The sequence below is a fragment of the Muscardinus avellanarius genome (assembly GCF_963383645.1).
Source record: "Muscardinus avellanarius genome assembly, chromosome: 2".
NCBI classification, from domain to species: domain Eukaryota; kingdom Metazoa; phylum Chordata; class Mammalia; order Rodentia; family Gliridae; genus Muscardinus; species Muscardinus avellanarius.
In genome coordinates this window covers 61,686,772-61,919,610 of record NC_137787.1, presented here as the reverse complement: position 1 = coordinate 61,919,610, position 232,839 = coordinate 61,686,772, and the positions used below count along the sequence as shown (strand labels likewise).

At 40.7% G+C, this 232,839-nt stretch overlaps 4 protein-coding genes across 5 annotated transcripts; 2 read left to right on the top strand and 2 right to left on the bottom strand.

Moving 5' to 3' along the window:
• Positions 1-59,861: 59,861 nt before the first annotated feature.
• SP9 (Sp9 transcription factor) lies at positions 59,862-62,326 on the top strand (the record flags this gene model as incomplete). The annotated part of the gene is made up of 2 exons (XM_080720073.1): positions 59,862-59,882; positions 60,893-62,326. The coding sequence occupies 2 exons, from the start codon at positions 59,862-59,864 to the stop codon at positions 62,324-62,326; spliced, it is 1,455 nt and encodes a 484-aa protein (XP_080576199.1).
• Positions 62,327-69,280: 6,954 nt separating this feature from the next.
• CIRSR (corepressor of RBPJ and splicing regulator) lies at positions 69,281-118,177 on the bottom strand (the record flags this gene model as incomplete). Its single annotated transcript, XM_080689377.1, is given in 11 exon segments — positions 69,281-69,423; positions 74,262-74,339; positions 74,342-74,928; positions 77,728-77,813; positions 79,699-79,805; positions 108,678-108,795; positions 110,516-110,564; positions 111,132-111,192; positions 113,395-113,468; positions 116,061-116,155; positions 118,106-118,177. Coding segments are annotated over 11 exon segments (1,470 nt in total).
• A 2,367-nt stretch (positions 118,178-120,544) lies between these two features.
• SCRN3 (secernin 3) lies at positions 120,545-147,411 on the top strand (the record flags this gene model as incomplete). The annotated part of the gene is made up of 7 exons (XM_080689376.1): positions 120,545-120,703; positions 122,386-122,567; positions 123,338-123,537; positions 124,743-124,955; positions 142,528-142,690; positions 144,052-144,226; positions 147,244-147,411. The coding sequence occupies 7 exons, from the start codon at positions 120,545-120,547 to the stop codon at positions 147,409-147,411; spliced, it is 1,260 nt and encodes a 419-aa protein (XP_080545502.1).
• Positions 147,412-156,228: 8,817 nt separating this feature from the next.
• Positions 156,229-197,936, bottom strand: GPR155 (G protein-coupled receptor 155; the record flags this gene model as incomplete). 2 transcript variants are annotated; one of them, XM_080690013.1, is made up of 15 exons in its annotated part: positions 156,229-156,529; positions 159,975-160,112; positions 162,927-162,991; positions 164,286-164,381; positions 166,402-166,538; positions 171,524-171,628; positions 177,196-177,406; positions 178,986-179,076; positions 179,168-179,252; positions 183,054-183,171; positions 183,782-183,865; positions 185,716-185,871; positions 186,727-186,892; positions 189,139-189,538; positions 197,471-197,936. In XM_080690013.1, 15 exons carry the CDS (start codon positions 197,934-197,936, stop codon positions 156,229-156,231), a joined length of 2,619 nt encoding a protein of 872 aa, XP_080546139.1. The 2 variants fall into 2 exon arrangements, with proteins under 2 accessions (XP_080546139.1, XP_080546140.1); XM_080690014.1 differs by lacking the exon at positions 156,229-156,529 and adding an exon at positions 156,537-156,582.
• Positions 197,937-232,839: the final 34,903 nt, after the last annotated feature.

The window sequence follows — 232,839 nt, the reverse complement described above, 5'->3', positions numbered from 1 at the left end:
GAGGAGATCATTAGGAAATGAAATCATAGTTTACATTCTCCGAATTTAAACAGAAGAACATGAATCTAGGACACAGATGGAGGGGCTGGTTTTATATAGGAGGGCAAGGCCGGCCCTCCCACTAACGTTGGAGGCTTCCAACACTAAAAGTTCAGCGTAGGTTTTAGGTGTGTTACAAGACATCGAGAGTTCCCTTCTAACGGTGTCTACTTTCTTTGAGAATGAGAGGTGGTAAGAGGAGAACAGGGAAGTTTAGTGGGGAGCCCAGTGGAGAAATAATCATTTTATGGACTATCCCCTATTAATGAAAAATACTCTTTTGGAGCCAGGTATGGGGGCACATACCCATAATCCCAATACATGGGAGGCTGAGACATGTTTGAGGCCAGACTCAGCTATTTAGTAAAACACTCAGCAACCTAACTGGACCCTGTCTCAAAATAGCTAAAAAGGGCTGGGGGTGTAGCTCAAAGGTAGAATGTTCTGGATTCAATCTCTAGTACACACACATGCATACACAGACACACAGACACACAGACAAAAACATACACATCTATAAAATCTTTTGAAGACAAATATCTATATCTCTATATATGTATAGAATACATCTATACAGAATATATATATGTGTGTGTGTGTACATATATATATGTACATATATATGTATATATATATATATATATATATAGTGTGTGTGTGTGTGTGTGTGTGTGTGTGTGTGTGTGGTACTAGGATGGAACCCAGGGGTTTTCTATTTCTGGGCTACACTCCCAGACTTATTTTATATTTTATTTGGAAACAGGGTCTCACTAAGTTGTTGAGAGCCTCACTGAGTAGCTGAGGCTGGCTTCGAACCTGCGCCAGTACTGGGATTACAAGTGTGCACCACCATGCCTGGTCTCTCTCTCTCTCTCTCTCTCTCTCTCTCTCTCTCTCTATATATATATATATATATATATATATATATATATATTTATACAAAAGTATTCTGTTTTCTTCTCCCCACCATTCCCTCACCCCATACTTTTGCCTAGATGTTGGCCAGAGCTGCAGTCCTGCAGTCCTCTGAAGGCTGACTGGGGACAGAGTGTGTCCCATTCATACAGTTTTTGACAGAAGCCTCAGCCACTTGTTGGCTGCTCCTAGGAAGCTACAGTTCCTGGCAGGCGGGCCTCTCCACAGCACTGCTTGGGTGAAATGGCAGCTACTTTCCCAGAGTGAGTGATTCAAGAGAGAATACAGGAAAAGCCTTGGGGCCTTTTACAACCCGGTCTCCAAAGCCACACGATCATTTCATCATGTTTGTCATTGAATCCAGCCAACTACCCAGGAGAGGGGTGTTCAGCGCCAACTTTCTTTTTCTTTCCTTTTCTATTCTGTGTGTGTGTGTGTGTGTGTGTGTGTTACTGGGGATGTAACTGGGGCATTCTACCTCCAAGCTACACTCCCAGCCCTATTTTATTTTATTTTTATTTATTTATGTTTTTGGTGCTATTGGGGTTCCTGGAAGCCCTTCTGCCTCCGGGCTACACTCCCAGACCTATTTTATATTTTTATTTGGAAACAGGGTCTCTTAAGCCGGCACAGCTGGCTTCGAACCTGAGCGATCCTCCTGTCTCCACCTCCCAAGCGCGGGGATTACAAGCGTGCGCCACCACGCCTGGCTTATTCTTTATTTTGAAACAGGGTCTCACTAAGTTGTGAAGGGCCTCACTAGTTGAGGCTGGCTGTGAACCTGTGACCCTCCTGTCTCAGTCTCCCAAGTACTGGGATTACAAGGCTTTTTTTTTTTTTTTTAATTGTGTGTGGTACTGGGATTGAACCAAGGGGCATTCTAACTCTGATCTACACTTCCAGCCCTTATTTATTTTTATTTATTTATTTATTTTTATTTATTTATTATTATTATTATTATTTTTTTTTGGTAGTACTGGGGTTCCTGGAAGCCCTTCTACCTCCGGGCTACACTCCTAGACCTATTTTATATTTTTGAAACAGGGTCTCTTACACCAGCGCGGCTGGCCTCGAACCTGCGCGATCCTCCTGTCTCCGCCTCCCAAGCGCGGGGATTACAAGCGTGCGCCACCACGCCCGGCTTTATTTTTATTTTGAAACAAGGTCTTGCTAGGTTGTTGAGAGTCTCTCGCTAAGTTTCTAAGGCTGACCTTGAACTTGTGATCCTCCTGTATCAGCCTCTTAAGTACTGGGATTACAGGTGTGCACCACCCTGCTCAGCCAATGCCACCTCATTCCAAAGAATCTGTGAACATATTTTAAAATCACCATAGTGCTAATATTTCTTTATGGTAATGCAAAGAGCAAAACTTTGCAAAAAAAAGGGCTTCTCAGTTAAAGTTCTCTAGGAATGTCCTTAACTTTCCACCCATCTTTTGGGGAGCAACTGGCAACGAAACTGGCTGTAGAGGGACCTGCCTTGCTAATTGTGCATTGGAAGTGGTCCTCACTCTGCTCTTCCCTGCCCTCAAAACAGACTTCAGCTCAGCCTGAGGTTAAAATAGCTCAATACCCTGCAATCATAAATGTCGAGCTATAGGAAGAGAGAAAATTTTGAAGCGGGTGTTATTTTCTCCCTCTGTGGCACACACAGCAATGGAAATGCCAAGTGCAATCATCACCACAACACATTGCTGCAGACTCTTGACTTGTCCAACTGGAGATCAGCGCCAGGTCATAGAAATGTAGACTCTAACGTTCCTCTGACATAGCTCACGGTAGTAACACATTTAAACTATTTGCCTTGAAATCTGAGTTATAAGGATGCATGAGAGATGGATCTGCTGAATTCTAGGAGTCTGTCAAAGTTACAAAGCTTCCAAGGCCATCTACAACTGGGAAGTAGTTTAAGCAGAGGAAACACTGGGTTGATTCCAGGGCAGCCTCTGCTGACAATCTGAAGGGAAATGAGTGCAATATAAGAAGGAATAAAATTCTGATCTTTCCTCGAATGCCTATTGTCTGTTTTATCAAAGGCATCCGATATTGGCATGGGGTGGGCTATTGAGTCTCAAAAAAATCTATTCTTCACTTTCTACTACCTCGTCTGCAGACTGTTGACATTTTCTTTTATTTCCGACACTGATGTTTTTCCTTTACAGTGGAGATTTTAGCACTGATGTTGTAATTGCTTATCACACAGCTGGCCCTGTTATGATGTTCTCACGAATGTCCCTTCATTTCCCTGATGGTCCTGTGATCCAATCTACAATCCATTTAAAAACAAAACATTTCACGTGCCATTTTCTGCCGTGGCTCTTTTGGAGTTCCATTTCAGCTTCATTAATATTGATGCTGTCTGTCTCCTTGCTTATTTCAGAAGATTCCTTGAAATTAGTCTTCAGAATTCGCTGTGATTTGTTGCTGTTTTGTGCATCAGCCCCAGTACAGCTTGTCTCTCGTTAATTTTGTTTTTCTTTATTTTTACGCGTCTGCTCTGCCCGCTCTCCCACTTGTTCTACTGGTGTGTCAGGTCCTTTATGAAATCCCGGTTTGGCCACTGCCTTTCGCTGTGATTTTCCATCATTAGGGACCTCTTGAATAAAAATGTAGCCCTTGTTTCTGACAGAGTCCATGCTCCTTTTCTTTTCTTCCTGTGTGATTTTCCATCATTATGGTTCTTAAATTTTTTGAATAATGATATATACTATGAACAAATGGACAGAGCAGTAATGACTTCATCAGTGTTTTCTAAAGTGTGTCTGCAGCTTTGAGAGCACACAGTGCCGCAGTAAAATCTACTCTGTATGTAAAAGAATTTTTTAAATAGGTTTTGTGGTCGGTGGGTGACAGCACCAGGGCGCATTAATAATCCACGTTCTTTCTTACAGCGCTGGCTTGTTAGGATGCCAGTTTATTGGCCCCCAGATCAGAGAGTACTAGCCTCGGCTCTAAACATCTTCAAGAAATATACGTACAAAGCTACTGCTCCTTTTTTGGGGGGGGGGTGAACCCAGTGGCATTCTACCTCCAAGCTATACCCCAGCCTCTTTTTTATTTTTATTTATTTTTTATTTATTTATTTTTCTGTGGTACTGGGGTTCCTGGAAGCCCTTCCACCTCCAGGCTACACTCCCAGACCTATTTTTATTTTTGGAAACAGGGTCTCTTAAGCCAGCACGGCTGGCTTCGAACCTGCGCGATCCTCCTGTCTCCGTCTCCCAAGCGCAGGGATTACAAGCATGCGCCACCACGCCTGGCTTATTTTTTATTTTGAAATGGGGTTTTGCTAGGTTGCTGAAGGCCTTGATAAATTGTTGAGGCTAGCCTCCAACCTGTGATCCTCCTGTCTTAGCCTCCCAGGTGATGGGATTACAAGAGTGTGCCACCATGCCCCAGCATTAGATTCTTTTCTTTCTATAGCATTTTCAAAGGTTGTTAATATATCCTTCATCAAGAATGCTAAGTTGGAGCCGGGCGTGGTGGCGCACGTTTGTAATCCCAGGATTCGGGAGGCTGAGACCGGAGGATCGTGGTTCGCGGACAGCCTCAGCTACTTAGTGAGGCCCTTTGCAACTCAGTGAGACCCGGTTTCAAAATAAAGAATAAAAATAGGGCTGGGGGTGTAGCTCGGAGGTAGAATGCCCCTGGGTTCCATCCCCAGACCCACACACACCAAAAAAAAGAATGCTAAGTTGGAAATTGCATTAAATTTTTTTTGGTACTGGGGCTTGAGCCCAGGAACATACTAACTGTGGGCTATGCCCCCAACCCTTTTTATTTCTTACTTTGACACTGGGTCTTGCTAAGTTGCTGACGCTGGCCTTGAACCTATGATTCTCCTGTCTCAGCCTCTCGATATTAGGATGATAAGGCACGCACCACCATGCCTCACTGGAAATTGCATTAATTTTTTAAAATGAGGCAGATGAAGCCAACCTTTTCTAATTTGAGATATTTTATCTGTAGAAATGAGTATTTTCATTGACTACTTCTGAATAAATAACTCCACACTTCTAGTTACAAACAGAGGAAGAAACATTATGGGTGATAAAAGAATAGTTTTCAAATCTATTTCAAATCTAACAACTACAATTGTCCAAAACTAAGTCAATAAATGCCATGAAATAAGAGTGTAAAGCTGAAAATATCTGTTGCCCAATCATTGCTACAAAAATAAGAAGAGAGCAATGCTAAAATAAGACATACAAAATATACCATTCGCTACTGGTTAAAAACTGCGGCTGCTTCATGTTCAGAATACAAATTACCAACTAAAGAATCCAGTCACCTCAAGCTGTTTGCTTTTTGAGAATGCACCATGTAAACTACCAGAACCTATGGGCAGTTGGTATTTCTGAGAATTTCACAAATAATAGTTACCTTTTGAGGAAAACCAGTGCACTTGGATATGAGCCTAGAAATCAGAAAATTTGGAATTAGCGTATTGTTACTACAGTCATGGGTTGCTTAATGACAGATGAGGATATACTCTAAGAAATGCATTTTTGGGCAATTGTGTCATTGCGTGAATAGGATAGAGTGTACGTACACAACCCAATTAATAAAATCTACTTCACACTTGTGCTAAATTTTATCTATATATGTATATATATTTAAATAACCCTCTGCTCCTAGGGCCATGCTGAACAAAACTGCATATGGTTGAATCAAGTACAAAAATGATGCAATCAAGAGATGTGGCAAACATTCGGGGCATGAGCTGCTGCCAGCCTAACAGGACACGCTGCCCCTTGGTGAGCGCCTTTGTTGTTTTTGAGGTACTGAGGACTGAACTACATTCTCAACCTTTTAAAAATATTATTTTGAGACAAAGTCTCGATAAGATGCCCAGGCTGGCCTCAAACGTATGATCCTTCTGCCTTAGCCTCTCAAGTAGCTGAAATTACAGGCATGTGCTATTGTGCCTAGCCTACAGTAAACATTTTTATAAGTAGGAGCGTACTCCTTAAGTCCCAATACTAAGGAGACAGAAGGATCTTGGATTCAAGACCAGCCTCAGCAACTTAGCGAGTCCCTGTTTTAAAAGAATTATTTTAAGCTTTTTAAATGGTCAGGGGCATAGCTCAGAGGTAGAATGCCCTGAGTTCAACCCCCAATACCAAATAATAATAATAAGGAGGAAAAGGAGGAGGAGGAGAGAAGAACAACAACAAGAAGAATAAAAAGAACAAGAAGAACAAAAAGAACAAGAACAAGAAGAAAGTATACTCTAAAATAACTATAAAAAGTAGAGCAAAAGCTAGGAATGGTGCCACATATTTTTAATCCCAGTACTTGGGAGGCTAAGACAGGAGGATAAGGTTTGTGGCCAGCCTTAGCTACTTATTGAGGCCCTCCACAATTTAGTGAGACCCCGTTTCAAAAAAAAAAAAAAAAAGAAGAAGAAGAAGAAGAAAAGAGGGTTGGGGTATAGTTCAGATGCTCCTGGGTTTCATTCCCAGTACCATAAAAAATTACATCAGTTCCTTTATCAAGGAAAATTATATCAGTTCCTTTATATTTTTTATATTTTTATTTTTAATATATTTTTTATTTATTTTTATTTTTTATATTTTTAAACAGAGGCAAAAATGATTATAAAATTAATAGATATACATAGGCAAAAGAATGAATTTGGGCCCATATCTCACACAATTTACAAAAATCAGTTCAAGGTAAATCAAAGACCTAAATATAGGAGCTAAACTTCAAAAATCTTAGAAGGAAATAAGAAGGGTACATCTTCATGACTTTTGATTTGGCAATGATTTCTTAGTTATGACACATAAAGCTCAAGCAACCAAAGAAAGAATGATAAATTAGGCTTTATTAAAATTAAAAACTAGTTGGGCGTAGTCACCTATGTTTGTAATCCTAGTACTTGGGAGGCTGAGATGGGAGGATCACAGTTCTCAGATGGTCTCAGCTACACAGTAAAGCAAGCCCTTTGCAACTCAGTGAAACCCTGTTTCAAAATAAAGAATTAAAAAATAGGGCTGGGGGTATATCTCAGAGGTAGAATACCCCTGGATTCCATCCTTAGTATTGCAAAAAAATAAGAAGAGAGAGATAGACAGAGAGGTGAAGAGAGAGAGAGAAAGAGAAAGAGAGAGAGAGAAAAAGAGAGAGAGAGAGAGAGAGAGAGAGAGAGAGAGAGAGAGAGAAGAGAGGGAAAGAAAGAAAGAAATAATAAAAAGTAGAGCTGGGGGTGTAGCTCAGAGGTAGAATGCCTCAGAGTTTAATCCCTAGTTCTGCAAAAAATAAAATAAAAAAACAATTGTTCTATAAAGGACACTACCAAAATAGTCAAAATACAACTCACAGGAGAAAATATTTGCAAATCATATATCATATAAGAGCTTAGTATCAAAAATATATAAAAAACTTAAGGCTCAATAATAAAAACAGATCAATTTGAAAATAGGCAAATGATTTGAACAGTCATTTATCCAAAGAAAAAGTAAGAAATACATAAATGGCCAATAAGTATATAAATGATGGTCGACATTATTAGTCATTAGGAACATACAAATCAAAACCATGACATCACCTCACAACTATAAGGATGACTTGAATAAAAAAAAACAATAGACAATAACAAATGTTGATAAGGATGTAGAGAAACTGGAACTCTTACACATTGCTGGTGGAGATGTAAAATAGTGAAAACACTTTGGAAAACAGTCTAGAGTATTTCTCAAATAGAGTTATCATATAATCCAGCAATTCCACTCCTAGGTATATACCTAAGAGAAATTAAATCATATTTTCACACAAAAACTTGTGCGACATAGCTGGATGCAGTGCTACATGTAATCTCAGCTAATTGGAAACCGAGGCAAGAGAATTGCAGTTCAATGTCAGCCCCAGCAATGTAGTGAAACCCTGTCTCAAAATAAAGAATAAAAAATATTTTTTTAAAAAGGGCTGGGATTATAGCTCAGTAGCAGAGTATCCTGAGTTCGATCCCCAGCACAGAAAAAGCAAAACAAGAAGACACCCAAAACTTTGCTATAGCAGCATTATTCACAATAGCTGAATAAGGAAACAACCCATATGTCCATCAACTAATAAATGGATAAACAAATGTGATATATCCATAAAATGGAATATTATTCAGCCATAAAAGAAGTACTAAACTATTCATGAATTTCGAAAATATTATGTTACGTGAAAGAAGCCATACCTCAAAGGTCACATAACCATTTACATGAAATATCCAGGATGGTTACATGTATAGAAATAGGGAGTAGATATTTGGTTAACTAATCTGAATAAACAGGGAAATGGGAGGTACTGCTAATGCGTACAGAGCTTCTTCTGGGGGTGATGAAGATGTTCTGGAATTATATAGTGGCAATGATTGCAATGGTTTGTTACTAAAAAGTAGTGAATCAAAACAACTTTAGGAGGTCGTGTTTTATGATGTTTTCTCTTAATTTTCTTTTAAGATTATTTATGAGTTTTCTTTTCTTTTCTTTTTGTGGTCCTGGGGATGGAACCCAGACACATTCTACCTCTGGGCTACACTCTCAGCCCTATTTCATTTTTTATTTGGAAATTTCTGAGAGCCTCACTAAGTTGCTGAGGCTGGCCATGAACCTGCAGTCCTCCTATTTCAGCTTCTCAAGTACTGGGATTGAGTTTTCTTTTCCTTTCTTTCTTGCTTTCTTGTGGTACTGGAGATGAAACCCAGGGGCCTTCTACCTCTGGGCTATACCCCCAGACCTAATTTTTATTTTTCATTTGGAAACAGGGTCTCACTAAGTTGTTAAGAGCTTCGAACCTGTGATCTTCCTGTCTCGGCCTCCCAAGTACTGGGATTAGAAGCATGTGCCACCATACCTGGCTCTTGAGTTTTCTTTTGAAGAAGAATAAAAAGGTGGTGGAAGAAGAGGAGGCAGTGGTGGTGGCTGCCTGGAAAGTGTCTTTTTCAAGCAGAATATTTTGAGGATTGAAATATCAGTGTTAATATATTTTTAACTGAAGTGTTGAATAGAAATTATGGTTTAAATATGGAGAGGAATAACAGAATTGGGCTGAGAATAAATAAATATTTGTATGTTACATTTACATTGTCCCTGTGAACATAACATTCTGGGGAAAAAATTCTAGACATCTGGATGTTGATCATTATATTTTGACATTTCCTATAAATTGATACGTTGACCTTAATCTCTTTCTCAACAGGACCTATTGTTTGGTTCATCTTTGAGCCTACCTTTCAAAGACTACATAAGCAATAAATATTTGTGGAGTTACAAGTGCAAACAGAGTCCTTGGGCTATCTACCTAACAGTGAGCCATCACTCAAAGCAAAAAATCTTGGAAAAATAAATTACCTTTTTTTTGTGTGTGTGGCAAGTCTGGGGATGGAACCCAGGGGCATTTGACCTCTGAGCTACACCCCTTGCCCTATTTTTTTTATATTATTCTTTATTTTGAAACAGGGTCTCACTAAGTTGCAGAGGGCCTCATAAGTAGCTGAGGCTGTCTGTGAACCGCAATCCTCCGGTCTCAGCCTCCCAAATACTGAGATTACAAGCATGTGACACCATTTCTGGCAGAAATTACCATTTTTGATCCTATACAAACAAACAAACAAAAAAAATCACTTGATTCTGATCAGACACAAACAAAGATATTTATTTGAAGTAATCATATTCATTACTCAATTTTTCAGAATTCTGGGATCTAAATTATGTCATAAGGCCTGGCATGGTTGCACAGCCCTGTAATCCCAGTATTTGGGAGGCAGAGACAAAAAAATCACAGTCTCGAGGCCAGCTTCAACAACTTAGTGAGACCCTCAACAATTTAAGGAAACCCTGTTTCAAAGTAAAAAATGGAAAGGTCTGGGGATGTAGCTTAGAGGTAGAATGTTCCTGGGTTCAATCTCTAGTACCAAATATAAATAAATAAAGTCATACATCAGACAAAAATAGTCAGAAAGTGGCAAATGCTCCAAGTTTACAGTCCTCCTTTGAAGTCTCCAGCATGCCCTCGCTTTTTCAATGTTCCATTCCTTTTTTTCCTGTTCCCAATAGACCAGGCCATCAAATTAGCAGAATAATAATTTCTGGTGAGCAGCTGAGTTCTAGGGCTACCATATGGGCTTGCAGCTATTGGCACCAGGTAACGGATTCCTGATGGACATATATATCCAATGATCTTTGCAGTTGATCTCTGCTGCGCATCATAACACACTCCACTGCCAAACCTGAAAGCTTGAGAGTAGGTTCCATATTATACGGTTAGCTGTACCACCTTTTTTGTTCTCATTATATCTTATGGGCCACCTTCCTGCCAACACAGATTTGTTGCTGGGGGGATGGAGGGAGCAATGCACCAGGGGATTCTGAATGCTATAGTGATTTACATGATACTGATCCTTTTATCTACCCCAAAATAGACTGCAGAAGGCTAGCAGCAGACAAATTGCCATCTTATGTGGCACTTCAAAGAGGACAGGATAGTTGGGCACAACTTCCAGATATTCGGCCAAATGAATTTGTAGTATTCACTCATCATCAGATGGATCTTCTGGAATCACATGCCTCCTGGATACAATCTTTGTGACAGAAGAAATAGAGAATGTGCAGGGAGCAATATATATTCATTATTCTATAAAAGGAAAGGCCTGCTGGGATAGGAAGGGCTGTGGAACAGCTGTTTGCTCCCCAGTTTTACACATAAAAGAATGTTATATATAAAACACCTGTAGAGCATGGATTATCTAATATGTTTACCATAGGTCTACTGCCCAGTATATTGCTTATGCTATCATGAGCCCAAGAAAACTTTTATAACAAATGAAAGTCTACCATTTATAGACCTGGAATCTGACCACTACTGAACACATTTGCTAGTCCTGGAAACCCTGCCATATTTTCTTTGATGTTGCCCATGGGAGAATGAATTAATTTTCTCCAACCAATAAAGTGAAGCCAGATTGAAAACAGTTTCAGGTTGGTATATCCTATTCTTTGAAAATTCCAGGGTACAAGAAAGGATTTTTAAGCTACTTGAGAAAACGGGTAGTTTTATATGGACTAAGCAAGACTATTCTTTTCCTGCAAGGAACTTGACCTAGGAATTAAAGTATCTAATGAAAAAGGACAGAAAGATAACCCAGCCTTCCCCTTCTGCTGCATGAGTGGGGATAAAATAAAATAAAACAGAACAAAAGTAAACTGTCTGAATGTTTGGAGCAGAAGGTTCATTTCACCGTCTGAACCTGAGGAGAAGAAAACTCATGACCTGTACACAGGTAACTGTGGCCTTATAAAATTCTTGGAGTTTGGCCTTTTTGGAAGAAGTACGAGAGAACTTCCTTTTTCTTTCTAGAGCTAAATTCCTTATCTAAAAAACTAGAGTTTGGCCCCTGATTGGCTTCAGCCAACACAGCCCTTCTTCCATGCCTTATTCCTTTCCAATCTGGGTTAAATATCTGGTGAAGCTGCTCAGACTGCTATTCTGAGCACAATCTGGGCAGGTCTCAACACCGGAACTGACAGAAGTCTCTGGCCCTTCCAGGAACCATTCGCTGGTTCTCATCACAGGATATCGGCCCACAGCCCTGGCCAGGGCCACCAGCTTCCTTGTCTCTCAAGTTCCACCTTTTCCTAACCCCTACAAAAGGAAGGGAAAGAATTATCTGACTGCAAAATTCCTTGGAGTTTTACTGTGTGTGCGTGCGTACGTGCGTGCGTGTGCGTGCGTGTGCATGCGTGCGCGTTGCCGTAGATTGAACCCAGGTGACATTCTACCTCTGAGCTACAACCGCAGCCATATTATTTTATTTAGAAACAGTCTTGCAAGTCTCACTGAATTACTGAGTCTGGCTTCAAACCCGTGATCTTCCTGTCTTCGCCTTCTAAATGCTGGGAATATAGGTGTGCCCCACCACGCCCAGCATACAGTGAAATCTTTTTTTTTTTTTTTTTTATTTTTTGGTGGTACTGGGGCTCCTGGAAGCCCTTCTACCTCCGGGCTACACTCCCAGACCTATTCTTACATTTTTATTTGGAAACAGGGTCTCCTAAGCCAGCGCCCGCGGCTGGCTTCGAACCTGCGCGATCCTCCTGTCTCTGCCTCCCAAGCGCGGGGATTACAAGCGTGCCCTACCACGCCCAGCATACAGTGAAATCTTTCATCTAATTTGAGCCGATTTTTTAGTAAAATCTAAGCTATAGGTTAGGTTATAGATTTTTTTGGATAAACTAAGCTAAAGGTCCGAATTCATTCTTTTAAACATGGATATACAGTTTTTCTAACACTGTTGATGGGCCCTCTCTCTTTCTCTTGCTTTTTTTTTTTTTTAATCATAATTTTTTTGGTAGTTGAGATTGAACTCAGTGACATTCTACCTCTGAGATATGCCCTTAGCCCCTTTTATTTTTTTCTTTGAAGCAGGATCTTTCTAAGTTGCTGAGGCTGGCCTCAAACTTGTGATCCTCCTGTCTCAGTCTCCCAAGTACTGAAATTATAGGCATGCACCACCATGCCTGGTGATTTTTTCTCCCTCTTTCTATAAGAAAATGTCATTGGTATTTTGATAGAGTTTACTGAATTTGTATATTGCTTTGGATAGCATAAACATTGTAAAGCTATCAATTCTTCCAATCTATGAATGCAAGTTTTTTTTTTTCCTATTTATTTGTGTTCTCTAAATTCCTTCCTCACCTTTATTTACTGTTGGTGGGATTGCAAATTAGTGCAGCAACTGTGGAGATTCCTCCGAAAACTGGGAAGGGATTCACCATATGACCCAACTGTATCACTCCTGGGTATCTGGCCAAAGAGAATGAAATCAGAACATTATAGTGATACACGCACAGCCACTTTTATAGTGGCACAATTCACAAGAGCCAAGTTATGGAACCAACCTAGATGTCCATCAACAGAGAAATAAATGAATTACAAAATTATGGGATATATACACAATGGAACTCTACTCAGCAACAAAGAAGAACAAAATTATGAGCTGGGCACGGTTGTGCATACCTGTGATCCCAGTACTTGGGAGGCTGAGACATGATGACCACAAGTTCCAGGGCAGCCTCAGAAAGTAGCAAGAACTAAATTATGTCATTTGCAAGGAAATGGATGGACCTGGACGACATTATGTTAAGTGAGATTAGCCAGTTACAGAAAGTGAAGGTTCATATATTTTTCTCATAGGTGGAACCTAGATAACAGAAGATAAACGCCAGTGGAGTGACAGACGGGGATTAGGAAAGTGTACTGCATGTTTAGTGTGTAGGGGGAATTAATGAAAGAAAAACTTCCACTGATATTATGTGCATATGTGAAATTACCAATACCAGCCAGGTGTGGTGGTGCTCATTTGTAATCCCAGTACTTGGAAGGCTGAGACAGGAGGATCACTGGTTCACCATCAGCCTCAGCAACTTAGTGAGACCCTATTTCAAAATAAAAGAATAAGCTGGGCGTGATGGTGCACGCTTGTAATCCCAGTGCTTGGGAGGCTGAGACAGGAGGATCACACAGATTCTAAGCCAGCCTCAGCAACTTAGTGAGTCCCTGTTTCCAAATAAAATATAAAATAGGTCTGGCAGTATAGCCCGGAGGTAGGAAAGCCCCTGGGTCCCACCCTCAGTACCACAAAAATAAATAAATAAATAAATAAAATAAATAAAAAGAATAAAATAGGGCTGAGGGTGTAGCTCTGAGGTAGAATGCCCCTGGGTTCCAGCCCCAGTACCTCCCACACACTCAAAATTACTAATGCCATTTTATCAAGAATGGATAGAGAAAAAGGAGGAAGCCAGGGGAAAGCTCCCCAAGTGTTGTATATATGTATGTCCCTCTCACTCTGAACTTTATTATGTGAGACTACAATGCACCAGTAAAAGTATATAAAAATAAAAAATAAATTCCTTTCTCAATGTTTTATAATTTTCAGTGTACAATTTTTTCATGTCCTTGGTTAATTATTCCTAAGTATTTTATTCTTTTGATGTTATTTTAAGTGAGAATGGCACATGGCTTGAGGCCAGCCTCAGCAACTTAGGGAGACCCTGTTTTAAAATAAAACATAAACACCGGGCATGGTGGCGCAGGCTTGTAATCCCTGCACTTGGGAGGCGGAGACAGAAGGATCGTGCAGGTTCGAAGCCAGCCGTGCTGGTTTAAGAGACCCTGTTTCCAAAACTAAAAAAAAAATAGGTCTGGGAGTGTAGCCCAGATATAGAAGGGCTTCCAGGAACCCCAGTACCACCAAAATAAATAAATAAATAAATTAATTAATTAAAACATAAAATAAGCCAGGCATGGTGGTGCACACTTGTAATCCCAGCATTTGGAAGGCTAAGACAGGAGGATTCCAGTTTGAGGACAGCCTCAGCTACTTAGTGAGGTCCTTTGCAACTCAGTGAGCCCCTGTTTCAAAATAAAGAATAAAAAATAGGGCTGGGAGCCAGGTGTGGTAGTGCACACTTATAATCCCAGCATTCAGGAGGCTGAGACCAGAGGATCGCGGTTCACGGACAGCCTCAGCTATTTAGTGAGGCCCTCCAGAACTTAGTGAGACCCTGTTTCAAAATAAAGAATAAAAAATAGGGCAGGGGGTGTAGCTTGGAGGTTGAATGCCCCTGGGTTCCATCTCTAGACCCACAAAAAAAAGGGGGGGCTGGGAGTGTAGCTCAGAGGTAGAATGCCCCTGAGTTCCATTACTAGTACTGCAATAAAATAAAATAAAATAAAATAAAACATAAAATAGTGCTGGCATTGTAGCTGTAAAGTGGAATGTCCCTAGGTTCAACCCCCAACCTAAAATCAAAACAAAATAACATAAAATCCTTCATGATTCACCAGCAAAAAAGAGTTACAAAAATGCCAAAAGGAACTGAGAAAGAAAGTCAAGGGTCAAAAGTAAAGCCCCAAGCTGGGCATGGTGGCGCATGCATGTAATCCCAGCATTCAGGAAGATGAAACAGGAGGATCGCAGTTCGTGGACAGCCTCAGCTACTTAGTGAGGCCCACTGCAACTTAGTGAGACCCATTTTCAAAATAAAAAAATTTTAAAAATGGGCAGGGGGTGTAGCTCAGAGGTCAAATGCCCCTGGGTTCCATCCCCAGACCTGCAAAAAAAAAAATAGTAAAGCCCCAGCCGGGCATGATGGCACACATCTGTAATCCCAGAATCTGGGTGGCTAAGACAGAAAGATCACAGGTTCAAGGCCAAGCCTCAGAAACTTAGTGAGGCCCTCAGCAATTTAGTAAGACTGTATTTCAAAATAAAAAATAAAAAGGGCCAGGGGTGTAGCTTAGAGGTAGAATGACTCAGGCTTTAATCCATAATACCAAAACAAAAACAAATAGTTCCCTGCTAGATGTAATAGCACATCTGTAATTTCAGTGTTTGGGAGGCTGAGGCAGGAGACTGGTAAGTTCAAGGCCAGCCCCAGTAATTTGGCAAAACCGTGTTTCAAAATAAAAAGGGCTGGGATGCAGGATTTCTATAAGGAAATTGACATTCTGATTCAAATAATGTGGCACCTCAGTGGAATATTGAATAAAAATCAATGCCAAGCCGGGCGTGGTGGTACACACTTGTAATCCCCGTGCTTGGGAGGCGGAGACAGGAGGATCACGCAGGCTTAAGAGACCCTGTTTCCAAATTAAAAAGTATAAAAATAGGTACTGGGAGTGTAGCCCGGAGGTGGAAGGGTTTCCGGGAACCCCAGTACCACCAAAAATAAAAATAAAAAAATCAATGCCAGCCCTTCTCAAGGAAAGATTGTGAGTAGAAGATAAAGTACAAAAGACAAGCCAGGTGTGGTGGCACATACCTGTAATCCCAGTATTTGGGAGGCTAAGGTAGGAGGATTTGAGGCCAGATGCAGCAACTTTGTGAGGCTCTTAGCAACTTAACAAGATCCTGTTTCAAAATAAAAATAAAATAGGGCTGGGGGTATAGCTCCAAGGTGGAATGCTTCTGGGTTCAATCCCCAGTACCATACGATGCATACACATGCATATAAACACAGACAAAGGGCTGCAGATATAGCTCAGAGGTGGAATGCCCCTAGGTTCAATGTATATATGTGTGTGTGTATATATATATCAGAGTTATAAATAGTAATCAGGACTATGAAGTGTGATAGGTGTCAAATATTTTAAAAAGAATGTACAAGGCTGAGACAGAAGGATCATACATTCTAGGACAACCTCAGCAACTTAGCTAGACTCTCAGCAACCTATCAAAGACTGTTTCAAAAACAAAAAATAAAAGGTCTGGGTATAGCTCAGAGGTAGAATGCCTCTGGGTTCAATCCTTAGTATCGAAAAAAAAACAATCCAAACCATAACAACCTCCATATCTCAATGCTCTATCAAAACAAACATACAAACGTTTGTACTCATGGTACATTTCACTTGAGGCTTGGCCCAGTGTGTATTTATTTTATTTTATCTATTTATTTATTTATTTTTGGTGGTACTGGGGATGGAACCCTTCTACCTCTGGGCTACATTCCCAGATCTATTTTTTAATATTTTATTTGGTAACAGGGTCTCTTAAGCCAGCACGGCTGGCTTCGAACCAGCGGATCCTCCTGTCTCTGCCTCCCAAGAACAGGGATTACAAGCATGTGCCACCATGCCCGGCTACCATGTGTATTTATTTTGAGATTTTGATTAAGGGTTAATACTTAGCCCGGCGTGGTGACGCACGCTTGTAATCCCAGCATTCGGGAGGCTGAGACCAGAGGATCGTGGTTCGCGGACAGCCTCAGCTACTTAGTGAGGCCCTCTGCAACTCAGTGAGATCCGGTTTCAAAATAAAGAATAAAAAATAGGGCAGGGGGTGTAGCTCGGAGGTCAAGTGTCCCTGGGTTCCATCCCCAGACCCGCAAAAAAAAAAAAAAAAAAAGGATTAATACTTATTAAGAACATTCAGAGCCAGGCATGGTGGCACTCGCTTGTAATCCCAGTACTTGAGAGGCTGAGACAGGAAGATCAAAGGTTCAAAGCCAGCCTCAGCTACTTAGGTAGGCCCTCGACAACTTAGTGAAACCCTGTTTCAAAATAAAGAATAAAAAATAGGTCTGGAAGTCAGTCCTGGTGGCACATGCTTGTAATCCCAGCATTTGGGAGGCTGAGACAGGAGGATTATGGTTTGTGTCTAGCCTCAGCTACTTAGTGAGGTCCTTTGCAACTCAGTGAGACCCTGTTTCAAAATTATGAATAAAAAAAAAATAGGGCAGGGGGTGTAGCTCGGAAGTCGAATGCCCCTGGGTTCTATCTCGAGACTCTCAAAAAAAAAAAAAAAAGAATGGCTCCTGAATGTCTGTTTAAATGGGCGGGGGATGGGGGGTGGGGTGGGGGGGGTGCACACTTGTAATCCCAGTACTTGGGAGCCTGAGAAAAAAGGATCAAGGATAGCCTCAGTAAGTAGTTAGACTTTCATCAACTTAGTGAGACCCTGTGTCAAAATAAACACAAAAGCCGGGCATGGTGGTGCATGCTTGTAATCCCAGTACTTGAGAGGCTGAAACAGGAGGATCACAGGTTCGGGGCCAGCCTCAGCTACTTAGTGAGGCTTCTGAAACCTAGTGAGATTCTGTTTCAAAATAAAGAATAAAAAATAGAGCTTGGGGGTGTAGCACGGAGGTAGAATGTCCTTGGGGTCAATCCCCAGTACTGCAAAACAAAAACAAAAACAAAAAAACATAAGTATAAAGTAGGGCTGGGGGGTAGCTTGGAGGTAGACTGCCCCTAGGCTCAATCCCAGTAAAACACACACACACACACACACACACACACACACACACACACACGATACACATTTCTATTCTCACATTTCATTGGCTAAAGCAAATCATATGGATAAAACAAATGTTAGCAGAGCAGAGAAGTATGCACCTCTTATAGAAAAGGATTGCAATCACACGGAAATGTGTGGGATGCATAGTTCTCTTACAGGAAGTGCGGGGAATAATTGAGAACAGAAGTGCAATCTTCCACAGTTATTAAATGGGCTGCATCTAAAAAAGAAATAATGCAGCAGAAGGTTCTGTTCTGACCATTCAAATAATACCCACACATTCGTATTTTATTAATGCATTTTGAATTTAAGACCCAGGCACCTGAGAGTGAAATACAAACCATTGCTACTCTGCTCTTGTATTTTTGGGGATGGAAAGGTGGGGGCAAAAATCTCCTTCACGGGATCAATATCTAACTTGTTCTACCAAAGACAGTGACCATTCTGTATCGCAGCAGTGTCCTAGGGCATTTCCTCCCACATGTACCTCACATATTTTTATGTTTTTGTGTGGTACTGGGGATTGAACTCAGGGGCATTCTACTTCCTAGCTTCACCCCTAGCCCTATTTTATTTTTTTCAACTTTGGAAATAGGGTCTTGCTAGGTACAAAAAAAAAAGTAAAAATATTCGTTGGAACCTAACACAAAAGTATTAGAAGCTAGACAGCTTTCCATGGATTTGTATAGGTAACCAAGCTACAAACCATAATTAGCTCCTTTCTCCTAAAAGCTTCAGAAATGTTTACAATTTCTAGACTTGAGATTTTGTGTGTATGTGGGAGGGGGTCTGGAGATTGAGCCCAGGGACATTCTATATCTGAACTACACTCCCAGCCCTATTTTCTTTTTTAATTTTGAAAGGGGGTCTCACTAGGTCACTGAGGGTCTCACTAAGTTGCTGAGGCTGGCCTTGAACCTTTGACCCTCCTCTTTCAGCCTCCTGGGACTGCAGAGGTGTGCCACCACACCCAGTAGGTTTGCTATCTTTAAGGTCAATTATTGTAGCATTTGGTGGGTTTTGTTTTTTTCTTCAGTATTGGGCATCAAACTCACTGTACGTGCTAGGCAAGCACTCTACCACTGAGCAAGACCCCCAGGCCTTCATAGCCCCCCCACCCCCAGTACTGGGGATCGAAACCAAAGGCATAGTACCTCCAAGCCCTATTTTTATGTTTTATTTTGAAACAGGGTCTCACTGAGTTGCGGAAGGCCTTACTTACTAAGTAGCTGAGGCTGGCTGTGAACCTGTGATCCTCCTGTCTTAGCCTCCCAAGCACTGGGATTACAAGCGTGCATCATCACAGTTGGCTCATAGCCTCAATTTTTGAAGAAAAATTATTTCGAAATCTGCTATCTGCAGCGTCAAAATGATCAGTCAGATCAATTAAAATGTTAAGCAATTCAGTCATTTGATGCCACGTTTTCACAAAGTGAGTCCCATAGGCTGATAAATGAGGCTTTGAGTGGCTTTGCTCTTAGGCTTAGAAATATGTGTTTCCCTAAGATTATAAAGACACTCGCCATCTTTATTCTTTGTGTATTCTCATATTGGAGAACAAATTGAAGGATTTTGAGAAGCTCACCCAGCCCTGCCGCAGACAGTGGCACCGCCCGTTAGCTGCTCACGGGGCAGCAGCACACTGAGCCTGCAGCCTGCGTGAGGATGTTGCCTTTCATTAACCAGGAGTTTGGTAACCAGCAAGAAGCAGCCACTCCCTCCGCCTGTCCAGTGCGTAATATGTCAGGATCTGCCTGTGGGCAAACTAATTGGTGATGAGAATAGCCCGAGGAAAAAGTCATCTTTTTTTTTGAGATCTGCAGAACTGAACAGCATCTGGTGACTAGGCAGTTGGGATCTGACGTGCATCATCTTGCCCACCCGCTTTGAGTAGGCACCTATGAGTCTAGGAACACCCATCAGCCACCTATTATAAATTACCACTCCTAAGTCAGCTTCTTGGCAAAATAGACTTTGGACAAGAGTCCTTCATCTTCTTGTTGAACCAGCTTTTCAAATAAAGTTACCTTCCTTGCCTCAGCACCTTGTGTGTCTAGCTAATTGGCCTGTCTTGTGAGCAGACAGACCTGGGTCCACTAACAAGCCAGATTCAGCTTTGCCATCTGAGTATTCTTTTTTTATTTGGTTGGTAATGGAGGTTGAAACCAGGGGCAGTCTACCGATGAGCTACACCCCCATCCCTCTTTAATTCTTTATGTTAAAACAGGATCTCTAAGTTCCAGTGGGCCTAAGTTGCTGTGAGGCTGTCCTCAAACCTGTGATCTTCCTATCTCAACCTCCCAACTACTGGGGATTACATGCCCAGCTTTCCAGCTTGTGTGTGTGTGTGTGTGTGTGTGTGTGTGTGTGTGTGTGTGTGTGTGGCACTGGCATTTGACCCTGGGAGCATTCTACCTCCAAGCTACACCTATTTCATCTTTATTTTTAAACCGGGTCTCCATAGGTTGATGAGAGTCTCACTACTTGCTAAGACTATCCTCGAACCTGCGATCCTTCTGTTTCAGCCTCCCAAGTACTGGGATTACAAGAATGTGCCACCAAACCCAGCATCATCTGAGTATTCCTTTTTTTTTTTTTTCGGGTGGTTACTGGGGGTGGAACCCAGAGGCTTTCTATCTCCGGGTTATACTCCCAGACCTTTTTTTTATATATTTTATTTGGAAACAGGGTCTCACTAAGTAGCTGAGGCTGGCTTCGAACCCGTGCGGTCCTCCTGTCTCAGCCTCCCAAGCGCGGGGATTACAAGTGTGCGCCACCATGCCCGGCTTACCATCTGAGTATTCTAATAGCCATTTCCTACTAGCTTGAGGAAGACTGGCTTGCTGGTTTACTCCACCTTAAAAGAGAAAGTCTGTGAATGATCTTTTCCCAATCTCTGTCTGCCATAGACCAGGCCGACCTGAAGAGCTTGTTGTATTTATGGCTTGCAAGTTCAGTAGAGGAGACAAAGAGAGAATCATTGACATAGATCATTATTGAGAAAGTACATATCAAACACCGGAGCACATTGGTCAGAACTGGGAATTAATAACAGGAACATTCTGTCTCCAAGCTATGCCCCCAGCTCTATTTTTTTATTCTTAATTTTGAAAGAGGGTTTCAAAATAGGGTTTCACTAAGTCGCAGAGGGCCTCACTAAGTAGCTGAGGCTGGTAGAGAACCTGCAGTCCTCTTGTCTCAGCCTCCCAAGTACTGTGATCCTTTTTCTCTTTGTTAAGAAAGAAAATATTGCCAGGCACGGTGGTGAATGCCTGTGATCCCTGAACTTGGGAGGCTGAGATAGGAGGCTTAGCCTTAGCAACTTAGTAAGGCTCTCAACAACCTATCAAAACCCTGTTTCAAAAAAAATAAAAATAAAAAGGTAGTGTAGCTCAGAAACAGAATACCTGCTGGGTATGGTGGTGCATGCTTGTAATCCCAGCATTTGGGAGGCTGAGACAAGAGGATCAGCTACTTAGTGAGGCCCTTTGAAACTCAGTGAGACCCTGTTTCAAAATAATGAATAAAAAATAGGGCTGGGGTGTTGCTTGGGGGTAAATGCCCCTGGATTCCACCCCCCCAAAAAAGAAAAAGAAATAGAATGCCCCTGGGTTCAATCCTCAGTATGTAAGAATGTGTGTGTGTGTGTGTGTGTGTGTGTGTGTGTGTGTGTGTGAGAGAGAGAGAGAGAGAGAGAGAGAGAGAGAGAGAGAGAGAGAGAGAGAGAGAAGGAGAAGGGAAGAAGGAATTGAGCTGGATGCAGTGACACATGCCTGTAATCCCTGTAATATGGGAGGCTGAGAGAGAAGGATCATAAGTGAGAGGTCAGCAGGAACAATTTAATGAGGTACTCAGCAACTCAGTCACACACACGCGCGCACACACACACACACACACACACACACACACACACCCAAAGGCAAAAACAAACACAAGATAAATAAATAAAAGGATTGGGAGTATAGCTCAGAGGTAGAATACTCCTGGGTTTGCTCTCAACACACACACACACACACACACACACACACACACACCACTTTCTTTTTTTTTTAACAAACTCATTTTATTTTAACCAATGTAACAGGTAGGTAGAGAATATTTAAACTCCTTCCAAATTATTCCTGAAAAGTGATTGAATTCAGGATGTTAAGAAATTGTTATGAAAACAGGGTCTCACTAAGTTGCTAAGGGCCTCATTAAGTAGCTGAGGCTGTCTGTGAACCTTGACCCTCAGCCCCCCTAATGCTGGGATTACAAGTGTGCACCGCCATGCCCGGCTTTTAAGTACTTATTTTTTCTTCTTTCTTTTTTGGTTCTGGGCTCGAACCCAGTGTATGTGTATGTGTGTGTTGGCGGGGGCGGTCCTACCACTGAGCTGCATCTCCAGCTCTTTTAATTTTGAAACAGTGTGTTGCTAAGTTACTGGGAGCTGGCTTTCAACCTATGATTCTCCTGCCTCAGCCTCCCAAGTACTGGACTTACGGTATGTGCCACCACACCAGCTCTTTTTAAGTACTTTAAAGATGCTCCACTGGTGTTTTGCTTATATTGTTTCTCACAAAAAAATGTTCTGTTATTGTCTGTTTCTCTATACATTATATATCTGACTACTTCTAGTATTTTGGGAGGGACTTGGGATTCAGCTCAATGGTAGAGCAGTTTTCTAGCAGGTGTGAGTTCCTGGTTCAATTCCCAGGACTGTAAAATTAAAAAAAAAAAAATTCAGCCAGGCGTGGCGGTGCACACTTGTAATCCCTGCGCTTAGGAGGCTGAGACAGGAGGATCGCACAGGTTGGAAGCCAGCCTCAGCTACTTAGTGAGGCTGTCTGCAACTTAGTGAGACCCTGTTTCCAAATAAAATATAAAATAGGTCTTGGAATATAGCCTGGAGGTATCCCTGGGTTCCACTCCCAGTACCACACACAAGCAATTTAATTATGATGCTGATTAGGCATAGTTTTCTTCATGTTTCTTGTGCTTGGAGTTTATTGAACTTCTTGTATCTGTTGTCTTAAAGTTTTTATCAAATTTGGAAATATCATTTCCTTTATTTCTTCAAAATAACTTTTTTCTGTCATCACCATCCCTTTTGTATGGTGCACATATTAAAAGGAGGGAGGCCCCATTAAAGGCCAAAAGGGACTTAACTCCCAAAGCACCCCTGGGTGCAGCTCTCCATGATGTGCAGTGAGCACGCACAGCACACACAGGTGTGGCTCACACCCAGACAAGCAGGGGTAACGCCCGGGCACCAGGCACAGGGGCAACGCCAGGCATGATGCCTGCTGACAGCTGACCAGAGGCTTGACAACCTCGCGGAGGCCCTGACAACATGAAGATAACAGTTGTCAGCACCTGAGACGGAAAACCCATAGTTTTGTCTGCCAAGGAGCTTTGCCACCTTGCCATTCTGACCACTGATAAAGAGGCTACATGATGACGGGGCCAGCGATGTGAGAGTCGTCAGCAAGTCCTCTCCTTTGGTTCTGGCTGAGCACTGGTTAAGGTCAGGCCCGAAGACCCCAACCAGACCCACAACTGACCAGACCTGAGACTGACCCAGCCAGCTGAGCTCCATGGTGAATGGAGGGTCCAACATGCTTTCCAGGTGGTACTAATCGAGCGCTCTCTCTCTCTCTCTCTCTCTCTCTCTCTCTCTCTCCCCCCCCCCGTCTCTCTCTCTCTTAAGATATCATAAGTTATATGAAGTTTATGTGAATGTTAATGAGTAAAGGTGGCACATGCTTGGAATCCCAGTATTTGGGAAGCTAAGACAGGAGGATCTCAGGTTTGTAGCCAACATCAGCAACTTAGCAAGACCCTTCTCAACTTAGTAAGACCCTGTTTCAAAATAAAGAATAAGCTTGGCATGGTAGTGCACACTTGTAATCCCAAAACTTGGGAGGCTAAGACAAGAGAATTGCAGGTCTACAGCCAGCCTCAGCTAAACAATGAGGCCCTCCACAACTTAGTGAGACTCTGTTTCAAAAATAAAGAATAGGCCGGGCGTGGTGGTGCACGCTTGTAATCCCAGCATTCAGGAGGCGGAGACCAGAGGATCATGGTTTGCAGACAGCCTCAACTACTTAGTGAGGCTCTCTGCAACTCAGTGAGACCCAGTTTCAAAATAAAGAATAAAAAATAGGGCAGGGGGTGTAGCTTGAAAGTCAAATTCCCCTGGGTTCCATCCCCAGACCTGCAAAAAAAAAAAAAAAAAAAAGTAGAGCTGGAAGGTAGAATGCCCCTGGTTTCCACCCCCAGTACCCAAACAAAACAAAACCAATAAAATAGGGCTGGAAGTATAGCTCAGGGATAGATTGCCCTTGGATTCAATCCCCAGCACCACAAAACAAAACAAAACCCCATCTTGGTCACAGTTGTAATAGATGTTCTTGAAATGATGGAGATGTCTTGGTTGTCTTCGACAATCTAAGTCTGCTCAGAACGCCTTTCCCTCAGGGCTCCAGGTACATGTATTTTAGGCCACTTGAAGTTGTCCCTCAGTTCACCGAGGATCTGTTTCTCCCCCACCTACCCAGACTTATTTTTGTCTGGGTTTCATTTAGCACGGTTTATGTTGCCATGTTTTCCAGGTCACTCCTGGTTTTTCTGCAGTGTCTAAGTGGCCATTAAATTGAATCAGTGTGTTCTCATCTCAGTCACTGTCATTTTCATCTCTAGAAGTGCAGTTTTTATGGCTGTTATTGTACTGGGGATTGAACCTAGGGTGTTCTATCTCCAAGTGACACCAAAGCCATTTTTATTTTTTATTTTTGAAACAAGGTCTCACTAAGTTGCAGAGAGCCTCACTAAGTAGTTGGGGGTGTCCACAAACCCATGATCCTCCCATCTCAGGCTCCCAAGTACTGAGATTACAAGCATATGCCACCACACCTGGCTCCTTTATACACTTTTATTGGTGAATTGTAATTGTACATTAGTAAAGTTCAAAATAATACAAACAGAGCCAGGTATAGTGGTGCACACTTGTAATCCAAGCATTTGGGAGGCTGAGATGGGAGGATCACGGTTTGCAGCCAGCCTCAGCTACTTAGTGAGGAGGCCCTTGGCAACTCAATTAGACCCTATTTCAAAATAAGGAATAAAAAATAAGGCTAGGGGTGCAGCTTGGAGGTTGAATGTCCCTGGCTTCCATCTCCAGTACTAAAAAAAAAAAAAAAAAAAAAAAAAAAAGATGCAAACATTGCAAACATACATGCACACAGGACTTGATGTGTTTCCCCTGGACCCCACACTGATAGCCCCCTTTCCTGGTACATATTTATTAGCTACCAGACATGGTGAATTTTACTTTTTTTGGTGCTGGGTATTTTATATATTCATTCAATATAAACATTCTTGAGCTTTGTTCTAGGATACAACTAAGTTAACTGGGGAAAATCTGATCTTTTCAGGTCTTGCTTTTAAGCTTTGTTAGGTGGGACAAAAAAAATTTTTTTTTCATCTAGGGTTAATTTTGTTCTATTACTGAAACAGGGTTTTTTTAGAAGAAACATGGCGTTTCCTTACCGGATTCTTGTCTGTGGCGACCGAAGAATGACACCCGCAGATGGCAGAAAGGGGAGTAAGAAGTATATTGGAAACAGTAGGGAATAGGGAAAAGTGGCCAAACACCCCTAAGGGCTGTTGAGACTCTGATGCCCAGCAACTGCCTTCAGGACAAAACTTGAGGGTATCCCAAACCAAATGCCTTCAGTTGCAAGCTGCTTTCTCCCAAAGTCCACGCGATCTGCCAGAAAAGAATAGGGTAAGTGGCAGAACACCCCTAAGGGCTGTCGGGACTCTGACGTCCAGCAGCTGCCTTCAGGACAATACTTGAGGGTAGTCCAAGCCAAATGCCTTCAGTTGCAAGCTGCTTTCTCTCAAAGTCTATGCGATCTGCCAGAAAAGAAGTGCAGGTCACCCCTAGGGGCCCTGGTTGGCCTTGATGTCCAGCAGAGGCCTTCAGGTCACTACCGGAGTGTAGCCTGGGCCAAGTGCCTTCAATTGCACCCCACCTTCTCTCAAAGCTAACACGACCTGAGAGAGAGAGAGAGAGAGAAATAGAGAGAGAGAGAGAGAGAGAGAGAGAGAGAGAGAGAGAGAGAGAGAGAGAAAGAGAGAGAGAAGCTCCCATCCTGGTGACTGGTCTAGGGGTTTATATATCTCTGCATGTCTTCTGTTACCTGGAGTCTGGGAGGCAGTTCTTAAAATTTGCATAGGGTATTTGCATGTCCTTTGAGGGGTCTCCTTTCAGTAGAGGTGTCAGACTTGCTCCAGTGATGTCTCCTGGGTTTGTTGATTAGTAAACAGATGGTTTTGTGAAGCTTTGGTCATTCTTATCTCTGAACCTTGGAAGAGCTGGTCTCTTTTAGGAGCCTTGGAAGTTAATTAGTATTTGTTGCCCCTCAGGAAATTAAGCTTTTCTACCGAGGCCTCTTCCCTACCTGCCTACTCCTTTTCTACCTCCTCATTACTGAACCAAGACTTTTTGAGTACTTTACCCAATACCCTATGAATGATGAGATTTTCCAGTGTAGCTGATAGAAATTGGCCCTGTGTGATTGCCTTAGAAGCATTTTCCCCCATGATCTAGTGTAGATTTTCCATATCATGTGCTGGTAAATACTCAGCTGAATACCTGCGTGGACATTTTTGGGATAGTCTCAGCAGCATCTCTCTGTCTCTGTCTGTCTGTCTGTCTGTCTGTCTCTCTCTTTCTCCCTCTAGTTTTCTCTAGTAATTTCTTATGCAAACTAGTAGCTTTGGATTTCTAGTCCAATCTCCTCAACTCCTTAGGTTCTTCTTACAGTCTGGATAATCTCCCCAGGAAGTGACTTGTTTCCCGTCGCTCAAGGATCACTGTCCTTCATTGCCTTATGTTTAAATTTTTGAAAATTGCCTGTTCTTATATTTTGTCTGATTTTTTTCTAGACAGAAGGGCAATCTGGTCTCTATTACTCTATCTTGACTGGAAACAAGTATGTACCACATTAAGTTTTTGATTTTTCTGGAATTTATATGGGTGTTAAACTTTCTCAGTTGCTGAGTTTCTGAGAATAACTGTGTTTTGTCCTCACTCTTCATTGAGAACTTTGAATGGAAACACAATTCTATTACTCTAAACATTTTTCCCTTTGTTTTCAAGCATCCAATGTTGTGGATAGGAAGACTGTTGTTTGATTCTTGTTTTGTTGTAAATAACTTTATTTTCTGTCTTCAGAATCTTAGAATCATCTCTCATTTATAGTATTCTGAAATTTACAGTGGTGTGTGTGTGTGTGTGTGTGTGTGTGTGTGTGTGTGTGATAATGGGATGGAACCTTCGAGCTACACCCTCCGCCCTATTTTTTGTTCTTTTTTTTTTTTAAATAGGGTCTCACTGAGTGGCAAAGAGCCTCAATAAGTAGCCAATACTGTCTGCGAACCGTGATCCTCCTCTCTCAGCCTCCCAAATGGTGGGATTATAAGCATGCACCACCACGCCTGGCTTACAGTGATGTATTTAGGTAAGGATTTTTTCAAAAAGATAATATTTGTGAGTGGACGCTTGTAATCCCAGCATTTGGGAGGCTGAGACAGGAGGATTGTTGTTTGCAGACAGCCTCAGCTACTTAGTGAGGTCCTTTGCAACTCAGTGAGACCCTATTTCAAAATAAAGAATAAAAAATAAGGCTGGGGTTATAGCTCAGAGGCAGAATGCCCCTGGGTTTCATCCCCAGTACCGGATGTTCTTAATGGGTTGTATAAGTAATCTTTTGGAATTATCTTTGACATAGGGATCTGTGGTGTTCATCATCTTTGGACAATGTTACACAGAACTATGTAAAGTGTAAAAAACTGATAATGCGAATGAGTCTTGTCCATTGAGATGACAATAAATTATGTCTGGAGAAGATGTATTTGACTACCATTATGGGGAAAAGATTATTCCAAATATTATGTCCTATTACTGTAGATATTTATCAGTTTTCGTCTATTGGCAAATTCGTTTCAGCATTATTGATTGCTGCTATTTGTGTTCTTTGGATTCTTTTTTGAACTGGTTTTAATGAATTGCTTTTTCCCTCATTAAATAAGAAGCACCTTAAGCCAGGCGTGATGGTGCATGCTTGCAATCCCAGCACTTGGGAGGCCAAGACAGGCGGATTGCACAGGTTCAAAGTCAGCCTCAGCTACTGAGTGAGGATCTCAGCAACTTAGCGAGACCCTGATTCCAAATAAAGTATAAATAGGTCTCGGAATGTATCCCTGAGGTAGAAAAGCCCCTGGGTTCCAACCCCTGTGCCACAAAAATAAATAAATAAATAAATAGCACCTTTATTTATTTATTTATTTTTAGTGGTACTAGGGATTGAACTGAGGGGCATTCTACCTCTGAACTACAACCCCATCCCTTTTTATTTTTTATTTTAAAACAGAGTCTTGTGTGCTGGGCATCATGACGCACACCTGTAATCCCAGTACTTGGGAAGCTGAGACAGGAGGATTGCAAGTTCATAGGCAGCCTCATCAAGTAGTGAGACGCTCATCAACCTAGTGAGAGCCTGTTTCAAAATGAATAAATAAGCCAGGTGTGGTGGTGCACACTTGTAATTTAGTACTTGGAAGGCTGAGACAGGAGGATTGCAGGTTCATGGCCAGCCTCAGCAATTTGTGAGGCTCTCTACAACTTAGTGAGACCCTGTTTCAAAATAAAGAATGAAATAGGCCAGGGGGTGTATAGCTCAGAGGTAGAATGCCCCAAGGGTCCATCCACAGTACCATAAACAAAGAAACAGGGTCTCCCACGGTTACTGAGAGTCTTGCTATTTTGCTGAGGCTGCCCTCAAATCTGAATCCTTCTATCTCAGCCTCCCAAGTACTAGAGTTACAGGCATGAGCCATCATGGCTAAATAAAATCTCTGGCATGTATTTTTTTATATTGGTATGAGAGTTATGATTTTGCCCTGTTTTTAAAGTTATCTTTTAATGTACATTATTGCTATAATGTACATTATAGGATTTGGAGAATACTTCAAACTGACCTTTGAAACAGAGTACATTTTCGCCAAATTCTAATTTGGTATCACATCCTCTGTGACAAATCTGGTAAGTCACTCCTTTTTGTAAAAAAATTTTGTTAGCATATAGCCACACTCATTAACTTATATATTATTTCCCTTGTAGTACTGGAAATTAAACCCAGGGCCTCAAACCTGTTAATCAAGTGCTCTACCAATGAGCTAAATGCCAGCCCTCTTTATTTTATTTTGAGAGAGGGTCTCACTAAATTGCCTAGACTGGCCTCAAACCTGCAATTCTCCTGCCTCAGCCTCCCCAGCAGCCTAATATATTTTTCCAGTTTTTCTGTACCTTCAAATGGATATCCAATGTAATTTTCAGTGATTAAAGAAACTTCTGCACTTGGGGAGACTGAGCAACACAAAGAGCAATGTCTCACGTTGACTTCAAAGAGTAGTTTGGGTTTGAATCCACACTTTCTCAGTTATAGTTGAGAGACTTTTATAAGGCTGTTTAACCTTTTAAGCTTCATTTACCTCATCCGTAAATAGAGATAATGATTTCTCATATGGTGGTTGTGAGGATTAAATGAACTGCTATACGTAAAGAGCTTAATACTCAGAACATAGAAATCTGTTGTTAATGGACACGGGCAAACTTTGGAAAGCGCAGAAAAATAATGACTGTACCTGGTTTTATAACATCAAAATAGAGTTTGATATGTGTTGCCAGCCTGCTTGATTTCAAGCTTGTCTCCACTATTTCAGTAAATTTCTCTTCTCCCATCTCAAGAGGTAAAGGCTATAGTTTCCGTTGGTTTTAGACACTCTAAAAAGAAATCTCACGAACGTATCCCTAGCCAAAGTCTCATCATAATTATGGTAGACAGATTGCAAAAATGGCCCAAATTTATCTCCTCCCAGTATCCAGGCCTTTTGTGATGTGATTCTGCAGCTTTTCTTATCTAGAAATGGAGTCTATTTTTCCTACCGTTGAATCTCTACCGGCCTTACTACCTGCTTAGCCAGCAGAATGTAACACAAGTAAATATACCAGTTTTGACCTGAGCTCTTAAGAATCCCTGCATGCCTTCTTGTGCCCTTTTGGAACTCTTCCTCCACTGTGATAGAGTCTGAGGATTGCCTGTTGGAGGATGAGAATGCAGATGTGAATTATCTTGGCCATGGCTGTGCTCCTCCAGCTGGCTCCCAGCTGACCTGCCAGATGATCCCAGACACCAGTGAGCCCAGTTGAGATCAACCAAGCCTAGCTCAGATGCTCAGAACTGCCTAACCAACCCTCAGACTTGGGACAAAAATAAATACTTTATGTGACAAAATAAAAAGTGAAAAATGTCTAATAATTTCTATCATTGAATCTTGGCTACTGAATGATTTTTTTTGGGGGGGGGCTGTTTGTCTGTTTTTGCTGTATTAAAGACCTGAACCCAGGGCCTTAGTACATGTTAGGCAAGCATTCTACTGCTGAACTACATCACCAGCCCTGATGATTATTATCTGGGGCTATTTGCTTGGGAAGTGCTAAGCATACATTTCCCTCCTGTCAAAGTAAAGTGTTCATTTGAAAACGTGACACTGTTGCATCCAGACATGGCTGATAGGATCTATCCAGAGACAAACTCAAGTAGGAAATTTCCTGTGAAATATTCAGAAAGAACTCACAGTTCTTGGCCAGAAAGATTATGTAACAATATTAGGAGAATTTTAAAGAAAATATTGTATAAGTAGTTGTTCCATAGACAGGACCAATTCTTATAATTGGGACCATTAGAACCAAAATGTTTGAATGACAGAAGGATTTGACTCCCCACAATTAGTCTCCTTTTTGGAAACAGTTAATAGAACAAAATCTCAGTTCTGCTGGAGAATGCACTGTTCCTTAGGACTGTAACAAGAAGTGAAGTGATGGCACATTTTCCCCAAGGTAGCTAAAAATATCCTCTTTGGGTCTCCAGTGTTTCTCCTGTGATTCTGAGGATGGCCGTGCCTGTATCTCTCCCATGCGCTGATGCTCTGCCATCCTGTCATTTTAAAATTTTAAAATTCATTTACTTGCTATGAGTTTCACTTTCCTCACATTAACATGAGTTTATTGGATGATTTCCCAGGTCTCTCTCTTTTTTTTTTTTTTTTTTTGGTGGTGGTGGTACTGGGGTTCCTGGAAGCCCTTCTACCTCCAGGCTACACTCCCAGACCTATTTTTACATTTTTATTTGGAAACAGGGTCTCTTAAGCCAGCGCGTCTGGCTTCGAACCTGCACGATCCTCCTGTCTCTGCCTCCCAAGCGCGGGGATTACAAGCGTGCGCCACCACGCCCGGCTCCCAGGTCTCTTCTATCTTTGAGTTCATGTCAATTTCAGATACAAATTTTTCTTAAATTTTGCTCAAACTCATGAAACATTTATTTCATATCTATTATGTGCTGGGCATTTCACTAGAAATACAGTGATGAATAATGAGACATGACCTCTGTCCTCACATTAATAATAACAAAATGGCAGCAAGCTCATCGACAGCATGCGATGTCATGCTGCATTAGGGGTTCCAAAACACTCACAGTCGGTTTTTATTTTGACCTTCACTGTAGTGCTATTAACGGATTAGGACAAGTATTATCATCTGCATTTTACATATGAAGTAATGCAGAAACAGAAACATTAAGTAAATTGGTCAAGGTTGCGTGGACTTGGGAGACTAAGATTGGAGGCTCTCAGGTTTAAGGCCAGCCTCAGAAATTTAGCAAGATTCTCAGTAACTTAGTGAGCTTTTTACAAAATAAAAATTAAAAAGAGATGGGGGTATTACTCAGAGGTAGAACCCCATGGGTTTAATCTATAGATGGCAGAATTTTTATTGCTGTTTCTATTTCTTTGCTTGCTATTGGTTGGTTTAGGCATTCTATGTCCTCTTTGTTCAATTTAGGTAGGTTATATGTACTTAGAAATCTGTCAATTTCTTCTATGTTTTACAGTCTATTGGAGTATAAATTTTCTTTTTTTTTTTTTTTTTTTTTTTTTTTGGTAGTGGTGGTGGTACTGGGGGTGGAACCCAGAGGCTTTCTACCTCTGGGCTATACTGCCAGACCTTTTTTATATTTTATTTGGAAACAGGGTCTCACTAAGTTGCTGAGAGCCTCATTAAATAGCTGAGGCTGGCTTTGAACCCGTGTGATCCTCCTGTCTCAGCCTTTCAAGCGTGGGGATTACAAGTGTGTGCCACCATGCCCGGCTGTAGTATAAATTTTCAAAATAGTTTCTGATGATACTTTGAATTTCCCAATGTCTGTGCTGATTTTTCCAGCTGAATTCTACAAGATTTTCAAATTAAGAACAAAATCCAATACTCCACAACTTGTTCTAAAAATCGAAAGAGATGGAATTCTTCCAGACCTCTTCTGTGAGGTCAATATCATATTAATACTAACACCAAATAAAGAGACCTCAAGAGAAGAAAATTATAGACCAATATCTTTGATGAACATAGATGCAAAAATTTTAAACCAAGTACTAGCTATATGTATTCAAAACCATATCAAGAGAATTTTATACCACGGCCAAGTTTGTTTCTCCCAGGAAAGCAAGGCTGGTTCAACATATGTAAATCAATACATGTTATTCACCACTTAAATAGAACTGAGAACAAAAATCACATAATCATATCAATAGAGGCTGAAAAAGCATTTGACAAAATCCAACATCCATTCATATTAAAAACTGCAGAAAACTGGAATAGAAGGAATGTATCTCAACATCATTAAGGCAATATATAATAAACCCAAAGTCAACCTCATACTGAATGGGGAAAAACTACAAGAATTCCATTTATTTATTTATTTATTTATTTATTTATTTATTTATTTTTGTGATACTGGTGGTGGAACCCAGGGGTTTTCTACCTCTGGGCTACACCACCAGACCTATTTTATATTTTATTTGGAAACAGGGTCTTGCTAAGTTGCTGAGAGCCTCACTCAGTAGCTGAGGCTGGCTTCGAACCTGTGTGATCCTCCTGTCTTGGCCTCCCAAGCGCTGGGATTACAAGCATGCAGCACCACTCCTGGCAAGAATTCCCTTTAAAGTCAGGAACAAGACAAGAATGCCCACTATCACCATTCCTTTTCAATGTAGTTCTCGAGACTCTTGCCAGAGCAACAAGACAAGAGAAGGATATCAAGGGAATTCAAATAGGAAAAAAAGAATTTAAATTTTCTTTGTTTGTAGACGATATAATCCTATATCTCGAAGACCCAAAAAAACTCAACCAAAAGACTACTGGGGCTGATTAGCCAATTCAGCAAAGTAGCAGGATGCAAAATCAACCTAAAGAAATCAGTAGCTTTTCTATGTGCCAACAATGAATCCACGAAAAAAGAAATACAGAAAACATTTATGATAACCTCAAAACCAATAAAATAGCTAGGAATAAACCTAACCAAAGACATTAACATCACTGCAGTGTCACTTTTATACTTCATAGCATCAATAATACTCATTATATTATCTCATTTAGAAATAATTATTGATGTTCACTTAGGTAGAATGAAGCTTAAAAATAATTTTCTATTCAGTCACATACTAACTAGTCAAACATAGTATAATTTGTCTCATGAAAACAGTCTATTAGTTTCTAAGTTGTCTCTCCTTTCCTAAAGAGCTTATTTTGTGTTAAAGAATACTATCTCCTCTTTTTTTCATTAGTATTATTTCCATTTATGCTGTGGTAACAGAATACCTGAGACCAGATAATTAACAAAGAAAAGAAATTTCTCTATCACAGTTTTGGAGGATAAGACACCTAAGATCGAGGCGCCAGCAAGTTTGGTGTGTAGTAAAGATCTAGTATCTTCAAGAATGAAAGCTTAGCAGGGTGTGGTGGTCCATGCCTGTAACCCCAGTAGCTGGGAGACTGAGACAGGAGGATCACAGATTCAAGGACAGCCTCAACAATTTAGCAAGGCCCTCAGCAACTTAGGGAGATCCTGTTTCAAAAAAAAAAAAAAAGACTTAGGGGTGTATCTGGGAGGTAGAATGCCCCTAGGTTCAATCCCCAATACTACATAAAAAAAGAATGAAGACTTGAGGCTGGGTTTGGTGATGCATGCCTGTAGTCTTAGCTGCTCAAGAAGCTTAGGCAGAAGGATAAAAATTTCTAGGCCAGCCTGGGCAAGTTAGCAAGACCCTGTCTCAAATTAAGAGGGGTTGGGGATCTACTTCAGTGGTAGAGCACTTCCTTAGTATGAGTGAGCCCCTGGGTTTGATACCCAGCACAGAAAAGAAAAGAAACAAAAGAAAAATGAAGTCTTAAATTCCATCAGAGGGAAGGAATGTGTTTCTTCATCTGGTAGAAAAGCAGAAGAGAGCTAGCTCTTGCAAGGTGTGTGTGTATGTGTGTGTGTGTGTGTGTGTGTGTGTGTGTAGTGTGCGTGTGTGTGTGTAGTACGCGTGTTATTAGGGATTGAACTCAGAGGTATTTTTCTATCACTAAGCTACACCCGCAGGCCTATTTTATTTTTTATTTTGAAGCAAGATCTCACTAAGTTGCAGAGGGCCTCAGTAAGTTGCTGAGGCTAGCCACGAACCCAGGATCCTCCTGTCTCAGCTTCCTACGTATTGGGATTACAAGTATGTGCCACCATGCCGGGCTCTCTCTGCAAGGTCTACAAACTCTTTTTGTAGCAGTTTAATCCACTTATGAAGGCAGAATGTTCATAATCTAACACGTCCCATTAAGCCTCACCTTTCAACACTGTTGTATTGGGGACTATGCTTTCAACACGTAAATTGTGAATTTGGAGGGAAACAAAACCCATTCAAATCATAGTACTGTGTGTGTGTATATGTGTGCTACTGGAGATTGAACCCAGGGACATTCTACCTCTGAGCTACACTCCCAACCTTCTTTTATTTTTATTTTGAAACAGGGTCTCACTAAGTTAATGAGAGTCTATTTGTTGAGGCTGTCCTCAGACCTGTAATCATCCTGCCCCCCCCCCAATACTGGGATTTACAAATATGCACCACCATGCCTGGCTAAATCATAGCACTTTTTTTGTGACTGTGGTACTAGGGATTGAACCAAGGTGGGGTGGAGGGATGTATTCCTTTGACCCATACCCCAGTCCTTTTTATTTTTTATTCTGAGACAGAGTTTTGCTAAGTTAGCATGCTGGCCTTGAGTCTGCAATCCTCCTGTCTCAGCCTCCCAAGCAGCTGGAATTACAGGCATGTGGGCAGCTCTTAACTGCTTTCCTGATTGATAAACTACACAAATATACCAACAGTTTGGTTTTTAAATCCCAAGTACTAGGATTACAGGCACACATCAGCAGGCCAGAACAAACCATAGTACTCTGTTATATATTTTTTAGGTAGAAACATGGCCATGAGGAATAAAACCGTTGTGAGGCTTTCTGTAGCTAGGTGAGTAAATTTTAGTACATAAGATGTTAACAGGAGTGTTGAATTGAGCTCCTGGTAATGTTCTTATGGGAAAAGAACATGTTTTCTTTGCTGAGTAGAAGGTAGAAACAGTAGCATCTTGACCTGTGAGGCTGTGCAGTGGGTAAAGTAGGTCAGGTATCAAAAAGAAACACTCAGCTGGGCGTGGTGACATACACCTGTAATCCCAGTATTTGGGAGGCTGAGATAGGAGGATTGCAGGTTTGAGGACAGCCTCAGCAAGTAGTGAGACTCTTGCCAACCTAGTAAGACCCTGTTTCCAAATAAGAAATAAAATCAGGCTGGGGGTGTAGCTTGGAGGTAGAATTCCTTCGGTTCAATCCCCAGGAACACGAGAAAAAAAAAAAAAAAAAAAGAAACACATAGATCCTGTATGGTCATGAGTTCACCAGAGTAGTTTAGAAGTAAATTTCTATTTTCTGAATATCAGGCCAATCTTACTTATCTTGGTTTCTGGTTGTTTTAATATTTGTAACTAAACAAATCCTAACTTACACATATTTCTCTATAGTTATTTCTCCATCTCTTTATTATGATAGACAAGACAGAAAAACGGTTTAATTCTGAGCTAATGACTCTTCATCTAACATAACTATTAACTAAGGTTTATTCTGAGCTTTAAATTTTTATTTTTTGATACTGGGGATCCAGGGACTTTATATTCTTACTTTTATACCCCCATTCCTTTTATTTTTTATTTATTTATTTTTAGTTTGGTTTGATTTGGTACAGGGGATTGAACCCAGAAGCATTCTACCTCTGAGCTCCATTCTCTCTCTCTCTCTCTCTCTCTCTCTCTCTCTCTCTCTCCCTCCCTCCCTACCCCCCTACCCCCCCCCCTCTCTCTCATATACTGGAGATTGAACCCAGGGGCATTCTACCTCCAAGCTACACTCCTGGCCCTACTTTTTATTCTTTTTTTTTTTAGGTACTGGGGGTGGAACCCAGGGGCATGGCATTCTACCTCTGAGCTACACTCCTGGCCCTACTTTTTTTTTTTTTTTTTTTTGAAACCAGGTCTCACTGAGTTGCAAAGGGCCTGAGTAGCTGAGGCTGTCCGCAAACCAAGATCCTTCTGTCTCAGCCTCCCGAATGCTGGGATTAGAAGCATGCGCCACGATGCCTGGCTTTTTTATTTTTTATTTTGAAAGAGAATCCTACTAAGTTACCAAGGGCCTCACCAAGTATCTCAGGCTAGCCATGAACCTGTGATCCTCCTGTCTCAGCCTCCCAGGTACTGGGATTACAAGCATGTGCCACCATACCCGACTTCTATTTTTTTTATTTTGAAACAGGGTCTCACTAAATTGCTAAGGGCCTCTCTAAGCTACTGAGACCGGCCACCAACCTGCAATCCTCCTGCCTCAGCCTCCCAAGCAGCTGCAATTACAGGCATGTGGGCAGCTCTTATCTGCTTTCCTCATTGATAAGCTACACAAATATACCAACAGTTTGGTTTTTAAAAGAATTATTTTGTTCCTAAAGTTTGTAAAAAGGATTTGGAGAAGACCAAGAGAGACCTAAACTTTGGAATGGGTAACAAAAACTGACTACCAACACAAGCCCAAGCTCGTGGCCTGCCTCCGATCTCTGCAAACACATCCCTAATTTCAGAGCAGGTCTTGGTGAGCTACAGTGACCTGTCATAATTAATGTAGTCACTATCAGAAGATCACAGTATATGCACAGAAGCTCAATATTATCAACAGTCCTATATTTAAAAGGTTTATGATGTAATTTTATAGCTGGTAAATCAACCCCTGGTGACACAATGAAATAAGACCAGGATAGTAAAGCATTGAAACATGGCTTTTTAATTGTTATCCAAATATTAGAACATTTCCTCAGTTTCTTTTTATATTGAAAAAAGAAAAAAAGGAGGGGGGCAAGGGTGGAGTTAGGAGAGGAAGAAAAGAGAAAAGGAAAGGAAAAAGACCTGCAGGAAAAAAGAAACCTTAATAGGTTTCTTTCAAAGATGTAGGCTGACTTGCACTATTTCAAAGTCTTCGCTTATGCCATTGAATGGAATCTAATAAAAAAAAGAATGCACAATTGAAATATTGAAAATTTTTCTATTATCAATAATTCTTTATAAACCAGGTGTGGTGACACATGCTTGTAATCCCACTACTTGAGAGGCTGAGAGAAGAGAATTTCAAGTCCAAGGACAGTCTCCGGAAGTAGTGGGACTCATCAACCTAGTGAGACCCTGTTTCAAAATAAAAATAAAAATAGGGCTGGGGGTGTAGCTCAGAGGAAGAATGCCTCTGGGTTCAATCTCCAGCACTAACCAACCAACCAACCAACAACAAACAAACAAATAAATATCTATAGAACCAATATATAAAAAAATAAATTTTGGAGAAGATACTGGGAGTTGAACCCAGGGGCATTCTACCTCTGAGCTACACCCCCAAACCTATTTTATTTTTTAATTTGAAAACAGAGTCTCACTAAATTGAAGAGGGTTTCGTTATTTTACTGAGGTGGCCACAAACCTGCAATCCTCTCTCAGCCTCCCAAATATTAGGATTACAAGTGTGTACCACCACACGAGTTTCAAATTTTATTTTAAAGAGATATGAGTAGTTGAATTACTAGATCATCATTCTTCAGTTGCAGTTGTTTGAACCAATGAGAAACGCTCGTAAAATTTTGCATTTCCTGCATGGTGGCGCACGCTTGTAATCCCCGAGTTTGGGAGGCGGAGACAGGAGGAACGCACTGGTTCGAAGCCACCCGCGCTGGTTTAAGAGACCCTGTTTCCAAATAAAAAGTATAAAATAGGTCTGGGAGTGTAGCCCAGAGGTAGAAGGGCTTCCAGGAAACCCAGTACCACCAAAAAAAAAAAAAAATTGCATTTCCTGCTGTTAATCTGCTCCAGAGACATTCAGAAAATTGTAATGAGCTTACTTAGTTGTACATATGAGAGCATCATGTGAGTTCAAACACTACAAACTAAGCCAGGCTTGGTGGCATATGCTTGTAATCCCAGTACTTGAAAGGCTGAGACAGGAGGATCGCAGGTTCAAGGACAGCCTCAGCAAATAGAGAGACTTTCATTAACTTAGTGAGACCCTGTTTCAAAATAAAAATAAAATAGAGTTGGGGATGTAGTTCGGAAGTAGAACACCCCTGGGTTCAATCCCTAGTGCCACAAAAACAAAATTAGCAAACAAACAAAAAAACACCACAAATCTTACACTTTAAAAGAAGTTAGTGGAAAATAATTACTAACAAAGAAGGTATAGGAAATATGTAATATCCTACTGAGAGCCTCACTAAGTTGCTGAGGTTGGCCTCAAACCTGCAATCTTACTGTCTCAGTCTCCCAAGTATTGCGATTCAAATGTGTGCCACCATGCCCGGTTTACTTTCTATTTTAGTCTTTGAGAAAGGACTAATTTTCAACTACGGGAGACAGTAAAATATAACTTTCAGATGTCATTCGTCATACTCAGAGAACTCCTTGTATAGGTATATACATATGATATTGCAGACTGTGTTTTCTTTCTTTTTTCTTCTCTCTCGTGTGTGTGTGTGTGGGGGGTGCAAGGGGTACTGGGGATTGAACCCAAGGACATTCTATCTCTAAACTACAGCCTTTTTTATTTTTATTTTTTTGTACTGGGGATGGAACCAAGGGACAATGTATCTCTGAGCAACACCCACAGCCCTATTTTTTATTCTTTATTTTGAAATAGGGTCTCACTGAGTTGCAAAGTGCAACTCAGTTAAGCTCACTAAGTAGTTGTCCACAAACCTGTCTCAGCCTCCCAAATGCCGGGATTATAAGTGTGCGCCACCAAACCCAGCTCAGCTCTATATTTTATTTTGGAACAGGGTCTCACTAAATTCCTGAGGCTGGCCTCGAACTTGCAATACACCTGTCTCAGCCTCTCAAGTAACTAAGATTACAAGCATATGCCACTAAGCCTAATTGCAGACTACATTTTATATTGTTTTTGTGTTACTAGGGATAGAACCCAGAGGCGTTCTACCTCTGAGATAAACCCCTTACCTTATTTTATTTTTTATTATGAAACAGGTCTCACTAAGTTGCCGAGGCTGGCCTTAAACCTACAATCGTCCTGTGTAAACCTCCAAAGAACTGGGATTACAGGTGTCTACCACCATGCTCTGATTTTGTAGACTGCATCTTCCTTCCTTCCTTCCTTCCTTCCTTCCTTCCTTCCTTCCTTCCTTCCTTCCTTCTTTCCCTCCCTCCCTTCTTTCTTTCTTTCTTTCTTTCTTTCTTTCTTTCTTTCTTTCTTTCTTTCTTTCTTTCTCTTTCTTGTGGTGTTGGGGATGGAACCCAGGGGCATTCTACCTCCAATCTACACCCCCAGCCTTGTGTTTTATTCTTTATGTTTTGAAATAGGGTCTCACTGAGTTGCAAAGGGCCTCACTAAGTAGCTGAGGTTGTCTGTGAACCATGATCCTCCTGTCTCAGCCTCCCAAATGCTGGGATTAAAAGCATGTACCACCAGGCCTGGCATGTCTTTTTCTTAACTAATTGAATAATTAAAGAAAGATGAGAAAGGAAATTCTATAGAGGAGCAAACAAGACAACCTAAATGAGGGGATGGGAGGGGGTAAGACACACAATGTACTTGAATATATTGAAGTCAACCACTAAGCCAAGCATGGGAAGGCGGGATGGGGAGGGAATGGGGTGGGAACTGAGTAGGGGGTAAATGGGTGATGTGTACGTATATGTCCACACAAGTTTTTTTTTTTTACCCCAATATGATGTATGAATATAATGCACCAATAAAAAATCTAAAAAGGAAAAAAAAAGAAATTACAAAAAATAATAAATCTACTTCCCAGGCATGGACCCTGTTTCAAAATAAAGTATTAAAAATAGGGCTGGGGGTGTAGCTCAGAGGTAGGACGCCCCTGGGTTTTATCCTCAGTACTGGAAAAAAAAAAAAAAGATTAAAGTGCTTCAGTACCAGTAACAATGACATTCACTTGAAAAATCAGTGAAGTATGCAGTAAATTTAGCTTTTGTCCCTTTTTTCTCCTTTAACATGCTTTTTAAGTTCTGAAGCTTTATTTTGAAACAATTTTAATGTAAAATACTTTGATTTATCCTTCATCAGATTCACCAGATTTTAATATTTTCTTAGTGTGTTTTATTATTCTTTCACAAGATTCAGATTTAGAATGAAGAGTATAGGTTTGGTTTGACATCAACTAATTTGGGAAATCCAAATAGACACCAACTAAGTGGGAAACCAAATAGAAATGCTCAGCAGACATTGGAAACCAAGGGCTTAGAGCTCAAGAAAGAGGCTACCATAAAGATACAAATTTGAATAAAAAACAAAATGGGACTCACTTGGCAGAGTACACTGCTTTTGGAGAAAAGAATTCTGGAAGACAGAAGGGCTTTGTTCTAGCCAGTAAAAAGTCATGTGTCAAATAAGTGGCAACTTCTCCAGGTCTTGATCTTCCTTAATAGTCAAAATGAGAGTCATATGCTATTTTTATTTTAATTGTTTACTGCTGGGTAGCTATCTCCATTATCCTCAGAATTACTCAGGCTTGCTGGAGTTGGTGCTTAAGTCTTCGCTCTCTTGAAGTAATGCTCCCTGTTGTTACTTGAATTCACACTGAAGAGTCGAAGGTTCAGTATCATGGACATGATGTGTTAATATCTTTATTGCTTGAAAGAATATACTTATTTAAACTTTCGAGAGCCGGGCATGGTGGCGCACGCTTGTAATCCCCGCGCTTGGGAGGCTGAGACAGGAGGATCACACGGGTTCGAAGCCAACCTCAGCTACTTAGTGAGGCTCTCAGCAACTTAGTGAGACCCTGTTTCCAAATAAAATATTAAAAAGGTCTGGGAATATAGCCCGGAGGTAGAAAGCCCCTGGGTTCCACCCCCAGTACCACCAAAATAAATAAATAAATAAATAAATAAACTTTCGATAAGTGTGTTACAGGTTATTGTGTTTATCTGGATTTCTCCCCTGGTGCTGCAGATAGAACCCAAGGCATTGTCCATGGTAGGCAAGTTCTCTACCACTGAGCTATACCCCCAGACCTATTATTCTTGTTTCATATTTCTACTTTGAAAGTGCATGAAATTTATTATGAGTCTATCCAGGGATGTTTATAGAAACTGAAAATGTTGCCATTAAAAATGGCTTGTAGGTAGCATCTATGTTTTATTTACTATTGCTGAGTAACAAATCATCCTAAAATTTACTAGCATAAAACAACCATGGGTCTGGAATTCAGGTAGGGCTCTATGGGATGACTTGTCATTGCACTAGGACAGCTTAAGCCTCGGTGGGGAAGATGCATGGGTACAGACTCAAGGATTTAGGGTTAGAATTGCTGGAGGCATCTTCACTCTTATATCTAGTAGAAGAGGCTAGCTGTCAGCTGGCCCACCTATCATGTGGTCTCTGAGTGGGCGAGTTTGGCCATCCTCACAGCATACTTCTGAATTCCTGCAGTGAGTGTTCCAAGGTAGCAACTGGGAACACTTAGCATTTCTGTGATCTAGCCTCAGAATTTACATAGCATGGTTCTCCGGTACTCTCTTGGTTAAGGCAGTCACAAATTTTTGTGCTGGCCTAAGAGGAAAAGAACATAAACTCCACCTCTCCATGGGAGGAGTCTTCAGGACACTGTAAAAAAAACAAAGACTCAAAACACTTGAGATACAGAGATACTGTTTCAGACACTTTCCGAAATATGCAGTCTGGAAATATGCAGTCTGGCCAGGGATAGTGGTGCACGGTTGTAATCTCAGCATTTGGGAAGCTGAGACAGGAGGATTGCTGTTTGTGTGGCCAATCTCGGCTACTTAGTGAGGCCCTTTGCAATTCAGTAAGACCCTGTTTCAAAAACTAAAGAGTAAAACACAGGGCTAGAGGAGGTAGCTTAGAGGTAGAATGCCCCTGGGTTCCATCCCCAGTACTGCAAAAAAAAAAAAAAAAAAAAGGAAAGAAAGAAAGAAAAGAAAAGAAAAAGAAAGAAAGAAAGAAAAAAGAAAAGAAAAAAGAAATATTCAGTCTGCAAAACCAAAGCATGGTGGTAGACAAGCGTGCACCACCAAACCCAGCTTTAGACTAATCTTTCATTCTAGACTTCCACAGCTCGTCCGTGACTGTCTGTTGTTACCTCTGAGAGACATCCCAGCCCTATTTTTATTCTTTATTTTGAAACAGGGTCCACGCCTGGCTAGTATATTTCTTTAATTATTCAGTTAGTTAAGAAAAAGTCCATGCCTGGTGGTACATGCTTTTCATCCCAGCATTTGGGAGGCTGAGACAGGAGGGTCATGGTTCGCAGACAGCCTCAGCTACTTAGTGAGGCCCTTTGCAGCTCATTTAAAATAAAGAATAAAAAACAGAGCTGGGGGTGTAGCTCGGAGGTAGAATGCCCCTGGGTTCCATCTCTAGTACTACAAAATAAGTAAATAAATAAATAAATAATAAAATGAAAAAATACAATTCCAAGAACTGTTGAGCTGGGAGTGGTGGCGCACACTTGTAATCCCTGCGCTTGGGTGGCGGAGACAGGAGGATTGCGCAGGTTCGAAGCCAGCTGCACTTGTTTAAAAGACCCTGTTTCCAAATAAAAAAGTGTAAATATAGGTTGGGAGTGTAGCCCAGAAGTAGAAGGGTTTCTAGGAACCCCCAGTACCATAAAAAAAATTTTTTTTGTTGAGCCATTATATTGCAAAGGATGACTTGCTCTTTTACAAATGAGTGTGTGTACATGTGTGTGTGTGTGTGTGTGTGTGTGTGTGTGTGTGTGTGTGTTACTAGGGATTGAACCCAGGGCCATTTTATCTATGTCCAGACTACACTCTCAGACCTATTTTACTTTTTATTTGGAAACAGAGTCTCACTAAGTTGCTGAGTCTCAGTACTTGTCCTCGAATCTACAATCCTCCTGTCTCAGCCTTCCACGTACTGGGATTACAAGCATGTGCCATGACACCCAGCTATAACTCCAGGTTTTGAAACTAACTTTCCTTATATTCACAAACGAATGATTTAGATTTTTTTTTTTTGTGTGTGTGTGTGTGTGTGTGTGGTTATGGGGATGGAACCCAGGGTCATTCGACCTCTGAGCTATACCCCCTGCCCTATATTTTATTCTTTATTATTTTATTTTTGAAACAGGGTCTCACTGAATTGCAAAGGGCCTCATTAAGTAGCTGAGGCTGGCTGCAAACCAGATCCTCCTGTCTCAGCCTCCCAAATGCTGGGATTACAAATGTATGCCACCACGCCTGGCTGATTTAGATATTTTTAATTCTATAATTCTTCTCCTTCTCCCTCCTCCTTTTTCTTCTTTTCCTTCCCCTCCTCCTTCTTCATTTTTTTATTTTTTATTTTTTAAGAAGAAGGACCTAGCCAGGCATGATGGTGCATGCCTGTAGTCCCAGTACTTGGAAGGCTGACAGGAGGATCACAGGTTCATAGCTAGACTCATCAACTTAGTGAGAATCTCAGCAACTTAGTGAGATCCTGTTTCAAAATAATAATTTAAAAGAGGGCTGGGAATGTAGTTTGGAGGTAGAATGCCTTTGGGTTCAATCCCCAGCATCACAACACACACACACACACACACACACACACACACACACACACACACAGGAACCTAAAGCTATCTTCAAAGTGCCATGATTGGGACAGATTGTTTTAAAAATTTTTCGGGTCTGGGGCTGGAAGCCAGGGGCATTGGACCTCCAAGCTACACCCCTTGCCCTATTTTTTATTCTTTATTTTGAAACAGGGTCTCACTAAGTTGCAGAGGGCCTCACTAAGTAGCCGAAGCTGGCGGTGAACCACGACCCACCGGTCTCCACCTCCTGAATGCTGAGATTACAAGCGTGCGCCACCATGCCCGTCTGGGACAAGGATTTTGCTGAGATGCAGTGAATATTTTTACCACAGCTGAGTGTAGTTCCAAGAAGTCTTAATGTACACCTTTTTTCCCTGTTGATTTTTCTATACTTTGCCTTCTCAAAAGGCCCAAAAATGACTTATCAAATCTACAAAACTCTGAAAGACGGATCCCACCCTTTTGTTCTGTTTTCACACTAACTAGTGCCTTTGCGCTCTTTGGCAAAGGTACACCTATCAGGCATTTCCAGAAAGATCCCACAGTAGACTATTGGCTCTTCTGATCACTTTTTTCCTCTTGCTAAGTCCCAGGGGACGGATCTAATGCCATTTAACCATCCCTCCTCTTTTTTTCTTTTTGTCCCCTTTCTTTTAATAAATGAAATGTTCAGATTGTTTTAGTTTTTCTTCTCACCTAGAAACTTTGCGGGCAGGTTGAGGCCCTTGTATGGTATCAAGTGATCAACGCTGAATCCCATCCTTACTGATATTTGCTCCATGGAGGTGAAAAAATAAATGTTTTATAAAGCTCAAATTGGCCTTATCAAACAAAACATCTGCTAGATCAGTGAATGACTCGTGACAGCAGGAGACAGCAGTGCTGGCCTCTCCAGTAGAAGTCACCGCAGTTAATGGAAGCTATTATGGGAAAATTCTGGCAAGAAGTTTTCTTTTTCTTTTTTTTTTTTTTTTTCTCCTCCTCCTTCCAGACAGCTAAATTTTTTTTTAAAGAAAAAATGTATTCAGTTGCTAGGGTAACTGTGGTCTCAAAAACTACCGTAACAAAAGCCAGATATCACATATCAAACTACCAAATTGTTAATTTGACTGGTATTTTAAAATAACTGCTTGAAAGAGATGTTTTCTCCTTATCTAGCTATAGAGAACAGAAGAAAGTAGAGAACAGGCAGAAAATTAAGGAGAAAAAAAAAAGAAACTGGTAGATTTATTTAAGAAATGTTTTTGCCTTACCTAATATTTGTTGAAGAGAAAAATTGCTCCATGTTACAGATACACTTGCATTCAGGAATTATTTAGTCAGATTCAAAACATAAGGAGGATACTGGGTTATCCTGTTTTCAATTTCTTCCTCAGATGTCAAACCCTGCCTGAGTTTGATGTTGTTTGTTTGTTTCATGGTAGTGGGGATTGAACCAAGGGGTGTTCTACCTCTAAGCTATACCCTTAGCCCTATTTTATCTTTTATTTTGAATCAAGGTCTCACTAAGTTGCTGAGGGCCTTGCCAAGTTACTAACGCTGACTTCAAACCTGCAATCCTCCTGTCTAACCTCCCAAGTATGGGGGTTATAGGCCTGTGGTACCATGCCCAGCTCTTGCCTTAGTTTAAGTGAATGGTTTGTATGTGAACTTGTAGGTACTTGATAAGAGAACTGGTTACTTAGGGGAGTCATGAATGTTCTGAAATATTTTACAAGTGATTGTGTTTTCCTGTGTCTTGCTTCTCATCACTTGACTTAAAAGAAACGTAATAAAGTTGTTAAGTACTTAAACTGCAGAGTAGGTCTTAGCTAGGACTGAATCCCTTACTAAATTATTTTAACCCCTGTGAGCCTCAGCTTTTTTATTTTATTTTACTTTTATTTTAATGGCACTGGTTGTTGAACACAGAGGCATTCTACCTCTGTGCTGTAATACCAGCCCCCTCTTTTTTTGTAAGTACTAGGGATAGAGCCCAGGGGCATTGTACCCCTGAGATACACCCCCCAGTTCTAATTTTAGCCTATTTATTTATTTGTTTATTTATTTATTTTTGTGGTACTGAGGATTGAACCCAGGGGCATTCTGCCTCCAAGCTATACCCTAGCCTTATTTTTTATTCTTTATTTTGAAGTAGGTTCTTACTAAGTTGTGGAGGGCCTCACTAAGTAACTGAGGTTGGCCTCGAACCTGGGATCCTCCTGTCTACCACTCCTGGCTCAGTTTCTTCATTTTAAAAAAAGGGTATCAGAACTGGATACAATGGCACACACCTGTAATCCCAGCTACTCTGGAGTCTCAGGCAGGAGGATCACAAGTTCAAGGCCAGCCTGGGAAACTTAGAGATCCTACTTTAAAACAAAATAAATAAAAAGGGCAAGCTGGATGTGGTGGTACATGCCTGTAATTCCAGTACTTGGAAGGCTGAGATAGGAGGACTGCAGGTTTCTTGCCAATCTCAGGAATTTAACAAGCCCGCCACAATTTAGTGAGACCTGTGTCAAAATAAAAAATAGAAATAGGTTGGAGATGTAGCTTGAAGGTAGAATGCCCCTGGATTCAATCTCCAGAACCACAAAATAAATGAATGAATGAATAAATAAGTAATAAATAAATAAATAAATAAATAAATAAGGGCTGGAGATATAGTTCGGTGGTAGAGCGCTTCTGGGTTCAATAACCAGTACAATAAATAAATAAATAAATAAATAAATAAATAAATAAATAAATAACTTAAGAAAGGTATTGATTATGACTTACTTCAAAAAGTAAATTGTGGCTGGGCATGGTGGCGCATGCTTGTAATCCCCGCAATCCCACAGGTTTGAAACCAGCCTCTCTGGCTTAAGAGACCCTGTTTCAGCCGGGCGTGGTGGCACACGCTTGTAATCCCAGCATTCGGGAGGCTGAGACAGGAGGATCGCAGTTTGTGGACAGCCTCAGCTACTTAGTGAGGCCCTCTGCAACTCAGTGAGACCCGGTTTCAAAATAAAAGAAGAAAAAATAGGGCAGGGGGTGTAGCTTGAAGGTTGAATGCCCCTGGGTTCCATACCCAGACTCACCAAAAAAAAATAAATAAATAAAATATATATATATATATATATATATATATATATATATATATATATATATATATCTGGGAGTATAGCCCGGAGGTAGAAGGGTTTCCAGGAACCCCAGTACCACCAAAAAAAACCCAAAAAAACAAAAAAAAAACAAAAAAAAAACAAAAAAAAAAAGTAAATTGTGAGCTTGGCGTGGTGGCACACACTTGTATTCACAGCCAGCCTCAGCTACTTAGTGAGGCCCTCTGCAACTTAGTAAGACCTTGTTTCAAAATAAAGAATAAAAAATAGGGTTGGAGGTGTAGCTTGGAGGTAGAATGCCCCCAGGTTCCATCCCTAGTACTACCAAAAAAAAAAAAAAAAAAAAAAAGTAAATTGTAAATGGGGCAATGGTGGTACATGTTTGTAATCCCAGTACTTGGGAGGCTGAGACAGGAGGATCACAGGTTCATGGCCAACGTCAGCTACTTAGTGAGACCCTGTTTCAAAATAAAGAATAAAACATAGGGCTGGGAGTGTAGCTCGGAGATAGAATTCCTGGGGGGTTGAACTGGGGATTGTACTGGGGATTGAACAAAAAAAGTAAATTGTAAGGGAAGAAAAAGAGGAACATACTCAACATAAAAAAGAAAAAAAGGAAGAAAAGAAAAGGACCTATAGATTACAAAAAAAAAAGGACAATCACCTTAAATATTATTTGTGGATATTTAGATCTAATTAAAAACAATAACAATTTTAAAATCATTTATCAGCTACCTGGAGAGAGTTGAACATAGGTGGACTATTTGATAACATTAAAGAATTACTTCATACATATTTAGGGATAGGTGGGGCATGGTGGTACACACTTGTAATCCCAGTGTTTCTGAGGCGTTGACAGGAAGGATTGCAGACTCAATTGCATCCTCAACAAATAGTGAGACTCTTATCAGCCTTGCTAGACCCTGTTTCAAAATAAAAATATAAAATAGGGCTGGGGGTATAGTTCAGAGGTAGAATTCCCCTGGTTTCAATCCTCAGTGCCCTCCCTACAAATGTGTTTTGTGCAGTTTTTTAGTTGTCTTTTGATACTTTGATACATATTGGAATATGTACAAATAAGATGATATGATGCCTTAGGCCTACTTCAAAATGAAGCAAGAAAAAAATGGATAGAATAGAGATAAAAACAAGTTTGGCCATCAGGTGACAACTGTTGATTCTGATCGGTGGACATAAAAGGGTCTCTTGAAGAATTCTCTCAGCCAGGAGGTTAGTGCACACCTACCTGTCATTCCAATACTTCAGAGGCTGAGATGGGAGGATCTGAGTTTTGAGGCCGGCCTCAGCAACTTAGCCAGACCCTGTTTCAAAATTAAAAAGAGGGAGAACTGGGGATGTAGAATCCCCTTAGTTTCAATATGTAGCATCTCTCTCCCCAGCCACACACACATACATGAATATTATCTCTAATTTTATTTATTTATTTTAAATTTATTTTATTGGTGCATTGTAATCATACATCACATTGGAATACAAGACTTGAGAGGATATACAAGCACACATCATCCAATTAGCCCTCATCCAGTCCCCATCCCATTCCCTCCCCCTCCCTCGATTCATGCTTGTTTGGTGATTTACTTTGATACATTTGTTTATGTACCTCCTGCTTTTAAAAGAGGCTCCATCCTCCCCTATTCCATACTCTCTGATTGCTCACCTTAGTTGCTTCACTATAGGGCCCCTTCTATAGCTCGACCTCTTCCTGTTGCCCCTTTACTCCTAGTTATTGCTGATTAGGGGAAGAATCTGGTTTTAATTTTCTGAGATATTTCTCTGTGCATGCCACGTTGCAAATACCGATCCCACTCTTGACCGCCCCAGTTGTGGCCTGGCTACCCGGTGGACTGATTCAGACCTCCCTGGCTCAAACAGCGGCCTTGCCTCGTGGGAGCCCCGGTTCTGGCCTCACTGGCCCCGACACTGGCCTAACCCCTCAGCTGGCTCCGATCCCGGCCTCTCGGAGGCACCAGCACCAGCCTTCCTCACAGCAGGCTCTGATGTTAACCGATTTATCTCTAATTTTAAATGTATATGTTTGACATTTTCTTTTGTTTGTTTTTGTGGTACTGGGGGTTGAACTCAGGGACATTCTACCTCTGAGCTACACCCCTATCCCTATTTTTTTATTCTTTATTTTGAAACAGTGTCTCACTGAGTTGCAGAGGGCCTTACCAAATTGCTGAGGCTGGCTGGGAACCTTGATCCTCCTGTTTCAGCTTTCCAAGTACTGGGATTACAAGCATGTGCCATTACAGCTCAGCTTATATTTGACATTTTCTATAATAAAAATTTTAAGTTTATTATGTGAATTAAATGAAATTCTGTGTGTAAAGCGCTTGGCAGAGTGATGGAAATATAATAGTGCTCATAAACATTGGCTTTTATCCAGGTATGGTGGTGCGTGCCTATAATCTTTGGGAGGCTGAAACAGGAGGATTGCGAGTTGGAGGCCAGTCCCAGCAATTTATTAAGGCCCTCAACACCTTCGTGAGACTTTATTTCAAAATAAAAAATAAAATAGAGCTGAGAGTGTAGCTCAAAAGTAGAATGCCCCTGTATTCAATCCCTGGTACCACAAATAATGATGATGATGATATTAGCTTTTACTGTTAAAGATAAGATCCTCTTCCCCAAACAGAAAGAACTTTGGAAACCAGATAATGAGATGTGCTGCTGACTGACATGAGCCAGGCGAGGTGGTGCTTGTAATCCCCGCGCTTGGGAGCCTTAGACAGGAGGATCATGAAGGTTCGAAGCCAGCCTCAGCTACTTAGTGAGGCTCTCAGCAACTTAGTGAGACCCTGTTTCTAAATAAAATATAAAAATAGGTCTAGGAGTATGGCCCAGAGGTAGAAAGGCCCTGGATTCCATCCTTAGCATCACAAAAAAAAAAAAAAGAAAGAAAGAAAAGAAATTAAAAGAGAAAAAAAGAAAAGGGAAAAAGAAAAAAATTTTGCTGACTGTGACAGTTAAACATACTCCTTCCAAAACAGGTAGCTGCTGGCTATTACTGCATCCATCCTCAGCAGACCTGACTTCTGTACTAGGCCCTCTGCTTCCCCACACATGCTACAACTCTGTTTTAGAGTGGCTGTCGGCTCTGCTCTTGTTTCACAGTGTTTTAGATAGGAATGGTATTTCAGTGGAAAAATGGAAGGCAAAACCCTTTTCAGCTTTATTAATAAATATTCAGGCCGGGCGTGGTGGCGCACACTTGTAATCCCCGCTCTTGGGAGGCGGAGACAGGAGGATCGTGCAGGTTCGAAGCCAGCCCTGCTGGCGTAAGAGACCCTGTTTCAAAAATATAAAATAGGTCTGGGAGTGTAGCCTGGAGGTAGAAGGGCTTCCAGGAACCCCAGTACCACCAAAAAAAATAAATAAATAAAAAATAAATAAATAAATAAATATTCAGCACTTTGCTAGGAATTTCTCAATGTAGTTTTACTTAACCCTCAGAACAGTCCTTCAGTCAAAATCACCACCTTCATTCCAGAGAGAAGTAAACAGAGAAGTTTTGAGACCTGTGCCAGATCTCAGCATTAGGTGTGTGGGGATGGTCATAACTCACACTAGGCTCCTGAGGTCTCCAAAGGCCTTATGCCCCTCCAGGAGCTGCTCTTAGTCCTCTTGCCTTTCTTTTCCTTGGCCTAGCTGAGAAAACAACCACAACTCAAAAAAGATTGATATTCCTAACCAAGAGTCCCAAACTCTGTTCATCTGTCCTGTGACAGCGGGTGTAGCAGGGTGGTAAAAGATCTGCTTAAGCCGGGTGTGGTGGTGCACGCTTGTAATCCCAGCATCTGGGAGGCTGAGACCGGAGGATCACGGTTCAGGGACAGCCTCAACCTCTAAGTTAGGCCTTTCACAACTGAGTGAGACCCTGTTTCGAAAATAGAAAGAATAAAAAAATAAGGCTGGGGGTGTCGCTCAGAGATAGAATGCCCCTGGGTTCCATCCCAGGTATCGATAATAAAAATTTAAAAAATAATAATAATATCTGCTTATCAGATAAGGAAAGTCACAGGCTTGGCAGTAGCTGGGGCCAGAAGAGGGAAGACTCAGAAAGGCATTACAGAAAGAAAAAGGCTTTGGGGATTGCACTGACATTTGTGTTTAATTTCCCCCCTGCTCCAAAGCTGTTCAACGTTTAAAGGAAGAAGAAAGCAGGGACAGATATCTTATAGGCGAACTGTTCAATTCGCAAGATATTAAAAACAGCCAGCTGCCATCCAAGATCATCAGCCCTAAACTCAAGTTCCCGCTGACACCCCAAACTTGCAAACGATGAGTTGACTTTAGATTCGTGCGTCTATAAAACGGACAATCCCAGGCCAGGCCGGTGTCTGGCTACAACCGGAGTTATTGCTTGTTTATTTCGAAAGCTCCGGGGAACCGCGAGAAAGGCACCAAAAGAAGCAAACTCCCAGCCTGAGAAGTGTTGATGGCTCAAACTTGAGGGTCAGCCTCTGGGGGTCCACCCCGCGGCGTCGGGAGCCTGGAAGAGGCCCAGCTAACCCTTTCCCTGCCGAGGCCCTCACTCCAAGACCAATTCCCCATCCAGACTGCTGGAAGGAGCAGACACCATCCCCAGCCGAGGCAAACCGCCCACCCCTGCTGCCAACCCCCTTAGAGCTGGGCTAGGGTCCTCTTAATTAGGAAACAATAGCTATTTAAGAAGAAACGCAAATAACGCGCTCTGCGCACGCGAGCGTGGCAATCTCGGGAGTGCCCGCAGCATCCCAGGGAAAAGAACTCGGCACCTCGGAGCCGCGGTGGAGGCGAGGGGGCCCGCGAGCAGGGGCCGGGGCGTCGCGAGTGGGGGGCGACCCGCCTCCCCGAGCCCGCCCCAGCCTCCCCACCAGGGCTCGGCCGAGTGGACAGCCCCCTCCTCACTGCGGCGTAGCAGGGGGGAGGGGTCCAGGAGCCGAGGGGAAGGGGCGAGGAGCCCTGGGTTCTGTCTCTCCTCAATTTGGCCTCAGGCCCCCCGGACGCTCCGCAGAGCGCACGGGCTAGGCACCCGGTCCTGCAGCGACCGAGGCTTTCTCCCGTCCTGAAGAACCCCGTCCTGGACCCCCCGGGGGTGGAGATTCCTCCCGTTCCCTCCTCCTGCTACCTCGGGTCGGAGAAAAGACGTGGAATTAGGTTGGAGTGAATATTCCGCGTGCTCTGTAATTACGCACACACTGAAATCGTCACCGTTGACTTAAGTTACTTGGCGCTGGGAGGGCTGGGGCCCTGCGTAGTGATTAAACGTAGCCTTTATTTGCCTAAACAATAAATGTAGAGATTGGCAACGTTCACTAGATCACAGTAACGGGGTTGACGATCGAGGGGCAATGCGTCCCAGATGTGAAGGAGCCTGTGGAAGGCGTGGAGCCCGTCGTCTGCGGGCGGCGCAGTCCTCGCCGGGGGCGCTGCGGGGCTGCAGCCCGAGGGCCGGGCGCCGCGGAGCGCGGGCAGGGCCGGCCGAGGCCCGCAGCGTCCAGGCCACCCGCCCGGGGGGCGCGCCCCCTCGGCGCCCCCGGGGAGGCAGCGGTAGTTCTGAGCCCGCCTCCCCGCGGCGAAGTCACCTGCGTCGAGGCCGCCTCCCTCGCTGATGCCTGGCTGGGAAGGAGAGTGGACGGCGCCGGCATGGGCCTGGGTGAGTGTCGCTGGGTCCGCAGGGTACCTCGGCTGTGGCCGCGGTGGAGGCGGCAGGGGGGCTCCCTCCCTAAAGCTTGGGAAGCCTCCTGCTACCCCCAGGTGTACCGGCCCCTCAGGACTCCCGGGAGAGTCCGCAGGGAAGGTGTCCACTTGCACCCCGGGAGGGGGCCGCCGTTGGGGGGGGGCCGGCCGGGCCTGGGCTCGGCAGTGGCCGGCACCTTGGCCCAGCGCAGGCCTTTCCCCAGGAATCCCAAGGGATTCCCCTCGAGGGTCATCTTGTAAGCTTCTTTCTCGGCCTCTGGCTGAGCTTAGGGCCCTGAGAAGAGCTCCTACTAGGAGAGGATGGAAGGGAACTCAGAGAACTCCGCAGAGTGGAATCTATGGCGTTAGGCGCGGCCGAGAGCAGTTGGGTGTGTGAGACAGAAATCCTGATCCATCTAGAAGGGTTTCCAAATGAGCGCCCATGGAGGGCCGGCTGCGAGAGACACACGCAGGAGGTTCTCTGTCCGCCCCCCCCCTTCTCTCCGTGCCCCATCGTCAACCCGGAATGCATCCCAGTCCACATTTAGACACAAACAAAAGAATTTGTCCCAAACACCATGAACAAGCCAGAACGAAGCCTTTTCCCGCCAAACTAAGATGGGGAAGTGAACAGCGCCTGCCCAGGCTACCGGGCGCGAAAGCCCAGGAGCGGAGCCGGCTGGAGGAGGGTGGCCGGAGGAGACGGAGAGGAAGGTTGGGAATGGGAAGAGGAAGAAGGAAGAGGGACCAGCAGGGCGGAGCTGGACGCGAGGGGGTCGGGTGTAATCACCCCCTCTCTGCTCAGGGTCTTTTCTCTCCCTGGCTCCCTCCCCCATTTCAGAGCTGAAAAAGGCCCCGGGGAGAAGGTTAGACAAAGGGAATCCTCTTTTGGGACGGGTGAAGTGCGTCTGCCCTCTCCTTTGCAGGCTCTGGAAAAACTGGCAGGAATTTCCTTGTCGTGAGAAGATCCGCGGGTGCAGCGGAGAAGACAACTACAAACAGACTTTGGGGCGGAATGGAGGGGGGCCAGCTTTGGTTGCTTCAGCGCTGTTGTAATTTTGTCCTGGCCAGATAGAGAGCCCTGGCGAGGACTCCGTTCCGCGGAGTCTCCTCCCCCCCACCCCACCCCCCCACGTCGTCTCACTCTCGGAGCCTGGTCGCGGCTCCTCCCCGAGTCTCGCCAGGAACTTCAAGGACTAATGGTTCTGTGTTCTGCAGTAATTAGGCGGCCACGCAGCTCTCCAACACTGCGTTGAACAAATACGTAGGACGCGCTCCCGGTCTCCCGGGACAGACCCGAGGAAGGGAGGCAGCTGGGACCTCTGCTGGCGGAGTCCTCCGCTCCGGGAGCGGCGTCTCTGTGACCCTCGGTGGCTCTGCTGGGCCTTGGCCCTTCCGGGCTTTTCTTTAGAAAGAAGAAAAAGGGGCAAAGAATATGCATCTCGCCACCCACCGCACAAGCCGGGGAACCTGTGTCTTTGCTTGAAAAGTTTTCTAAATAAATCACTCTGCTGGTTCTAAGCTGTGATGAACAGAGCTGGGCCCCGCTCTTCTCCACAACAGTGCCCCGGATATAAAGGATGTGGAGGCATCCTCCCCCACCTCTTTCTTCCCTCCTCATATAAATCAGCCATATAAATCATTCGCATTGTTTAAGGTACATTGATCAATCTAATGGCTTGTAATAGGCTCCTAATTGCCACTCGCAGAAGCCTGCAGGCTCATGTTAGAAGAGGGAAGGTTCTCGATGCATGACAAGTCCACGTTAAACTCCAGACTGGGCCCAGGGAGAGCGTCAGGATGGCCCAGTCACTCCAGTCTCAGTGCCCCAGAGAGGAAGGAATAGCAACCTTACTGGGCTATTTGCTACTTTTTAAATCAAATTTCATTTCCAAATCAATAATCCACTTATGAGCAAACCCTGAGCTGCAATTTATTGGTTATTGTGGACTGGAGATCATTTTGTTAATATCAGACAAGAAACCTTCCTTACTTGCAGCCTCTATTTTTTAAAAATTTACCATAAAAACGTCCTTAGCCACAAACCAGTATGTTTTCTTCACTTGTTTCTCACAGTGATAATAGGAAATAACAGAGGGGATGGAGATGCGTTAAAAGAAGGAAAAGCCAAACTTTCTCTAGGAGAAAGGACTGCTGCAGAAAGTTTACCACCTCACAGTTGTGGTGCCTTCTACAAGCCCTGGATGAAGGAGCAATGAGCTGGAAGTTGGAACCCTCTTCTAAGTGGGGAAACTAGTGCAGTGGCTGACAGAATATGATTAGTGATATGAGTCCAGGATTTATGTGAAAAGTCCTTTAATGTCTCTAAGAATGGTTCCATTAAAGTCGGTTGAGACAACAAATGTGCTTAATGTTGGTAGAGTTGCTCTAAAAAAGGAAAAAGCCAACACTAAAAGCCACATTCTGCTTAGGTCTAGGAGCCATCATGGTGGTTGGTGAGGGAGGGGAGCAGGGAGGTACAGCCCTAAGCTCAATAGGCCTCCATAGATTCCTAGTAACGCAGTAAACAAATCTATGATGCTTGTTGAATAATCTTCCAATAATTGCAGTCATTAAAATCATCACACAGTCTACAGTCACCTTCCTTCCTTTGACACACCAGTCTTTTCTTTAATTGTTATTGCATTTTTGGCTTAGATAAACAGATCAAGGCAAGCTTAAAATATATGGCCCAGATACATCTAGCAGCAGAAAATTATTTGTGTAGCAAATGTTTGGAATGTACTTAACAGACTAGAGATTTTCAGTCTCTCCAGCTGACCTTACAGAGGCAAAAGAGTTGTATCTCCTACCACCTCTAAATAGTGGTGACACCTCTGGGATAAGAAGAAAAAAAGATGAAAGTCCCATTAGCCTATTGATTCTTCCTGGCCCTTTTATTTGCAAGGGTTGGGTTGGAAAGAGGGAGGGCATTATAGCACAAATATTAAATGAAAGCTCGACAGAAATTGTGGGAGAGTTCCTCAATTTTCAATTAATTTGCTTGATCCATCTGATCTCGATGCGGGTGCTTTTTAAGATATAAATATATGCTAACCATAAAAGATCCCCTTCTAATCAAAGGCTGCATTTCATTTTCACTCACACTGACAAACTCCAACTGCGGAAAGGATTCACCCGACTCAACAGGCGCTAAGGGGGCTGTACAGGGCTTCCTCTGCCCTTGTTCATGACGGGAGAAAACGGTGCACGAGGGCAGCTTTTTTTTTTTTTTTTACTCAAGTTATTAATATATCTTCCCAACTTCCACACCGTGCTGACCTGATAATCACTGCTCTAGTGTAGATCATGCAAATGAAAAAAGCATAATTAATTGCACAAATAATTAAAAGACGGAGCTCCGTGGCTTAGCAAATAAAAAATAAATAAATGCATAAAGGCAGGTGGGAAGGCAGGTCAGATAAATGCTTCGGTTCCTCTCCTTCTCACTCCCATTGCCACTCCGAATCGTGGTTCTGGTGACCCATCTTTCCACCGCAGCCAGCCCCCGCCGGGATGAGAACCTCGGTTCCTTCTCTTTCAACGCCTCCCCTCCCGCCCACATCCTCAAGTCTGCCCAACTCCACCTCACTTGACCCCAAGGCTGTACATCCGTCGCCTAAACTCCGCTTTGGTCAGAGCTCCCGGGAGACTGGGCAGCCACCTACAATACCGAGTTCAGAGATAACTGGTCTCCCGGTCGCCACCCTGCTTCTTGCATTTTATCGGTGGCTCAGGAGCTCAAACGCGTCCTTCCGATCAGCGCTAAAGACGGAATTGTTTCCCAGGCTTTGCCTTCTAAACACAGCAACGTGAGCAGTTGCCCAGATCAAAGCTTTCAGGAGAGGCGAGATGGGAGAAACAATATTTGTTCAAAGGAAGTAAACTCTTCCCTTTAATTACCCTATTCTTCTTTATTAGGATTCGCGCTGATTTTTTTTGCAAAAAAAATTATGTTGATTTAACCATAGCGTATTTACGATGTAAATATATTCCAAGATGAAAACGTCACGGATCAATTGTAAAGGACCCGGATACATAATTTTAAAAAATCAGTTTCAGTGTATATGAGGTTCTCACCCCACTTTCTCTGCTCAGTCAGATTTGTTTATGCAGAATCGACATTTAATAGTGCTAATTGCACTCCAGTTAAATTGCCCTGATTGCAGAAAGGGAAGCAATTTTCGTGCTCTCTGTCTGGGTTTGGAAGAAATTGTTTTATATTCACCTCTTTATAAAGAAGTGGAGATAAGGCACCGGGGCCTTTGCACAAATTGCACTTAGGGCTGACTGGCAGCATTCAGGCGCTAGAATAGAGCATTATTTGGCCGTTTTGAATAATGTAAAGCGTTTGCTGAAAGCTATTCTCCTGAAAATTGCTTTAACTTTTAAAAGGGTGATGATTCACTCCAAACCAGGCCTTTGTTACATTGTCATTATTTCCCCAAATGTTTTAACAGTCAGCTCAACACTCTAGCATAACACATTGATCTTTGTTTAAAAACTAGATTTTTTTAGCGGATGAAAAAAAATCTGTCAGAAGAGGGGGGGGGGACTGGACTTCCTCCGAAAAGATTTCCACGGGGCCCCACCTTAAAGTTGAACAGGCCCGGGTGTTGCCTGAGTTCGTTTGGATTATTTCCTTAACTTTTATTGTGATGCGGACGCGCGTGTCTAAAGGAATATCTGAGTGCCCACATGGAGAGTCTGACAGCTGGAACTACCAGGCAAACGGTTGGAGGGGGAGGGGAGAGGAGGAGGAGGAGGAGGAGGAGGAGGAGGAGGAGGAGGAGGAGGAGGAGGAGGAGGGCTGGGTGCTAGGAACCCGAGGTGCCCGGCAGAGCAGTTTTAAATGGTTGGCTTGGAAATGTCACTAGTGCTAAGTGGCTTTGGGGAGTGTCTTATTTATTACTTTGTCAGGTTTCCTTAAGCAGAGGGTGTTTGGGGTGGGGGAGGGGAGGAGAACGGGGGATGGCTGCGCGTTTCTCCTCCCCGGGCCGCTCCGGGTGAGTCGGAAACGCCTCGCTGCCACTTAACAATCCCTCTATTAGTAAATCGACTTGAAGACTACAGGAAGCCGAGGACCAGTCCCCCCTTCCAGGGCAGAAGTCACCTGTTGGGAATGGCTCCCGGGTGCCCCTGCCGGGCTTTCCACACTTTCCTAGGGGTCTTATTTCCCTTCAACCTTCCACTCTGCGTCCCCTAGGGGCTTTTCAGCCACCCCCTCTGGTCCCACCACAGTCTCCCTGGGCGCAGCGCTTCATTATAGCTTCAGGAGCCTTCTGGCTCTCCTTTCTCCTTCTCTGTCATAATTTCCTCAGTGTTTTCTCCACTTTAAAGCGTTAAAAGAAGAGTATTTAAGTAAAAGGGTTCTAACGAAAAGAAAAAAAATAGCGACCCTAATGCCCCCCCCCCTGCGCGCCCACTAAGTGAGCCAGGGTGCACACAAACTCCATCTTAGGGCCGAGAGAAGCCTTACGGTAGACAGTACTTTTGGCCAAGAGATCTTGCAAAAAAGGAGAGAAAATACTGGGAGCAGAGTTCCATGAAATCCTCACTTGCTCCCCCCTCTGCGACAACTTGTCTTTTGCATCCGAGCATTTGGGGTTGCTGGTTTTTTTTTTTTTTTTTTTTTTAGCAGGATGTGGGTTTGGAGGGGAATGTGCTACATTAAAACCAGTACCCAGGTCGGTCAGAGGGCGCTGGTATTTCTAGTTCAAAAGCAGCCTCTGGCTACGCTGGAGAAAAAAGAGAAAGTGGGTCCCAGAAAGAAGGGAAACAGCTCAGCGTTTGCTGAGGGACTCGAGCACGCTCTCTTGTGTAAGGACCAAGGTCTGAACGTGAAGGCGCCCACGTGTGGCCTGGTCCTCCGCACTGGCGGAGGCGGGAGTCGGGGAGACACTCCTGGGCAAGTCCATTCAACCCGGGCGCAGAGGATGCGCCTACCTCCAACACCGCGCCCAGGCCCTGCGGACCAGCCTCTAGGCCCTGGCGGCCTGGAGCGAGGATGGGTTGGTGCTGGCGCGAGAAAACTACACCAGGCTGAAACGCGACATGCAAATCTTCGCCGGGTTAAACAAACAGCCGAGCAAACTGCAGTTTCAGCGGGGGTGGCGGTGGGGGCGGACGCCGCTCGCGCGGGTCTCTGTTTCCAAAGTTGTTGCAATGTGAAAATAAGCAGGTTCGTGCAGCGTGTTGTATGGGCTGATGCTTCCCACCCCCACGCCAGCCCCCAGCAAAACCTGGCAGATAATCAGCACGTCCCACTGTTTAGTCATATTTGACAACTGGGTTAACTCGGTATCTAGGCGCTGGCGAAACCGTACAAAGGGTGCCCTCAATTACCACCAAAAGCTTCTGGCATGAGTGGCACTTGTATTACCCCCCGGGTCAGAGGCCAGAAAGACAATTAGGAAGTCACTGAGACTACTGGAGGGAAATGGTGGATGCAGCAGTCTCCAGGCCCTCCCAACAAGTCTGTGGGTGTAGACCTGTGAGGAAAGGCCTGCTTCGCTCCTTTTCGGAGGAGCTGTCCCTTTGCGCCCCCTCCTCAATGTGACCGAGAGTAAAACTGAATCCAGCGGAAGCGAGGAACGGGGTAGAAGACCAACGACAATGATAACAATCGCCAGCGAGAATGATGGATAGAAGGCGAAGTTGTGCTCCACAGGCAGGAGCCTGGACACACGAAGTGAGTGTTGACATTTCCGTCGTCTCCACTTGAGTCCTCTGCCTCGGCGCCCCCTCCTCTACAGCCTACTTTCCCACAAGTGAGGAGTGGAGGGCTGTCAGCCCTAACTTGCAACATCTTGAGGGGGGCTGGGGGTGGGGGGACTTGCGGCTCGTCTCAGCGGTACTTAAACCTGGCTTGGTGCGTGAGTGTGTGTAAATTTTTAATTGCACTGTAATTTCTTCTGTCCCCAGCCCGAGCCCTCTCCCCCCCCCACCCCCGCCCTCGCCCGCAGACTTGACTGGCACGCGCCGGGAGCCCGGGCTCGGGTCCCTCGGCGCGTCTGATTGGCTGCGTGGCAGCTCCCGTCTGCTCTGCCTGCGCCCTCATTGGGTGAGAGGCGCAGCCAGCGGCACTTCAAAGCGGGTGCTCCTCTCACTTAGGCTGAGTTTAGCTGGCGGGAGCCCGGAGTCCGCTCGGCGCGAGCGCGGGGACGCGGGAGCCGCGCGGGACCCGAGCGGTGTTTCGGAGCAGCCGCCAGGCTCAGTCCCACTCCCGGCCCCGCGGCGCAGCCCAGAGACCTGCTATGGCCACGTCTATACTCGGGGTAAGTCTCAAGCGCCAGCAAGGCTTTTGCTTGTTTGAACTGGAGTAGTTTTTCGTTGTGGTTTCTCCGGGTCTGCGGCTCCCAAGAAACTGTTGCTGCTGGGGACTGCAGCTTCAGCTTCTTTAAGCACTTTCCACATTTCCGGTACTAAGTCTTTCCAAGTTATTGGAACCCAGGAGATGGCTTTGCAAGAGAAAGGATTTCTTAAGCAAGTTCCTTTTTATTTGGTCTTAAGGAAAAGCTCAAGGTTTCTTTTCTTCCGCCCATGATTGATGCCCCATCCCCCCTTGCTTTGGGGATTGTTGCCATTACGCGACAGTGGTGTTTCCAGAAAACAGTCTTAATGGTTTTGCAGTCCATGTACTCATCGTTAATAAACATTTACGTTTCCGCGTCTCCCCAGTTCGCCCGTCACTTTGAAACCCGTAGCTGGGCCGCTTATTTTAGGATTATTGTTTTTGTGGCGTGTGTGTGTGTGCGCGCGCGTGTGTGTGTGCGTGTGTGTGTGTGTAACCAGTGTTTTCTATTAAAAAAGAAATAGTCAAGTCGTAGCCAGCCTTGGGAGGAGTGCTTCAAGTCTCGTCGGTCCCCGGGCCGCGGAGCCGGCCACCTCCGCCCTCACCGGGCGCTTGTTGTCTGCGCTTACCTTCACGCTTCACCCGGAGGGGCGACCTGGGGGCTTCTGCGGGAGGAGCGGGCGACAGCCCGAGTGTGGTTCTCGGCGGGGCTTGCGGCGACCGAGGTGTAGGAGATCGAGGCATCTTTTTGCTTTGTAGCCTCACCGGAGAACAACTTTCCAGCGCTCGGACCTTCGCCCCCGGGATCGCCTCTGCCCGGGGCCGGCGCGCGCATCCTCCGAGGGCGCGTGGGGAGGAGGCGCGAGCCGGGGAGCCGCGGCCCCCCGGGACCGGCCGCGGGGGACCAGGCTGCTCACGGGTGCACTTTGTGTCTCCCCCCACTTCCTCCTGCCCTCCTCCCCCTTGCTCCCTCCCTCATCCCACCCATTCTAGGAAGAGCCGCGCTTCGGAACGACCCCGTTGGCCATGCTGGCGGCGACCTGCAACAAGATCGGCAACACGAGCCCGCTGACGACGCTGCCCGAGTCGAGCGCCTTCGCCAAAGGCGGCTTCCACCCCTGGAAGCGCTCTTCGTCCAGCTGCAACCTCGGCTCCAGCCTCTCGGGCTTCGCGGTGGCCACCGGCGGCCGCGGCTCGGGCGGCCTGGCGGGCGGCTCGAGCGCCGCCAACAGCGCCTTCTGCCTGGCCTCCACGTCGCCCACGTCGTCCGCCTTCAGCAGCGACTACGGCAGCCTCTTCTCCAACTCGGCGGCGGCGGCGGCGGCGGCGGCCGGGGTGTCCCCGCAGGAGGCGGGCGGCCAGTCGGCCTTCATCTCCAAGGTGCACACGACGGCGGCGGACGGCCTGTACCCGCGCGTGGGCATGGCGCACCCGTACGAGTCGTGGTACAAGTCGGGCTTCCACTCCACGCTGGCAGCGGGCGAGGTGACCAACGGCGCCACGTCGTCGTGGTGGGACGTGCACAGCAGCCCGGGCTCGTGGCTGGAGGTGCAGAACCCCGCTGGGGGGCTCCAGAGCTCGCTGCACTCGGGCGCCCCCCAGGCCTCGCTGCACTCGCAGCTGGGCACCTACAACCCCGACTTCAGCTCGCTCACGCACTCGGCCTTCAGCTCCACGGGCCTCGGCTCCTCGGCCGCCGCCGCCTCGCACCTGCTCTCCACCAGCCAGCACCTGCTGGCGCAGGACGGCTTCAAGCCGGTGCTGCCCTCCTATTCGGACTCCAGCGCCGCGGTGGCCGCCGCCGCCGCCAGCGCCATGATCTCGGGCGCCGCGGCCGCCGCGGCCGGGGGGAGCTCGGCGCGCTCCGCCCGCCGCTACTCGGGCCGGGCCACCTGCGACTGCCCCAACTGCCAGGAGGCCGAGCGGCTGGGCCCCGCCGGGGCGAGCCTGCGGCGCAAGGGCCTGCACAGCTGCCACATCCCGGGCTGCGGCAAGGTGTACGGCAAGACGTCGCACCTGAAGGCGCACCTGCGCTGGCACACGGGCGAGCGGCCCTTCGTGTGCAACTGGCTCTTCTGCGGCAAGCGCTTCACGCGCTCGGACGAGCTGCAGCGGCACCTGCGGACTCACACGGGCGAGAAGCGCTTCGCCTGCCCCGTGTGCAACAAGCGCTTCATGCGCAGCGACCACCTCAGCAAGCACATTAAGACGCACAACGGGGGCGGCGGGGGCAAAAAGGGCAGCGACAGTGACACGGACGCCAGCAACCTGGAGACGCCCCGCTCCGAGTCCCCCGACCTCATCCTGCACGACTCCGGCGTCAGCGCCGCCCGGGCGGCGGCGGCGGCGGCGGCGGCTGCAGCGGCGGCGGCGGCGGCGGCCTCTGCGGGAGGCAAGGAGGGCGCGGCCGGCCCCAACGACTCCTAAGGCTGGACGCGCGGCGAGCGAGCGAGCCGGCGAGACACCGAGAGCGAGTGAGAGGTTCGGAGGGCGAGCGAGCGAGCGAGCGAGCGGGGCCAGGGAGGCCGGGAGCCGCGGCGACCCCCGGGAGCCCTGGCTGCGCGCACGGTGGAGCCGAGCCGCCGCGCCGGGAGCTCCCCTCCGCGTCCGCACCCAGACGAGCATCGAGCGCGCCGTCCGGACACAACAGCGAGCCACCCTCCAACACAGACATCTTTTGAAACTGCAAACGCAGACATAACATGCACCGGAGACCCACAACTGCGAATATGCGCACTCGCGCGCGCGCACTCGAGCGCACACACACACGCGCACACACACGCACACGCACACACCACTCGCACAAACTTCTCGAGCAAAGAGCAATACACAGAAACATTCCTTCCTTCCCCTCTGTCCACTTCCCTCCGCTACCTTTCTCTGTCCTTTTCTCAAAAAACTAGCCACCACCCAGCAAAGGACTGTCAGAACATTTGAAAACAAATGGACCTATTAAAACAGACCCTTTGTGTGGATTATATTATATATAAAATGCTCCAAGTCCTGCTTGATATCTACTTACAATGAGACTCTTTTTTTTCCTAAAAAGGAAGCATCAAAAAAGGCTTAAGGTGAGATATTAAACTGGAAGACTAGAGACAGTTTCTCTGTATTTCATAACATCTGTATAAATAGGGTTCAAAAGATTGTGTTCTCTTATTTTCTTGTAAATGTTCATTCGAATAGAGTTTTTTTGGTGAATTCCTGAAATTCAGGGAGTTTTTTTTTATTTTTTTCTGATGCACTTTGTGAAAGTCAGTATATATGTAAAAGATATTTAAAATGTTGAGTTATCATTTCACTCAAACACGTAAGTTAAGGTCATCTAAAAAATTAAATGCGTTTATCTGTATGAAGAAAATCTTGACATATTTTCATTTTGGTATTATTAAAGGACTCTGAACAATACAATTCCCTTTTTTTTTTTTTTAAATCCTGTTTTCCCCTCAACAACCTTTATGTGGGTCAACTTTTTTTTTTGTTGGGAAACAATCCCATGAATGTTAGGTGTAGGTAATGTCAAGTTTATGTGGGCTATAAAGCCATAAGACGTATGCATTTTCGAGAAGTCAAAATTATTTATTTGTATTTCAACAGCATAGATTAAATTGGGTTATAAGAATGTGTAGTTGTATTACTTAATGTGAAAAAGGTGACATTTTAAATCTCTGGATCACCTGAAAAAAAAAAAGCAAAGATCCTTGGCAGCTTTAACCCAAGCGATGTTTAACTTTCCAGAGGGGTCAGAGAAAACTCCGGTGGGTTTGTTTTTAAAAAGTGATTTTAAAACAATCTGTTAAGGGAAAAAGCTTTCTAGAGAGAAGTATTTTAGCTCCCAAGGCCCTCTAGGTTGGGAGGCATCTCAGGGGAATAAATCGCTAGAGTCAATACCCCGGAAAAGACATTTCATGCCTAAATGAAAATCTTGTTAAATGTTATTAATTTTGACTTAGAGCACACAGCAGCCCCCAGTGCCTTGTATTCCCTTATTAGGGATTCATGTCTTATCAAATATCTAATTAATCTCCTAGACATCATTTGTTCTGGCCAACTTTATCTCAGCTGGTCCACGGGGAAAACTCCAAATATTCTCTGTGACAAAGCTCCCTTGAAGATCTTTTTAATTGTCTAAATTAACTGCACCAAATTTGCATGTCAAACAGTAAAGGGCAACCTGAGATAAAATGTAAACGTTTTAAAAGCCCCAAACTAAGCACTTGATTTGATAACTAGGCTTTTTAATGTTATGGAAGACAACTGCTCCTTTCCTTTTCAAAGACGGCTGATCTATGCAAATAGTGAATTGGAAATGCCTGGGTCCCCGCGCCGTCAAATGGCCCTCGCAGGTTATTTGAATATCAGTGGCGCTGCTTCTGAAAAGGTTCAAGGATGCTCTCTGACTGACTTCTTTGTGATTACTCAGTGCGGCGTCTTATTCTAAAGAAAAAAACTCAGGAATAATTAAAGGCTGGGATCAGGCCTGGGAACACATTTGGGACAGGAATCTCATTTAGACAGTCTCTTTCAAAATAAGGCACAGTTAAATTGACCAGAAGGCAATTATTGAAATGAAAATTATTTTCACTCTCTTTGTCTTCTGACCACCAACTTAACAGCCCCGGTTTAAAAGAGGGAGAAGGGAGGGAGAGACGAAAAGAGAATTGGTAAATGAGACAATTTCACAATTCGAAAAAAAAAATGTTAATTTGGAAAATAAAGTACATATTTACGGAATAAAAATATTTCTTAAAGCCTTCCTAATACAATAGGAAATACAAGCGGAGTCAGAGCCAACAGGATTTTTTTTTTCTTTTTTGATTACTGTCCTTGGAAATTTGAATGAAGGTTTTGATTCTTAGAAAAAAAATAAATTGTTATGAACAGTCAACAAAAACTCTGCTCTGAAAAGCCTAGTAGCAAAGTAGCCAGGAAACCGAACGAAGGTCCCCAGCGGGGCGTTTGCAGCGCGAGCTTCTGCGGCTTCTCCCCGCTGCCTCTCCGCCCGCCGCCTGCACCCGGGCCGCCCTCGCTGCTCGGGGGAGTTTTTCTTCACTTCGGCCGCTTTCTTCCCGGCCCGGACCGTTCCTAACCCGGGCTCCCCCGCCCCCACGCGCCTGGGGGCCGGGGTCGGGCGGCCGCGGGCAGCTGGCCGGCTGGCGTGGGTTTGCTGTGGGGCTCCGGGCCCGGGCGCCGCAGGCTCGGAGGTGCGGAGCGCGCTCTGGCTGCAGGCCCGGGGCGCGGAGGTGAGGGTGTGGCGAGGGTCCTGAGGAATGAGGGCGCCCGGGAGTCGGACCCGGGGCCCAGGCAGCTTTGTTTCTGGTTGATAATAAAGGCAGATCAAAGGGCCCGGCCGTGCAGGTCCCGCTGGCCGCACAGCTCCCTCCGCAGGCCAGTGATCAAGGCCTCTGCCCGGCGGGTCAGCCGACGTCCATCACCGCGGCTCCGGGGAACTGCGGGCGGCGACCCAGGCCCGAGCATCCAGCGGGATGACCCGAGCGCGGGACCTGAGCCCGGGAGAGCGGGGCGCCAGTCCCTGGCCGAAGCCAAGCCGGGTTCACAGATCCCGGCCCCGCTCCTCGTACCCCCCCGCCCCCGCCCTGGGCGCCCGGGGGCCGCGGGACCTTGACCCCAGCGGGGGGTGACCAGCTGGGGCCGCTCAAATTGGAGAAGGCGTGCGAGGGAGGCGAGAGCGCGCAGGTGAGGACGCGTCAGGTCCCCAGCTGAGATGGGGCCGGGTCTCCCCAGGGCCACCTCGGGGCCCCGGCGGCCAGGGCCTCTCTGGCTCTGGGGCCCAAAGGAGGCTGCAGCTGCGGCCTGGGACCCGGCGCGGAGGAGGGCTGAGGCCCGGGCGGGCGCTGTGCGGCGGGGGACTGCAGCTCCCTCGCCCGGGTCCCGTCCCAGTCTGGGTGTCGGGAAATGCGATTTCGTTTCAGCGGGTTTCTTGGGGTTTCCTGGCCCGCAGCTTCCTGAGCCACAGATGAACGCAGACCAAGTTTTTCTCTGCGTGTGTTTCCCCATTCCCAATCTGCACCCTCCCCCGAGTTTTCCTTTCCTGACGCAGCTTTCCCTTCTTGGAGTGAATGGGATCCTACCTGAAGAGGAAAGAGGAAAAGAAAGATTTCTCTTTCCTCGAGGAGAGAAAACATTACTTGGACGAGATTAGATTGTGCACCTGAACCGCGTGTCTGGACATTCCGTCAGATCGTTCCAAGTCGTGTAAAATTGAATTTCTTTTTATTCAGATGGAAACTTTATTTATTTTAACTCTAATCTTATTTGCATCTATTATCTGTATTCACCAAGGCTCTCTTCCACTACAAAAATGCAGATGAAGTAAATCTCACATAAATCCCGCCCATTTGGGTAATTGGTATACTAAGTGTTTATTTTAAGTGAGAATAATTTAGCTACAAATTTTCTTAAGGAATAACATTCTTAACACATTAAAAAAACTGAAAACTCTGATTTGCTTTTATGTTTGACAGTAGCTCTTGATTCCCCTAAGAGGAGCGTGGCGAGCGTGGCTCCCTGGCGCCATCTAGAGCTCCGACGCGGGAGGGCCGCGCTGTCTGCCCGGTGCTCGGCTTTCTGCGCGCAGAGACTGACTTGCCGAGAGCTGCAGCAACTAGCGAAGCCGGCGAAGCAAAGCGAGGTCTTGGTGCCTGAGAAGGAGCCTAGAAATTGGGGAGCTCTCCCTAGCAGTGGCTCCCAGGGGAGGGGGTCGTTTTTGGAACGTGGTAACTGAAAAATCCCAGCAAAACAAAATAACGCTCCGCTTGGCTTTGGTCTTAGCACTGTCGCGTTTAACATATTTTTCAAGGCAGCTTGAAACTCTGGGTTTTCCAACTCAGAGATGAGAAAGCTGAGCGCTCGGCGGCGGCGCCGCGGACCCCGGCCGGGGAACCCTGCGGTGGGCGTCCGCTCGGCTCGACGGCCCCACCTGGAGGACTCCGGCCCCGGGGCCCGCGTGGACCATACGGGATGCGCCTGAACCAAGCCGACTAAACCTGGCCGCCCAGCCGTCCACGGGCCGCCCTGCAGGGGAAGGGAAGCCAGGGACCCTCGGCTCCGGCCACCGGGCCCGGGGGTGCCGCAGCTGCCTCCGGCGTCGCCGCGGTCCTCGGGGCGGCCGCCTGCTCCGGAGGGGCCGCGGGGGCACCGGCACGGGCGGGGCCCCGGGGGCGCGAGGATGCCCCAAGCCTTCGCCCCGGGCCTTCTCCAAGGGTGCGAACACCCTGCCCGGCGGCGACCGACCCCTTTTGTTCTCGCCCTTCCTCTTTGAAACCCAAATCTAAAATCAGATAACAGTTGGGGGCGTTGGCCAATTTTCTCCCCTCAGTGCATCGCCCTCCCCCCACCGCCCCTTTCCCTCCCCTTCCCAGTCCACCCCCACCCCCATCCCCAGTCCTCAGGCGTCGTGCAGAGTCGGCCTCCCCTCCCCCCGCGCGTTTATTGTATTTTAATTTTAAAAGCGACACCTTCCAACCCCGCGCCCACGGCGGCGGAGGCGCCGTCACCCGCGCAGCGAGAGCCGGGCCGAGGCGTCGGGGCTCCCGGCGCCCAGAACTCAGGCCCGGAGCACGCCGCGCGCCTGCGGGAGCTCGCCGCCACCTTTGCAGCGGGTGCTCGGCTGGGTTTGTATTTGCTGTTTTAATACAAACCTCGCCGCACTGCCTATTTCAAAGATGTGCTAATTACTACTTGGATAGCAGGGCGCAAAGTCCTTGTCCATTTCCCAGTACAAAGTAGGATGCTAGAAAATTTGAAATTGCCTTTCAGCCTAAAGCTGCCTTACCTGAATGTCATAATTACAGTAATTATGTACATCCAAATTACATGCTAATTAAATTAGAATCAAATCGTTCCAAATCGAAATCAAATGAGGTAGTGAAGAATTAATCAATGACAACATAAACAGAGAGTTTCCTTCAGAGATATTTATTGTAACGATCCAAGGAGGAATTTGATCTGAAAAAGTCACCTGTTTATTTACTTTCAAATTAGTAATCAGTTATTATCCCTTCTCCATAATTTTAACCGTTCAGTGTTATTTACCCCCACCCTTTCCAGACGCTGGAGTTTATAGAAATATGTATGAGGTAAATACAGACATGCCTCCCCATATATTATTGATATAAATATATACGATGTGCTCGCTACTCCAGTTAAGGAAGTTTCATAATGTCCGTGGGGACGCACCTCTCCAGGGCTGGTTCTGGGGACCCGGGAAAGCTGAGCACCTCAGAGTTTCCCCGTCTTCTCAAGACCCTCGCACTCTCTTCCTTTGGAAACTTGTACTAGGTATTTTTGCATTTTTTGCAGCTATCTTACCATTTCGGGGTAGTTCATTCACAAAGTGGCCGGGGCGTCTCCCCCAGCCCATTCTGCTTGCAGACGTTTATGGAGAGGCTAGTCGCGGCTTCGGAAAGCGCCCCGGTCACCTGTGGAGCCCGAGCGACTCGAGCCTGGCTCAGCCCCGACCCCGCGGCGAGCCGGGCGCCGGGCGGCAGGGAGGGCTGGGCGCGGCCTCCCGGAGTGCCCGGGGATTCCTTCGGGCTGAACTTGGACGTGCGGCGGGGGCCAGGGCCGAGGGGCTGGAGGAGCAGCCGAGCCACCCGGGCCTGCCCCGTCCACCTGGCGGGCGGGGGCCCGCAGGCCGCTGGCACAGGGCGCGTCCCCCGGGAAGGGCGTGCGCACCGCATTCCCATCCCCTCCCCTCGAGCATGGCGAGCGCTCAAAAGGTGGCCTGATGCCCGTGCCGAAGGCAAACGCCGGGGTGTGGTCGACCGCCCCTGGGAGGGGAAGGGGCCACCTGGGCCCGGGGCTCGCGCTCACACCACCCCAGCCGCGGGCCCGCTCCCTTTGGGTTCGGGGGAGGCGTTTGGGAGCCCGGCTGGGGTCGGCACGCGAGCCTCCGACCTCTCCTGCCCACGCCCCCCGGCAGCCCTCGAAGCTGAGGGCCCCGGTGTCCCGGCCCCGGGGCAGCGGCGCGGGAGCGGCTCTACATCCCCAGCGGCCGGGCATCTCACCCCGCACCTTCCATTGCCACCGTCACATTCGGGGGGCTCGAGGGGCCTGTCAGGTGTGGCGCGAAGGGAAAGGGGGAAGGTGGGGAGGCTTATCTGCTTCCTTTCCCCTCAGCGGGGGACAGGTTTTAAGAGCTTCGCAGTGACCACCGCGTTCCCAAAACCTCCGAGTTAGAACCTCGGTCCTATTCGCTCCTTACAACTTTTAAAAAGCCCTTCTGCATTTGATCGGAAAATGCTCCCAAGGTCCGCGAGGTCCGCGGGTACTGCATGCTTTTGTCTCTTTTCAAGCGGTGGTAAGCAAAGACTTAACCCCCCCGCCCCCGATTTTTAAATCTTTCAGCTACAGAGGAAGCTAAGCCCAGAGCTTTCCTCGGTCTCCAGCACAGGGTGGAGGGTGTGGCCTCACCGAGCGGCCTCCACCGCGGATGGGCCCATGGTCATTAGCGGAGAAGAGTGAAATGGCCAGGTGGATTTTGAACTCTTGGAGCTTCAGGGCTAAAGCGTACCAGTGGGCAGTGATTAAAACTGGGGAATGCTCGAGCGATCGGATTCACTACTAGCAAGCGATCCATGGGAAGAACAGCAAGAAAGGTCTCTCCAAGCCATGCGGATAAAAGGCTTTCTTCAGACTGCAGCCTATGACTCAAAACAAGTCCATTTCACATTGCAAGGTAAGCACACCTGCCGCTATGCTGCAACCACCTCTGGCTCTTTCCGCATTTATGAAAAGAAATTATGACTCGTTCGCTATGTAGACATTTAGATAAATAAGTCCTAACCTAGCAGCTGATCTTTCCTGGCCATTTGTAAATCGACAGCACCTCCTACAGGAATTAATTTGCTAGTGTTATGTTAAATGTTAGGGGAAAGGATTAGGGGAATGCCCCCCCCCCCCATGTGTCCTGTTCCTCTCCATGTGTCCATGGTGATTCCAGGCCCATGGATAAGTTAGAAGATTTCTAGATGTATCCAGATCTCTTAAAAGAGTTTCTCTATTAAAGATAAGAAGAACGACAAACTTCATTCAATCAGTTTTCTAAAATATGTCACTGTCCGGGATTCCCCACCCTGTACTGGGGATTGAATCCGGGGCAAGCTGCCACTGAGCTACATCCCCAGGCTTTCTTGAGACAGGGTCTCACTAAATTTGAGGTCATTAAGTTTGAGATTAGCCTCAAACTTCTGATTCTACTTCAGCCTCCCTTTGAGTAGGTGGGGTTCAAGGTAGGGCCACTGAGCTCCGTGCTGTTGAGGACTTTGGGTTCTTAAATCACTTATCATTAAACTTGGAGGATTCTTCATTGGCTTTCTGTTGTCGAGAAATGTCTATACATACAACTATACATGCGTTATATTACAAGATTCATCTCTTTGATTTTTACCTTACATTTAAAAAGCAAAAGTAGAATTAGATATCTACTGGTTTTGTTTCTAAAATTACATTCTTTTCCACTCCTGTATCACTTGGGTATACAAAATATATAAGCCTCTTTAAAGCTGTTTGCTATGATTGTGTGTAAAAATGTCTCCCTTCTCTGTGTGTGTATGGTACTGGGGACAGAACCTAGGGGCATTCTACCTTCGAGTTACATCCCCAGTCCTATTTTTTATTCTTTATTTTGAAACAGGGTCTCCCTGAGTTGCAAAGGGCCTAAGTAGCTGAGGCTGGCCGTTAACTGTGATCCTCTTTTTCTCAGCCTCCCAAATGCTGGAATTACAAGCACGCACCACCACGCCTGGCTTCCCTTTTGGTTCTAAGTGTACAAAGTTAGAATTCTACTGCACTGGAGACCTGTAGCACTCTTGGGTGACTAGTAAGGCTGAAAGCAAAATAGCAAACTGACATCTTCTGTAACTACATGGAAGTTTTTCTCAGAATTTGATGGGTAAGATTATTGGGGCTTTTTAAAAATAGCAATTTATAGTTTCTCAATCATAACTGTGAACAATTAAACTGGAGATAACAATTCATATAGCTAGAGTTAAAAGTTGACCATAGTTTTGTGGAAGCCACATAAAAATTGTGAGAAGTGATATGTATTTCTTGAATTCATTCTTAATTACAGGATGCATTTCAACATTTCTCTTCATGAGCACTGTATTGGTTCAGAACCCCTTTTTAAGGCAGTAATATTACATAGGTTTTGACATTACAAAAATTATAAAGTCTAAAAAGGTGTAAGGTAGAAAATAATCACTGCAATACTGATGAACTCAAGGTGTAAATTAGCAGTCTTTATCAATTTCAAATGCATGCTTTTTTTAAAGTGAAGGAGGGAAGAGGAATGGAATTTTTTTTTTTTTTTTCGGTGCTGGGAACGAAATCTAGGGGCATTGTACCTCAGAGCTACACCCCCAGCCCTATTTTTTAGTCTTTTTATTTTTTGAAGCAGGGTCTCACTGAGTTGCAAAAGGCCTTGCTAAGTAGCTGAGGCTGTTCTCAAACTGTGATCCTCCTGTCTTAGCCTCCCAAATGCTGGGATTACAAGCGTGCGCCACCACCCGGCAGGAATGGGATTTTTGAGGTACGCTGTAAATTACTAAAGAATACTGTAAGCTGGGCCTGGTGGCACAAGCTTGTTATCCCAGTGCTTGGGAGGCTGAGACAGGAGGATTACAGGTTCACAGCCAGCCTCAGCTACTTAGTGAGGCCCTCTGTAACATAGTGAGACTCTGTTTCAAAATAAAAAATAAAAAAATAGTGCTGGGGGTGTAGCTTGGAGGTAAATGCAGCTGGGTTTCATCTCCAGTTCTTGGGGGGGGGGACTGTAGAAGGAGTTCAAGTTCCTCACTCCCTCTAATTAATCTAAATAATCAAAGGGTCACTTACACCTCCACTTAGCTTCTTTTTAAGGGGGCATTTGTTTTGTGTGTGCGCACAGATAAGACAAAAACATACATATCAAACTATACGGCATGGCTTTAACTCCTCTTTCAAACATTTTCTTTTCTTTTCCTTTCTTTTTGGTACTAGGGATTGAACCCAGGGGAATTCTACCTCTGAGTTACAACTCCAGTCCTATTTTTTATTTTTAATTTGAAACAGGGTCTTACTAGATTGATGAGAGTCTTACTTGTTGAGGTTATCCTTGAATCTGTGATTCTCCTCTCAGCCTCCCAAATACTGGGATTACAGGCATGTGCCACAAAGCCCAGCTCAAACTTAATTTCTTTTTTTTTTTTTTTTTTGCGGGTCTGGGGATGGAACCCAGGGGCGTTTGACCTCCGGGCTACACCCCCTGCCCTATTTTTTATTCTTTATTTTGAAACCGGGTCTCACTGAGTTGCAGAGGGCCTCACTAAATAGCTGAGGCTGTCCGCGAACCGCGATTCTCCAGGTCTCAGCCTCCCGAATGCTGGGATTACAAGCGTGCGCCACCACGCCCGGCTCAAACTTAATTTCTAATAGAATTTATAAATAATGTATGTCAACTATCAACTCCATCTAATCAATATTTGTATTAAAGAACATGTTTTTTATTATTTATTTATTTATTTATTTTTGTGGTACTGGGGATGAAACCCAGGGGCCTTCTACCTCCGGGCTACACTCCCAGACCTATTTTATATTTTATATTTTATTTGGAAACAGGGTCTCTTAAACCAGCTGAGCTGGCTTCGAACCTGCGTGATCCTCCTGTCTCCGCCTCCCAAGCGCGGGGATTACAAGCATGCGCCACCACGCCCGGCTTAGAACATCTTTTTTAAAAGTAGAATTCTAGTAACAAAAATACTATGTCTATGATATAAAATATGCTTTTTGAAATTGCATTTTGCTTATAATTTGCACTATTTTTCTATACTTTTCCTATACTATATCCTTTGAAATATGGGAACTCTGCAGCTAAATTTGAATATGCTTTATATACTTATGAAATATATCTCAAGTTTTTATTTTTCATTTACCATTCCATAAACACTTAAACATTTGAAGTAAAATCTTACAACACCTGTATGTAGCAGCAGAAAGGCCATCTGTAGTAGGTAGAATGGTTTCCTACAGATAGACATGTTTTAATCCCAGAAACTGTGGATATATTACATGAAAAAGAGAATTAAGGTTGCAGAGAGAAAAAAGGCTACTAATCAGTTGATCTTAAATTGGAAAATTATCCTGGATTCTTCATAGGGGCCCAATGTAATCACAAAGGTCTTTAAAAAGTGAAAGAAAGATGCAGAATATCAAAGCACCTAAATTTGATGTGGGAGGACTGAACCCCCCTTTTTAGCTTTGAAAATAAAGAAGGGAGTTGGGCATGGTGTAGCACACTTATAATCCTAGTACTTGGGAGGCTGAGATGTTTGTGGCCAACCTTAGCTACTTAGGCTCTCCACAACTTAGTGAGACCCTATTTCAAAATAAAGAATAAAAGCCGGGCATGGTGGCACACGCTTGTAATCCCATTGCTTGGGAGGCTGAGACAGGAGGATCGCACAGGTTCGAACAGCAAATTAGTGAGACCCTATTTCCAAACAAAATACAAAATAGGTCTAGGAGTATAGCTCAGAGGTAGAAAGCCTCTGGGTTCCACAGCCAGTACCAGACACACAGGTAGATCAGCTCTGGGTTCAGTACCAAAAAAAAAAAAAAAAAAAAAGGAGGGGCCAGAAGTCAAGGAATGCAGGCAAAATGTAAAAGCTGAATGAGGTTAGCAAGCAGATTTTCCTGCTGACACCTTGATTTTGGCCTCATGAGACCTATGCCAGAATTCATATCTTTAGAACTGTTAAGACAATATAGTTGTGTTGCTTTAAATTTAAGGAACTTGCATGGCAGCATAGAAGACTAACAGATTATCCAAGTGTAAATAGCTTACTCTGTAGAACAAACACCTGAAGAGAGTTTAAAAACCTTAAAGAAATATTGATAAATACTTATTAATTTACAGTCGTGGATTTCAACAATGATTACTCTTTGCTTCAAATTCAAATCTTAAAAGTAATAAAACTGAATTGATGAAAAAATTAAATTACAACCATTCAATGTACTGTCACTCTTTTAATGATGTTTCAGAACAAAGAAAATGTCAGAGTTATGTGGGGTTTTTACCTAATACAGGGCACAAGAAACAGTTACTAACAAAAAAATGTTTCTACAGCCCATTTGCTATTCTCTCCACAAACAGATTTACTTACAAACATTTGCAAAATTATTCTTATGGTACTCATGTAGTTCTGATGTGAAATGACAGTTTAGAGATGGAAAATTAAAATAGAGTTGTTTTTTAATTAGAAAGACATTATACAAAGTTCAGTACTTGCTAAAGGGCTAAATAAGAAAGCAGAGACTTTCACTCCCATGTAACTGTCACACTGGTCCCTGCTCTTCCTACTTCTGCTTCGCCCTCGGTGTCCCGTTAGCACGCGCGTCTCCTGTGTGCTCCTGTGTGCTCTCTCTCCTCTGTATACACTGTGCCATGGCCTCTGCTGCCATCTCTGTGCTCCCGCTCCTGGCTGGGACTCCGCTGTGGCCCTTTCCTCGCCTCCCTTTTTTTATAACTACCAGCGCTCCGGCTCCGGCTCCGGCTCCTCCGGCTCCGCTCCTCCTTGCTGCGGCTTCGGTGGCTCTCCTCACTTCTTTCGGATCCTCTCTTCTCTGAGCTGTGATGATGGCTTCTGGGCTTCTGGTCAGAACTGGCATGGCTCCGCTTGCTATTCCCTCCAGAACTCTCCTGTTTTAAAAACTGTGGCTTTCCCTTGTTACTGTGGGTGTTAGAAAGTTCTTTGTCATCTTTTCTTTTCTTAGACTTGTCCTTTTCAGAATCACTGTTATTTCCCGAACACTTGTTTTTTTTCCTTTTCTTCTTCTCTGTTTTCCTTCCATCGTCATCACTCTCACTGCTGCTTTCTGAAGTCTCAGTAGAGGAAGAAGAAGAGGAGGAGGAGGAAGAGGAAGAGGAGGATTTGTTTTTATGTTTTTTGTGTTTGCGCCTGCTCTTCTGTAACTTTTTCTTTTTTCTATCTTTCTTCTTTTTCTTCTTTTCAAGTCTATCCAATTTCCTATATGTGGGGAAAAATAATAAGAAACTGAAAAATAATTCTTTTATCAATAGCTATAAAACTGTTCATAGATAATATATTTTCTTAGAAGCTACTAAAATGGTATCCAAGGTAAACTTATTTACTAAATGACAAATCACTTTCTTTTAAATTATTCAAGGCATGTATACATTAAGTTAAAAATCAAAAGCATTAAGCCAAATTTCTTATATTTTATCAATAGCAATAATTAATTTAATAAAAAACAACAACATTCTTTTTTTGGGGGGGTACTTGGGATAAAACTCAGGGGCATTCTACCTTTGAGCTATACCCACAGCCCTATTTTTAGTTTTATTTTGAAACAGGGTCTCATTGAGTTGCAAAGGGCCTCACTAAGTAGCTGAGGCTGTCCGCAAACTGTGATCCTCCTGTTTCAGCCTCCCGAATGCTGGGATTACAAGCGTGCGCCACCACGCCTGGCTAACAACATTCTTATTGGGAAAGAATTTGAAATTACTTAGCACTCTAAGTAAATGGCACCCTGATCCGAACAAAGCCTCAGAAAGGTATGTGTAACATTAGTTGGACATACTGCAAATTCAAATATTTAGGAAAAATTTTGTGTATGTACTATTTTGAAGTATGAAAACATAAGCCAGGCATGGTGGAGTATGCTAGTAATTCTAGTACTTGGGAGGCTGAGATAGGAGTAGGAGGATGGCAGGTTTGAGGACAGCCTCAGCAAGTAATGACTCTCATCAATCTAGTGAGACCCTGTTTGAAAACAAAAAATAAAATTGGGTTGGGGTATAACTCGGAGGTAGAATGCTCCTGGGTTCAATCCCCAGTACCATACATATAAAAATATGGAAAGATTAATATTACACTATCAAAATTCAAAAATATTTTCTCTAGAAATTCTGAATAAAAATCCTTTACCAGGTGTGATGGTGCATACTTGTAATCCCACCATTTGGGAGGCTGAGATGGGGATCAGGGTTTGCGGACAGCCTTAGCTACTTAGGCCCTTTGCAACGCAGTGAGACTCTGTTTCAAAATAAATAAAATATAAAGAAAATATAAAATAAAATATAAATAAAATATAAAATAAAGAAAAATATAGGGCTGAGGCTATAGCTCAGAGGTAGAATAACTCTGGGTTTTCTACCTCCAGTACCACAAAAAAAAAAAAAAAAAGAAGAAGAAGAAGAAGAAGAAGAAGAAGAAGAAGAAGAAGAGGAGGAGGAGGAGGAGGAGGAGGAGGAGGAGGAGGAAGAGGAGGAAGAAAAAGGAATACTTAAACAGTTTTTTTTTTCTTCAGTATTGAGGATTGAACTCAGGGACCCAGGGACATATATCTCCAAGCTATACTCTAGCCATTTTTTTTTATTCTTTATTCTGAAACAGGGTCTCACTAAGTTGTGAGGAGCCTCACTAAGTGGCTAAGGCTGGGCCCGAACCTGTAATCCTCCTGTCTCTGCCACCATACCTGGCTTGATTTTTTTTTTTTTTTTTGGTGCTGGGGATTGAACCCAGGGCCAGCCACAAGCTAGGCAAGTGCTCTCCCACTGAACTAATCCCCAGGCTACTTTAAACATTTTGATACCCTTTTTTGGTTAAATAAAGTAAAATAATCACATACTAACAAAGTGTTGAATACCAGTTTTCAACAATTGTTTAGCTTTATAAATAATCAGCAATTATATTAAAACATTCTGAATTTCTAAAGACGACTTCACATTCTAGAAGAACAACTGGTTTTTATGGTCCATTTGAATTATTCTGAAAAAAGCCATCTTCACTGGGATCTATCCAGCCAATCTCCAAATGCCATATACTGCAAACATCATGAGCCCCCTCTATTGGACTCAGAAGACATGTGTGTGTGTGTGTGTGTGTGTGTGTGTGTGTGTGTGTGTGTGTGGTCCTGGGGATTGAGCCCAGGGACATTTTACTTCTGACCTATGTGCCCAGTCCTAGTTTATTTTTTTTGGAAACAGGGTCTCACTAAGTTGTGGAAGGCCTAAGTAGCTGAGGCTGGCCGTGAACTTGCGATCCCCTCCCAAGTACTGGGATTACAAAGCATGCACCACCACGCCCAGCTTCATGATTTATTTTTGTGTGTGTGTGTGTGGCACTGGAGATTGAACCCAGGGGCATTCTACCTCCAAGCTATACCTCCAGTACCCTATTTTATTCCTTACTTTGAAACAGTCTCACTAATTTGTGGAGGGCCTCACAAGTGGCTGAGGCTGGCTGCTAACCTGCCATCCTCCTGTCTCAGCCCCCCAGGTACTGGGATTACAAAAATGCATCATCAAAATTGGCCTTCTTGGATTTTTTTTTAATTTGTATAAATAAAATTGACTTACCTTTTGTCAAACACTTAACATTCCTCGTAAAATTTTACAAAATGTAAAAAAAAAAAAAAAACATGGCCCAAACTATTTTCTAAGAACAAACTATATGCAAATATTCCAAATTATTCTGAAAAGTGTAAATAGTTTTGTGGTATAATCCAAGTACACAATCTTATAGTCCTTTTCCTATTACTGAAAAGAAAGACAAAATTGTACTCCGATAGCAGAAAAACAAGCTGATAAATGCGATGCATGGTTTTAGTACCTTCACATCTTAGCAGGGCTAGGGGCATAGCTTACTGGAATAGAACTTTCCTAGATTGCATAAAGCCTTGGGTTGGATCCCAGCACCACCAAAAGAGAGAGGAGAAAAAAAAGAGCTCTTAGGATCAAAGTTGAATATGATACTAAGGTGAAACATGACAATAAATCTATTAAATATATACATTTAAGTTACCTGAGAAGTTTCTGTTTTTGTTTGGTTGTGAGTGACTTTAAGAACTCAACTTCTGGATCTTCTTCCCCTTCACTTGCAACATACTCCTGTGTCAACAAAAACATAATTCAATTGCTAGCTTTTAAGGCAAGTTAATTATCTGACAAGGAAAGAAAACATAAATTAGAAGTTTTATACTAGGGACATTCTATAGATGAGTATGGTATTTTGAATTAGGAACTGGGAGGGAATTAAGCATTTTTTTTTGTAGCCTATTCGTTAGGGTATATCATAAGAGGTTAATACAACTGCCTTGCCAACATTAGGAAAAGTTTATCAGTAAGAAAGAGATGGAAGCCGGGCGTGGTGGCGCACGCCTGTAATCCTCACGCTTGGGAGGCAGAGACAGGAGGATTGCGCAGGTTCGAAGCCAGCCGCGTGCGCTGGCTTAGGAGACCCTGTTTCCAAATAAAAATATAAAAATAGGTCTGGGAGTGTAGCCCAGAGGTAGAAGGGCTTCCAGATGTGCACTTGTAATCCCAGTATTTGGGAGGCTGAGACAGGAAGACCACAGGTTCCCAGCTAGCCTCAGCTACTTTATGAGGCCCCTGCAACTTAATGAAACCAGTTGAAAATAAAGAATAAAAAATAGGGCTGAAGAGGTAGAATGTCCCCAAGTTTAATCCCCAGTAAAACACAAACACACACACACACACACACACACACGATAGATAAACACAAACATGTTTATAGAAGGCTTCTTCTAACTCTTGAATTTAAAAACTTACCTGTTTAAATTTTTTTTACTTATTTATTTTTGTACTAGGGATATTTTACCTATGAACATTACCCTCCAGCCCTTTTATTTTTTTAGTTTAAAACAGGCTAAATTACTGCAGGTCTTGTTAAATTGCTGAGGTTGGCCTCAAACCCATTAACCAATCTCAGCCTCCCAAATACTGGAACTACAGGTGTGTAGCATCTGGCATAAATAAATAAGCAAATAAATAAATATGTATATAATATGTATATACACACACACTTATACTTTAGGTACTAGGAACTGAACCCAGGGGCATTCTATCTCCGGGCCTACCTTCTGGCCTTTTTTGTTGTTGTTGTTTTGAAACAGGGTCTCACTAAGTTGCTAAAGCTGGCCTCGAACTTATGATCCTCCCTGTTTCAGCCTCCTAGGTACTGGGATTACAAGTGTGTGCCACCATGCCCTGCCTAAGTATTTTTAGTTTAATGAAATGTAAAAGCCAAGAAGATCATGAAGGGCCAGGAGTGTAGTTCAGTGGTAGAATATGTCTCTAGCATGTGCCATTCCCTAAGTTTGATAACTAGCATTGATGAGGGAGGGAAGGAGGGAAGGAGGGAGGGAGGGATGGATAGATGGATCATAAGCTTTACAGGAAAGTCCAAATATCCATAATTTTAGTTGTTATAATTTAATAGTAAGGGAGGGCACCAAGTGCTGCGTAAATGTATGTCACTGTCAACCTGATTTACATTCTAAGACTCTATTGTACCAATTAAAGCACAAAAAAAGTTGAATAATTTCAAAAGTATGTTATCAAATATATGACAATAGAGCCCTTTAAACTCAGCCATTTTCTGCTATGAACAGTTTAAAATAGTTTCTATAATTTTTAGGGGCTTGTTTTTATATACTTCTTCCCATTGGTTCTATTTAATATCACTTCAGGGGTGAGTTAAGCAGGAAGGAAAAAACAATCCTACCATCAGTTCAGTTATTTTATCCACATAAACACAGAAGCCATTTCATTTATTAAAATATAGGTTTATAAACAATTTCTCATTTAGGTTAAAATAATAAAGAGGCAAAATCAAAATACATTTGAGGCATTTCTTTGCTCTATCTTACTTTCCTATGGATATATGCATATTGGAAAACATTAAGTAGCAATTCACAAGCAATCACATTTAGATTTATAGACATTTTCAGCTTACTGATAAAAAGATCATTACCTGTGATGGATCATTTGCGGTCAAGTTTCTCCCCAGTACATTTCGTTTCAGTGCAAACCCACTGTTTCTCATCTCCGCTATTAGCTCCGAGGGGTGCATCGATGGCCCTGTTCACAAAAATCACAGTCTGAATGTATCATTTATATCTCTCTACCTTTTTCGGACTCCACAGTAGGAATGCAGTTGAAGCTTTGTTAAGTAAAATCACAGCTAAATCAACTCAATAATCTTCTGCTGAGCAAATAATCAGATATGATTTTCTAAAACAGCAGTCTGGAGATTCAGAATAGAAAATAATTGCATTTTGCTTTACGTGCAAGGGGATTCTCTTATGTAACTTTGTCATATTGAAAAAGATACATTTATATGTTGTCTACTTGGAAGTTTTCATTATAAAATCAAAATGACAAAAAATACTATTAAACTTTTAATAGTTACTCTCTAAGTAAGAGTTCACTTAAAGGATACTTTTTTTTTATGGCAATGGGGATCGAACCCAGGGGCATTCTACGTCAGAGCTACACCCCCAGCCCTATTTTCTTTTTTTCTTTTTTGTTGGTACTGGAGTTCCTGGAAACCCTTCTACCTCTGGGCTACACTGCCAGACCTATTTTATACTTTTTTATTTGGAAACAGGGCCTCTTAAGCCAGTACGGCTGGCTTTGAACCTGCGCGATCCTCCTGTCTCCGCCTCCCGAGTGCGGAGATTACAAGCCTACGCTACCACACCCGGCGCTTATTCTTTATTTTGAAACAGGGTTTTACTAAGTTGAGGAGGGCTTCACTAAGTAGCTAAATCTGGCTGTGAACCTGTGATCCTCTATTCTTAGCCTCCCAATTATTGGGATTACAAGTGTGCACTACCACACAGAGCTTGATAATAAAATCTTAAGAATTGAATTTTAAAAATTAATACTAGTTGCCTGTCAACTGCATAAATATGCTTCCACAATCAACAGTTCTGAATGCATAAAAGGGCTGAGGTTGCAGCTCAGTGGTAGACTGCTTGCCTAGCATGTCTGCAAGGTCCTGGATTTGATCCTCAGCACCCACCAAAAAAAAAACAATGATCACTTTGGTGGTTTCTCAAATTTCACACGTAGAAAAATAACTTTATAAAGTAGAAAATGTATCTTCTGAATTGCCAAAACTACATTTTCGTGTCAGTAACTTTATTAGCTGTCAAATGAATTTAGAAAGCAAACATGCTAAGAATTAGTATAAAAACCAGTCTAGCTACGTGTGGTAGTGTAAACTTGAAATCCCAGTATTGGGAGGCTGAGGCAGGAGGATAGGAGAGTTTCAGCCAGCCCCAGCAACTGAGTGAGGCCCGCAACAACTTAGTGAGACCTAATCCAAATAAAAAAACAACAGAACTGGGGGTAGAGTCCAGAGATAGAATGTCCCTGGGCTCCATCCCAAGCATCACAAAACCAAAAACAAACCACTCTAGTAAAGGGCCAAAGAGCTTGCAATTAGGATGAAAGGTTACCGCTAATTTCATTAGTTTTTAATCACAAGATGAGTAATTTTAATATTTTAGAAAGTAATTTTTTTTGTCATTGGGGATTGAACCCAGAAGCATTCTACCTCCAAGCTGCACCCTCAGTCCTTTTAATTTATTCTTTCTTATTTATTTATTTATTTATTTATTTAATTAATTTGTGTGGTACTGAGATTTGAACTCAGGGGCATTCTACCTCTTAGCTACACTCCCAGCCCAGCCCTATTTTACTTTTGTTTTGGTGGTACTGGGGGTGGAACCCAGAGGCTTTCTACCTCCAGGCTATACTCCCAGACCTATTTGGAAATAGGGCCTCACTAAGTAGCTGCGGCTGGCTTCAAACCTATGCCATCCTCCTGTCTCAGCCTCCCAAGTGCTGGGATTACAAGCATGCACCACCATGCCTGGCTCCTATTTACTTTTATTTTGAAACAAGGTCTTACTAGGTTGATGAAAATCTCACTACTTGCTGAGGCTGTCCTAGAACCTGTGATCCTGTCTCAGCCTCCATATTGGGATTACAGGTGTGTCTCACCACATCTGACTAAAATTCTCTCTCTGCTTAGAAAAGTAGGTCCACTGAAGAATCTGCTCTTGACATTAATTTATTCTGAAAACTTATTTTATTTGTAGTACTGGGGATTGTACCCATGGGCATTCTACCTCTGAGCTATACTCCCAGCCCTGTTTTTTATCCTTTATTTTGAAACCAGGTCTCACTAAGTTGAGAAGGGCCTGAGGCTGGCTTTGAACCTGCGATCCTCCTGTGTCAGCCTCCCTTGTACTAGGATTACAAGCATGCATCACCATGCTGGACTTGCAAACTTATTTTTTGTGTGATATGACTAAGTGTCAAAATACCATTTGTAACTATGGTGTTCAGTTCCATGTTCTTATTAGACCCATATTAGTTAGTTTCTCCTAGGAAAAATGCCATACAAGTGGTATCTTGGTAAAGAAAAATTTCCAGAAGGTAAATCAGTTGTACAAATTATGTTCACAAGGGGGCTTAATCTATTAATTAAAATCATTTATTTTTCATAAAACTAAAGCAATGGAAGGTAAAAAAAAAAAGTTCTGTCTGTAGTAAAACAAGTATTTTATCAGAGAGTTAAATATGAAGCCAAGAGTTCTGGCGATGAGGAAAGGCTGTCTGACTCCACAACGGGAGGTCAGCAGTCCTGGCTGACGGCCACAGGCAGCAAAGGGGAGACCCTGCGGGAAACAGACACTTGTGTCTCACTGCTAGCACGAAGGCTATCTGCTCCCCCAAGGTCAGATTATCTTCTATTCAGAGGTCATTATTCTTTTCAAAAAAGCATTATTGTCTATAATTTTATGGTATATGGAAGAGAGGGCAGTGAGTGGTAGGTTAGGTAAAGCTGCATTAAAAATGCCTTTCTCAACCAGGTGTGGTGGCATATGCTTGTAATCTGAGTACTTGGGAGGCTGAGATGAAAGGATGACAGGTTCAAGGATAGCCTCAGCAATTAGTATTATCAACCTAGCAAGACCCTGTTTCAAAATAAAAATATTATAGGGCTGAGGATGTAGTTTGGAGGTAGAATGCCTCTGGGTTCACTCTCTAGTCACACACACACACACACACACACACACACACACACAACAGCCTCCCCACCCCTTTTTATGCTACCAGGGATTGAACCCAGGGTCAGTCTATCTCTGAGCTATATCATCAGACCTATTTTATTTTTTATTTTGAAACAGGATCTTGTTAAATTACCACAAGCTGCTGATCTTGACCTATAATCCTGCCTCAGCCTCCCAAGTACTGGGATCACAGGCATGTGCCACCATGTGCAGCTTCCTTCCCAGTGAAAGTCAACACATTAATTTAATTTATAGAGCTAGAGAGGCTGCTCTTTGCTGAAACTAAACTGCTATTCCTAAAGTGAATATGGTTTTGCTTGCTATTACTGTGGTGATCTGTTTTTCCGTGTGTGTGTGTGTGTGTGTGTGTGTGTGTGTGTGTGTGTGTGTTGGGGGCTGAATTCAGGGCTTTGTGCAAGCTAGGCAAATACTCTACATTGATATACTGTTCCCAAGCACATATATTATTTAACTTTATGCCATACAATATTTCAAACCTTTATCATATATATATACACATATATACACATACATATATACACATATATACACATATATACACATACATACATATATCTATGTACATATGTATATGTGTATGTCTTTTTTGGGGAAGGGTACTTGGGATTAAACTCAGATGTATTCTACTTCAAAGCTACATTCCCAAGGCCTTTATATTTTTTATTTGAAACAGGGCCTCATTAGGTTGTTGAGGTTGGTCTGGAACCTGTGATCCTCCAGTCTCAACCTCCTGGTACTGGGACTTGGCATGCACCACCATGTGCAGCAATTAACAATATTGTATCCTTCCTGTTTTATCTATTACTTCCAACTTTCTCCTGACAATCTTGCCTGCCTACACGCATCCCTCCCTCCATTCCTGTACTGGGGATTGAACCCAGGGGCATTCCACCTCTAAGCTATACTCCTACTCCTTATTTTTTACTTTGAAACAGATTCTTGCTAAGTTATTGCACATTGGCCCTGAACCTGCAATCTTTCTCTCTCAACCTCCCAAATACAGAGATTACAGGAGTATGCATTTAAATTTTCCTAAAATATCTTTTTTTTTTTTTTTAGTACTGGGGATCAAACCCAGGGGCATTCTACCTCTGAACTGCACCCCAGCCCTATTTTATTATTTTATTTTGAAACAGGATCTCACTAAGCTACACAGGGCCTTACTAAGTAGCTGAGGCTGGCCACAAATCAGCACTCCCAGCCCTTTTTTAGTTTTTGTTTTGAGATAGGGTCTTGCTAGGCTGCTGAGAGCCTTGCTAAATCTCATTATTTGCTGAGGCTGTCCTTGAACGTGTAATCCTCCTGTCTTAGCCTCCCAAGTTCTGGGATTACAAGTGTGTGCCACCACACTCAGCTAAAAAATTCTTTGGTTTGTTTGTTTTGCAATACTGGGGATTGAACCTAGGGGCATTCTACCTCTGAGCTACACCCCTTTCCCTATTTTTTTTGAAACAGGGTCTCACTAAATTGTGGAGGCCTAAGTAGCTGAGGCTGGCCATAAACCTGCGATCCTCCTGTCTCAGCCCCCCCAAGTACTGGTCACAAGTATCTTTTTACAGTTTTGTTCAGATTATGATCCAATTGAGGTCCACACATTGCATTTAGTTTAACAGAACTCTCTTTTAATATAAATGATTTACTGATACTCATTTGTTGCCCATATTCTGTTTTTTTTTTTTGTTTTTTGGTGGTACTGGGGCTCCTGGAAACCCTTCTACCTCCAGGCTACACTCCCAGACCTATTTTTTATATTTTTGTTTGGAAACAGGGTCTCCTAAGCCAGCGAGGCTGACTTCGAACCTGCGCGATCCTCCTGTCTCCGCCTCCCAAGCGCTGGGATTACAAGTGTGCACCACCACGTCCAGCTTAAATTGCTCATATTCTGGATAGTGATGCTGGTTAACAGAATTTTTTTTTTTTTTTCTGGTGCTGGGGATTAAACACAGAGGTGTTCTACCTCTGAGGTACACCCCTAGCCCTATTTTCATTAATTAATTAATTAATTCTTTCTCCCTCCTCCTCCTTCTCCTCCTCCTCCTCCTTCTTCTTTTTGTGGTACTGGGGATGGAACCCAAAGGCTTTTCTACCTCCAGGCTATACTCCCAGACCTATTTTATATTTTATTTGGAAACAGGGTCTCACTAAGTTGCGGAGAGCCTCACTCAGTAGCTGAGGCTGGCTTTGAACCTGTGCGATCCTCCTGTCTCAGCCTCCCAAGTACTGGGATTACAAGCGTGCGCCACCACGCCCGGCTCTGTTCTTTATTTTTGAAACAGGATCTCTCTAAGTTGCAGAGGGCCTCACTAAGTAGCTGAGGCTGTCCGAGAACCTGCAATTCTCCTGTTTCAGCCTCCCAAGTACTGAGTTCACACGTGTGTACCACCATGTTTGGCTTATTTTTTACTTTTAAACAGGGTCATGCTAAATTGCTACATTGCTGAAGCTATCCTTGAATCTGTTGTCCTCTTATCTCAGCCTCCCAAGTACTGGGATTATAGGCATGTGCCATCATGGCTGGCCATTTTGGCATTTTATACCACATACTTTGCTTTTTTTTGCTGGTACTGGGGGTGGAACCCAGAGGCTTTCTACCTCTAGGCTATACTACCAGCCCTATTTTATATTTTATTTGGAAACAGGGTCTCACTAAGTTGCTGAGAGCCTCACTAAGTAGCGGAGGCTGGCTTTGAATCTGTGCAATCCTCCTGTCTCCGCCTCCCAAGTGCAGGGATTACAAGCGTGTGCCACCACACCCAGCTATACCACATACTTTGAAGGAATATATGAAAAGTTTCCTAAAGTTTGGATTCAGAAAAATGACAGCCCCCCAAATAACTGTAGCTAAAGAAACAGAGACTTCGATCCTGTATCTACTGTCTTAGTACTGTAACCTTAAAAGTGTATGTTTTAAGCCAGGCATGGTGGTGCATGCCTATAATCCCTGTACTTGGGAGGCTGAGACAAGAGGATTCCAGGTTTGAGGACAACCTCAGCAAGTAGTGACACCTGAATCAACCTAATGAGACCCTGTTTCCAAATGAGAAATAAAACTGGGCTGGAGGTATAGCTGGAAGGCAGAATGCCTCTGGGTTCAATTCCCATTACCCGCCACCCACCCCCACAGTGTATGTAATAATACCCCTGGTTTGGGTATGGTAGCATATACCTATAATCCTAGCTATCCAGGAGGCAGACATGGGAGGACCTCAAATTTCAGGTCAGCCTTGGAAAATTAAGGAAACCTAGTCTCAAAAAATAAATAAGGGCTCAGGGATATAGCTCAGTGGTAAAGGGTCCCTGAGTTCAATCCCCAGTACTGGCGGGAGGGAGAGTAGAATAAAATAATTCCCTTGGGCTAAGCATGGTATATGCCTATAATCCCTTTGTCTTCTTATGGGTGAGGCAGAAGGATTACAAAGTTTGAGGCCAACATGGCAACACAGTAAGACTCTGTCTCAAAATAAAAAAATCAAAAGGGCTGGAGAGTAAACCAGGTGTGGTGGCACAGCTTGTAATCCCAGTACTTGGGAGGCTGAGACAGGAGAATTGCATAGGTTTGAAGCCAGCCTCAACTACTTAGTGAGGCTCTCAGCAACATAGTGAGACCCTGTTTCTACATAAAATATAAAATAGGTCTGAAAGTGTAGCCCGGAGGTATAAGGCTCCTAGGTTCCATCCCCAGTACCACAAAAAAACAAAAACAAAAACAAACAGGGCAGGAGAGTAGCTCAGTGATAGAGCACCTCTGGGTTCAAATCCCAGTACCTCAATCAATCAATCAATTAATCAATTAATAAACTAAACCCTCTGTGCTGGGGATATAGCTCAGTAGTAGAGCTCTTGTGGAGCATGTCTTATGCCCTAGGTTTTATTCCTAGTACCACCACCAGAAAAAAAAAAAAATGGGTTGGGAGTATAAGTGTGAGGCTATTGGTTCAATCCCCAGTACTACAAATATAAATAAATAGCCACCCCCAAATTATCAGAGATAAAACATCATTATCATTTCTATGAAAGTATAACCGTCTGCAATTTTTTTCCCTAAGGCTAAATTCACTGTATAAAAGGACACTTAGAGACACTAGTATATTATCAAGAGGAAGATACAGGCTGAGTGTGGTGGTACATGTCTGTAATTCTAGTACTTGGGAGGCTGAAATAAGAGATCACAGATTTGAGACCAGCATCAGCAACTTAGTGCGACCCTGTTTCAAAATAAAAAATAAAAAGGGTTAGGGGTGTTGTTTAGAGGAATGCTCCTTGGTCGTTCAATCCCCAGTACCAAAAAAAAAAAAAAAAAAAAAAGAGATCTATGTCTAGTAGAAATGATCTTACACTTACATTCGAGTCTTAATATTACCATAACCATTTTGCTTTTAAGAAAGCTTATAGAAGGTTGTCTTTAAAAAGGACTAAAAAGGGGGCACAGTAGGAACAAGCAGCATAAGTCCCAGGAAAAAAAGTGAACAAAGCTATTAATAAAGTGTGTGGGTGATTTTTATTTATACAGATGAGAATGTTTTATGTATGATTTTCTAAAGGTTATGCAAGAACCAATTGTACTAAATTGTAATAAAACTGCTCCATACTGGGAATTTTCCTGACACACTGCCAGTTCATCTTAGTGGAGGCTGGAAACAATAGGGTTTCTTATTGTCCTTATCCCAAGTTCATACAGAAAGACAGCTAATTGATTTCTATTAAAACATACAATGTAAAGGAACATTAAATATTTCATTTTAGCCCATGTGTCTGAAAAAATACACAAAGAAAAGGAAATAGGAAATTGTCCTTATTGTAAAAATTAGTTTATTAAAAACAATCTTGCCTTATAGAATCAATATAAAGATATTTGACTTATATTTATCTTTTTTTTTTTTTTTTTTTTTGGTGGTACTGGGGATGGAACCCAGAGGCCTTCTACCTCCAGGCTACACTCCCAGACCTATTTTATATTTTATTTGGAAACAGGGTCTCTTAAGCCAGCTGAGGCTGGCTTTGAACCTGCACAATCCTCCCGTCTCAGCCTCCCAAGCACAGGGATTACAAGCGTGCGCCACCATGCCAAGCTTATACTTATCTTTTTATTACTGATGTTTTCAATTTAATTTATATGCAAAAATTTCAGTGGTGATACATCCGACAATAATAAAGTTAATTCATACCCCTAAGGGGCTGAAAAGAAAAAAATTATTTGTGCTGTGAAAACACAAAGTATTAGCTGGGCATGGTGGTGCATGCTTGTAATCCCAGCATTTGGGAGGCTGAGACAGGAGGATCACGGTTTGCAGACAGCCTCAGCTACTTAGTGAGGCCCTTTGCAATTCAGTGAGACCCTGTTTCAAAATAAAAAATAAAAAAAGGGGCTGGGGTGTAGTTTGGAGGTAGAATGCCCCTGGGTTTCCAACCCCAGTACGCAAAAAAAAAAAAAAAAAAAAACCCAAACAAGCAAACACACACACACACACACACAGTATTAGAAGTTAGTATGAGGTTTAAATAAGTAATGGGAATATGAATGCTCCTGAAAAGTATGAATATACTAAAAAATAAAATGCTGAATCAAAGACACAAGAGAACATAATGTATGATTTTATTTATATGAAGTTCAATTCATTATTGGTATATAGGATTAGGATTAGTGTATGGTGGAGGAGGAGGCTGCCTGGAAAGGGGCAGACAGGCCTTTTCTAGGTCAATGACAATGCTTTTATCTTGTCAGGGACACGGTTACCAGGTGTATACATTTGTCAAACTCAAACCTTATAATAAAGACCCTGCTTTAAAATAAAAAAAAAATCAGGGCTGGGGATATAGCTCAGAGACAGAATACCCCGAGTTCAATCTCCAGAACCATATAAACACACAAAAAATTATTAAGTGATTATAGTTCTAAAAACTCACTACACACACGTACACACACAGAGAGCCCTGAATAGGGATTCTGATCTTAAGTGTCCCTAGTATACAACATAAAAAGTGATTTTAAAAAATGTTTTTTTTTTCCACTGAGATCTGCTTTTGCCTTCAAGCTTATGTTTTTGGGAAATGAGTTCATAGGGAAAAACAACTTGTAAATTTGTAATTTGTATTATAAAATATATTCAGAAGAAGCCGGAGGTAGAATGTCCCTGGGTTCAATCTCCAGTACTGTAAAACACACACACACACACACACACACACACACACACACACACTATATATATATATATATATATATATATATATATGCAACACACACATACTATATATATATATATATATATATGTATGTATGTATGCAACACACACACACACATATACGGTTCGTGTCTAGTTCATTAATCAGATTTAAGTTGAAGATTTAGTACTTACTAGGGGGATTACATTTCATTCATTCCCTTTTTCCTTGGTAAATGTCAAGCTAATTTCCATTACTTGAAGCTAGCAGACCTTGAGTAGTTAGAATGATGCTAATAGGAAGAATCATGTAAGAGAGTTATTACTGTGGTCTGAGGATTATAATACTCCTTTGAGATTATGGGAATTGTAGCTTCCACCAGTCCTACACATACCTTTAACAGAGAGCAGTTTCATTTACTGACAAAAGAGGACTGTAATTAATTTGTTCACATCAAAAGGATTCAAAGAACAGTTACTTTAACAACAAATTAATAACTAAATTGTAATCATGTACAGATAGTTTGAAATGACAACCATTGGTAATCACTTAAAATTTAAAGTACAAATAAAGAACATTTTGACCTTTGAAGTTTATGACTTGACAAAATTTTGCTAAATAATCTCTTTAATAGGTCAATATTTCTTTTCAGCTACTAGCTTCCTTTACATAAAAAATTAACATAAAATCATCTATGTATAAAGAAGAGACATATGATTGACCACGATCAAGTATAAGCAACCGTGATCAACTGTATATTATAAAGAACAGAAGTGGTGCCTAGTATCCCTTCATTATATCGAGGTCAAGCCTTTATTTATTATTTACGATATCTGCCTACTACGGTTTGAATATAGTTCAACCCCACCAAAACTTAAGGTGAGGCCTGATCCCCAGAGAGGTGTGGGACCTTCAGGAGGTGTAGGTCATGAGGGGTCAACCCTCATAACAGAATTAATGCACATAATGGGAGTGAGTGAATAAGCGTTCCTTCTGGCTCTCACTCTTATGGGATAGGATTAGTGACCTCTAGAGTGGACTATTTTAAGTTGAGTCCATCCCTTGTATTTGTCTCTTCCACATACACTCACTTTTCTTTCTTCCTTTTTTTTTTTTTTTGGTTTATGGTACTGGTGATGGAACCCAAGGACATTCTACCTTTGAGCTACACCCCAAGCACTATTTTTTATTCTTTATTTTGAAATAAGGTCTCACTAACTTGTGGAGAGCCTCAAAGTAGCTGAGGCTGTCTTCGAATTGTGATTCTCCTGTCTCAGCCTCCCAAGTACTGGGATTGCAAATGTGCGCTACCATGCCCGGTTACAACTTTGCTTTTCTTTCTAAGCTGAAGCAGCATGAGGCCCTCACCAGAAGCCAAGCACATAATAGCACTAGCTCTAGGACTTACTGGCCTCCGAATCCTGAGCAAAATAAACCTCTCGTCTTTCTCTCTCTCTGAGATTGAAAAAAATATATATATGTATACACACATACATACACATGTGTGCACACCCTGGGGATTGAAAAAAATATATATTTTAGAGAGAAAGAATGGCACTGGAAATTGCATGCACGGGCATTCTAACTCTGAGCTACTCTCCCAGCCCTTTTAATTAATTTATTTTTTTGGTGGTACTGGGGATGGAACTCAGGTGCTTTCTACCTCCGGGCTACACTCCCAGACCTATTTTACATTTTTTAATTTGGAAACAGGGTCTCTTAAGCCAGCAAGGCTGGCTTCAAACCTGCGCGATCCTCCTGTCTCCACCTCCCAAGAGCGGGGATTACAAGTGTGCGCCACCATGCCCGGCGCCCTTTTAATTTTTTATTTTGAAATAGGGTCTCATTAAGTTGCTGAGGCTGGCCTTGAACCTGGAATTCTGTTTCAACCTCCCAGGTACTGAGATTACAGGAGTGAGCCACCATGCATGGTTATATCTACTCTGTATAATTATCCAGTGTCAGGTCTTCTGGTTCAGTACAAGAAAACAGACTTAAGACACTGATTATTGGAGTTCAGCTTTAGTGAGACTCTGGAAACATAACTGCTTCTTCTGCAGTAGGATTATGTCTGAAAATTAAACACGAAGTCTGCTCTCAGATGTAGGGCTATCTTCACAGCTATGCTGGTAGGATTCAACCTTTTCAAGGATCTGTATGAAAACTTCTTAACTGATATGAGTGGGGCTGCAAAAGGGCAATGAGTTTATCATCCTTATTTCTACAGAAAGTCCCTCCAGCATGCCCCTAGGTGTCTCTAGCAGCTTATGTTTACACACTTATTTTGATAAACTTCCCAAACATGTTCCCAAGCAACAAAAAAGCCTCCAAACATGAAAGGCTGATGATGAGACCCAAGAGCAGCACGTGGGAGCACTTGCTATAGAAAACGAATGGTACCCTGTCTTGGTATAATATTTCTCAAGAAAAAATTAAGAGGAAAAATTAGGCAAGGAAAGAGCAGTGACACACAAATCTTTGCAACAGCCATGCAATAAGACTTTCCATAGGGCTGGACAACGTAGCACAGTGGTACAATGACTGTCTAGCGTGCTCAAAGCCCTGTATTTGATCCCTAGCCCCCCCCCGCCACACACACACAAATAAAGACTTCCCCTAATTTAAACTATTAGCCAAGTACAGTGGTGCACGCCTATAATTCTAATACTTGGACTGAGACAGGAGGGTCACAGGTTCAACAGTAGCACATAATAACTTAGTAAATGTGGAATTTGAAAGCTGGGCATGGTGGCACATGTCTGTAATCCCAGTACATGGAAGGATGAGACAGGAGAACCACAGGGCTGATCAAGGACAGCCTCAGCAACACAGTGAGATTCTTAACAACCTAGTGAGAGCTTGTTTCAAAATAATAATTAAAAAAAAGGTTAGAGGTGTAGCTTGGAGGTAGGTAGAATATCCGTGGGTTTAATCCCTAATAACACACACACACACACACACACACACACACACACACACACACACACACCACAGAGTAAAATTTGTCCTAGTTACAATTTTTTTTTTGGTGGTGGTACTGGGGTTCCTAGAAGCCCTTCTACCTTAGGGCTACACTCCCAGACCTATTATATATATATTTTTATTTGGAAACAGGGTCTCTTAAGCCAGCGTGGCTGGCTTCGAACCTGCGCGATCCTGTCTCCGCCTCCCAAGCGCGGGGACTACAAGCATACGACTCCATGCCCAGCTAGTTACAAATATTTAAAAATTATACCTAAGGAGCCAGGCGTGGTGGCGCATGCTTATAAGTCCCGCGCTTGGGAGGCTGAGACAGGAGGATCGCACAGGTTCGAAGCCAGCCTCAGCTACTTAGTGAGGCTCTAAGCACCTTAGTGAGAACCTGTTTCCAAATAAAATATAAAAAATAGGTCTGGGAGTATAGCCCGGAGGTAGAAAGCCTCTGGGTTCCACCTCCAGTACCACCACCAATAAATAAATAAATAAATAAATAAATAAATAAATAAAATAAAAATTATACCTAAGTAAAAACATTATGAACAAGTAACTATAAATATATTGCAACTTTACATCTAAAAACCATTTTAATTAATAACATATAAAAACATAACTTTTTTTTTTTTTGAAACAGGGTCTCACTAAATTACTGAGGTTGGTCATGAACCTGAGATCCTTTTGTCTGAGCCTCCCAAGTACTATGATTACAAGTGTGTGCTAGCATGCCTGGCTCCACAAATTTGTAGTTAATGTTCATTCACTTTTATATAAAGAGTTTGAAAGTCCTTCTATTCTCAAGAAAAAAGCTAAAAAACAAAACAAAAAACCAACAAAACAAATTTGGCTCTATTAGAGAACTGAGGTCACAAGGACAAAACACTGCGCTGAAAACCGAGAGAATTTTGGCTTACTGGTATCAGAAACTGCCTAACTGCTGGAGCTTGAGCAAGATCTAGTTTGAGAGAGAAAACTCCCGGGACCCCAACCTTAGTGAGACCCCACATTTTCATGAGCTTTATTCCAGGAACCTTACCAGGTTCTCACTGTAAAGGTCAAAGAATAATCTCCCAGTGTTTTTCTGACATGGAAAATGGAAAGTAACTATTTACTGAAGTATGTCCAGGACATTTTGTTAGCCCTGATAAATGCTTACTCTCAAGGGAAACTATTTTGTCAAAGCCCAACCTACATGGGGAAAAAAAGCTGAGATAGTTGGGGAAATGCTGAAGATTACAGCCAGTGGCGTGGTCTAAGTAAAAGGCCTGCTCATTAAGACCAGAGAATGTTTCCCCTTCCCCACATCTTACCACCACATTAAGAGTGCTCCTATATAATATCATGGGATTGCAATGGAAAGAATGTAATGCTCACACTCTTAATAATAAAGAAGGAATCACTTGGGAAACTAAAAGCTAAGAGGGGAAATGAAAACAAGGATACTAGAGGACATTTTAGCCTCTAACATCCATAGCTATAGCTACAGTGAACAATATACACGGATTAACTCCAAGCCAGATAAACAAAACCTCACACTTAAGGCCTGTTTACATGAGTTCCTTCTATCTGATACACTATGTTTGCCTTTTACCAAAAAATTATAAGACATGTCAAAGAGAAAAAGACAACCTGAAGACAAAGTATCACAACCAGATTCAGATAAGGCAGAGATTCTAGAACTATCAGAATAAAAATTTAGAATAAATGAGATTAATATCCCAAGGGTTTTATAGAAAAAGTGGATATATGTAAGAAGAGATGGGTTAAATAAGCAGAGAGATCTGGTACTCCAAGACTCAAGGATATACTAGAAATAAAAAATACTAATAGAAGCCGGGCGTGGTGGCACACGCTTGTAATCCCAGCATTCGGGATGCTGAGACCAGAGGATTGCGGTTCGCAGACAGCCTCAGCTACTTAGTGAGGCCCTCTGCAACTCAGTGAGACCCGGTTTCAAATAAAGAATAAGAAATAGGGCAGGAGGTGTAGCTCGGAGGTCGAATGCCTCGGGGTTCCACCCCCAGACCCGCAAACAAACAAACACAAAAAACAAAACAAAAAAAAACTAACAGAAATGAAGAATGCCTTTGATGGGCTTATCATATCAGTAGGAAAGAATCAATGAGCTTTAAAATATGTCAACAGAAGAAGCTAAATTAGTGAAAAATGTCTGCTTATCATGCACAAGGCCCTGGTTTAATCCCAAGCAATGCATGTGAACAAACACATGGATGAAGATGAAACTAACCATGCTAACAGTAACCAAATAAAGCTAGAGTAGGTACATTAATTTCAGACAAGTAGACTTCAGAGCATTGATAATTCTCAAGGATAAATTGAGGCACTGCATAATGACAGAAGGGCCAATTCTCCAAGAAGACACAACAATCCTAAATGTGCATGTGCCTAGCAGAGCATCAAAATAGGAGAGGCAAAAATTGGTAGAAATGTTTTTAGAAATGGGCAAACCCAATATCCTTTTATTAATAACTGACAGACCCAACAGGCAGAAAATCAGCAAGACATATTGAACTGATCTATCAACTGGATCTAGTTGACATTTATAGGTGATTTAACAACAGCAAGAGCAACACATTTTTCTCACACTTATATAAAAATTTACCACACAGACCACATTCTGGGCCATAAAACAAACCTAAAAGAATGTAAAAAGTAGAAATAATATTAACAGTAGAAAAAAAAAAGATATCTGGATATTAAACAACACAGTTCTAACTAATATATGTGTCAAAGAAATCTCAGGAGAAAATAAAAAGCATTTGAGCTAAAGAAATGAAAACACAATTTCTGTATAATAAAGAATTTGGCTGGCCTTTGTCACAGTTGAGGGAGCCTCTACAGCCTTGAAATTTCCTGGGTGGTAGGAGTAAATTTGTTATTCATGGTGTGTCTTGATGGTTTATGTTAATGATGTGTGATTCATGGCAGCCCCTAGATAGTTCATGCTAAGGAGATGGATCAAAATGGTGGCTGACCAGCCAAGCGTGGTGGTGCATGCTTTTGGTCCCTGTACTTGGGAGGCTGAGAAGGAGGATCTGGGTTCAGAGACACCCTCAGCTCCTCAGCAGTAAGACCTTTTGTAACTCAGTGAGACCCTATTTCAAATCAAAGAATAATAATAAAAAAAAGAATGGTGGCTGGTCATGCCAGAAAGACAAACTATGAGATTAGACTAATAGGTTGGGCTTTGAGCTAGGGAATAGGACTCCTTCAAGGAAGGGAGAAAGGCTGAAGACTGAGTTTAATCACATGGCTATGTAATTTAAACCACAATTAAAAAAAAAAAAAACCTCTGGACAGCATGGACAAGCTTCCTGGTAAATAATACTTGATGCAAATTGTCATACTGACATACAAAGAAGGTGACAGGTACTAACTCCACAGGGAAAAGACAATGGGAGTTTTTTATTTGGGGCTTTCCCAGACCTTGGCCTATGTATCTCTTCTTTTGGCTGGTCCTGATTTGTATTCTTTTTGCTATAATAAACCTGTAATTCTAAATACATTGCTTTCCTGAGTCAATCCAAGTTGGGTGTGGTGGCACACACTTGTAATCCCAGTACTTTGGAGGCTGAGACAGGAGGATCGCAGGTTTACTGGCAGCCTCAGCTATTTAGTGAGGCCCTCTGCAACTTAGTGAGACCTTGTTTTAAAATAATGAATAAAAAAATAGAACTAGGGGTGTAGCTTGTAGGTAGAATGCTCAGTACTGGGTCCAATCTCCAGTACTGAAAAAAAAAAAAAAAAGAGTCAATCTAGAATTATCAAACTTGAAGATGTAGAAGTAACCCATGATTTTGTAGCAGGTTTGGTAGGTGTCTGGAAATCCCCAACCTTGAAGCTGGTGTATTGAGAGCAGTCTTTGGAGGACTGTTAACTTGTGAAGTTTGGCCTAACTCTAGGTAGGCAGTATTAGAAATCACTGCAACAAAACATAGCAAACTTTGTAGGACACAGCAAAAATGGAGTCAGAAATTTATATTATTGAATGCATATACTAGAAAAGAACAAAGATAAGTCAGGCATGATGGCACATGCTTGTAATTCCAGTACTTGAGAGGCTGAGACAAGACGATCCCAAGTTCGAGGAGAGCCACAGCAAGTAGTGAGACTTTCAGCAACCTAGCAAGACCCAATTTCCAAATTAAAAATAGAGTTAGGGGTGTAGCTAAGAGGTAGAATGCCCCGGGGTTCAATCTCCAGTAGCATAAAAATGAAACAAAACAACAACACAAAACCATCTGAATAGAGCTCTATCTAGTAAAGTTTTGTTTTATTTTGTTTGTGGTACTGGGAATAGAACCCAGGGGCTTTCTACCTCTGGGCTACACCGCCAGACCTATTTTATTTGGAAACAAGGTCTCACTAAGTAGCTGAGAGTCTCACTAAGTAGCTGAGGCTGGCTTCGAACCTGTATGATCCTCCTGTCTCAGCCTCCCAAGCACTGGGATTACAAGCATGCGCCACCATGCCCGGCTAATAAAGAAGTTTAATCAATAATTAATAGCCTTCAAAAATAGAAAGTTTCAGGCCCAGATTAATTCATTAATTAATTATATCAAATATTTACAGAAGAAATCATATAATTACTCTATATTCTCTTCTAGAAACCGGAAGCAGAGAGAATATTAACTCACTCATTCTATGAGATTAGCATTACCCTAATATCAAAACCAAACACAGACACTACAAGAAAAAAAATTACAGGACAGTATCTCTCATGAACACAGATGTAATAATCCTTTACAAAATAGAAAATTGAACCCAACAATGTATAAAAAGAATTATACACCACAATAAAGTGGGATTTAACCCAGATATGTGAAGCTGGCTCAGTATTTGAATAGTCAATCAATGCAATCAATCCTATCAGCAGGATAAAGAAGAAAAAATTACATGATCATGTATTACTTTTGTAAAAATCAATATCAAGTTGAATATTTCTAGCTGGTGCATTTTATCAGGCTGTAATGTTGAACACCATGGCAGCATTAGGTTTTTAGGGCTGACTCATCCACTTTCAGTGCTGGTACAGGGCTGAATTAAACTGCAGGTATGACATGTGGTTGAGAAGACAGACTGGCCCTCTGCGGGAAGTGTTTCAGCAACTCTGGGCTGAACTCTTCAGAGTGATCATTTAGAGTTAGCTATTGCTTCCTAAAGATAATGATCTCAAATTCAAATATGGAAAGACATGCAAAACCTTATCTAGGGAAAACTTTAATTAGAATTTTGCTTTACACTTTTTGCAGACAACCTGCTATATTAATCTGTTTTACAGATACCTACATATGAACTCCCATCTTTGTGGGCCAGAATTTTTAATTCGTGTGTGTGTGTGTGTGTGTGTGTGTGTGATGTCTGAGTGTTCAGGCATCTATAAAGAAAGGAGATTAGTGGTTGTCTATAGTTGAGGATTGAAAAGTGAGGGCCAAAGGTACAGGGTTTCTTCTTGAGGAAGTGAAAATGTTCTAAAATTGACTGTGGTGATGGATGTACCACTCTGTAAACATCTTAAAAGCCACTGAATTGTATATTTTCAATAGGTAAAGTGTAGGGCAGATAATTTATAAATCAATAAAGCTGTTAAAAACAACACTGACTCAGTTTAGGACCAACCTACACAACTTAGCACAACTCTGTATCAAAATAAAATAAAAAGAGCTGAGAATGTTAGCTCAGAGGTAGAGGTAGAGTACTTACCTACATGTGAAGCCCTAGAACCAAAAAAAAAAAAAAAAAAAAAAAAAGGACTTGCTCTGCTAAAATATTCTATTTTAGGGTTAAAGATAAGATTTTTTTTTTTTAATTGCTAAGGCTGGCCTTGAACCTAGGATCTTGCCTCAGCCTCCCAAGTACTAGGACTGCAGGCTTGTGCCACCATGCCCAGCTGTTTAATATTTTTTAAATTTATTTTTATTGGTGCATTGTAATCATATATCACGTTGGAATATAAGACTTGAGAGGATATACAAGCACACATCATCCAATTAGCCCTCATCCACTTCCCATCTCATTCCTTCCCCGTCCCTCGATCCCATGCTTGTTTGGTGATTAACTTTGATATATCTGTTTATGTACCTCCTGAGTTTTAAAGAGGTTCCATCCTCCCCTATCCCATACCCTCTGATTGGTCACCTTAATTGCTTCGCTATAGGGCCCTTTCTATAACTCGACCTCTTCCTGTTACCCCTTTCCTCCTAGTTACTGCTAATTAGGAGAAACATCTGGTTTTTATTTTCTGCGATATTTCTCTGTGCATGCCGCATTACAAGCACCAATTCCATTCTTGACGGCCCCAGTAATGGCCTGGCCACCTGGTGGACTGATCCAGACTCGCTGGCTCCAGCACCGGCCTTGCCTCATGGCAGGCCCCGATTCTGGCCTCGGTGGCCCCAGCACCGGCCTTGCTTAAGGCAGGCTCCACCCCAGCCTTGCTGACCCTAGCACCGGCCTAACCTCTTGGCAGTCTCCTATCCTGGCCTCACTGGCCCCGGCACCAGCCTTACCCCTTGGCAGGCTCCAATCCAGGCCTTGGAGGCCCCAGCACCAGCCTTGCCTCACCGTAGGCTCCGCTCCCGGACTTGCTGGCCCTGGCACTGGCCTAATACCTAGGCAGGCTCTGATCCTGGCCTTGGAGGCCTCAGTAGCAGCCTTGCCTCACGGCAGGCTCCGATGCAGGCCGCTGGACCCGGCACCGGCCTTGCCTCACGGCAGGCTCCAATCCCAGCCTCACTGGCTCTGGCACCAGCCTAACCCCTTGGCAGGCTCTGATCCCGGCCTCGGAGGCCTCAGTAGTGGCCTTGCCTCATGGCAAGCTCTGATACCAGCTGCTGGCCCCAACACCAGCCTAACCCCTCGGCAGGCTCCGATCCCGGCCTCAGAGGCCTCAGTAGCGGCCTTGCCTCACAGCAGGCTCCGATGCTGGCCGCTGGCCCCAGCACTGGCCTAAACCCTCGTCAGGCTCCGATCCCAGCCTCGGAGGCCCCAGCACTGGCTTTGCCCAATGGCAGGCTCCGATCCCAGTCTTGCTGGCCCTGGCACCAGCCTAACCCCTTGGCAGGCTCCAATCCCGGCCTCAGAGGCCCCAGCACCGGCCTTGCCTCACGGCAGGCTCCAATCCCAGCTTTGTCCCAGTCGCCGGCCTCACCTCTTGGCAGGCTCCAATCTGAGCACCCTCTTCGCCCAGCAGGTTGTCCCACGTTCCTGAGGGTGCATGGTGGTAACATTCTGCCTCTGGGGTTATTACTTCATAAGTTCCAGGTGTAATGCATCATATCTCTGCCTCCCCTGAGTACTGGCCACTGCCACTGCCACTGCCTCCACCATTTCAAATCTTTCCCAAGCTCTTTTTCCACTCTGAATGTTGTCCAGTGTTCCTAAGCATGCATGATGGTAGCATTCGACGTTTGGTGTAATTTCTCCAAAAAAAAAGGTTGGTAGGATTAGATTTCTTCCTTTCCTGAATACAAGTCTCCACCACCATTGCGGTGACTGCTTCCAACACCGCCTTCCTCCTAGGTCTCCACTAAACTCTCTCCTTACAGGTGATATCCAGGATTCTTAATATAGATAAGAAGCAGTCCTCCTTCGCGGGGAATTTTTCCAAAAGTTCCAGTTCATTTGGATAAGTTTTGTCTGCATCTCCAGTATTCTGGCATCTGCCGCTGCCTTCTTGACCCCTCTCCGATATTTTTCTTTTCTTTTTTCGTTTTCTTTTCCTTTTTTTTTTTTTTTTTTTTTTTTTTAAATAAGAGAAGACAGTATGTGTGGTTTGAGGAGGTTGTGGGATCAGGCACTTGGTAGCACTGCTGCCCAGGCCCTGGTTCTTCCGGGGGTCCTGAGTGCCCCGCACGACCCCCGCCCAGGACCCAGGGTCCTGCGGCCTAGGCCCTGGTTATTCCGGGGGTCCGGTGTGCCCCGCGTGACCTGGGCCCCGGTTTCTCCGGGGGTCCGGCGTGCCCCACACGACCTCCACCTGGGGCCCAGGGCCTTGCGACCAGGCCCCGGTTTCTCTGGGGGTCCTGTGTGCCCCGCACGACTCTGCCTGGGGCCCCTGCATGCCCCGCACGACTCCGCCTGGGGCCCAGAGTCCTGCGACCTGGGCTCTGGTTCTTCTGGGGGTCCGACGTGCCCCACATGACCCCCACCCAGGGCCCAGGGTCTTGTGACCCGCGCCCCGGTTTCTCCGGGGGTCTGGTGTACCCCTGAAGTTTAATTTTAATATAGATTAAAGGTACAAGGAACCAGTCAGGCATGAGTCAGGCATGGTGATACATGACTGTAGTTGAGACACTGAGACAGGAAGATTTGAGACCATGTTTCAAAATAAAAAATAAGAGCTGGGAGTAGTGGCACACGCTTGTAATCCCAGCATCTGGGAGGCTGAGACAGGAGGACTGCGGTTTGAGGACAACCTCAGTTATGTAGTGAGGCCCTTTGCAACTCAGTAATACCTTATTTCAAAATAAAGAATAAAAACTAGGGCTGGGGGTATAGCTCAGAAGTAGAATGCCCCTAGGTTCCATCCCCAGTACCAAAAAAAAAAAAAAAAAAAAAAAAAAAGACAGACAGAAAGAAAAAATAGGGCTGAAGGAGTAGGTCAGAGGCAAAAAGTCCCTGGATATAAACTCTAGTATTACAAAACAAACAAATTCCCCCTAAAAAAAAAAAAAAACAGAAGAGAAACTGAAAGATGCTAAGAGTTAGGGAAAAAAGGGGGGGGGCTATATAGTATTTTATAAAAATTCAGTCACCACTGAAGCTTTCAAGTTTTACAGATAATTTTGACATCTCTGGAGTGGATGAAAACTTATACAGTTAAGGTGATCTTATCAGTAGAAAAGATATTCTAAACCAGCTTAGCCCAAAGAAGCATTTTGATTGCCTAATTTAACTTTGTAAAGGAGAAGTAAATCTTACAGCTGGTCTCTGTAAACCTCACAGCTGGAACATTCTAACAGCACCTTGCAGTTTCCAGTGATCAAAGTAAGTTACTTTATATACTAAACTAAGAATTTCATAATAGAAATAATGTAACACCAGGGGGTACGGTTATCATGAAATAATTACACTCCTGGGAGATTACAGGCACAAGGCTGTACCCCAGGGGTGTGATTATCCCATGATAACCACATCTACTGAAATTGCCTTATTGCAAAAATAATCTCTATTCACTGGTGAGACATTATTCAATAGGTGATTTTTTTAAATGAAAAGATTTTTTTTTTTAGCTTGAATCAGCAAGTGGATTAGGAAACTGGTCAGTTTATTTTTCACTGCATTCAAGTTCAGAATACAACATCATTATTTGCTTTCCTATTTGAGATAGAAGAGTTCTGATTTTGTTTTTGAGAAACCTTTAAGAGTTTCTATTGGCTTTAAGTACTACTACTAAATTCAGGTCAAATTTAAGTGCATTAACTTCTATTTGAAATAATTATTTCTATAAAAATTTTTAATTAAGTGTAATTTATCTTCACTATTGAAAATATAGGTAAACAAGAGATGAAACTAAAAATGTTAAGTAGTTCTATCATCCACATATAATATTAGTTAATATAACTAATATAATATAATATAACTAGTATTATATGATATAATACTAGTTAATATTTGGTCTATCTTCTTCCAATCCTTTTTCTATAGTACCTATTCCTATCTACATATCTCTACTTACAGATATAAAGAGAAATACAAATATATTTCTAAATTATAACCTGCTTTTTATGTGTCTTAAATGATGTACATATCACTAAGAAATCCCCTGTCTGTCTCTGTCTGTCTGTCTGTCTGTCTGTCTATCTCTCTCTCTCTCTTTGGTGTGTGTGTGGTACTGGGGACAGAACCCAGGGGCATTCTACCTCCGAGCTACAGCCCCAGCCCTATTTCACTAAGTAGCTGAGACTGTCCATGGACCACAATCCTCTGGTCTCAGCCTCCCAAATGCTGAGATTACAAGTGTGCCACCATGCCCAACTTCTTCCTATCATTTTAATTGCTGCACAGTACAGTACCCCACTGTAACAATATCCCATTATTCCATAATTCACATGAAATATTTTTGTTAGTTACTTCAGTGTTCTCTTTATTATACAGTCTTTTGTGACTAAGTCTGTAGAACACACGATTATTTCCTTGGGATAAATGTATGACTTAAATAAAACATAAGTTAAACAACCAGTAAAAAGTACTATTCTCCCAAATCCTAAAGTTCTTTTAAATAGCATAAGCTGATGTTTTTCAACCTTGATGGTACATCAGAAACAGATTAATGCTCATCATCTTATGTAGTATCATAGTGAAAACTACTGATTTTTATCACAAGGTGTGTGTGTGTTAGTGTTAATTACTGGGGATTAAACCTATAGCCTTATGCATGCTAAACAAGCATGCTTCCACTGAGATATACCCCCAGACATATCACATTTTTATCATAGATTGAATGCCTTCAGACAATCTTAAATCAGGTTCAGGATTTAAGAAATTAAAATATATTGTGTACTTACTAGTATTTGTTCTTGTATCTTGTCAGGTTGAAGGGAAAAATTGGAAATAAAAATTTCCCTAAGATTTTATTCTATAGAGACTGAAACAAAGAATTCAGGCTGCGAGATACTTCTCATCATGAACACAGCCTTTACAATGCACTAGTAACTCTTTGCTCTTTAGTTATTCTAAAAACAAATTTAATATGGGAATATAAAGAAAAACAGGCTTCTGAAAACTATTATGTGATAGTCAATATTTGACAAATCTAAATTTTAAGTTTCTTTTTCAATTTTAGTCACATATTTAGTATAGAGTAAAATCACCTGTAATTTTACCAAATTAACTTATTAACTATAAATATTCATTTCTCTATGTTTCCTTCCAGTCCTAATTTATATGACAGGTACAGGGTAAGTGCTCTTACTGAATAACCCCCTCTACTGATGGATACCTGAGTTGTTTCTAATCTTTCACTACTATTAACCTTAGAACATCTGTCTTATTACATGGAAGGTGAATTTCTAGGTAAAGGGATATGTCTTAAAGGCTTTTGATACGTATTATCAAATGGCCCTAAAGAAGGCATTTTTATCACAATCCAATACTTGTTTGTTTGTTTATTTATTTATTTTTATACTACTGGGGTTCCTGGAAGCCCTTCTACCTTAGGGCTACACTCCCAGACCTATTTTTTTAAATAATTTTTTTAAATTTGGAAACAGGGTCTCTTAAGCCAGCATGGCTGGCTTCGAACATGCGCCATCCTCCTGTCTCTGCCTCCCAAGTGCGGGGATTACAAGCGTGTGCCACCATGCCCAGCTTTACTTGTTCTTTTAAATCTTTACCAAAGTACACAGGCAAAAAAGGCAATATATCCCTTTGGTTTTCATTTCTTTGGTTAAGAATGATATTAAAATGTTTAATAATCATTTAAATTCCACATCTTATAACCACCTGTATTTATGTCCTTTGTGTTTGTGTGTCTATTTTTTTCATACTGACTTGAAGGCACATTTCATACTTTATGGATATTAGTCTCATGCAGAGAAAAAAAAACATATCAATAAAGGTAAGGCTTTCATTCTTCTCATCCTGATTATTTATATATAATTATTATTATTATTTTTTTGCGGGTCTGGGGATGGAACCCAGGGCATTTGACCTCTGAGCTACACACCCTGCTCTATTTTTTATTCTTTATTTTGAAACAGGGTCTCACTGAGTTGCAAAGAGCCTCACTAAGTAGCCGGGGCTGTCTGTGAACTGTGATCCTCTGGTCTCAGCTTCCCAAATGTTGGAATTACAAGCATGCACCACCATGCCCGGCTCTGATAATTTATTTAGATAGAGAAAAAGAATCACTAATATGCAAACTTCTCAAGCTTGGTAAAATATAGGTAAGATTTTGTAGGAACAATTTCAGCATTTTTTTACTTTATTCACTTCATTTTGAAAAAGTTAATTTGACTGAAGAATAGTTCTACAGTAAAACTCCACCATAAATGGCAAGAAAAACTTGAACTGTATAAATTGGTTGAGTTATTATAAGGTTATTGTATATAAATGGAGGGCTGGAAATGAGCCAATAACTAGTCATATTATGTCTAACTTTGCATGTAACAGTGAAGTTAAATTTGTTTGTTTGTTTTGGTACTGGGTATTGAACTCAGAGGTGTTCTACCTCCTATATCCCTAGCCCTATTTTAATTGTTTATCTTAATGCACGGTCTTGCTAGAGTCTTAGAGTCTCACTACTTGTTGTGGCTGTCCTCACACCTGCAATTCTCTTGGATTAGCCTCCCAAGCAGGGATTACAAATGTGCACCACATCTGGATGATGTACTGTTTACAATAATCTTAAAAACTGGTTAACCTACAAGTTGTTTTGGTTGTTCGTGGATTTATTTATTTTTGTTAGTACTGGAGATGGAACCCAGGGGCCTTCTATCTCTGAACTATAACCCCAAACTTATTATTATTATTATTTTTTATTTGGAAATAGTGTCTCCCTAAGTTGCTGAGAGCTTCATTAAGTTGCTGAGGCTGGCTTCAAACCTGCGATCCTCCTATCTCAGCCTCCCAAGTACAGGGATTACAAATGTGTACCAACAGACCCAGCTGTTAGTAGACTTTCTAATACAGAGTGCAATGGCTTGGATTTAGAATTTCCCCCTAGCCCTCATGAAAACAAGGCAGCACTGTTAGAAGCAGGGCACTTGGGGGTGTGGCCTTGGGGATTAAATAAAACCTCTCCTCCTCCTGATCTCTCGATGTGAGAGCAGAGCCATTGCTCTCTCCCTCTCTCTGTTTCCCACTGCCAGACCCTGATATAGACTGAACCCTGAAATCTCCAAATACTGTGAGCAAATAAATCTTCTTTCCTTTCTGTCATGTGCTCTGGTATTTTGGATCACAGGATCAGGATGCTGACCTCTCAAGACAGAGTCAAGATAAACTGGACCTATTGATTATTAAAAGAAAAGGTTATGCTTGGAGTTGATCCTACTCACTCCTCCAGAAGCAGGATCAGAGTAAGAAGAGGTTGGGAGACAAACACAGCTACTACTTTTTCCTGTCCCAAACCAACCCACAGATGATGCAGGTGTAAGGAACCTACAAGGTTGGAGTGAAGGAAAAAAATGAGAAAGATGCAACCCTGTCCAGAAAACAGAATATACTTTTAAGATATAATAACAGATCTCTAGAATAAGAAAGTGGTCAGAAATATCTGAACGAAATAGGTTCTTGGTATAAGACTTACACTACTCCATTTTCTTTGGAGTTTTATTTTCTTTTTGGGTCTTTTTCCCTTCTAATAGTTAGGGTAAGGGGAAGAGGGAACTATTAGGTTATTAAGAATACCTGTACTGTACCATGGTGGACACACTTGTAATCCCAGTACTTGGGAGGCTGAGACAGGAAGATCACAGGTTTGTGGCCAGCATCAGCTACTTAGTGAGGCCCTCTGCAACTTAATGAGACTCTGTTTCCAAATAAAAAATAAAATAGGGCTGGGGGTGTGCTCCTGGGTTTTTTCATCAGTACCACTGAAGTCTGATCTTATATTGTCTCAACACTGAACAAATAGCTTTTTTTCTCCCTAAATAATGGTCTCTTAGCCTATTTCAGAACAATAAAGATTTTTCAAAAACATTAATGCTGCCGGGTATGGTGGCACCTGCCTGTAATCCTAGTATTTGGGAGGCTAAGACAGGAGGATCACAGGTTTGAGGCCAGCTTCAGCAACTGAGATCCTGTTTTGAAATAAAAAATAAAAAAGGCAAGGGATGTAGTGTGAAGATAGAAAGTCCCTGGGTTCAAACCTTAGTACAAAAAATCACAATATTTAATTCATTAATTTTTGTGGTACTTGGGATTGAAGCCAGGGCATTCTACTACTGAGCTATATCCCAAGTTCTTTTTTATTTTGAAATAGGGTCTCATTAAGTTACCCAAGCTAACCCTGAACTTGCAATCCTCCTATCTCAGCCTCTCAACTACTAGGATTATGGGCATGTACCACTGTGCCTAGTTAATCACAATACTATATATATTTCAATTCTAACAGGTACCACTAGAGAAATGGTGTCTCCTTTATTAATGAGTCAAATTCCTACACTCCTAACATGAAAATGGACTTCTTGAATCCTATGGCTTGAATTTGGCTTGCTGGAAGAAAGAAGGATCTCTAGCACTAAGAGTCGAGGCAGAAGGTTAAAGGTTGACTGAGGGTAAACCTGGGCTCAGACTGAGGAGACAGGGAAAGCCACAGGGAGTCTGAAGAGGTACACTGGAGGCCTAGGGGAGGAGTGAGAGGGCTTCATGCCAGAGCACTTGCTTCAAAACACATTCCTGCTTTCATGTTTTAGGAATTCATGTAAAAGTTCTTTAAAGGAAAAAAGTTCTGGATCTGCTTTAAAAAATGCTGAACAAGCTGGGTGTGGTGGCGCATGCTTGTAATCTCAATACTTGGGAGGCTGAAACAGGAGGATCTCAGGTTTTGGCCAGCCTTAGCTACTTAGTGAGGTCCTCCACAACTTAGTAAGACTTGTTTCAAAAGAAAGAATAAGAAAATAGGGCTGGGGGTATAGCTTGGAGGTAGAATGCCCCTGGGTTCAATCCTCCATACTGCAAAAAAAAAAAAAAAAAAAAAAACCCAACCAACTAACCAAACAAACAAACAAAAAAAGAGCAGAAAAAAGAAAAAAAATGTGGTGCATGCCTGCAATACCAGTACTTGGAAGGCTGAGACAAGAGGAGCACAGGTTTGAGGCCAGCCTCAGCAGCTTAGTGAGACCCTGTTTCAAAATAAAAAATAAAAAGGGCTGGGAGTGGCGTGTAGCTCAGAGGAAGAATGGCCCTGGGTTCAATCCCTGGTGCCAAAAAAAAATTGCTGGACATCTCAGTCCTACTATCACACCTATGTTCAAATCAAGAGTTGAAATTTATATTTATTCATTTACTTTTTTGGTGGTATGGGGGTGGGACCCAGAGGATTTCTACCTCCGGGCTATACTCCCAGACCTATTTTATATTTTATTTGGAAACAGTGTCTCACCAAGTTGCTGAGAGCCTCACTCAGTAGCTGAGGCTGGCTTCGAACCTCTGTGATCTTCCTGTCTCGGCCTCCCAAGCACAGGGATTACAAACATGCGCCACCACGCCCAGCAGGAGAAATTTATAAAAATAAAATTACTCGCTTAAGGTTACTGAGTTAAAACCAGGTATGGTGGCACATGCTTGTAATCCTGGTACTTGAGAGGCTGAGACAGGAAGATTGCACAGGTTTGAAGCCAGCCTCAGCTACTTAGTGAGGCTCTCAGCAACTTAGTGAGACCCTGTTTCCAAACAAAATATAAAAGAGGCCTGGGAGTATATCCCGGAGGTAGAAAGCCCCTGAGTTCCATCCCTAGTAACACACACACACACACACACACACACACACACACACACACACACACTTAGTTAAGCACTTTATTCTTATTATGATGAATCAAGATTATATTAGTATCAATATTATACCCGTCTCAATAAAATACTAACAAGGCACTTATAGATTTAAATGAAAACTCAGTTTTAACATTTTTAAAATTAATTAATTAATTAATTTTTTTAGTGGTACTAGGGGTAGAACCCAGAGGCTTTCTACCTCCAGGCTATACTCCCAGACCCATTTTTTGTATTTTATTTTGGAAACAAGGTCTTGCTAAGTTGCTGAGAGCCTCACTAAGCAGCTGAGGCTGGCTTCAAACCTGTGCGATCCTCCTGTCTCAGCCTCCCAAGCGCTGGGATTACAAGCGTGCGCCACCACGCCCGGCCATCTTTTTTTTTTTTTTTTTTAAAGAACCACTTTCTAGTAAAAAACCAATTTTAACATATTTAACATTTTTTTTTTTTTTTTTGGTGGTACTGGGGTTCCTGCATGCCCTTCTACCTCCAGGCTACATTCCCAGACCTATTTTATACTTTTTTTTTAATGTGGAAAACAGGGTCTCTTAAGCCAGCGCAGCTGGCTTTGAACCTGCGTGATCCTCCTGTCTCCGCCTCCCAAGCACAGGGATTACAAGCGTGCACCACCACACCCGGCTATATTTAACATCTTTTTAAAATGAAGCTTTGCTTTTATCTTTGAACCAAAGAGAAATGTCTGAAGTTTTCAGTCCATTTGAATCTGAATATGAAAATTAACCATTTCTTCTCCTTCTAATTTTAGGCTGCTAAGTACTTAATGTATCTTTATTTTTGTGGAACTGGGGGCTGAACCTAGGGGAATTTTAGCTCTGAGCTATACCCCTAGACTTTTTTAATTTCAAAACAGGGTCTCACTAGGTTGCTGATAGTCTCACTACATTTCTAAGACTGTCTTTGAACCTGCAATCCTCCTGTCTCAGTCTTCCAAATATTGGAATTACAAGTGTGTGTCACTGCACCCAGCTTCATGTATCTTACAATCAAGTTAATAGGGCCTTTGGTGGAAAAATTAAATTTAATTCTATTATACAGCATTTTAAATTCAACACATATAATCAGTTTTCCATTGATTATCTTATTTGGGGAATGAGCTTAGTACAAACCAATAAAACCCAAATAAAGAAACAAAACAATACTCAGGGAGATTAAAGAAAAATGTTATTTTATCTTCCCTTCTTTGTCTAAATTCTAAAACAACAACAACAACAAATCATGTCTAGTGCCTACCTGAGCCATCAGTGGGAACAGAACTGGCATTGATTCCAGAAAGACCAAACAGAGGACATTCTCGATCTGTGTTGACATGACCCCATTTGTGACATTTAATGCACCTTACGTTTCGAACCTGAAAAATAGTGAATAATATTTTGTTTATTAAAATAGTAAGAATCTAACCAATGTTCAACTCCCTTTGTCTTGGCAAGGTTCAACTTAAAATTACATTTTTATTTTTATTTTTTTTTAAGTTTTTTTGGTGGTACTGGGGATGGAACCCAGGGGCCTTCTACCTCCGGGCTACACTCCCAGACCTACTTTTTTATATTTTATTTGGAAATAGGGTCTCTTAAGCCAGCGCGGCTGGCTTCAAACCTATGTGATCCTACTGTCTCAGCCTCCCAAGCACTGGGATTACAAACATGTACCACCACACCTGGCTAAAATTACATTTTTAAAAGATCTCCAGGGGAAGCTGGGCGTGGTGATACATGCTTATAATCCCAGCATTCGAGAGGCTGAGACTGGAGGATCACGGTTCGCAAACAGCCTCAGCTACTTAGTGAGGTCCTCTGCAACTTAGTGAGACCCTGTTTCAAAATAAAGAATAAAAAATAGGGCAAGGGGTGTAGCTCAGAAGTCTAACGCCCCTGGGTTCCATCCCCAGGCCTGAAAAAAAAAAAAAAAAAAAAAAAGATCTCCAGGGGAAAGCCATAATTGTTTGGAAATTTAATATTTAATACAAATAATAAAATCTTTTACTATAATTCTTCCTCTAGCCAAGCTGAATCCTATTTCTTTTTATCTCTTTCTTGGTGGCAATATAACAACATCATCCAAAAAGAAATGGTAAAATACCAAAATATAATTGTGTCATATTAAATTCCTTTAAAAAATTAATCTTAAAAGGTTCAAACTTGCTGGACATGGTGGCACATACTTATAATCCCAGCATTTGGGAGGCTGAGACAGGAGGATGGCGGTTTGCAGCCAGCCTCAGCTACTTAGTAAGGCCCTTTGCAACTCAGTGAGACCATTTCAAAATAAAGAATAAAAAACAGGAAAACAAGGCTGGGTTCCATCCCCAGTACCAAAAAAAAAAAAAAAAAAAGAATAGAGCCAGGGATATGGCTTAAAGGTAGAATGCCCCTGGGTTCCATCCCCAGTACTGGGGGGGGGGGAAAAAAGGTTCAAACTTCTAAACCAGGAGCTGGCAAACTTTTTTGTAAAGATTCAGACAATAAGTATTACAGGCTTTTTGGGCCAGATGCTCATGTCTGTTGCAACCTCTCAACTCTGCTGCTGTGGTGGGAAAGCACCATACACAGCACACGAATGAGCAAGCAAGGCAGTGTTACAACCTCCTTTGCAAAGACGTACCTCCTCCAGCCCTATACTGTTCCAAGCAAATAATCATTTAAAAAAACTTTTCTTGAAATTATCTGAAAAATTGCGAGACCAGTATTATTATAACCCTTACTATAAAAGTTTGAATATTTTCTCATTTCTACTATTATTTGATAGCAATACAAATCATACTGCTCTTTTCAACTTAAGCATCTTTTTTTCTTTTTTTTTTAGGTGTTACTGGGGTTCCTGGAAATCCTTCTACCTCCAGGCTACACTCCCAGACACCTATTTTTTATGTTTTTATTTGGAAACAGGGTCTCCTAAGCCAGCACGGCTGGCTTTGAACCTGCGTGATCCTCCTGTCTCTGCCTCCCAAGTGCGGGAATTACAAGTGCGAGCCACCACACCCGGCAACTTAAGCATCTTTTGTACAACAATTTCAAGATATTTTATTTCTTAAATAAAAATTATCCTAAAAAGGTAAAATATATGTCACTTGCCTGAATACCAAAGGGCTGATCTCTGATGTTCATGTCATCTTTGGCATATCTAATAAGTAGAGAAAACACATAAACACAATATTAAAAACAATTTAGTAAATTTTTGTAATACTGGAGATTGAACTGAGGGGCATTCTACCTCCAAGCTTCACTCCTAGCCCTTTTTATTTTATTATTTGGAAACAGTGTCTCACTAAGTTTCTGACAGCCTCACTAAATTGCTGAGGGTGGCTTCGAACTTATGATCCCTCTAAATTGCCCAAGTACTGGGATTACAAACGTGTGGCACAACACCCGGCTTAATTTAGTAAAATAAATTGCAGTTAATCTGAAGGTTTTATAGTTCTAAGAATACTATGAAATACTTTATTACTTCAATAAGTATGTAGAACTATAAAATCAATTTCACATTTCCCAATAACATTTAGCTATAGTATCTAGGCTAATAATTTGGAATTTTAAAAAAGAATATATAAAAGAAGATCATGATCAAGCAGATTAAAATATATGTTCATATTAACTGTTTAATCTAAGAATGAAAAGGCAACAATATAAGATGGGATTGTAGATAAATTTAACGGTAGATATTTTATCTTAAAAGCATACCAGTCCTTACTTTTCTCGTGGAGCTCCTTTCTGCCATTCAAATTTGTATTCTGTCTCTCCTTCTGTCTCTTCTTTCTAAAACATTCATTAAAAATTCTTTCAGTTTTTCAATAAAGTCAAAATCAACTGCAAGTAAATTTAAGCAGAAAATAGGACTTTACCTCTTTGCTTTCTTGATTGCATATCAAAAGTATAGAGGGAAAAAGGGTAAGACAGGTTAGAAACTTCAATGTAAAAGTTACCTACGCATTTATAATATTATAAATGATATAACATTCAATTAAATATGTATGATATCATGTTATTTAACTGAAATTTGCATAAATATACTGTTTTCTTCTTTCACAAGATAAAAATCTAAGACACAAAAGGATAAAATACAATATTGAATAATAGATAATACTTAATGGGCACACTAATTCTTAACTATTAAACTTTATGCTTTTCAACTGACACTGAATATTGTATTTTTTATTTTATTTTAATTAATTAATTAATTAATTAATTATTTTTGGTGGTACTGGGGTTCCTGAAAACCCTTCTACTTCCGGGCTACACTCCCAGACCTATTTTTTCTACTTTTTTGATTTGGAAACAGGGTCTCTTAAGCCAGCGTGGCTGGCTTGGAACCTGCACGATCCTCCTGTCTCTGCTTCCCAAGCACTGGGATTACAAGCGTGGGCCACCACGGTTTTTTTTTGGTTTTCTTGGTTTTTTTTTTGGTGGTACTGGGGTTCCTGGAAGCCCTTCTACCTCCGGGCTACACTCCCAGACCTATTTTTTACATTTTCATTTTGGAAACAGGGTCTCCTAAACCAGCGCGCGCAGCTGGCTTCGAACCAATAAATATTAGAATAAAGAAAGAATAATAAATAAATAAAGTTAATTCTTAACTATTAAACTTTATGCTTTTCAACTGACACTGAATATTGTATTTTTTATTTTATTTTAATTAATTAATTAATTAATTATTTTTGGTGGTACTGGGGTTCCTGAAAACCCTTCTACTTCCGGGCTACACTCCCAGACCTATTTTTTCTACTTTTTTGATTTGGAAACAGGGTCTCTTAAGCCAGCGTGGCTGGCTTGGAACCTGCGCGATCCTCCTGTCTCTGCCTCCCAAGCGCGGGGATTACAAGCGTGCGCCACCACGCCCGGCGGCCACCACGTTTTTTAATTACAGATAGAGTTGGTAGGAAAAAACTAAAGATATATATGTAATTATGAAAAAAATAAAGGTATTTCTGCTGATGTTGAGATTTTTTTCTTCTTCAAATGACACATTATAAACTATTACTAGATTAAAAAACTGCTTTTTGTATTTATTCTACAGTATTGATTACAGGGTTTTTTAAAAACTATCTTCACAGAATAATAACTATCTTATTTCATTATTTTATTTTAGATACTGGGGATTGGACCCAGGAGTGCTCTACCACTAAGCTACAACCTTTCCTATTTCGCTTTTTATTTTAAGAAGGGTCTCACTGTGTTCCAGGTTGGCCTCAAACTTGTGCTCCTCCCGCCTTAGGCTCCGAAGTAGCTGAGATTACAGGTACACAACACTGCACCCAGCATAATAGGATTTTTTCCCCCTTTTTTTGTGGTATTAAGAATTGGACCTAGGAGTATTCTATCTCTGAGCTATACCCCCAGCCCTTTTTATTTTGAAACAGGGTCTCTCTCTCATTTTTTTTTTTGCGGGTCTGGGGATGGAACCCTAGGGCATTAGACCTCCAAGCTACACCCCCTGCCCTATTTTTTTATTCTTTATTTTGAAACCGGGTCTCACGACGTTGCAGAGGGCCTCACTAAGTAGCTGAGGCTGTCTGCGAACTGCGATCCTCCGGTCTTAGCCTCCCGAAAGCTGGGATTACAAGCGTGTGCCACCAGGCCCGGCTCAGGGTCTCTCTTTGTTGCAGAGAGTATGTTAAGTTGCTGAAGCCATCCTCGATCTTAGAATCCTGTGCCTGAGCCTCCCAAGTACTGGGATTATGGACATGCGCCACTATCCCTGGTTGCATAATAGTAATTTTGAAATAATAAAGAACAACTAAAAAAAAATCTGTCAGCAGTTCTTGATCTTTTTAACTTTTTTTGTTTGTTTATATTTTTGTGATGGGTCTCACTATATTGCCCAGGCTGGCCTTGAGATCCTCTGGCTTTAGCCACCTGAGTAATTAGGACTATAGGAACATGCCATCAGGTTTGCTGACAGTTCCCAATCTTTAGTAGCAGGCATATCAAACACTTTAAGGAAATGGGGCATGTACCTTTTTTAGCTCCTGGTGGTGCTTCATACATGAAATTAAGGCCATTCTTTACACGTTCATCTCCCATAAGCAACCTAAAGAAAATTAGACATAAAGTTAACAATTTTATTCCTCCACCCCAAAAGGTAACCTTAGGGAATTAATATATATATTTGTTAGAGATCAAGTTCTAAACCTTTACCCCAGTGACAAGTGGACATTTGAAATATCTCAACCGAGGCAGGTGTGGTGGTGGCACACGCTTGTAATCCTAGTACTTGGGAGGCTGGGACAGGAAGATCACAGGTTCAAGGCCAGCCTCAGCTACTTAGTCGGGCCCTCGAAAACTTAGTAAAACCTTATGTTAAAATAAGGAATAGCCGGGCATGGTGGCGCATGCTTGTAATCACCACGCTTGGGAGGTGGAGACAGGAGGATCGCGCTGGTTCGAAGCCAGCCTTGCTAGCTTAAGTTACCCTGTTTCCAAATAAAAATATAAAATAGGTCTGGGACTGTAGCCCGGAGGTAGAAGGGTCTCCAGGAACCCCAGTACCACCAAACAAAACAAAACAAAACAAAACAAAACAAAAAATAAAATAAAATAAGGAATAAAAAAATAGGGCTGGAGGTGTAGCTCGGAAGTAGAATGCCCCTGGGTTCAATTCCCAGTATTGCCAAAAAAAAAAAAAAAGTATCTAAACATAAATCAAACAATGCTGTCACTTTAGTAATAGTAAACTTTCTTCTAACCTAAAAGATCCTAGTCTTCCCCTTCTAAAAGGAAAAAAAAAATAGCCTACTTACTCTGATAGGATTTTTCTTAAACTTTAAAATGTTGAAATAGTGAGAGCTTTGAAGTGCTATTGAAATAGTTAATATTTTTGAAATCCTCTGTCATAATAGATTTTGAATTCAGTTAAATGGTGCCAACACTCTTTTTTATTTTTGGTACTGGGGATGGAACCGTTTTTTTGTTTTTGTTTTTTTGTACAGGGGCATTCTGCCTCCTAGCTATACCCTCAGCTATTTTTAAATTTTGAAATAGGGTCTCCCAAAGTTGCTGAGACTGGCCTTAAACTGTGATAGTCTTATCACAGCCTCCCAAGTACTAGATTACAGGCATGCAACATCATACCCAGCTCAATACTCTTTGATTTCTTTCTTCCCCTTACTCTCCTCCTTCCTTCCTTCCTTCCTTCCTTCCTTCCTTTTTGTGGTACTGGGGATTCAATCCAGGGCCATTTTACTTTCAAGGTACATCCACAGACCTTTTCTTGTTTTTTTGTTACCTTGCTGAGGCTGTCCTGAAACCCACAACCCTCCTGTCTCAGCTTCTCAAGTACTGGGACTACAGGTATGAACCACCAGGCCTGGATAACACTCTTTCTTAATTATGAGGGAGTCAAACAGTTATGAAAAACCAGTCTGGAATTTCTTTAGAAAGCAAAACCAAATTAATTCTTGTCAGAGTTAAAATCAAGAAAATCAAATCTTTGGTGAGACCAATGAAGAAATACTAGTTTAAAGGAATTCTACAACAGGCTACTTAAAATGAGGAAATCAGTGCCTGTCTATCATTAATAGAACAATGACATGCAGGCCAAAAGAGTGTTTTGTGATGTTTTCTTTTGAGTATATGTTAAAGAAACACCTTTATAAGAGGTCTCAGCACTTCAAATGTAGACGTTTATTTTTTCTTTTTCTTTTTCTTTTTTTTGCAGGTCTGGGGATGGAACCCAGGGGCATTTGACCTCTGAGCTACACCTCCTGCCCTATTTTTTATTCTTTATTTTGAAACCGGGTCTCACTGAGTTGCAAGAGGGCCTCACTAAGTAGCTGAGGCTGTCCATGAACCACGATCCTCTGGTCTCAGCCTCCCGAATACTGGAATTACAAGCGTGCGCCATCATGCCCAGCTGATGTTTATTTTTTCTAGAAGCTTTACCTAATTTGGGACTTACTCACAGACTGTTATGTTTATTTATTTACTTATTTATTTGTATGTGGGAGACTGGAGATTGAACCCAAGGGCACTCTACCATTGAGCCACACTTCTAATCCTTTTTAATTAATTGGTTAATTATTTTTTGTGGTGCTGAGGATGGAACCCAGAGGCTTTCTACCTTCGGGCTACACTCCCAGACCTATTTTGTATTTTATTTGGAAACAGGGTCTCGCTAAGTTGCTGAGAGCCTCACTAAGTAGCTGAGGCTGGCTTTGAACCTCCGCAATCCTCCTGTCTCAGCCTCCCAAGCGCGGGGATTACAAGTGTGTATGCCTGGCCTAATCCTTTTTTATTTCTAAGACTGGGTCTTGCTAAGTTGCCAAAGCAGGCTATAAACTTGCAATCCTCCTATCTCTGCCTCTCAAGTAGCAGGATCAGACCATTATGTCTGGCATATTTATTTTTGAGATGAGGGCCTCCATATTTTCCAGGCTATTAAATACCTCCTGGCTCAAGTGATCCTCTTGAGCTAGCCTCCAAAGCAGCTAGGACCACAGATGAATGCCAGTATATTGGGCTCTGTTCAGACTATATGAGTCACATGAAGCTGTATTTTATATGAATTACGGGTAAAGCTGGATAAAGTGGCCACCCACGAGTATAAGAATAAAGAATGATTTGGTAAGAGATTATTTCATGTAATTAATTATTCTAAAAATAATGGCACAGTGGCATGTTTTACCTATTATCATAAGACTCTTGCTCTTTAAGATACTGTTGCATTAATTCTTCTTGTTTCTTCTTATCATATGATATTTTCTGTTCTGCCATCCATACCTAAAACAGAAAAGTAAAAATATAAATTAAATATATGCATTTAAATTAAGAAGAATGCTTATTGTCTTTCACAAAAAATATAAAATGGCATTGTTTATAGTTTATGACATCATCTGATTTGGTAATAATGCAACATTATCCCAAAATAATACATGAAAAATCTAATTTGTGTCTTGATAAAAGTTCTTAAATCCAACCACTTAAAATAGCTAAACTTTCAGACAAAAGTATCAGACATGAAAAAAACTGCTCTGAGTATGTGTCTCTGACTATGTATAGTACAACACTACCTTGTACTCAGTCCTTACATTGTTTCAGAGAGCAGCAGAAGCCTCTCTACATAGACTATATCTAGACAACTTGTCAACACAGGACACCAGAAGTATGATCATGGATGCTACTGGGTGTCATTAACACCCTAAGAGAGAAGAATTGGAGGAGAAGAAAAGAGAGAAAAGAAATGAAAGATAGTTGTAGGAAAGGGGAAAAGATAAGAGAATAAACAAAAAGATAAGACAGAGGTGCACCAGATATCTGGGAATGTTCAGAGGCATGAACCCCTAAGGCTAAAGGTAACTCATAAAATTCTCAACAACACAAAAGTGAAGATAAAAAGGACACATAACTTAAAAAAGCATATTTAATTACTTCGAGATTTAAAAGGCATCAATGATGCCCTACCACCTTTAAAATAAAGGATAAGCCGGGTGTGGTGGCGCACGCTTGGGAGGCGGAGACAGGAGGATCGCGCAGGTTTGAAGCCAGCCGCGCGTTGGTTTAGGAGACCCAGTTTCCAAATAAAAATGTAAAAATAGGTCTGGGAGTGTAGCCCGGAGGTAGAAGGGCTTTCAGGAACCCCAGTACTACCAAAAAAAAAAAAAAAAAAAAAAAAAAAAAAAAAAAAAAAAAACAACAACAAAAGCTTACTTCATTTCCACATGTTTGTGTACAGGCACATTTTATTGAGTCCCCTATCTATGGGTTGCACACAGTGTTAAAGGCTCACTTCGTTTCAAATCCTTTACATCTCATTTGATTCTCACAACTTCACAATTCAAGTCAACTGATATTGATCATTCTTAATTTGTAGATTAGAACACTGAGGATCAGAGATATTAAACACTTTGTGCAAGGTCTCAGGGCTAAGAGTGACTATCCTGGAATAACTACAACCCATGCCTGACTCAGGCTTTTCCTACTCTACGCTTAGTCAACATTTATTTATTATCATTATCATCGTCATCATTATTTTATTATCATTACCAGTAGTATTAGTGGTACTGGAGATTGAACTCAGAGGCATTCTACCTTCTAGCTACACTCCCAGCTCGATTTTCTTATTTGGAAACAGGGTCTCGCTAGGTTGATGAGTATCTCATTACTTGCTACGGTTGCCCTTGAATCTGCGAATCTCCTGTCTCAGCCTCCCAAGTACTAGGATGACAGGCGTGTGCCACCACGCCCGGGTAATTTATTATTTTAAACGTTAAATTTTCACAAGGCCATCAGATACTACAAGTGAGATGAGCAGTGGAAGCTAGAGATTAATTCCTCTTAAAATATCTATCTTAGAATTCTTTGTGCAGGAAAGCAGAGGTAAGAAGCTCTGACCCTTGGGATTCAACAAGACTAAACCCGAACCAGTTGAGGGGAGTTCTAAGGAACTGTAATATCAGTCTCCACAATTTCAGGGCTTTACACTGTAGCTGACAAGGCCGACGAGGCCAACAAGGGCCACCATCTCCCAGAGGATGCAGAATAAATAAATGTTGAGGACCTGCTTCGCCAGCTCGTTGCTCTGCAAGGAGAAAGGAGGGTGAGCACAAGGGCTTTTGACCTGCAAAGAGGCGACAGCACCATGAATCGCAGCGACATCACAGTCTCGCCTCCAGCAGCCTCTGGGCACCCAGGGGCCGTGGGCCTGATCCCTCTGTGGGTTCCTTTACTCACCTTTTTTATGTTGGATTTGGAGGCGGGATGAAAGTCTTTTTTGCACATGAAGTTGGCGAAAGACTTCCCCATCTTGGAATCTGAGCGGTGAAAGGCAGCGGCCCGGTCAGCGAGCAACGTAAACAAACCCGACTGTACAACCGGAACTGCGCCCCAGCGGAGGCGGGAACTTCCGAGGTCAAAGGTGACGGCTTCCGGGCTGTCAGGCCGGGTAGCTCGCGGGCCAGGTGAGGGGCGTGCTGGGGGAGGCGCGCTCGGCCGCGGCGGGGGCAGGGTAGGCGGGGGGGTTTTGCTACTGCTGGTCAGAAGTTCGAGCCCATTGCTTTCTGTGAACGCTGACTCGAGTTGCAAAAACTTTTCTGCCCCGGTTTTTTCATCAGTTTAATGGAGATGGTAATTCTCGCCCCAACTATACTACGTTAGTCAGGTTTAAACGATTTTGGAAAGCATTTCAATTAAGGCCTATAAAATAACATATCTTCTCCACTGGGGCGGGGGCCCTTTTGTTCCCAGTTGTGCATTGCCTGATGCAGAGAGATGTTCAAGAAACATTTTTTGGATGATGAATACGTATTAGGAGCAAGTCGTTGCCTCCTCGGTAGGCAAGATGCCATTCCAACGAGGCGGCATATGCACTTAGCTTTCTCGACGACCCCAATGGGACGGTTCAGATCACCTATGCAGCTTGTTGGTTCCTGGGACTCGGGTTTTGCATAGACGAGGCTGCTGATCCACCACCCAAGTCCTCTAGCGGGGCTGATGATAAGCCTTTTGTGAAAAATGTACTCCTCTGCCAAATACCACTGTAGCTCTCATTTGAAGGTCTATGTTCCATGTCAAGGAAAGCATTTAACATGTCGTATCTAAATTCCCTTCACAGCCCCGTTAAATCCTTTAGTTTACTGTTGAGCTTGCAAGCATAAACATGGGGATTAAATTGTTTGTCAAGCTTATGCAAAGGTGGGAATAACCTTGAAACACAGTAAGAAGGAGATGCAATATATAAAAACTGGAAGACACAAAGAAAATAACAGAAACAATAGTGACCTTTCTCATCACTGAGAAGAGAAAATCCTTTAGGAGTTTCAGGCTAATGTTGTTTCTTGAATTGTCTTGTTTTCTTTTAATGAAATGCTTATTCGATTTAAAATTTGTTTATAAATTGCTAATATGCTGTAAAAGCTATTCAAGGTTTGCATGGTATAAAAAGAAAGAAAAGAGCTGAGCCTGGGGTGGTAGTGCAGGCCTCTAATCCCAGTTCTTGGGAGGCTGAGACAGAAGGATGATGGCAGGTTTGAAGCTAGCTTCAGTAATTTAGCCAGACACTGTTATAAAATAGAATGATAGAAGGGGTGGAGAAGTAGCTTGGAGGTTGGAGGACTCCTACGTTCAATGCCCAGTATTCCCTCCAAAAAAAGAAAAAGAAAAAGGCTTATGGTATAGCTCAGAAGTAAAAAGCCCTAGCTCAGTCCTCAACACTACAAACATACACATACAAATAAAGAGAAGGAAATGAAAACAATGTGTCTGAAAGCAAAAGAGAAAGTATAGGACATGTATGTGTTCTATTGTATATAAAAATTTTCCAGATTTAAAATAAAGACATAATCTAGATAATTAAATTCTACAGGTTGCCTGTAAATAAAATTGGAATTTTACTAACATCTTTGTATGTTTTTCTGAATTAATGGGTCTGTTTCAAAGTTTTTGTCTTTTCGGTATTACAATTTATGTATATTTTCCTCAGGTTTTTCCTTCTTTTGAGGACATATTGGAAACGTAAGATTTTTTCACCCCACAAGTTCCAGTGGCAACAACAAACATTAATAAGACATGCTCAGCCAGGTGTGGTGATGCACACTTGTAGTCCCAGTACTCGGGAGGCTGAGACAGGAGGATTGCAGGTTAGAGACCAACCTCAGCAATTTAGTGAGGCCCTCTGCAATTTAGTGAGACCCTGTTTCAAAACAAAAAAGTAAAATAGGGTTAGGAGTGTAGCTCAGAGATAGAATGCTGCTGGGTTCAATCCCCAGTGCCATACCTCTTAAGAATCTCAGTGTCCAGTAAGGAGACTCATATACGTACAGAAATATAGGAGAATATAGTCTTTACAACAGTAGGCTAGGTGTAGGGTTCTCAAATACAAAAACAGAGGAAACTCAGGAAAGACTTCAGAAGAGAATGTCTTAATAAGTTTGACCTGTGGACTAACGGTAGTTCTCATTGCCATTTTTTTATTGATTCTTGTAGTATATGATTGATTTCTAAGTCATATTTTTATATTACAGTATATGATATTTAAAACTTTAATGAGCACCCTTTATTAGAAATGGAAATAATATCCCTTGGACATAGAGTAGGACTCTTTGTTTTGTATATGCTCTAAAATGTTTTCACTTTTTATTTTGAAACTTCTATAGATTTATAGTTCTTTTAAAAATGGAGCCCTTTTCCTGTGACACTTTTGTGGCATTACCTCCAGCGACAATTGGTAACAGGATTATTTTTGGAAAAAATTCAGATAGACTCTTTGATGAAGTACAAGAGGTAGTTTATTTTCCTGCTGCAGTTCATGATAACTTGGGAGAACATCTTAAGGTAAGAGAAGTACATGTTTTGTTTGCAATATATTCTTTAAAAAATACCACTTGGTACAGTGGCATATATTTGTAATCCCATAGACAGAAGGATCACAAGTTTGAGGCTAGCTGTGGCAATTTAGTGAGATACTGTCTCAAAAAAAAAATAATAAAAAGGAATCACAGTAACACTTTCAGCATGAATTTTATTCCATCATTTGGTGATACAATCATTAATGAAAAGATCCTTTATAATTTTTATCTAAAAAGCCACTTTTAGCTGGACGTGGTGGCACATGCTTGTAATCCCAGCATTCGGGAGGCTGAGACCGGAGAATCACGGTTCGCGGACTTAGTGAGGCCCTCTGCAACTTAGTGAGACCCGGTTTAAAAATAAAGAATAAAAAATTGGGCAGGGGTTGTAGTTCAGAGGTCAGATGCCTCTGGGTTCCATCCCAGACCCTCAAAAATAAATAAATAAATAAATAAATAAATAAATAAAGCTACTTTTCCAGGCACAGTTGTGCATGCCTATAATCCAAGTACTTAGGAAGCTACAATCCAAGTACTTGGGAAAAATCTCAGGATCAAGGCTAGTACAGTAATTTAGAAGACCCTATCTAAAAAAAAAAAAAAAAAAAAAAGAAAAGACTGGGGATGTAGCTCAGTGGGAGAGTACTCCTGGATTCAATCTCCAGTAACACAAAAACAAAATAAATAAACAATAATTAAGTAAACCCATTTGCTATTGAACAAAAGTAAAAGTTTCATATTTTATTGGAGTTGTGTACCTTTTAAATTTCTTTTTACCGGTATTTTAACACTAACATATTAAATACTAGACATTTTCTATATAGTAGGCCATGTTTTTTCTTTTTCTGGAATACCATTTCCATTTTATTAGTGTGTATTTAAATCTAACCTATCTTGTAAACCAGTGGTTCTCATGCATTTCACTGCTGTGGACATATCTGCTGGGACACTTTCACATATGATATGGGCTTCTATGGCAACTCTTGTATTTAAAGATTATCATATGAGTACTTATTTCACTAATCAGGAAACACTGGACATTGAGGTTGAGAACTGCTTCCTTAATCTTCAACTCATATGTATCTTCTTCTACAACAAGATTTCACAACTAGAAATTAACTCTCCTGAGCTTCCGTAGCAGTTCATGTTCACTCCTCTTCATGGTCCTAGTGCTTTGTATTTTGCTGCAAAAAAATAATTTTTTTTTTTGGTGGCACTGGAGACTGAACACAAGGGCATTCTACCTCTGATCTACTGCCCCCCAGCCCTATTTTATTTTTATTGAAACAGGATTTCACTGGGTTGAGAGTCTTACTATTTGCTGAGGCTAGTCTCAAACCTGTGATCCTCCTGTCTCAGCCTCCCAAGTACAGGCATACACCACGATACCCAGCTTATTGCTGTATCTTAATATAGAAGTCTTAGTAAACTAACATCTCTTAGCAGAGTATTTTATGATGGGAGATGTTTATCAGTTATTGAATGAATTAATAGTGCATTTGAGTCAATTCTAAATATGTTTTAATAGTAATATCTTAATTACTGGAAAATTCAATTTAGTTATATTTCATAATGGTCATGTCTTCTGAATGCTTTTTAAAATTCTGGATTTTGATAACCTTTCTTTTTGTTTTGTGGTTATGACATGGGTTTTTTTCTTTTTTACAGTGTACTTATATAGAAATCGATCAAGTTCCTGAGACATATGCTGTTGTCCTTAGTCGCCCAGCTTGGTTGTGGGGGGCAGAAATGGGAGCCAATGAGCATGGTGTTTGCATTGGGAATGAAGCTGTATGGGGAAGAGAAGAAGTTTGTAATGAGGAAGCACTACTGGGCATGGACCTTGTCAGGTTATTTCTATGTTCTATTTTTTCACTATAGAATTTATCTAAATGTTAAATTTTGGTGTAATTCTTACCTGTTTTGTTTTCCTAGTTTTTTCTCTCTTTGGACTCTGATAATCTACAGTTTGTGTCAAAAAATGTTTCAGAGTACTAGAATGCAGTTTCATGACTCAAATGTCATTAATTGGGTTGGGCGTGGTGATGTATGCTTGTAATCCCAGTGCTTGTGAGGCTGAAACAGGAGGCTTACAGGTTCATAGCTAGCCTCAGCAATTTAGTGATGCCTTCTGAAACTTAGTGAGACCCTGTTTCAAAATAAAAAATAAAATAGGGCTGGGGGTGTAGCTCAGAGGGAGAACGCCCCTGGGTTCAATTAAAAAAAAAAATCATGAATTGGGAGAAAGAATGGGAAACTGTGATTCATTCCAAGTGCCTGATGTCCTTTATTACATGGTTAATTCTTACAAAAGCCTAATAGAGTGTGTATTATTATCTTCATTTTACAAATGAGATATCTGAAGTTCAGGATAAAGTAACTTACCAATGAATTACCAAATTGTAATTTGAAGATAGGTGTGTTTAAATCTAGAAGTTTTGTTTTCATGCTTTTAAACTGATTTCAGAAGGAAAGTTTAAAAGCGAGAATTTATTTTGTCTTGCTAACTTGAAAGGAAATTTTATTTTGAATGTAAATGCAAAGTCTTATGAGCATAAAATTACTTCATAGAATTAAAGAAAATTTATTTTAACTGAGAACTTTAATATTTTTATTTTAGACTTGGCCTTGAAAGAGCTGATACAGCTGAAAAAGCCCTCAATGTCATTGTTGCTTTGTTAGAGAAATATGGCCAAGGTGGAAATTGTACAGAGGGTGGGATGGAATTTAGCTATCACAACAGTTTCCTGATAGCTGATAGAAATGAAGCCTGGATTCTGGAGACAGCAGGAAAATACTGGGCAGCAGAAAAAGTACAAGGTATGGATAACTGTTTGTAACCTAATTTGTTTAACAATTAATAAAATATACCATTATCTGCAGACATTGCATTGAATTGTCTTTCAAGATTATAATCTAGTGCAATAAATGGTATGTTTCAGGGAAGAGTTAACGATTAGAAAGAACCTACAATGAAAGGGCACTGTGAAGAGCAGTCCTGAAAAGGATGAAAATGTAGCGAGCATTATTTCTGGGGCTAGAAAACTTGAACTTACTTCTGTACAGCAGCTTCTGGCTGTTTATAGTGTTTTGTCACTGTTTACCATTTCTTCCCCTTTTTTGGACTGAACTCCAAAATCATACCATGTGTTGGTATGGAGATGAGCAAAGGGGACTGGGGCTGGGCATGGATGTCTGTGGATAGTCCTTAGAAAGGATGCATTGATACAGTAGTAAAACATGAAATTTCTTTCCCATGGTTTCTTGTGGTCATATATTTCTTTCATTTTTCAAGTGAGGAAATTCAGAGATGTAAAGAATTGTAAGGCGGTGAATGTAAGATTTAGAATTTAAATCTTTCTATCCTGATTTTTAGGTCAGTGTCTCTTTCTTTCTCTCTTTCTCTCTTTCTTTCTTTCTTTCTTTCTTTCTTTCTTTCTTTCTTTCTTTCTTTCTTTCTTTCTTTCTTTTTTTGCGGTACTGGGGATTGAACCTGAGGGCATTCTACCTCTGAGCTACACCACCCTCAGCCCTATTTTTTATTCTTTATTTTGAAACAGGTTCTCACTAAGATGTGGAGGGCCGTGCTAAGTAGCTGAGGCTGGCCATGAGCCAGTGATTCTCCTGTTTCAGCCTCCTAAGTACTGGGATTAGAAGCATACGCCACCATGCCCAGCCAATGTCCTGTCAATAGAGCAAAACTTTGTGTTCAGATATAATTATGTGATTCTTGTGTACTTACCTCCTGGATCTCCAAGTATTACTAGGGAGATAAGATATACATGTAAAAATGATAATTGGTGAATGAATGATACAGATACATAGATAATGTTAATATTAAAGAAAGGAAAGCCATTGTGAGCTAGAGGAGTTCAGGAAGGCTTCATAAAGGAAGCCTTGGACTTTGGAGGATTTGGATGTTATTTATATTTTGTCTTTACATTTTGCTTTTCATGTTTTGTTTTACATTTTATTTTACTTTATGTAAAATGTAACTTTTTTCTTCTTCCCTTCTTTGAAAATAGAGGGAGTTCGTAATATTTCTAATCAGCTTTCTATAACAACCAAGATTGATCAAGAGCACCCAAATATGAGAAACTATGCAAAACAGAAAGGTTGGTGGGATGGTAAAAAGGAGTTTGATTTTGCTGCAACATACTCATATCTTGACACGGCCAAGATGACGACTTCATCAGGCAGATACTGTGAGGGCTACAAACTTCTAAATAAACACAAAGGTAATTTCAGTACTTTAATAATATCAGAATAACATTGCATTTTTGTAGCTATAATATAGGAGTTATAAATTTGTTTTGAGGAATTATACTTATTGAAATATAGTCTAAAACTGAAAACAGTATGAAATGTGAAGTATACAATTGTGAAAAGGTAATCATTCTTTGGGGAGGTCAAGTTCAGATTTTCAATCCTCAGAAACTTAAGAAGATCCTATTAATTTTTTTTAAATTGGGTGGGATTATTTTTCTTCTCAGAATTCATTTGAACATGAAAACCGGCTTCTTTGACTATTTCTGCTATGTTACTTCTTTTATTTATCTTTTGATAGTATACTTATTGGCTATTTTATCATCACAAAAGTTATATCTAGAACTTCTTGTTGAGAACACAAACTGAGCAGATGTAAGAATTCCTTCTTTCTACTTCAGAAGTTCAGAAGTGTTGAACAAAAAAAGAAGTGTTGAATAAAATATCAATGAATTTAATCTTTAAAGTTATGTGTAGCTAAGTTCAAATACAAGAAGAGGAAATCACCAGGTGCCCAAAATGAAAGAGGACCCACAGTGTGAACAAGGTTTGAGGCATTTCCACCAACACAGTGCTCCTCATCTCTGACTCAGAGGGGGAGGAGACTGTCCTGGACCTATGCGTAGAGGATAGGGATTTAATATCCCTGAGAGTGAAGGAGTCTAAAGACATATTTCGAAGCAGGAGCTGCATTCCTTCCTGAGGCTATGAATCTGAAAAATGCTACTCTGCTAACAGCCATCAATCCTAGTCTGGAACTGGGCTGCCTATTTCCTTAGCCTATGGGTCAGTACAGTCTCTTAATGAGAGATTGAGCTCTGTGCTACATGTATTGTGTGGGCTCAGTTGGGACTATCCTGTGTGGTGTTGAAAAACAAACACTGGTTTGAAATGAGTAAACCACCCAAGATTCCACTACACTTATATTTCTACATCTATTATGTGAATATTTGATATGACACATATGCAGATTTTATTCAGATTTTCTAATCAAATGAGAACCTTGCATGTAAATCTACATTTAACTGCCATTGCAAACATTTAAATTACATAGGGTTCAGATGAAAGGATGTAGCTTCTATGTCTACTGTGATATTTCTATTTTTATATCCTCAAGTTCATTGATATTTTCTTCTGCATTATATAATCTGCAGCTAGTTACATCTAGTGACATTTTCATTTTAGATATTGTACATCATTACTACAGGTTCCATTTGGCTCATTTTCTGTATCTTCTATTTTTCTGCTCATTACATTCATGTTTTTCTTTAAATCTTTGAGTACATTCATCATATATCATCATACATACTTATAATAATAATTTCCTAGTCTATTTTTGTTGACTTAATTTTCTTTTGTTTTTTTATTGTATTTTCTTACTTATTCATGTATCTAGTAATTTTGATTATATGTTGGATATTATGACTTTACTTGTTGGGTCCTGGATGTTTTTTGTATTCTCATAAACACTGTTACACTTTGTTTTAGCAGTTGTTACTTATGGAACAGTTTCACCCTCAGTACTGCAAAAAAAAAAAAAAAAAAAAAAACTCAGAAATTATAAAAGTTAAAAATATAGTCATTGAAATAGAAGTAACAAATGTTCAAAAGTTAAGCATTTGAAAATCCAGGTAAGCAGAAAGGATGAGCTCACTCAGCATCAACACTCAATACTCAACATTTAATTTTTTGAAGTTGCAGAAGTAATATGTGTCATTATTATTTTTTGTGTGTGTGGCACTAGGAATTGAACCCTGAGGCTTTCCACCTCTGAGCTACACCCTCTGCCCTATATATATATTTTTTTTTGCAGTACTGAGGATTGAACCTAGAGGCATTCTACCCCCAAGCTATGCCCCAGCCCCATTTTTAATTCTTTATTTTGAAACAGGGTCTCATGGAGTTGTAAACAAGGGCCTCACTAAGTAGCTGAGGCTGTCCACAAACTGAGCTCCTTCTGTCTCAGCCTCCCAAATGCTGGGATTACAAGTATTTGCCACCATGTCTAGCTCCCAGCCTATTCTTTTATTCTTAATTTTGAAACAGAGTCTTACTAAATTGCAAAACGCCTCACTAAGTAGCTGAAGCTGGCCCCAAACCTGTGATCCTCCTGTCTCAGCCTCCCAAGTACTAGGATTACAAGCATGTGCCACCATGCCCAGCTAAAACGTGTCAATATTAGCAATATATTTTTTTTTGTGGCACTAGGGATGGAACCCAGGGGCATTCTACCTTCAAGCTACACTCTCAGCCCTATTTTTTATTCTTTATTTTGAAAAGGGTCTCACTGAGTTGCAAAGAGCCTCACTTAGGTAGCTGAGGCTGTCCACCAACCATGATCCTCCTGTCGCAGCCTCCCAAATGCTGGGATTACAAGTGTGTGCTACTACACCCAGCATTAGCACATATTTTATTTTATTTGTGGTACTGGGGATAGAACCCGGGACATTCTACCTCCAAGCTACACCCCCAGCCCTATTTTTTATTCTTTATTTTGAAACAGAGTCTTACTAAGTTGCAGAGGGCCTCACTAAGTAGCTGAGGCTGTTCTTGAAACCACTATCCTTTTGTCTTAGCCTCCCGAATGCTGGGATTTCAAGCGTGCACCACCACACCTGGCAGCACATATTTTTATGGCCATTTTTCTATGTCTATAAAATACTATTTATTTAAAAATAAAAGACGGCAGATAATGTATATATTCTATTTTAATCTACCTTTTACTTGATATATTAGAAACATTCCTCTCTTATCATTTATTTTGAAATAATTTTAAAATTTTCTTTGTGGTTTTTTCTTTGACTCATTTTAGAAGTTTGTTAATAACTTCCATATATTTGGGAGCTTTCTAGATATCTTATTGTTACTGCTTTCTAATTTAGCTACATTGAACTTAGAAACATACTCTGTATTATTTCAGTCTTTTAAAATTTATTGAGATGTACGCCGGGCGTGGTGGTGCACGCTTGTAATACCCGGGCTTGGGAGGCGGAGACAGGAGGATCGAAGCCAGCGCACTGGTTTAAGAGACCCTGTTTCCAAATAAAAAAGTGTAAAAATAGGTCTGGGAGTGTAGCCCAGAGATAGAAGGGTTTCCAGGAACCCTAGTACCACCCCCCCAAAAAAATTATTGAGATGTATATTATAGCCTCGCAAATCATCTATTTTGGTGCATAGAATATATACTTTAGAGTTGTTGGGTATAATATTTTTTTCTCTCTCTCTGTGTGTGTGTGTGTGTGTGTGTGTGTGTGTGTGTGTGGCACTGAGGACTGAATACAGGGATGTTCTATCCCTGAACTATACCCTCAGCCCAATTTTATTTATTTTATTTTTTATTTTTATTTTTTGTAGTATTGGGGGTTGAATCTAGAGGTATCCTACCTCTGAGCTCTACCCCCCAGCCCTATTTTCTATTCGTTAGTTTGAAATAAGATTTCACTAAGTTGAGGAGGGCCTCACTAAGTACCTGAGGCTGGCCATGAACCTGCAATCCTATCTTAGCCTCCCAAGTACTAGGATTACAAGTACACAGCATCACACCTGGCCCAATTTTATTTTGAACCAGTGTCTCCCTAGGTTGATGAGAGTCTTATTACTTGCTGAGGCTATCCTCGAACCTGTGATCCTTCTATCTTAGCCTTCCAAGTACTGGGATTACAAGTGTGTGCCGTCACACCTGGCAAGGTATAATGTTTTATAAATATCAATTAGGTCAAAATGGTCATTGTGATCATCTATGTCTTTACTAATTTTTTTGTATTACTGAGAAAGGAATATAAAAATATCTAAGATTTTTGCTTCATATACTTTGAAGCTTTATTATTAACATTTGTTATTGTTATATGTTCCTGGTAAATAGGCCTTTTTATCTTTGTGGAATATTGCTTCTCATTGTTATTATTCTTTGTCTTGAGTTCAACGATATATATTTATTTATCCGTTTACTTTCAAATCAAATCCCAGCCATTCAGTAGGCCAAGGCAGAAGGATTCTAGCAAGACCCTGTCTTAAAATAAAAATAAATAAGAGCCAGAAAAAAGCTGGGTGTGGTGGTACACGCTTGTAGTCCCAGTACTTGGGATCTCAACAGGAGGATCACGCAGGTTCCAAGCCAGCCTCAGCTACTTAGTGAGGCCTTCTGCAACTTAGTGAGACCCTGTTTCCAAGCAAAATATAAAATAGGTCTGGAAGTGTAGCCCAGAGGTAGAAAGCCCCTGGGTTTCACCCCTAGTATCACAGGAAAAAAAAAAAAAAAACAAGTGGCAGAGTGTCCTTGTATTGTACTAGGTACTGAGAAAAAGAAGGGTTATTTCTTGTAAAAGGCATATAGTTAGGTCTTGGTTTTGTTTTAATCTGATAAGTTGTCTTTTTTGTATGTGTGTGTGCGTGGTACTGGGGATAGAATCCAGGGGCATTCTACCTCTGAGCTATACCCCCAGCCCTATTTTATTTTAAAACAGGGCCTCACTAAGTTGTGGAGAGCCTTGCTAAATTGCTGAGTCTGGCAGAAAAACTGCAATTCTCCTGTCTTAGCCTCCCAAGTACTGGGATTACAAGTGTGTGCCACCATGGCTGGCTGATAAGTTATCTTTTAATTAGAATCTATAACTCATTAACATATAATGTAGGCTGATTCTTGTTTAGGGTAAGATGGAATAAGTATACACTACTCTGTCTATACTTCTGAATATAACTAAAACAACAGGACAACATTCATGGAGACACATTCTGAGAACTCTTAAAAGTAAAAGAAAGCAGGCTATAGGGGAAAGAAACTAGAACTCGTAGTAGAAAACAGAACTTACCAGGGGTGAACTTCATGGTTTCTTTTTATCCATATCATCACTGTAGTCTCAAATAGCATTGACTGTGGCTTTCCCTTAGGCTGTAATGATGATAAAATTGGAAAACTTGCCCTGTGCCTCTTTCTGTCTTCCATGTCATCTCTCCTCCAGATTTTATTGCTTTGATTAACTACAGATAGCCTTCAGATAATTGTTCATTGCATTTTGTTCCAAGTTTATAGTTATATAAGGGAGAACTGGTCTGATGGGAACTTAAATAGGCAAGTTGAAAGCAGAACTTCTTCCCATGTTTATAATATTTTATGACATTATCTTACTTATAAAAATAAATATATTTAGATGATTCAAAATTCAAAGGTACATGAGAAATACAGAGGAGTCTCTTTCCTACCCTGTTCCTAGATACTCAGTTATTTTTTCCCATAGTTAGTTCTTTAAGTATTCTCCCAGAGATGTTATATACTCAATGAAACATGTATCTGTTTCTCTCTTTTGCAGAAATGAGAGCATGCCATTCACAATTTTGTACACATAACTTTTCTTTAGTTAGAAATACATATAACATAGATCATTCTATCTATCTATTTATTTATTTATTGTGGGCTTGGGGATGGGACCCAGGGGTATTCAACTTCTGAGCTATATCCCCTGCCCTATTTCTTATTCTTTATTTTGAAACAGAGTCTCACTGAGTTGCAGAGGGCCTAAGTAGCTGAGGCTGTTTGAGAACTACGTTCCTCCTGTCTCAGCCTCCCGAATGCTGGGATTATAAGCGTGGGCCACCATGCCCAGCTTTAAATCATTTTATTTTAATACATATAGAATGTTTCCTTTTTAAAATGATACATGCAATACATGTTATTTTTAAATTTCAAGATCACTTTAATTTCTGTTTTTGGTTGTAGTGGTATTGGGGATTAAACCTAGAGCATTCTACACTTAGCTACACCCCCAGGCCTTTCTATTTTATTTTATTTTTGAGGTACTAGGAATGGAGCCCAGGGATATTCTACCTCCGAGCTATACCCTCAGCCCTATTTTTTATTCTTTATTTTGAAATGGGGTCTCATTGAGTTGAAAAGGGCCTCACTAAGTAGCTGAGGCTGTTGGTGAACTGCAGTCCTCCTGTCTCAGCCTCCCAAATGCTGGGATTACAAGCATGTACCACTACACCCAGTTTATGTTTTTGTTTTGAAACAGGTTCGTGTTAGATTGCTGAGAGTGTCATTAAATTGGTGAGGCTGTCCTTAAACTTGCAATATTCTTGTCTCAGTCTCTCAAATACTGGGATTATAGACATGTGCCACCACACCCAGCTTCATCATAATTTCTATGTGGTAATATTTTAATCATTATATAATAAAGATTGATGTGTGAATCATACATTAGCTAGTAAATACCTGTTATTCAGGTTATTCTTTGTTTTTCATGACTGGAAATCATATAACATGTTCAAGCTATTTATATTCATATCGATGATTACTTTCATAAAATGAATTTTTAGAAGAATTTGAAGTCAAAATGTATGTATATTTTAAGGCTTTTGAAACACACTGCCAAAATGGTCACCAGAAAAGCCAAATCTATTTAAATTAACACCAGTAATATTTGCCTATTTTCTAATATACTTATCAGTTGAGAATGTTATATTTCAACCTTTATAAATTCAACTTATAGTTTTTTAAAAGTCACTGTTATATACTTTTTTTCTGGAAATAAAGGTACAGGAAAAAATAAGCAGATAATTTTGAAAAATTAAGAACAACAGTGCATAATTAAAATGGAAAGGAAAATGTCAGAATCCTAACATTTAGGATAATTAGAAAATAAGGATGAAAACAAATAGAAATAATCATAATTTAATTATACTCTGTACCACAATAATTAATTCTGTGATATTTAACTATAAAAAAAACTTAATCATAGATTTGAAATGCATACATGAGTATAGTAATAGATGTATCTGACATAAAACTCATTTTTTCCAAGTGTGAAGTACAGTTCATCCAGCTTTCTCTGCTTTGCCAAAAGAATAAATGTCTTTCCTATACTTTCATAGTAAATTGTCTACTAGTACATTATGCTTAATTTTTCCTGTGATTTTTCTAGATAGAAAGTACTACCTCTCCTCTTTCCAGCTATCCCTGCCTGATGGGTATGAACTCTGCTGCATGCATATCCAAATTGTATCTATATTCATTCATGTATTTTAAATAACTAGTTTAGATTGCAATGAAATTGCACCCTGTGTTTTGCATTCATTTTACTGAACCCTGCCACTGCAGTCTCAGTACTTATTCAATGCTTGCTAGTGGATTACTTATAGCTATCCTACTCAAGTGATCATGTAAATCCTACTTTCATTTTGAGAATTGTAGGTTTTGAATACAGAAAATATTTTTATAATACCTGTATTATCACAGTGTTATGTTCTGACACTGTTTTTATTAAAACTTGCCATTTACAGGAATTTAGAATTGAATGATTTTTAAATCTCACTAGGTGGTGAAGCTATGTGCCTGGTAGATTGGTGTGGATGGTAGACTTCTGCTTTATTGTTAAGTTTTAATATTAAGGACTTTTTTTTAGATGTATTCCCCTTTTATTTTTCTTCCTGTGTTTTCAAAATTAACTGAAAGATGACTCCTGTAACAAGTTATCTGTAAATTCAGTAAGTTATTTTATTTTGAATTTGAAGTCATAGCTCTGTTGTGGAGAAATTAGGTAAGAGAATATAGACTTGTGTAAATCTATTATCATTACTATAAAATAGTTGGTAACTTGCATGATTAACTGAAGGCAGAACATAAAAATATTTTATATGGAAATCAATGTTCTTCTCATTTAAATGTCACAAGCTGGGGTGTGGTGGCGCATGCTTGTAATCCCAGCATTTGGGAGGCTGAGACAGGAGGAACCAGGTTCACGGACAGGCTCTGCTACTTAGGGAGGCCCTTTGCAACTAAGTGAGACCCTGTTTCAAAAATAAAGAATAAAAAATAGGGATGGGGGTATAGTTCAATGGTAGAATGTCCCTGGCTCCATCCCCACTACTGCAAAAAAAAAAAAAAAAAAAAAATCATAATTTGGGAAGACCTGCTGTGAGCGTTTTCTTTTAATCCTGATACCATGGAAATGGAGGGAGAGTTTTGCTTTTCATGTTCCTTGTGAATTACTTCACTTTAAAAAAAATTTCTTGCCTGTCAGTATACTAGATATTTTTTGTTGTTTTGTTTTGTGCTGAGATTGAATCCAGGGCCTTGTGCCTACAAAACATGTGCTCTACCACTGTTCATACATACCCCCAGATAGACATACCCCCAGACCAATATTGTAGAGTTTGGAGACAGAGGAAACGCATACTTGTGGTCGGTCAACCATGTGAAATGAAAGCCATTTATTTCTTTAGAATGAATTTTAATGCAATAATTAAATATTTCCATATAAAGTATCTGAATATATCAGAAGGCAGAAACCATATTTTTCTCATTTTTTAAATACTGTATTTGTGCCGGGCGTGGTGGCACACGCTTGTAATCCCTGCGCTTGGGAGGCGGAGACAGGAGGATCACGCTGGTTCGGAGCCAGCCTTGCTGGTTTAAGAGACCCTGTCCACAAAAAAAGTAAAAAAAAAAAAAAAAAAAAAACATAGGTCTGGGAGTGTGGCCCGTGGGAATGTATCCCAGAGGTAGAAGGGCTTCCTGGAACCCCAGTACCACACACACACACACACACACACACACACACACACACACAAATACAGATCTTTCATTTATTTCTATTATTAAGAAATGGGTACAACAGTGTAAACAGAAGTACTTAATAAATATAAAGCATATAGCCGGGTGTGGTGGCGCACTCTTGTAATCTGCACGCTCGGGACGTGGAGACAGGAGGATCATGTAGGTTCGAAGCCAGCCTCACTGGCTTAAGAGACCCTATTTCCAAATAAAAATATAAAATAGGTCTGGGAGTGTAGCCCAGAGAAGGGTTCCATCCCCAGTACCACAGACACTATATATATATATATATATATATATATATATATATATATAAAATATATATAATATGTATCATATAAAGCATATAATTGAGTGGTTAAAAACAAACTGCTGGCCAAGAAGAGGTAACTGATATTAGACTTACCTCCTTCCAAGAACAGCTATAAGGTCCAGGCTGGTGGCACGCGCTTTGTGAACTCAGTGCTTGAGAGGCTGAGACAGGATTTCAGGCTCAAGGCCAGCATCAGCAATTCAGCAAGAGCCTAAGCAATGTAGTGGGATCCTATTTCCAAGTAAAAAACAAAATAGGGCAATAGGGCTGGGGTATAGCTCAGAGGTAGAATGCCCCTAGATTCAATCCCCAGTACCTCAAAGAAAACAACAACTATAAGATCTGCGGGGGGGGGGCACTATTTAAAAGCATGGATCAACACTCAAAACATTTTGTACATGAGGAGGCTAGATCCAGAGGATTGAGAATAGACTATACTTTGAGAAGAGCCTTTTTTTTTTTTTTTTTTTTTTTTTGACTCTGGGCATTGAAACCAGAGCCTCATGCATGCTACACGGGTTTTCTACCAACCACTGTGCTATGTTGACCTCCTTATTGTGGTACTGGGGATTGAACCAAGGGGTATTCTACCTTGAGCTACACCCCCGTCCCCATTTTATTTTTTATTTTTATTTATTTGTTAATTAATTTATTTTTTGCAGTACTGGGGATTGGACCCAGGGGCATTCTACCTCAGAGCTATACCCCTAGCCCTATTTTTTATTCTTTATTTTGAAACAGAGTCTCACTGAGTTGCAAAGGGCCTCACTTAGTAGCTGAGCCTGTCTGTGAACCCGGATTCTCCTGTTCAAGCCTTCCAAATGCTGGAATTACAAGCCTGGGCTACCACACCTAGCTCTGTTTATTTATTTATTTATTTATTTATTTATTTATTTATTTATTTATTTTTGGTGGTACTGGGTTCCTGGAAACCCTTCCACCTCCAGGCTACACTCCCAGACCTATTTTATATTTTTATTTGGAAACAGGGTCTCCTAAGCCAGCGCGCGCGGCTGGCTTCGAACCTGCGTGATCCTCCTGTCTCGCCTATCAAGCGCGGGGATTACAAGCGTGCGCCACCACACCCGGTGTTCTATTTTTTATTTTAAAACAGGGTCTTGGCTAAGTTACCACATGTTACTGGCCTCAAACCTGCCATCCTTCTTTCTCAGCCTCTCAAATACTGAGAACCTCCAGCCTTTTAAAAAATTTATTTTGAGACAGAGCCTCCCTAAATTGTTTAGGCTGGCCTCAAATTTGCAATCCTTCTGCCTCCACCTCCCAAGTAACTAGGACTAAAGGCATGTGCCACCATAACCAGCTTTTCTTTTCTTTTTTTTTTTTCCTTTTATTTGCAGTGCTGGGATTGAACTCAGAGTTTTGTGTATGCTAGGCAAGGGTTCTGCCATGAGCCACAGAACTGTATCTTCAGTCCTTTAACACCTGTTTTATGAGCCAGAGAACAAAAGGGTGAATTTATAGTACTGTTTTTTTAAGTGATAGGAAAAGTATCTCATTATACTCTTTCAGAATTATCCTGGAAATCCTTGAATATCAAATGTGTTTTTCTTTTTTGTGGTACTGGTGATGGAACCCAGGGCAATTCTACCTCTGAGGTACACCCCTAGCCTTATTTTATTCTTTTGTTTTGAAACGGGTTTCACTAAGTTGCAAATATCCTCACGAAATTGCTGAGGCTGGCCGTCAACCTGTGGTCTCCTGTCTTAGCTTCCCAAATACTGGGATTACAAGCCTGCACCACCAGATCCAGCTAATGTCAAGTTTTTCTAATGAGTTTTGCAATTTTTTTCCAGTTTATCTCAAGGGAATATTTATGTATTTTTTGGTACTAGGCATTGAACCCAGAGGCATTCTACCTCTGAGCTACACCCCAACCCTTTTATTTATTTTTTAATTTTGGGTGTCATTAGGTTGCTGCAGCTGTTCTTGAACCTGCAATCCTTTTGTCTTAGTCTCCCAAGTGCTGGCATAACAGGCATGTACCACCATGTTGGGTCCAAGAAAATATTTCTGAAGTTTGTCTGAAATTGAATTAAAACTGTAGATTTTTTTTTGGTGGTGGTGGTACTGGGGTTCCTGGAAACCTTTCTATCTCCAGGCTACACTCCCAGACCTATTTTTTATACTTTTTTATTTGGAAACAGGGTCTTTTAAGCCAGCGTGGCTGGCTTCGAACCTGAGCAACCCTCCTGTCTCCGCTTCCCAAGCGCAGGGATTACAAGTGTGCCCCACCAAACCCGACAAAACTGTAGATTTTTTTTAAAGGGGAGAATTGATATCTGATAATATTGTCTTTTAATTCAAGAGCAAGATAAGGCTATGCATTTATTTTTGTTTATTTGTTTGTTTGTTTGTTTTGTTTTGTGGTACTGGGGATAGAACCCAGTGGCATTCTCTCTGAGCTACACCCACAGCCTGTTTTTTTATTCTTTTTGTCTGTGTGAGTTTGGGGATGGAACCCAGGTGCATTCTACCTCCAAGCTACAACCCCTGCTCTATTTTTATTCTTTATTTTGAAACAGGGTCTTACTGTTGCAGAGGACCTCACTAAGTAGCTGAGGCTGTCCGCGACCCTCAATCCTCCGGTCTCAGCCTCCCAAATGCTGGGATTACAAGAGTGTGCCACTATGCCCACCTCTTTTATATTCTTTATTCTGAAACAAGGTCTTACTAAATTGCAGAGGGCCTCACTAAGTAGTTGAGGCTGACCATGAACCTGCAATCTTCCTATCTCAGACTCCCAAGTACTGGGATTACAAGCATGCACCACCATGCTCAACTTGGCTACCCATTTGTTTGGATTTTCTTTTATATTCCTAAGTAGACTGTGTGTGTGTGTGTGTGTGTGTGTGTGTGTGTGTGTGTGTGTGTGTTACTGCTGATTGAACCCAGGGGCATTATGCCTCTGAGATACACCTTAAGCTTTATTTAAAATTTTTTGTTTTGAAACAAGGTTTCACTAGGTTGCAGAGAGTATTGCTATCTTGCTGATGCTCTTCTCAAATATGTGATCCTTCTATTTTAGCCTTCCAAGTACTGGAATTACAAACATGTGCCACTAAACCTGGCTTAATGTGTTATTTTGTAAAATAGCTTGTATAATATTGGAAACTAAGCATCATATTCTTTTAATATTTGGTTCCCAGAATGAAGAGATTCAGATAACAGTTATTGGTAATATGAGTTCATTGTAAACTTCATATGCCTTTAAAAATTCTGAGCTAGGAGCAGTGACACACACCTGTAATCCCAGTACTTGAGAAGCTGAGCCAGGAGGATCACAAGTTCAAGACCAGTCTTAGCAACTTAGTGAGACCCTATTTCAAAATAAAAAATTAAAACTGGACATGGAGGTGCATACTTGTCATCCCAGCACTTGGGAAGCTGAGACAGAAGCATCACAGGTTTAAGGACAGCTTCAGCAATTTAGCAAGGCCCTCAGTAGCTTAGTGCGACCCTGTTTCCAAAAAATAAAAAATAAAGTAGAATTTTTTTTGTTCTTGCTTGTGGAGAGGAAATGGCAGGTGTGCTCACCTCAGGGATGGTGTAACATGGCTGCTAATACTATAGGTTTTCTTAAGGAAAGTCAGTAGCTGAGACAGAAAGATTGACTGGACTGGATTGTAAAATCAAACTTCAGGAGTGGAAGGAGTGTGATAGTGCTGTTCGGTTACCTTTGTTTTAGATCCCATTTCACTGTTTCTACTGGGTAACTAAATGTCTAAGTGCTAAGTGTTTGCCTCTCTCAAGATTCTGTGGGGGTTGCATAGCTGAATTAATTATATATATGCCAAGAGTGGAATAGCCTCCACATAAAAGAGGAAGAGGAATCCATCTGAATAGATGAGGAAATCTAAGACCTCTGAAAATATGAGGAGACAAGCTAACAACATAGTTTCAAAAACTTACAACCTTCCAACAAATGATTTTGCTGATATAGAGGTACAGAAATTTTCAGATGGAGAATTCAGAATTTTTACTTTTAATATGATCAAAGATCTAAAAAGTTATATAAGTAATAAATTCAGAAAGAGAGTATATAAGATGTGAAAGATATATCAGCAAAGAAGTAAAACAGAAAAGAACTAAACAGAAATTCTGAATGAAATGAAGGACACAGTAAGTCAAATAAAAAACTTAGCAGAAAATGTCACCCCATGGAAAACTAGACTAGGCCATGTGAAAAATAGATCCTCAGGCACAGAAGACAGGTTATTTGAGCTTAAATACTGAGTAATAAAGAAAAGACAGTAGGAGACCCTGATAAGAACATCCATGAACCCTGTGAAACCGTAAGAGAACAAAGCTATAGGTAATTGATATTGAGGAAGGTCAGGAAGCAGAAATCAAGTTCAAAGATAAACTTTTCAGAGAACTAATATCAGAGAATATTCCAAATGTGGATAATGTGGTATTCACACTCAGAAGGCACTTAGAAGTCCAAATAGACAAGATAAAAAAAGTACATCTCCACAATACATTAATAATTAAGAGATTTTTTTTTTTTTTTTTTTTTTTTTTGCAGGTCTAGGGATGGAACTCATGGGAATTTGACCTCTGAGCTACAACCCCTGCCCAATATTTTTGTATTCTTTATTTTGAAACTGGGTCTCACTGATTTGCAGAGGGCCTCACTAAGCTGAGGCTGTCCACGAACCATGATCCTCTGGTCTCAGCCTCCCAAATGCTGGGATTACAAGTGTGTGCTACCACGCCCAGCTTGATTAAGAGAATTTTTTTTTTTTTTTTTTTTTTTTGTGGTACTGGAGGTGGAACCCAGAGGCTTTCTACCTCCGGGCTATACTCCCAGCCCTATTTTATATTTTATTTTGAAATAGGGTCTCACTAAGTTGCTGAAAGCCTCACTAAGTAGCTGAGGCTGGCTTCGAACCTGCACGATCCTCCTGTCTCAGCCTCCTAAGCGTGGGGATTACAAGCGTGTGACACCACGCCCGGCTCAATTAAGAGAATTTTTAAAGCCCCAAGAGAAAAAAAGTCAGGTCATACTCAGAGGTAAGACAATAAAAATTACTCCTGAATTTTCAATCCAAACTCTAAAATATAGGAGTACATCATTCTAAGGTCTAAAAGAAAATAACTTCCAACCAAGCTATCTTTCAAAATCAAAGGAGAAATAAAAATCTTTCATGATAAACATAAACTAAAAAAATCCATGGTGACTGAGCCAGAATTATAGAAAACACAAGTAAACAATACACAAAGAAGAAAGAGCAAGACAGCCTTTCAACAAATGGGACTGGGAAAATTGGATATTGATAAGAAGAATGGAACTAGACAATTCAAAAAGTGTCTAAAACCTAGAAATTAGACCAGAAACTTTCAATTGCCAGAAGAAAACACAGGGTAAACTCTCCTACATATAGTCACAGGTACAGACTCCCTCAACATGACCCCTGGACATCAAGAAATAAAACCAAGAATCAAGCCTGGTGTGGTGGCACACACTTGTAATCCTAATACTTGGGAGGCTGAGACAGGAGGATTGCAGATTTGAGTATAGCCTCAGGAAGTGGTAAGACTCCCATCAACCTAATAAGACCCTGTTTCAAAATAAAAGTAAAATAGAGCTGAAGGTATAGCTCAGAGGTAGAATGCTCTGGATTCAATCCCCAGTACTGAAAATATAAAACCCAAGAATCAATAAATGAGATGGCATCAAAAAACTTCTGCAAAGCAAAGGAAACAAAACAAGAGTATGAAGGGAGCCTACTGAATGGTAGAAAATCCTTGCCAACTACTCTTATGACAGAACTAAAATCTAGGAAAACATACATAAAAATATAACATCAAGATACCAAATAATTCAGATAATAAATGGGCAATTGAATTAAATAGACACTTCTCAAAAGTATAAATAACAATTGGAGCTGGGCGTGGTGGTGCATGCTTGTAATCCCCATGCTTGGAGGCTGAGACAGGAGGATCGCACAGGCTCAAAGCCAGTCTCAACTACTTAGTGAGGCTCATAGCAACTTAGTGAAGACCCTGTTTCCAAACAAAACATAAAATAGGTCTGGGAGTATAGCCCAGAGGTAGAAAAGCCCCTGGGTTTCACCCCCAGTACCATAAAAAACAAACAAACAAACAATTGGGCCTGTTGTTGCATGCATTTAATCCCAATACTTGAGAAGCTAAGACAGTAGGATGGCAAGTTTGAGGCCATCCTCAGCAATTTAGCAAGAGAGAGACTATTTCAAAATAAAGAATAAGCTGAGCATGGTGGCACAGGCTTGTAACCCCAGTACTTGGGAGGCTTAGACAAGTGAATCACAGGTTTGCAGACAGCCTTGGCTGCTTAGTGAGACCTTGTTTCAAAATAACGAATAAAAATAGGGCTGAGGGTATGGCTTAGAGGTAGAATGCCCTTGGGTTCAATCCCCAGTACTGCAAAATAAATAAATAAATAAATAAATAAATAAATAAATAAATAAATAAATAAATAGAATAAGAAGGGCTGGGGTACATCCCTCAACTTATTCCCCAGTACAACACACAAAAAATACACATGACCAACACACATATGAAAAAATGGCCAACATCTTTAGCAGTCAAGGAAATGCAAATTAAAAATACACTGAGATCCATCTCCAGATAGAAATGTTTATATCAAGAATATAAACAATAGCCAGGTGTGGTGGTGCACGCTTGTAATCCCAGCATTCGGGAGGCTGAGACCAGAGTATCGCGGTTCACGGACAGCCTTAGCTACTTAGTGAGGCCCTCTGCAACTTGGTGAGACCCTGTTTCAAAAAATAAATAAATAAAAGAATAAAAAATAGGGCAGGGGGTATAGCTTGGAGGTTAAATGCCTCTGGGTTCCATCTCCAGACTCTGGAAAAAAAAAAGAATATAAACAATAATAAATGCTGGCAAGGATGTAGGGAGAAAGGAACACGTACATATTGTTGGTGGTATTGCATATTAACACAAAAAATAGGAAGATCTGTATGAAAGTTTCTAGGAAGACAATGATGGAGACACCATATGACCCAGCACTCCTTGGCATCTTTTCATAACAAAGAATACTATAGCGATATATGCATAACTGTATTTCACAATTGCCAAGTTCTTGAGTCTGTCCACAGATGAGTGAATAGACAAATGTGAAAATGTGGGGTATAAACATAGTGAAAATTAAGCTTTATTTAGCTTTAAAGAAGAACAAAATTATGTCACCTGCAGGAAAATGGATGGACCTAGAGAACATCATGTTAAATGATTGTCTTGGTCAACATCCTTACTGCTATAATCCAGAACAACTGCCCACACAATTTAGAAGAAGGAAAATTTAAGCTAGGCATGGTGGCATACACTTGTAATCCCGGCATTTGGGAGAATGAGACAAGAGGATCCGGGTTCATGGACAGCCTCAGCTACTTAGGCCCTTTGCAACTCAGTGAGACTCTACTTCAAAATAAAGAATAAAAAATAAGGCTGCAGTTAGCTTGGAGGTAGAATGCTCTTGGGTTCCACCACACACACACACACACACACACACACACAAAAAAAAAAAAAAAAAAAAGGAAGATTTATTTGTTCACAGTTTTTGAAAATTACAGGTTCAGTTCATATGAGACCAGGGTCTCAGGTGATTGTGGTGAGAAGCAGAAACATAGAGAGAACAAAGTTCTGCTCTCACAGGGAGGCCGGAAGCAAGAGAGCAAACAAAGGGCTTCAAAGACAAAAGCACATTTACTCAGGTCACACCCTCAGAGGTCCTCCTCCTTCAGCCATACCCCACCTGTGTAGGTTACCATCTAGTAAATCCATTACAATGATGAAATTACAACCCTCATGACTTAATTAAATCAATTCTGAACATTAATACATGAGTCCTTCATTGAACATTTATATCTAACTGTAACAGTGGTAATAGAAAACCTAAGACCACTCATTTTCTCTTATACATGGAAGCTAGAGAGAAAAAAAAGACAGAAAATGGACCTCCTGAAAATGAAACACCAGAGTAGTAGTGGAGGGGAATGAGGAGAGGGAGGGGAAAGGATGGTTGAGAAAGAAAGAGACCAAATTATGCTATGGGCATGTATGCATATACCATTGTGAATCTCACTATCATGTATAGGGAGGAAAAGAGGAGTTATGGGGAAGGAAAGACACCAAATAATGTTTTGTGTATATATGATTATAATAGTATAACTCACAATCATGTTTACAGTATACCAATAAAATTAATAAAGTAGGACTGGGGTGTGGCTTGGAGGTAGAACCACCCTCAGGTTCAATCCCTAGGACCACACACACATAATTAATTAATTTAAAAACTGAGATAGCTGGTAGTATTGCTTAGAGGTATAACACCTCTGGGTTCAAACCCCAGTATAATTAATTAGTTAATTCTGTAAGGGCAATGGGATTGAGTGTACTATTGATTCCTTTTTCTTAAAATGTTTTGCTTGTTAAAATGATTTTGAGGCTGCATATTTAATATTTAAGAGAAACTATCTTCCTTCTGATAGTGGAATGAATCTAATTGTTGATACAAGTTTATTTATAGTCAATCTCTTTCATTTATCACAAGACAAATACCTCACATTATGTAGTATCAGTAAATAAAGCACTTTGTATTTGCAAGGTATCTATATATATACATATTTGATGGTTTTAAAAATTATTTCTTTAGGAAACATAACTTTTGAAACAATGATGGAAATTCTCCGAGATAAACCCAGTGGTATTAACATGGAGGGAGAATTCCTGACCACTGCAAGCATGGTTTCTATTTTACCTCAAGATTCCAACCTTCCTTGCGTTCACTTCTTTACAGGGACTCCTGATCCTGAGAGGTAAAGTCATAAAATACTGTAGTCCAGCAAGAGGTCATGGAATGGGATAGGATCATTAATATATTGATTTCGTCAGACTAAATTTTTGTTAAACAAATATGATAACATTTTTATGTATTTTATTCTGATTTTAGTTTGCAATCTCTATATGTGTATTAATTTTCTTATGGGAAAAAAGGTTAATAGTTTCTTGTATGCAGTTATCTTTACTCCTCTTTCCCAGAAATATACTTAACATTATCACGAAAAGAAGAACTAGAAGCTGGGCATAGTGGCACATGTCTGTAATCCCGGTACTTGTGAGGTAGAGAGGAGGATTGCAGGTTCAAAGCCAACCTCAGCAACATAGCAAGACTCTCAGCAACTTAGCAAGATCCTATTTCAAAACAAAAAATGAAAGGGCTGGGGGTATAGCTTGGAGGAAGAACGTCTCTGGGTTCAATCCCCAGTACCACACAAGCAAAAAGAAAAGAGATAGGTTTTCTTATTAAGATTTTAGACATTAACAACATTAGATGATGAATAACAGTAAACAGGATAAATTGTACCAGATTTGCTTATACATCTAGAAAATACAGGCATGTAAAACTTAAAAAATATCAATAGTTTAATTATGTCTTTAGGACTTCTATAGACTATCTTGCAAGTCATTAATATCTAACAAAACACAATGGACATTACATTTAGAAATCATTTTATGTGTACTATCCTTTAGTGTTATTTTCTTTCATATTATTACAGATATTTTCAAGAAGATAACACAAAGCTGAGCTTGGTGGCGCAAGCCTATAATCCTAGTACTTGAGAGACTGAGACTAGAAGATCTCAGGCTCAAGGCAAGCTTTAGCAGTTTAGTGAGGGCCTCCAAAATTTAGTGAGACCTTGTTTTAAAATAAAAGATAAAATAGGGCTGGGCATGTAGCTCAGAGGTGGAATGCCTCTGGGTCCAATCCCCAAAACCACATGAACACACAGAGAAGATAGCATGAAATCTATGTCTCCCTATTAATGCTGGTGCTAATTTTCACACCAATTTATAATCCTTAGTCCATAATACTTGGAATTGTTACTACCCCAGGAAATTCCAGGAAATTGAAAACAATCAGTTCACCGACACTGTTTATGTGCCAGTCTCTGCATTATGTTTGTAGGAATACAAGTCTAAATAAATAATTATTTCTTACCCTAAACAAGATCCCAATGTACCAGGGTAGATAGCATGAGCATAAATAATATGATAAGAATAAATCAGTAGATAGTATCATTAATAGAAACATAGAGAGAATATTGGAAGACTTAAAGTAATGCTGATTTTTTTTTATATTTTGACATGCCAATTTAAGAAAGACTCTTTCTTCCAGATCAGTTTTTAAGCCTTTTATATTTGTGCCACATATTTCACAACTATTGGATACCAGTTCACCCACATTTGAACCTGAAGATCCAGTTAAGAAGACGCCACAGTTTAAGCCTGACAGAAGACACCCACTGTACCAAGAGCATCAACAGGCATTGAACGTAATAGATAATGATAAGGTATGATTACATCATATTCTTTATTGCATCATTCAGAATAAAATATGATTCAATCATATTTTAAACTTTGGAGTATCCAGCTTCTTTAATGTTAAACCTATTGGTTTAGAAATAGTGCAGATGCTCAGACTATGGTAAAGCTATTTTATTTTTACCTTTAAGAATATGTGTACGTAGTAGCACACATTTGTAATCCTAGTACAGCCGGGCATGGTGGCACACACTTGTAATCCCTGTGCTTGGGAGGCAGAGACAGGAGGATCACACAGGTTCGAAGCCAGCCTCTCTCTGGCTTAAGATACCCTGTTTCCAAATAAAAATATAAAATAGGTCTGGGAGTGTAGCCTGGAAGTAGAAGGGTTCCATCCCCAGTACCACCAAAAAAAAAAAAAAAAAAAAAAAAACCAACCAAACAAACAAAAAATCTGTAATCGTAGTACTTGCGAGGCTGAAACAAGAGGATCACAGGTGCAAGGACAGCCTCAGCAAGTAGTGAGACTCATCAGCCTAGAGAGACCCTGTTTCAAAATAAAAATAAAATAGGGCTGGGCATATAGCTTGGAGGTAGAATGCCCAGATCTCAATCCCAGTACCCCTCCCCACACACAATGTGTGCTGTGACTTTTTTTTAAGAGAAATTTAGTATACAAAACATAATAATAATATTTATTGAGTACTTACTGTATACCATTTTATATGGACTTAATCTTCATGACTATTAGGTAGATATTTTATTATTATCCCCATTTTACTGATAAGGAATCTGAGATGAAAAGAAGTAATTTACCTGTATGTATCTCACCAAAAATTACAAACATTGTTTAAAATGTTCTGTCTTGTTACTTAAGATTAAACCTAGAGCCATTCTACCTCTGAGCTACACTCCAGCCCTTTTCTTGTTTTATTTTAAACAAAGGTCAAATTGCTGAGCATCTCTTACTAAGTTGCTGAGGCTGATATTGAATCTGCAATCCTCTTGTCTCAAGTACTGGGATAACAGAGGTGTGTCACCACACCTTGTTTATATAATATTTTTAATCCTAAACCCCCAGATTAAAAAAGACCCCATAGACTTAAAAATGGTAATGATGATGATAATGAGTTGTAGTTTTACAAAAATTTCTTCCTCCTCCTCCTCCTCCTGTTCTTCTTCATTTTGTGTGTGTGTCTATGGATAGAACCCAGGGCATTCTACCTCCAAGCTACACCCCCTGCCTTATTTTTATTCTTTATTTTGAAACAGGGTCTCACTAAGTTACGGAGGGCCTCACTAAGTAACTGAAGTTGTCCGTGAACCATGATCCTTCAGTCTCAGCCTTCCGAAAGCTGGGATTACAAATGTGCGCCACCATGCTTGTTTGTTTGTTTGTTTGTTTGTTGGTTGGTTGGTTGGTTGGTTGGTTGGTGGTACTGGGGTTCCTGGAAACCCTTCTACCTCCGGGCTACACTCCCAGACCTATTTTTATACTTTTTTATTTGGAAACAGGGTCTCTTAAGCCAGCGCGGCTGGCTTCAAACCTGCGCAATCCTCCTGCCTCTGCCTCCCAAACGCCAGGATTACAAGTGTGGCCATAACGCCCAGCAGTTCCTATTATTTTTAAAATGTAAATATTGCCAGGCATGGTGGTACACACTTGTAATCTCAGTATGTAGGAAGCTGAGACAGGAGGATTGCAGGTTCAAGGCCAGTCTCATCAATTTAGCAAGATCCTCAGCAACTTAGTGAGATCCTTTTTACAAATAATAAATAAAATAGGGGCATGTTGTCACAAACTGGTAATCCCAGTACTTGGGGGGCTAAAACAGGAGGATCTCGGTTTGCCTACAGCCTCAGCTACTTAGTGAGGCCTTGTTTCAAAAGAAAAATAAAAAAAATAGGGCTGGGGATATAGTTCAGAGGTAGACTGCCCCTGGGTTCAATTCCCAGCACCATGAAATAAATAAATACATACATACATACATACATACATACATAGTGTTGGGGGTATAGCTGAGAGGTAGAATGCCCCAGGGTTCAATCCCCCCCCCCTCTCGTGGCATTATGCCCATAATGGTTCAAATTTTAAAATTAATGCTCACTTTCTAGAAACTTTTTAAAATCGACCTTGTTCTTTTTCTCTAGAAACCCCAAAATGATAATGGTGATTTGTCAACAATTTAAAAATTGCTCCTTTCTGGTGATGTTCCTCAGAGGTAGTTGACTCATGACGTGGCTCATAGCATATGCAAAGCCCCAGCGCCCTAGCTAGGTTTGATCCCCAGAACTGCTAAAAAAGAAGAAAAATGCTCCTTTCAGTAAGAGTCATGGACCTTTTCTCCCTCCTGCTGGAAAAAAGGAACAAATCAAAGATAATTTTTTTTGTAGTGGCTTTTTCTCTTAAACATTACTGCTTTGTTTTCCTTAATCTTACAAAACTGATTCTAAATAAAGATCTAAATTCACAAAAATATTTCAGCCTCAGTTTTAAGCAAAAATCTCTATGAACAATTAATATCAGATTTTAATTTGTCCTATTTTTAAAGTTTCTTGCTTATTTATTCATTCTATATTATTGTTCTTGTCTTTTCTACTAAACATAACCAATATTTTAGTATTAATATAGTAACTCGGTTTAGAGCAATGATTTTTCCAAAAGAATTTCATTCCTTCTGTATCTACAGAATAGGAGGGGTAACCAATCCAGAAGTAGAAATTAGAATGAGCAAATCTTGTCTGTGGAGATAGATTAGAATTTGATTAGATTCACATGTGTTTGTTTGTTTGTTTGTTTGTTTATTTATTGGTACTGAGGGTGGAACCCAGAGGCTTTCTACCTCCAGGCTATACTCTCAGACCTATTTTATATTTTATTTGGAAACAGGGTCTCACTGAGTTGAGGAGAGCCTCACTAAGTAGCTGAGATTGGCTTTGAACCTGTGCGATCCTCCCGTCTCAGCCTCCCAAGCGTGGGGATTTTAAGTGTGTGCCACCATGCCTGGCTAATGTGTGTATTTATGTTTATACTTTTGATTTTCAGGATAAAGCCAAAACAATATTGGACAACATGAGGAAGTTGGAGAAAGAACTATTCAAAGAGATGGAATCGGTCCTCCAAAACAAGCATCTTGATAGGGATAAAATTGTCAATCTCTTTTCTCAGAGTGTGAAAGATGAAGTTAGGATTTATAAGTCAAATAGTTCATAGTCAGAAATTTGCCTCAGAGTCAAAATCTATTGTACTGATATCAACCTATGTTGAGCAGACCTGATTACTCTTTATAGCATTCAAATGATATCTTGACAGTTAAAATTATATATAATGCTGAAATATGAAGAAAGAAAACATTGGAATAGAACACATACATCATGGGATAGTTGACTGTTATTTCAAGAAGTGTACTCATATTCTTTTATCCACAATAACTTTGTCATAATAATTAAGTATTCAATTCAGGATAAAGCCTGATTTTTTTTTTAGCAGTACTGGAGATTGAACCCAGTGGTATTCTACCTTTGAACTATACCCCAGCCCTATATTTCATTCTTTGTTTTTGAAACAGGGTCTCATTCAGTTGTGGAGGGCCTAAGTAGCTGAGGCAGGCCGAAAACCTGCCATCTTCCTGCTTCAGCCTCCCTGCCATCCTCCTGCTTCAGCCTTACAAGTGCATACCACCACCCTCAGCTAAGCATGAGATATCAACATGATGCATGTATTTATATTTATTATAATACGTAGTAGCCTCAAATTATTTTCTCAATTATATCAAGAAAGAAATTTTTTTTTTTTTTTTTTTTGCGGTAATGGGGATGGAATCCAGGGGCATTCTACCTTCAAGCCACACCCCAGGCCCATTTTTATTATTTTTTTTATTTTGAAACAGGGTCTCACTGAGTTGCAAAGAGCCTCACTAAGTAGCTGAGGGTGTCTGCGAACTGTAATCCTCCTGTCTCAGCCTCCCAAATGCTGGAATTACAAGCGTGCGCCACCACACTCAGCAAGGAAAGAAGATTTTAATAATGAAAAATATCTCAAGTGGTGAGTTTTTTAGCTTTAGAAAACTATTAACAAGTGCTAACAAGAAAGTTTTCTATATTTGCATATTGCCTTTGTTATTATAGTATGATTCTGCAAATGCAATTATATTAAACATGTTCTTTGTAAAGACTTGGCTTACTGGTGAACTTACAGCTCTAATTGTCCAGACTCCCTCCCTTTCTTTCCCTCAGAAACAAATATTTTTTAAATTGTCTCCAGTTTTGCTTTTTTCAGAATGTTATATAGTTAGAATCATGTAGTATGTAGCCTTTTCAGTTTGGCTTAATTTACTAGCAACAAACATTTAAGGTTCCTCCATATCTTTTTTTATTTTTAATTTTGTGAGGCTGGGTATTGAACCCAGGGGCATTCTACCTCTAAGCTACACCCCCAGTAGTGTGTGTGTGTGTGTGTGTGTGTGTGTGTGTGTGTGTGTGTCTTACTGGGGATTAAACTCAGGGGCATCAACTTCCAAGCTGCACCCCCAGCCTTATTTTTTAATTTTTATTTTGAAACAAGGTCTTGCTAGATTAATGAAAGTCTCACTATTTGCTCAGGCTGTCTTCAAACCCATAATCCTCCTGTCTCAGCCTACCAAGTACTGGGTTTATAGGAGTGTGCCACCATGTCTGGCTTTTTTTTTTTTTAAACAGGGTCTTCCTAAATTACTGAGAGCTTTACTAAGTTGCTGAGGCTGTCTTTGAGCCTGTGATCCTCCTGTCTCAGCCTCCTAAGCACTAGGATTATGGGCTTAATTACGCCTGGCTCTTATGTCTTTTAACAATTTTTTTTTTTTTTTTTTTTTTTTTTTTTGCAGTACTGGGGCTGGAACACAGGGGCATTCTACCTCCTGTGACACCACCAGGTGCCATCCTCCTTTCTTACCCTCCCAAGTACTGGGATTACAAGAGTACGCCACCTGGCTTCTTCATCATTGTTTTTTAAGTTTGACTAAGCTGCTCTTTCAAGTCTGAATATGATCAGTTCCTTCCTCGTGACTATACCTTCTTGAACCATTCATTCTATGGTCTCCTCTTTATATAAGTAGTTCTGCGACAGACTGGCTCAATCGGGAATAATAAATCCAGCACTAAATATGGCCACTGAGTCCATTCGGGACCGAATTATCTCAGAAAGGTGGACAAAGGTTTAGGTGGTAGTTCTGCAGCCACTTATCTGCAGCGATTTTTTCCCTTTTATGAAATAAACTCCTTTAAGTTCCTGTTCACAGCGGGAAAAAATCTGAATTGATTTACACGGACAAATGCCTCTTGTGCAATTGACCACTTTATTCTAGACACGAGATTTTTTATATTTCCCTATTTCCCCATGATTCCCTAGTAGAAAAGTGCAAACACCCAAAATACAATAGTGAGATATACATGTAAATCACCAACCCTGAACAAGACAAAAGGCCTGTGACATCACAGGTCTTTGTGATTGAAATCAGTTCCATGACCCTGCAGGTGGGTCTTGTGCTTTAAGTCAGCCCCTTTGGCCTTGCCTTGGCCTTGCAGCTGCAGAGGCTTTTAGTGGGCAAATTCCAGAGGAACAAGTCACACCCAAAATCACTTGAAGAATTCAGTTTTTTAGAGTTTTCTTTAACCCTTTCGGAACCTTTTATTCCTAGGGCTTAGTCCAATGTCCTTCTCTATCTAGCAACCTCCTTTGAGCTGAATGGGGATGAAGTCGGAGATTCCAGCTTTCATACATGTAGTTGGCATAGGGAAATCCATGTACATTGATGATGATTTAGAGGATTTCGATGAATGTCTGCTGGATTTTGTCTGCAATACCATCTGCTGTCTGAACGCTTCACCCTTTTAAGCACTTAAAATATATTTTAGTAGACAGGGCCCAAAAAACAACATGAAGTTTTTATTATATGTCTTTTGTTCTGTCACAACTATTTTAACGAGGTAAATAGCCAGTGATAGCACTGTCTCCAGGCAGTGCTATCACTAGGTGCAAAGGTCAAGATTCCTCCTAGCCCTGGCTCTATTGTAATGATTAGAATGAAGGTCAAAGATATGGAGGAATTCTGCATTTGTCAATTTGGTGTAGCAGGAATGCTTCCACAGTATCTGAATTCTGACTAGAATTACATCTTGAACAAAGCCAAGGGCGTCTTGAGGCTTGGACAAATTACTAGAAGATTTATTTTCCACAGACTCAGTTTTTCCCACAGTCCTGATCTTACATCACCGGAGTAATTCATGTGGAAAGTTAAAAGAATCATTATCAAAAGAATAATAGTTATGAAAGAATATCTAAGAGTGGGGGAGTACTTTGGCCAGAGGCAACGCTCCCTGGGGCTTCTCCTTGAGATGCCGAGTCAGTCATGTCAGTCATGCGTCATGCGTGGGGGCACACACAGACATCAAGGAAAGCGGGCCGTGGCATAGTTCTTTCCGTCCTCTAGAGTTTTGCCAAGACATGAATTCCTTAGGCAAATTTTCTTCACACCACATGGACAGGTATTGGAGGCACATGTGATCCTGACCACAAATTAACTATACAGTCTACATTTGTCTTTCTCAGTAGAGTAACGCTCTATGAGGATAGGAATCACATTGTTCTCCTTGTTGTGTGCCCAGTGTTCAATGTTGTGCCTGCATATGCTAGATGCTCAACAAATATTTGTTAAATGAGTATCTAACTACTGACAGGAAGAATTTATGCAGCCTTTTTCTCTGCCTATAGAAACAAGGTTGAAAGCTAGCATGGTGATGCACACCTATAACTCTAATACTTGGGAGGCTGAGTCAGGAGGATCACAGGTTCTAGGCCAGCCTTAGAAATGTAGCAAGGCCCTCAGACACTTTTTAAAAGAGATAGAACAACGCCCCTAGTAGCCCCTAGTAAAACACACACATACACACACACACACACACACACACACACACACACACACCCCACACACACAGAGAAATGTAAGGTTGAGAAAAGTAGCTAGACTTTCTGTACAAATTGGTGACCTTTATTAAATTTCAAGTCAACCTGTTAGTCTTTCCATAATAAAAATGGGTATAACTACTCAAATAAAAGCAAGATTATTAGGATATGTGAATTCATTTATAAAATAGCTTGAGAGACTTTTATGCTATAGACACAATATGATATTTGGGCTGTGTGTACTTGTGTGGGTAATTAATGCCTTGGGGTATATTTTAGAAAATTTTAAGTTTTTCTTAAATTTCATGTGCTGTAAGATAAAAATTATAGTAGCTGAATTAACCTTTTTTAGTTAACTCTTAAATGCTGTTATTTACCATTACTTAATGAACCAAAGGAATAAGATAAAAACCAAGTCTCTTACAGAAAGCTAGTTTGTTTGATTTTAATTAAAATACTAGTTTATGTACTAATAGTTCATTAAAATTTTTGCCCTGGAAATGATTATGTAGCCTCAATTTTTGGAAAGTTAGTTCCTTTTTGTGAAATTTTCCAAAAACAGGTTTACATAGTGGACATTTATAAAATTTCTTCAGATATTTTTTATGGTACTGGGGATTGAACCCAGGGGCATTCTATCTCTGAGCTATACCCCAGCCCAATTTTTTATTCTTTATTTTGAAATAGGGTCTCACTAAGTTGAGGAGGGCTTCAGTAAGTAGCTGAGGCTGGCCAAAAACTGCTATCTTCCTGTCTCAGCCTCCAGAGTGCTGGGATTACAAATGTGCACCATCATGCCCACTCTACTTCAGATTTTTATCATACCAATTGCAGAAATTAAAACCCACTTTTTCCTGAAGAATGGAGATAATGTTTATGATCCTTGAACTGTTTCTAATCATTATTTGTCACATGGCTAGGATATATGAAGGGGCAAAAACTAAGATCTAAGTTCTACTGCATAACTTTTAGAAATGTACTGATCATTAATCATTGCTTTCAACAAATAAACCTTATCTTATTCTAAAAATATCGAAAGCTGAGTGTAAGTTTGGTTTTGCTTCTTTTTTTTTTTTTTTTTTTGGCAGGTCTGGGGATGGAACCCAGGGGCTTTCGACCTCTGAGCTACAGCCCCTGCCCTACTTTTTATTTTTTATTTTGAAACAGGGTCTCACTGAGTTGCAGAGGGCCTCCACTAAGTAGCTGAGGCTGTCCGTGAACCGCGATCCTCTGGTCTCACCCTCCCGGATGCTGGGATTATAAGCATGTGCCAGCACGCCCAGCTAGGTTTTACTTCTTGAGAGTTAAAAAATACTAAAAGCTCAGTATATTAGGAATTATTCATTAAGAGTTAAAAAAAAAAAACAACAAATGACTATGCTGAAGCTTAATATAAAAAGAGTAGGTTTTGGTTAAAATTGTTCAGACTGTTTTCCCAACTGTGACTCTATATAGTAAATATCATGAAATGTAGGTAAAGGACTCTAATGGCATGTTGACTCACTCATAAAAGGTGTTTACTAAATATGTAATTGGGCAAGACCCTGTATACAGAATCTAAAAGGTCATGAAGAATGAGACAACTCGGGGGGAACCCATTTAAGAAAACAATGACTGGGCGTGGTAGCACACGCTTGTAATCCCAGTGCTTGGGAGGCTGAGACAGGAGGATCACACAGGTTCAAAGCCAGTCTCAGCTACTTAGTGAGGCTCTTAGCAACTTAGTGAGATCCTGTTTCCAAATAAAGTATAAAATAGGTCTGGGAGTATAGCCCGGAGGTAGAAAAGCCCCTGGGTTCCACCCCCAGTACCATGAATAAATAAATAAATAAATAAATAAATAAATAAATAAATAAATAAATAAAAAGAAAAGAAAACATTGAAGGCTGGACACTTGTAATCTCAGTACATGGGAGGCTGAGACAGGAGGATCACAGGTCTATGGCTAGCCTCAGCTACTTAGTGAGGCCTTCTACAACTTAGTGAGACCCTGTCTTCTTTCTTTCTTTCTTTCTTTCTTTCTTTCTTTCTTTCTTTCTTTCTTTCTTTCTTTCTTTCTTTCTCTTTTTCTTTTTTTTGGTGCCTTCTACCTCTGGGCTACACTCCCAGACCTATTTTATATTTTATTTGGAAACAGGGTCTCTTAAGCCAGCTGAGGCTGGCTTCAAACCTGTGTGATCCTCCTGCCTCTGCCTCCCAAGAGTGGGGATTAGAAGCATGCACCACCACACCCGGCTGAGACCCTGTTTTAAAACAAAGAATAGCCGGGCGTGGTGGCCCACGCTTGTAATCCCTGGGCTTGGGAGGCGGAGACAGGAGGATCGCACAGGTTCGAAGCCAGCCGCGCTGGTTTAAGAGACCCTGTTTCCAAATAAAACCTATAAAATAGGTCTGGGAGTGTACCCCGGAGGTAGACGGGCTTCCAGGAACCCCAGTACCACCAAATAAATAAAAATAAATAAATAAAAATAAATAAATAAATAAATATAAAAATAAAAAGAATAGCCAGGCGTGGTGGTACAGGCTTATAATCCCCCCACCCCCCCACCCCCCGCTTTGAAGGCTGAGACAGGAGGATCACAAATGTTCTAAGTCAGCCTCAGCTACTTAGTTAAGCTCTCAGCAACTTAATGAGACTCTGTTTCCAAATAAAATATAAAATAGATCTGGGAGTATAGCCCAGAAGTTAGAAGGCTCCTGGGTTCCACCCTAGTACCACCAAAAACAAACAAAAAAACCCCAAAGAATAAAAAATAGGACTTGGGATGTAGCTTGGAAGCAGAATGCTCCTGAGTTCAATCTCTGGTAACACACACAATAAAGAAGGAAGGAAAGAAGGAAGGAAGGAAGGAGAGAGAAAGAAAGAGAAAGAGAGGGAAGGAAAGAAAGAGAAGAAGAAGAAGAAGAAGAAGAAGAAGAAGAAGAAGAAGAAGAAGAAGAAGAAGAAGAAGAAGAAGAAGAAGAAGAAGAGGAAGAGGAAGAGGAAGAAGAAGAAGGAAAAAAGAGAGAGAGAGAGAGAAGAGAGAGAGCACACGCGTGCGCGCGCACGTGCACTGAGAATGTCTGGAAAAGGCTTTTATGATAGCTCCTGCATTATTCAGATTACCCAAAGAAAGAGGTCAGCAATGCAAGTTAAAATAGGTGTTTTATTGAGAAACTTGCTTTGTCAGTGAGAAAGTAACAACAAATATTTTCATTTAATAAAATTAGCATATCCTTAATCCTAAAAACATTTCTTAAAAGCCTTTATTATGTGAAACTGCAGATCATTCTGATTTATGGTTTTCTTTTACTGTCTCCCATGGAAAAAGGAGTTTCTTCAATTTGTTCAAATAGAACATATATAGTCTGATTTGTTCATAAGCGAAAATTTCTCCACTTGAGTTTGAGTCACCTACATGCATGTGAACTATACCCCTTTACTTTAACTATAAAAGTTTCCTGATACAGTAAAGGGGCTTTATGCTTACCCAGAGCATTCTGAGAGTCACAATGTGGTCTTTTTTTTTTTTTTTATAGTTCTGCCTCAAGACAGTTCTGTTTAAAAATACATTCCTTAATCATAATTTAAAATTTGTATAGGTTAATAGTATACTAAAGTGCAATTTACTTATTAAATACACTAGGTATTCATGCAGGCTTTTTAAAAAATTATACAATTTGTTGCATTAAAAGGGCAATGGCACTAACCCTATAAATAATATTCTAAATAGCTTTTATACATGAAACATTAAAAACGGTATAAATAAATATTTGAACATGTTTTAAGTAAGCTAAATCAGCACTGACACATAATTTAATACACATAATTTTCTGAAGATGAAGTTTAACTGAAGGTACTATGGTCTGAATGTTTACATTCCCCCAAATTCATATGTTGAAACCTAATCCCAGTGTGATGGTATTGGGCAGTGATTAGGTCATGAAGAAATAGCCCTCATAAATGAGATCAGTGTCCTTCTAAGAGGCTGAATAAACCAGAGTTCTTCCCTTCTACCCTGTGAGGACACAGCAAGAAGGCACCATCTCTGAGCCAGAAACCAGGCCCTTCCAGACACTGAATTTGCCTATACCTTAATCTTGGAGTACTCAGTCTCTGAACCTGTAAGAAATACATTTCTATAAGCTATCCAGTTTACAGTATTGTTATAGCAGCTTTAATGGACTAAGAGAGCAACATCCAGTAATTTTAAAATGTACAGATTTTTATATGGCAACACATAAAAAATGCTGAATTCTAAGGGTGGTGGTAGGATGCTAGGTTTAGAATTTTTAAATTGACTTAAACAGTATAGATGATTTTTTTTTTCCACTGAAGGGAATAAAGCAGTAGTGTTATCCTTTTGCACTATATTACTTTGTGCAAATAAATGATTCATCACATGGCAATGATTTTTATAATATTTAAATGAATATGCTCAAATTATAATTTGTAGTATAAAAGTTAAATATCAGATTATGCTTCTGTTGAAGGATTATGAAGATAATAATACTTATGGGGGTTCTTATTCCCTTCCCAATGGCACAGATTAGTATGCCATTTTGGATAGATGAGCAAGAAAAGACAAACTTTTAAAAAGCAATGGTTCTAATTTATAAATGAGGTTTTTGTCAAAGAAATGAAAAAAATAAGAACCTCTTATTAAAAACAATAAAATTCTTTTTTAAGAAGTGCTATCAATAAAGTTAAATTTGTCATAATTTAAGGTCCATTTCACCAGCAGTACATCTGCCAAATTTGGCAATTTAAAAGAACCAAAATTTGATGTTAATTTTGAAATTATAGCAAATAGTTGCAGGAGGAAATTATTTTACAATGTTAGCATATTAGTACTATTTATAGAAATTATTATATTCACTATCAGAACTTTTCTTTTTGATTTTCTCTTTTTCCTAATTCAGTTTCCTCCATGTTTGGCATATACATAGAAACACAGAATATTAGAATGGAATGGGAATGCATCCTGTCATGTTGTACAGAAGAGACAACTGAGGCTCAGAGAGGTTGTAACTTGCCCAAGGTCACACAGATAAAAAGTAACACATATGGGGCTAGAAAATGGTTCCATGTGTGGTCATCTCCTTCATAATTTAGGTTTTAGGAGAAGGTGAGGATGAGGATGAATGCTCAATTTCTTTATAGCTTTCCTGTGGGGGGGTGCCTGCATTAATAGCAGAAGGTGTCTGTTCAGGACTCTTGTGAAGAAATCTGTAAAACAAGTACTCATCTCGAAATTCATAATCATTGGTAATATGTTGGATGACTCCCCCTTGAACCAGTCTGTCTCCGTATATCACAGCTTCACCACGGTCAGAGGCAAGGCCCACTTCAATTAGCCAGTTCACCAGGTCACAGCCACAAAAGGTCCCAGCAGAAGTCTTTGCACCACACCTGTATGTCAAAGGAATGATTCACCCATATGTTCTGTAAATCTGGTATCAGCACTGCATGATAGAGGACAAGTAAGGAAAAATAGAAGGAAACAAGGAAAGACAGCATGATAATTAAGAGTATGGCAGGAATGAAATGGTTCTGAATATAAAGGAGTTGGTAATTTTCCTGACCCTTGAAAGACCCACTAGAGAAAAATAGAAGATGCCAGTAATGCTTGTGAAAACAGAACTGCTTAAATAACAACAAAAATTATAATGCCTGAACTTTATATATTTTAAAACCTCTTATACTTTTAGTTATACTAAGTAATTTGTCTCAAGAACATAGAATTTTTTTGTAAGTTCTTAAGAAGTGACTACTTTTTCCAGACTACTCAAATAAAACTTTATTTTCGGCTTATAGTGCCCACAAGTAGCCTTTCTTTTTGCCCTCTACAGCTAAAACAATCACACTGACTGATGTGATTATCAGGAATTTGCTTCAGTAGGAAGAAAAGAATACGTAAGAACTGTCTTGCTATAAATCTAAGATTTTAAAAATATACTTTGGTTATGAATTTACTCGATTATTTAAAATTTATCTTCCTAATACAAATGTGAGTTCCTTTAAGTAGGACCAAATAAACAAGGGAGAGAAAAATTCCACCAAGCCCAGTTATGTGCATTCTGTGTATTTTCATACTAATATACAGTAGACAACAAGCATCTGTTCACAAGCATCAGTCAAGCTGTGAAACCTGAAGTGCTTGACAATAGGAAATAGTGGATGAAGACTGAGATGAAATGAGAAATAGGTGACAAAAATTTTAAAACATTTTACCATAAAATATACATTAGTATTTCATATAAGAATTAGAAAAAGGATAAAATATATGGAATTTTTCTCAAGTATGTAAAAATCACAATTTTTCTTGTTTTGTGGTGCTAGGGCACAAATCCAGGGCTTTGTGCATGATATGCAAGCATTCTACCACTGAGCTACAATCCTAGCCCCAAATCACAATGTTTTAACATCAGTATTTCATTTACTGATAAAATCTTAGCTTACACTTTACAACTGCAAACATCACTTTCAACAAAAGCCTGAATATTGCAACCTGTGTCTGGGCAATTTCTCCTGTTTTAATTTATAGCTTAATGCCGTCTATTTTAGACACCAACTGAATAATACTGTTTTCTTGATGACTCTGGCCAGGCATCTGTAATAAAAGCAAGTGGAGACGAAGAATGTTGGAGAATGTGACTCTGTGCAGGCTGTAGAGCCTGAAAACGTCAGGAACAGGCCAGTACACTATCAGCTGGTGCCCACTCAGCCATCTGGGACCAAGGCAGCCCTGCAGCCCTGCAAATGTAAGAGCTGTGCTTCCTGACAGTTGGTAAGCACAATAGGTCTGACAGAGCTAACATGAAATTTTCTTTTTTAATTTAAAAGAGCAGTTTTAAGTTGTTGAAACTATCCATAGATGGTATCTTGAAACAGTAGGGCTAAGACCTTTTAGGGTGAAAAACTAACTTCTCCTTAGTTTACTATTTCCAGAAATTGGGCCAGGCACATCACAGACATTTGTCACCTAATTGAAACAACTCTAGGAGTCAGATTTTTCTGGGGGGTACTGGGGATTAAACCCAGTAGCATTCGACCTCTGAGATATACCCCCAGCCCTATGTTTTATTCTTTATTTTGAAACAGGATCTCACTGAGTTGCAGAGTGCCTCACTAAGTAGCTGAGGCTGGCTGCGAACTGTGATCCTCCTGTCAGCCTCTCAAATGCTGGGATTACAAGTGTGCTCTACCAAGCCCGGCTGAGTCAGATTTTTAAAGAAAATGAAAACTACACATCCAGGAGACATACAGAACACCATTACGACAAGATCAAAGAAGGACTGCCCCACCCCACACCATATAATAATAAAAATGATCAACATAGAGGCCAAGGAAAAAATCTTAAAGTAGTAAGAACAAAAGGATGGGTGACATATAGGGGCAAAACAATAAAAATCACCCAGACTATACAACTTAAGTCATGAATGCCAGGAGAGACTGATATGATATGATCCAGACCCTGGAAGAAAACAACTTCTAACCAAAACTGCTATATCCAGAAAAACTATTATTCAAAATTGATGGAGAAACAAAAGTGTTTCGAGATAAGCAGAATCTCAAAAAATTCATGAACCTAAAGAGGAAGCCTACAGAATGGGAGAAGATCTTTACCAGGCACCACTCAGATAGAGGGCTACTCTCCAGAATATACAAAGAGCTCAAAAGACTCTACACTAGTAAAACAAACAACCTAATCAAGAAATGGGCAACTGAACTGAACAGACACTTCACAAAAGAAGAGATACAAATGGCCAATAGATACATGAAAAGATGTTCAACATCATTAGCTACCAGGGAGATGCAAATCAAAACTACGCTGAGATTCCATCTAACCCCAATCAGAGTGGCAAGCAAAAAGAAATCAAATAACAAATACTGGTGAGGATGTGGAAAAAGAGGAACTCTTTTACACTGTTGGTGGGAGTGCAAATCTCACTAAAGCTAGAATGGAAGGATAGGAGAGGAAGAAGGCTGAGGTTGATTAATGAAGGAGCTATATCCAAATTTGTGTAAAAATATAAATATAGCATGGTTAACCTATACACTCACTGTGGGGAGGGAGAAGGGGTTGTGGGGGGGTACTAAGCATAGTCTGAATGTGCCATTTTCAATATGTTCCACATAAAAATAAAAAATAAAAATAAAAAATAAAGTAATATGAAATGGCACTAAGGTTAGGAATATAAAATCATTTCTAAATCCAATGTATTTCAAAGTTTTGTGAGCGGCACTAAGGCCAGCACTAAGTGAATGTTAATATTCTACCATACTTTAAAATTTCCACATCTTATATAGAAATTAGAAGTTATATGACATTTAAAAATATTAAAATCAAAGTGACATGGCACTTTTATATGCTTATTTTTAATCTATAAACTGACCCATGATTATTAGCCTGCTAAATTTCAAAATTAATTAATCTAAAATATAATTATCAGACAAGTGTGGTGGCACACAGTTGTAATCCCAATACTTAGGAGGCTGAGACAGGAAGATTGCAGATTCATGGCCAATCTCAGCAACTAAGGCCCTCTACAATTTAGTAAGACTCTATTTCAAAATAAAAGAATAAAATAGGACAGGGGGTAGAGTTCAGAGTTAGAATTCCCCTGGGTTCAATCCTCAGTACTATTAATATAAAATAAAATAATCTGAGCTGGGCATGGTGGTGCATGCCTGTAATTCCAGTACTTGGGAGGCTGAGACAGGAAGATTGCAAGTTCAAGACCAGAACCAGCAACTTGATGAGATTCTCAGCACCTAGCAAAGACTCTATTTCAGAACAAAAATAGAAAAGAAAAGAAAGAAAAATTGGAACCTGTAATGGTAATTTGCTTACCTTCTTTTCTTGACGATGTTTCGGATACAAAGGTCACGATGATAATGGACAAATTGTTGACAGGTCATTTTTATTTCCTCAGAAACAGGAGAATCTCTGTTTTCTGCTGTTTCTCTATTGTTCCAAAGGAATTCAAGTCTGAAAACCAAAATTTAAGGAGGTTATTTATTTATTGGTACTGGGGACTGAACTCAGGGCTTCATATAAGCTAGGCAAGTGCTGTACATCCTCAGGGCCTTTCAAAAAATTTTTTTTCAATATTGAGACACGGTCTTGCTAAGATGCCCAGGCTGGTCTCTGGAGTAGTTGTGATTATAGCCTATAATTACAGGGTTTTTTGTTTGGGGTTTTGTTTGTTTGTTTGTTTTTTAGTACCAGAGATTGAACCCAAGGATATTATACCCTCAAGTTACACTTACAGCTAGATTTTATTTTTATTTTGAAACAGGTTTTCACTAAGTTGCTGAGGTTGCCCTCCAACCTGCAATCCTCCTATCTCAGCCTCCCAAATACTAGGATTACAGCGTGGACCACCACACCTGACTTTACAGGTTATTTTTAAGAAGGTTGTTTATTTGTTTTTATTTTATTATTATTTATTTTTATTTATTTTATTTTATTTTATTTTTTTGGTGGTACTGGGGTTCCTGGAAACCCTTCTACCTCTGGGTTACACTCCCAGACCTATTTTATATTTTATATATTTATTTGGAAACAGAGTCTCTTAAGCCAGCGAGGCTGGCTTCGAACCTGTGTGATCCTCCTGTCTCACCTCCCAAGTGTAGGGATTACAAGCGTGCGCCACCATGCCCAGGTTAAGAAGGTCATTTTTAAGAAAATAAAAGCACTGAGAGAGAATCAATCTTGCCTCATCGAAATGTTTCAAAAGCCAGTCACCATAACCATCATCTTCAACACCCGTATATCATTAGTCTCTCAAGCAGAAACATAACTGATTTTGCATTTGGTTTCCTATTTAAAGCAGGCAGAAGGGGGTGGGGTGTAAAAGATCTGATCATTTCATAAACTCTCTAGACCTATTTGACCCATTTAGTTTCTACCAAGAAATGTTCCTTTATTCTACATTTTACTGTTTGAAGCACAAAACAACTTAGAGATCAAACATTTCATCTAATCATTTTTTTTTTCTAAAATTCAGTACTATAGAGACAAATACTGGGATCCAGAGTACAGAATGGTTTTGATTCTGCCAGCCCAGATAATAACACTGTTGACAGTTTTACATTATGAAGCTAATAACTAAGTTTTTTCGGTACTGAGGATGGAACCCTTCTACCTCTGGGCTATACTCCCAGACCTATTTTTATACTTTTTTATTTGGAAACAGGGTCTCTTAAGCCAGCGTGGCTGGCTTCAACCTGTGCGATCCTCCTGTCTCCGCCTCCCAAGCACAAGGATTCCAAGCGTGCGCCACCACGCCGGGTGCTAATAACTAAGTCTAATCACTTTCATGTTATGCTTTTTCTTCATGAAATCATCATGACCCTAGCAATGACATCGTAGTGAAGATGATGATGGTGATGATGAAGGGGAAGTAGGAAAGAAGAACAGATACTGCTAACTAGGCACTTTACACAGAACAGGTAGGATGAATTCCATTAGCACTTCTGGTTTCTACTAAATTTAATTTTAAACCAAAAGAGGAAGTACAAAGATTTAACCCTTTGCGTATTCTTCCCTGGCCTCAAGTTGGAGTATAACTCACTTGTTATTTTTCACAAAGAAATGCTTGCTCTTAATTCAAAGAAAGCTTTACTAAGCCAATAAAAAACCCAACACTTTAGAAAGAAAATTTGAGTTTTTCTGTAAGTTGTCAGTATGATAGAAAGAGGAATACTGGCCCGGGCGTGGTGGCGCACGCTTGTAATCCCCGCGCTTGGGAGGCAGAGACAGGAGGATCGCGCAGGTTCGAAGCCAGTGCGCTGGCGTAAGAGACCCTGTTTCAAAAATATAAAATAGGTCTGGGAGTGTAGCCAGGAGGTAGAAGGGCTTCCAGGAACCCCAGTACCACACACACACACACACACAAAAAAGATGAAAGAGGAATATTGTTGTGAAAGGAGAAAGACAAACTAAGACAAATTATACCTTGGGAGCACACCACTTCTTTTTCTTTCTTTTTTTTTTTTTTTTTTTTTAATTGTGGCACTGGGGGTGGAATCCAGGGGCTTTTATACCTCCAAGCTATACTCCCAGCCCTATTTTATACTTTATTTGGAAACAGGGTCTCACTAAATTACGCGGGGATTACAAGTGTGTGCCACCACGCCCGGTCCCCCAGCTCTATTTTTTAGTTTTATTTTGAAACAGGGTCTTGCTAGGTTGATGAGAGTCTCAGTACTTGCTAAGGCTGTCCTGAAACCTGCAAGCCTCCTGTCTTCGCCTCCCAAGCACGGGGATTACAAGCGTGGGTCACCACGCCCAGCTCATTGCTTCCATTTCTAATTTTAAAGTTTCATTAAACTCTATGTAGTTCATGACATAGATAGAAGTCAGTGTTCATCAGTTCTTATTAAAATGCAAATTATGTTGCTGGATTTAAATAATTTTTCTAAGGTTTTCTCTACAATTATTTATAAGATATATGTGAATCAACAGACAACCTTTGTGTGGCATTTAGTGATCTCCTAGCAGTTACTGAAAGTACAAAAATATCAGTATTTTTTTTGTGTGTGGTACTGGGGTTCCTGGAAGCCCTTCTACTTCCGGGCTACACTCCCAGACCTATTTTTACATTTTTATTTGGAAACAGGGTCTCCTAAGCCAGTACGCACGGCTGGCTTTGAACCTGCGCGATCCTCCTGTCTCTGCCTCCCAAGCGCGGGGATTACAAGCGTGCGCCACCACGCCCGGCAAAAATATCAGTATTTTTAAAAAAATAGCTTTGTCATTACTTTTAGGAATATAGATTTATTTCAAAATTAAATTTACCTTCTTTTGAAAGGTAGGATTATTAAATGTTTGTCCAGTCCAAAGATTCCAAATGAAATAAACCCCTAGGAAGAAAACAAGGTTATTTTTTTCTGAATTCAACAACATAAAAAAATTGTATATGTGCTACTGGACCCAGGCATTGGACCCAGGGTACTCTACCACAAAGCTACACCCCCAGCCCTTTTTACTTTTATTTATTTATTAATTTGAAACAGGGTCTCAGCAGTAATTTCTGAGGGCCTTGTTAAGTTACTGAGGCTGGCCTTAGACCTATAATACTACTATTTCAGCCTCTCAAGTACTGGGATTACAGGCATGCACAACCACACCTGGCTAGACTGTCATTTTCAACCTAGTATTTTATGGTATTTTGATTAAAAGTCAGATCTTAAATAGTATCACAAAGTGAAATGGTATCAAGTAGCTTTGGGATGCTTGTATTTGTCTGTAATAAACTGATTGAGGTCTTTTATCTCTTTTCACATAATCATTTTTGCTCCCACAATAACAGCAAAACCAAATAGAATTACTTTAAGAAATTAATGTTAGGGAAAAAAAATCTTGCAGGAAGCTGAATATTGTATACATGCCTATAATCCCAGTATGTGGAAGGCTGAGACAGGAGGATTACGGTTCCAGACTACTTATTTTTTATTTTTTTTTTTAGAATTTTATTGGGATATTACATGCTGCATGATTTTTAAGAAAAAGATTTAAGTACCTATTGTTCAAGAAACATCAAAATATAATTACAGGGTGGGGTGTAGTCGTACAGGCCTGTAATCCCAGTATGTGGGAGGCTTAGACACAAGGATTGCAGGTTCACGCCTAACCTCAGCAACTGAGAAAGGCTCTTAGCAATCTAGTGAGCCCCTGCTTCAAAATAAAAAGGGCTGGAGGCATAGCTCAGAGGTAGAATGCCCCTGGGTTCAATTTCCAGGACCACACGTATACACAAAATGTAATTACAATGATGTTCATCAATTTAAAGGGCTAGAGACTCAGGGAAGGTACGTTACTTTCCCAAAGTAAGTTATTAAGATCACAGAAAGTTTAAAAAGAACTTAGGACATCATGTCCTTGCTTAAAGTATTCTTTATTTCAAAACCAAAGCAAAGAACTATTCAGTGTTTCTGGTTAAACATTCAGTATACATTCTGATGACTTTAACCAATATAATAATTCATCTCTCCTCGAAGACAGGCAGCAGCTGTCAGCTGTCATGTATACTAGCAGCTGGCAAACAAACTAAACCCCTTTGATTTAAAAGAAAACAACATCCGACTATTGCCCCCCGCCTCCAATCAGCTTGTACAGGAAAACAAAAATCCTTCAAAGTTTTCAGTAAACGAGTACCTGGCCAAAGTTAAACACGGCACAGAAAAACTGTAACTCAACATATAGTCTTCCAGGCTCCTGATTGAATAGCCACCATAAACAACTGGAAAGATTCTATAAAGAAAGGAGAAAAGAGTACTTTAAAATGAAGCATGCTAATTATTTCTGTACATCCAAAGCACAGTACAATAATCTACTTAATAATTAGGGGAAAAGACTAAAGGGAAAAACACTGAGAGAATATAGAGGCTTTGTCTTTCAAACAAGAGGTTTCAACCTCTCCTCCTGACAGATGTCATTCAAACAACATCTATTCTGATCAGACTTGAAGCAAGAAGACATGAGCCATAATACAGAAGCTTGCATAATATACTAGCACTGCTGACTAGCCTACCACAGGACTGAGTTTAAAATTAGTTCTACACAATGAAAACAATTATATCACTGAGCAGAGATTCTTGGTAGCATTTCTCATTTTTTAATTTTTGTTCTTAAACAGGAGTTAAAGTGTTGCTGGTTGATATACTATGTAACAAGCAAGTGCAAAAAGTGTTCATGGGGTATAAGGTCTCTCTCCCACCTCTAGACAAGTTACCTGAACCATTTAAAAATTATATAATAATTAACTAGAAATTCACAAAAGAGGATATACAGCTACTTAAAAACCCTTTAGCGATGAAAGAAATGCATATATTAAACAACAAAATGCTGTAAAGCTAGATATGGTGGTGTATGCTTATAATCCCAGTGCTTAGGAGGCTGAGACAGTACGATTGCAGATATGAGGCCAGCCGCCTCAGCAATTTAAGTGAGATTCTTCACAATTTTGAAGACCCTTCTTCAAAATAAATTAAAAAAAAAAGTAGGCTGAGACTGTGTATCTTTGAGGTAGAATGCCCCTAGGTTCAATATCTAGTACCAAAACAAAGTGCTAATGAGGCCAGCCTCAGCAACTTCCCAAGAGGTTGTTTCAAAACTAAAAATAAATAAGTAAATAAATAATAAATAAATAAATAAGCCTGGGGGTGTAGCTCAGAAGTAGAATGCCTCTGAGTTCAATCCCTAGTACATAAATAAATAAAGTACTGCATTTTACTTGTAAATTATCAAATTAAAAAATTACACCAGGTGTGTTGGCACACAACTGTAATCCCAGTACCTGGGAGGCTGAGACAGGAGTACTGTTGGTTTGAGATCAGTCTCAGCAACTTAGCAAGACCTCAGCAACTTAACAAGACCCTGTTTCAAAACAACAACAACAAAATAAAATGAAATAAGATTTGGGGGTCTAGCCCAGAATATCCCTGGGTTCAATCTTTAGTACCAAAAAATTACAATTTTTAATGTTAGTGAGAGCACTTTATAAATCTATACTACTCTTTTGGAAAACAGTTTTATAGAATACATCTAAAGTAAAAGAAATATTTATATTCTTTGACCCAAGTTTCTCAACTTTGGGGACCTATTGTTAGGACATTTAAAGCAGGGAGATGTATATTAGAGCATTTTCGAAAACTGGGGAGTCATGTAAAGTAATGGTTATGAACACTATGTAGCAACATGAAAATGCTTGACACAAGCGAAAAAGCAGGATATATGTATTATTAGAACCATGAAAAATGTGTTTAAAAGTGAGAAGGCAGGGCCTGAGGGTGAGCACACACGTAGCACTATAAGGCCCCTGATTCACTCTCCAGCAGCCTATTCCCTGCAAAATATATTTTTCCTCTTTTCTCTACTGTATGAAGTATTTATGTTATTTCCATAACTAAAATCATTTAAAAATTGTATTCATCTGAGAAATATCTTCTGAAAGAGAATGTTGGCATTTGTCCACTTTGAAATAAGGAATAAGTGGCCCTGCACATATCATGGAGATACGGTTTTACCAAATTCTAGGTTCAGAGCATAGAATAGGTAAGGGATACTAAACAGAACAGGCTATTGCAACACTTAGGCAACAAAGTAATGTGAATGAATCTCCTCCTCAAAAAAACAGCTCAGGATTAGAATCTGAAGGCCTGGTCACCACACTCCTGAAAAGTAGGAACTAAGCTTCTCCCAGATGCCGGAATAAAATCTGTGTCAAACATTTAAAGAAATAGGCCCCAAGCAAAATCAGAGGAACATTTACAGCGAACAGGCCAATAATGAGAAGTAAACACAGCAAGACATGTCGAGTCAGTTGCTGGTCTCCGCTCTGCAGATACTGTTCTTCTTCTTGGGCTAATATGCAGCTCTGGGAGTTGCAGTGGCTCACACAGTGATCATCTATAAAACAGTAAGCACAATAATCTGTAATCAGAGCTTTTTATTTGAATGCATTTTAAATTTATAATGACTTCCTAAAAGAAACAACAAAAAAGCACATTCAGCTAAGAATCAGTATATAATTTTCAATGAAATTGGAGGAGAACTCCTTCATGTTGTTTTAGGAAAGTTTTAGTTGTACAGTGTTTTTATCTGGAGAAAAAAACTCCACTAGTATGCAATAGTTCCTTGTTATACCATTCAACAATGTATTTTAGCTATATAATTTGTTATATAATTATATTAATAAATATTGTATATTATATAATTATGGCTAAAATTTAAAGGCAAAATTAATAACTCAAGTTTGCCAGTGTTAAGTCTACATAATAGTCATGATTATCTTATATTTGCTAACTGTAAAACAAACTTATTATTGCCTTTGCTAACTTTAAAATTTGCTTCACTAAATTTTTCTTTTTTTTGGCAGTACTGGGGATTGAACCCAGGGTTATTCAACCTCTGAGCTCCATTCCCCAGTCCTATTTTCCATTTTTTATTAATAAGTACCTGAAGCTGGCCATGAACCTGTGATTCACCAGTCTCAGCCTCTCAAGCACCAGGATTACAAGTATGCACCATTACGCCCAGCTTACTAAAGGCTTTAATGTTTGTGTTTGTGTGTGTTCCTAGGGACTGAGCCCAGGGTTGTTTTATCTCTGAGCTACACCCCAGCCTTGTTTTAATTTTTCAAATTTTCAAAAAAAATTTTTTTGTGGGTCTGTGGATGGAACCCAGGGACATTCGACCTCTGAGCTACCCCCCCACCCTATTTTTTATTCTTTATTTTGAAACAGGGTCTCGTTAAGTTGCAAAGAGCATCACTAAGTAGCTGAGGCTGTCTGTGAACCACAATCCTCCTGTATCAGCCTCCCAAATGCTGGGATTACAAGCTTTTGCCATCACGTCTGGCTTATTTTTTTATTTTGAAATAGGGTCTTAAAGCCGGGCATGGTGGTGCACGCTTGTAATCCCCACGCTTGGGAGGCGGAGACAAGAGGATCGCGCAGGTTCAAAGCCAGCCTTGCTGGCTTAAGAGACCCTGTTTCTAAATAAAAAATATATAAAAATAGGTCTGGGAGTGTAATCCGGAAGTAGAAGGGTTTCCACTAACTGTGGTCTAGCATAAGGTGAGGGCAGGGGGAAAGTTCAAAATGTTCCCAAGAAAAAGAAAATAGGCCACCAAACCATCTCTGTTGAGCCCATATATGAGCCCATATATCATCTTTATGTGGATCATACTGAACATGGCATACATTTAGACAGTGCCTGGTCCCCCATCATGATCCCATTTTAATAAAAATTATTTGTATATTTCTGCTATAGTTTGCATTTTGAGTATTTCCCAAAAACCCATGTGTTGAAGGTTTGGTCCCTTGTCTGAGACACTACTGGGAGGTGGTGAAACATTTAAGAGGTGGGGCTTATTGGAAGGAAACTAGGTGGCTGGGGTTATGTCCTTAAAGGGGATATTGGAACCTAATCCCTTCTTTTCTTTCTTTTTGCTTCCTGGCTGCCATGAGATGAGAGCTTCTCTGCCACATGTTCTTGCCATGATGTTCTGTACTCTTTAGGCCCAAAATACAAGCGTCAACTGATCATGGATTGAAGCCTCTGAAACGGAGTCAAAATAAGCCTTTTCCTTATTTTTATTTTTGGTCCTAAGGATTGACCCAGGAGTATTCTAACTCTGAGCTGATTGCCAGTCCTATTTTATTTTGTATTTTGAAAGTGTCCTGTTAAGTTGCTGAGACTCGCCTCCAGCTTGTCATCCTCCTGTCTCAGTCTCCCATATACCAGGATTACAAGCATGTGTAATCACACCTGGCTTCTTTTCCTTTAGGCTGATTATCAGAGATTTAGTCATAGTACTGGAGGGCTAACTAACACAATATCTATGTGTAGAAAAATTCTGAAAGTATATAAAAAACTTGATTTTGCTGGGCATGGTGACCCACACTTATAATCCCAGTACTTGGGAGGCTGAGACAGGAGGTTGGAAAGTTCTTGGCCAGCCTGAGCTACTTAGTGAGGCCCTTTGCAGCCCAGTGAGACCCTGTTTCAAAATAAAGAATTTTATTTTATTTATTTATTTATTTATTTATTTATTTTTTGGTGGTACTGGGGGTGGAATCCAGGGGCTTTCTACCTCCAGGCTATACTCCCAGACCCATTTATCTTTTATTAGAAACAGGGTCTCACTAAGTTCCTGAGAGCCTCACTAAGTAGCTGAGGCTGGCTTCGAACCTGCATGATCCTCCTGTCTCAGCCTCCCAAGCGCGGGGATTACAAGCGTGCGCCACCACGCCCAGCTAAAATAAAGAATTTTAAAAAATAGGGCTGAGGTGTAGCTTGGAGGTAGAATGCCTCTGGGTTCCATCCCCAGTTCCACCAAAAAAAAAAAAAAGAAAGAAAAAGAAAAAACTTGATTTTAAAAATTATTTACAGATATTACAAAATGTATAACATAAATTTTACTATCTTTTGTTTGCCTTTTTCACACATTGTTGCTAATCAGCAATCTAAAGGTGACATTTATTTTGCCTCTGTGCTATGGCAGGGAGTAGGAGGTAAATTAGATTGTTAAGCTCTAAAAATTCTCCTTTGCTCATAATTTTATTGCCTTTAAACTGTTTCAGGCATATGCCATTAGAGGAAGTCCATATATGATAGCTTTCTTTCTATATAACTTTTTTTTTTCAATGGTGAGGATGGAACCCAGGGGCCTTCTACCTCTGGACTACCCTCCCAGACCTACTTTATATTTTATTTGGAAACAGGGTGTCACTAAATTGCTGAGATCCTCACTAAGTAGCTGAGACTGGCTTTGAACCTGCGCAATCCTCCTGTCTCAGCCTCCCACAGTACTGGGATTACAAGTGTGCACCACTACGCCCAGCTCTATATAACTTTTGCAAAATATAATCAGAAAAATTTTAAAGCCCTTATAATTTAAACTTTTTAGGAATCAACATTGGCAATGAAGAAAATGACAGATAAACTAAGCCTAAGGAGATTTTGAAAGGTAGAAAAAAAAGTCACTGAGTCAGATTACATGTTGAACTTGTTAATCACTTTACTATTAGATATATTGTATAGAGAGAAAAAATAAGGAAAAAAGCCTTGGAAACTCTGATATAAAGAAACAGTGTAGCTGGGCATAGTGGCGCACCCTTGTAATCCCAGCATTCAGGAGTCTGAGATAGGAAGATCGAGGATCACGGTTCGTGGATAGCCTCAGCTACTTAGTGAGGCCCTCCACAACTTAGCAAGACCGTGTTTCAAAATAAAAAATAAAAAATAGGGCAGGAGGTCGAGTGCCCTTGGTTCCATCCCCAGACCCGGGGGTGGGGGGGATGCAAACTGTTACAAAAAAAGCACACAAAAACTAAAAGATAATTTTATGGAATGAAAGAAGGTATTCTTTATCAGAAAAAGTTAATTAAGGCTGAAGATCTAATATATTTTACTTCTTTCTATGAAAAATTGGATTCTGCTATTATTTAAGATTCATTCCTAACCAGAAGGTAGAAGCCAATAAACACCACCTGAATAACAACTACTGCCAGTACTGTTTAATGAGCATTTACTATGCATACCATAAATAATCCTAATGATTTCACCCATCATTTAACCCTTGCAGCATTTCTTATATAAAAACATATGACTTTAGCAACAATATAGTTAACAGATGTCTTATTATAAAGAGCATTTATTTGGATTCTTTCTTAAGCATAATCAACTAAAAGTACATTGCAATTCTGATTCCACCTGACTAGATTCAGTTTTAAATAATTTAAATTTCAGATAAAAAACATAATTCAGTCTCTTAGTTTATATGCCGAAAGGTTGCTACACTTTAAGGGTTTTTTTTTTTTTTTTGCTTATTTTATGAGAAGCCATAAAGCAGATGTAATTAAGCACTCGTTTATTAATCCTGGTACTAGGGTTTAAACAGTTGTAGGACTTTTAAAGGAAAAGTCGGCTTTTACATCAAGAAAAAGGGCAAAAAATTAATAGCCTTTAGAGAAGACTTCTTGGGTTTATCACTTGAGGTATGTTGCTAGAAAGGTGTGTGTGTGTGTGTGTGTGACACAACCTTATAAAAACTCTTTTTTTTGGTGGTACTGGGGTTCCTGGAAACCCTTCTATCTCTGGGTTACACTCCCAGACCTATTTTATACTTTTTATTTGGAAACAGGGTTTCTTAAGCCAGTGCAGCTGGCTTTGAACTTGCGGGATCCTCCTGTCTCTGCCTCCCAAGTGCGGGGATTACATGCGTGTGCCACCACGCCCGGCTAAAACTCAATTTTTTAAAAAAGAGCATTTTCTCTGCATAATTATTATTCAATTAGCACCTTTTTTTTTTTTTTGGCAATACTGGAGATTGAACCCAGGGACATTCTACCTCTGAGCTATACCCCAGCCATGTTTTTATTCTTTATTTTATTTTTATTTTTTTGCGGTACTGGGGATGGAACCCAGAGGCATTCTACCTCTGGGGTACACCCACAGCCCTATTTTTTATTTTTTATTTTGAAACAGGGTCTCTGAGTTGCAAAGGGCCTCACTAAGTAGCTGAGGCTGGACGCAAACTGCAATCCTCCAGTCTCAGCCTCCCAAACGCTGGGATTACAAGCATGTGCCACCACACCAGCTTTTTTCTTTATTTTGAACTAGAGTCTCACTAAGTTGCAGATGGTCTCGCTAAATAGCTGAGGCTAGCCATGAACCTGAGATCCTCCTATCTCAGCATCCCAAATACCGGGATTACAAGCATGCATCACCATGCCTGGCTATTAGCACTTTTCCCCATCTTATTTGAGAATCTATATTATCCAACAGTGTTCTGTAGCATTATGGAAATCCTACATACAAGTCTTCTGAAATATAAGAATAAGGGATCTTCAGTGCCTTAAGCCCATTCTCATAGGCCACACACTTACTTTTCTCAAATGAAGGAGTCACAGTCCCACTGGTGCTTGTGTTTGCTACTGGCTCTGTTGATGCGCAATGTAATTCACCATTTCCCATGGAGCAAGAGCAGCAACCTATATAGATAAAAAAAAAACAAGGGTAGAGCCCAACCACATCAGAAATGGATAAGTTCAAGAGATTATAAACAAACCAAAACCAATTCATGCAGTCTCTGTGGAAATGTTTTTACATGATTTCTATAAAAAAGAACTCAAGTGTTCTTCTACCAAAGTTAACATTTAAAGACTGCCAAGTGATTATCTCCTTTATATATTGTTTTTTCATTGTGTGACACAAGGAAAAATGTTTTTATCCTTGCTATTTTATTTTCACTGTGCTTTAGAAACTAATAATTTAAACCCTTCCCTAAAACACAACTTCTATTTCATCCCTCCTCAAAAACATGAATTAATGTTCTACTGTGAAAATTTTAAACTCAGCCTAAATTGATAGTTCTCTATGACATGGCCTCTCTCCTATCCAGCCACTTCTGCTATTCAACAAAAAGCTTTCCTTTCTTTCAGGACAATTCCTTAGAGTTCTCCATAAACCCCATCTAGCCTAGGCTGATCAAATCCTCTTCTCCTTTAAGTTCAGTACAAAATCACTTCTTTCAAGAACCTTTCACCTATTAGTCTAGAAGATACAATAAAAACATTATAGACATTTTCCTTTTCAAACATATAATACTGCTGAAAATCTCTTGCAGGTGATGGGCAGATTGGTTTACAAAGTCACATCCAGACATCTGTTATATTTCCTCTATAGAGTCAGAACTGCACACTGTGCCCTTTAAAACGTTTCACAATTCTTAAGATGTTATGCTCCTTGACATGGATTATAAGAGGATAATAACTTCAGTGACAGACCATTATAATTTAATACTGCTAAAAATGAATCATTCTTAGTCTTAACTTCTCACTGATAATATGCTTAAATTCTTTAGAGATGTCCTTAGGAACAAAAAAGATTTTGCCAGGCGTGGTGGCGCACACTTGTAATCTCCATGCTTGGGAGGCTGAGACAGGAGGATCGCGCAGGTTCAAAGCCAGCCTCAGCTACTACATAGTGAGGCTCTCAGCAACTTAGAGAGACCCTGTTTCCAAATAAAATATAAAAAATAAGCCTGGGAATGTAGGCCTCTGGGTTCCATCCCCAGTACCACCAAAAAAAAAAAAATGTTTAAAAAAGATTTCAAAGTATAAAAACTATAATCTAAAGTAAGTCGCCGGGCATGGTGGCACATGCTTGTAATCCCAGCATTCAGGAGGCTGAGACAGGAGGATCATGGTTCACAGACAGCATCAGCTACTTAGTGAGGCCCTTTGCAACTCAGTGAGAGCCGGTTTCAAAATAAAGAATAAGCTGGGCATGGTGGCACACGCTTGTAATCCCAGAATTCGGGAGGCTGAGACTGGAGGATTGCAGTTTGCGGACAGCCTCCGCTACTTAGTGAGGCCCTCCACAACTTACTGAGACCCATTTTCAAAATAAAGAATAAAAAATAGGGCAGGGGGTGGAGCTCGGAGGTTGAATACCCCTGGGTTCCATCCTCAGACCCATAATAAAATAAAATAAATTAAAGAATAAAAAAATAGAGCTAGGGGTATAGCTCAGAGGTAGAATGCCCCTGGGTTCCATCCCCAGTATTGCAAAAAAAGAAAAGAAAAAAAAAGTAAGTAATTGCAAGTGTCTCTAAATTTAAGATAATAATGCCATCCCAAGGTTAAAATAGAACTACAAAACAAGAGAAAATAGATTGTCCGGCTGAGCTCTCTTCAGAAACTTGAAGGTTTAAATTAGCTAAGATAAAATTATTAAGAAAATATATAAAGCCAGCCCATCCAATGACATACTGAAAGGGAATGAACACACACACACACACACACACACGCATACACAAACATATGACTTCAGCCACCATAAAAAGTGCTATCTCAGTTCTTCCTTCAAACATGAGAAGGGTTTGTAAGTACCTTCAGCCTTCTTTTTATTAACCAAATCTTTGCTCTCATGTTAAAATAGGTGAATTTTCCTTTCAATCCTAATTTCACACTTATAACAACATGTGCAAGCTAAAGGTCCATGACAAATGTGTAGCCAGGGGCAGAGGTCAGTGTACTGTTTTGGATTACTAAGACTGCGGAAGGCAAGGCTGACATCTAAGGTGTCATGTGGTCATGTTACCTCCAGCAAAGCCGAAGACAGGATTTAAGGAAGGAAAATAATCAGCCAGGATTTAAGCCCCTTTTCCCAGGAACATGAGCGAATAAACAAATAAACAAGCACTTTGCCATAGCAGTTTTCATGGTAGCTTCAGAGAATCACAACATACTGTGTCCTCCCATCCACCTAGCCACCCATCTAACACATATTACTAAATATATACAGTGAGCCTGATTCCATGCTAGCTGCTGAAACTATAACGGCTGACAAGTTAGCCTTAGCACTCATGGTGAGTTATACAAGTGACTTAAAAAGCAATTATAAATAGGTAAGAGGAGAGGGACATATAACATTGCAGAAGGTTTCCTATGGAGATGAGGGTTCTAGCTCTCTGTTTATTATAGGTTCAAGTTATTTTTCTTGTTGGAGATGATAGTATAGGATTTAAAGAAAGTCTGTAGAATAGACCTTTTTTTTTTGCTATTTTAAATTACAAGTGAAAAGGTAGCAGCAATACTCTCTGGGTTTAAGGCCCTTAGTTAGTGCTTTACACAGATGTTGTCAGGCCTTTGGTAGCCAGTTCTAAAAACATCTGAAGAAGGAGAAGACACAGGGTCACTAGGAGGTGGTGGTATTCAAGCCCTAACTGAAAACATACAGTACATTGGTTTATAAGATAAATGCAAGATTCTGCCAAGAAAGTGAAGAAGGAAAAGATGTTGGGCAGGATCAGAGAAGTACTCTAGGCTCAAGGAAAGCAGCTTTTAAATATTTAGTGAAGACATAATCCTTGAATTTGGGGGGGGGTTTTGTGTGGTACTGGGGATCGAACCCGGGGTGTTCAACCTTTGAGCTACACCCACCAGTCCTATCTTTTATTCTTAATTTTGAAACAGGGCCTCAGTAAGTAGCTGAGGCTGGTGGAAAACCTGGAATCCTCCTGTCTCAGCCTCCCAGGTACTGAGATTACAAGTGTGTACCACCATGCCCGGCTTACACTTACGTTTTTGTTTTTTTTTTTTTTTGTGTGTGTGTGTGTGTGTGGTACTGGGGTTCCTGGAAACCCTCTACCTTCGGGCTACACTCCCAGACACCTATTTTTAATATTTTTATTTGGAAACGGGTCTCTTAAGCCAGTGAGGCTGGCATCAAACTTACACAATCCTCCCATCTCCGCCTCCCAAGCGCGGGGATTACAAGCGTGTGCCACCACGCCCGGCCTTGCACTTACTTTTAAAAAGGAAAATGTCCAACTCGAAAGAATGAAATTCTGAGGATATAAGTATGAACTACCTAACAAAGAAATTAGCAATCTTGGGTTTAAAGCCCATGAATTAAAAGCATTTAGAGAGGTGTGACAACATGAATGCCAATTCAGGGCAAAACATGGAGACTTCAGTAGTGTCGAGTGAGGAGTGGCAATGGGAAAAGGGGGCCCAACAGGGTGTGAGCAGGGTACCCAGATTTTGGAAGGACTTCCACACCACATGCACGGGTCTCGCAGCATTGCAAGGCCCTCACAGACTCTGTGTCAGGAGCCTGATACGACCAGAGCTGTAAGGAAGAGTTGGCCATTTCACCTAAAACAGATGGGACCAGGGAGTGATGGGAGACAGGTGGTCTGTACAAGAAGGAAATGACAAGAACCAGCAGGTGGAGAGACTGGAGGCTGCAGTGGGGATGGAGGCCAGGGGTGATGGAGACCTGCAGAGGGAGAGCTGCTTGCTGCAAATGGCTAGATCACCTCGGAGGGAAAGAGGAGATGTGCTTGGAAGGCCCGAGGAATGACGGAACTGCCAATTGAGTCAGAATGGTCCTTAGATTTCTAATGTAGAAGGCTCAAAATTGAACTCATTGTCTTCCCCTAAAAAAAAGAAATTTCTCCCTGAATTCCCCTTTGTAGGTAGTAACCCACAATTACACACTCATTTAAACAAGATTCCTGAAAGTTTTCCTCAGTTCCTCCCTTACCCCACACCCAGCTTCCAGTTGATTACAAACCCATCAATACAATTTCTGAGCCTGACCTGTCCTGTTCACCCCACACCTACCTCTCTAATATAGGCCTCACGTGACACCTCACAGACTGTAAAAGCTACAAATACAGCCCTGGACTCACAGGACAAAACCTTCACCTTTCCCAAGGCACAGAATTCCCTGTCTGCTTACTTTTTCAATTTCATCTTTGACCTTTTCTTCATACATACCTCAAGTTCAAGCTTTATTGAATTTTCCCTCCCTTCCTCCCTTTGTTCATCCCCATCTCCTCCCCTCTCCTTATTTATTTATTTATTGATTGATTGAATGTATGGGGACTGAACTCAGGGGCATTCTACCTCTGAGCTACGTACACCTCCAGCCCTTTTTGTGTTGAGGCAGGATCTTGCTAGGTTGCTGAGGCTGTTCTCAACCTACAGTTCTCCTGTCTCAGCCTCCGGAGTAGAGGACCACAGGTGTGTGCCTGCCTCCCTTGACTTGAACCTGCAATCTTCTTGTCTCAGCCTCCCAAGAGACTGGGATTCCAGGTGTGCATCATCACACCAGGCGGCTCCGTTTCCTTATACTGTACCTATAGATATTTGTAACTAATAGTTTTGAGATTAATCATCTCTATTCCACCTGGTCTTTAATCAAAATATGTACCATTATATACACTTTTTAGCACAAGGTCTTATAGCTATGAACTCTCTACATGCACTGACAAATCCAACATGCATACTTTACTGTTGAATTCCCTTCCTGAATTGAAATAAACCCCACAACAACTGTTGACATTTTGCTTATACCAAGGGTAGAAAAACAGCTTCCATAAAGGACCAGATAATATTTTAGGCTTTGCAGGCCAGTCTCTATTGCAGTGACTCAACTCTGCCATTATAGCATGAAAGCAGCCATAGACGATGAATACATCAATGGGCATGGTTGTTCCAATAAAGTTATAGACAGGAAATTTAAGTTCTGTGTAATTTTCAGGAGTAACAAAATATGTCTTTTAATTTTTCTTCAACCTCTTAAAAGTGTAAAAACCATTCTGAGCTGTTGGATCAGACAAAAACAGGTGGGGGGCCTGGTCTGTGGACTCTAGCTTGCAGGTGCCTGATTTCTATTATGAACCCCACCTCAATTAGACCTCTTTTAGTTCATTTTATTGATGGCCCTTGCCTGATACAATGTTGTTAACAAATATATATATGCTTGGTTTCCTAGGAAAGGCCTTCTTTCCCGATGTTACCTCTTCCTAAACTCTCTGGTTTCAGGAATTCCTAGAATTTAGTAAAAGATTATCCTCAAATAGACATAGAAAGAAAAATATAATGAATTAATTTGTGAGCTCTACCTATTACTGATTATAAGTCAGGTGCTTCATTCGACAAATACCTATGACATTCAGAATAAGCCAAGGAACTTCCGTTAAACAAAACAGGATACATGCTATAAATAGATGTGACCATTTCTTTATATTTAAAGGTCATACTTGTTTCTGGAATAGAACCTCTAAAAAGTTCTGCTTCAGGTGTTGGTGCTGGACTCTCCTCAAAAGCAGTGTTTCCTGGTTCCACGGCTTTGTGGCTCTCAGACTGGCCAAAACCTTCATAGTGTCCTGCTTGGGTGGTACGGTTCATGCACATAAGTGATATACCGGCGATAAGAATGCTGCAGAACAGGGTGACTGCCGTGGTGATCATCTGTCGAGGCCAGAAGAAGACAGGAGGCCACTTTTATAATTCCATTCTGATAATCTTAGTAGAGCACGTTAAGGATACTTTTTGAAAATACATATGCACAACTACCAAGTACTGTAGGACAGTGGTTCTTAAAAATGGGTAAGAAGCTGGGCGTGGTGGCGCCCACTTGTAATTCCAGCATTTGAGAGGCTGAGACAGGAGGATCGCGGTTTGTGGACAGCCTCGCTACTTAGTGAGGACCTATGCAACTCAGTGAGACCCTGTTTCAAAAATAAAAAATAAAAAATAGGGATGGGGTGTAGCTCAGAGACAGAATGCCTCTGGGTTTCATCCCCAGTACCGCAAAAAAAGAGTAAGTATATAAGAAATACATTTGTAGAGAAATTAAGGCTTGTTTGTAATCATACATGTTTTCTAGATGCTTCACTGATAAACAATATAGACTTTGATCTACAAGTACTTGAAAGTTCTTAGAGATGTTTTTCCTTTACTTCTAAAATTTTGCTTACTTGAATATGTAGTTCAAGTGAAATTCAATCAACTAGAGACTTTTTATGATTAAAAACAGTAAAAATGAATAAATACAGCCAATACTTACAAGCACTGACTAGATGCTAGCTCTAGTCTAAGTCATGTATAATCTTATTTATTCTCACAAAAACTCAAATTCAAAATTTCAAAACAGATTTTAAAAGGGTAACTAATCAAAGTCATTTGGGAAGGTTTTTAAAAAACACATCCTTTAGCCCTCCTTAAAAATTTAGCACTCCATCAGCTTCCGATTCTATAACTTTTTTGTGGTATGGGGGATGGAACTACTCAGCGGCACTCTACCTCTGAGCTTTACCCCGGCCCTATTTTAGTTTATTTTTTTTTATCTTGAAACAGGATCTCACTAAGTTGCTGAGGCCTAAGTTGCTGAGGCTGGCTTTAAAACTATGATCCTCTTGTTTCAGCCTCCCAAGCACTATACTCTAGAAATTTTCAAGTACAATTTTTCCTAGGTATATTTTATTCTGAAAGTTATATTTTTGATAGGATTAAGAATTAAAGATTTAACATTTGTTACTGCTAACATATTAAATGGCTTTATGTTGGTCACCATTTTCTTCAGTAAACATAATTTGTGTTTTTAAAAAGAATCAAGCCAGGCATGGTGGCGCATGCTTGTAATCCCAATACTTGGGAGGCTAGGACAGGAGGATTGCAGGTTCATGGCCAGCCTCAGCTACCTTAGTGAGGACCTCCACAACTTAGTGAGACCACGTTTCCAAATAAAGAATAAAAAAAATATGGCTGGCTGGAGGTGTAACTCGAAGGTAGAATGCTCCTGAGTTCAAATACCAGTACCACATACACACACATACACAAAAAAATCAATTAAGTTCAGGCATTTAGAAATATTCAGCAAAATATAAACTTGAAAAGACACAAAATGTTCACATTTTTAGTTGTTTTGTCACACCAGTGTGATTTTAGAATATATTTTTAAAGCTACTTTTAATATAAGTATAGCAAGGTACATGAACAAGCTAAAAAGACGTTCTCAAGAACAGAACTACCAATAAACTCTTCCCACCTGCTCTTTTCCATAAAAGAAGGCGGAGTCAATGCTATCTCCATTATGTTTTCCAGTAATCAAAAGAACACCAACAAGGAGAGCAGGAATTCTATAATAACAAGGGTTATTGAGAGAGGATGAGAGAAAATAGTAACTGCATATAAGGAAACCTGTAAACAAACAGAAAACACCCCACTTACCCCCAGCCAGATATTATGATGATTCCAACGGGAATTTGTACACTTTCTCGCTTTTTCAAAAGAAATAAAGAAACTGCTAGAAGGCCTAAGAACAAGAAATAAAGGTCAAAAAAGAAATAATTATGCTTGATGTTTTCTTAATTCAAAATCATTTGTTTTCTATATTGTTTCTTTGTTCGATTTTTGTTTTATCTGAGAGATTTCTTTTTAAGCCCTGGTCATCTTATTCTTTTGACTTATGTGACTGGTTCTAAGTATAATTGAAAAAAAAATTAACTTTATACAAAACAATGCTAATAAAGCTCCTTCTCTGTTGGTGCTAAGAAGTATAAGTAATTATCCTATATAAGTATAGGTAATTATCCTATATAAGTATAGGTAATTATCCTATATAAGTATAGGATATGCTTTTAGAAAATGCATCAAGTGCTGATAGAGCTTAATACAAACATGGTATAAACAATACAAACATAAATGTTTCTTATACCTTATATCCAATAACTTATACAACATATACAATTTATCTTATTTATACACAGCTATAGAATCTTAGAATTTTAGGATTGGAAGGGATGTCTGTTTCAAATTAACACCATTTTATAAACGTGGAAGCAAGGGTTTGCCCAAGTCATACAGCCAGCAGAAGGCAAAGCCAGTCTAGAAACTGGTCTTTTGACATAAGCTAAATCCTTCAGCTCTCTGTGTTCCTCAGACTCTATGTAAGACTGCTAAGACATATTCTTTCAGATCTGGAAATAAGTAGATCTGTAAGAAAACTTAAGTCTTTTTGGTTTATTTTCAGGGATAATCATCTACACACCCACCTTATAACCAAATACAGACTCATGATTTCAGAGCTTACATTTGGTTTTATTATTATTTGTACTAAGTAAAAGCCAAATGATACCAATACACCCCAGTCCAAATGAAGGTTTTGTGGTAGTTTGAAGAAAGAAAAGTGAGAGTATCAGGCCATAACCCTATACCTGAAAGTAAAACTAAGCCCAACTAAAGAAACACAGGGAAGTGAGTTTCTGTTTTACATTTTAAACTGTGATTTATATTAGCGACACAAGACTAGTTGTTTATTAATATATGTTGTTAATTTGAATTACTGGGCTTGTGGTTTTGTTTGAATCCAGTTTTGTTTATTTATTTATTTATTCTTGGCACTGGGGATTGAACCCAGGGGCGGTCTACCTGTGAGTTACACCCAGGGGCGGTCTACCTGTGAGTTACACCCAGGGGCGGTCTACCTGTGAGTTACACCCAGGGGCGGTCTACCTATGACTTACACCCAGGGGCGGTCTACCTGTGAGTTACACCCTAATTTGAAACAGGACCTCACTAAAGTGCGGAGGGCCTCACTAAGTAGCTGACGCTGTCCAAGAACTGTTTGGTCCTCTTGTCTCAGCCTTCCAAGGACTGTGATTACAAGTGTGTGCCACCACATCCATCTCTAATTTTTAAGTTTACTATACTTTAAATTGTGTAGGTAAAGAATTCATATATTTGAGAGTGTACAGAGTAAATAACACTATGCTAGAATTAACATTTATCAATGCTAAGGTCTTTGAGAATTGTTTTTCTTTGCCACTGTTACTCCCTCAATACATTTGTATGTTCTCTAGATTCAAGTTCTTTCTTTCTTTCTTTCTTTCTTTCTTTCTTTCTTTCTTTCTTTCTTTTTTTCTTTTCCACCTTTCTTCCCTCCTCTTTCTTTCTTTCTTCCTTCCTTCCCTTTCTTCACAGGGGATTGAATCCGGGGGCATTCTACCTCTGAGGTATACCTTCCCACCAGCCTTATTTTTATTCTTTATTTTGAAACAGGGTCTCACTAAACTGTGGAGTCTGGCCACAGACCTGTGATCCTCCTGTCTCAGCCTCCTAAGTACTGGTATTACAAGCGTGGGCCACTACACCCGGCTAGTTTCAGGTTTTCAAAGTACCTGGGAAATAGTAACCCATCTCCAAAGTGTGCTAACTGCTACAATAGCAAGGGCACTCTAAAATTCTACTGTTTATCATCCATGTCTTCTCAAAGGAACCACATACAGTCAGGTTGAATCTAGCCCTGCATCTCTCACTGAGGAAGCTATGAGATCTCCAGCCTGAAATCAGTTTAACTCTTTGGGCCTGTTTTCCTGAAAAATGAAAGATAAATTAAACCAGTACAAAGGTGAAAATTTTTTGGTTAATAATACAGTTAGTGTGCATTTGAAAATTTTTGATTAGCATATGAAACAAAGATTTCATTGACATAAGGCTCAATTGACTGAGATAAAAAAAAAAAGGTATCAATCTTAAAAAAAAAAAAAAAAGTGGGTTGGGCTTGGCTGTCTGAAATCCCAGAACTTAGGAAGCTGAAACAGGCTGATTACAGATTCAAGGCCAGCCTCGGCAATTTAGAGAGACCCTCAGCACCTTAGCAAGACCCTGTTTCAAAATAAATAAGGGTTAGGGGTATAGCTCAGAGGTAGAATACCCCTGGGTTTAATTTCCAATGCTACCCACTTCCCAAAAAAAGGGGAAAAAAACTGGTATGCAGACAGAGCAAATACTGTGAGGATGATATACAAATGAATAAAACTGAATATGACTGAATAGGAAATTAAAATACTTTTGAGTATAAAATTTTGTTCTTTCATAACAATGTGAAGGCTAATGGATACCTTCATTGAGGTTAGGGAATTCAAAATAACTTCTTGCGATAGATTTTGGTGCGTATTCTTAAAGATTCTGGAGAGGGCTGGGCTGACATATCAATCTATTTGTTGTTCTTTTATTCTCATTATAAATTTTACCTGAATAAACCTAGCTATTAGCGATCAGGTTGATCTATCTATATTTGGAAATATAATCTGTAGGCTCTTTTGACATCCCATGAAACCTCATGTTATGTAAGGTCTACCTTCCTTTAAGAACTACAAACCACCCTCTGTGTGCACTGAACTTTTCATTTTGTAATTCCTCGCCACCTTGTTGCTTCACTTCAAAAGGCTGTTGTCTTAGACAGGACTTGCTTTTGATCCTGCAGGCATGAAATCAAAGGTCTCTCCTTCCAAGCCATTTCCTGAAACTTGGCTCTTAACCATTCTACAGTTTCCTTTTATGTACCATTTATACAGGTTCAAATTTGTGGTATGAATACAAAATAGCCAGACAGAATTTTTCACAAATATATCACAATGTCTGCACCCAAATAAAGATGATACTTCAAAGTAGCAATGTGCTTACACATTTTGAATATCCTTTTTGGACCCAGCTGAAATGAGACCCAGTCTTTCTCACTAGGGGTCTTCTTCTATTTCTGCACCCTTTTATTTTCCTGCTTTTCTTGTTCTTGTATTATTTCTTTTCCTTCTGTTTAATAACTAACACTGTTCCATTTGTTGAGTGATTACCATGTAGCAGACATAATACCCCTATTTCATTTCATCCTCAAAAGAACTGTGAAAGGTGCTATCATCCAGCTTTACAGGCGAGGAAATGGAGGCTCTAAAAGGTAATTAATTTGCATAAGGCAGTCACAATTTTGCAGTTCTGTAGGACTCTAGTTGTGAGCTCTGGGACATACTTCACACACCTCTGCCCATTTTCTCCTTTCTCTACCTGCCTTGTTCCAAAGGGCAGCCGTGCTGATGGTGCCCTGAGTCAAAGACCTTGAGGAAAAGGACCATGACTGGAGAGGGCACTGAGCCAAGACAGAAGCAGAATACATCAGCAAACACAAGTCAGCTTTGCAGACTGCCTGTGGCGGGGTATAGCTGCCTGAGTGAACACCTTGATCCTGTGCGGCTAGATTTCAAACAGATCACTAGAAACTGAGGTCTCCGAGACAAAGGGGAGAGAAAACAGACCTTGGTATCATTCATGACCGACTCACCTGTCCACAGGTAGGTGCTATACAAGGAACTGTACAATAGAACAAACACCAAAATTTGTCCAACAAAATTTTTTTCTTTCACAAAATTCCATATCATCATTCCAGCACAGACAATAGACTAAAGAAAAAATTATTAAGAAACTGTAAGTAGCTAAGAAAATGATGATTTAATATTATCATAAAGATAACAATTAAGCCAGCCATATTTCCATAATTTTTATTCACAGTAAAATTATTCATTTGAAAGTATTGCTGAGTAATTGTCAACTTTTGCATACTAGTTATAATAAATCTTCAAGTTTTATAATAAAACATTTTTATACAGAGCCTTTAACAATGAATATATTCAATTGAAACAGATGATCACATTCTAAATACCAATTTTATATTTATTATTTGTTTATATATAAAATGCTAAACTTTCCATTATGATTTGAGACATGCAAAGATTTAACTACAGAAATAAAATTGTGAGAGTTCAATGTTTAATGATTCAGTTAATTCTTTTAGGAATGCAACAATATGCCATGATTAGCTTTAAGTTAAAGTTCAAGACCTATTAGAATAATAAATATATTGGGCATAAACTATCTGTGATCAAATTATATTATTGCATTTGGTAATACTCTGACTTTAAAACTGGAAACCCCTAGAAAGGTAATTTTATCCTGTATAGTAGCATAAGTCCTGAGAAAGGCATACTTCTAAATATTGCTAGGTATACTAACCTGAGCAATGAGTAAATTGATTGTAAGCATATGAGGAAGTTGCTTATATTTCTTACTCAAGAGAAGAATAGCCAGAGACCAGATCTTGAAGACAAAAGATTCAAAAGTTATTCATGTTTCTAAATCTTTATAATTACTTATTAAGTAACATATTAATCAGCTTTTGTGTGTGTGTATGTGTGGTGCTGGGAATTGAACCAAGAGTCTCATGCATGTTAGGCACGTGCTCTACCACTGAACTATCCACCAGCCCTATAATTAATATCTTTAAAAAAAAACCCTTTTAATGATGATGCACACCTATAATCCCAATACTTGGGAGGCTGAGACAGGAGGATCACAAATTTGAGGCCAGCCTTGGCACCTTAGCAAGATTCTGTTCCAAAATAAGTAAATATAATGATGATGATGATGATGATGATGATGATGATGATGATGGTGGTGGTGGTGGTGGTGGTGGGTTGGAGAAACAGCTCAGTGGTAAAGCACTCCTGGGTTTGGGTTCAATCCCTAGTACCACAAACATACTCAAAAAATTCTGTCTATTGTGGTTCAGAAAGAAATTCCAGTATTTATTTATTCTAGTCTGTTAGTTCCAAAAAGGGCATTAAGATAAATTACTATAGCCAAGTAAAATAAAAAGCATGGGGAGATCTTGAAGTAATTAACTGTCCAAAAATTATAGGGTCCTTAAAAATTAATGCCTGGACTAGGGCTGTGTTCTAACTACGTCTGCCTGTGGTAGCTCAGGTGGGACACAGGTCACAGCTGACCTACTCAGTAAAGGATCTTCAGTGGGAGATACAGTAATGAGACACTATTCTAAGTTTTCTCTTTGGATTTTTGCCATAGATGAGGTTTTTAAAGTCTAGGATGTCTTGCTCAAATATACCACCCACTCTTCATATAATCTTATATTCTTCATATTTAAAATAACTGATTTTCTTCCTTCTCCCCCTTTCTCCTTTTTCTTTTTTGCAGTGCTGGGGATTAAACCCAGGGTCCTGTACAGGCTAAACACAGGCTATACCACTGAGCTACATGTCCAGCCCCAGGACAGGGTTTCTGTTCTACCTACATAGTGGCCAGGTAAATATGCTAGTCAAATTTCTTCTCTCTCCCTTCACTGCCAATAGAAGTTTATATTATCTCTCTCCTGAACTGCTGTCTTATGAATGAGCATAGATTTTAAGAATCTATGATAAGTGTTTGATTTCTTAAAAATTACATTAATCATGCATTTATTTCTTGCTAATACATGTATTCATCCCTTTAACAGTAAACGTAGTCTTTTTCTTAAATCCAGAACATCGCTTGAATTGGTTTTTCCTTTTTTTTGTTTTTCATTGCTTTAATTTAATAGGCAACTTAATCTATAATATACTTTAGTTCCCAAGTGCTTATTTAATTTGAACTAGATGTATCCAATCTGTGCAGTAACCTGCAGTGTCAGTAACATTAAATGGGTGGTGAAATATAATCCCAGAGATCTGTTCTGGTCCCAGGATTCTACAACAGATAGTCTTTCTATGGTGAGTCATCATTCACAGAATGCTTACCACATTTACTATCTCATTTAACCCTTAAAAACAACGCATGTAAATAGGCAAATTATCCTTTATTCCACAGCCGAGAAAACCAAAGTTTAGAGAGAAGAAGGTAACTCCACTGAAATACAGAGCTAATTTGTGATAGGGCCAGGAGTCAAATCCAGGCCTGAAAAAAATCTCCTGCCTTGTCTACTATACAACTGTAACTTCCAAATGAAAACCCAAAACTCGGTTAATCAGAAAGTTGATATTAACCTTTTAGGGACAAGTTTAACTTTCTCTTTCAAAACAAAGAAACTAGATTTTCAAATTCTTTTCTGTTACCAAGCTATTCTCAAACTCATTCTGTGGTTTCCATTCAACTATACACTGAAATATACTTACCAAGGAGACCAGGCTGATAATACTTATATCAAAACTAACATTCTGGATGGCATATGCCAATGGTTTAGGGTCCATAGTTGGAAAGGTCAGTAACCAGGCAGAAACGTACATGATTGGAGCAGACACAAACGTGCTTATGACCATACCTGAGGTTACCTGCAAGAATGAGATCAAACTGAGGAATCAGAAACTCACTTAAATGATTACCATAACACACTAAAGCATTCTAAACTTAAAACTTGAATGAGTAAAGACATTATTTAATACGGAATATGGCCTAATACCCTACTTATTTCCCCTCTCTGAGAATCCTTAAACCACATGTATGTTACCTTGTTCTCTTTTCCTATATATGGACAACCAGAATTATATTGTTAATAATTACCTTCTAGGTTCTAAGAGGTATGCCCTTTAAATGATCTAATTAAACCTGTGAATAATTTCCTTTCATAGTATTGCATAAAATATAGGGCAACTAAAGCAATTAACCAAGAGAAAAATTACCATACATTTTATAGATTCAATAATAGAACAGACCTTCCTTAAATAACTTATTTCCTTCATATTACATTTTAAAATTCTTTAATGCTATAGATAGTATGTACAATAATAACAATAACAATAATAATAGACATTGACAATAACTTGATGTTAACTAATTTTAAGTATTTGTTGATATATTTTGCATCTGGTGATTACTGAATTATCAATGAATAAAATACATTTTCTCTCAGAACTTCCAAAGTTTCCCTTTGATAAATAACTTTTAGGCTTATGTATAAATACAGAAACAAAACACATGAAACTAAAAGAGACTAATAAAAAAGCATAGATGAACAAAGACCACAGACTAAATAACTCTTGTTTCATAATGTTACACTACGCCTCCCATTTACAATGAGGTAGCTTAGAGATATCAGATTCTCATAAAAAGAATGCTACTTTCTGGGATTTAAGACTTCATTTTTCTATTAAGCGCAGAAACAAACGTAGAAAGCAGTATATACATACAATCTCTACTTCCATGTTGAACTGTGTTGCAAAGATAGCCACGCCTGGTGCCACAGGGAAGACACCGTACAAAAACGCATAATTTGACAAACTTGTGTGGTTCGCTTCACTGTCACCCTTGTCTAGGAGTTCCACCATTTCTCTGCACAGAAGCGGAAGCACCAAGCTGAAGAAAGAAAAAATATACAATTTACTTTGCATCAAAGCATGCTTGTCCCTAAACAATTGATTGCACTAGTGAACTTGGCATTTTACATTTTTCTGTTTTTGCCCAGAGGTGTATCAATTTGCAGGTATATATTCTATGTATGCATACAGGTGGATATTTTATTGAAATAATCAAGAATTTAACTTGGATCCATTTCAAGTACAACGATACTCTGAAAATACTTCAAACATCAGAGGGGAAATGTTTTATTGTTGTTCTACAAATATTTTTTTTTTACAAAAAAAGATAAAAGCTGCAATTATATCTGCTTTCTTGCTTTCTCTATTGGTTCGTTGGAATATTAAAAGAAAAAAACAATAATTTATTTTAAGACAATAATTAAACACCTTTTTGGAAAAAAGGAAAGCTAAATTTTATTATGATTAGGAATTCAAATGGTTCAGGTAGTAATAACAATGCTGCTTAAAATTCTAAAAAAGTCAATAGAAAAATAGGTATCTCACAGTTAGCTCTTTCATTTTTGTAAATAAAAAAGGTTTAGCAGGTTAGGCCCAGTGGCACCTGCCTGTAATACCATGAAAGAGAATTCTAAGTTCAAGGCTAGCCTCTGAAATCTGGCAATTTAGCCAGACACTGTCTCGAAAAATTAGCTGGGCATTGTGGCACACATCTGTAATCCCAGTACTTGGGAGGCCGAGACAGGAGGAATGCAGGTTCAAGGAACGCCTCAGCATTGAGACCCTATTTTAAAATAAAAATACAATAGGACTAAGGGTGTAGCTTGGAGGTAGAATGCTCATGGGTTTCAATATTCAGTGCCACAAAATATAAAATGACACAAAAATAAAAAGGGCTCAATGGTACATCATCATTGGCGTCAATTTCTAGTACCAAAATTTTTTTATTTATATTTTATTTTATTATTATTATTTTTAGAAACAGGAACTGACACAAATCAGGTGGAGCAGAAAATGAGTGAAATTCAGGTCTGGTGAAAAGTAAATTACTAAACAAATTCTTCAGGATTCCATAGAAAGAGTATCACCTTTAAAAAGTAGCAAGATCAAAGTTAATAACATTATCACAGCAGCACCTAGAAAGATGCTCTAAGGAACTATCCTTGTGAATTTTTAAATTTAAAATACATATATCTAATAAGAACCAAAGACTCAAAATTTTAATTTGGATAATTAAGTTCAACTTAAAAGTTAAAGTCAATAATACTATTGTTATAACTATACCTATTAGTGTGACATATTAATTAATAATTTGTTTCTGAGGAGCATAATAGAATCATAAATGATTTTTAGAACTTCTGTTTATTTTTTCTTATTTTATAATATAAATACCTATCGTATCACACTGGTCCCACAAATTTAGTTGCCTATACAAGAACTGAATCCATAGTTCAGTGCCTCAAGTACTCTGAGTTAACAGTGTGGTAAAATTATGTCACCTGCACCATGAAGTAGAACTCCTTGGCTAATGAGCCAAGTAAGCTGAAGAACTATTAAGGAGCTAAAAAGAACTTTTTATTTGACAGGCTGAGATCAAATGTTTAATAATATTCATATCAACTTACCTATACTTAGAAAGGATCAAACTCGGAATTAGAATATTTTCCCAAATTCATGAAAAAAGTGTATATGAGAAGTATTGTTGTATGATTAGGATGCTTTTGACTTAAGAGTTTAATGAATTTAGAAATCACACAAAATTCCTTTAAAAATATGATCTAACTTAGACATTAGCAGATATTTAATAAATTATTATTTTTGATATTAAATAAATTATAAAAGAGGGGCGTGGTGGTGCACTCCTGTAATCCCAGCATTTGGGAGGCTGAGACAGGAGGATTGTGGTTTGCAGACAGCCTCAGTTACTTAGTAAGGCCCTTTGCAACTTAGTGAGAACCTGTTTCAAAATTAAAGAATAAAAATTTAGGGCTGGGGGTGTAGCTCGGAGGTAGAATGCCTCTGGGTTCCATCCTCAGTACCGGAAAAAAAAAAAAATTAAAAAGCTGAAGGGAAATCAATGATCATTATTTTTTAATATAAAAGAATATTCTACATGGAATAAGGAAAGGACTTTCCACAATATACCAGTGTCCTATTTTTCTTTAAATTACAACTATTCTATAAGAAAGAATTAGTAATCAAAGGAAAAAGATAGTTGCAGACAATCAATTGGTTAAACAAGCCTTTTAGAAAGTACAATTCCCAAATTTTGCAAATGAAACTTACAGTTTAGCTGTGATGAGAAGAATGAGTACAACAAATGCGGACTTCGTCAATCTCTTTATTTTTCCTACCATTGTAAGACCAAGATAAAATAGGGCTGCTCCAGAAAAAGAATTTGCAAGTCCATCAAGAAAATTTTCCATATATACAGGCACCTTTCTATCAAGAATAAAATTAAAGGCAATTCCAACAAAGACCATAAATACTATTGGGTTCTGTAAGACACGCAAAAATCCAAGGCCCACAATTTTTACTTTGTTTTGAGAAGCATTTTGAGTGTCTTTCCACTTCTGGACTTCACAGAAGATAAACCCAATAGGGTTTAACATCATAAGAGATATTGGTGCCACCAAGTAAATGTACTGGAGATATTCTGGATTTGTAGTTTGATATAAAGCTTCAACTGCAAAAAAAAAAAAAAAGAATTAATATTTATTTTGAAATGATTACCACAGAAATATATAAATATGCATATAACATTTTCTGTGCTTAATAATTATAGCATATTGCAAACTAATCTGAATAGCAGTGAATGACCCCTTTGACCTATTTTTGTGTGTGTGTGTGTGTGTGTGTGTGTGTGTGTGTCTGGGGATGGAACCCAGGGGCATCTGACCTCCGAGCTATAACCCCTGCCCTATTTTTTTTTATTCTTTATTTTGAAACCGGGTCTCACTGAGTTGCAGAGGGGCTCACTAAGTAGCTGAGGCTGTCCTCGAACCGCGATCCTCTGGTCTCAGGCTCCCGAATGCTGGGATTACAAGCGTGCGCCACCACACCTGGCTACCTTTAACCTATTTTTATTTTTTTTTAATTTTTTAATTTTTTTTTTTTTTTTTTTGGTGGTACTGGGGTTCCTGGAAAGCCTTCTTCTTCTGGGCTACACTCCCAGACCTATTTTATATTTTTATTTGGAAACAGGGTCTCTTAATCCAGTGAGGCTGGCTTTGAACCTGCACGATCCTCCTGTCTCCGCCTCCCAAGCACGGGGATTACAAGTGTGTGCCACCACGCACAGCCTAACCTATTTTTAGAAAATAAATTTTAGGCTGGGCATGGTAGTGCACGCTTGTAATCCCCGTGCTTGGGAGGAGGAGACAGGAGGATCCCACAGGTTCGATGCCAGCCTTCCTGGCTTAAGAGACCCTCTTTCCAAATAAAAATATAAAATAGAATTGGGAGTGTAACCTGGAGAAAGATTCCATCCCCAGTATCACCAAAAAAAAAAAAAAATAAATAAAAAATAAATAAATAAATTTTAGTAATAAATCTGAAAAACCTACTACATTATCTGGTTTTTAAAATGATAATCAATGTAAAATTATTTTTAATAGAGCATAACTAATTTTTATTATTTAGGAGCTAAGGTTAATCTCCAAAAAAGGGGCAGAATTATAAAATTTTAAAAGAAACAATTCAGAGCTCAGTGTGGTGACACATGCTTATAATTATAGCACTTGGGAGGCTGAGACAGGAGGATCATGGTTCGCAGACAGCCTCAGCTACATAGTGAGGTCCTTGGAACTCAGTGAGATCCTGTTTCAAAATAATAAAGAATAAAAAATAGGGCTGGGGGTGTAGCTCGGAGGTAGAATGCTCCTCACAGTAACACACACACACACACAAGATGGCAGGGAGGCAGGCACTAAAGTCTTCAGTGAATAAGGGGGAATGGCTAACGGCTAGATTGAGGTCAGAAGAAGACAGAATGAGGAAAAGCAGACTAGCCAGATGGATGAACTTCAAAATGGTTGTTAACAACAGAGCAGGGAGCAGTGGTCTAGCCATGGTAACGGGTTGCTAGGAGGATGAGGATGCTGGTCTAACCTACCTCGGCTCAAGTGGGATATAGACTATAGGAAAATGAATAGCCTCCACTTGGAGGAAGGAAAGGTAATGGATGCTTTCAGGGAAAAACAGTGAAGAAGTAGGGATAGAAGGTTGGCTCAAAAAGATGTTTGGGAGGGGAATAGAGTCACATACATGTATAATTAATTAATGCAAATCCAACTACACTTGAAAAACAAAAGCTTCATTTTTCCCCCCTCATATAGTATGTTCCTAAGTGCAAACTAATTACTTTACCTGGTATTCAATGAACAGTGCTCCAGAAAAAAAAAAAAAAAGTTTTTTGGCTGTGTTAGATTTATGGGAAATAAATGGTACAATACAAAGAATGTGTACTGTGTATCATGAATGATTTAAGAGATTTTTCAAGGATTTGCATACACATGATGACTTTAGAACCTAGCCATTGCATCAGATGTATTTCCTTGGAGGGAGCTTAACTGAGTTGGCTCAGACTTCCAGCAGTTTCCTGGAGGAGGTGGAGGTTGGTGGCCTGGTCTGAGGTTGAACAGGGCAACTTAGAGCCATGGAACAAATAACATTGTCTCTAGGCACTTTTTTGGCAATGGGTCTTGAGTATAAAAAACAATTCATAATTGATTTGAAGTTCAGAAAGGAAAAAGCGAACAGCCACAATTACAAGGAGAGATGCAAAATGTAAAGATTAGATTTCTCAATTTACACCAAGATAAGGTAACACAGGTAGAAAAACATATTTGTTTACTTACTCAGGATACATAGTTCAGTTAATGTTGTGCACATGATCCGTTAAAGTTATGTAACTAGATTATATAACCATTAGACATTCACCGTGATCTCATTAGCTAAAATCTACTTCGTATAAGGTACAACATCTTTTTTTTTTAAGCTATCATATACAGAGGTCTATAATATATCCAAAATGAAATAAAGATTAAAACATATCTGATTACATGGAATTTCATAAATTATTTTAACTGATTTTTAAATTAGACATGCTAGCTTTATAACAGTGGTTTTCTTTCATGTTTCATAAGGTATTTAAAAAAAATAAAGCAGCATTTTGATAACTATTTCTAGGTAGCTATCTTTCTGATTAGATATTTCATCTCTAAGTGAAAAGTGATCACACCTATCCACCACTCAAGTTTTAAGTAGAGTATATATTTTGGAAATGTCTTATGCCTTCAATTTGAGTCCAAGAATTTTTCGCAAGCCGGCATTGGTACACTCCAAAAGTAATTCCTTTGACAACGTACAGCTCCAGTGCCATGATCTAAGTTCCTTGAAGGCATCATTTTATAGCCCATAGTTCTCAGCACAGTACTGAGCAACTCTGAAAATATTTGCTGAATGGAATTAACACATCAACAAATGCCAATGGTTTCAGATGTAGTAGAAATGAATGTTTTAACACACAGCAATTTATATTTGTTATCAGCTAATCCATTTCTTTCTAGAGCTACTTTTTTTTCTTTAAAAAATTAATCAGTTTATGTTTTAATTGCCAGATTTATTTCTTTATTTATCTACTTATGGACACTGGACATTGAGCCCAGGGGTGCTCTACACTGAGCTACATCCCCAGCCATTTTTTTTTTAAATAAAAATTTGAAACAGGGTCTCACTAGGTTGCAGAGGCTGGCCCTAAACTTGCTATCCTCCTGTCTTAGCCTCCCAAGTACTGGGATTACAGGTATGTGCTAACATGCCCGGCTCATATATTATGTACAAATTATTTTGAAATCTCTATATATTTTGTGGAATGGCTAAACAGATAATAACATATGTATTTCCTCACTTTTTTGTGATGAGAACACTTATAATCTTTTTTTCAATGTTCAAGAATACGATACATTGTTATTAACTATAGTTAACATCTTGTACAACAGAAACTGAAATTCTTCTAACTGAAATTTTGAGTCTTTTCTTTGTACACATTCTGAATATCTATAAAGCAGGTTATAACTGGGATATTTTAACTCAGATAAACAAGTATACAAAGACAAAAGAAGTACAGTCTAGTGGGAGAGCAAGCAATTATCATTAAATGTTTATTAAATTACTACAAGAATAGAGTTCAACATGGGAATTTTTGTCTATTTCTGCCATTCAGTTACATAAGTACTTAGCATTGCATCTTTATACATTGGCAGTACTTTTATCATCAATTTGAAGATTTTCTTTTAAATCTAAAAAAATACATATGAAGATAGGAACCTATAGTTACTAAAATTAGATTTATAATCATATCAACTATTAAGTTCTAATTAATTAATGCTTATAAATAAGGCTCTTGGAGGGAGGGAAGAATCCCATTATGAAGAGTTATTATATAGCTTTAAAGAACTAAGGAGATAAAATTAGCCTCCCACTGTGGCTCCTATTTCGATTCCTGCAGGGTATCAATCTCTAGCAAATAATACCAAGACTCTGACAAGATCATTCTATTATTTAATGACATATAGTTAAATGCTTCATTTCCTTTCTGTTTACAGCTCAGCACTAGAGGATAATTATGATTAGTCAGGGTACTTAAGCTATCAGCATTGTTTGAAGAATAAATTATAGGACTTAACTATGCCTTATTAGTATCTTTCAATGACAGAGATAGGGAACCATTTTTTATTTTATTTTATTTTATTTTTTGGCAGTTGGAACCCAGGGGCATTCTATCTCCAAGCTATGCCCCAGCCCTATTTTTTGTTCTATATTTTGAAACAGTCTCACTGAGTTGCAAAGGGCCTCACTAAGTAGCTGAGGCTGTCTGCAAACCCAAATCCTCCTGTCTCAGCCTCCCAAGCATGTGCCACCATGCCCGGTGAGGTAGGGAACCATTCTGATATGCCAAAATCAACCTTCGGTAGAATCTTCATTTTTTTCTACATTTGGACTTTTTTATTTTTTAAATTTATTTTAGGGTTCCTGGAAGCCCTTCTACCTCCTGGCCTACACTCCCAGACCTATTTTTATTTTTATTTTTTGTGGTACTGGGGTTCCTGGAAGCCCTTCTACCTCCGGGCTACACTCCCAGACTTATTTTTATATTTTTATTTGGAAACAGGGTCTCCTAAGCCAGTGTGCGCACGCGCGGCTGGCATTGAACCCATGTGATCCTCCTGTCTCCGCCTCCCAAGCGCGGGGATTACAAGCGTGTGCCACCACGCCCGGCGTTACATTTGGATTTCTAAAGAACCTTTGAAAATAAATATTATTGAAAACAGTGGGCTTTTTAAAGTTTGTAATAATGTACTTTCCTGTCACTTGAGTAAAGATAAATCACTTTAACGTAATTTTATAGACCATTATAAACATCATGATATTCAAAAAAGGAAACATGACTACACTTTTTCTTTGTTCATTAACTTAGCTGCCTTCTGCCAGAATTTTCTGAGTCACCTGTAAATTGGACAGATGTAGAACAAATGTAATTTTTAAAAGGATATTTCTTGGAAACTCCAACTTATGTTCCTCTGTGAATAAGAGAGTAGGAATTCCTGAAAGAAGCTACAAAACAAACAGAAAGGTCTCTCTAGAGACAGTCTTATCTCTTGTCCTGTAGAAGCTCAGATGACAGATGGGCCAAGACAGCAATAATAAATAACCTCATCAGGGAGCAGACACACTGCTATATAATTCTGTGCCACACTTTCCAATTCTGCAGGCATGAGAAAGCTGTCTTTATTATTGGGTTTTAATAAAGTTATAGTATACAACCTAATGATGCAAAGATTCCTATTATTTATGAATAAAAACAAAAAAATCAGAAATTACAACCACAAATTGACAAACATACTCATCAGAAAAATTTGGGCTAATATCAGGAAAATCTGGACTAGGGACATTATTATTACCATAGTTACTAATATATTGCAGGGCAGAAGAAAAGCAGTTAGGAAAATGGCTGATTACATGCTGAGCGTGGTGGCACACACTTGTAATCCCAGCATTCGGGAGGCTGAGACTGGAGGATCGTGGTTCGCGGACAGCCTCAGCTACTTAGTGAGACCCTGTTTCAAAATTAAGAATTAAAAAAAATAGAACTGAGGGTGTAGCTTGGAGGTAGAATGCCCCTGGGTTCTATGTCCAGTACCACAAAAGAAAAAAGAAAATGGCTGATTACATCTTTATATGGAGATTCTACCTTGATATGAAAATGGATTAGCTCATCTAATAGGTCTTTTTCCACTACTACTCATGTTATGAAATATTTTTAGAATGCTATAAGGACAAAATTTTGGTTTTGCCTGAAACTAATGTATTACCAGGATTGGTTGAGTCTTCCAAGATTAACCAAGCATGTTACATAACCGTAGCATAAGAGGGTGCCCAGGATTTAAAGCCAAAAAAACCTAGGTTTGGGTCTCAGTCACCTGTCAGCTGCCATATAATTAATATGGGATAAAACAATTAATCTCTGTAAACCTATCTTCTTAGTTGAAAATGAGGATAATTATATCTGCCCTTTTCAAATGAGATAAGTATATAAGAAAGCACTCTATAAACTATAAAGTTACAAATGTTAGTTCTATTTAGTTATGGGCTTACTCATCTATGAGAGCATGAAACTATATACTTCTAATTCATGTCTGAAGCAAGATAAGCAATATTTATTAATATTTTAACATCATGATACTGAACCTCTTCTGTGGTCCTTATATCATATATATATGGACAAATCTACATTATTAATTCTCACAAACACATTAAATCTTTGCTCTTTTGTTTCCAAAAATCTTTATTTCATTTTAAAATTCAGTAACCTTAAAGAAACAGCTATCTAGTTTCTTACTTTTTATAGTTCTGTCACCTAAGAGCCTAGTTTTTCCTCTCCCTAAGCCTCTTGCCTTACTCAATAGTTATTAGATTTCTTTGGGATGTTTCTATTTCTAGTAAGCAAGATGGAGGAAGGCTGAAGGCAGAAAAAGGTTAAAAGTATGATTCGCAAGCTGGGCGTGGTGGCACAAACTTGTAATCCCAGTACTTGAGAGGCTGAGACCGGAGGATCACAGGTTGGTGGCCAGCCTTAAAGTCCTCCACAACTTCGTGAGACCCTGTTTCAAAATAAATAAAATATGGCTGGGATCAACTCCTAGTACCACACATAAAAAAATTATAATTCACTATAATCTTTTTGGTACCAGTGGTGAAATAAGGTAGGGATGGGAAGAAAGGATAAATTTAATGAATAAAAAACTCGAAAGCTAGTGGTAGATTTCAGATGTGTACTTTAAGAGTCCAATCAAGACTGCTCAGAAGATGCATCATCAGAGGCCTTAATTACCACCCGACCTAAAACAGCCTCTCCTTAGTCTTATCCCTCTACTCTACTTATTTGTTTGTATGGCCCTTGACCACTTGACATAATTTAAATTTTACTATTTATTTTTCCACTAATACATAAATTTGAGATGTACAAAAACTTTGCTTGTGGGTGTCTTCCTAGCAGCTAGAACAGTACTGGTATATAACAATTGCATATGGGTGAATAAATACATAATAGACAAGTCTTCATATTATGATACATAATCAAGATATATAATTTTAAAATATAAAAAAGTAGTTAATAAGTATATATTTTCTTGATGGCAGAGTGTTATAAAAAAAAGTATTTTTCCTTTCAGTATATCCAAACATCTCAAATTGGTATGTTTACTATTTTATCAGGAAAATAAACATGTAATTAGGCTGTTTTGAGTCAAAAAGATTAAAAACACCTTTATCATTTCTGTTGTTAGACAAGAATCTACCTTCAATCAAACTACATTGAAATTTAGGGAAGAACTTTTTTTTTTTTTCTTGGTACTAGCGATTAAACCCAGGGGCATTCTACCTCTGAGATAGGTCCTTCAGCCCCGTTTTATTTTTTATTTTGGAACAAGTTCTCACTAAGTTGCTGAGACTGGTCTTGAACCTGTAAATCTCTTGTCTCTGCCTCCCAAGTATTGAGGATTACAGGCATTCATCACTGTGTCCGGCTTTTTTCTTTTCTTTTTTTTTTTTTTTTTTTTGGTCAATATAATTTAAGACAGCATCTGATCTCTTCTGGAAATTAAATTTCATAAATTATTATCGAGAGGAAATAGAATACTATTAAAAAAGACTAAGCCAGGTGTGGTGGTGCACACTTGTAATCCCAGCATTTGGAGGCTGAGATAGGAGGATCTTTGTTTGTGGTCAGCCTCAGCTACTTTGCAATTCAGTGAGATCCTGTTTCAAAATAAAGAATAATAAATAGGGCAGGAGGTGTACCTCAGAAGTAGAATGCTCCTGGGTTCCATCCCTAGTACCACACACACACACACACACACACACACACACACACACACTGTACTTGAAGGAAAAATGTAATCCATTCCAATTTAAGACATTTTTTTTTAAAAAAAACTTCCTAGCTCTAAGAATAAGAATCTGTCGCTAAAAAATGCTTAAATAAATTAAAAGCCTATATTGTTACCTGCTAGAACAGTTGAAATTTTTAAAAAGTTGAAAAATTAAAATAACTTACCTATAGGGTATCCCAAGGCAAAGTCATTACTTTGAGTAGCAAAAATAGGGAATAGTCCAGCTTTGCTAAATCGACTATCAGGACTGGCAACCAATAAGGTTAATACACATACAATACAAAATACAGAAGCTTTGCCAATTAAGATGCTATATAGAAAAGCCCAATCTACATTGGAAAAATTAAGTACAACCATGTTTTTGAATAATAAAGCTGGAAGTGCAAATCTGGAGACAAAATTTCCCAGTCCTTTGGCCTGTGTGGATGTTATGACATTGGCCCTTCCTGCTATGTAGCCACAAAGGACTATGCCAAAGCATTCTAGTAAGGCTGGAAAAAGCCTTGTTATTGACATTGAAGGTGAGTCATTAGTGGAATTAAGTCCATGCGTTACTGTTGTAGGCAAGGTTTCAGATATATTGACTGTAATGGTTGAGCTCTCTGCAGGTAAAGTAGAAAAAGAATCCATTTTCTCTTGCCTTCCAACTTCAATCAGATCTCTGGAAAGGAAAAGAAGAAATATTCAGCGTGAAGATCAATAAAAAGTGTTCGAACTGAAATGAAACACTGCAAATCTAGACTTACTTATTAAATGGCCAAATATATATACATACTTTCTTCAACTACCACCATGGAAAAGCACAATGGAAAAAAGTGGGGGGTTGCTAATAATAACCTCTTTACCCTCAAAGGTAGTTCAACTTAAAATATCTGTGTTATTCTACATTCAGTATCTGACATGGGTAATATAAGACCCATAAATATTATAGCTGCAGTAACGCTCTGTGGTTCTCTCTAGCAATCCATAATCAATCTCTGTCTAGTGGATAAGAGCATGGAGCCCACAGAATCTTCGTTGAGTGCCCATCTATATTCAGGTTATTTGGGAATTTCAGAAGTCTCGGGGTTATCTCAAGGAGTCACTCTATGTTCCTTCCTACCTGTGATCACACTTGAGTATAAAAGAAAAAGAATACAGTAGAGCATCATCAACTTTTAACCAATAACTCTTAACTTTTCTATGCCTCGTTTTCTTCATCTGTGAAATGGCAATATAGTACTTACCTCTTAGAAACTTGAGAATATTCAAGTAAAGTCTTTATAATCACACCTGGTACACAGCAGTTACTTATCTTCGCACACTGGCCCAATCGACCCTTTGTGCCACAGGGACTTGGCACAGGCAGTCCACTCTAAAATGTTCTCTATCTACCCATCTGCCACTCTTCTCATGATTAACACCTGCTTGTCCTCCAAACCAAATTGTTCAGTCATTTTTATCAGCTAAGGCTTCTCTAACCCAAGAGCCAGACCCTGAGTTTCTCAAAGAGAATCATGATCCTTCCGTTTAGGCTACTTTTCCCCCGTTTGTAATTATGCCATGCATCAGAGTATCTAATTGATTTACGCCTGTCTCTTTCACCAGACTGTAAATGTCACAAAAGAAAGAACTATGCATTTCTTTGTTCACTGTTGTGTTCCTAACATCCAGCACAGTACCTGGCACACAGGAGACACTGAAAAAATTTTGTTTAATGAATCACTAAAATAATAACTTGTACTTAAATAAACCTCCTGTTCTTTCATGGATCAGTGTTATTTTTCCGGTACTATCTAGCTCATGGATAATTTTTTTTTCCAAAATTGTAAAGTATTATAGCCGGGCGTGGTGGCACACACTTGTAATCCCCGTGCTTGGGAGGTGGAGACAGGAGGATTGAGCAGGTTCGAAGCCAGCCTCGTTGGCTGAAGAAACCTTGTTTCCAAATAAAAAAAAGTATAAAAATAGGTCTGGGAGTGTAGCCTGAAGGTTAATGGGTTTCCAGGAACTCTAGTACCAAGCCCCCACTCCAAAAAAAGGTAAAGTATTCTAAACTTTTCACTATAGCAACAAGTCCTAGAACATAAAATGTGTCCTAAAATGTTCTAAAGATGTTCATAAAATGTTAAAGAACACAAAATATGTTGTAAAACATGCTAAAGATGTCCAGGAAGCCAGGCGTGATGGCGCATGCTTGTAATCCCCGTGCTTGGGGGGCTGAGACAGGAGGATCGCGCAGGTTTGAAGCCAGCCTCAGCTACTTAGTGAGGCTCTCAGCAACTTAGTGAGACCCTGTTTCCAAATTAAAAAAAAAATATAATATATATATATATATATATATATATATATATATATGGTCTGGGAGTATAGCCCGGAAGTAGAAAGCCTCTGGGTTCTACCCCCAGTACCACACACACACATACAAAAAAAAAAAAAGATGTTCAGGAAATTCTAAAGCAAGGAACAAATTTTGTATGCTAATATGACAATATAATCAGACATCCCTCTTGCTGCCAGGAACACAATGAAGATGAAATTTGGACAACTCTGAAACTAATTGGCTTTTATTAGTAACTTGAAATTAATATGACAGTTGTTCATTTCAAAGTGATTATTCTGGGCTTGCCATCAAAAGTAGGGGCCTTTATATAAAGTAGAAAGTTAAAAAAAAGTTCACACTTCCTGAAATTTACAACACACATTCTCAATGTCACATTCTCAAATATCCCATCACATTGAAAAGGCTTAGATGAAAGGCTAGAGATCACCAGCTAATACACAGAGGTGAGTAAGATAATTTTCTCTGTGTTACCCTGGTATAAACCAACAATTTAACAATCTTACATTTAATCCGGTTTAGGAAAGTACTTTTCTACCAGGATTAGATAGGAGTGCTCAATATAAATAAAACCTACAATATTCACATACTTGATATTTACCAAATAAACACCTAGTTATATCCTGGGAAAGCTTCTGGTTGGTACAAAAACCCTTACTTGAAGGAACTCGTAAACAATTAAACAAAAATGTTTGCAGCCATTAAGAAACGTGAACTTGGAAAAACGATGGTAAAGAAGAAGGCACCCTTAGGAACCATGAGCTTGGAAAGGCAGTGCTGAAGAAGGGGATAAGCCAGTCCAGCCTTCTGATATTTTTCAAAAGTTCTCTTTGCTTGGAGGGTTTTGTTTGTTTGTTTTTCGGGTGGTACTTGGGATTGAACTCAGGGGCATTCTGTCTCTGAGGTGTACCTTCAGCCCTATTTTATTTTTTATTCTGAAAAAAGGTTTCAGTATGTTGTAGATCGCCTCACTAAATTGCTGAGGCTGGCCCTGAACCTGCAATCCTCCTGTCTCAGCCTCCCAAGTATTGGGGTTACAGGCTTGCACTGCCATGTCTTGCTTTGGAGTATTAGTAACTCTTATTGCTCATAATCTTTTATCTGGCTCACACAAGCATATCACTGTAGTCAAATAATTTTCTTTTTTTTTTTTTTTTCTCCTTTTTGTGGTAGTGCATATACCTTTCTTTCTTTTTTTATCCTGTGGTGCTGGGGATGGAATCCAGGGGCCTTCTATCTCCAAGGTATACTCTCAGGTCTATTTTATATTTTATTTGAAAACGGTCACACAAAGTTGCTGAGAGCCTAAGTAGCTGAGGCTGGCTTCAAACCTGTGCGATCCTCCTGTATCAACCTCCCAAGTACTGGGATTACAAGTATGTGTCACCATGCCTGGTTTAGTCCCTTTGTGTGTGTGTGTGTGTGTGTGTGTGTGTGTGTGTGTGGTCCAGAGGCATTCTACCTCCAAGCTACACCCCCAGTCCTATTGAGTCTTTTTATTTTTTGAAACAGAGTCTCACTGAGTCCCAAAGGGCCCCACTAAGTAGCTAAGTCTGTTGGTGAACTACAATCCTCCACTCTCTGCCTCCCAAATCCTGGGATTACAAACATGCACCACCACGCCTGGCCCATTTTTTTTTTTTTAAAACAGGGTCTTACTGAGTTGCTGAAGACCTTGCTAAGATGCTGAGTCTGGCTGAGAACCTGTGATCCTCCTGATTCAGCCTCCCAAATACTGGGATTACAGGTGTGCATCATCACACCTTGTATGTATATATATATATGTGTGTGTGTGTGTGTGTGTGTGTGTGTGTGTGTGTGTGTCCAGATTTAACTTTCAGTAAATTGGAAATAAAAGAAAACTCTGAAAAGTAATCTGCCCCTTCCAATGAAATTTCTTTTAATGTTTTTCAGTGTTATAAGACCAATCGCTGCTGAGTGGAAGACAAAATAATCAAAAGGACTTAAAAAGTTTTATGACATCCCAATCTATTTTAAACAACAACAAAGTGCTTCCTAAAGCACTTTTTAATGAACAGGAACCACAAGAAGGGAAGTTAAAAAAATCACATCCAGTCTTCTCTAAAAAAAAAAAAAAAAAGAGGCTTGTTGCAGAACAAACAAGTTGACCTATCACAGTAAAAGACCTTTCACTAGAACAGGGATTGGAAAAATGATATATACAAACCGCATCTGGCGTCTTCGTATTTGGCTTAGGTAACATCTACAAACAACTTAAATTTTAAACTGCTATTATTAAGTGAAAATGGAGGAGGGTTGTTAACACCAAAGTTAAAAGCTTTAAACTCTTAGGCTGACTATTCCTCAAACACCCGACATCCTTCATCCCGTGGGAAAAGCCCAATACAGTGTGTACTATTAAAGCACTCTTCAACACCAACAGACACTCCATTCATCCACCCCCACTTACTTGCTGGGGACCAAATGTCCTCCCTTGGAGACCCATGGTGGGGAGCCCTGAGCGCTAGCTTCTTCCCTTGGCTGCAGAGACAGACTTTGGCCCTTCAAGATAAGGGGTGCCGAGAGTCCCTAACTAACAGACTGGCTGGAGAGCAGTTGACACCCAAGGTCTGGGATGGCAGCCATGAAATGAAAAGGCAGCCTGGGGTAAGAAAATAGGTGGTCGCTCAGCTTCTCAGGGCACGGGTGTCCCAACGTCATGGCAACTAAAATGCTCTAAAAAGGGGCGAAAGAAAACATCTGGAGCAACGCTTGCACCTGGTACCTGAGCAGAAGCTCTCAGGAGGGACAGATCCTGAGGCCACCCTCAAGATAAGAGAATGACAGGGTGGACGCACGTGCAAAGTGGCGCTCCCACACTGGGGATGGCAGTTCTAGCACTGGAGGGGACAAGCCCCCTCTTCTGCACAAGCTTTCCCGGTGGTCTCGCACATCCCAAAGGCAGGCGCTGGGGGGTACAGGCAGGCTGCGAGCTGCCACGCTCCCGGCGGGGCGCCGAGGTCTGGGCGCTGCCTACTTGCCCAGACCCAAAGAGCGGGGGCGGGAGCATCGGGGGCTTGCTAGGCCCGGTCAGGACCCGCAGGTCCGCGCCCCTGGGCCCTGTCTCACCTGCTACGTCTGCAGCCCCCTGGGTCGCGAAGAGAAGGGAGTCGGTGCTTGCTGAGGCCCAAGCAGCGAGGAAATCACTATCATCTCCCGCCCCCAGCCCTCTTCTCCGAATGCAGCCAGACCCGAGAAGACTGCAGCAGCTCAGACCCGTTCCGAGAAAGTGGGGGGGGGGGGAGCAGCGGCGGCCCTGTCAGCTCCTCCCGGCGCCCGCCCGAGGCCACGCCCTCTCCCTCCTTCAGCCACGTCCCTGCCTCGGGCTTGGGGCTTCGCGGCCTTCGTTCCCCGACCACGCCCATGGCCACGCCCGGCCACGCCCCCGCGACTCCTCATAAGTCCCGCCCCGAGCCTGCACTGCACGTGGCCTGGCCCCGCCCACCGGCCCGGCGGAGGGACTTCCGGCCCCGGCGTCCGCAAGATGGCGGCCGCCGGCGGGGATCTCCAGTCTCACTTCTCTCTCCTCCGCCCAGGTGCAGAGCCCTCCACCTTTCTGGCTAACCACAGCCTCGAGTGTTGTGATCTGCCAGTTTCTCTCTTGGGTAGTCTAGTCTTTCCGTAGCGTCCTTGGAGTCAGACCTGGGGCGAAATCGGGCCTTTCGTCTTTCCTCAGGTGTGACCTTGACCTTAAAAGAGATTAAATCGTCTGTAAAGCTCTAGTCCTGTGTTTGATTTAGAATAAGGGCTTGTCAGTGACTGCTCGTATTTGTATTTTGGGAAGGAACTAAGGGCAGTATCCCTTCAGTGTACTAAGAAGAATCTACTTGTATTGGTGGGAGACTTCCAGAGCATCTTGAAGTGAAGGTTTTTCGACGTGGTGCTCTACTTTGAAAAGGAAGAAGCCTGTAGTTGGCCTTTTGCAATAAAAATAACTTAAAATTTAAAAGTATTTATAACTGGATCCCATTAAATATCAATCTCCACAAGCAGTTTTTTTTTAATCTTGTATCTTTTAACTGTTCTTAATTTCAGGGTCTTCCAATCATCTCAGCAGTTCCAGTGCAGATACAAAATTTTATGGTTTACTAAGAAAGATTACAGTAAGTTAAGGGTATAGGCTAAAGGATATGAAATTTAGCAAGAAAAAATATAGGACTGAAATTATAGAAAAGGCGTGTACCCTGTTCTTGGTCTCTTATACTTTTGTTCTTTATTTTCTTTCCTTGTAAATGCTTTCTTTGTTTCTCTTGAACCTGACTGCTTAAAAAATATCTTCTGGCCCTTTGTGGTGGCACACACCTGTAATCCTAGTACTCAGGAGGAGAAGATAGCCAGCTTTAGCAATTTCAAGAAGACCTTCACCAACTTGCAAGATTCTGTTTCAAAATAAAAAATAAGAAGGGAGCCAGGCATGGTGGTGCACTCTTGTAATTCCAGCATTTGGGAGGCTGGAAACAGGAGGATATGGGTTTGTGGCCAGCTTTAGCTACTTAGTGAAGCCCTCTGCAACTTAGTGAGGCCCTGTTTTAAAATAAAGAATAAAAATCGGGCTGGGGTTATAGCTTGGAGGTAGAGTGCCCCTGGGTTCAATCCCCAGCACCACAAAAAAGGGGGGGCTGTAGCTCACCAATAGAATGTCCCTGGATTCAGTACCCCAGTACTTCCCCTAAATCTTCTGAATATCCTAGTTCTCTCAAGGCTAAAAGGATTTGTTTAGGAAGTATGAAAAAATTAATCAAATACTTACTGAGCTTTGATTATAGTAAAATACTGGAAAATAGGCCTAAAAAGGCATGTTAGGTCAACCTGTAGGAGTTTGAATTTGGTTTTTTGGCCACAGTAAAAGCATTAATTCCACTCCCCCCCCCCCAAAACCAGGAACATGACATAATGATCGCACTGTTTTTGGATATGTGATCTGGAAGCTTTCCCAGGATTATTTGAATAAGAGACTGAAAGGAAGAACCAAGACATAAGAAAATGAAGACCTACTCTGGAGTGATGGCAGTGAAAACATGGAGTAGGCTTGGGAGATATTACAAAAGAAGAACTGATGGTACTCAATTATAGGTAGAGCTAAAGAGGAAGGAGGTAGTAAATCGTGTTTTCTCATCTATTGCAGCAAAGGAAAGGAACTGGAGTAGAGAGCTAATTTCTTTTTCAGTTTTAAAATTTTATTATTTTCTATCATTCCATTCTCTGAAGATAAAAGGAAGAAATATTTTAAGGGGGAAGCATTTTTACAAGGAGAAGATTAAGTCTGATTTTAGATCTAAAATCTTGAGAATTTGTGCAGTCTCCTCTCTTGAAGAGTTATCATTCTCTCCATCTGAGATCCTGGGGTCTAAGAATACCCAGTTAGTTGGTGAGAGAGAATAAATGACTTCAATGTCCTGTGAGTCAGCTGCTCATGAAGGCACTGGCACATGTACATAGATATTTCTGGTAGATACCTAGAGAGAAGAGAGAAGCTCAAGAGAAAGCAGAGCCACAGATGTTAGTTTGAAGAGACATCGGCATAGAGTGAATGAGTTTTTTGAGAAGAGCAGCTTGTGGATGGAAACTCTAGGAAGAAAGTATGTACAGAGATGAAGACTACACAGAAAAGTCATTGTTAGAAAGTCATTACTGAATGCCCTAAAAAATCACTGGATTCTACTGTCCTATCTATAATCATTCTGTGAGATGACCTGCACTGTACTATTAACTGAAAAAGAGGAATAAAAGCTAAAAGTACACAGATCAATGGAGGGGAAATTATAAATTTATCTCAAGTTCCACTTATAAATAAATGTTACCTGTAAACGTTGAACACACTGATGCGATGCCCCTATTTCCCTCAATTCTAGCTGATCAAGATTGATAGGAATAAACTGAGTATTTTGACACAATAACAAAGATCATGTAAAATACATGTTGAACAATGTAATACACATATATACTTCTGGTGAACTTTTTCTAAAGTGAGGTAGTTCTATTTTTCTGATTATGAAAATTTTTAAATATTTAGATAATACAAAAAAGTGAAAAATTATAACTGAATAACTCCTCATAGTTTTATAAATAATATATCACTCTTCTATGCATATATGGGTTGTTTTAAAAATAGGACTATATAGTATACATGATTTTAGTAACCTTTTTCATTTAATAATATTAACATTTGTATCCATAAAATAAACCTATATCATCATTTCTAACGCCTATTGAATATTCCCTAATGAAATTTTGAGGATACTCTTCCCTGAAAAAGTAGAAACTTTTTATAAAGTGTTTTCAAATTGAATTAAGAAGCTGGGCCTGTAATTCCAGTACTTGGGAGGCTAAGACAGGAAGATTATTGATTCAAGGTCAGTCTCAGCAACTTATTGAAACCCTCAGCAACTTAGTGAGAACTTGTTTCAAAATAAAAAAATAAAACGGGCTTGGGATATAGCTTGGAGGTAGCTCGTCCCTTAGTTCAATCCCCAGTAACCCCACCACACACACACACTTGAATAAAGAACAAAAGAATGACTTAATGTGTGTTGTTTATAGTAATATGATACCAAATTTCTGTTAAAACATTTAGTTTCTTTAAAACACCACTCCTTCCCCAAAGCAGCATTTCCTCTAGGAATCCATATGCTTCCAGAGTAGTCCTCATGTCACCTTCTGGGGAATGTAACTAACGTCACCTATCTAATCAGTGCTTTGCACCTCTTTGAACTTACTGAGTCAGAGTGAATATTCACCCTGAGGTAGCTCAGTAGAATACTCTCAAGATTTTTGCAGAGAATGTTGATGTCCTTTCTTGCTGGACCAGGGGAAGATGCTGACACCATCTTGGGATCAAGAGAGAAGCCATTCTTAGAATGATGCAGAGACCAATGTAGGCCCAGCAGAGAAAAGGAAGTAAAGAGGGACCTTGATGACATACGTGTTGTAGGATCAAGCCTCACATGGAGGAAGTTCAGCAGTCTGCCAGGAGACTTTTGATTCACATGAACCAATCAATTTTCTTCATTGTTTTAAAGTTTGAGCAGGTCATGGTGGCACATGCCTATAATTCTAGTACTTGGGAGGCTGAGACAGTAGGATTGTAGGTTTGTGTCCAGCTTCAGAAACTTGTGAGGCCAATGCAACCTAGTAAGATTCTGTTTCAAAATAAAGAATAAAATATGGCTGGGGGTATATCTCGGAGGTGGAATGTCCCTGGGTTCAATCCCCAGTACCACACACACACACACATACACACACACCAAAAAACAAAAAACAAAACAAAAAAAAACAGTGGTAATGAGTATGCATGATCCCTACCTCCATGTAGAAGAGTTCTCAAATTTTCTATAAAAGTATATTATTTTTATCAGGAAAAAACTGAAATACAAAGAATATATTTTGGTTATATGGAAGTCATGAACAATACCTAATAATACATCTAAACTACTACCATGTATTAAAATGGATAGGTATACAAAATCTACTCATAAAACAATTTAGCTGGGTGCGCTGGCACATGCCTGTAATCCCAGTATTTAGGAGTCTGAAATAGAAGGATTGTAGGTTCAAGGAGAGCCTCAACAAGTAGTGAGACTCTCATCAACCTAGGGAGACTCTGAAGTGTACTTGTACTCAATGGGAGCTATTTGATATAAGCAACTGTGATATAACTGTGTGGTGTATCACACACACACACACACACACACACACACACACACACACACGATTGAACCCAGCAATATTCTACTACTGAGCTAAATCCCCAGCCCTTTTTGTTTTTATTTTGAAACAGGATCTTGTCTTGTTAAGTTGCCAAGGCTGACCTCAAACTTGCCACCCTCCCATAGCAGCCTAGGATCACAGGCATGTGATCCACCCTATATGATATAACTTTTATAGTAACTGAATTTCTTCTTTTTACTTGGCCTAGTTTTATAACTTTATTTAAATACTATTCCAAATTGCTGACATTTTTTGCTATTGTAAATGTTTTAATTTGATAACTTAGTTTTTTTTTTGTTTGTTTTGTTTTGTTTTGTTTTGGGTGGTACTGTGGTTCCTGGAAGCCCTTCCAGACCTATTTTATACTTTTTTAAAATTTGGAAACAGGGTCTCTTAAGCAAACCTGTGCCATCCTCCTGTCTCTACCTCCCAAGCACGGGGACCACGCCTGACTTGATAACTTAGTTTTGCTCTGTCATGATAAAGCCCAGACATTGTTCTTTTAATTTAATATACACAAACATGTGTGTACATAAATACTTAATAGCTTTTTTCTCCCTTTTAATTTTCTGCTAAAATATTCTCACAAAAGCAATGAAAGACCGTGGAACCTTCCATCTCACCTGGTTATTGGTCTTGTTTTTTTTTTTTTTTTTTTTTTTTTCTGTACTGAGGCATGAATCCAGCGGTACTCTAACATTAATCTACATCTCCAGCCATTTTTATTTTTATTTGTAAGACAGGGTCTTGCTAAGTGGTCCAGGCTGGCCTTGAACTTGCTTCAGCCTTTCACGTAACTAGGGCTAGAGGTGTGTGCCACAAAGGCCTTGATCTTGTTATTGACCTCAGTCAGATAAGGCTCAAATGTGGTTAAATGGGCAGAGGCTTTTGTTTAGACCAGTACTCAAGAAGTTAAGCAGGAAAACAAAACAGATGGGTTCTGAAATTATAAGTTAAATTAGTGATTTAGGTAAAATAAGGTATAAAAAGTATTTTTTATGCAGTACTGGGGATTGAACCCAGGGGCATTCTATCTGGAAGCTACACCCCCGGCCCTATTTTTTATTCTTTATTTTGAATAAAGAATAGGACTTATAAAAGAATAAGTCCGTCACTAAGTTGCAGAGGAACTCACTAAGTAACTAAGGCTGGCTGTGAGCTTGGGATCCTCCTGTCTCAGTTTTCCAAGTACTGGTATTACATGCCGGGCTAGAAACTATTTAAAGGAAGCTTGAGGGAAATAATAATCTTTTCACTAAATATTGTTGAAAAATAATAATTACATGAAAAAGAATAAAATTGGACCCTTACCTAACACCATATACAAATATTAACTCAAAATAGATAAAAGACCTAAATGTAAATCTTAAGACTATAAACTTTTAGAAGAAAACCTGGGTTATAAAACTTCACAACATTGAAATGGCAGTGATTTCTTGAATATGATTTCAAAGGCACAGGCAACAAAACAATAAACAAACAAACTTCCTAAAAAATAAAAAAAATATTGTACATCCAAAGATAATGTAAACAGAGTTAAAAGTTACTGATAGAATGGGATAAAGTATTTCCAAATGCTATATCTGAAGGTATATTAATATTCCAAATAGAAATCCTAAAAATTAGCAGCAATAAAAGCAAACAATACAATTTAGAAATAGGTAGAAGACTAAAATAAATAATGAATCTCAAAAGATTTTAACCAATAAACACATGAATATATTCTTCTTTGCTTAGTTGTCTGCTGAATGGAAAATCTTGTTTCTCTGGTTCTGGTGTGTATTACCTATTTCTTTGTAACTTTGGGAAGCCAGACAATCTGCTTCAAGATTTAGCTTCTTGATATTTGTGGTTTTGTTTTGACCTCATTTTTTCTAAAGTTCAGAGATAAGGAATATGAAAATGAACGATAATTATTTTGGTTCCTCATTAGTTCATTAAAAATGGGCTCACTTAGCCAGGCGTAGTGATATATGCTTGTAATCCCAATACTTGGGAGGCTGAGACAGAAGGATCACAGGTTTGCACCCAGCCTCAGCTACTTAGTGAGGCTCTCTGCAACTTAGTGAGGCTCTGTTTCGAAATAAAGAACAAAAAATAGGGCTGGGAATGTAGCTTGGAGGCCGAATGCCCCTGGGTTCTACCCCCAGTACCAAAAAATGGTGGTGGTGGGGGGCTCACTCACATTTAATAGGCAATCTCTAATGAAATAATATTGTATGTGCAGAACATTTTTTTCTAATTTGAATGGTGTCTAAGATGAAAAACGAAAACTAACCAACTTTGTACAATTGAAAGAGGAAGTGGAGACAACCTCTAACCTTGACTTTGACTTCAAAGTAGTAAGAAGGGTTTCTGCTGCTTTTAGTTAGAATATGATGGGAATATGGGCAGAGCTACTGAGTAAACAGCTAAAAAAGGAAAATGAGAGAGAGAGAGAGAGAGAGAGAGAGAGAGAGAGAGAGAGAGAGAGAGTCCTCTCACATTCGAAGACCAACAATTAAGCTCATGTTTTGTTTTGTTTTGTATTGTTTTGTTTTTGTGGTACTGAGGGTGGAACCCAGAGGCTTTCTACCTCCGGGCTATACTCCCAGACCTTTTTTTGTATTTTATTTGGAAACAGGGTCTCACTAAGTTGCTGAGAGCCTCACTAAGTAGCTGAGGCTGGCTTTGAACTCGTGCGATCCTCCTGTCTCAGCCTCCCAAGTGTGGGGATTACAAGCGTGGGCCACCACGCCCAGCTTAGGCTCATGTTTTAAAAGCATTCTTCTAATGTATATCTCAGGGGTTCCAGTCTTCTTTCCTCCTTGAAAGGGCATGTCTTCTGTGTTGTTTTTCATGGTATTCTCAATGTCTAGAACAGTGTTTGGCAATAGCCGTCACTTAATAAGTACTTCTTTACCCTTTAATGCTTGAAATACGAGCTAATCAAGTTTCTGAAATTTCTGTATTTACAGAATCACTTAAAAATGGAAATGCCAACCAGGCAGGGTGGTGTACACGCACAATCCCAGTATTTGGGTGGCTGAGAACAGAGGACTATGGGTTTGAGGCCAGTCTACCAAGACTCTGTTTCCAAAATAAGAAATAAAATAGGGCTGGAGATGTAGCTTGGAGGTAGAATGCCTCTGGGTTCAATCCCCAATACCACAATAATAAATAAATAGGACTGAGGGTGTAGCTCAGAAATGGAATGCCCCTAGAGTCAACACTCAGTAGTAAAGCAAAGCAAAGCAAAGAAACCCCTTCTCTTCCTTGATCTGCCTCATTCACTCTCTGCAGAAGTAATTGATGACAAAACATTAGAACTTGCATCTCTATGTGGCACAACCAGATCAATCTGTGTAACTAATGGTAGCTTAAGCAGAATAAATGATGCAGTATCATCCTTGGTTGTGGCATAGACTGGATATGATAAAGTACCTCCCCAAATTAATTCTACCAATATTTAATATCCTCAGAACCCCCCAAATTATTTAGACTTCCTTTTACTCTAACTCATGCAAGCTTTCCCTAAACCGTTCCAAAAAGTTGAAACCAGAAAGAAAAGCTACCAATCTTTAACTATAAGAGAATTACCTAGAGCTGGTCACAAAGAGGAGAATAATACTGACAAAAGTAAACTCAGTACAGTACTAATGGGTCTAGGTTTCTATATTTCATAGCTAATAGCGTAATTAACTGATCCTCAAGTCTGGTTTACATTTAGTCCTAATGGCCCAACCCAAATCCTCCCACAGAGGTTTACTATATTTTGGAGTTGATGTTTATAGTAATGTTAAAATTTCGTATAATTCTTAGAAAATACTTTTAAAATTCATTTCATTATGTTGCCTCTGTAGCTTGTCTAAGACTCCCTTCCTTCCTTCCTTCCTTCCTTCCTTCCTTCCTTCCTTCCTTCCTTCCTTCCTTCTCAATGGTCTTTGTCAAACCAAGAACTAAAAATTTAAGCTGGAAGTGTGGTGGTGCAATGATGCTTGTAATTCCAATACTTGGGAGGCTGAGACTGGAGGATCACTGGTTTAAGGACAGTTTTATCAAGTAGTGAGACTCTCACTTAAAAAATAGTGCTGGGGGTGTAGCTCAGGGTTCGACCCTCAGTTACCCAGTTACACATACAAAAAAAGTTAAAGCCTGGGGCTGGGGCTGGGGCTGGGGCTGGGGCTTAGGGCTGGGGCTGGGGCTGGGGCTGGGGCTGGGGCTAGGGGTGTAGCTTAGTGTTAGAGCACATAATTAGTATGAGTGAGGTGCTGGCTTCAATTCTCAACCCATCTCCACAATTTTATAGTGGATTGAATTGTTTTTCTTAGAGACGCGCGCGTGCGCAGAAAGAGAGAGAGAGAGAGAGAGAGAGAGAGAGAGAGAGAGGGATTATCCTCAAGGGCAACTGAAATATTTTTAGAAATCTTCTAACTACAAGCAGAGATTTCAGTGAATTTGGGAAACTCTTCTCTGAATCTTTTTCAACCAGTGGATCCTCATGCATCCAAACACGAGTGTTAAAAATTGGAGTATGAAGGAAATCACTACTTTCCTAGTTTATCCAAATTCCCCTTACTTCCTTTGGAAGATGCTAAGCAGAGAAGGTGCCTGTCCTCTGATACACAGCGCTTAGCCTGTATGAGGAGGCTGGAGGGGAAAAGCCCTTCATGGGAATAGCTACATTTCAAACATGTAGAACATTAGTGAAGGCCATCACAAAGTAACTGAAGAAAGAAAATTTGTCTCCTCAGCTCTTGGAAAGCTAAATAGAGCCACTTTGTATCTGTCCCACTGCACAAGGTGACCAATAGAAAGCTGTTGTAGAGATAGCAGGGTCAGGGACCATGTTCTAGAGAATGTTTTACAAAAGTATAAGGGCTGAAGTTTAGACTTTTCCTCCCACTTGACAATGCTCTTCTGTTGTTTTCTAGGCTCCCTCTTTCTGTGCTTCCAGGCACCCTATCATTCTATCTCTTAGCAGTTTCTCATCTTTCCAGTTTTCTCACTTCATTACTAATTACATGCTAGTGATTTGGTCCTAACGGGCTACCTGCTTGCTCAACAAACAGAACTATTTGTTCAGTGTGATTTGCACGTATGGCTCTTGGTCAAAGGCCCAGGAAAGTGGAGTAAGCAAATATGTGAAAGAACATGAGGGTAGGGAACAGTCATAGGGCTGAGGACTGTAATTAAGCAGAATCATTAATTACAGTCAGGAATCTAAAAGCCTGTTGCAATTATCAAATAACCCTGCCAGGTGTGGTGGTACATGCTTATAATCCCAGCACTTGGGAGACTGAGACTGGAGGATCATGGTTAGCGTAGTGAGAACCTGTTTCAAAATAAAGAATAAAAAATAGGGCAGGGGGTGTAGCTCGGAGGTCAAATGCCCCTGGGTTCCATCCCCAGACCCAAAAAATACACACACACACACACACACACACACACACACACACACACAAACACACACACACCAGAGTCATCTGGGAAATTGAATTCTTTTTTTCCCCCCTCGTACTGATGGAAACCAGGGGCATTTTATTACTGAGATACACTCCCAGACTTATTTTTTTATTCTTTATTTTGAAACAGGATCTCACTAAGTGGCATAGGACCTCACTAAGTAGCTCACTGGCCCTGAGCTTGCATTCCTCCTGTCTCAGCCTCCTAAGTACTGGGCTTAAAAGTGTGTGCCACCATACCCAATGAATTCTCCCTCTCTCTCTCTCTCTCTCTCTCTCTCTCTCTCTCTCTCTCTCTCTCTCTGTGTGTGTGTGTGTGTGTGTACTGGGGATTGAACCTAGGACCTCGCACATGCTAAGCAAACACTCTATGTTTAAGCTACATCCTCAGCCCTTTTTACTGTTTATTTTTAGGCAGAGTCTCACTTGTCCAGGCTAGCCTTGAACTTGTGATTCTCCTGCTTCAGCCTCTTGTAGGGAATATAATTCTTAAAAATGTACATGTAGCCAGCCTTGCTGGCGTAAGAGATCCGGTTTCCAAATAAAAATATTAAAAATAGGTCTGGGATTGTAACCCGGAGGTAAAAGTGTTTCCAGGAACCCCAGTACCACAAAAAAAAAAAAAAAAAAAAAAAAAAAAAAAATGTACATGTAGGAGGCTGAGATAGGAAGATCACAAGTTTGAGGCCAACACATGGTAACTTAGCAAGATTATGTTTCAAAATAAAAGATAAAATAGGGTTGGGGATGTAGCTCAGAAATAGAATGTCCCTGGGTCCAATCCCCAGTGCCTCCTTCCAAACAGAAAGTGGGGGGGGGGGGTGGAGGCAGGCAGAGCGATGGCAGGGCCACAGGTGGACTTTCTAAATCAAAAATCAAGGTCTGTATTTATTTTATTTCTTTTTTTTTTCAGATTCTACCCATGCTTCTAACACAAATTCTTGGTTAAGAGCTACTCATTTTGACAATACATTTGAAACTATTACTTTTATTATGTGTGGGTGGGAGGGTACTGAACCCAGGGGCATTGTACCTCTGAGCTTCATCCCTAACTTTTTTTTATTTTTATTTTGAAACAGGATCATATTGGGAGGCTGGGACAGGAAGATCTCAGGTTTGTGGCCAGCCTCAGCTACTTAGTGAGGTCCTGTTTCAAAATAAAGAATAAAAAATAGGACTGGGGGTGTAGCCTGAATGTAAGTGCCCCTGGGTTCAATCCCTAGTACTGCAAAAACAAAAACATAAACAAACAAAAAAAAACAGGGTCTAGCTAGGTTGATGACAGTCTCACTCCTTGCTGAAGCTATCCTTGAACCTGAGATCCTCCTGTCTCAGCCTCCCAAGTATTAGGCTTACAGGTGTGCACCACCACACCCAGCTAGAAATTATGAATATATTTTAAGAGCAGGTAGAAATAATTGTATAATAGGAAGGCAGAGCTAGGCATGATGGTATATACCTATAACCACAGTACATGGAAAGTTGAGACCAGAAGATCACAGGTTTGAGGCCAGTTTTGGTGGTTTGGCAAGACCCTCAAAAACTTAGAGAAACCCTCTCTCAAAATAAAAAGTAAAGCTGGGCATGGTGGCATACGCTTGTAATCCCAGCATTCTGGAGGTGGAGACTGGAGGATCGCAGTTTGTAGACAGCCTCAGCTACTTAGTGAGGCCCTCTGCAACTTAGTGAGACCCTATTTCAAAATAAAGAATAAAAATAAATAGGGCAGGGCAGTGTAGCTCGGAGACTGAATGCCCCTGGGTTCCATCCTCAGAAACACAAAAATAAAAATAAAAATAAAAAGGGCTAGGGAGTGTTTCTTGGAAGTTAAATGCCTCTGGGTTCAGTCCCAGGTACAGAAAAAAGAAAATAGGAGAGCAAAAAGTTTTCTTTTGATTATCAGTGGTCTTCAGGGAGGAATGTGTTCTCATTACAGGAAAAAGACCACATCGAATCTGGCCCCTTCCTTCATAAATCCATTTCAGTAGGCATTCTCTCTTCTGTTTGGTTTGTTCTTTGTGAAGTAAAGCAAAACAAACTGATCACTGACTACTGTCTTCAATACATATAAATTATGCTTATTTTTTTGGCGGTACTGAGGATTGGACCCTGGGGCATTCTACCTCCCAGCTACATCTTCAGCCCTATTTTGAAACAGGGTCCCACTAAGTTGGGGAGGGTCTCACTAAGTAGTGGAGGCTGGCTGCAATCCTATCTCAGCCTCCCAAGTTTTGGGATTACAAGCGTGTGCCACCATGCCCGGCTCTTTAATATCTTTCTTTTAGTGCATTGCAGTTATTGTAGTCATACATCTTAATGGGGTACAAGATGGTAGAGGCATACACACACACCCTTCCCCAATTCCCACCCCATTTCCTCCCCCTCCCTCCTTCTCATGTTTGGTTTGGTAATTGACTTTGATGTGTTTATGAATGTACATCATGTACATTAGGGAATTTCTCTCTTCGCCTCGCCCATCATCCCCCATTTTAAAGGATAGCATCACTGCAGTGCCATACCAAATCCCAGTCAGAAAGGCCATGTTATGAGTGAAGTCACTTTTATCACATTCAAAAACTTGAGCCAAGCCGGGTGTGGTGGCGCACGCTTGTAATCCCCGCGCTTAGGAGGCAGAGACAGGAGGATCGCACGGTTTCGAAGCCAGCCTCAGCTACTTAGTGAGGCTCTCAGCAACTTAGTGAGACCCTGTTTCCAAATAAAGTATAAAATAGGTCTGGGAATATAGCCCGGAGGTAGAAAGCCCCTGGGTTCCACCCCCAGTACCACCAAAAACAAAAACAAACAAACAACAAAAAAAAACTTGAGCCAATACATTGAACATTTTGTGGATTATGTAGAAAATCCCTAGTGCAGTCATTTTACCATTTCTTAAAACTTCAGTTTTTGACAAAATTTAGTTTCTTATACTGGAGATATATCCCAGAGGCATTCATTTTACCTCTGAGCAAAACCCCTGGCCCTTTTTATCCTGCTTCATTTTGAAACAGGGCCTCACTAAGTTGCTGGGCTGGCCTCGAACCTGTAATCTTCCTGTTTCAGCCTCCCAAGTATGGGATTACAAGTGTGTGACACCAGGCCCAACTCCTTATTCAGAGATGTTCTTTTCTTTTCTTTTCTTTTTTTTTTTTTTTTGGCAGGTCTGGGGATGGAACCCAGGGGCATTCGACCTTCAAGCTACATCCCCTGCCCTATTTTTTATTCTTTATTTTAAAACCAGGTCTCACTGAGTTGCAGAGGGCCTCACTAAGTAGCTGAGGCTGTTTGTGAACTGCGATCCTCCGGTCTCAGCCTCCCAAATGCTGGGTTTACAAGCGTGTGCCACCACGCCTGGCCAGAGATGTTATTTTCTAAAATATGGCTTTTTTTTAGCACTAGGGATTGAGTCCAGAGGCATTCTACCTCTGAACTATACCCCAGCCCAATTTTATTTTTTATTTGGAAACAAGGTCTTACTAAGTTGAGAGAATCTGCTAAGTTGTTGAGGCTGGCTTTGAACCTGTGATCCTCCTGTCTCAGCCTCCCAAGTACTGGAATTACAAGCATGTGCCACCATGCCCAGTTTAAAATATGGCTTTTTACTAATCTTTTCTTTCATAGTTTGTACATTTGGTGTCTGATTTAAGAAGTTCTTCTCTGTAGCATGGTCATGGGATTCACCTACACTTTTTTCTAAAAGTTGAATGTTTTTTAAAATTGCTATTCTTGGGTGCCATTTTTAAAATTCCCATTTGTTATTAGAGCCCCACTCTATATCCAAAGTATAGAAACCTCTTGCCTAACAGAGAGAAGAATGCCTCTATAGTTTCTACTGCAGTCTGGATTTTAAAAAAATGCAACTCAATGTAAGATAAAATAGGAATGTACAAAGAGATTTAAATATCTATAAAATGTGTTCAAAGAATAGAGCAGAGTAGGATCAGATAATGGAAATATTAATTATCCTAAAGTCATTATTTTCTTCTAAAGAGATAAGGCCTGCAATATTTGTGGCCTAATGGCTAGTAATGACTCCCTCTATGGGTAAGCATATCACATGTTTGTCAAATGTCTAGCTGAGATATGCTTATCATACGTCTAATGTCCGTTAGGGCCTTGAACATGCCCTTGAGCAAAAGTCACTTCTGAGCTCAATGTTAGGCCTGATTTAAAAAAGTAACCACCTTGCCAGTCATGGTGGCACACATCTGTAGTCCTAGCATTTGGGAAGCTGAGACAGCAGGGTCACAGGTTTGAAGACAGCCTCAGTAATGTAACCAGACCCTTAGCAGCTTAGTGAGACCTGTTTCAAAATTAAAAATAAAAAGGACTGGGAGTGTAGTTTTGAATTAGAATCCCCCTGTGTTCAGTCCCCAGTACCCAAAACTAACAACCCAACCACCTCAAAAAAAAAAAAAAGTTCCTGGAAAGTGTTCCCACAGCTCAACCCTGTCTGACCTCCTATGCCCACTGGCTCCCTGGAGTCCTTGACTCAACTGTGGGACTGGTTGTTGGATTTCAGGCTTCAGATCTTGCACTGTTTTGTGGATATTTATGCCTACTGTCTTCTACCTGACCCCAGGACTGCTCAAATACCCAGCTGTGCTCACCCATTCTTGACCTGACTCCCTTGAGCATTGTACTCTATCTCTTCAGAGTCAGAGGCCTCAGCGCCTTCTCAAGCTGAGGAGAATATGCTTCCAGCCATAACTTCCCAGCTAGTACTTTCTGGAGATTATTGCTCCCATTAGCCAAGCCAGGTTTATGATATTGTCCACATACTCAATGATTGATAATCATCCTAGCGGGGGAGGCCTCTCCATGGAAATGAAATCATCTATTTCCAAAGCCATGTGAAGCTACCCTGGGTAGAAGAGCGCTATCCTTTAAAGGGGAAGGACTGATAGTTGGGTGGGCCCATGGGATGATTCTCCTCTTCCTAGTTGCAGCTTTCCTAGCTGTCCACTGTAAGAAGTGTCACTGCTGTCAACACAATATGGTGGGCCTCTGGATGAGGGGATGGACCCACAGGGTTGGCTGGGCTGCCGTGGTCAGCAAGGTGATGGAGCTTTGCTTCCTCGCTATTCTCTGCACAAGTCAGGCTCCTGAGTAAAAAGGCACAGCCCGACACTGTCACATTTCTGCCATTTCCAGATTCTCTACCCTGGGATGGCCCAGAAATCTGAGGCCCTGACGACTTGGGTTCCCCCTCAAATCACAGGCCCTCATCGTGCTATGCTGTGAACCCCCCAGTAGTTAGCATTCTCCATGGAGGTGAGATTTGTGGAGGCTCTCAGGCCCCATAGATCTCATCTATCACAAGCCCCTACAGTAGCTCAAGGCCCTGGCCACCACAGAAGCCCCCGAAGCTTAGCTTCCAGGATTGCAGTGTGGAGTTCTCTTCTCCTTGCTTCACAGTTCCAGGTGGGATATTACACTGTCTACTCCCTCTGCAAACAACCCCAACCCGACCAACCCCAACAGTTTGCAGCTCTGTCCTGCCCCATGAGAAACCCCTTGTTTCTCTGCAAGCCCCATGAGACACTCAAGCCACCCACAGTTTGCAGCTCTGTCCTGGGCATACAGACTGGATCACTGAGGGGTGACACCTTCACACCATGGGGACACCCTTGGTAGCTTTATACATCTATGCTGGGAGCCAGCAATGTGCTTGTGACTCCAGGTAAGTGGGCCTGCTGCCTCCCTAGAACATTACCCAACTTGTACAGAGGTGACCATGGAGACCTCTTATAGGGTGTTTCTCCTGAGAGGAACCTGGCCTCCGGGCAGCCTTCTGTGTGCTCTTCAGAATCACCCAACCCTTTCATGAGCTGTTTGAGTGCTTCACCATCTGGGAAAGCAGGCATATTATGTACTGTTGTGTTTGTTTGCTATTGTTGACATGATAAATCATAACAAACTTAATGGCTAAAATCATACAAATTTACCGTCTCCTAGTCTGGAGGTCAGAAGTCCAAAGTCGATCTCACTGGGTTAAAGTCAAGGTATCAGTAGGGCTGGGTCCTCCAGGAGGCTCTAGGAAAGAACTGGCCCCCAGGTTCTAGTGGCCACCCCGATTCCTTGGCTTGTGACCCCTCCCTCCATTTTCAAAACCAGCAATATTATATACCTTACTGACCTTTCTTCCATAGTCTCATTTTCCTGTGACCACAGTCAGGAAAAGCCCCCCCCCACCTTTTTGGTACTGGGATTGACCCAGGGGTGTTTTTACCTCTGAACTACACCCATAGCCCTTTTTATTCTGAGACAGGGTATTGTTAAGTTACCTCTTATGTTCTGGAACCTGTGATCCCCGTCTCAGTCTACCAAGCACTGGGATTGCAGATGAGCATCACTGAATCCAGGTAGATTCTCCACTTCTGATGATTATATTATTAGATCAGGTCCATCTGGATAATTGAGAATAATCTCCCCATAACAAGGTCCTTAATCTAATCCTATATTTGCTTTGTGCTTTTTTCCCCAAGGTCTTTGTGTTGTGTAAGGGATCACATTCACAGGTTCTGGAGGTCAGTGCGTGGACATCCTTGGAGGGCCACGATTCAGCCTGCCACATATATTTTCATAGAATCACCAACAAACCAGGTTATTCACAACCTAAGGTAATTCTGTCTGGTAGGAGCATAATCCTCTCTAGTGCATGTTTTATTGAGTATATTATAAACTCCTATTTTTGTCCTGTAACATTTAGCTCAGTTACCTGCATAAAGTAATTGCTCAAGAGGGCTTTGTTTAAAGAATAAAAATAGCCAGGAGAGAGATAGAGATAGATAGATAGATAGATAGATAGATAGATAGATAGATAGAGGACTGACCAACTGACCACCAGCTCTGTCTGGGTGTGTGCTGGGGGTAAGGAAAGGTTTCTGGTAGCAGATAAAATAACACACACCAAAGTTAGTAGTCAGAGTTTTTGGATAACTTGTCTGATTAGGTATGATGTCTGATGATAGAGGAGACCTAAACCAACTTGCAGAAGCTAAGAAATTGGTGAGGTTTCAGGGACAGATGATTTGGTGGCCAAAGTGCTGAGTAGCTCTGCCACTAAAGCCCACCTAAAGAGTGAGACCTCCCTCTGATCATCTTCTAGTCCTAGGAAGCTGGGGATTTTCTGCCTGCTGGAGCTGTTCAGTTTCTTTCCTTTTTTTGTTTTCTTTTCTTTCTTTCGTGATACTGGAGATTCTACCTCTGAGCTACAACCCCAATCCCAGCCCTATTTCCCTCCCTTCCTTCCTTCCTTCCTTCCTTCCTTCCTTCCTTCCTTCCTTCCTTCCTTCCTCCTCTCTCCCTCTTCCTTCCTTTCTTTCTTTCTTTCCTTCCTTCTTTCTTTCTCTTTTTTTGCCATACTGGGGATGGAACCCAGGGGCATTCTACCTCTGAGCTACACCCCAGCCCTATTTTTTATTCTTTATTTTGAAACAATATCTTACTGAATTGCAAAGGAACTCACTAAGTAGCTGAGGCTGTCCATGAACCGTGATCCTCCTGTCTCAGCCTCCCAAGTACTGGGATTCCAGGTGTGCACCACCATGCCTTACTTCTCCTTTACTTTTGAAGACTAATTTCATAGGGTTCAGAATTCTAGGCTGGTACTTTTCCTCTCAGTACTTTAAACGTTCTTTTCCATTGTGTGGTTTCTAGGGAGAGTCAGATGTATGCTTACCTTAGTGCATCTGTATGTAGGTAGTCCTCTCTCCTGCTCCTCTGGCTTTTTCAGGGGCTTTATCTTTGATTTTCTATGGTTTAGCAATGATATATCTAGGTATAGCTGGGGAGTATTTATCTTGCTTCGTGTCTGAGCTTTCTGGATTTGTGCTTTGGTATCTGACATTAACGTGAAGTTCTCAGACTTTATTGCTTCACATATTTCTTCCATTCTGTTTCCTTTTTCTCCTCATTCCAGCATCCTCATTGTAGGTATTTATACCTTTTGTTGTTGTCTTGAATGTTGTTTTATTTTGTTATATTTGATTTACTCACTGTCCTCTTTTATTTTCATGTTTGGAGATTTTTACTGATACATTCTTTCCTCAGCCATGTTGTCTACTAATAAGTCTATCCAAAGCAGTCTTCCTTTCTGAAACAGTGGCTTATCCAGGCATGGTAGCACACACCTGTAACCCCAATGCTTGGGAAGCTGAAACAGGAGGATTTCAGGTTGCAAGACAAGCCTCAGGAGCAGAGTGAGACTCTGAGTAACTGAGTGAGACCCTGTTTCAAAATGAAAAGGTCTGGGGTGTATCTAAGAGGTGGAATGCCCCTGAGTTCAATCTCTAGCACCAAAAAATTAAACAACAACAACAACAAAAAGTGGTTTAAGCCCCTTGCTTTTTTCTAGGATTTCCGTCTCTTCATCTCTGTTTACATTGCCCATCTGTTCATTGCATGCTGTCTACTTTATCTATTAGAGCTCCTAGCATATTAATTGTAGGAGTTTAAAGTCCTCTTTTTGATAATTCTGACAGCCCTGCCATGCATGGTCCTGAGGCTCACTCTGACTTTTAAACTGTGTTTTTTGTCTTTTACTATATAATTTTTTTATTGATAGCTAACCATGATGTATTGGGCAAAAAGAACTGCAGGGCTTGGAAGATTAAAAGGAGCATCAGAGATTTGGGGCTAGCCTCAGCAATTTAGCACAACCTCCAGCAAGACCCTGTTCCAAAAATTTAAAAGTCGAAACAAACAAACAAACAACAACAACAACAACAACAAAAAAACCCAAACCAAAAAACAAACAAAACAAAACAAAAACCACTGCAGAAAACAGGCATTTCATAATGTGCTGCTAAGGTGGAGGCGTAGGGAACAATCCTAGGGTTAGGTCTCAGTCTTCCAGTGAACCGGTGCCTCTGCACTGGGGAGTGCTCCTAAGCTCCTTTTTTCCCCCAGGTAGGTGAGATAGGATGACTAGCATGGGCTGGACTTGGGTAACGCAGGCAGGTTGGGTTCTAGTGAACAAGTTTTCCTGCAGGAGGACCTTGTTAGAAACAGAGGGCTTGGCCACACTTCAGAGCAAGTCCTTTTCCTTTTGTCTGTAAGAGCCCCGTGCAAATTTTCTGACAGTTATAGCAAGAACTTGGTTGAACACCCAGAAGTAAGGCTCACAAAAATGTGGGGGGCTCCCAATTACTAGGTCCCTCTGGGTAGTTTGCTTCTCAGAATCATCCACACCAGCAATTTACAATTAACATTCAGGTCTTACTCCCTCAGCACCGGCTCCTGCTGAGGCTTCTGCTTTGGCAAGTTGTTCTGTGTCTGTCTGTCTGTCTTTCCAATCTTGAGGACATGAGTTTACCTTGTGACTTCACTTCACTGATGGATTTAAGAAGAGTTGTTGATCTTTCAATTTATTCAGCTTTTTACTGGTTAGGATGGAAGGGTGATTTTCAAGTTCCTTGGATATGTAAACTGAAACCAGAAGTTTCTGGCTATCTTTTAAATTTCCTCTTTTTTATGTTTCACCTGTCATTGCTATGTTTTTAGATCCCAAAGTATACATTTTCAGTGTTAATCTTACTGTATGCCATATATATGTATTTTCTCTCTCTCTCTCTCTACAATAATAATAAGCGTGCGCCACCACGCCGGGCTTATTTTCTCTTTTCTAGCTTTTTCTTTTCAGTACTGGGGATTGAACCTAGGGAGCTTTTACCTCTGTGCTACACCCCCAGCCCTTTTTTATTTTTTATTTTGAAACAGGGTCTCACTAAATTACTTCGAGTCTCTCTAAGTTGCTGAGGCTGGCATGAACCTGTGATCCTCCTGTCTCAGCCTCCCGGGTACTGAGATTATAGGTACATGCTGCTGTGTCTAGCTATGTTTTTTCTTTCTAACATTGCATATTTAAAATTTCCCATAATTTTAGCTTATTGCTCCCCAAAGCTTTCACTATGGCACTTTCAAAGTTCAGTTGTTACTGTAGGCTCCTTTTTTCATACTGTTTCTGAAATATATTAAATTAGATGAGTTAAAAAAAAACAACAACACTCAGGGCCCAGCATGGCGGCTCATGCTTGTAATTCTAGTACCTGGGAGGCTAAGACAGGAGGATCACAGGTTTGCAGCCAGCCTCAGGTATATAGTGAGGCCCTTTGCAACTTAGTGAGACCCTGTTTCAAAATATAGAATAAAAAAATAGGGCTAGGGTATATCTCAGGGGTGGAGTGCCCCTAGATTCAATCCCCAGTACTGAAAAAAAACCCACTCAGAATGAAAAATAATTTCATAACGAACTTAAGATACTCTCTAAGGAAAAAAATGTAACGAATATGAAACTCCACACTACTTAGTGTTGTGTGAACTTTAAAATAGAAGCAGCAAAACCATGTTGCGTGATTGAATGAGATAACTTAAAAATAACACCTTGTCCAATTTGACATATTATATACTAAGCAAAATCAGGTCCTCACTATTATTATCTGGCCTCACTGAACCACACAAGAAATGGTTTTCCTTTTGATTCTTATCTCCATTACTTCTTTTGGAAGCTTTCCTTGTTTTTCTTTTAGCAGCCCCAGACTTCATCCTCCATTTTATCACCTTTCCCACAGTGTCCCATCCTTCGGCAGATACTTCCTCTTGGGTAGAGGCCCCTTTTGGTTGGTCTCACTGCCTTTTCTTCACTGGACTATGAAAGGCCCAGTGACTGCATGCGGTCTGTGGCTGCTATTGCAGCAGCTCCCATCTGTTCCCCTCATTTGCCTGTTGTTCCACTAGGGCTTCCAGTAGCCATATGTCCATGCACATTCCATAGTCCAAATATGCACATGTGAATAATGGGGATGGTTCAGCCAGTCCTACCCCACATCTAATAAGAGGTTCACAATCTGTCATCCAGTCAGCTCACCTCTCTTCCTTTTTGTTGTTGTTGTTGTTGGTGGTGGTGGTGGTGTGTGTATGTGTGTTACTGGGGATTGTTGAGCCCAGGGGCATTCTACCTCTGAGCTCCACCCCCAGCCCTTCTGGGATTAGAGGTGCATGCCACCACACCAGGCTTGTCTTTTTGTTCTTAGGCTGAGGATATTCTTAAGCTCAGTGGCAGAGCTCTCACCTAGCAAGTGCAACACACTGGATGACCTCCCCCCACATCCAGTACTGCAAATTAAATAAATAAAAATAATCACAATTCGCCAGTCGTGGTGGTACACCTTGTAATCCCCACACTTGGGAGGTGGAGACAGGAGGATCGTGTTGGTTCGAAGCCAGCCTCGCTGGCTTAAGAGACCTTGTTTCCAAATAAAAATATAAAATAGGCCTGGGACTGTAGCCCGGAGGTAGAAGGGTTTCCAGAAACCCCAGTACCACCAAAATCATCATAATCATCATCATCACAATTCTTTTTTGCTCTTAATCTGCTAACCTAAAACATTAAAATGTAACCCCAAAGTCCTCACTTGTTCTCTCATTTTTTTTTCCCTTTTCACCATACTTATGGTTCTGCAAAGTGTTTTATAGACCCTGGTTGTAGCTTTTGTGGTGAGCTTTTTATATGTTCCAAGTATTTGTTGCTTTGCTTCTTTTGTTTCCAGAGTGAGATCATCTGTTGGACTGGGCTGAGCCTTCAAATAAGTGTCCTTTTCATCCTCACCATTTCAGTCCTATGTTTTACACATTTCCATGTGAGTAGGCTCATGTTCCCCACTCCCTATATTCTTTATTTTTCCCCTTTGTCTTGTGTTCAGTGCCGAGTGCTGGTATTACATGTTGATGGGGTTCGGCCTCCCCTCTTGGCCCGCCCTTTCCAGTGCTTTGGTGGCTGGGCCTCTCCCCTTTATCACTGTCTCCACGTGTTAATTGCTTCTGGCCTCCTCTCCATCTGCTCTATCTCCCTTCAGGGTGCTCCCATTCCATATTATTTTGCTGGTTGTTTCCTACAGTTGGAATCCTTCAATCCCAACTGTAGGAAACTCAACTCAAATGGATCTCAACAGTGAAAGTGACGTATGTGCCAGTAGAACTAAAAAGCCCAAGGCAGGACAGGCTTTGGTGTTGGTTCAATTTATAAACTTGGATTCCTAACCTTTCTCTGCTCTTCTTTTAGCTGTACTAGCTTTATTCTAAATATTGGTTTTACTATCTCCTGAAGGAGAAAGTCTGTATCATTTGTTGGCGAGCACCAAAAAGTGGAGAAGCCCCAGTGAGCAATGGACAAAATCAAGCCGATGCTCTGCATGTGCCTTGTAAATGACATGCACTCATTGGCTTAGGTCCGGATTGTATCAGCCAATCCCTGTGGAAAGAGGAATGGGATAACCTGATGAACTTAGAGTCAGAGACCACTCCTAGAGCTGGGAGCACTGTCACCTTCTCCCTATACCTGTAAGAGAAGTAGACATCTGATAGAAACCTGGAAACTGTGAGGAAGGAGGATAGGGGAAATGGATGCTGACTAAGTAACTAAATAATGTGTATTATGCTTGGGCATCATTACTTTAAAAATTCTAATAAAAACTTTTTATTTTACTGCCCTATATCTCTCTAGCCTAAGGGCCAAATCTAGTCTGTCACCTGTTTTCATAAATAAAGTTTTAATGAAACACAGCCACGCTTATTTTTAAGGTACTGTCTATGGCTGCTTTCACACTACAGTGAGAGAGTCAAGCAGTTGCACAGCCTGTAAAACTTAAAGCTATTTATTATCTGGCCCTTCCAGAAAAAGTTTGCTGACCTCTGGCCTATGATATTAAATCTAAACTCACCCTGGATTTCAAAGCCCTCTATCATCTATCTTCACTTTGCTGACCTAACTTTATTGGAATTCTTTACCTTACATAGGTGCAGTAATCCAGTCGGATTGGTTTATTCACCTACCCTATGCCTGGCACAGTCACCATCCCCTTTCCTCTTTTGTTTATGCCTTATCCAACCTGGAGTGCTCCCCTTCCATCTTATGTATCTTCCAAAGGCCCGTCTCAAACTCATGGGGACTTCTTTGTTACTGTGACTTACACTAGAGCCTTCTTTCCTACATTTACTGCCTCTATCACATTGTAAAGGAAGCATTTTGAGTCTGTATATGCTTATAAATAGATCATATGTTTACAGGTTACCTATCTACTTAAATGCAAAGTTCCTAAATATAAGAGCACTAGTAATTTATTTTTCATCATTAATAAAATTTACAATGGCAGGCCAATAGAAGGTAAAGCTATATATATATTGTACAGGGGATGGAAACCTCTGAGCTACATTCTACCCTAGCATAATTAGTTGCTGGGGTTGGTCTCCATCCTGTTATCCTCCTGTCTCACCTTCTCAAGTACTGGGATCACAGGCCTGTGCCACCACACCCAACGCAGAACTGACCCTTTACTAGTTCTTCCAGCCTCTACCTCACACATATCCAGAATGATTCCATCTCTCCACAGCCCCACTAAAATACTTTCACCTGAGCTACTGTCCCCCTAACACCCTTCTCTGTGTCTCACTGCCCCTCTTTTCCTATACAGCACCAGACTGACTCTATATGTTTAAACCAGATCCTGTTATTCTCCTACTTGCTCTCCTGCACTTCCACATGTTTGAGAAAAGAAGCTACCATCTGTCTCTACCTAAATCTCCCAGTTTACCTCATCAGCAGTTTTTCTGCATGGTTTTCTGAGCAACTCTGCCCGGGATGTTCTTCCCCCAGGGCACTGATGTCTCTCCTTCAGATCCTTGCCTAACACCCTACATCAAAGCCTCCAGGTCTCTTTCTTCAAGCCCTGTTCTTGACCCTGCTATGTCTTGTGTGTTATTTCCTCTCTGAATGAACCCTCTGTGGGAGCAGTGATTCAGTCTAATTTGTTCAATGTATTTCCAGGTCCTGGAAGGTACCAGTGCATAGAGGCGTTCAAAAGCCCTTGTGGAATAAAAGGACTAAACCATTCCTCTATTTAGAATGTATTTTCTAAACGCTTTGGTTTGGATGGGATTTGTTCCCCAAGGATTCAAGTGCAGGGAGTTGCTCCACAGTGGTGGTGTTGAGGTGGTGGGACCTTTAAGAGGTGGGCCTTAGTGGAAGATAATTAGGTCATGGGGGAGGGGACTCGACCTTCATGAATGGACTAAAGCCTGGCCCAGGAGTGGGCCAGATCCCCCGTGACTGGATCCTTCTTGCTAGAACACAAGTCTGGCCCTTCCTCATGTAGCTGTCCTACTTCCCCACCATTTTGTGGTGTGTGTAGCCTGGGGGTAGGAATACGCCACAGCCACAGTTTGGACCTTCAAGTCACCGGAATTGTGAGCTAAACAAACCTCTTGACTTAATAAAGCCCCAGCTTTAGATGTCTAGTTATAGCAACATAAAGTGGACTAAGACACTAAGCACCTATTTCTGTAAACTTACTACTTAGGGTTTTGGACAAAGAAACTGCGATTGAAGGCTGTAGTCATTTCCCAGGGCTTCCATAACAAAGCACCACAAAAGGAACAGCTTAACACAACAGATATGTAGTCTCTCACCATTCCAGAGGCCAGAAGTCCAAAATGAAGGTGTGGGCAAAGTTAAGTGCTTCAGAAGCGCTGAGGGAGAAATCATCCCAGGCCCCGCTCTCAGCTTCTGGGGGCTGCCAGCAATCCTTGGCATCCTTTGGCTTCTAGACACATCACTCCGCTCTCTGCTTCCACCATCACGTATCCCTGAGTGTCCTGTTCTGACTTTTATAAGGACACTCGTTGGATTTATAGTCTGTCCCAACCAGTAAAATCTCTTCTTGAATCATAGCTAATTATAGCTGCAGTAACCCTATTTCTAAACAAAGTCACTTTCAGAGGTTCTGCACTTGGGGTGGGAGGGACACTGCTTAACTGCTATAGAAACTTATGCCTGACTCTTTCCATAGTGGTACACATGAATGTTTTGGGGTGGCTAGTGACCATTCTTCTTTCCCAGGAGCACTACTGCTTTATGGCAGTCCTGGTGGAAATGTAAATCAATATCATCTCCTCCCACTGCAACCAAGGAGCTACATGTGACCCACGAAAAGACAACTGGACTCCTGAAATGTTTTTTTTTCCCCAAATATATATCACTTTATATTTCTGGCAACTTTTCAAGACATCGTTTTTATTCTGCATTAAATTTTTGGTATTTTAGCACTATAAATCTGTGAATGCACAGAACAAATTAAGCAGTCTGGATGTCTGGAACTTTTCATCTTGAGTATAAGCACACAAGGTTGGGGGACCAATTAATGTGTATATGGCATGCAGATAAGCTTCTGGAGTTGTTCATGCTGCCTGGACTCCAGGAGCTGACGTTGTTCCTGTCCGGGGTCCAGCCTTGGCCCTCTAGGCTCCTATCTATACTGTGACTTCCTGTCTGACACTCTGTGGAAGTCTCTTTTTGCTTAAGTTAGCCAGAATAAATTTCTATCATTTGCATCCAAAGAAACTTGTCTGTTACACAGATTCAAGATTTTTGCTCAGCACTACTGCTGTTTTGCATATTTAGCTCTGAGTTCTGACATGCTGAGTTTACTACTACATGAGATACTACCTTCAAAATGTCAATTTCATCCCAAACCCACAAATTAGTACAATTACAAGACAGCATATTAGCATTATTATTAATTTATTTATAACCCATCTTGTTCCCAAAGAATTTCATTGTGTTATCGTACAAAGGTACAGCAAGAAAAAGTACATTTAAAATAAGAAAAAAAAGAGACAAAGGAAGAATAAGGGCAAACGAGATGGAGCCACAAGAGAACCTAATCCATAAATGATCACCGTGAAGGCTGGACAATAGGTCCAGGAAAGATGCAATAATGTAAGAGGCTCTACATGCTACAGTTGCCATGGTATTTAGCAACAATATTTTCTACTTTAAATAGAACCGTCTCAACCTGCATTTCTTTTTTTTTTTTTTTTTTCTTTTGGTGGTACTGGGGTTCCTGGAAGCCCTTCTGGGCTACACTCCCAGACCTATTTTTTTATATTTTTATTTGGAAACAGGGTCTCTTAAGCCAGCGCGGCTGGCTTCGAACCTGCGGGATCCTCCTGTCTCTGCCTCCCAAGCCTGGGATTACAAGCCTGCGCCACCACGCCTGGCTCAACCTGCATTTCTGTTAAAAACTGGCAGTATCTCTATGTGAAAGTAGGATCAAGCCTGGCATGGTGTCATACACTTGCAATCCCAGGATTTGGGAGCCTGGGATAGGAGGATCACAGGTTCACAGCCAGCCTTAGTAACTTAGTGAGGCTCAAGTTAATGAGGCCCTATTTCAAAATAAAAGAACAAAATAGGTCTGGGGGTGTAGCTCAGAGGTAGAATGCCCCTGGGTTCAAGCCCCAGTAACCAACACACACACAATAAATAAATAAATAAATAAACAAATAAATAAATAAATGTGAGATTATGAGACCATTAAGCAACTTGCCAAATGAGAACTGCCTAACTAAATAATAGAAAATACAATGTATTTGCTTAGTCTTTGTTATTACTTTAAAGATAATGAATCTCCTAAGATATCTGCTTTAATTTTTATTTTTTCTTTCTCCTTCTTTATTCCTTCTTTTCTTTTTATTTATTAATATTAGTAATAAAGTCTTTAAGCTGTAATAACTCAAGTTAATGATTAATTTTTTTGTTTTACATGATAGATGGACCTTAGAACATGAATTTTTAATCTGTTTTTACAAATTGAAATATTACAAATGGAATAAAACAATTATTTTTTTAGTACTAAGAACTGAAATCAGGAGCATTCTACCTCTGAGCTACCAGAAGCCCTATTTTATTTTATTTTATTTTTAATTTTTATGTGGAACATATTGAAAATGGCATACATTCAGAAAATTGCATACATGCTTGGTATCCTCCAACCTCCCCTCCCCTCCCCCCAACAATGAGTGTCTAGGTTAACCATGCTATATTTATACTTTTACACAAATTCAGATGTAGCTCCTTCATTAATCAACCTCAGCCTTCTTCCTCTCCCAACCTTCCATTCTAGCTTTGCTGAGGTTTCCCCTCCATTGTCTGGAGTCCCTCTGGGATCCCTAATACTCCCCAGTTTGGGCATATTAGAGAAAACATAAGAAAACATAAGTCCCTTCTCTTTCTGTGCTTGGCTGATCTCACCTAACATAATGTTCTCCAGGTCTTTCCATCTTCTTGGAATGCCACGATTTTTGTTCTTTAGTTTTATTTTAAAACAGTGTCTCTGCAGGGCGTGGTGGCATAGGCTTGTAATCCCAGCATTCAGGAGGTGGAGACTGGAGGATCGAGGTTGGACAGCCTCAGCTACTTGGAGAGGCCCTTCGCAACTCAGTGAGACCCTGTTTCAAAAATAAAAGGACGAGCCAGGCGTGGTGGCGCACGCTTATAATCCCTGCGCTTGGGAGGCAGAGACAGGAGGATCGCACAGGTTCGAAGCCAGCCGCGCGCGCTGGCTTAGGAGATCCTGTTTCCAAAATAAAAATGTAAAAAAAATAGGTCTGGGAGTGTAGCCCGGAGGTAGAAGGGCTTCCAGGAACCCCAGTACCACCAAAAAAAAAAATAAATAATAATAATAATAATAATAATAATAATAATAATTTTAAAAAAATAAAAGGACTAAACAATAGGGCTGGGGGTGTAGCTCAGAGATAAAATGCTCCTGGGTTTCATTCTCAGTACCGCAACAAACAAACAAACAAACAAACAGCAGGTTCTCACTAGGTTGACGAGTCTCACTACTTGCTAAGGCTGTCCTCGAACCTGTGATCTTCCTGTCTTAGCCTCCCAAGTACTGGGATTACAAGCGTGCATCAACACACTGGTTCAGAACAACTATTAAAAAAAAAAAAACCCCAAAAAACTATAGTTAATGTGTGTGTAAATGAAACTTTAAAAAATTATTTTAGTGAGGCCAGGCGTGGTGGAGCACGCTTGTAATCCCTGTGCTTGGGAGGCTGAGACAGGAGGATCGCACAGATTCAAAGCCAGCCTCAACTACTTAGTGAGGCTCTCAGCACCTTAGTGAGACCCTGTTTCCAAATAAAATATAAAATAGGTCTGGGAGTATAGCTTGGAGGTAGAAAGCCTCTGGGTTCCACTCCCTGTACCACCCGCCCCCCCCCCCAAAAAAATATATATATATATGTTAGCGATGTGGGGTTTTCATGTACTAGAGAGATGCTGGTTCCTCTCTTGCAGTTATAAAGCCCAGATTTTAAATGTGAACACTGCATAAAATATTGCTCATACATAATAACATAGTAAACACAATCATAAGATACTGATCATCATTATTATAATGACGATTTTCCCATTTTAATATTTATTGCGTTTTTTCCTATCAAACCTTTTTTTCAAAAAGAATCTGAGGCAACAGATCCTTGATCGAATACATCACAAGTGCCATCTAGTGATTTCTTTGAAAATAACATTTTTTCCCATCAGAAACAAGATGTGGCCAGAGCAGGTTGAAATAACTTTAAATCCTAAAAACGAGTCAATTAACAGAATTTTTTTAAATTTAGAAATGATTTTCTTTACTAGAGTCAGATTAATGCATGGTTTTAATTTTTTTTCCTTTTTTTCTTTTTCGCAGAACTGGGGATTGAACTCAGGACATTCTACCTCCAAGCTCCACCCCCAGTCCTATTTTTTATTTTTATTTTGAATTGTGGTCTCACTAAGTTGCAGAGGACCTCACTAAGCAGCTGAGTCTGGCCATGAACAACGATTCTCCTGTCCCAGCCTCCCAAGTACTGGGATTACAATCGTGTGCCACCACACCTGGCTACATGGTTTTAATTCAACAAGAGTATATATGGAGTTAAGAAAATAATGCTAAAGAAAGGAAAAATAAATAAGGCACTGCACTGAAAAGATGTAATAGCAATACTTTCAGAAAGTATTTTCTTTCAACTCATAATGTAACTGGCATCTCACTAAGCTTTGTTTCCATCATTAATTTATGTCCCAAACCACTCTTCTCAATCTCCTGTCTTTAAATCATTAAAACAGCAGCAGCAGGGACTTCCGGGAAGATGGCGACCGAGAAAAGCGGGGCTTAAGAGCCCCGCTAACAACCAATCTCCATTACCACAAAATCAGCGCCTTTCATAGCCAGAAAACACCATCACCAGAGAAACAAAAAAATCACCAGGCTCCAGAGAGAAAGCGGTCTGAGAACAGAGCTCAGAGCCACAGAGGAGATACACCGGTCTCACACCCGAGGCCGTGGCAGCAGCGCCATACTGCCGGTGGCAGCTTCGACTTCACCGGACGGCTACAGCAAGCCGAGGTGAGCCGCTGCGGAACAGCCAGGCGGGATTTCTCGCCGCAGGTAAAATCTAAAGCTACCAGTGGCTGAGCTCAGCACACGCTGCAGGGATTCAGAGTGGAAATCAAAACCAAGAAGAAATACACCAGCCTCATGGCTGAGGGCGTAGCAGCGGCGCCATATTGCCACCGGTGGCAGCAGCACCGAATTCACCGAATCCAGTACAGCTACATCTGCGTACTCAAGAACAGTGAGTCAAATTGCGGGCCACAGAGGAGAAATCCCAGTACTGTACTCCCTGGGACTTGACCCAGTGGGGGAGGGGCGGTGGCAGAGCTATCACACCATAGGAGAACGTGCACCCTGGCACCCCCCACAGTCTAAAGCAGCCTCTATCGACTCTCTGGGTCGGAGACTCTGTGATACAACCCAGTAAAGGAGTAGTGGGGTCTGAGATACTACTGACTCAAGATCCAGAACACCTTAAGTGAAGTCATAGTGACCCAAGGGAAGAACCCAGAGAAGGCACAAACTTCTGAAATCATGGGAAAGAGGAATAATACTGGAGCAATGAATGTCCACAACCCCACAACATCAGAACCCGATAAAACAGAAAATCAGAGATTTCTAGAAGATCAATCAGGAAAATAACTGTAGAAATAATAGAGGTGCTTCGAAAAGAACTCAGAGAGAGCCAAAAAGAGATAAAAGATGCAATTAATGAAGTAAAGGCCTCAATTCAAAGCACAAACAACCGATTAGAACACATGGAGAACAGAATCTTGCTCTTAGAAGATGATCATTCCAAAAATGAACGCATAGTT